This window comes from Mytilus galloprovincialis, chromosome 6 (genome assembly GCF_965363235.1).
Source record: "Mytilus galloprovincialis chromosome 6, xbMytGall1.hap1.1, whole genome shotgun sequence".
Classification (NCBI taxonomy): Eukaryota; Metazoa; Mollusca; class Bivalvia; order Mytilida; family Mytilidae; genus Mytilus; species Mytilus galloprovincialis.
In genome coordinates, this window is record NC_134843.1 from 32,413,445 (window position 1) to 32,637,345 (window position 223,901).

The following is a 223,901-nucleotide window of genomic DNA, read 5'->3' on the forward strand; positions in this document are numbered from 1 at the left end:
CTTTTAATAACAATCATACAACTATGCGTAGGAACTATTTTGTTTATAATGTGTGCTACTGTCTGGTATGTTCTTTCTGACAAGGTCCGAATAAGTGGTTCTACACCTACATTTGTATAGTCTTATTCCTTTATTATTGTTTTTACTTTCTGGTTTTAAAACGTCAGTTTAACACAGGAGGATGAGTGAAAGATACGCTGCAATAAGGTATTATTCTACCCTATTTTGCAATGAAATTGAACTTATAATTCAAAAATTACATTTATATTTTAGATGTATTTTAAAGACGAAGTAAAAGTAATAATCAAGCAAGTAAATATAACAAAATAAAAATACCATAATTTGATATGGAAACATTCCGCTCACCCACAGGCAGTTTCCTCTGAATTTTTATTTTACCTTATTTTATACTAAAATAAGTGTTATATCAAAATATACAATAGATAAGAACAATTTCGAGACAACAACATGTGTCCTCCCCACCCCTATCTCCTAAAAAAGAAGAAAACACAAAATAGGAGTTGCACAATGGAAATATACCATTTTGATAGAAATTCATGAAAATTTATATATTTAATGATGTTTCATTTGTAAAAATATATCCATTACCTATTTCCATTCTCAATTTTATTATCATGTATTTTGATTTCTTACTCAAAAAGGGAACCGCTAAAAAAAAGGTTAAAAAAAATAATTATCCAGTCTGAATGCAATAATTTATTTTTAAAAAACATGTTGAATCTTACAACGAATTTTAAAAATACAATCCAAAAAATTGTTATTTTATAATTTATTTATGCGATGCAAATTATTATTATTATTTTTTTTTTTTAAACAAAAGTAAAAACTTAAAATGATAGTATCTTTAATAAAAGTGTAAGTAAACTTTCAAAATAAAAAAAAAATTGTAAATATCTACTGTACCTTTTTATAAAATTTCATTATCTTACCTTAGTATATTTTTCAAAAAATTTGATTTGTTGGGAAGTTTTTATCTTTTATATCCTAGCTGATCTTTTTATCTTTGCAACAATCTACATTTTCTGTTTTCAGAAAATCATTCCTGCTCTTTAAACCCAAGATATAATGACATATGACAATCCACACACACTCTATACCCAGTGAATCATGAATGTTATCAATTTAAAAGACATGTTACGAAAAGGTATATTCTCGACGCTGAGGTTGACAAATTAGACTTTAAATTTGGGGACGGTGTCAAAACATTGATTATAGATTTAAATAGGTAAAATTTAAATTCTGTGCGTCTCGGTTAATTCAAATTACATTTATCTAGAACATCATTATGTATTTAACATCTTATACGACAATTGCTTTTGTGATATCATTGCTGGCTAAAACCTGGCATAAGACATAAAAGGTGTACGCGCGTAGGAGTGGGTGGTCTAGAAAAAGGGGGGCTGGGGGTTATACAAGTTCATTCAATTCTAGATTGATAATCATATATTATACATAGAAAGCAAGTTAAATTTTAGGATTTTTTTGGCCAAGTTACTCATTCTGCCTTTTTCAGCTCAAAACTCCCGTCCTGCCTTTTTCAAATTTAATCCTAGTCCCCCCTCTCCCAGAAAAAAAAACCCACCTGGTACCTCCGTAGGGAAGTAATAGGTACCCATCCAACAGATTTAATTTTTAAAAAAATATTTGTTTTAAAGAAAATCCTAGCAGGAAAGACCCATCGGTTATCTTATGAAACGGTTGGCGAATTTCCACAAATGTTTCAGGAATTTATGAAATACAAAATATCTACATAAGGTGGTTTTAAGATGTAAATGCAAACAACTTAATGGTTTAACACTAGTAATTTCGGGGCCCTTTATAGCTTGTTGTTCGGTGTGAGCCAAGGCTCCGTGTTGAAGGCCGTACACTGACCTATAATGGTTTACTTTTTTTAAATTGTTATTTGGGTGGAGTGTTGTCTCATTGGCACTCACACCACATCTTCCTATATATATTAAGTCATTATGCAATGCTTTTGAAACTCTGCAGGGTTGTTCAACCGATGAGTAGCGAGTCATATTTTACACAAACCTCTTCTCGTTCTGAACATACATGAAATATTTGCCACTGAACGTTAAGCAACCAACAATCAATCAATCACAAACTATTATACAGAAAATACAAAATGAGCTGTCACTTTTGAAATTGAGACAAAGTTGGAAGAAAATAAAGAAAGAAAATTCATGCCTTCGAAACTATATGACCGGGCGAAAATGTTCTAAAACTATATAGTGCAACATGCCTCAAGTTGAAATCGTGTTTTAGTTGTTTTAAAACAGACCCCGTAAGATAAAAATTTAGGTGGCAAACAACTGGATCAAAATACATACACTGTTTGTTTTTTTAAACTATATAAAAATGATCGTTACATATATATTCACGGGTATATATATATACAACAGATTATATTACTTAAGATTATTTGCAAGATATATTAAGGGCTCGCCAAAGAATTCACACACGTGTGTACCCCGTGTCTCCGTTGCCCCGCACTTCTACTGCATTAACATGAACGTCCCCCATTTTTTGCAGTATTATTATAGTTTCTTAAAACTATAATGGAAATTATTAATATCTATTGCTTATATTACTTATCGTATAAATGTTATTGAATATTCGTTCCATACGGAATTGCCTGCGAAAGGATCAATGCAGTTTAAAAAAAAAATCCAATGTATACACAGGTAATCTCTTTGGTGTTGTGACACAGTCCCCACATTTAAAGTGTAATTTGTCAACCTCAGCGTCGTGAATATACCTTTTCGTAACATGTCTAATGGTATGCAGAGTTCATATTTATTGAATATTGACATTTTAAACATGCTTTACTGGATATGGTATCACAGGCTTATAACACAATTTATCATATCAGGATTCACTTAGAACATGGTATATCTCCGATTTGTTTTCTCGGTCAATATAAACAGTTTCGAATAGTCGATTCTAACACTATCAATGTAAAATAATAAGCAAAATGTTCAAAAATGCTAGAAATAGTTGTCACTGGACATTACTGAAACAGCAATCAATCATATTATAAGAGACGATTTACTGCATGTCTTTTCAAAGATCTATGTATTCAATGATACATCAATGTCAAGAAATAGTTAACGTTTTAGTATGAGAGTACTGAGGAATAAAGGAGGTGCTAGGTTACCCGAGCCTGATACCAGTCGCATGCATAATACACACACAATGGTATTTAATTTCTAACCTTGATCTATATATTATTGTTTTATACTGCAGCTTAAAATAACTTAACGTGATAACTGTTATCACAAAATAAGTTGATATTGTACTTATTATCAATTTGTTACTATATTTTATCAATAAAGACAACAGGAAGTATTCTAGTTGCTGTATAAATATGCAATTTTTGTGCTTTCGATATTGTTTTTGCCCTGAGATTGACAGAGAGGCGGAACAATACAAAAGGGATATTCCCACTCAAAAGTCACTGACCAACTGACAGATACTAGAGGGACAGTCAAACTAATAGATCGAAAATAACTGACAACGCCATGGCTAAAAATGAAAAAAAGACAGACAGACATATAATAGTACATATGACACAACATAGATTGTGTGGATGAAGCATCACATTGTTGACTATTTACAATTGGTAATCTAATTTATATATATATACTTTATTTCTTAGTTACAAAGCAACGGGACTACTTCGATACTATCGATGCTATAGCAAGCGTACTATTCAAATGATCCAGATTCATTGAGAAAAAAAGAACGGTGGTGGATGAATTTGATAAATATTTAACCATAATGATTTATGAAACTTATCTGTTTGGAAACTATTATAAATTCCATCGTGACATTACAAAGAACGCATGACTAAACTAATCTAAAAAAAAGATTGAGAAAGTTCTTGGGTGTTTCTATAGTTAAGAAATGACGACATTGAATGGCGTACTGAGGATTGGTTGTCATTGAATCACTGTCAGCAATAACAATGGTCTTTCGCATGAGATTAATAAATTGTTGCCTCCAATGCAATGTTCCAAACTTTTTCGCGGTCATTGCTTTTCATTTGGACTATAGAATTTCAAAGAATACTTGGCTTTTATACGATACTTAAAACATAGAAATATTTAACATAAACTATTAAAAATTAATAAGAAATTTTTTTTCCCAAAAAGGTCAGAGGACGTTGACAAAAAATCTGCTGTTATCTTGCCCTATGATAATAGGAAACCTATATTTCTTTTGGACTGACTACTTCCAAGTCACAAACACCTTTAAGATAATCCGTATACATGGGGTTGAATATTTTTCGCTACCTTAAAATGAAGACAAGCAATTGTGGGTAAACCCTGTCCTTCATACAACTAGACTGCATATGAGGCATACATTCATAATTTGTCATAAAGTAAATGATAACCTATTTTTTTCCAGTAGGACATATTTTACAACTGACAGAGAGGAGGTTTAAACATTTAGAATTCTACTTGGTAGATCATGTATAAAGAAGTAAATACAGTATTTTTACACAAAAATGAAGGTCAATTTAGGGCTTAAAACTTCAGAATGTTTTTATCGACATAGATATACAAATGTATACATTGTAAATGAATACTTTATGAAATTTGTTTTTAATTTGTTGTCTCTCTGACACATACCGAATGCTTCTTAATATTTAAAAACTAACAGTCTACGGTAATTCTAATTTGCTTTTCTGATTTATTTTTTTTTACATACTTTTGGTACGATACAAATATCAAGATACATACTACTGTGGACCAACTATTGTGGATTGTTTTGAAAAATGAGAACCACGAATTTACATCTAGAAATTGACAATGAGGGTTCTAGGTTGACAACAAAGCTTTACATAAAAAGTGATGATTTTAGCTTCCGAGTTATGAGCTTCGAATTTCGACGTAGCAACATGTAAATTTTCTGTATCCCCTGTATATTGAGTATTATATATTAACTACTTGATAATATATTTCATATCTTACATTCCTATCATTCTTTCTTTGATTGAGCGTAGCTGTTTACAAGGAATGGTTCTAAATGGTGTAGTTGAGGTCCTCCTTCGACAATTTTAAAACTCCACTTCGAGATGGTTTGTCATTATGGAATATCTTTCAAATATTTCGACGAATATGCTCCAGTTGTCGTTACCATAATACCGTCCGTCCTATTTCACTCTGACAACATCAAATTAGACTGAGCTACAACTTTTAACTATGAGCAACACGACGGATGCTACATGTGGAGCAGGGTCTCTTCTTCCTTTCGGAGCTTCTGACTTCATCCTAGTTTCTTCGGGGTTCGTATGCTCAGTCTTTAGCTTTAGTTAATGTGTTATATAGACTGCCGTGTTCTTTGATCGTGTTTTCGTTTTTATATGCCCGTTTATGAGACGTTTAATGGTAAACCGTTATCCTCCCTTCCGTTTGTCTGCCTTAATCAACATGTCAGAAAACAACACATAAACAATATAATCCATTTGCATGAACCTTTGTTGTTGTGTTTTTTTATATGACATTGAAGAGTTATGAAACTTTATTCGTTGAAAAGAAGACGGTCGTATAATGTTCGCTTTATTTTGCTATGGCGTTGTCAGTGTCATTTTCGACTTATGAGTTTAAATATATATTCTTCGGGTTCCGTTAGCAGATAATTGAAAAAAAACTACCGTTCATTTAATACAAGAAGACATTCAGGAAATACGGCATGTTTATTGCAACATGTGCATTGCCTGCATCGCGGTCGTGGCGAAATCAGGTCGTAGTAGAAGCGTAGTTAGAGCGCACTAAGATCGTAGTAAGATCGCAAAGGTCGCTGTACCATCGTAGCGAGAGCGTTGCGAAAGCGTGCTTCTTTGCGGAGATGTTGTACTACGATCTCACAGCGACGTTATTACGACCTCACTACGACCATCACGTTCTCACCGCGACCAAACTACGCTTCCACTACGACTCTACCACGCTGTTCACGACCATATTACGATTCTAGCACGCCCTTGTCGTCCTCATCACGCTCTTCTTACGACCTGACTACGTTCATACTACGACCATTATTCTCATTGTCATTTTCACAAAAAAATAATTATATTAAATCTCTCTAGGTTTTGTTTGTCTGTATGTAATTAGGACTCCATTTTCTTTAATGGCTCAACTTTGCTTCTCGTTTTTATAAAGATTAAACCGTTGGTTTTCCAGTTTGAATGATTTTACACTAGTAAATTTTGGGGCCCTTATAGCTTGCTGTTCGATGTGAGCCAAGGCTCCGTGTTGAAGGCCGTACCTTGGCCTATAATGGGTTACTTTTATAAATTGTTATTTGGATGGAGAGTTTTTTCATTGGCACTCATACCACATCTTCCTATATCTATGTCTGTGTCATCTCTGCTATCGTTTACTAAAATATCGTCATTTGAGCTTTATGGACCTGCAATAGGTTGTAAATTCGGTTTGATTGGTCGGTCCGACATCTCTGCTTGATCAGGATTCATCACTATCAGAGCTCCCTCTGCCTCTACATCAATCCCTACCACCACGACTACGTGTTCTAGTAGATTTTGGTGGCATGACTGTATTGTTTCCGTGAAATCTACGCATTAATCAGAAATAGAAGCAATGGAACTGTATCATATGGAACACGATGTTGACGTTATTGCTGAGAACGTAGTAAGCTCGCGGTATGAACGTAGTATAATCGTGGTAAAACGTGCTATAATCCCAGTAGAAGCGTGGTACGATCGTGTTGCAATCGGATAACTCGTGGTATGGTAGTAGTGAGAAAGTGATGAGCGTAGACAGATCTTGATAAGCGTACTGAGGTCGCAGAATAAGCACGGTGAAACATGGTATAATCGTAGCGGGATCGTTGTTAAAGCGTAATGAGGACGTAGTAGCATCGTGAAAGCAACGAAAATTTACATTTTCATGCCGCTCATACCACGACCTCACCACGATCTGAATTTATTTTAGGTCGCAGTGAGCGTGGTGCGATCGTGGTCTAGTGGGACTGGGACTTAAGTTATTAGTGAAAAATATTACGTTGTGAATGATTTAATGTCATCACATGGTACCCTACGAATCAGTAAGGAGTCAGTAAATTTCATATGGGGTTTACACAAAAGTTGGCAGTCCCGATGGCAATAAATTCGACATAGGGTTTACTCCTGACCCCCTATGGATCCAATGGTGGTTGGTGAATCAAAAGAGGATTCGGCCTTCGTTCTACAACTTATGAGTTTCACCGTAGATAACCCTCTATAAAACCGGAGAGGGTCAATAGCAAACAATTAAATTTATAACTTATAGTTTACTACTTTAAAATAGTACCTGCAATGTGTTGTTTTAGTTTAAGTCATAATTGTTTATCTTTACGGATTGCTACCATGTGAAAATCGGAAGTATGGACATAAATAAACTGATGGATGATAGGACACGTCCATGATGATTTATGATAGAAAGACCATTTATATAAATTGTTGATCGTTTACTTCCTTTCGGAAATTTGACACTTCGTCATATTGCCTAACACTTTAAAAGCGGAAATATATACGCAATATATAAAACTAAAATGTCCCTTTTAGTCAGGGAAATACAAACACTTCAATTAATATATTTGTTATAATGTTAATATCATATTTGATGAGGAAAATATAAAACTATGCACTTCATCTAATGAGATTTAATGCTAATGATGATAATTGACATACTATGAAATGCCAGTGCAGACATTTTATCGAGAGAACTCATAACAGATAGCTATTTCATTGAATAAACTACAGAACTGGAGTTGATTGAAAAACTTGTTAAAGATCTTCAGCTTGTATAACAGTAAGTACATTACTTTGTAGTTTCTATTTGCATTTTATTCATTATAATTATAATAAAGTACAGTGCATATAATTTCTATATTGGTATCGCATAATTATAATTATACTTAAAATTACTGAGTAGAGTTATTCATGTAAAATACAGTATGAGATAAAAGGTTACTGAAAGTTTTTTGAATTGATCTTTTGTGTTTTGTCGCCGCTTTCACTACAGTAGTTATTTCGTGATTGTCAGTCTTATCGATGAAAAAATCTTGAATGCACCGAATTCGACAGGACCAAAAAAAAAAGAACTGACAAATCTCTAGAATTAGAGTTGGTTGCACTGGCCACTATTATGTTCGAACTTACAACCTCAATTTTGACAGCTTAGTATAAAGAAGTTGAACTACTGAGATCACTTGTTCATTACGTATGATGTATGTACACATATAAATATGATTAAGAAAAGAAGAGAAACCGATATCACGATGACAAAACCAGTATAAAACTGATGAAATACCAGTCTTTAAAACACTGCATAGACTTAGAAAGACTAACCCCGATGCCATTTTAAGTCTGTTTCGATAATGTCACAATCATAGAATGATTATGGTTTAAACTATAAGTTGTTTCTACGACAATATAATGGATATCTGTCAAAAACATATAATAACAACATTTCTCTCCAAACAACAACATCTATTTATTATAGGAGAGATCTGTTTGCGCTTAAAATGCGTCCTAATACGCCACAACTTTTTTTCCAATGCTACGTTTGCGCCACATGTTTTAAAATTACATGGTATCATTTGCGCCAAAAATAAAACATACGATTGCGCCAATTAGAAGAAAAATCTTTTTTTAATTCCCCTCCGTTTCTTGGGGCTTCTAATCCAGACACACCTATTCCTCGGAGTACAACACTATCTTACATAGTCTTTCAAGGAAAGTCAAAATTGTTTTTTTATATTGCGTTTTATATCGCTATTTCTACTTCGATTGTATTTGATTAAAAATGTAACCATTATGTTCCTCTGAGATTGAACTAATTGAAAAATTGACAGTAAAATCCTGAGTTACCAATTTAAAAATACATATGGGTTTTTTTCCCCTTTTTTCCCTTACAATTACAAATATTACAGTAATCAACGATAACAGTTAATCTGACAGTTTATCTGGCATGTTTCCCAATTTGCCTTTTTATTTAGATCCTTTAATGATAAACATAATCGAAATTAGTTGGTATCTAAATCAATTAAGAAAATAAAATGTTTTGAATTGAAAATTTATGACATCAAACTTTAACCCATCATGAATTTTTCACCTCAAAGAATAATAGACACATATAATGTATACAAAATGCAAGAATGGTTGAATTGAATAGATTTTCTCAAGAATTTAAGTATTCTGTTGAAACAAATACTTGCTGAAAAGAATAATCACTTATCATAGTAGAGGGTCTGGATGAGAGATCTCATTTTTTGTAAAAACAATTTAGCCGTATTTCTTTATACCACTTTTTGAAGTTTGTCCACTAATCTGCATTTTTTAATTATGTAATCGCCAATTATATTTGTAATCCTTATTTTTTGCCTTTTTTTCATCATTTCTTTATATTTTATGTCCTTTATTTTATTTTTTCCAAACATCTTTCTATCCTGCTAACTCAATTCGGTTAAAAGTAGTAAAATTTTACCGCATGTCTTTTTTTTTCTGTTGATGCTAAAAATGATTACATGTACAACTTACAGCAAAATACTGTAACATCCCTTTGACGTACTGTTCTTAATAAAAAAAAACGGATACTCGATTGCTATTAACTCTTTAAGAAGAATGTGTATGTTCCGGACCATATGAGTATTCGGACCATACACGTATGGTCATGACCATATGGGTATATACTCATATGGTCGGGGTAATTAACACTCTTTTACAGTTTACTTTTAATACTTCTCAACTCTTCAAATGGTATATGGCCGTTCATTAAAAAGACACTATCATATAGTTAATTTTATTATTATATTGTAATAAAAAGATTAGATAACTAAAAATTAGAAGTTTCACATAGTTAATTTTACAAAACAATAATAAACACATGTTATATACATCGTATTTCACCACAATAAGATACAATAGACAAAGAGAAGCGAAAGATATCAAAGAAAAATTTTTAATTTCAAATTTATTATTCGATAATAAACTGAAAACCGTTACGCAATTGCAAAACACATGAGCAGCACGAACCTCAACAGATCCCATGGTTTATTTCATATGCTCCGGAAAGGTATGTACATCCTCCTCCACATTAACCCGTCGTATTAGTTTTTCACGTAGATGCATATTTAATCTATAACTCTTCTCTAATAATTATGAACACCTATTCTAAAAATAATTTAAATCTTAGGTAACCTAACATATGAAACATATTATTTGACAATGATGAGAATCACAAGTCCTTCATGTCTTCTATGAACATATTACATTGAACATCAAATCGAAGGACGAAACGTATTTATATTGCTACCATAATTTTCACAAAATTCCTTGCAAAAAAGGTACATCTGCTTGTTCGACGAAAGAATTGTCCATTTGATTGAAAAAGATTCTGTCCGTAGTTAAAAGACGATCCTCATAAATACTGTGAAACTGTTGAACCCTCAAAGCTCTTCGACTAAGTACTTGTCTTGCTTTTTAATTCTTTGATCTGAGCGTTACTGATGGGTCTTATTTAGACGAAACGCGCGTCTGGCGTATCAAATTGTAAGTCTGGTACTATTTTGGTAGCTATAAATTTACTCGCGAAGTGGTATTAACCATAAAGTGGATTCTAATGGAGTCTAAATGACTTCTGGATAATTTTAAATCTCGATCTTTCTCTAAAACTAGTATAATTATCAAAAAACCCTGTATATTCATATAGATATCAGGATAAAATTATGTATTTGCGCCAGACTCGCATTTTGTATTCAAAAGACTCATCAATGACACTCGAATAAAAATGTTAAAACGGCCAAATAAAGTACGAAGTCGAAGAGCATTGAGGACCAAATTAAAGTTTCGTAAACAGTTTATATTCATGATCATGTCAATGATAATTGATGTCAACACAAAATTGCTGACGACTGGGCTGGTGATACCCTCGGGAAATAAAATCTTCACCAGAAGTGGCATCCTCCCAGTGGTTGTAAAATACTCATCATAGATATCAGCATTGATTTTTATTTATATGAACCAGACGCGCATTTTGTCTATGAAAATCTCATCAGTACTTCATTTCCAATGTGAAATGGAAAAATTCGCCTATAAGGATTTAGCCCACAATGCTTTTTATCATAAAAATGGTGGCCTTCGGCTGTTGTCTGCTCTATGGCCGGGTTGTTGTCGCTTTGACACATTCCCCATTTCCTTTCTCAATTGTATAGCATATACTTAAAATTTATTACTTTGGGAGACCTTACGGCATTTTTTTGTTATTAGTGAACCAAAAATTAAAACATGCTACACAGAGGAACAAGCGATCAGTAGGCTGGAGTTTCTTTCTATATTTTTATTATTGAATATAGAGGTTGACTTTTCCAAAATATTGTAACGAACTGTCTCCTTGCCGACCTAGTTTTAATTTTAATGAGTCGAATGTACTTTAGACATTTGTTAAAAACAAGAAGATCAAAGACGCCATACCATTTAATGTCACATTCTGTTATATTGATGATGTTCTTTCCATTAACATCCAACCTTTTCCGATTGGGTTCAAAATATATCCTGCAGAACTAAAAATCAAAGAAACAACAGACAAGGCTTTTTCTGCCTCATTTTGAGACTTATACCTCAGAATTGACATAAGTGGTCATTTCAGTACCAAAATCTATGACAAATGTGACGATTTTAATTCTGAAATTATCATTTTCGCCACCTTAATTTCAAAGTTCACATTAAAAGGGATGTACATTTCGCAATAATTCAGTAATCAAGAGCTTTGAAAACATCGAAACTGTCTGAGGAGAAAGTTGATGAACTAGGGGTATGTCAAAAAACGTCTCATCCTTTTTCTAAAAACGTTCATTGGAAGATACTAAGACCTTATTGAAAGATATTCAGTATCGACTTCACAAAATAATACACGATGGTCTTGATGTATAGATTTTGGGTATTGGCATTGTTTTTATCATAATAAAGTGTTAAAGTATTTTTTTATTTGTCTCTATAAATAATAACTTTTACTGTAAAATCTATTTTTGGTGATGTCCATTTGACGTGGTTTGGTACTTGTACATCCTGTGATTGTGTTGTTGTGCTGTGGTAAATTCCTGGTGTTCCTGGTCTTCGTTTTTGCTGATTTGCCGTGTCTATTATATGCCTTATTGCCTTGCATTCTTGACCAATTTGTTTGTATAGTGATTAAGATTATAACACAATGTTGACTGATGTACCCCTATTTTTGACATGTTTACCTGTTATGTCTGATTGTTTTGTTCACACATCGTTGTCAATATAATGGAATTTTATGCGACTGTCATACAGAGGTTTAGCTAGCTATAAAACCAGGTTTCATCCATCAATTTCTACATAAGAAAATGCCTGTACCAAGTCCGGAATATGACAGAGGGTATCATCAGCTCAGTAGTCAGTACTTCGGTACCGACATGACTTAATAAACTTTACTAAAATTGTCCGTTTATAAATTTTGAAATTATTAAGAAACTAAGGTTTCAACTCCTTCAGGCAAAGTTGGGTTTAGATGGATTTGGCTATATATTTTAGGTATTTTTGACATATAGCTCATCAACGGTTTCGGTACTTGTACAATGTACATCTTCGGGCTATAAATGTTTGGCTTTGGGCGTTCCTGATGACGATAAATCCAGAAAAGCGCTTCGGACGCAAGAAATTATTAAACGTGTTGTTTTCAATTTGTTAACAATTCGTTTAGTGTCTTTAAGCTCTTGATTATGTCATTTGATTTGGGACTTTTCGTTTTGAATTTTCCTTGTAGTCCGTTATTTTTGTTAATTTCTTTTAATGTAAAATTGAGCAGATGTTGTGCCAAAAATTTATAGTAAACCCTTTCAATTTTGAAATTTCATCCAAGTAGAGAAGGCATACTGGAAAAAAACAGTTGTCAAATTATAAAGTTCAATAAATTGCAATCTAAATGATTTATGTAATTTGATAATTGTCGGCTTTAAGCGCTAGTGACACATGTCACGTAAACATTTAATATCAAACTTGATCATAATATAAGATAAACACAGTAAACAGGCAACTAATAAGATAATTAAGTGTTATGGACTTATTGGCATTTAAAAAAGGATGAGACAAAAATGATGAGAAAACTGACTAAAAAACGTTGTTTTTTTTTAAGCAAATGTAAAAAAGAAAAGAAAAAAAAAACGGATTCAGAACGTTTCATCTTTGTTTTGCCTAATATGACTGATTAATTTTTATGTTTTATCAAACATTTAAATTATGTTTCATATTTATTACTTAAAAGCGTGCACACTCAAAATATATATTCAATCATGTTCTGAATGTTTGCTGTTCATAAAAAATAAAACGAAAATAACAAAATAAAACGAACTCCAAGCAAAATTCCAAACGGAAAGGATCTTACAAAACATCAAAAGTTTAACCCAAACACATCAAATGAAACAAAAACATTTCCGTCACTTTGTACCATCATCTCCAAGCGTTAAAAATAATTCTGCAAGCGATTCTCCCCACAAGTAAAGATCAAATCAGTCCTATATCGAACATCTTATTTTGATTATGAAATTGTGTAGTTTGTGTGGCCTATTACAGCGCCATTTTTAGCTTCATAATGTTGAAACGCGCCTGTGACGTGTCAATTTATAAGCCTGATAACTTTCATTTTTTCCCTCACTCTGATATTCACGTAATACAGATGAAACATAGTAATATTGCTTTTAATTAATTTAAAAATGTACAGTAAGTCATTTGATCAATTCATGGTTTGGGAAGAAACAAAAAACACTTTCATCGGGAAGATCACAACAGAAATTGTTTGTGGCTTAACATACAACTCAACTTTATCTGTCTTACACATTTTAAAAATATTTGAATGCACTAAATATTTTGTTGAAAAACTGAAATAGATAAATAATCTGAGGTCAAAATATCTCAATTTATATTATTTATAGGAAATGTTGAAATGCACTACCCGATATTTTGAATTTTAAAGAAAATCGTGTCCATCAATTTGGAGTTTATTATATAATCTTTAAGGCCTTTGTATTTTCACTCAGAGACTTAGTGAGTCTTTGATTGGAATACGAAAGATTTCTGACTTTTTTGTTTGTTAATGAACATTTTGATATAATAAAAAAAAATCTTGGGGGTCCCACACTTAAAGACATAATTTGACTATCCCTATAGTCAACCTTTTATTTAGAATGTTCAGTGCTGTTGACCTTTATGTAAAAGAGTAATTATGTTAGCTTATTAAATATCCACTCAAACATAATGTAGCTAATTATAAATATCTTAGTTATGACAGCATGATAATTATTTATAACTCATTTTAAAATTATACATACATTATTACTTATATGGCAAGTATGATAAGTATAAAAAAATATGTATTTTACACGATCTGTTTAACATTTGCAGAGAGTCAATTACATTCTTTTTATGTGAATGATACATACTTATGAATTCGTATACTGGACAGGATTTGGCTATTGTTATTGAAATAGCATACATTGTTACAGTCAGGATTCTACTTCGTCAAATTTATCTCCCCATTACGCCAGTTCATTTTTTCAATCGTAGAAATGGAAGCCGTTGACGCTCTGCCAATTTAGCTCTTGAAAACCGATAAATTTATCCACATAGCACCATTACGATCCTTATATGTCAGTTGTATTTTAAAAGACAAATATATCAGGCTACTAGCTAATGAGCATAAGTTAATGTTCTTTTCTGCATTTAGTCAACTTAAACGTTAACTATTGTCTGATCGGTTGTCAGGTGGAATTTTAGAAAATTCATAAACATTTAAAAAAATTCTAAATAAATATTTCGTGGAAGGGCAAACTAAAAATGTTTAGTGGTTGAAGACTTTAAAAACCCTATATATAAAAACAATAGAATCTGAAGCGAGATGATGTGTCAAATACTCTTGTTTTATACGTTTTCAAGACAAAATATTTGAGCTTTTGATTTTGTCATTTGATTAGGGACTTTTTGACTTTTCCTCGGCGTTCGGAATATTTGTGACTTAGCTTTTTGTGTGTTTGCTGTGTCAGTAAAACGATAATTAAATAAGATTACTGACAGCAAAAGTAACTAATTTTTCATTGGAATGGGTATTATTTAAGTTATAAAAGAGGTACTCCTGATCTTAAAACATGGCAAATATGCCCTCCTATCATAGTTTCATTATATATTTTGTTTTTAACTGAAAAGAAATCATACCACATCTTCTTTTTTATATCAGCAATTTGTCTAGCAAAGAAATACATACATCGCTTTGGTTGATCTATGTGTTTACATAAATGTATGTTTTCCCAAAAAAACCTTCCTTTTCCAACATGCAGGAAAAAGGGAAGGAAAAAAGTTGTCATTAATATTTTATATAACGACCACTAAATTTACGTCCAATGAACATATTTGTTTTAAATAAGACTTACAGGTAGGAACATAATTATTTAAGTAGACATTAGTAAACAAAAACAGGTAATAATTGAAAATTAAAAGTCTTATATTGGTCACTATTATTATCCATATGGTGCTTTCTTTGTATACATTACTACCAGACAAATTTGAGCTTGAATTCAGTAATATAGTGTTTCGACAAGCTTTATGTGTTGTTCTTTGCTATGAGTAGGTGAAAATGATGTAAAGAAAAAGTCAATATAAAGAGTTTGGAACTTAGAATGTTCTCGTTTTTTGAAAATTATCGACATGAGTGTTTAAAATGTTTACAATAAAAAATATACATGTTGTCTTGTGAACTTGAATTGAAGATGGCATTGCTTTTATTTTAGATTGCTGATCTCTAATAATGAAAAAGAAATCATCCTGGTTATGTTACCTGTTCTTAAGTGCCAGTTTTTATCAAATATATGCACTCAACGTTTCCAAAGTTCTAGATATGTATGTCTTGGCATGTGGAAAACAATTATGTGATCAAAGTAAAATAAGCCATGAATATCAACTTCTATATAATACTTCAGTTAATTTAGGAGTTTGTCCTCCATGTGAATGTGACTTAGACTGTGTAACAAGAGGCGACTGTTGTCCAGATTTATTTTTCTCTCTGCATCTGTCATGTACTGAGACAAAGCTCCTACAACAAAATTATCATGAACCAGATGCTCCATTATTTATTATGGTAGGAAAGTGCAATGGTAAGACGTCTTACAGGACAAGACAATGCGAGTCAACATTTTCACCTGGAGAACATTTGCAAAATGGACCTGTGACATCAAGGAAAACTGGATTGACATATAGAAATAAACATTGTTCTCAATGTTTTAATGAAAGCATTAAAGACTTAATTCCTTGGAGATTGGAAATAGACTGCTTGAAACTTACCGATTTCAACTTCGTTTCATCCTACTCAGAAATAATAAGTCTTGCAACAGAACAAAAGTGCAATATTTTCTATGCTGTCAGTGATTCCGTAAGACAACCACGAAATTGTTCTACTGTCAACGAAGCTCCGGGTTATGTGAACAAATGTAACATAACGGAAACATGGCAAAACTATGACTCAAGTATAGAATACGCTTGTCATCACTACGATAACCGATATAAATTTTTCAGGAATATATTTTGTTTTATGTGCAATCCACCAAAACCAACAACTTTGATATCTGAGTGTAATGATACAGGATACTGGGATAGGTATCGCGTTGATTTACTTGAGGCATGTCTTCGAACACCAAAGAGTAGTATAACAACACCATTCAAAAATTATTACTGTTACCTCTGCAACCGTAATAGTACCATTGAAAGTTCTAAATATTTGGATGCTAAGATGAACATAAGCCAGATGATGATCGCAATCAATGATGAACGATATTTCAAATTTGAGTTTCATATCGAGGCTCTTGATATTAGATTTATCAAAGACAAAATAATCAACGATATACATCTTCAAGATGAGTTTGAAAAGGAAAAGAGTAGGACATTTATAATGAATATCAAAACTCAAGAACAATCAGAAAAAATATTCAACACTCTAAATTTCACCAATGTACACAGAAAGTTTTATGCTATGATGGGAACTGGTTATTTATGTGACAAACAATCAACGCAAAAAAGTATGAATGCTTGTGATTGTGACGATAATTGCTATTTCAAATCAAAACCTTGTTGTATTGACAAAATGTTTGAACGGTCAACAGGATGTACTGATTTTAGGTTGTCTTCAACAGGAGACAGATTTCTTGTATATAACCAATGCAAAAACACTTCAAACATTGAAGTTAGCATATTATGTCAGAGCACTCTTGATAGAAGTTTATATTCTAGTTTGCCGATAGAAATAAGCGTGGTTAATTTTTCAGTGCATTACAAGAACGTTTTCTGTATGCTATGCAATGAAGATATTTTGCCTTATGAAAATCAGAAATCAATTATGTATTGGAGTATTGCAGTATTTTGCGATGAATTTATTTCTCCGACCTACCATGTGTCATTTCAAGACTACATAACTTATGCTATTAACAGAAAATGTAGCTACAGCATGAAACCACAAAAACAGGGAACAAAATGTTCAACACTTTCAATTTATGACAAATGTAATATTACAGGCACTTGGATAAATAATGATCCAGACATCAAAACTGCGTGCGCTAATTTAAATTTGCCTCATATATGGTTCAATGGTGAAAATCCGTTCTGCAGAATGTGTAATCCTTCAAATCGAAACAAAGTGCTACATACAACATGTAACGAAACAAAGTCAAAATCAAATATCATAAAAAATTGTCATGAACTACCATCAATACAGGCTCTTGCCCCATATAAAAATTATTTTTGCCATGTATGTATCACCGGAACTGGCCCAGTATTTGAATGGCTACACCATACGCAAATTGAACCAAGCACAGGTGCTAGAGGCACAGGAGGGACACATGGACCGACATCATTTCGGGAAATATTCGCTCTTGGGTTATTTGATGACTTACAAGACAACAAAATGGATAAAGAATGTAACAAAACACAGATATTTGACGAACTTAAGGTAAATTATATAACCAATTTCCTCAAAATCATCTCACTTGTTTAGATTTGTAAATAAATGCAATGAACCAAAGTCCGTTTTAAGAAAATATCTGCATGTAAAAAAATAAGATCATAAAATAGATCTAATAAGAGGTTTAAGTATGATAGACAAAACCAGTGCCTTTTTTTCCTTTTCCGAATGGCAAGTAAATATTCGGTTTTGTTTTATTCGATTATTTTTCAAACATTATTACACAGTGACATATGTATTAATCAACTTATCTGAGGTCATCTCAACGCGAATTTTCTGGTTGTCAATTTAAGATAATGACCATGATGAAAACCACAATGTATGTCAATTAAACAAAACAGTTCTACAATACGACAGATAAAACACACACACAAAAAACCAAATTCAAAACATTCTGAGTTCTCATTAAAACATAATAACGGTACACAAAATGTTCATAATAATATTGTAATGTTTACTCCCTATGATGATTAAACTCTTTTTCAGAATGAGTGCCGCGATATTCATTGCTACCCTGGCAGAATCCTGACGAGCAATGGCTGTGTTCCTTTACTACCGTTTACAAGTAATCTTGGATATATATTGTCACTAAAATTGAGAGGTAAAGCTACGAGTACGATTAATAAAACAACACAGTTTTTAGATACGGTCGAGAATTCGTTTTTAACTTTTTTGCAAACATATTTAAACGTAAAAGGTTTGCTTCTTGATTTATCTGCTTTGCATGTAAATCTCAGCTGTTCAACAACCCTGATAGAAGGAACGAGCATTGATATAATATTAGATCAAAATATATTTGTTGACGAGACTGTTGAAAGATCTTATATCGAAAAGAAATTAATAAATCTAACTCACAACACGTTTTCTATACTTTACCGTAATGTACCATTTAAATTCAATATAAAAAGGGAAGGGAAATTATATAATTTTCCAGGAGTAATATACAGAATGGGATCCGCCGAAACGTGTCGTTACTCAAACGTTCGTACTAATGCGAGTGCACATTTGTACAAATATTCTGAGGTCAGTGAACTATTAGTTTGTGAACAAGTAGAAATCGATGAGAGTGAATTCCAAATTGACAAAACTAATCAAAAATTGACACTTAATATCAGTGGATCGGTGACGCATTATGACAATGAATACATTTTGATGTCAGACAAAAAAGCTAGACTTTGTCTCAAGGATTTTAAAGACATTTTCCCAAGTCAACCAGATTTCGAAAGTCAAGCAATCACTCTTTTAGGTATACTCATGATGAGTTGTACATGTTTGTCCTTAATATGCCTATTTTTAACTTTTATTACCTATTGCTTATTTAGTACTCTAAGATCACTTCCAGGCAAAAATAACATGTGTTTAGTTTTTGCCATGTTTTTCGCTCACTTGTTGTTCCAGTTTGGGTTATACGCAACTCAGTCAAATTCGATATGCATATTGATTGGTATTTTTATGCATATATTTTGGTTAGCAGAATTCGGTTGCTTGAGTGTGTGCTCGTTCCATATGTTTCGTGTTTTTCGAAGTAAGATATTACTATATTCCTCCGGACAGTCGGGACAAAATAAAGTCTTAGTTTCGTATGTTTTATATTCCTATGGACTGCCAATTTTAATAGTGTCAACTAATATGATAACGACTTTTTTACATGATGACTCTATCGGATACGGGGGACACATGTGTTTTTTAAATCGACCAACAGCAATTATCGTTACATTTATAATACCAATAACGCTAGTATGTTTGACAAATATATATTTCTTTATTGTGACGTCAGTAAAAATAATCTCAACACCGAAAATTAAGAGAGAAGAACAGAGTTCAACGTTAAATCGTGTACATTTTTCTATTTACATAAAATTATTCACAATCACGGGCATAACATGGATTTTCCAAATAATCGATACCCTGTTTTCAGCGTCCGCTATCTCTTCCGTTGTCTCACTGCTTAACGCTCTGCAAGGAGTTTTTATTTTTGTTTCCTTCATGTGTAACAGAAGAGTCCTTCAGTTGTTCAGAAAAGCCAAACCATCACCGTCGTCGGCTTCGACAACTAACACGACAAGATGCAATAGAACCGACACAACGACAACATCGATGATTGACTCATCGAAAACTGAAGCTGATGTGCATGTGAACACTGAAGCTTTGATGTGTGCAAAATGAAAACAGACCATGGATAATGTAGAAGTTCATATATGAAGGGTTTTTTTCAAGGGAGAGATAGTGTAAGAATTGAAATTGCGTAAATCTGAATGTCAAACGACAAAATCAACTTAATCAAGTTATTAATTCAATTCTTATATGCATTGTCCTTTGAAAGACAACTAGTGTATGCATCTGACAATGACTCCTTAAACATTATGAAATTGCACACTATGAAAGAGTTCTCTTAAATATATATATATATATGTATTTGCCAATGTATTGAACCCAAATATGCAGCTATATCTATATATATATGTGTGTGTTTGGGTACTAATGAATACATTGCTTTAAATGTATATAAAATATTAAGGCAGAATGTCTGTTTAACCGACTAATTCTATTATTGTCCGGTTTTAATAAATGTGTGTTGCAATTAAGAATTTGAGGTCAATGTGCAGGTAAAAAACAATAAGATACAAGTATATACCATCTCTCGTTCTTACAACCAGTCTTTGTCGTCAAGAACGAAGATAATTCCTAAAGAAAAGAGTCTGTGACGAATTTTACGATAGTATCAAGTATTGAAGTGACACTATAATAAACTATTTACTTGCTTACTTACTTACTTACTTACTTACTTACTTACTTACTTACTTACTTACTTACTTACTTACTTACTTACTTACTTACTTACTTACTTACTAAACATGACGGGCTACTTATTAAAACGCTGTCAGAAAATGTGACAATATTTGCGGTTGTAATAATATCATTGTGCAAAGTATTGTTGTAGATTTCATTGCTAAATATAATAAAATATTTCTATGAAAACAACACAGAATAAACTCATCATAGATACCAGGAGTGAAATTGGATACGCCCTATGCGCGTGTAGTCTACAAACTTCAGCAGAGACGCTAAAATAATCAACAACAAAAAAAGGCCAAAGTTTAATAGCACTGCGGACTAAAACTAGTAAACAAGGTACAAGAATCATAAACGACTGTCCATTTTCCCAATTATTTTGTAGCCATTGTAGGGTTTTAAAAACACTTACCTCCAAGGATGAAAAATACAAACATACCAGAATGCTTGTGTGTATCGTCTTCATACAAATATGGTTCGGCAGATTCAGATAAATGTGCACATTGACTATGACGTGTTTTCCACCTGACACAGCCTCGAATATTGTTAAAACGCTTTTCTAAAGAACTGGGAATTTGCAGTAAAACTGGGAATTCTATTTATACCTTTACATCATTTACGCAATAAATATTTATAAATATCACAAATCTCCGAAATTCATACTGGACACTTAATAGAAATCTTTATACAAACAATGTAGATGATACTCTTAACATGATCCTAAATCATAACAACACTTTTACCTGCAGAAAAAGAAGGCCTGCAAAAAAAGTGTCGTAGATGATTTAACCAGTAAAGTCTTATAAGTTCTAAAGAATTACTCAAAATCCATCAACTATACCACAAAAAGACATCCTTAAAATTATGGACCTCATGAATAACAAAATATCTGTTGTATCTAGTTGATTTATGTTTCAGCAAACAGTCGTATTTGATTTGGTATTAATTGTGAACACTCACTGATAACTTATTTTATAGTTATGTCAAGCAAATTTCATAAAAATGTTCTAAAAGTCTAAACGAAAAAGAAAACCTCATGCAAAGTTCTTTTATTCCCCTTTTAGATATCTTGATGATGTAAATATAAAACGATACAGTAAGAGTAATAAAAAAAACATTATAGGTCAAAGTAAGGTGTTCAACACGGAACCTTGGTTCATATATAGAATCTATAGAAAAATTGAGAAACACGTATGATAACCACTGAACATCAGTCTTCTGACTTAGAACAGAGGCAAATAAATAATGCTGGTTTTAACGTTTTAATAGGTACCAACCTTCACCCTTATCTAAAACAATAGTGTAACATCACAACATAGAACGACACAATATATTAATATCAATCGAAATGGCTTAACTCAGTCAAAAGACATATCAACACAAACAAGTGAACAAACACTGAACAATTAAATTTGAAAAATGACAAATTGTAAATACAAAATCAATAAAATAACGGGTGAGATGTTGAACTATTCCAGAAAGACAACCACAATCTTGAACAAAATGCCACCACAAGTCAATGTACACAGGTAATGTACAAAGATAAATGTACTTTTATTGAATAGCAATCCTTTCATTGAAATTTTGCTGTTCACGTACTATTATCCAAATGGGATAAAGTATAATATTGATTCATTATCATGCGTTTGATTAAATTTTACGGGGATTCCGTAGGTATAGAATCTGAATGTTTAATAAATTAAAAGTTTTCTTTAGACTTGTGTGTGTGCACACTTTTACAAAACCACGATATCAAAAATCCACGATCAATCCAGGAAAAACAATTCACAGAACTGCATAAACAAGACGCTTTATATCTTAATGTTGTCCTTAAGGTCTCAATGAAGGGCGACTTCAGACTAGAACTAATGACATAGGTGACGATTTCAATTCTCAACATCCTATTTCAGAAACATACCCTTTGACCCAAAAAATGACGTTCACATTATACGACATTTATTAACGAGGTGAACTCCATTCACAAAAAAACATGGCGCAATTGATTAATTAGGGAAATTGACTGAAATCGTCACTTCATTAGTTTTTCAACCAATATCTTGAATTGGAAGGTCGATACGATATGTCAATGTTTATTATTATTAAAAGCATTATGTTTCGTAGTTTGGATCTATACTAAAGTTTTCAACTGTAGCTTGAACTTTTGATTGTTACATTTTGACTAAGTGTACATTCGAATGGATAGTGATTCATGTATAGCTGGGTACGCTTATCGTGTCCTTGCACTGTGCCCGGTTTCGATTCCTTTGAAGTTCATGTGATATCTACAGTTTCTGTTTGGTACCTTGGTTTGCATCTTTCTTATTGTTGAACGAAAAATAAATAGCGATGAATAACTGTCGCCAGACATATGCACCACAAAAGCGTCACAACAGGTTTACTAAAAAGCTAAATCACTAAAAGTGATATAAAAAGTCAAAAAACAAACTTACAATTCCACTTGTGATTAAACATTCATGTGAGAACCAGCAGTAAATTTTGAACTGGTCGTCAAGATATTTTTTTTTAATTTTTTTTTTATTTGGACTACTCACTAGAGCATTTCTGCATAGTGACACAACGACCAAGACTGGAAAGTGTCCATATCGAATCGTTGGATTAAAATGAACAGTATTTTTGGTCAAAATTATTGGGGACCTTAGATGACTCTTATCGCACTCCTCCTTTACTAATTTGAATATTACAAAATTACATTATGTTTGATCTTGATGACAAATGATTGGAAACATTTGCAGTCTCGTTCCTGGTTATCTATAAAACGCATACTTCTGTAGAAACTTTGAGACTTTACATCTTTATACGTTGTTATCCATATTTGTATCTATCTGGTCGTTTTGATCGTAGTTTGAACCATGGATGTCTCTCTTATTCTACTTTACTACCGGGTTATTGAATTATTGACGTATACAGCCACAACACTTCCATTATAAATTGCTAAAAAACAGAATATTTTCAACTATTAAAAAAATTGATTCAAAAGCTTATTGTACAAATCAGCTCTGTATAAAAGATAGTTATACATTTTATACAAATCACTAATACATCAAGAATTTAACGTATATGAATGATGTCAAAAATATTATAATCATCAGGAAAATACTTTTATTTTACCTTTCCGACGTAAGCTTAGTACATATGTACTTTTCTATGTGACAAATTCTAACAGTTCTAAAAGGAGTCTGAACATTTACCTTTCCAATCAATGACGGAAATGAAATCAACTTTAATAAATGTTTTTGTCAAATTGTTCAAAAGCATAGGTGTTGAGGGGACTTATTTTAAAAACAATTGTACGATACCATCGAGATCAAAAGCATTATTTTTGTAACAAAAAAGTTGATAAATAACGATAGAGCAGTTCACAGCTGATAGTTGTTGTATCGAATAATGTCATGTACGACGTATGTGTATTGTGAATCATTTAAAACATTGGCGGCAGTATCATCAAGTAAGTACATAATCGAGTAGATTTTAATCCATGTAATGTTTATTTACCCCGATTCTTTGGTTAGGTTTGTGTTTCGAAGTTTATTTGTACCCGTAGAAATTTATTTTAAACGGGATAGCATATAATTTTTACGGAGATGTTGTTTACCGAGCTCGTCAATTTAGAAATGACCCGGGTAAACTAATCGATCCTTAGAATAAACGTATTTCAAAAGGTTATCAGTTTAACATTGCTGTTAGATCCTTGAATGTTTATTTGATTTGTATAATATTGATTTGTATTTCAGTTAATTAAAATCGATCTAAATATAATTTTGATATCCGTAAACATATCAAAATCATGAATCTACAATTTTTCGATATCTGTATCATGGCATTGCACAATGTCATGCTTTTCTTTTACTGCTAATGACGTCTTAAAACAAAACCCATCTAATATTGGATGTGTTTTAATTGATATTTTAGTCTTAGATGCATGATTTTTTAATAGTTGTTAATAGATTGGAACTAGCTGTCAATAACTGCGACAAATCACAGATAACTACTTAGTACCTTCTGTAGTGGGAATGTATGAGTACAATGCCAAGTTCACTAGATTGTTTAGATGTATTCATATTTGTATTCATTTGTTAAAATAAATAGTATAATCATCGGAACAATCCTTCTATGTTACCTATCCGACGTAATCTTGGTTCAATTTTACTTTCCTTTGTGACAATTCCTTACAGTTCTACAAGGAAGTCTGTACAATAAACTTTCCAATCATAGACGGAAATGAAATCGCCTTTAATAATGCGTTTGTTGAATTGTTAAAAGCATTTGTGGTGAGGGGACTTATTGTAAAAACTACACGATACTAAACGAGATTAAAAGCATTATTTTTGTAACAAAAAAATTGATAAATAACGACAGAGCAGTTCACAGCTGATAGTTGTTGTATCGAATAATGTCATGTACGACGTATGTGTATTGTGAATCATTTAAAACATTGGCGGCAGTATCTTCACGTAAGTACATAATCGAGTATATTTTGAATCCATGTAATGTTTATTTACCCCGATTATTTGGTTAGGTTTGTGTTTCAAAGTTTATTTGTACCCGTAGAAATTTATTTCAAACGGGATAGCATATAATTTTTACGGAGATGTTGTTTACCGAGCTCGTCAATTTTGAAACGACCCGGGTAAACTAATCGATCCTTAAGATAAACGTATATTAAAAGATTACCAATTCAACATTGTAATTAGATCCTTGAATCTTTATTTGATTGGCGTAATATTGATTTGTTTATCAGTTAATCAAAATCGATCTTAATATATCTTTTTTATCCGTAAACATATCAAAATCATGGATGTACAATTTTTCTATACCCGTATCATGGCATTGCACAAGGTCATGATTTTCTTTGACTGCTAATGACGCCTTAAAACAAAATCCATCTAATGTTGGATGTGTTTTAATTGATATTTTAGTCTTAGAGGCATGATTTTTTTTAATAGTTGTTATAAGATTTGAACTAGCTGTCAATAACTGCGACCGATCACAGATCAATACTTAGTACATTCTGTTGTGGGAATGTAAAAGTACAATGTCAAGTCCACTAGATTGTTTAGATGTTTTCCTATTTTTATCCATATGATGAGTTTGAACTGATTTTTAATGTTTGTTCTTATGTTGTACTGTTACACCATTGTCACATGTTAGGGGAAGGTTCGCGCTAAATATTAACTTGTTTAACCCTGCTGCATTCTATATATTTCTGTCCCAAGTCAGTAGTCTGTAATTCAGTGATTGTCGTTTGTTGCTGTGTAACACATTTATATTTAAATTTGTTTATTATTTTGTAAATAAATTAGGAAGGTTGTTTTCTCTTTCGAATTGACTCACAATTGTGCAATCGGAACATTTTATAGCTGACTATGCGGTATGAGCTTTGTTCATTGTTTAAGCCCGTATGGTGAACTATAGCTGTTTATTTCTGTGTCATTTTTTCTCCTTTTAGTTTTGTCTCATAAGCAATCAGACCACATCTTCTTGTATTTACATAAAATAACAATAAGTATAAGGATGTCCTCTTTAGAACTAGCATCTCGTTTTTTAACTGTAGATCACCTGTTTCAGTTCTGAACTAAGATTTTGCTAAAAAAAAGTAATACGTTGTTAAAAAGGATATTGTTTGAATATTTATTGTAACATGTATATGAAATATCCTATTTAACAATATTTAGGTTTTCATATTCAAAAAAATCAAATAAAAAATTTTAAAAGTCGATATAATCTAGCACAGTGACGTAAAATTTAACAATACTTTTTCTCTATTCCCCATAAAATGTATTACTGGTAAAACTATTGCGATCACGAATAAAAATAAACATTTTATATTCTGAGAGCTTTTAAGAATTTACAATATATTGAGTCATTAACCTTATATAAAAGTATCAATCGCTGTTTAATATCAAAGACTTAGTATATAATCTAGCCCAGTGATGTCAACTTTAATTTTACTTTGTTTTCATATTTTTCCCTATTTTCCATATTAATGTATTATGGATTACGATCTTGAATGAAAATAAACATTTAATATTCTAAGAGCCTTCAGAATTTTTCAAAGTAAAGACAAGATCAGATATGTTTTATTTCCAATAAAGGGTCCATAAGGATCATATAGAGAATATAAGTATAAGGAAAAAGATTGATTATCATATATACATAGAATATATATATACTTAATTACGATACAATTAGACTGTAAATTATAAAACCCTTGGTTTATAATATATAATATATTTATATGAGAGATTAATACATCTAACTCATATTGATATGAATAAATTTTCCAACAGCATTAAGAACCTGGTTGTCTTCACAGCTTAATAAATAAATAAAATTTTGCTGATTGTTTAGTAAAGTAAAGTTATGTATTTTATGGCAAACAAAGTCAAAGAGATCATCTTTATCAGACTTAAAATTTTCACATGAAGTTAGAAATTAGATTTCACCATTAACACAGTCAGAGGAGCATTTTTTGCAAATTCTTTCATTTTGTGGTATATAGTTAGAAAAACGACCAAATTCGATTGCAGCTTATTAGCAGATATACGTAATTTACAAATAGCTCCTCTAAAATCAAAAATCTTAACCAAAGACAGATAATCCGCACAGCCAAAACTTTGTTTAACTTTTAGATAATTGAGCAATTTTCCATCAGAAGCATTTGTTTTGCTAACATACTAATAGTCAATATATTTAGTGTGAATTAATTTATTAGATATATTAAAAAATTTATATTTTAAATTCTGTTTAACATGTTTAATATCAAAATGTTCTAACAATTTCTTAACAAATGGGCACCAAGAAATTATGTTAGATGTGTGAAGCTTTTGAATGCATATATAAGAATCTTTCAGCAGACTGAATTCAGACTGAAGATTTTCAAATCTATACCAGTATTTAACAATTGCCTTTACAATATCATAATGTATCCATTGGGAAACGCCCCGGTTCTGATAATACAGCAAAATTTACACTTCTTTTGTGTAAACCCAGTATAAATTTTGAGGACGTAAGATTTTTATAAATATTTTCAAGATTAAATAAGGAGGATTGTAATTTATTACATGAACAATTATAGCCTCCCCATACCTCTGAATTATATAACAGAATTGGTTTAGGGGTATGATGAAAAATATGTAGAGAGGATTTTATTCCCGGAGACAAATTTATAAAATCCTTTCTTGGTTTATGATAGACCTTAAGAGCCTTATTATGTAGTTCAGTTTTAGTTAGATAAAAACTTCCGAATGCAGTAAAGTGAACACCTAAGTATTTGTAATGTGACACACAATTTATCAAGTTATTCTGAAGCAGGAACCAGTCAACACAATATTTGTCTAGCTGATTTAGTCTTCTTTGGAGCACAGTGGTGGATGTTGACATTATTATAATATCATCTGCATACATCAGTTAAATTTCTCTGAGTGAAGTGAAACTGCATCCAGACAAGAGTCAAGATAAGATGGCAAGTCATTTATAAGATTTTGAATAAAGAAGGACCCAGGTTATCCCATTACCTTACACCTAATTTAATGCTAAATTGGTCAGTGATAGAAGCTGAAACTGTTACACATGCTTTACTATTTTTATAAATATCTGATATAATATTATAGAACAATGTAACAAATTTCATATTGATAAGCTTCAGTTTTAGACCTATATGAATTACACTGTCGAATGCTTTATGAAAGTCTACAAAACAAGTATATAATGTACCCTCTGTACTGAAGCAGTATTTGCTATCAGTGTTTTCAGTATTAATATATAATCTAAAGTTCTGGCATTTTTTGTAAAACCAATCTAAGAATTATAAATTAAATTATTTTGGTCAAAATTTGTCAAGTCTTGAATTTAAAATATTGTTAAAAGTTTACCAATGGTATACCTCTATAGTTAGATGGACCAGGATCATCAGATGTAAAAATTGGTGAAATATAACCATTAGCCCAAAGCATTGGATACACACTGTTCTTAAACACTGTATACACTGCATAAATTAAACATTGTATATAAGAAATTTATCAGATATGACTGACTTTGTTTACACATTTAATTTGATATCAAATCAGGTCCACAGGCCTTGGCTTATTTTAAGCTTGAAATAGCATCAGAGATTTATTAAATACTAATTTGATTACCTCAATCATCACAGATTGAAAACTTTTCTTTGTCACACAGTATGGTTTCTAACTGTTTAAGTCGGGAATAGAATGTATTATCAAGTGCAGAGTGAACATTACGAAAATGATTGGATCATGTAACCGAGTCAATTTGTGCGGAACAGTTTTCTTTTTGACAGTCTTGAATGCCATTTATTAATTTCCAATACTGCTTATGATTATCAACTCTAAGAGTATCAAGTTTTTGTAGCATGGATATGATAAATTGCTTATATTTAACTTTTCCATATTTATTATAGATTTTATAGTATTTATAATATCTGCCTTTAATAACAGGATCCTTATGATTTCTTGAACAAATTTTACCTAAAGATATAACACTTTTACGCATTATAAAAAGATCTCTATCAAACCATTTTTGGCGGATCTGGCACCCTTCTTATTCTTTTTTTGGGGATTACCAGGGGAAACTTTGGCCGCAGACAGAAAAATATCACATAAATCTTGTGCCTTTTTGTTAATGTATTTTGAACAACAATCGCTATCATTAATAAGATGATTGGTAGCTGGTGAAAAAAGTGCTTGCTGAAATTTAAGTGGAGAATCATCAGTTCATTTGAAATTCACGGGGGCAGCATGACGATTATTCGACCTAGATTCTGTAAATTAATACTTAGCCAAAATTTGCCATGATATTTTACAGTGACAGTCTGAAAATGTTGAAAAAAACTCTAAAACTCTAAAAAAGCGTATCTGATTAAAAAGTGTTTCATTTATAATAAGGTAACCAGCAGTGCTTTGGCCATGAGTATTAAAACAAGTGAACTGACCAAGTAAATCACCTATACATCTACCGTTTACAACTCGCATTTGATTTCTTATTCATAAATCAATAATCTCTTTCCCTCTACTATCAAGTGTCTCATCACAATTTTTTCTATCTCTAATATGTTTATCTGGTTTGTATGATTCAAACAATGGAAGATATCTAGAGCTATGTTGTGCTATGTAATCATCTTCAGTGGATGTGGTAACGTTTAAATCACCACAAAACATGATATCTCCCTTATTTGTGTAGGAAACTATGTCCTATTCAATTTGATCAATTATATCAATATCTAACTTCTCGGTATAAGATAAATTGGTTGGGGGGGACATTTGCCGCACATAGATATATATCATTTTGAAGCCAGAAAAACTGCTTTTCAGATTGTATCCACTAAAAATCCTTGGACAACACATGTAATATTTTAATATCATCTTTTAAAGACGTCCTACGAAAAATGCGTAACCCACCATAGTATCGTCCATTGGTTAAAATATTTCTACAAATAGGAAAAAAATAAAACCTTCAACATGTAAATTTACATTATATCAAATATGTGTTTCTGCTACAATATCTACATCATACTCTTGTATTTCTTGTATAAAAGTGGATCTTTACATTATGTGCATTATTACCAACAATGTTCCAGTAATATACTTTTAAATTGTTCTTTACAATAGAATGGCCATGTAATCCATGTCCAAAACATCTGAAACACTGAAATTACTTGTAATATACAATGTTTATTTATTATAATTGGAAATAAAATATTCTACTAATAATGTATGATAATAATGAGAAAAACAATAACAAAACAAAACAAATAACAATGAATTAGTCTCTTAGACAAATTGGCTATTTACCAACCAAAAAAAGTAACCACTCGTTACTAGGACTATTTATCAACCTTTTTTTTTAAAAAGATACACATATTACTTGATTTAATTAGGATTAATATACCTTGCTGATTTTATGTACTAAGGAAAAACAAAAGAAAAGAGTGTACAACATATTATCCTGGTTTGTCCCTTCTGTTGTAGTGTACCTTATTTTGCTCATTATTATCATGGTAATTGTTAAATGATTGTCGATATTGTGGACGAGCGCGACCAGTGGATATGGGATATCTGTTGTTCCTTTGTTGTACCTTAATACCTTAAACAGCATGTAACGCATTTTTAATGTTAGAGGCCAACATTGATGTTCCCCTATCTAAGAAGTGAAATGTATCTTCGTTCAAGAGTTGTTGTAACAAATATTGGAATTGTTAGAGACGTATACGTCTTTCATTGTCCAGATATCTTCTTTTCACTAGCACATATATAATTTCTGAGTTGAGACGATGTAACCGATTATCTAGGCGGAGAGTAGTTAGCAATACAAAAGTTTTAGTTTCTTTCTATTTACTAGAAATCGATTTTATTACCATTAGTAGCTTCTCTTAGCATTCATTTGGGTTATTGTTTTTCACGTCGTAAGTAAGTGAATGAATAATTACCACATCAGGGTTACATTCTAAAGTTGAGATTACTTCGTAAGCAGCATCTAATGTATATGCTGTAACTTTCGTTATATTTTCTGCCGTGGAGAGTTTGTTTTCATCGATCCTATCAGTGCTTGTTGTCCCAATTAGTAGGGTTGTATGTTTGTTTTCATCTATCCCATCAGTGCTTGTTGTCCCAATTAGTAGGGTTGTATGTTTGTTTTCATCTATCTTATCAGTGCTTGTTGTCCCAATTAGTAGGGTTGAATGTTTGTTTGATTTGCCTTCATTGTTGAAAGACTTTTTAGTAAAACGCTGGTCATTTTGTTCCTGTGAAGGTAGATACGTGCTTTATAGTTATCAAAGGTATCAGGATAATAATTTAGTACACCAGACGCGCCTCTCGTCTACATAAGACTCATCAGTGACGCTCATATCAAAATATTAATAAATCTAAACAAGTACAAAGTTGAAGAGAATTGAGTATCTAAAATTCCAAAAAGTATAGCTGAGATTTTAAAGATAATACTCCCTTAAATTGTGAGTCAATTTTTTTTAAATGTTTGTTGTCTTCACTTTGTTTAGATACTTTGACACTACATTTTATATTCAGTTCCTCATGGAGTTCATTGTTGATACGATTAATTTCCTCAATTTTGTGATCCATTCTTGATTTGGTAATTTCACTTTTTTTTTCGATGCGTAGTTGGGTATCAAGTTTAGCATATTCTGTAGCAGCTTTGTGTTTATCCGTAGAGAGGTTATGGACTTGGTTCTCAAGTTCTAAAATGCGATGTGAAAATTTATTGAATTGCTTTACCATCTGGTTGATTTCCTTTATATTACAAGCTGAGGGATTACCGTATTGTCAGTTATTTTCACGGGGTGTAAATTTCGCTTATTTTCGCGAAAACAAAAAATCGCCAAAATAAATTCCGCTAATTTAAGAGCATGATATCTGCCACTGGATATTAAACAACCAACAATCAATAATTCATTGTTGTATGATGTCAAACCTCATAAGGTAGCATGGAAACTGACTAAAACAAATATGATTGTTAATGAAATATGGATTTTATACTATTATACTAGCAAACAACCTTATGTCATTACTATATCATATAGTCCTTAACATACATGAAATATTTGCCACTGGATGTTAAGCAATTAACAATTAATAAATCATCGCTGTATCATGTCAAACAATAGAAGGTAGCATGGAAATTATGATTGTCAATGAACGATTATACTATATTATACTACTAGCAAACAACTTTTCTTATTCAGTACTAACTGTCCTTTCCTGGATTTAGATATTTCGGTTTTAAACGGGAAACTCCACACTAAAATTTACGACAAGAGAGACTATTTTTCGTTCCCTTTTGTTAATTTTCCATTTTTAGATAGTGATGTTCCTTTGGCATCATCTTACGGTGTTTATATTTCACAGCTCGATCGCTATGCCCGTGACTGTTGTGACGTTTTTGATTTTAACGAACGCAATCTATGTACTACTAGCAAAGTATTAAACCAGGGATATCGTTACCACAAATTACTTAAAACCTTTACTAAATTTTTCCATAGATATAAAGATTTGGTTTTGAAGTTTGGTTGTACCTGTAGAAAACTTATTTTAAACGGTATAGCACATCCTCATTTTTACGGAAATGTTGTTAACCGGAAATTTAGAAATGATCCATGTAAACTTGTCGCTCCTTTGAATAAACTTATTCTAAAAGGTTACCTATTCAACACTGTAATAAGATCATTGAATATTGTTTTTATTGGTATTAATATTGATTTTGTTATCAGTAAATTAAAAGCTAACTAAATATTACTAGTATGTTATATACATATACATATTCATGGATCTACAATCTGTCGAAACCTGTAACTTGGCATTACACATGGTCATGTTTTTCTCTGGCTGTTTATGACGTCTTAAAACTAAATCCATTGGATGTTGGGTGTATACGGCTTGATAGTTTAGTCTTAGATGCATGATTTTTATTAGTCGTTAGTGGCTTTGAACTAGCTGTCAGATAACTGCGAGTAGTCTCAGATCTGTACCTAGTGTCTTTTTGTGTCGGGATGTATAAGAACTCTGCCACGTCCATTTGTATTTTTGTCTATCTGATGAGTTAAGCCTTTTCAACTAGATTTTACAGTTCGTGTTGTACTGTTATACCAATGTCCCAGGTTAGGGGGAGGATTGGGATACCGCTAACATGTTTAATCCCGCCACATTATTTAAGTATGTGCCTGTCCCAAGTCAGGAGCCTGTAATTCAGTGGATGTCGTTTGTTTATGTGTTACTTAGTATTTGTTTTTCGTTCATTTGTTTATATAAATAAGGCCATTAGTTTTCTCGTTTAAATTGTTTTACATCTTATCGGGCCTTTTATAGCTGACTATGCGGTATGGGCTTTGCTCAGTGTTGAAGGCCATACGGTGACCTATAGTTGTTAATGTCTGTGTCATATTGGTCTCTTGTGAACAGTTGTCTCATTGGCAGTCATACCACATCTTCTTTTTTTATATATTATGTCATTACTATATCCTATAGTCCTAAACATACATGAAATATCTGCCACTGGATGTTAAGCAACCAACAATTAATAATTCATCGCTGAATCATGTCAAACCATAGAATGTAGCATGGAAACTGATTAAACCAAATAAAATTGTCAATGAACTATGGAATTAGTTATCAAAGGTACCAAGATTATAATTTAGTACGCCAGACGAGCGTTTCGTCTACATAAGACTCATCATTGACGATCATAACAAAATATTTATAACGCCAAACAAGTGCAAAGTTGAAGAGCATTGAGGATCCAAAATTGCCAAAAGTTGTGCCAAATACGGCTAAGGTAATCTATGCCTGGGATAAGAAAATCCTTAGTTTTTCGAAAAATTCAAAGTTTTGTAAACAAGACATTTATAAAAATGACCACATTATTGATATTCATGTCAACACCGAAGTGTTGACTACTGACCTGGTGATACCCTCGGGGACGAAACGTCAACCAGCTGTGGGATCGACCCAGTGCTGTAAATAATTATCAAAGGTATCAGGATTATAATTTAGTACGCCAGACGCGCGTTTCGTCTACATAAGACTCATCAGTGACGCTCATATTTAAATATTTATAACGCAAAACAAGTACAAAGTTGAAGAGCATTGAGGATCTAAAATTCCCAAAAGTTGTGCCAAATACGGCTAAGTTATACTATTATTATGCTAGCAAAAAACCTTATGTCATTACTATATATATATATCATAGTCTTAAACATACATGAATTATTTGCCACTGGATGTTAAGCAGCTAACAATTAATAAGTCATCCCTGTATCATGTCAAACCATAGAAGTTAGCATGGGAACTGACTTAAACAAATATGATTGTCAATGAACTATGGAAGTTAAACTGTTATACTAGCAAACAACCTTATATTATTACTAAATCATAGTATTAAACATACATGAAATATTGGCAACAGGACGATAAGCATCTAATATCGATAACAATTAGTATGTCAAGCCGTTGAAGGTTACATGGAAACTTATAACAAATAAATATGATTGTCAATGAACAACGAAAGTTAAACTATTATACTAGCAACAGATCGTTGGCGTTTCAATGGGCAGAGTTGGTTCCCTGGAAATATCTTATATTGCTATATTTGACAATAATTATAGACATAAAACAGAGAAATATTCTACAAAAATAATATTAAATTCCACTTAAGAATGAGAATTGATGGATTTAATAAATTTAATGAAGAAGGTGAACAAAGTGAACAACTATTTGAAATAAATGTAACATTGTTTTCATTCCTTCTGAAGGTACGAGAATTCTTAGAAACAATAGCAACTTGTACTAATAAGAATTGTTCAAATACGGTCTCTAGTATACATGTCCTGCACATTTCACCCTAACGAAACAGATAGGCTAAATAAGCATTGATGCATATACATTGTAGCATATAGAAAACAAATGACAGAAATTTTTGAATATCTTAAGACAGAAATTTTTGAATATCTTAAGACAGAAATTTTTGAATATCTTAACACGGTATTAACAAAATATATATTGGTAAAAAATTCGGAAAGATCCGAGTGCCAAAGAAAATAAATATAAAAAAAAAACAAAAAAAAAACTATCTAAATCCAAACCAGATAGTGGTTTAAAAAACAATAAGAATATTGGCAACATTAAGCCGAAGACATTGATTCACAATACCCCACCACGGGAGGCTTTAGTATACAACTATTATACTGTGAAACAGATGTAAAAAGACGTGATGCCGTTTTATTTCTTCAAGAGATCACGTACAAGGGAAAACCGAATGGTTCCTGTTATATTCATGCATAGACCCGACATGGTATCTATAGTACACAAACCTCTTCAATTGTAAAACATGGAGACATTTGCATATTATCAAATAGGTGTTAAAACTACTGTTGAATTCCACAGTATACCACTGATAACTACTATGATCTCTATTAGATCTCGTGTAGATTTATGATAGATTAGATTACGAGAATAAAGACAATCAGTCTTTTCATTATATATATATATATATATATATATATATATATATATATATATGAATAATTAACCAAAGGTGCTGATCTACTTGGTCAGTTTCTTTAGTCTGTAAAAAGACTAGCTACAACGCAGACCTATATGCACGTGTATTAAATTTGCAAAAAAACTCTTATGAAACAGACTCCCATCTATCTATGATACTAGATACGAAATAAATATATAGACTCTGATGAGGGTTTACTTGGGATTATTTCCGAAAGAACCTGTAACATTGCATATTAAATTCTAAAGAATTAATTATTCAATACAAAGTACGTAGTGTCAGGTCAGAAATATTGATACCATACCATGAATAAGTGGGTTTATGGTCTTTTTGTATACAAAAAAAAAACCTAAAAAAAAAGTATAAGGCAACTCTAAATTAAATACTTTTTATTTGAACTTTTTAACTTTTATTGTATGGGGCGAGCGAGTGAATTTTTTCTTTTTTTTTTTTCAAAATGGATATTTTAGCAAGTGATACATGAAATTTGTTTAACGGAAGGCGTCTTTTGGATATAATTCTACAAAACATTTGTTTTCATGAACGAGAAAAATTCTTATGAACAAATAAGTAATTTTCGAAATATGAAGGGCGATCGATAATAATTATATATAATTATATTTTAATATCGTTGAAATCATAAACAAAATCATCAGATTATCAATATGACCGTGAGACAGCAGGAAGTATATATCTTGTATTGTTTGTTGTGACACTAGATTTATGGGGAGCTTGGGGGATATCCTATAGACTTGGACATAAAAACTAGATTGATTTCATTTTGGGGGAAATTAAACTCTGGTAAAGAGACAAAACTATCATATATTTTATATAAATTGTGTTATCACATGTCTAATTATGACAATGTGAATTATTCATGATTAAACAGAATAAAGACTATTCTGAACGAATGTGGTATTCCAAATGTATGGGAAACGCAATCTTTTATAAATTGTAAGTGGTTAGTTTCATTTATCAAATTTAGACTTAAAGATCAGTATGTAAAAGCCTGGCATTCTTTACTTAAAAACTCGCCAAAAGCACTAAATTACACACTTTTTAAAGATTTTTTTGGAAAAGAAGGTTATTTTGAAATTCTTGGGAACACACTATCTATTGATTTGTGTAGATTTCGGACCACATATCACAAGCTCCCTTTTGAACAGGGTAGATGGAACAATATAGTTCGAAACAGTAGAATTTGTCTTCTATGTAATAAAAATGATATTGGCGATGAATTGCATTATATATTAGAATGTAAACACTTTGAAGAAAACAGGAAACATTGTCTGTCACATTATTATTTAAAAAATGCAAATATTGTCAAATACAATCAGATTATGTCTTCAAAAAACAAATCAGAATTGATTAAACTATGTAAATTCATATAGATTATTAACACAGGTGTATGTGCTCCTTGCTAAAATGGACTTCATATATTGTCTTAGTAACTATTTTGTTTGTTCTGTCTTGTTGTAAATATTGTACATAATTGTCTTCTCTTCTCTATACCTATGTATATGGTTTATTGAGAATAAAGATATATAAGATTCAAATATGCTTAATTGGCATGCAATGCGTTGTTTGGTATGCTTTTATTTACGTTTTCACTTAAAAAATCAGGTTGGAGTACTGTGTTATACTGGTCTGATGTGATCAATTATAAATTCGCATTGAAGACTTACATAATCAGAGAGTTTGTTTTATTATAAATCGATCTAAAAAGAGTGCGTGAGGATTCAATTTGTTACATATGTGTCTCCATTAATTTATCATGACACTGGCAGAAATTAAAATCAAATCATACTTTTTAAATCTATCACATCGTCTGCGCTTGCGCGTACGTTTTATACAGAATTGATGCCATGAAAAGTAGTGAAGTTATCCGATCAAAACTGACGCTACACACGAAACAAAAATGCTAATACAAATCCTGCTATCTGCTGCATTCGTTTAATTTCTAACAATGAGATAAATTAATGACGTCACTATTTGAATGAAAACTATTTAACCTTTGAAATGCGTAAGCATCCGTTTACATTACAAATCATTATTAAAGTTGGCACAAAAGACATGAAATATAAATCAAGATTGTTTATATAATTAAATAAATTTAAATTATATAATCATATCTTTAGTAATTACAGTGTTATTAAATGTCTTATCGACACGTGCCACACTCTATTGATTGTCATCTGTGTTTAATCGATTGAAATATATGTTCATTCAACCATAACCTGTTAATAACGCACATGTATGCAGATTGTACGTATGTATATATTATTTCAGCATCGTATAGTGTTTTTTGTTTTATGGGTCTTGTATTTTGAAAAAACAAAATCTAAATTTGAGGTATTTATCCGCACCGAAAAAGTTGATTTAAACATTTTAAAATTATTTTCCAAATAAATAATAGCAAATAGAATATTTTGTTATCACAACACACACACAAAACTTAATTTAAATACTTACTTGTCATTGCTTCATATTTTACTGGATAATCAGAGTTTGAAGAAAGTTGCATGTTGAGCGCAACTTTAGTTACGAAACCATATTGACATTTCGTAGAAAACCTTCATACTGAAATAATTTAACATAAATCCTGCAGTTTAAACAAATATTTCTTGGAGAAAATTAATCAAAAGGAAAACATATTCCATACATAAAATATCTGTGCAAATGGGAAGAAAACTGTTCCCACAGACAGAAAAAGAAATCCCGTCGGAAAAATAAATGTTCACATTGGAGGATAAACTATTTTCATCGGAAAATTTTTAATTCCATTGTGAACTTTTTGTATTCTTCTTTTCCCATGGGAACTGTAAAGTTCCGATTGGAACTCTAAAATCCCCTTGGGGAAAGTATGTTTCCGATGGGAACTTTACATTTGCACATGAAAACTTTAAGTTTCCTATTGTAATTGTACTTTTCGTCAGCTGGGGTGACAACAGTGACATGTTGGGACATTATTCATATGGGGAATTTTTTTTTTTTTTTGAATATACATCACTTGTCCAAAATATTTTTGATATCTTGTAGAACAACAAAGTTAGATTAAGGGTAATAGTAAGGTCTAAATTGTCGGTACATTATAATTAAGGAATCAATATCACAATATTTTACTGGTCAGCCAAACGTATAATATAATGAAAATAAAAGAATTTGACCTTCATTCTCCACAGTGAACCTTAAATCCTTGAACTTATGATATATTAACTCAGATATAAGAGGTTATCGTATTTTCAGATTTCATAAGTATTTTTTATTTCCATAGGCTTTGAAATCGTATAATATAAAGATAAAATATGATATGTCATTAAGAGAAATATTGTGATTGTTTCATTAAAATAAATAATCTTTAAAATATATTAGTATTAGATTTGTAATACGGTACTATGTGGCTCATCTTACCCGTAACCTGCCTTTGGATATTTTTTTCAAAACTTTGTCAAAGAATAATAATTTCAATAAGTAAACAATTATAGTTATTTGATGATTTAGTCTTATTTAAATATAATCATTTCCCAATTACAGTAATAAACAAAATGATATCAAATGAATATATGGAATCATACGTATACGTACAGCCATCAATATAGGTATAAATACAATATAAGCTACGCAGTTAGGTTCATATTTGAAAAGGTAAGAGATGTAAAAAGGTAAGTGAAATAATCATATTTGCAAGTCCTATGTATTCTTTTTTTTTTATATAATTGAATGATTTTTTTAAATTGGTTTAAAACTTCATTCGTCAGTTTTTATAAATATATATTTAAATATACTGTTTAGTAACAATGTACGAAGTAATGTAAATGTAGACTTCTCATCTTATATTTAATGCATTTCCCTCAGTTTTAGTTTGTTACCCGAATTATGTTTTTTGTCCATAGATTTACGAGTTTTGAACAGCGGTATACTACCGTTGCCTTTGTTTAAGGTAAATTTGATGAATAAATGTAATGAAAAGACAGCGTTAATTTGTAAGATCCTCCTTATTTGTAGTTCAACAATTTTAGTATATTTTTCAATAATTACTAATAATTATAAAAACAAATAATTCATCACTTTTGAAAGAAAAGAAAAAATATGCAGTCCTCCGTATTTCATTGGCCATTATCACTTGTATTCTTGTTTAACTATAATGTGTTCGATTATCTTTGTTTCATTGTTAGTTATAAAAGGCATTACGTAATCTGTTGCCTCTCTTTTATCAGTAAGGAATAATTATGCATATAACTATTCTACGATCATAAAAAATTTACTTGACCTAGTCGCTTTGTAATTTAAGAACATCAACATAGCAGTGTTATTTTGATATGCAGGCTAATGGTTGTTGTCTGTTATAATTGTTTTTGTGTTAATGTTATCATGTGAAATCAGGTCGTTGATTTAATCCTTGCAATTATTTCAAGTTTATTAGCTTCCAATTCCGATGCCTTTTATATGTTACTTTACGCTCATTTGCTTATTGTTGAACATCATAACGGTATAGGTATAAAAAAAAGAAGATGCGGTATGATTGCCAATGGGACAACTCTCCACAAGAGACCAAAATGACACAGAAATTAATAATTATAGGTCACCGTACGGCCTTCAACAATGAGCAAAGCCTAACTGCATAGTCAGATATAAAAGGTCCCGAAATGACAATGTAAAACAATTTAAACGAGAAAACTAACGGCCTTATTTATGTACAAAAAAAGAACGAAAAACAAATAGGTAACACATAAACATACGACAACCATTGAATTCCAGGCTCCTGACTTGGGACAGGCACGTACATACATACATAATGTGGCGGGGTTTAACATGTTAGCGGGATCCCAACCCTCCACCTAACCTGGGACAGTGGTATAACAGTACAACTTCAGAACGAACTATGAAAATCAGATGAAAAAGACTTTACTCATCAAATTGACAAAAATACAAGTGGACGTTACCGGGTACTTGTTCATCCCTACAACAAAAAGGCACTAGGTACAGATCTGAGAGTATTCGCAGTTAACTGACAGATAGTTCAATGCCACGAACAACTTATGAAAAAAAAATCATGCATCTAAGACTAAATTATCAATCTGTACACACCCAACGTCCAATTGATTTAGTGTAAAAACGTCATAAACAGTCAGAGAAAAACATGACCCTGTGCAATACCAAGATACAGGTATCGACAGATTGTAGATCCATGAATGTGTATATGTATATAACATACTAGTAATATTTAATTTGCTTTTAATTTACTGATAACAAAATCAATATTTATACCAATAAAACAATATTCAATGATCTTGCTACAGTGTTGTAATGGTAACCTTTTAGAATAAGTTTATTTAAAGGAGAGATAAGTTTACCAGGATCATTTCTAAATTTCCAGCCACGGTTAACAACATTTCCGAAAAAATGAGTTTGATATTTCCTTAGTTTTTGTTTGAACCAGTGATTTCATACAAGGCACAGATTCAGCTAGTTAAACAAACAGGTTCAATCCACCATTTTCTACATAAAAAAAATAATTATACAAAGTTAGGAGTATGACAGCTTTTATCCATTCGTAAGATGAATTTGAGCTTTTGATTTTTGTCATTTGAATTAGGGACTTTGAATTGTTCTCGGAGTTCAGTATTTTTGTCATTTTACTTTTTGAATCTTTTCAATCATGGAATCATGAAAATTAAACAATTGTTTTCTTAATTTACATCCTTGTAGATTGAGCTTTGATAGAAAGTTGGTTCATAAGCAATCATATATGTATAATTGATTTCATAATGTCTCGGTTAATAATATGTTTATCTCAATCTGTCCTTTCTTTTTATCTCTGTCCTTTCTTTTCATCTCTGTCCTTTCTATTCATCTCTGTCCTTTGTTTTCACCCTTGCTCTTTCTTTTTATCTCTGTCTTTCGTTTTATCTCTGTCCTTTCTTTTTATCTCTGTCCTTTCTTTTTATCTCTGTCCTTTGTTTTTCTCTTTGTCCTTTGTTTTTTTCTCTGTCCTTTGTTTTTATCTCTGTCCTTTGTTTTTATCTCAATCTGTCCTTTCTTTTCATCTCTGTCCTTTCTTTTTATCTCTGTCCTTTGTTTTTATCTCTGTCATTTCTTTTCATCTTTGTTCTTTCTTTTTATCTCTGTCCTTTGTTTTCATCTCTGTCCTTTCTTTTTATCATATATGTTTAATTGATTTCATAATGTCTCGGTTAATAATATGTTTATCTCAATCTGTCCTTTCTTTTTATCTCTGTCCTTTCTTTTCATCTCTGTCCTTTCTATTCATCTCTGTCCTTTGTTTTCACCCTTGCTCTTTCTTTTTATCTCTGTCTTTCGTTTTATCTCTGTCCTTTGTTTTTATCTTTGTCCTTTGTTTTTTTCTCTGTCCTTTGTTTTTATCTCTGTTCTTTGTTTTTATCTCAATCTGTCCTTTCTTTTCATCTCTGTCCTTTCTTTTTATCTCTGTCCTTTGTTTTTATCTCTGTCATTTCTTTTCATCTTTGTTCTTTCTTTTTATCTCTGTCCTTTGTTTTCATCTCTGTCCTTTCTTTTTATCTCTGTCCTTTTTTTTATCTCTGTCATTTCTTTTCATCTTTGTTGTTTCTTTTTATCTCTGTCCTTTGTTTTCATCTCTGTCCTTTCTTTTTATCTATGTCCTTTGTTGTCATCTCTGTCCTTTCTTTTAATCTCTGTCCTTTCTTAAAAAAATGAATACATAAGATCAAGGCAATAAAGCAAAACAAATAAATTTATGTTAATGATATTGTTAATGATAAATAATCAAGAAGTCTCTAAATATTTAGCCGAAACTTACTTATAAGTAATAGTAAAAGTTCAATGATAAGTTAATATTGATTTTAAAAGACCTCCGAACAAAAAGGGGTGTTCAGAGCCCCGAGTCCGAACCGGAACAGGTTATTTTTTCCACAAAATACCGCCTGATTATTGATCGGGGATATTTAAGCAACCAAAATCACTTTGAATCAAACAAATTCTTAAATTGTAAATTAAAGTATTTTGCTGGGTGTTTTTTCCCGATCCTATTTCGGACCTCCTGGTATAAAGAGGGCGTATCTAATAAGTCATGCCCGATTAACTTTAAGTAAATTGAACCGAAACTTAAAGACCTACATCGGGTAAATAAGTTTGAGGTCGAAGTAGACAATAGAAATCCTTTGAGAAATAAGATCGTCCCAGGTTTCTTAGATAATTATTTTGCGTTGAATAACAATGAAAAATGCACGAGCAGGTTTGTAAAACATATTAAAGGAGCACTAGCTGTCAAATTCATGGTCATCGATTTGACTCAAATTCTAGTATTTGATTAATAATAATGTAAAACCTTTATCCAAATCATAAATGGTATAAAATAAACAATTTACATGACATAGTGTCGAGAATATGTAGCTTCATTTCGTGTGTTTTTTTTAGTGCTGACGCCATGTAATTAATTATCGAGTTGGCCTCCGAATACTTCTGATGACCATACAAGTGATATAAACATAAATAAAGATATAAATAGAAAAGCAGACTCGTTTAATTGCATTTTTCTATGTCTGTTTAATTTCATATTATAGATTAAACATATATGTTAATTATTGTTTTTTAATGTAAAAGAAAGAGTTTTTGTGGATCGAATAAGTCAGTTAAATAATGTACCTTTGTTTCACTTTCAATGTTAAAATTATTTTCCTTTAAACAATTATACACACACAACTCACGTCTTGTTCATCACTGGCTAAGGGGTTAATTTGAAGTTCACATGAAATCGGATTTCATGAGGTCGAATTATTCACTTGCACGTAAATAATACATTATCAATGTTTCTTATCTTATTTTGACAAAAGTATTTCACTTTCATTAATGATTGAACAAAAAATATTATATTTTTGATTTTTTATATATTTCGTAGCTAGTGCCTCTTTAACAACAATAACGATCCTTTTCCAGATTTAGATATTTCAGTGTTACACAAGAAACTCTACCAAAAGTTTACGAATAAAGGTACAAGTCGTCTCTCAGTATTGGTACTGTTCCTTTTTTTGACGATAATGTTTCTTTGTCACCGTCTTACTGTGTTTATGTATCCAAACTCGTTCGCTATGTCCGTGATTTGAGTGACGTATCAACTTTAATGAGAGTATTTTATGTACTACTGATAAATTACTAAGTCGGGGATTACTTAAAACGTTACTAAATTCTTCCATAATAACAAATATCTGTTTGTAAATTTGACTGTTCCTGTAGAAATCTTATTTCAAACGTAAAATCAAATTTTGATTTTTATGGTGACTTTGTTTACCGAAAAAAGTAAAATCACAAAAATACTGAACTCCAAGGAAAATTTAAAAAGGAAAGTCCACAATCAAATGGCAAAATCAAAAGTTCAAACACATCAAACGAATGGATAACAACTGTCATATTCCTGACTTGGTACAGGCATTTTCTTATGTAGAAAATGGTGGATTGAACCGAGCCCAACTTTGTTATCAATAAATTAAAATCATACGAAATAAAATTTTATACACGTATGCACCTTCACAATATTGCAATATGTCGATACATATAATTTTGCCACGTTTATGTTTTTCTCTGACGGTAAATGACGTCTTTACATTAAATCCATGGTATGCTGGGTTAGCACTGATTGGTATTTTAGTCTTAGATACACTATTTTGTTAAATAGCTGTTATTGGCTTGAAATATAGTTATCAAAGGTACCAGGATTATAATTAAATACACCAGACGCGCGTTTCGTCTACCAAAGACTCATCAGTGACGTTCATATCAAAACAGTTGAAAAGCCAAACAAGTACAAAGTTTGAACTAGCTGTCAGTAACACCGAGTACTTTCAAAATTCTACTTTTTTTTTATTTTGTTGTTAGGGAAGTATAAATACCCTTTTACGTCCAATATGTTGTTTTTTTTTTGTTAGATGCTTTATCAGCTTTGTAAAACAAAAGGGAGAAGATGTGGTTTCAAATGTGACAACTTTTAGCATGAGACCAAATAACACAGTTAATAACTTCAGGTCATCGTACGGTAAACTTTTGTAAATACATGTATAATATTTGTCTCATTGGGAATCGAATCATTACATATCTCTTTTTTAGATTAGTTTCTTGAACTCATCATCACTTCGTCTATAAAGAAAAAGCAACGTCATATACTTTATTAGCTAACGCTATAGATTAAAAACTTTAAAAATTATATAAAGCTATTTAAATTAGCATTGTATATTCATAAAAAACGATAAAACGATACCAATGAGGATTATTGTCTCTCAATAATGATGACTTTAGTATGTACACTAAAGAGATTTGTTCTGTTAAACTGACTTTTAACAAAACTATTGATACTAACAATAAGCCTTGCCATTTCCTGGTTTCTGCTATCTTTGTATATAACAGTGTAAATGATTTTAACGAATAAAATCTCAGTTGTAATGAAAAAATATTGCACCAGGGTTTCACAAAATAAATTTATCATCAATTGAAAGACATCATTCGTATATATACAAATGAAATAATGAATCAACGTGCAGACATCTTATACGTTCAGGTATTGCACATCCAATCTTTTATGTAAATAATACAAAGCACCTCAAAAGCTAGTCAAACCTTTAAATATACTTATTCACCGGTATATAGGTACGATACTGTTGACAAGTCATTTTTGGTGATTAATATAAATTCACTCTTAGGACGTTTGAGTTGGAAATATACACACCCATTCGAAAAGCTGTTACTGTCTTGATACAAGCTGGGTTCTTCTCGTATTTTTTATGATGGTATGATACTTTACTCCTTTGCCGAAGTGATTGTGCTTGATTTTCATATGATGAAGGAGTCATCTTTGAATCCTTTTAATTTTGGTCAGGAGCTGGCATGACAGTAACTTCTAGTAATTATTTGTAGACTTATGTTCATCGTTTGTAACTTGCTAAGTTTTTTCTGATACATTATCTAGCATTGGACTCCGACTTTTTTTGCTGTGCGTATTGTTATGAGTTTTTTTTAATTAAAAGAGGTATAAAGTAGGGTTGAGATCTCAAAAACTTTGTTTAGCTCCGCCTTAATTTTTGGCCTGTAGTGAGTTAGTAACCTTTGGCCTTTGTAAGTCTTGTATGGGTGTTTTTTTAATTCTGGTTTATTTATATATTTTGGAGTTGAGTGTATCGTCCATTTTTAAAGGGCTAGTTGAATCCCTTTATCTGGTGCTTGATATCTCATCATGAATTGAAAAGGTAATAATAGTTGTTATTTGTGGTTTTACGACGTTTCGTCCCCGAGGGTATCACCAGCCCAGTAATCAGCACTTCGGTGTTGACATGAATATCAATTATGTGGTCATTTTTATAAATTTCCTGTTTACAAAACTTTGAATTAATTGAAAAACTAAGGATTTTCTTATCCAAGGAATCGATTACGTTAGCCGTATGTGGCACAACTTTTTGGAATTTTAGACCCTCAATGCTCTTCAACTTCTTACTTATTTGGCTTTATAAATATTTTGATATGAGCGTCACTGATGAGTCTTATGTAGACGAAACGCGCGTCTGGCGTACTAAATTACAATCCTGGTACCTTTAATAACTAATTACGAGTCTCACGGTAAAATGTATGTGCTCGAAATTTAAACATAATGAAGTAAAAATATAATATAGATATATAGATGTTCTGGGAACACCTTAAGCAAATTTCATTGAAGTGACTAATTTGCAAGAAAATTTTAACATTAGATTGGAATTTGTGTTACGTCATCGCTCTTATTACCTATGATCTTTTTTACATACGTTTTGAACAATAAAATTTAAATTTCCACCAGCAAAGTTGAAATCTTTTTCAAAGAAAAATAGTTTTAATTATTAAACATAAACGAGACAATTAAATTTTGCATAACTATTTTCTTTTTTAATTGAAGTAATAAAAAACTTAATATTGAAAAAACAATCACCATTACATCGACAACGCGTCTATTTAAAGATAACATACAGAATAAATCATCAGATTGAAAGGGTTAGATATTATACAAATATAGCCTTTGTATGAGGTTGATACAAGGATATATTGACCTGAAAGAAGTATATTGACTGAGGACGAAGTCCGAGGTCGATATACTTCTTTGGGTCGATATATCCTGTATTGACCTCATACAAAGGCTATATTTGTTATATTATTAATTTCAGACCATTATGTATATTTGTATCAAAATCGTCATTTGATTTTGTTTGAATTTTATACATCATATTGTCTCCTTGACAATAACAACATATTAGTTGTTATTTAATTATTTTGTTTGTTTGTTTGACATCTTAGGTATTTGAAGACTTTTTTTCGTCAAATAATCGATCACAGATATCATTTGTTTCAAAACGTTTAACGATATCATGAAATTCATTACATGACGTCACAAAGTAAACCGGTTTTTAGATATTCTAAAAATAACCGTGCAATATGCCCTGTGCAATATGCTTTTTGCTATCCGCCGTTTTCTCTCTACCTTCGAAAATATAGTTTAACATGTGACTATCCCTAAACGAATCAAATTTGTTAAAATATACGAATTAATAATATACAAATAGGTAAGCTATGTTTTCCTTCTAAGGTACTATTCAAAAATATCTAAAATGTAAGTTTTACTATATCGTAACAAATTATGTTCATATGACGTAGTATACTGTTCAATATAAATGCGAAAGTAAGTTAGATGAAAAAATACATTAAATAGAAAAAAAATTTTAAAAAAATAAAAAAACGATAAAAGAAGTACCAGCATGTTTGTTAATGAGATCACGAAAGTAAAATGCAACACGTGGAGCAGAATTTTTTATCCCTCCAAAGCACATGAGTTTGATATTGATTTGCTTAAATTGTGCAGATTCTGGTTTCTGTAAAGTTTTTTAGTTTGTTGGTTTTCTTATCTTCGTTTTTTGTTTGGGTTTTATTGCCATGATTATCTCACTTTTTCTTGGATCGTGATTTTTTTCTCCTTTTTGTATATATAAATAAACTCATCATAGATACCAGGATATATATTTTGTCTATCTCTCATTCATAACTGCTGTTATTTAATCTTTCCATCATAACGATCTTTTAATCATTCATGCAAAGTCTCCTACAAATGTTTTGTTATCCATTCGTGTGGTGTGTTTGAACTTTTGATTTTGCCATTTGATTAGGAACTTTTCGTTTTGAATTTTCCTCGGAGTTCAGTATTTTTGTGATTTAAATTTTTATACTATGCAATATTGTCTTATTTTGAACTGTTACACCACTTTCCCAGATAAGGGGAGGGTTGGGATCCCTCTAACATGTTTAACCCCACCACCTATTGTATGCATGTATTGGGCCGATAGATTTTCTCGTTTGAATAGTTTTTTAATCTGGGGCCTTTTGTAGCTAACTACGCGGTATGAGCTTTGCTCATTGTTAAAGGCTGTACGGTAACCTATAGGTGTTAATTTCTGTGTCAAATGGTCACTTGTGTAGAGTAGTCTCATTGGCAATCATACCACATCTTCTTTTTCTTTTTTTAATGAATGCGTCACTCTGAGAAGTATTCATGCAGTAAACAGATTTAAGAGAAATAACTTCTGTTGTTTTGTCTATGTTTTGTGTGTCTACTTGTATTTTCTTGGAGGAGTTGCTCATTGGTGTAATTTTTTGATAGTCAACAAATAATAAAAACTTTTACGACTCCCACATTATGCAGTTACTGCTTTCTCCGTAATTGTCCTTTCACGAATAACGTGTATGTCTACGTTAAACACAGTCTCCTTCTTGATTTGCTGTTAAACTTAAGGGTACAAATGCTGTGCACGGTATTGGTACTAGTAGAGGTTTCCCGATTTGCTACTGTATCAACCGTAGTACGAACTGGTAGCCGGCATTGAACTTTTTAAAATCATTTATTTATGATTTGAGTATCAACGTATGTTTCATGAAACATTACCAAAAGAATTGGAGAACTCTTAGCTACAACTTGGTGTACATTTTATGTGGATATGTTTCCTATTCATGACAATTGGTATTATATGTACTCGGTTATGCCTACGACCAACCGCTGCAAGTAACCGTTGACTTAACGGTGTATAAATTAGATTTTATTCCCCTGAAATTGCACAGGCAAGAGAGAAGCTAAAATATAAAGCATATTCATACTTGATCTCTGAATTGCTTTTCGGGGGATTTCTGCGTATGCACATAGAAGATCCACAAGAATTTGCACGTACCACAATCGACTGCATTGTGAAAATGTGTCTATATATTAAACGTTAACAAATATGTTGAAGCTCAAATCAATAGTTTTAAGTAAAAACACATACATAAGATGCATAAAATCCTAAAATAATACGCATTCATTTAACTTTTAAAGCCCAGAGTCACAGATGTAAAGAATTCAAATTTTATAATAATGATAATAAAAATGATAATAATAATAATAATAATGATAATAATAATAATAATAATGATAATGAAAATTTATAAAGCGCCCTATATTAAAAATTAAAATTATTCTAAGGCGCTGTACATTAACATAGTAATTAAAACAAATGTACTTAATAACTTCGCTTTATCAGCTTTTCTTCCAAAGAGTTCCGTTTCTTTTGTTTAATTTCAAATTGGTTTCCGACTGTGAATATTTATGTTATGTTCAAAGACAAACAGACTTCCGTTTCATTTGTTTAATTTCAAATTGGTTTCCGACTGTGAATATTTATGTTATATTCAAAGACAAACAGTCATAGTTTTCTATGTGTTCTATAAAAGAGATGTATTTATTACTTACCAGTAAACCATGTCAGCATCCGAATTGCTACAACAAGTCGAATGACATTTTTAAGATTGAAGCGAATGGCCTCTGTTAAGTGTGGAAAAATGTTAAATTTTACTGGAAACCTTATATATATAATTGGATATAGATTTCAAAGTAGCACATCATTGGTTTTGCACTAATTCTAATCTTTTGACTTATTAATAACAATGTGTAGAATGTATGGGAAACGGAAGTAGAAAATACCACTTATTTATTTTCATTACGTTCTGAACTTAAAGACTTTCTTAAGGTTTTGCAAAAATAGTTGTCAGTTTTATTTGTTAATGTCGTTTCTTACAAAATTTGGAATGTAGTGTATGACGAGGTATTCATTTTTGGTTGAATTGGATCTTTCAAAGGTGTAAATGTAGGTTTTATCAATTTCATGTTATCTATAGCTATTTAGCGAGGCTCAATATCTTTAAAAAAGGAATTTACTTTTAAATTTTAAGAGACTGAAGATGACATTGCAATTTATTTTTGATAATTGTGTTGATGATATATGCATGTTTTGTGATATTTTTTTGTGTTATATGTATTATATCTATTGTATATAAATGTTGAATAATTGAATAAAGATGTTTTGATATTTTAAATCATCATAATTATGAAAGCAAAATATATTCATCATTGAGTAAGACATAACAAATCTCCATTCATGATCAGTAGTGAAGGTTTATAGTAGACCCGAAAAAACAGGATGTAATGTAATATCTCATCGGTGGTCAGTCAATAAACTTTTTTTTTATATACAGAATAAATTCTTTGCATTGCCTTTTTTGGAATTTAAAATATGTGTCAGTTGTTTTGATGCGTAGTTCAAATTCTGTACCTATACAATTCTTAATTTCTGTATTTTCGCATAAATTGTCATACATACGTACGAGAAGGTTACCAAATTTAAAAGTACGAAGAAAGGGTAAAAAAGAAACGATAATAAAAATTCTAAAGAACACAAGTGTCAGTAACATTTATGACAATCATTCTAGTAATTTGAATACATGAATCAACCCTTTGGTGTTTTTAGTCATACGCAACAGAAAAGTGAGTACTTAATTTTCAAACGTTTTTTTTTTTTTTTTTCATTTTTTAGAATGCATTTTTTTTAAATGTAAAATCCTAAATTGTTGGGGAAAAAGTTGAGTAAAGTGTGCTTTTCTTACTTATTCTCAGGAACAATCTTCTGCTGTTAAGATCGAAACTACAAAGAGGAAATAACAAATTTCAAATTATGTTAGAAACCATTACAATATGAAATCAACAAAATTTAAACACATTTACAAAAATAAACAACACCATCATATTAAGTGTTCTTGAAGCGTTACGTCTTTATAATAAAAAAAATGTTGAACTAGTATTTGGTACTTTTTTTAAGTTATCATGATGATAGAAATAATCTCATGAATTAAATTATACCTCCTAAACAGTACTAAAAGAGGGTCGTAAGATACCAGAGGAACAGTCAAACTCATAAATCGAAAATAAACTGACAACGCCATTGCTAAATATGAAAAGGACAAACAGCCAAACAATAGTACACATGACACAACATAGAAAACTAAAGAATAAGCAAAATGAACCCCACCAAAAAATAGGGCTGATCTCAGGTGCTCCGGGTAGGTAAGCAGATCCTGCTCCACATGTGGTACCAATCGTGTTGCTCATGTTATTACAAACCCGGTATATAGTCTAATTCGGTAGGTTACATTCATGAACGGGAGGGGATTGTAGTTACGACGTAAGGAATATATCCGATATCATCTGTGAAAGGTGGGTCCATAACGGTCAACCAACTCGTGATGGCGTCCGTAAAATTAACGAAGGGATGATTTCAACTTCACCATTTGGAATTCATGATTTAATAGCTTCCCTGTGAGCAGCCACTGTTAAGTTACGTAACAACCATACATAACACGTAGCAAATCAAGAAACATCTAACTGGGAGATCATTTGCATTATTCACGTATCTGTATACGTCCACGAATTGACGTATACGTCACAGAGAAACGAACTATAAGATAGCAACTGTCAATTTCCTGACTTGGTACAGTATACGTCAAGGTCAGTTTTGTATAAAATAATGATTTACCTCCAATCTAAATGAAAATAAATTAAAATCAAATGCATTAAAAAAATCTAAAGCTAGACCAACCTGACGTCAAGGTCAGTTTTGTATAAAATAATGATTTACCCCCAATCTAAATGAAAATAAATTAAAATCAAATGCATTAAAAAAATCTAAAGCTAGACCAACCTGACTCAATTCATACTTTGCTCATATACTTGTTATACGATACGTCGATACGGATACGCCAGGAGATACGTGAATATGTTATTCACGTATCTGGATACATGCACGCATCGATGTATACATATCAGACAGATTTGTATAAAATAATGATTTAGCCCCGATCGCAATTTAATAAAGACAACAGTATTAAACCGCTGTTCGACAGTCATTAATCGATTGAGAGAAAACAAATCCGGGTTACAAATTAAAACCAAGGAAAACACCTCAACTATAAGAGGAAAACAACGAAATATCAGAAAAACTGAATTGCAACAAAAAACAAACGATAATGCAACATACACAGAAAAACAGAGAAACGAACTATAAAATAGCAACTGTCATTTTCCTGACTTGGTACAGTACAAAACCTAATTAAAATTAAGTGCATTATAAAATATCTTCGATTGAAAGAAAACAAATCCGGGTTCCAAATTAAAACCAAGGAAAACACCTCAACTATAAGAGGAAAACAACGAAATATCAAAAATACTGAATTGCAACAAAAAAAAACGATAATGCAACATACACAGAAACACACAGAAACGAACTATAAGATAGCAACTGTCATTTTCCTGACTTGGTACAGTACAAAACCTAATCAAAATTAAGTGCATTATAAAATATTAATTAAACTAAGTTTGTTCTTTCATTATATACGTGGTATACGATACGTCGATAAATATACGCCAGCAAATACGTTAATAATGCAAATGCTCTAATTAGCGTAACACGACGTTCACAATAAAGCAAGAATGTTTCAAAGAACAAGCTTATTACTTATGTGATAATGCGACTTAAATTTGTCGTAGAATTTTTATTTTTCCTAAAAGTATAAATTATGCAGAGATTTTCGTCGTTTCTGATTTATTTTTCAATGCCTGGGTTGGCGCAAATAAGTTCAAACATTTGATATCCAAATGTCCATAGAATGAAAAAATATTAAAAAAACTCATTATTTATATATTACATGGTGTCTTCAATTATCAAAATCTTAACTTTAATTATAATTTCTACACAATGAGGGAAACAGAAAAACTGACACTTCCTTTTTTGCTTGCATTATATAATGTACATTTATATAAACTATCACTTTCTTCTTTTTCTGAAATTTAGTCTTTTTTTGTGCCGCAAATAATGTTTGCAAAGTAAAATTGCTTATAAATCCGGAATTGTTGTCTCTCAATCGATGTATGACTTTCGAACAGCGGTATACTACTGTTGCCTTTATTTATACATTTTGTTTCTGTCTCTTTTTTCCTATTGCATGTTAGATTTTTTATCACGTTAATGGTGTTGGTAATTTCTCGCAACACTTCATTTATAAAAGGTCTGTTGTATTAATATTTTCCTAAAATAAAGTAGCTTAAACAAGTGTTATCATTTATCTTTTATAATTATATTATCGGTTTAACCCAAAGAATATCATCATATGAAACTAGCTACAATTACGTTTTTGTAGAAGTTATTTAAATAAAATATGCATTACATGTGAAATAGAAATACATAATCTTGTGCTGCCATTGTCGATTTTAAAACAATGGTGACTAATTTAATAAATTCGTAAATATATATGGATCATAGTTGCCCGACAGGAATTACTATAAACCAGGAGTGCATTTCGTGAACGTTTGTGTAAACTATATATTTTTCTTTTAGTGTTTCATGTTTCAAAATATACTAGTCTCCTAAGCTCAACGCTTTTGACAATATTAGTTCACTCACAGTTAAAAACCCTTTATGACGTATATTTTTATCATTGGTATACAATACTGTTCATCAGTTATATACCAAACTATTGGACGCTACTTTTCATCAATTGTATACCAATTGAATACAGGTGTGAAACTGTATATGATATAACCGTCTAACTAGTTCTCATTGCGATTTTAAAGACACACATTCAAAACAAAATTGAAACAGCGGGACACCCTTAAAGCTACGTTATAGCCATTGAAATGAGCGTAGTTTTTCTTAAAATAATAAAAAGCAGAGATTCATCTATTTTATACATTTATGTTGTTTATTTCCTTTCAAAAGATAGGTGATCATGGATATGTATTATGTAGGGAAAGAGCGTGATTGAAATTAACACGCTATATATCTGGTGCATGTTTTCCTAAAAGACAGCAATACTGTTATAGCTCAAAATTGATTTTAACTATTTTTGGAGTATCATTGATATAACTGTCATATATCAGTTGTCGTCTGTTTTCTATGGCATGACTGAATTCCTTTTATTTTTGGGCTGTGAACTTGAAATTAAGGATACTTCTGATACTAGAAGGACTGTTTCATACCTTGATCTTTTCCTCAATAAAGACGCAGATGGATGACTTCACACGAAAATGTATGATAAACGGGACGATTTCAACTTCCCAATTATCAATTTCCCATTTCTCAGCAGTAACATACTCTCTGCTCCTTCTTATGGTGTTTTCAAATCACAATTGATACGTTATTCTCGTGCTTGTTCACACTATACGGACTTCAAGAGTGTGCTCCCTACGCAGAAGTTACTCCAACAAAGTTATGAGGAGGACAGATTAAAATTGACACTCTGTAAATTGTATGGACACCATCACGAATTGGTGGATCCATACGATATGTCTTTGACCAAACTAGCTAGGGACATTTTTACCACATGGTAGATTGTGGTTTGTCATTACGTCGTCTAATCTTTTATTTACCAAACGTGACTTATTCCCGATTCATTTGATTGTGACTATTTTGCTGAGTGTGAATTCGCATTACTATAAGACGTGTTACGGTACTTATCTATCCCAAATTCATGTATTTAGTTTAAATGTTTAATGTTATATTTGTAATTCTCATCGGATTTTGTCAAATGTGTTGACGTCTTTTCTATTGTATTCATGTGTTATGGTAAAAAAAAAATAATCACCGCCTTCATTTATAAGATTTGATTTTGTTCAATGTAATCTGTACGATGTTTTACATTTGAAGTTAGATTCAAAACAAAACGGACATAACGGCTATATAATATAGTTAATTGCTACCTTAGTTTGCTATTAATAAGTATTGAAATATGCATTGTTATTAAATGTAATATCAGTATTTAATTCAAATATAATCTTAAATCAATCCTAATTCTATCTTATCCATTCAAATGTCACGTCATTTTTTTGTCATTTTTTACAATTTCAAATATGACCTCACTTGGTGTTGAGGTTTTGACATATTCGGATGTTTCTATTTTTTGTGTTGCATTTTGTCGGGTTATGTAATATATTTCGGTTGTTTCCTGTAATTAGTTAATACTTCAGTTTTATCATGTATATATTTTGTATAGTCATTTTATAAAATTAACTGTTTGCAAAAGTATCAATTATTCTAAATCATAGGGATGTTCTGGTACCCAACAGAAAACCCTGGCCGTTTTTGGCACAACCTTTTTTGAACTTTTGGTCCTCGATGCTGTTCAACTTTGTACTTGTTTCGGCTTTCAAACTAGAAAGATTAGAATTTTAAACTTGTTGCCTTTTGTTAGCTATTATTCTTGTGTTTCTTTGTCAATTGTGTTCTCCTATTTATTTATATTGTAGTCCTGTAATGTTGTGTTGTCATTTTAATGTTATATTTCAATGGCCATAAAAGAGGGAGGTTTGGCTTGCCACAAAACCAGGTTCAACCCACCATTTTTTCCTTTAAAAATGTTCTGCACCAAGTAAGGAATATGGCCATTGTTATATTATAGTTCGTTTCTGTGTGTGTTACATTTTAACGTTGTGTTTCCGTTGTGTCGTTTTTTTTTCTCTTATTTTTAAGTGTTAAATTACATAACGATTAGACGTGTCACGGTACTTATCTATCCCAAATTCATGTATTTGGTTTTGATGTTATTTGTTATTCTCATAGGATTTTGTCTGATGCTGGTCCGTTTCTGTGTGTGTTACATTTTAATGTTGTGTCGTTGTTCTCCTCAAATATTTAACGCGTTTCCCTCAGTTTTAGTTTGTTACCCCGATTTTGTTTTTTGTCCATGGATTTATGATTTTTTAACAGCGGTATACTACTGTTGCCTTTATTTATAACCCTATGAAGTTAGCAACAGAAGCATTCAATACTTATAATTACATTTGTTTAGCTCGGATCATGAAAACACGATTTTTATTAAGATTTTTATTCAATTTATCTGTCCATTTTATTGTAGGACCTCGTGTCATCTTGAATGATATAGTGTATTGTGTTAATGAAGTGAATGAAGGAATAACGCGATATTGAAGTGTAGCCAATCAGAATTACGTATTATAATGAAACATACACCTAATGTAATTATTATAAAAATAAATATAAATCAATTTATAAGTTGATAGACTGATTTTGATGATTTCTTTCTTTTTTACACATTACAGTAACAGCTGTTTTTTTATTCAAGAAATAAGACTAGTTCAATAAGCTTGTGCTTTGAAGTAATATATCAAAATAGTTTCATTTCTGATACAACAGTCTTTTGATTGGCTGACAGTGTTGCGGTTATCAGCACATAGAAAGAATTTTGTCATGTGACCGTTACATCATCCGTGAGCAGGTATATTTATGTAATGTCTGAGCTTGAATGTTATATAAATAGTTTTTAGTTGTTAAAGAAGCTCAACTCAACTATATACTTCACAACCATAATCACTTTTTCATCCAATCAAACATTTGAACAAAATCTAAGTTTACGGATGCTTACACCCAATCTTATTCCTGTAAGTAATTTCATACAATTAATAGCATTCATGCACTTTTTTTAAAATTTAGAATATGCTTATGCAAATTTCATTTCTTGGCAAAGATGTATCCAAACAGGTTTTAAGTGGGACATGTCAAAAATCAACTAGCAATATAATTATGTAGCTCAATAAGGGGCCATTATAAATTCATACTTTTGATTTCTTGTTTCGTTGACGTCACTGTTTTGTAAATAGGTGTTCTCTAATAAATAAAAAAAAAACTCCATTTTCTGTTTTTAACACTCTAATTGATTCTTTATTGCACATGTTGCTGTTTAACAATAACACTTAAAACATCACAGTAAAGAAAACAACAGTAGAGAATGAATATTCGAACCTTATGTCGTAATATAAGTGTAGGGTTTTCCGTGTATATATGAAATACCACAAAAAGGAGAGGATAGTTATTACTTTTTAAATTTGATATATTGAATGAATTGTGGCAGTATATTCAGATAATTAAAACATACAAGAAACATTATCACCAAGATTAAGTTAATTGTTGTTGAATTTTTCAATTAAATGGAATTTAGACGGGTCTTTTACTGAGTTTGGCTATACCAGGGGATTTATAACAGGACAGAAAAAAAACTTCTCAAAGAGAGATGCAACAGGTACCCACAATAATACCTACTCGATAGAATGTATTGCCGAAACGGTTTAAATGTTGATAAAGATAAAATGTACAGCTTCAATCATTTCATCGCATCTCCAGTAAGTATATTTACATTTCTCATTAGAGAAAAGGCTTTAATTGGTTATCAAAGGTATCAGGATAATAAATCAGTACGCCAGACGCCCGTTTCGTCTACATAAGACTCATCAGTGAAGATCATATCAAAATGGTTCTAAAGCCGAACAAGTAATTCGCAGCAAATACATCTACAATCAATTTTTTCAAAAAACAGTCCTTTTTTATAGGAAAAATGTTGTTTGGTTGTGATGATTTTTGATTTTTTTTTATGGTTTTACGCAACTTTTTAGTACCGCATTTAGGCTATTATGTGGCGGTCAGTTTTTATTGGTTGAGGAAGACAGAGTGCCCGGAGAAAACCACCGACCCTCGATAGGAAAGCTGACAATCCTAGTCAATGTAGATTGGAGTCAAGTGCACCCTCTCGAGCAGGGTTCGAACACACAACCTCAGTGTTGACTGGCTAGTGATCGCAGTAGTAACTACTTAAACCACTCGACCAACGAGGCCCGTGTTGGTGAGGAAGTGAAGTTTAAAGATTGAACCTGTTAAAATGTTTTAATTGGACTAAATCATTTACTACTTTAAAAACAAAAAAAAATATTATACGATTTTGAGTAAAGACGAATATCTGTCGATTTCTAAAACAAACCAAACAAATGTAACAAACCTGTGCAAATGCGTTTGACTGTCCCTCTGGTATCTTTTGCCCCTCTTTTAGAACGTTCCTAACATTCAATGAACCAATGAGTTGATACGAAAGGGAATATTAATCTCCTGATCTCACACTCGGCAAAGTATGTCTAATCACATGAAAAAATTCCGGCGTATAAAAAATATTAGAATGTTTACAATGCAAAATTATTTATATTTTCAGGATCGAAATATTCATCAATATGAAAAGTATATCATGCAGAGTTTGTTTCTTGTTAGTATTTGCAGAAGCATTACACGCATTTTCACACGAAACTGGAAACTTCAATGTCACATTTATCTCAGAATTGTATTCATCTGTTTGCGGAAGGAATCAATGTGATGAAATAACAGCAAATAACGAAAGTACCAAACAATTGTTCAATAATAGTATTTGCGAGGCTTGTTCATGTAACTCAACATGTTTCGTTTCAGGAAATTGTTGCCCTAATTTATTTTACAAATATAAACCAAAGTGCATAGAAACAAAATTCATGTCTCTTAATTCTAAACTCCAATATAGAGGAGAAGTACTGATGGTTAGTCAATGTCCAACTGAATCCGATAGTGAAGTGCGTGATAAATGTGAAAAATCATATGATTTGGTAACACTATTACAGAAGACACCAATAACATTGCCGGATGAAGGACTTACATTCAGAAATGTTCATTGCCTAGAATGTTTTAACAAAACTTTGGAGAGTTCTCATTATTGGACTGTTAAGCTTGAATGCGAAGAAAAGGCGGATTTCAATTATTTGTCGTCATACTCTTCTTACATTGCACTTGCTAAACAGAAGAAATGCAATCTTTTGTATTCCACCAACACCATTGACCTTACGACTGGATCGTGCCCATTTCAAGAAATATCGACAGATGGCGTCATTAGCAGTTGTAACATTTCAGGAACATGGGCGACATATAATTCTGATATTAATTACGCTTGCCAAACATATGACAACCGTTTCCACTTCTTTAAAAATATATATTGCTATATCTGTAATCCACCTTTACAAAATGAAAATATAATTTCAGAGTGTAATATTACTGGTAATTGGGATCCACTTGATGTTGACTTAAAACACGATTGTCTACAAACAAGTCGAACACCAGTCACTGTACCTTACAGCAATATACATTGCTACTATTGTAATAGAAATAATACACAAACCAACATATCAAAGATATTTGGGGCTACATTAAACAACAGTACATATATCAACGGAAGTTTTATGTCACAGTTTAACCAAATTGAGCTTAACTATGAAAGTGTCAAAAAGATTGGTATATATTTGTTTTCAAGTAAGAATAACGACTCTGGAACAGCACAAGATCTTATTAAGCGAGGAGTGAATGATACGCACAACTTGAACACCACTGTGCTATTTTCGTACAATTTAGCCTTGACAGGCCGCTCACAATTATGCAGTAATTCATTTGAACAACAATGTCCATGTGACTGTAGTGAACACTGTCATTTCAACAAAGAAGACTGTTGTTTTGAAAGATTCCTGGAAAAGTCACTGTACTGTACACACAAGAGAAATTCTATAGACGCTGTCCAGTATCTTGTTTATAACGAATGTTCTTATGAAGAGAACGCATGGATAACGGCACTCTGTAAAAGTGATAATGAAAATCATTTATATTCTGTGTTACCAGTTGAATACAGCTACCAAAATTACACCGTCCAATATAAGAATATATACTGTTATCTTTGCAATAAAAATACAAGTACTGAAGTAATGCATATTGAAAACGAAAACGTAAATACCTGGGATTTACTTATCAGATGTCAAGTCTATTTACCTATATTTTTTCACGATAACATTGATGATTACCTTACTTTTGCGATACAAAATTCGTGTGATATGTTTTACGAACCATTTTCCTTTGATGTTTCAGCGTGTTCAAAACCAACCACATGCAATACCTCAGGTATATCGAAATATACTCATCCAGATATTACATTTGTATGTGAGTCTGTTAACTTGCAGTTTCTGGAAACACCATTTTGTTCAATGTGTAACCCATCTTCTACAACAGAACCGGTATATACAAGATGCAATGTAACAGGACAATGGGAAGAATACGATAAAGAAATTGAAAACAACTGTCTGAATTTACCGGAAATAGAATACCATTTGCCGTTCAAGAATTATTTCTGTAAACAATGTAATGGAAACGTTATGGATAAATGTTCATTATCAGTATATGATACTACCACAACAGAATTAACCACAGTTTCTACCAGAAGGCCACCGATCCTAAACAAATATACGTTTCGAACTATTTTTGATTTTTATAATTATAATGACCAACATATTCAAACAACAGTTATTAAAAGATGCAACGTCACACAAATTGAAGATCCAACCAAGGTAAAGTTGTCATGTAACGTTTAAGGGGATTCCTGGGTATAAATCAACTTTTTTTTTCTAATACAGGATTTCGCTATATTTTTTTATAAATGAACTTTATCATATACTTAAAAGAAAAATGAAATAAAAAAATTAGGTCATCGTTCATTTAAGCTCATAATCTGCCTCCGGAAGAAGCATACATGTTTGTTAATGTTGTTGAACTAATAGGAGAAATAGAGGTAATATCGAAATAAAAAAATAACCTAATTACAGAAATCGCTTAAATTTTACAATTATTTAGTTTATGTACAGCTTATATGAAAACAATAATAAAAAAGATGGGTCACCGATGAGTTAAAAAAGATATTTCAAATTTAATGCCAAAAATGGCATTTTTGCACCAAAGGAGCTTTTTCAATGATATAAACATTTTAAAAGTCATCTGGGGCCAAACCGAATCGATTTTTGGGGTTGATTATTTACCATATCATAAAGTAATAAATAATAGTGTAATAAATAAAATTTGTAATGAAAAAATAAAGGTTCAATTTTTTGCTGAAATTTTTGTACCCATGAGCCACCTTAAAAACAGGTCAAACCTCTCTCTCTCTCTCTCTCTCTCTCTCTCTCTCTCTCTCTCTCTCTCTCTCTCTCTCTCTCTCTCTCTGTCTGTCTCTCTCACTCGCTCTCTCTCTCTCTCTCTCTCTCTCTCTCTCTCTCTCTCTCTCTCTCTCTCTCTCTCTCTCTCTCAGATTATAGGAAAATGATTCAGTAGTTTACCAACAGAAATATTCCGGTTATCCTTTATTTTTATAACATATGTTTAACTGAAACTTGTTTACATTTGTTTGACCTTAATAGTGAGATTCATTCAAAATATTGTATGTCTTATATCATTATCGTTTCTTTTTACAGAATAGATGTATTGATCTGATGTGTTATCCCGGACGAATTCTGACAACTGATGGGTGTAAACCATTACTAAAGACAACTAGCAACATAGGTTATATTTTATCTCTTGGAATGAAAACAGAATTAGGTAGCAATATCAATGAAACACGGTATTTTTTGGAAGAAGTAGAATTTACCTTAAAACTTTTTCTTTCAAAAGAATTACAACTTCAAAGATTAAATTTCTTTTCTTCGATTTTGCTCCCACGTGCTAAATGTGAAGATGACTTTATATGGGAAAATGGCACCGAAATAAAAATATCTATTTACCAAGATGTATATATCCTACAGGAAATAGATAGAGCACGCCTTGAAGAAAAACTTCTTTCTATACAGAACAATAACTTAACTGTTTTGTATGACTCAAGAACTCACAATTTCAATTTTTTTAGTGACCCAGAAGCAGTACATATTCAAAGTTATATTTCTCAAAACAGAATTTCTGATCACTGCTATTTACAGGTCATGAGAACGGCGGCTACTTCATTTTCTCATACGTATGTTAATCAGTTGTTGGTTTGTGAACAAATAGAATTGGAGACAACAGAATTTAACATACATGCTTTCAAACTAGTTTTCTTGGGGATTGAATTAGATTCTGATGAATATACTATACTGACTTCAGGAAAAGCTAGGATATGTGCCGATACTTTTAGAAAAATTTTAGCAAACGACAAAACACCAAAGAAAAATATTTGGGACATTATTCATGTATCATGTACCTGTTTATCTCTTGTGAGTCTAGCAGCTACTTTCATGACCTACCTTATTTTTCCAACCCTGCAAACACTTCCAGGAAAAAATAATGTGTGCTTAGTATTTTCAATGTTTTGGAGTCATGTTTTGTTTCAGATTGTTTTATTTGAATCAATATCAGATATAATATGTACGATACTTGGAATGTTGACACATTATTTTTGGTTGGTGACTTTCGCATGTTTGAATGTTTGTTCTTTTCATATGTATAGGGTCTTTATGAGCAAAACTGCAATTATATTTTCAGAATACAAAACAATTTTGATGTACATTCTGTATTCATACGGATCACCTACGTTAGTTGTGAGTTTAAATAGTGTACTTACATTTTTCATTTCGGAACATGCATCTATCGGGTATGGAGGAGCTATTTGTTTTTTGACTCATCGTACGTCCTTCATTGCTTTTTTTATTGTCCCTATTACTTTTGTTTGTTTTACAAACGTAGGTTTCTTCATTGCAACGGCAATTAAAATTATCAATAGACCAAAGATAGAAAATGAAACAACTAAAGACCTCAACAGAATTAATTTTTTGGTTTATTTGAAATTATTTTCTGTGACAGGAATATCTTGGTTGTTTCAGATAATTGATACATTTCTTCCATTGTCTGCCTTCTCGACATTCATTTCAATCTTAAATGGTGTGCAGGGCATTTTTATCTTTTGGTCATTCATTTGTAACAAACGAGTCCTTGATTTGTACATGAGGGCTTGTAGGCCAAGTCTTGGTAAATCTGCCCACTACGGAATTGTAAGATCGAGTGCTAGCACAATAAGCACAGAACTTCAAACAATGTCAAAACGAGGACAAACCTAATGAAATTGTCAGATTATTTTGCATGATACAAAGTCGTATTTTTTCTGACTTTTAATAGTTATCAAAGGTACCAGGCTTATAATTAAATACGCAAGACTCGCGGTTCGTCTACATAATACTCATCCGTGACGCTCAGATCATATAACGTCTTTACATTTAATGCATGTATGTACGATGTGTTCGGATTGATATTTTAGTTTTAGATGCATTCTTCTTTTTTGATCTATTTTTATTGGCTCTGAACTAGCTGTTAGTAACTGCGGGCTTTCTCAAATATGTAATTTGTGAATTATGGTGAATAAATTCCCCTCCAAGTCCTGTTTTTTGTGTGTGTTTCTGCTTTTTATAGATCTTATGAGTTAAGCACTTTTTCATTATTTTTTTATATAATTTATTCTTATGTTCTACTGTTAGACAACTCCATAGGTTAAGAGGGATTTGCCGCCAATAAACATTTTTAAGTCTGTCTCTGAAATTACTGTAAACAAGTGGTTGTCGTTTATTGTTGTTTCTCGTTATTTTTTGTAAATGGTTTTGCATACAGTTTGTTCTTATAATGTGCCGTTACACCACTGTCCCATGTAAATAAACCCATCATAAGTACCAGGATTGAAATTCTATATTTGCACTAGACGTGCGTTTAGTCTACACAAGACTCATCAGTGAGTCTGGAATCAAGCAATGTTGAAAAGACCAAATAAGGTACGAAGTTGAAGAGTATTGTGGACAAACAATCCATAAAGATTTTGCCAAATACAGTAAAGGTAAACTTTCCTGCGGCGAATGAGTGGGTCGGTGCATTATTTTTTAATAACATGTTTATCGACGCCAAATTATGAATGTGTCTGTAATTCAGAGGTTGTCTCTTGTTGCTGTTTGTCATATATGTTTATCCTTTATTGTTCTGTACATAAATCAGGCCTTTACTTTTTCAGATTTGAAATGTTTAATTTTTGCTATGTCGGGTGTTTTTATAGCTGACCATGCGTTATGTGTTTTGCTCATTGATGAAGGCTGTTTGTTAACTTTAGTTTGTTTATTTCCATGTAGTTGGTCTCTGATGGGGCGTTGTCACATCGGTTATCATTCCACATATTCTTTTTTTTTGTATATAATATAAATATATATGTGTATTTGTTGTTGTAACTATAATGTTATTAAATGAGTTTTTGAATAAAACAAAAACCTCACTTTAATGTGTTCTTTTATACTCTACTTTTAAAGACATATTTTATATCTGCCATCAAATCAGTATGCTTATCTTGTTGATACTCCATTTGAAAAAGTAATCAAAACGATACAGTAGAAATTGATTTAAAGTAACTGACATATCATTCCGTCTCCTATAAGTCTCATTGAACTATTTCCACCTCAACTAGATTGATTTTCTCGCTTGAGCCGGTACGGCGAAAGCGCAAAAATCAATCGAGTTGAGATGACCAATGACAATCTGTTTATCGCTATTTTGCATATGACGACGTTGTCAATTTCATGTCAATTTCATTAGTAACGTCACGTGTCTCCTTAGTTTCTAGCGATAATTTTCCATATCATATGATATGAAAAATTATCAAAATAAAAGATCAAAGAAAAAATGCACAAAATAGTGATAATAAGGTTTATTACCAAACATTTAATACTAGTTTTACTCTGTTTTGAGTTTGAGCTAAAATAAAATTAAATAATGTATGCGTAATTCTAGAAAATAACTTACCCCTTAATCGTTATTATGATTTAAAATGCTGTGCATGTCTTTTGAGACAAATATTGTTTAAATGTAGAATAACAACACCTTCTTAAAACAATACAAATCGAAATTTTAATGCTTAGTAAGTGCTGCAGTAGTCATTTCAGGGCAATATCTTCAAAAAGAAGTCGTCTGTCAGTTTTGTTGTCAATTGACATTAGGTAGTTATTATTATTCATATTCTTGTTGATAAATATTCTGTATCAACTTCACAAATAATACATGATGGTCTTGAAATATGATCGAAAGGTACCAGAGGGATATTCAAACTCACAAATCTAAAATAAACTGACAACGCTATGGGTAAAAACGAAAAAAACAACAATTGTAGACAAAACACAAAATAGAAATCTAGTGGGTATGCAACACGAACCCCACAAAAACTGATTGTGATCATAGATGCTCCGGAAGGGTAAACAGATACTGCTCCACATGTGACATCCTTTGTGTTGGTCATATTAGTAAAACCCGGTGACAAGTCTAAATGAATATTCCATAAATGTTAACTAACTCGTGATGGCGTCCGTAAAGTTTACGAAGGAATAATTTCAACCCCACCATTTGGAACTCTTGTATTAAAAAGCCTCTTTGTGAGCAGCAACCCTTTATCAAAGAAATAATGATAGGAAATACAAGCACGGGAATGTATCAGTTAGGATATATTGTGTGCAGACGCTGTCACATATAAATCATCTCGTTTGTAGTAAAGTTCTGTTTTCAACAGACCCTCATTTTCAATTTGTAGACGAATTCAAGATATCTTGCAGACTTAACTGTATTTGTTGTATCCTTGATGTAAAGTTCGATGGGATGGATGCGTTCAACATAGTCACCAAGGAAAGACTCTAGGTACTGACGTCATTTATCATTGTAATTTTGAATGTTAAAATGGTCTTTTTATTTGTCTTTGTTTATGTTCTTGCCTTTACTGTTTAGTTCATTTTCGGTAATATCCTTTTAAAGTGGCTCGTTATTTATACATACCGCTATTTTGTTATTGCGCGATGGTTATTATGTGGGTGTTTTTGTCTTTCATGTGTGTTTATGTGCTCTGTCTATGGATGAAGGCAACAATTTTACAATTAGAAAAATGCATACCTTATGGTCGGCTGTAAAAGACCCCAATATGAAAAATACAAAACAAATTTAATTGAATAAACAAACGGCCTTATTTATGAAAAAAAAAACAATTTACAAAAGAGTATATGACAGACATGAACCAACATTGATCACTGAACTACAAGCTCCTGACTTAGAATAGGAACATAAAGAATATGGCGGCGTTAAACATGTTTGTGAGCGTCCAACCATACACCGAATATACTATGCCTATTGCTGATAGAATCTGAGATATGGACTTGACCATCAAAACCTAACCTTGTTTACTGTACCAAAAATTAAGGTCGAAGTCAACTGAAAACTGTCTGACGGGCATAAGGACCTTGCAAGGTACGCACATACCAAATATAGTTATCATCTTACTCATAAAAAGAGAGAAATTAACATTACAAAAAATCTTTAACTTTTTTTCAAGTAGTCACTGAACCATGAAAATGAGGTCACAGACAATTGACATATGACAGACGGATACTTCGTAACACGAGGCATCTATATACAAAGTCTGAAACATCTATATCTTCCACCTTCTAAAATAGATCTATAAAGCTTTTAAGAATTTAGCTAACGCCGCCGCCGTCGCCAGATCACTATCCCTAAGTCGATCTTTCTGCGACAAAAGTCGCAGGCTCGACAAAAATCAGTTGAAAAAGCCTGAACTCATCACATGGATACAAATAGATATACATCTAACAAAAACACAGAGTGGACGTGGCCGGACAATTATCAGTTTTATATTAATGAATTGAAACGCATGACAAAAAACTTTACAGGTTAGTTAAAGCCGATTTCCTTTAAAAAGAACAGATTTCCAATGTCCCCCGCGTTGCACTTATTTAATATTTCAAAGTGGCATAACTCGTTTTAAAAAAGTCGATCGTCCACCATTATAAAACTTATCCGAGATGTTACAGGTATTAACTTATATCATAAGCTTTATAAAAATCTGGCTAAATTGTATCCGTGGAAGCGCTAACGAGGGCATTTTCCATAAATTTAATTTTTCGAATCTCTTTTAAAAAAGATTTTTTGTCCACCATTTAAGAACATGTCCGAAATATTTCCGATAGGGGCCTGTTTATCGAAGCTCTCTTAGGATTAGGACGTGTCCTAAGACCAACTTAGGACATATCTTACTCCTAAATGGGTTTATCAAACATGTCGCAACTAAGGAAAATCCTAGGAATTGTCCTAACTTTAGGATACCAATTTAGGTGTCTTAAGATGGTCTTAGGATGGTCCTAACTTTAGGATATATTTAGGATGGTTATCTTATAAACAAATATGGCCTGTATTGGTTTCATTTCATTCTCATGGCGGGGGAAAACGGGGGGGATCAAAAATATGGCAAAAATATATATGACTTTTGTTGTAATCTCTGTCCTTCCTTTTAGTTTTTCAACCTTTTCATCCTGTTTTTTTATATATAAGTTTATTATGACATTTTTTTTAACATAAATTGACATCCCCCTTTTTTTGCAAAGTTGCTCATCCTGTTTTTTGTATTCCAAATTTCTGTCCTGCTTTTTTCAAATAACATCCTAGCACCACCTCCCCCTCCTAAAAAATCAAATGGTATCTCCTTACATGATTCTGATGCATATTAGATCCAAATTCCCCTTTTCAGCACCATTGGTTGCAACATTTGACAAGTTACCAAAAAAGCTTAGTTTTACTCTATTTCCACGTCGACAAGGAGAGTCTGTTGTTTTGCATCGGTAAAATTCGAATTTCGTCTCTTGCTCATATACACACGTAATAATCAGTATTTATAAGAAAAATGCACGAGATTTGCCTTTGGAATTTTAAGTATGAAACCGTGACACTTCGAATTCAGCTCACTCAATGCATATTATATATAATAGTGATTTTACCAATTACATATTTCATTTTAACTTTTGACAATTAGTTTGTTTAAAACTTATATAAAACGTAATTATATTATTTGTCTTATGTTTTGTTTCATAAAGTTTAAATGTACATTTATAATATACAAATTATTTAAAACTTTAATTTTAAACTAATGATTATTTTATATATTAATCTTTCAATAATAGTAATTGGTTAAATTTGATACAATATTTTCATTTTTCATTTTTAATTTGCTATTTATTTTACGCCAATACTTAGGACAGCGGATAGGACGTCCTAGCTAAGATAATCCTAAGATAGCTTCGATGTGCATGCTGACACGTGTCGTAAGTCGGTCCTATCTTTATTCTAACTTCTGTCCTAAGAAATTCTTAGGACCGATCCTAGGACAGTTTCGATAAACAGGCCCTGTACTATAAGTTTTATAAAAAATCTGGCAAGAATTGTAACCGTGAAAAGCTAATTATAAAGAGGCCATTTTCCATAAATTTAATATTTTCAAGGGACATTACTCTTTTGAAAAAAGTCGATCGGACACCATTTACGGAATTGTTCGAGAAATTGCTGATATTCACCTGAACTGTAAGTTTTATAAAACTTTGGCAAGAATTGTACACGTGAGAGCCATTATAAGGCCATTTTCCATAAATTTTATATTTCTAAAAGACATAACTCTTTTCAAAAAAAAGTCGGTCGTTCACAATTTTATAACTTGTCTGGGATATTGCTGATATTAACCTATAGTTTTAGCTATGCAAGAAGCTGGCAATTATTGTACATGTGAAAGCCCTCAAAAGACAGGACGGACGGACTTATGCCCGAAACTAAAATTAATAAAAATCATACAAAACTAACAAAGGCCAGAGGCTCTGACTTGAGTCAGGCGCAAAAATGCGGCGTAGGTTAAACATTTAAACATATTTTGTGAGACCACAACGCGAAGATCTGATCTGTTGTTGTCATGGTCAACTCGTTTTACAATTACTGTATGTTTATTTACCTTGTTAAGCAATTTGTAACTTAAAGCCAAACAGGCGATTTAAGCAAACATTCTGTAATTTATGTCAAAGATCGTATACAACAAAGATGAATCCACATTCCAAAAAAAGCAATGTAATTACAAAATCCGATATTTGATAATCAATTTAAGAAGATTAATAGAATTCAAATTGACTGTTACGAAATTTTGAAACTTCGCTTTCATCGTGAAACATCACAATGAGATACAACTTTGAAACTACTAGATTCGAGTGACACGTTTTATATTTACAGAACTTCAATCCATTGTGTAGATACATGAACACTATTTATATATATATAAAATTGCTATGAGAGTTGTTGCAGAACTAACGTATCGAGCACGTATCAGTATATGACAGAAAGTGTATATAAAGTATTTGGGAAAGGCTAAAATGAGTATTACATGTATTCGTAGTATACATGTACTCGAACGTATCGTTCTCTTGTATCTACAGTTATGAAACCAACGAGTTAACCATGACAACAGCAGATCAGATCTCCTATTTGTCCCCTGCGTTACGCGTTGAAGGGCACATTAAAAAAAAAAACGGGCATCCATCCGTCTTTCCTGTCTTGTTAGCACTATCACGGGTACAATTCATGCCAGGTTTTTATAAAACTTATACAATAGGTTAATATCAGTTACATCTCGGACAAGTTTGAAATGGAGAACTATCGACTTTTTAAAAGAGTTACGCCCCTTGGAAATATTACATCTATGGCATACGGCCTCTTTCTTGCTCTCAATTCTTACTAGATTTTTATAAACTTGTACTATAGGTTAATATCAGCAATATCAAGGACAAGAGTTATAATGGTGGGCGATCTACTATTTTAAAAAGGTTATGCCTCTTAGAAAAATAAATATTCCGAAAAGAAAAGTTGTACCAAATAAAGCTTAGGCCTGGGGTTTGAAATGCCTATCAAGTGTTCGACTAATTCAACATTTAATAATCTATACAGTAAATTTAAAGAAAAAAAGTACCATTTCAATGATACTTCATGTCAACCCAAATATGCTGGAAATAACTTTGAAGACAAAACGCCATCTAGCAAAACGTCACCTAGAAGAGGCATTGGTCCAGTGGTGGTAATTACTCATTAAGATACTAGTCTTATGATAGTGCTGCACATTCTCATTTAAATACGACTGTTGCCTTTATTTGTTTCTCACAATGAACAACACACTGCTCTCGGAATGTTTTTATGAAAATATTTTGATTTATACTTTTTACTGCAAAAACAAGTGTCCGATTTTTACCTCGCCCAAATATGTCATTTTTACAACTAATGTTGCTTTTGTGATATCAATTAAGTCTTCGAAAATCATTAAAAAAAAGTCTGGACAGCTGGAGTCGAAGACCAAACAAAACCGGTCCCCAATTGCAATTTTAAATAATCGGTATTACGACTTCCTTTCTATATTATGATATATATATCATTTATGTTTGAAGCCCTTGATGATATATCTGTCAGGTTTTGGAAAATTACGAATGATTAAAGATATTCTGAGCTTATTTACTACAACTTAATAGCTCTTCATCTTTTATATAAGCTTTGGATTTCAAATATTTTTGCCACGAGCATCACTGAAGAGACATGTATTGTCGAAATGCGCATCTGGTTACTTAGCACATTGGTTACCACAGCAACCGATGACCGGTTTTACCTCTGGATATCTATGAGATTAAGCGCAAAAAAGCTATTTTCAACATAATTTTTCGTAATAAATGATTAAGAGAAAGAATATCTTTTTATGATTTTATTAAATATATGCATTTTATTAATTTAATTTTATGACTGATATTTTCATATTCATTTTTAATCATAATCACATACACCCCCCCCCCCCCTTTTTTTTATGTGGTGTGCATTAGGTAAAAAAATACCCTTTTAAGGTCATTTTTGAATGCTCACAAAATTTTGTGCGGAAACCTGAGTTAAAGTCGATCATGAATTTATAAATACCATGATGATAGTCTTATCTTATCATTGATGTGAAAAAGTCATGGAGAAGTATCATTTTTTTTTGTTACAATGGATACAAAATGCCTAGTTTTCATTTTTTTAGAAAAAAAAATTTGAAAAATTTTGAAATAAAATGTTTTAAAACCTTATTCTGCAGTCAGAAAAAATAAATAAATATAAAATTTGTAGAAATTATTGTAATCATCAAAATTTTAAAGACATATTAATATATAATGGTATTATAGTTTTCATTGTGTTGCTATGGAAACAATTTTATAATGATACACAAGTTTAATACAATTTTGAAAAAGTTTCAGTTAGTTTCTTAAAGTTGCACAAAAGAAGGAAAACTTAAACACTTATCAAGTTTCACTGTATACACACATGTGTATATGAATAATTTGGCTAGTATATAGCATATCGATAATGGTGTTACCACTTGAAGAGACGAGTACAATTTCTTTTAATCTGGATAAAAGTGCTGATTATGAAGAAATTTCAGTCTCTTTTCATGATCATGAAAAATATACAAGAAAAATTAGAAAGAAGAGATAAAATCATTTAAAAATTACATATTCAATTGTGCAATATTTGACATTGAATGTAGTGCCATGGAAACAAGACAAGCTGTCCATTTGCAAAAATACTGATAAGGGCTAATTTTTACAAATTCGTTTAATGAACTTCGATACATATAAGAATGAATGTATACACTTTTGCTTATATTATACAGGTATTTAGGAAATATTGAAAATATTCTAGGTATTATTAGTGATAGTGTTGTCACAGAAACAACAAATTATATGCACAAACTTAAAAAAATGCTTTAGAATAGACTAAATCTTCATAAATAAACCCTCTTCTGTAAGTTTTCAATTTAATGCAGTGGCAAATAATGATGGTTTTTACAAGTCATTCCATCAACTGTTATTCAAATGATGTAGTGAAGATTAAAGATCAAAGTGCAACTTGGTGTTGACAGTTTGAAATTATAGCTACTAGCTCCTATCTTTTTATACATAATATTAAGAAGACATAATTAGAAATTGATAGTTCAAGAAAGGCCAAGCTTTAAACTGTTTGTGTGAGGCATAGAAATAATTATCACAAAAAATGAATAATCAATATCGTAGGAGGGGGGATGAGGGGGGTTAGGGGTAGGGGGCTAAGATTTTGTAAAAAAGAAATGATCGATTAGTTGTGGTTTACTTTATGTCCGATCGATTAGTTGTGGTTTACTTTATGTCCGATCGATTAGATGTGGTTTGCTTTATGTCCGATCGATTAGTTGTGGTTTACTTTATGTCCGATCGATTAGTTGTGGTTTACTTTATGTCCGATCGATTAGATGTGGTTTACCTTATGTCCAGTGTCAAACATACGTACGGTGACCTATAGTTGTTAATGTCTGTGTCATTTTGGTCTTTTGTGGATAGTTGTCTCATTGGCAATCATACCACATCTTCTTTTTTATATAGTCTGCTAACCAAAAATTATTTAAAGTCAATAATTTGATACAATTCAACACAATATGAAATAGAACCACAAGAGTCAGAAATTTAAATAGGTCAACTAGGGAGCCCCTATAAGAATTAACACAAGGGTTCTTTAGCAAACAAAAGGTGTAACAAGCAAGGGAGGGTACGATCAACCGTTGACCCGATTGTCCCTGCTATCCATCCGACACATTTCTTCTTTGACATTCTGTCTGGAGAAAAATTTTCGAGATTTTCCAAAAAGTTCCGTTTTCCAAAGAGGACCCACGGAAAATCTGTCAGCGGGTGACTGCGGGTCTTACAACGAGCAACATGGGGAAAATATACCATTTAGACAATTTTCATAAAATGAGTCCCACTGACTGCCTTAATAGATAGCCTGCTACATTCATGCTTTAGTGATTCCATATGTAATCAACCAAATGTTTCCAATGAAAGAAGGGAGCGGGCCCTAAGGGCTACCTGGATCCGCCTATGGTAGCACTATAAAAACATTAGAAATAGGCATTGGATTATTGAAATTTGAGAAAATAACAATTATCTTAATGGATTTTGAACAGAAAATTAAAAAAAAAACAATATGATAACTCTTTACACAGGGTAACTTATAAAGAATTATATATGTGTATATATACTTTGATTTTCACTGAAAGCCAGTATTACAGACAGATGTTTCTCAAAATATGTATATTGTCTTTCTTTTAACCAAAACAATTTCAGATTTTACTTTGAAACAGGTGTTAATGTTTATGACATAATAATTATTTACATGTGACTTTTTGAACGCGACTTGTTGTCTGTGACTTTTTGTCTGTGACTTTCTGTCCTACATTCTGACCAGGGGAAATGACTTTATACCTATTTATATGTTTTAGGCTTTGCATCAAATTTATCGAAACACTTAGATTGAACCATCAATTTTATAAAATAAAAAAATATGAAATGCTTTACTAACATATTTGCAAACAAAACATGTACATATATTGACTTTCGGGAACATTTAAAACTTAGACAAGTTTCTGGCAACCCTCAAGTTAAGTCCTCGAATATGTTTACTCAATTAGTCCGCAAAATGTTTATTTGTTTTTTATGAAAATATTTGAAACTACCAAGATATTTTGCACAGGGCTCGGGCATGCCTTAAATAGTACGCGGAAATAATTATTTACTGTATGTATGGCCTACTTCAATCACACCTTTTGTGTGTTACTTTATATTTGTGGTGAAACGTGTCAAATTATAACCGTTATTATACAACATAATTTACAACACAGTTAAAACAATATACTACTCAATACCATAAAAAGTTTTAATAATCCGGTGCTTGTAAAAGTACCCTAAACTGTTTGAAAATGTAATGTTATTATAAATTTTAAGCAAATCCTATCAGATATCAAAAAAGTATTAGGTAGTACCAGAAGTTCATTACTAGTAATGGAGTACAAAGACCAGGACACAGTCAATGTTGGTCAGGTCAAGTTTTAACCCCAAAACATATATATTTTACTGGTGTTTTTTAATAATATAAAATAACTCGGACTTTTCATCGGTCAGGTCATTGCTGTTGTTGTTCAGGTCATTGTCAACATAAGAAAGGTCACGTTTTCTGAATTTTTTAATATTTTTTGCTCTTTTTTATCATATATATATATTTAATGATTATTAAATTATATTTAAATTTAACAAAAATCCATTAATAAATAAAAAAAAGTTATTAGCATTTTCATTTGGTCCTGTCATTGTCAGCCTTGGTCAGGTCACATTTAATGAAGGTTTAAAAAAGTTTTCTATACTTTTTCTTATATTTATGTTTTGAATCTGGGACTATTATACTAAGTTAGTATTATAGTTCCAGATTGAATGGAATAAATTTATAACAATTCGAATTTAACATAAATCCATTGAGAAATAAAAAAAGTTATTAGCGTTTTCGTTTTGGTCCAGTCATTAGTGTCACCCACCAAAGGGAGATAATTCGTTTTGTGAGGAATATTGCACAATGATCATTTTTTAGAAATTAATTTCGCATGTTTCTAGGTAGATTACACATAACTTTTTTTGACTTTTGCGTAAAACAAGACTGAAATTAATTGCTTTTGTGTTTCTTTTTAATACATGTAGCTGCATGATTTCACAACACTACACCAAATATTGTATTTTTCTCAAAATCCCAACTTTCTCTGCTGTAACTATGGTAACCAACCAATATATATATATCGGTTAGCATTATTTTTCTGAATAGTCTAATAGGATCTACATATCAGCCAATTTGCAGAAAGATCGGTGACTGTGTGCCGGAAAAGTTTAAGTGGTTACAGAGAATGAGTATTAACAATCGACTAGTTTTGAATAATCAGAGTCAATTAAGCGGCCTGATGACTTTTTTGAAAAATCGCATTAAATGTTTATTAATCTAAAACAATTGGTAGGCGAAAATAATCTGGACTATGTTCGTTGTTGTTCTGCATTTTGCATGATGTGTCGACTATTACATTATTACATGTTGTTTGTGCGTTTCTCTCTGATGAATGTTCTTTCGAGTGTTTGTACAGTATTTTGTCACGTAATAGTGTCATTTCAGCGATATTTTTTAACATTGTCATAAGGAGGAAGGTTTGGTTTGCCCTTAAACCGGTTTCAACCAACCATTTTTCTTTAGATGTCCTGTACCAAGTCAGAAATATGACAGTTATTATCAAATAGTTCGTTTCTATGTATGTTGGCGTTTCTTTTTATTGTACTTCAGTGTTCTAGTTGTTCCTTTGTTTTCCTCTTATAGTGGATGAATTTCTCTCGGTCATAGTTATTTAATAACCCGGATTTGTTTTCTCTTAATCGTTTTATGACGTTTAGAACACCGGTATACTACTGTTGCCTTTATTTAGTGTTAACACTTGTGTTTTTTATTTGTTTAACTTTATTTGTGAAGGGTATATCAATAATAATAAAATGGATCATGTCTGTCAACTTGAATCTGTATTTTGCCTGCATAAAGCCATTAATGTTTGAATTGCGTATTGTTGATTGGCATAAGGAAATAGTATGCCTTATGTTAGAATGTAGATTGAATAGCGCTAAATAAAAATGTCGAAAAGATAAATCTGTAGCTTTCACAGTTGACAATATTTATGTTGTTACTCCAATTCAAAATCGACCATCAATAAGAAAGGTTTTTAAAACAAATGAGTTGTGCCTTCGATTATATGAAAAACGATATGTTTACATGATATATAGACATACATTTTCTATCGGCTGATATTGAACTCTATGGCATTATTATGACATTTCCTCGAATTATTCAGTTTCACAGGAATCTGATACTTTTCGCTGTACATAACAAAGGAATTGTCAGATATATAGAATACTCAAAAGAAGAGATAACCTGAAGATGATGATCTTCTATATACAATAGTAGACCCAATAGACGTGTTTCCATAGTTTGACGTTTATGAGATAAATTGTAAGGAAATAAGTCGTTTATCTTATAATAAAAAAAATGAAACTTTTAGAACTACTTGTCAGTACTAATACAACAGTTTTCACAAACATTGCGCATGTGTAGAGATTCAGGAAAGAAAACATTATAAAACGTCATTTCAACAATGATGTATCGAATCAAATGGTTCTAATGTAGGGTTATGTCGATGCTTATATTGCATCAGGTACATATATTTCCTTAGAGTTTTTACGATTTTCAGAAACCACTAAAATGATAGGCGTTCTTCGAATTCAATTTTTTGTACTGTTCTGTACTGGAACATATAAAGAGTTTGTGCATGGTAAGGATGTAAATGTAACTTACATTACCGATGTATACTCTGAATTTTGTGGAAAAAGTAAATGTAACAACAAAAGAGAAGAAAAATCAAACGTACAAAGTGTATCTATCAACGATAGCTTTTGTCCTGACTGTTCGTGTAATGTTTCTTGTTTTATAAAAGGAAACTGTTGTCCTGATGTTTTCTTTGACTATGAACCAACATGCACAATAACAAACATTCTATCTTGGAATCGTCAAACAAAATCTTCAAAAGCAATACAAATGATAGCCAAATGTCCAACCGATTCAGATGAAGAAATTAGTAAACTTTGTAACATCTCGAGTGATTTGGAAACACAACTTCAAAATATACCCGTGACCTCAAGACAAAGCGGTCTTACATTCAGAAATATCTACTGCCTTATGTGTTTTAATGAAAGTCTGGAATATGCAATACCCTGGAGTCTAGAAATAGATTGTGAGGAGGAAGGCAACCTTAATTTTATAACAAACTATTCTCAAATCATAAAACATGCAAAGAGTAACAAATGTGACATATTCTATTACACTTCTCCCCTACAAAACTACACCAGATCATGTAAACTGAATAAGAACATCATAAGTACGTGTAATGTGTCTGGAACCTGGAAAAATTATGACTTTAATATTGAATATGCTTGCCAGACATACGACAACAACTTTTGTATGTTCAAAAATATATATTGCTATATGTGTAACCCTTCGGAGAAATCAGATGTAATTACAGGGAGCAATATAACAGCATGCTCAAGTTCAATTAGACATTTAAGCGACAGCCCTGAACAATTTTATAGTAAAATTTCACTGCGGAATCTACATGTATATACTTTTTACAAAGATAGTTCCTATAAAACAAAAGTTTTCGACCCGAACAAGGTAAGATATGTTTAGTCATAGGAATAAGTAAACTAATAAAAAAAACGATCCCCGAATAATACTCAAAACGGACAGTCCCTTAACACATGGCAAAATCAAAAGCTAAAACTAATCAAACGAATGAATGAATAACAACTGTCATATTCCTAGCTTGTACAGTAATTTTTCTATTTAAAAAACTGTGGATTGAAAGTGGTTTTATTGCTAGCTAAATCTCTCACTTGTATGACAATTGTAAAAGCAATGAGGTCCTTTTTTTGGCCAAAATCAAATTGCAAATATTTCTGAAATGTGTCAAGACTAATGTTCGAGGTATTCAGAAAATTAAATCAATTTCACATTTAAGAGATAGAATGGGATAACCAAGACGAAATTGATATTTTTTTTTTTTATATTTTAGATTTACATAAGTATGTGAACACTCAGGAAACAACATCAATTTTGTGCGATAATGTCAATAGTTCTAGTAAAGCTTCTCTTTAACTATGATGTTGTTTCTTGGCTTCACATAATATTTCCGCAAGGGAAATAAGTATTTAAAACTGCATAAATTTAGGGATATCCTGTTTTCATCGTATGCCTTTTTATGCTTCTTTTTTACATTTATTTGTTTTTGTAGTGATTAAGATTATAACACAGTGTTTACAGATGAACCCCTATTTTTGAGATTTGTTCCTACTGTATTGTTATCGTATTGGTGTCCTTATAATGCAATTTGATGCGACAGTCATACAAGTGAGAGGCTTATCTAGCTATAACTAGTTATCAAAGGTACCAGGATTACAATTTCATACGCCAGACGCGCGTTTCGTCTACATGAGACTCATCAGTGACGCTCAGATCAAAATAGTGATAAAGCCACAGATGTTCAAAGTCGAAGAGCATTGAGGACCCAAAATTCCCCAAAAAAAGTGCCAAATACGGCTTAAAAGCAAGGTTCAATCCATCATTTTCTACATACGAAAATGCATGTACCAAATCAGGAATATAACAGATGTTATCCATTCGTTTGATGTGTTTAAGCTTTTGAAGTTGCCATTTGATTAGAAACTTTCCCTTTTGAATTTCCCTCGGACTTTTGTATTTTTGTGACTTGACTTTTATTACTGTTGCCTTTATTAACCTTTAAAACAAAGTAAGAGAAAATGCATAGGTTCAATAAGATTTTATTTTCTAGTGTTGGGTTAATAATGTAACTAAACCAAAAATATCTTATAGATATAGGAAGATGTGGTGTAAGTGCCAATGAGACAACTCTCCATACAAATAACAATATCATACCTGTATCATTTTAATTTTCAACTATGTGGTTATCGGAAAATCCGGCAAATCCGTTCCTTTATATATGTAGACATTGCTGCAATACAAATGTTGAAAATGCTAAATATAAATGACTTATCAATTTTCAGAATAAATATCGGAATATCATGTGCTACCCAGGAAGAGTTTTGACGAGTGATGGGTGTGTGCCATTATTGCAAACGACACGAAACCTGGGCTATATTGTTTCTCTTGGATTGACATCAGAATTAGCGAGCGACATTATTGGAACTGTGCCGTTTTTGAAATCAGTCAAAACAGCTTTTAGAAAATACTTGAAGAGTCTATTAGATATCAGAAAGGTTAATTTTACGTCATCCATCTATTGGGCAAATCCAAACTGTGCAGAAAATATTATATGGCAAAGTGATACTAAATTGAATATAAGTGTGTATCAAAAGATTTTGATCTTAGACTATATTGATAGATTTAAAGTTGAACAAAAACTCATATCAATTTTCAACAGTAATTTTGTGGTTGCTCATGACCTTAAAAACTTTACATTCAAGGTATTTAAGAATGTCGAAGCGCTAAGTATCGAGAGCTATAGTTCAACAATGGGATTTGTAAAATCCTGTTTTCTAAGAGCGGTAAAAGAAGATTCGTTTTTGTATTCAAATGTGAACAGTCTCCTGACATGTCCACAAATAGAACTAGAAATGACTGAATTTAGAATAAATTCTCTTAAGTTAACTATTCTGGCAAAATCAATTCAGCTAGAGTATGATGAATTTATTATAATGTCATCTGGAAAAGCCAGAATATGCCTTGAAACATTTAGATATACATTTATCGTCACTCAAAAAACAACGTCTGATCATGATGTAAAGGAGATTATTCAAGTCATTTTCACTTGTACATCTCTTGTGTGTTTAGTTGTAACTTTTATAACTTATTGTATATTCCCTTCCTTAAGAACCCTGTCTGGTAAAAACAATATGTGCTTAGTATTTGTAATATTCCAATGCCATCTTTTCTTTCAATTCACATCAGTTGGGGCTAAAACACAAACAGTATGTATGATTATTGGAGCCTTATTACACTACTTTTGGCTAGCGATTTTCAGTTGCTTGAATGTCTGTTCCTTTCATATGTACAGAGTCTTTACTAGCAAAACAGTGTTATCTACATCAGAAAACAAACGATTAATAACATACATCGTGTATTCTTATGGAATACCTTTGGTTATTGTGTTATCAAACATCGTATTTACATATATTTTCTCTGAACAAATATCTATTGGATATGGGGATGAACTGTGCTTCTTGAATCATGATGTATCATTCATTTATACTTTAGTGGTTCCTATAAGTATTGTTTGTTGTACAAACTTATTTTTCTTTACAGTATCAGCCTTTCATATCAAAAGACTAACAATAGATGAAGGACAAAATGAATATAACAGAATGCATACAATAATTTATGTAAAATTATTTTCTGTCACGTGCATTATCTTGATCTATCAAATTATCAATACCTTTCTACCAATGTCTGAGTTCTCAACAGTTATGACAGTATTGAATGATCTGCATGGCATATTTATTTTTTGGTCCTTTATTTGTAACAGACGAATTCTCGATTTGTTAGTGAAGAGAAGGTTTAGATTTAGGATGCATGTAACTTTGACAGACAGTCGGAATCAACCAAAATTAAGCTCAACAAGTATTGAGCTAAATGTAATCTCACTACAGAGAAGAAATCAATAAGCTTTAAATTCATGTTGTAAGCATTCTGTTTTTGTCACCGAAAATATCTTCAATTAAAGTCGCCTTTGTAAAACAGTATTTCATTAGTAAATTTGGATACCATGATTTCATATAGATATACTAGTAATGTTTTTACTACATACAATAGTTGAAACATTCTTAACATGGTTAAGACCCGAAATAATTATCTTCATTTTAGGATATATATTTGTATGATTGTTATTAATGATTAAAAACTTGTCCAAAGTTTCAATTTTACTTATGTCAAAACTTTTAAAAGTGTTTAAAAATAAGTATCATATTCCAAAAATTTGGAATTTTCCGGAATTATCAATGCATGTATTACAAGTATACTTGCAAAGCAATGTAAATTATTGAACATACTTAGGCGTTTGTCCTTTTTGACTGAAGACACCAATGTAAAATATGATTATTCGAGCGTGACGGCTATACATAATTCGAAAATATTCTGATAAGTATCAAAAGTAAATATCACAAATATTATGTTTACACTTCCAGAGCATCCGGAATCACACAAGTTTTTGGTGTGTTTGTGTTACTATGTTGTTTTTGTGATCTTTAAAAAATTTGGTTGTTTGTTTGTCTTTTTCTTTTTTTAGCCATGCAGTTTTAATTTTTTTTATACGTATGAGGTTGAATGTCCCTTTGATATAGTTCGTCTCTCTTTTAAATGCAGCAGACAAATTATATCAGTCAAAATAATAATAAACAAATACCATAATTTCTTTATCGCGGGAAAAGGGAAACATAATACACATTTAAAATGAGATTTAAATGATAACTACTGGGGTTTTTTTCGTGATGATTTTTTATTATTTTCTAATTTTATACAAAGATTTAAGATGATCCTTGGATCCTCAAATTACGGATTATTCTTTTGAGGTAAAGTTACACCACTATCCAAGGTTTCGTAAGGATTAATCGATCACACACGTGACTAATAGAGGCAATATAAGTATACCACTGTTCAAAAGTCATACATGTCATAACTCGATTGAGAGAAAACAAGTCCTGGTTACACACTAAAAATCATGGGAACATACATTAACTATAAGAGAAAAAACGAAACAACAGACACACTAAAGTACAACAAAAAAACAAACTTCAACGAACACACACAGAAACGAACTACAAGAAAACAACTGCCATTTTTTTGACATGTTACAGGACATTTTAAGCAAAAATGGTGGGTTCAACCTGGTTTTGTGGCAATGTTACATATACCACTAAAAAGACAACATTACAGGACAGGAATACAGTACAAATAAATGCAAGATAATTCAGGACAGAGAAAAACACAAATAAACATTTCGACATGCTAACCACAGAATAACAACCAACACGAAAAACAACCTAGGACAGCATACAAACACAGCACAACAGAACCACGAACTGTCCGTCATACGACTACAAAATGTAACACTTCATTCATTATGTGTCCTCCCTAAGTCAGGAATATGTAATCAAGTGGTTGGAGTTGATTGCTCTCCGTCGTATTAGGTTGTAATATAAATCATCCGCTGGTTTATTCTTATTTTTTTCAATGTTTCATCTTTTGTCATACCAAGTCCTTTTATAATAACTTTTTTCCATGATCCGTATGGATATTTGTTTCTTCGATAATGTTTTTTTTCTACTTTTTTTATGTCCAGTGGCAATTATTTCATGAGTATTTTGGACATACATGTGTGTGCAACATATCTTAAGTGTTGATACGCCTCTTTCTCTAAGGGGTTGATGTTATGAACTCAAATTGTGTATCTATATTTTGAACCTAGAAACCTGATGTTGGTCATGGTCATATTTTTTTTTAAATAATAGTTGTAAGATAATTGTTTCACATTCTCACTCATACGGGACCTTTATTGTTTACTATACATTATTGGTTTTGATCACTTATATTGTTATTTGTTCGCATCTTTGTCTTAATAATATTTAACAATTTTCTTTAAATCTGTTTCAATACCCATAATTAATTAATATTACATATCGATAGATGTATATCCAAAGTACCCACAAATAAACTGAACACGTTTTAACCTGCTGCATTTGATTGCACCTGTCTTATATCAGAAACCTGATGTTCAGTGGTTGACATTTGTTGATGCGTTTCATAAGTGTTTCTTTTTGTTCAGATTTTACCGTTGAATTTCCTGTTTAAATGATTTACACTAGTCATTTTGATATTTGTTGTGAACTAAGGCTCCTTTTGTAGCACTTTGACCTATAATGGCTTAGTTTATGAATTGACTTGGATGGAGAGTTGTCTCATTGGCACTCATACCACATCTTCTTATGTATATTTAGTAGTCGGTTGATATATTTCTTTCTGTAGGGTAATTGTTATAATTTATCACAACACTTCAACTATAGTTACTTAGAATGAAATTCATAACAGTGTAGCTATGGCCATTCATTGACTGGGGAAAATTAGGTGAACGTTCGTCTGTAATGCCCACTGCTCACGACGTACTTATCATAGAAATTTAAACTGTGAGGTCACCAAAGGTTCTAAACGCCTAAATAAAATAATTAAAAATACTAATCAGGAATAACCTTTGTAATTTGAAAATAAATAAAAATGGCCTTCAACACGGAGTCTTGGCTCACACCGAACAGCAAGCTATAAAGGTTGAATACTTAAAATTCTTTACTTGATTTTTTGTTATGGTTTGACCATCAATTTTCCTAATATGATATCGCACGTTCTTTCAGATTATTTTTTTTACTTAATTGGCTTTAAAAGTTACAATGCATGATGTCGTCTGTTTATGTAGTTCATATGTGTTTTTCGTTTCTCGTTGGTTTTCCCGTTTGAATGGTTTTATACTAGTAGTTTTGGGGCCCTCTATAACTTGCTGTTCGGTGTGAGCCAAGGCTCCGTGTTGCAGGTCGTACCTTGACCTATAATGGTTTACTTTTATGAATTATTACTTGGGAGAAGAGTTGTCTCATTGGCACTCATACCACATCTTCCTATATCTATCTATATCTATACATTTTTTTTTCAACAAAAGAATACATCACAAGAATATAAGTTTTGTAAGAAACGTGAGAAATTGTGTTGGACTTGAAGATAAGGCAAAGTGACAAATATCTGAAAGAATGAATCGTTTTATGGTATTAAACAAAGAAATCAAATGATCTTTTAATTATCCAGAACTCTTCACAAACAAAACCCACATGTATACGCATTGAATAAATAGTAGGCCATTCTTAAATGATCACACTGTAGTTGTGCTCTTAATCAATGAGATATTTTGTGAATTAACCCCATCAACTTAATAGTTTTTTTTACAATGGATAAACCTATTTTTTTATTATTATTAAATAATATCATCTCTGAACATTATTATTCTTATAAATGACACGATTGTATGTGATGATTATAATAAATATTTAAAACAAAGTCCTTTCAAGCTTTGTAAAAAGAAAGTTTCATTTTATGTATCGGAATGTGTAACAAGTGAATATTTCAATCCCCACTGGAAGGCCTCTGACAGACTGGGTGAGCATAAAATCATAGCCGTTGACAAACAAGTTACAACCTACAAACGTTTTACTGTCGACCACACTGTTATGCAATTAGTTCTAAACCCATTTATTTTTTTTCCAAAGTGACTGCTTCGGAAAAGTAAATCGTTTTGTTTTATCCGTTTTCACATCATTAGGGAAACTGAAAAAAAAACTTCAGTAAGAAAAGCAATAATTTGTATAACATGTGTCATCGTTCCATAATAACTTATATGTAAACACTATCGATTGTATGGTTATAAATTACACGAACATGCAATGGAATTGTGTGACTACATGGATATTTTGTATGCAGTAATGATTACATAGTATAGAAGTTTTCTACGATTTCTTTATTTGATTTTTTTTTTTCTTTTTTGATTGGCCACTGCATTTCAAAAGTTATAGTTTTTAACGTATAAAATGCAACAAATATACATGTCTGTGTGTGCTATCCTTTACAATTTTTTAAAAAATGTTTTGAAAAACAAAAAAAGGCTTAATTTATTCCACGTACTTTCATGATTGTACCATATGACTGTTGTTATAATAGTTGAATCTTTCTATTTTTCAATTTTATTTGATTTTGTGTTAAAGCTTTAAAAGGGCTCTTTTTTAGTTTGAAGCGTGCTGAAATGTGCTTTCAAACAATGCTTTACGCAATAAAATAAAAATCAATTCTTAAATGTTATAAACGTTTTATGTGTTTACTGTATTAATTAAAGGCAACAGTAATATATCGCTGTTCAAAATTTGTAAATCGATAGAGATTAAACAAATCCGGGTTACAAACTAAAACTGAGGGAAACGTGAACTATGACACAATAGAGACACAACACCGAAACGTAACACACACAGAAACGAACTAAAATGTAACAATGGCCATTTTCCTGACTTAGTACAGAGCATTTTATGAAAAAGGTCTTGTTGTCTAATTTCTCACCATCTTCTATAAGTAGTGAAAATATGATGTGTTTTATTAACCAAACGTACCCAGTAGAACGTTTTAGCTGAGTCTGCAAGCAAACATGTTTGTGATAATTTCACATCGTTTAAGTACATAAATAAACAAATAGATAAATAGACAATTACAATTATTGTAATGGAATAAATTTTACAAATTTGTAATAAAGTAAACGATTTTATTCCCAGCTTTAATTATAGATTCTTTCTTATTTCTCGAAGGGATGTAAATTTAGGATGTGTATTTGTTTAATCTTCTGTGAACTTTCAATGTATATCTCTCTCTGTATGGTATTACTGACAAAAGTCGACAATATCTAGTCCACAGAGAAGAAGAAGCATATCATTATGGTGGCGACATTATTACAATATGAATAAATATACAAATTTTAAATGCTATAACGACATTTCATCATATTAATATCTTTAATAGGAATACAGTAGAATAGTGGTAAACGAATTGAAATAGCAATTCCAACAATACAAATACATGTTAAGTAGATTTACATGCAAATCTCAATGATACTGTTTTGAATTTCGTTTTTCGAAGAATCTGGTTTTCTATTTCACTTAGGTTGATACTGGATGCGGTTGTGTTTCAGCTGGTCTGGTATGAAGAAAATTAAGAAGTTAAGCTTTTTAAAACATAGGTAGTAACAGTGATATAGCTCTTATTCTAGAAACCACTTGTCCTTTAATTATAACACACACTTCATGCACCCTAGCATAAGTCAGGTTTTCTATAAAGATAAACTCATCATAGATACCAGGATTGAAATTTTATTTACGCCAGACGCGCGTTTCGTCTACAAAATACTCACCAGTGACGCTCGAACAAAACATTGTTGAAAAAGCCAAATAAAGTACAAAGTTGAAGAGTATTGAGGACCAAAAATTCCTAAAAATTTTGCCAAATACAGCTAAGGTAATATATTCCTGAGGTAGAAAGGCCTTAGTATTTCAAAGATTCAAAGTTTTGTTAACATTGAATTTATAATTATAAACATATCAATGATAACTCAAGTCAATTAGACCGTTGTTTTTCCTGTTTTGATAGTTTTACACTAGTCATGTTGTGGCCCTTTATAGTTATTCGGTATGAGCCAAGGCTCCGTGTGGAACGCCAAGTGTTTACATATAATGGTTTACTTTTACAGTTGGACTTGGATGGGGAGTTGTCTCATTTGCACTCGTTCCAAATCTTTTTATATCTACTGAACTAGTTAGGACATTTTTTGTTGTGAAGAAAATATAACTGTAACACAGCTGTTATCAATTCGTTTGCTGTGTTTGAGCTTTTGATTTGCCATTTTCATAGGAACTTTCCGTATAGAATTTCCTCGGAGTTCGGTTTTGTTTTTATTTTACTTTTACTAAGATTTGGTAAATGCGAAGAGTTGGATATTGCACAGTGTTCATTATCTTTTCTGATGTGAATACTAAAAAGCAATATTTCAATGTTATAAAAGTTTCCATTTTCGTAGCATATTCCGTGCATGATGTAGCAGAATATACAGCGTTTAAATATTTTCTGTGCTTTACCTCTTAACAAGAGAAAATATTAACTATGATAATAATAATAATAATAATAATAATAATAATAATAATAATAATAATAATAATAATAATATCTTTATTTACAGAGAGTAACTTATTAAGATTAAACCAATTTTCAATAAGGCTCAGTACATACAATATTAACAATATGAATAAAACATAATTAATCTACTATAATTACACACATGTAAACAATAGACGTGTATCAAGTTATATAACGTTACAACAACAACAAAAACACCTATGGTATACATTGTGGCTTAACTTATAAATTGAACACTTTTAAAAATAAAATGACTTGTAAGAGTTTTTGAGTGCAGATATACTTTTTTATTTTTTTATTTCACTGGACAGTGAATTCCACACTTTTGGACCACTAAAAAAAACTTGATTTGTATAATTCTGTATTTGATTAAGGGACAATAAAGTTTCCTTTACCATCATTCCATGGTAAAAGAGAGACAAAATATACCAAAAGAGTCATTAAACTCACAAGTCAAAAAACAAATTGACAATGCCATGACAAAAAATTAAAATTTAGTATCATGATGGCAATGCTATTGACATAGTAGATGAATTCTGTTACCTTGGTGTACTGTTAAATTTTAACGGTTTGTTTGCTAAAGCTCAAAAACATTTAGCTGAGGAAAGTAGAAAAGCTGTATTTGGTTAAAAGTCGAAGATTTCGTCATTGTATTTGAATATTTTTACATATTTAAATTTTTTTGATACTTATCTGAGTAGTATTTTATGTTATGGTTGTGTAATATGGGGCTTCCATAAAGCTCCAAATATAGCAGAAAAAAAACTGATTTTTGCAAAATTTTATTGTCAAACAGTGTACAACAAATGTTATGTTCTTTTTTTTAATTTAGTTGATATAGTTTAGAATGTACAAAATAGTGAAGTACTGGTTTAAATTATTATCCACAAACAACTGTATTCTTAAACACTGCTACAGGGAACAACTGTATAATTTCAGTAGTATTAGAAGCCGTTTGAGTTATCAACTACAACAATTATTATTTAACATAGGTTTAAATGAGATCTGGTAAAACCAGGACAATTTGATTTTTAATACAAATTTATTATTATTTGTAAAAACAAGGATATTTGATCAAGCAAAACAGCCTCTGATGATCAAATTAAAATTTCTTCTAAGTGTTATTTATATAAATATATTGTCAATAATGTCTGTTTACAGAATTAGCTAACTAAACATATGAATTTAAGATTGTGTTTAACTCGGCATAATTTGTTTATAGAAGTAGGCCTTTATCATGGATTACATAGGTTAGATAGAAAGTGTACTTTATGTACTTTGAAAACCACTGAAGATGAATTCCATTTCGTTTTACAATGTGATTGCTATAGAGGCTTAAGCAGACAGTTTATTAAATCTTATTATCATAGACGTTCAAATTAGTGCAATTTCTCAGTACTGAAAATGTAAAAGATTTGCATAATTTGTGTAAACTCTTGTTAATTGCATTTAATCATAGGACCGTACTGTTAGTGCTATTTACTTGATATTCATTTGCTTCACTAGTGTATTATGTCATGTTGTTTTATAAATAAAAATGTATTTGTATGTATTGCACTGACAAGCATGATAGGATTAAAGTTAAAAAGAATTGTAATTGACAATAGTTTTTTTTTTCAAAAGAAAGATAATCAAAAAATCAAAAATACAGCCCTGGATTTTCAAATAATTCCAATAATCATGAAATATTACGTATGTTAATCAAGTAATCACTGTATAAACAACCAAGTAATCACATAATCAAATATCAAATGAGCAGGCTCAACCATGCAACGCAATTATTGATTCATTTATGCATTCAATGTTTGCTCGAGGAAATTGGTTTAGTTTAGTTTTTTGTTGTTGTTGCATGTAGTGATGGTTTTTTTATATGTTTATGATGGTTCAATATCAATTTTATCGGAAGTATTGTGTCGGCCTTCACACAGACACACGAACAATGAAAAAATGAACGAAAAACAAATATGTTACACAGCAACAACAAAAACCCACTGAATTTCAGTCTTCTAACTTGGGACATGTCATCATTTATCATAGTTTTTGACATTATAATGCATTTTCTTTGTAATTTTTTAATGCCATATTACTAAAAGTAAACGTTTTCAGGACAATAGTGATTGAAAAATGTGTAACCGAAATGTGGTATTGTAATGTTTATATATAACTATTGCAATATGTAGGTTTTTTTTATCAGGACTGTCCTTCGGATTGTTCAAAAAGCAAACCAAATAGCCGTTTCAGAATCTAATGCATCCTGGGTAATATTTTCAAAAGTGTACACCAAAACGTCGTGATTGGTTAAAAATGTCATAAACAATGGAAATTCAACCAATGACGTGGCGTTATTTTCTTTTTGGGGTACGAAAAATGAAATTACCCATGATTCCTTAGATTCTGAAAAGGCGAATTGTTTACCGTTTAAAAGAGTAAACGTTATGTTTATTATAGGGATGGCAACGAGTACCCGAGTACTTGGATACTCGATCGAAAGGCCGAGTACTCGAGTACAGTTTTAGTACTCGGATACTCGTTTGCTTGTTACACATCTTCAGATACATGTTGTTCTCTTCAAATTTCCACTCACTTAAGTTCTGTTGAAATATCCCCTTCGTAATACTAAATAAGATCTATTAACAACAAACATATGTTTAACTTTATCATGAGATGACTAGTAGTACCAGCAACGTCCTTTCCTTACGAGGGGATGTTTTCATGTGCACAACTTGTAACAAAAAATTGAAAGGCAAACGCAGTCGTTCGTCTGAAATTTTTGACCAGATCATATTTCTTAACAAAAACAAAGTGACTTCCGTAAACCCTACTCAACTGATTAAAGACATTTCTAACGGTGTTTGTACACGGATTAGCACTTTCTGTCCGGGATTAATAATTAACTTACATTGTATCGCAAGTCGTAAAAACTTACCTTTGTTTGTTAATCAAGACTTTTATGTCATCGTAATTAGTATAATACATTTAAATTAATTTAATTACTCTGTATTTGAAACTCAACTATAATTGTTTAATTTACAATTTAAATATCGGCGAAAGTACGAGAGTGACATTCAAACCCAAAAGTTGAAAATAACTGACAACGTCATGGTTAAAAAAAACGAAAATCGGACAACGATAGTGCAAAAAAAAAACACAGAAAAAGTACAGGTACAGGTAATTTGAAGTCCAATATTGTTGTCCAATATTATTGTTTATGGACAAGTCGTATTATAACAAAATGTTTACCAACTCCTCAGGAACAGATGATACATAAATTGTCGGACTTTTCATGCAAATATTCTTGATTTAATTGGAATTTTGTTCTTGAACACATACACAAACAAAAATTGCTATTATGATAGGTTACAGTTAAAACGGCGGTCGTTAATTCATTGTTTAGTTGACACAACAAAAACCAGAGGAGCAAGCTATGCTTGTAATACGTTTGTCTTTCGTTAACATGTTTAAGAAAGGTTATAACAAAAACCCACCTAAAAATCTAAACTTTTCAATTGACGTTTAAGATTCATCCGAGTACTCGCGAGTACTCGAGTATCATGACCGAGTATCCGAGTATTAAATTTCAGATCTTTTGACATCCCTAGTTTATTATGCTTAAAGACTGTTTTCAAAAGTTGAGTATGTCCCTATACATGGGGATTTTTGTGTTTAATAGGTTATCAAAGGTACCAGGATTATAGTTTAATACGCCGGACGCACGTTTTGTCTACATAAGACTCATCAGTGACGCTCAGATAAAAAAAAGAGTTGCAAAGTCAAACGAGTACAAAGTAACAATATTAACATATTTTCTATACCATATTGTACCTAAACTTAGATATGGAAGAACAAGACCAAAGTTACTTAAATAAATTGAAATACTTCACAAAAATTGGTCTAAGAATGTAAATCAAATGCTACAATACTTGGTTATATAGCCAGAAGTATAAACAAGAAGAAGATGTTTACTCATCAGTAAGTCAAGATCAGAACTGCCTGACATCATAACCAAAATGCATAACGTTTGAAGTAAACAGGACAAACTATGCATCTGGTCGTTATAAGCTATTGCCCTTATATAGGGGAGTTTGATAAATGAGCAGGCTCACTCACGGTCCCTTCATTAAGACAGCAACCTAGTTACACAAGTTCTAAAACTACGTATAAGATATGAGTGCACATACTTTAAAAATGGCAAACAGTAATTTCTTATAAATAACTACATGTATGATACAATAATATCGGTATATCTAAAGAATAATAAACGTACATAAAATGTAAAAAGATATTTTACATCAACAACAGTATAAATAAATAGATCCAGTATGTATGACTGCCATTAAAACCATTATCCAGCAGAGACAAAGGAACGATTGATTGATTAACTGTTAATTAACGTCAGTGGCAAATATTTCGTGCATGTTCAGGAAGAGCAAAGGAATGATGATGTTAAAACAACCATATTGGACTGTAGTATTTCTTCAAAAAAATAACAACATTCTGCTACGTTGAACTTATGTTAATAGCAACCGCCGTTCAAAGATCGTTTCCGTTCGGGAAATAATTTCCTTTTCTCCACCAATTAGTGAAGAGTAGTCTGTTGATTGAAGCTGGTACTGCTATCAAGTTTGTGGTTATAGTGCACTGCCACTTAGTCCGGTTGATGTTGTATGTCTATTCGTTCGTGTACTGTTGTATCCACTAAAAGACATCCTAGTTTTATTATACAGACTTAACACGCGTTTGTTACAGACATACGAGATAAATATGAACACACCTTGTAACGCGTTCAAAATGGAAATAATCGTCGAAAAGGCTGAAACTGGTATGAAGGAATCAATAATTTGAAAAATCCAAGTAATTCCAGTTATAGAAAATAATTTGACATACACCGTAAAATGAATTTGATTAAGATTCATCTGAGAATCGTTTTTTAATTTTGGTCTTTTTGCTATCTTGTAAGTTGTCGCAATGAAGAAAAAAATATTAGTACAACAAACGAGACTTATGGGAACTGCAAATGTAACAACGTATGCGATTGGTTGGTTCAGAAAACATATTCGACCTCCGTATCCAATTGACGTCACGCTTGATAAACTTCTTGTTATAATCATATTCAATGATACAATTACAGCCGGGGTACCATACGAATATATAATGTAAATAACCAGTCTAGATGTTTCGGATATACGGATACCAGTTCTGCTTGTAAACACACGATACATATGGAAAGAACACACACTGAGACAACCGAAAGTAACCAACCAAAAGTAATGTATCAAAACACCGATCACTTTACATCCAATGTCGGACGTTGTACCAAATTCTACAAACTGAAATAATAATTGCGCACTAAAAATTGAAAACACTAAACACATATTGTTTTTTCCTGGAAGTGTTCTCAAACTTGGAAAAATGCAGTAAGTTAAAAAAGTTAAAAATAAACATAGAAGCGATATACAAGTGAAAACCATTGATACTATATTCCATACATCACCAGAATTTGATGTATTCCTACTCGCATTTAAAGTCTGCAGACGATCTATGCATATTCTGGCTTGTCTATGTGATATCAGAATGTACTCGTCTGGTTCGATTACAGCTTTACTTGCAAGTACAGTCAATTGTAGGTTTTTCAAGTTGATTTTGAATTCTGTAAAGTTTAACTCGATTTGTTCACAAATCAAAAGTTGAGTCACGTGTGAATGAACGTATAAACGTCCTCGTAATGACTCAGATGTTTCTTTCGTAAAGCATTTGTCAGTAAATTGAAATCTTGAAACAAGAGTCGGTAAATTGAAAGCGTTTTCATCACGATGAATTAAAAATGGCTGCTGGAATTCATCGTATGTAACATTAAAGGTTGATCCTAGCAACGAAAGAAGTGTTTCCTCCGTCATTGAACGGTTGACAGAATCACGAATAAAAAACTTGTGATAGGTTGAGATCAAAACCTCAATTCCTTTGTCTAATTTGTTAGGTTTACTATCTGGACAGTATAGGTTGGAATATAGGATGGAAGTTTCAAAGTCAATAAACCACAGCGACAAGCGAGTCGTTAAAAAATCCTTGAAAGATTGACCGACTGATTCTATGAATGGCTTCGTATCGTTAACATCCGAAACTAAACTAGTTTTTAATCCTGCATATAAGATGTATCCAAGGTCTGCTGTTACTTGGAATAGAGGGGTACATCCTGTGTCCACATGCATTCTACCAGGATAACAACGTATATCACGACACTCATTCTGAAATGATCAAGGTATGGTTAAGGTACAAACATTTTATATTATATTATTTTCACCATTTTCAAATGAATATTCTGAGATGAAAATAAAACACCCCTGTTAAAAATAGAATAAAAATGAATAAATTGCCCAATAAAATGCAGAACATAAAGGTGAATAAAGGTGAAAAATAAGCGAGACTCGCAAAAGCTGAAAATGATATATGATCCATCAGTAAAATTGCCCTATCCCCCTTCGCTCCCTCCTCCGCCCTATCAAATACTCACCCCTTTGTGTATACAGTGATATAAACTAGTGGGCCTGTACCAAGTTTTACTAGTATCTCTGTAGTTTTCAGGAATTCGGTGTAGATTACTGACCTTTTGATAGTCACTATTGAATTTGTTATCAACTTCTTAGACTAGTATTCTAACCTTCCGTGTAGTTGCAGTATTTATATTTAAAAGTTGCAAATATGGCAGTGTGCTTCCCACTGAATGAGATATCGTCTTTTATAATTAGAACATGCAAGTTAAGTCATGTTACATGAGGATAAAACGTTACTTACAAGAAATAAAATCTGACTTGCATTACAGCTGGGTGTCTGTCTTTTATGTTTTGATGAATGCTTGAAGTTCGAAAATTCAAATATAACTCTAAATGTCGGTGGCGGCTTAAAATCTTTTATGTAGACAATACTATCAAATTCATTGTTCTGTGATCGAGTTTCATATATTCGTTCTTTATTACATATTTCGCAAAACTTGTTTTTGTATGGTGCAAGGTATTCAATGCTTGGCATACTCAAACAATTATCCTCTGTATCTTTGTCATACTTTCCCCAAAGGCCTGTCGTGTTACATTCAGAATATTCTACTTTATGACTTTGTTCCGGGTTACACATTGCGCAAAAGACATTTTTAGATTTGTACAAATTTCTAGGCATATTTACATTCTCACAAGCAAACTTAATATCCTGGTCGCCATGCACCCAGTTCCCGGAAACATTGCAGTATTTGTCTTCTCGGTCTTCGCAGATAACATATTCGGATGGGTTGTACTTTACTGAACACCCGTTTTCTTGTAAAAACCGGAAATAGTCTTCGAACGACAAAAAGAAAAGTGGCAGCACATATACATTACAACGAATACTTAGGTCCCACATGGACATAGATTTTGTAATAAGTAAATCAGAGTGATTAAATCCGTCACTACCCAAAGCACAGTATATGTTTTTAAAATGTGTATAACTTTTATCAATTTGAATTTCTACTGGTAGAAAAGTAAAGAATTTTGTAATATCACTCATATTACACAAAGTTTCAAATTGCATGCTCGTGGATTTAGTACATGTATCAAAAACTAAATATCTGTTTTTCTGATCAGAATACTGTGGATCAGTACATGTAGTCGAGTTTTGAAAGTACTTGTCTATACAACATCCAGATTGAAAGAAGCAACTATCGTTGCAATTGCAATCGGACAATCTCGATGAAAATGAATAATTGTGACAAAACACAGGAGAGCCAGAAAATGCAAAATATTGTAGCAATATACTTGTTTTGTTCAAATTGAAGAAGTCTTTCTCTTGAATTCTGTTGGGGTTTTTCGTTGCTAAAGTTTCAGGGTTGGTATCTTTTAAGTACTTCGTTCCACTCTCGATAATCGATGCAAGGTTTAATTCCAAACTTTTCAACTTAAGCACGAATTCAGTTTGATTTTTCATTTCTTCTTCAATAGTGTATACTAGTTCCTTAAAATGCATGTTGGTTGTTTTATTTCTATCATTTGAATTGCATAAATAGCAGTAAATATTTTTGAACGGTGCTGTTAAAGGACTGTATATATTATTTAAGCATGCCTTTTCTAAATCAGTATTGGAATCTTCCCATAATCCTGTGGCATTACATTTCGAGATGACGTCATCTGTAGCTAAATCATTGGGTGGATTACACAGTTGGCAAAATACATTTTTGAAAAAATTAAATCTATTTTCATAAATTTGACATGCATAGTCTAGATCAGCATCATATTTTTTCCATGTTCCTGAAACATTACATTTACTTATAATACCATCAGAATTATCTGCGCATGTGTTAATATGCAGTCCATAAATATCTTCGCTTGAATAGAATATGTCACATTTCTTCTCTTCGGCATAGTCGAATACTTCCGAATAAGAAGACAGAAAATTAAAATCTGCAAACTCTGCACACTCAATTTCTATTTTCCAATGACGAATATCGCCGGTTGACTCATTGTGGCACACTGAACAATGAATATTTCTATAAGTTAGTCCGCTTGTTCGTGAATAAACGGGAATGTTCTGAAATTTTTGAAGAAGGCTAGTTGACATTTCGCATTTTGTTTTTGTGATATTGTCCGAGGAAACAGGACAATGACTAATCATTGCTATTGACTTTTCATTAGAATCAGGGTTAAAGTCCAAGAGGCTTGTTTCTATACACGATAGAGGAAAACGAAAGTAGTGATCTGGGCAACAATTCTTATAAAGTATGCAATTATCGTCACAGATGCATTCTGGGCAATATTCTCGAACCTTTTCGTTAGTGGAATCATACTTTTGTGGTCCACAAACTGTATTCCCACATCTTGCTCTATATGCATCCATAATATGTGACAGTTCCAAGCAATATACAGAGACGAATGCATATGTTGATATCAATTGTAACTTAGTGGCTTGATGAAAGCTTTTCATTTTCAATCTGAAAAAAATGGGAACAATATAGTTTAACATATCAAAAAATTTACGTCCAATCTATATGGTACCACAAAAAAAGGTTGAGGGGATACAAATCTTATCCCCGATATCCTTCTTATCTGGAATGTAATAAACAAAAATATACAATTACACTACGTACAAATGAAAATAAGCGTCTCTATATACTCTCAGAAATCTGAGGGGTAGAGTGGCAAAGAACTTTGTGAATAGACAATTTAGATGTAATTCATGGCTTTGTGTTGATGTGGTTTTTTTTTATTTAGATTTCATCGAATATTGGACAGTTTTAATGGCATAATCTTGTCATGTAATACCAGATACTTCACAGGGCGCAGCTTTATATGACCGCAGAGGTTGAACCCTGAACGGTTGGGGCAAGTATGGACACAACATTCAAGCTGGATTCAGCTCTAAATTTGGATTGTTATTAAATAGTTGACACAGCATAGGTTTCTGACACAGAATGAATGTGGTCTAATGAATTTAAAATATTTTTTTTGCCTTTGAGCAATTCACTATGCTGTTGAATATTAATCCTCTCAAAAAAATGTTTGAAGAAATTTTCTTTTTATCTATGAAATCTGAAATGAGAAAAATTTAACCCTCCCCCCCCCCCCATTTTTTTTTTTCACATCCCCCTTTCCCTTTTTCCAAAACTGATCTTAATTCAAATTTCTAATGGAGTTTGCAACAATAACTACTCATTTAAATACATCATAAAATATTAAAATGTAAAATAAAGTGCTTGTTATCACTGAATGGTAAAGATTGTTTAAATTTATCAGTTGGTAGTAAAAGTGAATATACATTGTATATTGTATAAAACAATGATTTAAGTTGATTCAACTAATATTCTGGACAAAGAAAGATAACTCCAATTGAACATTTCTTGCTATTGCACAATATTGTGCAATTAGATATTTCTTGCTATTGCGCAATACTGTGCAATTGAAAATATTTGCTATTGCACACTACTGTGCAATTGAAGATTTCTTGCTATTGCGCAATACTGTGCAATTGAAAATTTCTTGCTATTGCACAATACTGTGCAATTGAAGATTTCTTGCTATTGCTGAATACTGTGCAATTGAAAATTTCTTGCTATTGCACAATACTTAATATAATAATTTTGGATCCTGATTTGAACCAACTTGAAAACTGGGCCCATAATCAAAAATCTAAGAACATGTTTAGATTCAGCATATCAAAAAAGCCCAATAATTCATTTTTTGTTAAAATCAAACTTAGTTTAATTTTGGACCCTTTGAACTTTAATGTAGACTAATTTGAAAACGGGACCAAAAATTAAGAATCTACATACACAGTTAGATTTGGCATATCAAAGAACCCCAATTATTCAATTTTTGATGAAATCAAACAAAGATTAATCTTGAACCCCAATTTGGACAAACTTGAAAACTGGACCAATAATAAAAATCTAAGTACATTTTTAGATTCATCATATCAAAGAACCCCAAGGATTCAATTTTTGTTAAAATCAAACTAAGTTTCATTTTGGACCCTTTGGACCTTAATGTAGACCAATTTGAAAACGGGACCAAAAATGAAGAATCTACATACACAGTTAGATTCGGCATATCAAAGAACCCCAATTATTCAATTTTTTATGAAATCAAACAAAGTTAAATTTTGGACCCTTTGGGCCCCTTATTCCTAAACTGTTATGACAAAAACTCCCAAAATCAAACCCAACCTTCCTTTTATGGTCATAAACCTTGTGTTTAAATTTCATAGATTTCTATTTACTTATACTAAAGTTATGGTGCAAAAACCAAGATTAATGCTTATTTGGGCCCCTTTTTGGCCCCTAATTCCTAAACTGTTTGAACCTCAACTCTCAAAATCAATCCCAACCTTCTTTTTGTAGTCATAAACCTTGTGTTTAAATTTCATTGATTTCTATTTACTTATACTAAAGTTATTGTGCGAAAACCAAGAATAATGCTTATTTGGGTCCTTTTTTGGCCCCTAATTCCTAAACTGTTGGAACCAAAACTCCCAAAATCAATCCAAACCTTCCTTTTGTGGTCATATACCTTGTGTAAAAATTTCATAAATTTCTATTGACTTAAACTTAAGTTATAGTGCGAAAACCAAGAAAATGCTTATTTGGGCCCTTTTTCGCCCCTAATTCCTAAAATGTTGGGACCAAAACTTCCAAAATCAATCCCAACCTTCCTTTTGTGATCATAGACCTTGTGTTAAAATTTCATAGATTTCTATTTACTTTTACTAAAGTTAGAGTGCGAAAACTAAAAGTATTCGGACGACGACGACGACGACGACGACGACGACGACGACGCCAACGTGATACCAATATACGACCAAAAAAATTTCAATTTTTGCGGTCGTATAAAAATCTATTCATCAAAATATCACCGGAAGAAAGATACGCTCTTCCGGTTTAAGTTCGAAATAATTGCTTACATGAATTAATCAAAACTACTGTCGGAAAAAAAAACAAAATGCTCCTGTAATGGTATACTATCTGTAAATGACACTACAATGTGATGGTGGGACATTCTAACGTTTTCATGGACCATGAAGATATTAGTAACGAAATTTCAGACCTTCTAATAATCTGAAACATAGTATTTTATTATCGAAATTTAATAAAACGAAGTTAATGCTTGGAATCAGATGTTGATACAGGTTGTGTTTTTTCTCGGATGGTTTACAATGACATGATACTAACCCCCTAACGACTGGGATTTTGGTAAATTTTCATATAATGAAGATTCAACATGTCGATCAGTTTAGTTGAGATCTGGGCTGCCATGGCTTATCATTAACAGTTAATCTTTGGGAATTTATTAAAGTGATCATTGTGATTTAGCTTAGTTTCAGAAATCTTCTGTTACCTGTTCTAAAATTGAAATCGGACTTCTTTTGAACTGAGCTAAACTGTGCATTTGCTATGTGTTTGTGTTATTCCACATTGACTAGAAGTATTAGGGTGAGGGTTGAGATTTCAATAAACACGTTTAGCACTGCAGCATTTTTGTGATCATCCCAAGTAAGAAACCTCTAACCTTTTTAAGTCATGTTTTTTTTATTTTGGTTCATGTGCACGTTTCGGAGTTTATAGTGTGGCTCCCAGTCGGCTGAATTATAGTATACACTATTATTTTTTCTATTATTATTTAGAAGCCAGTTGAAGCCCGCTTCCTGTTGTGGAATTTCTCGTTGCGTTGAAGACCTATTGGTGGCTGTTATATGAACTTTGGTATGACTGTCGTCTCTTTCAAACATTCCCCGTATCAAATTTCTACAATATTGGAAGAACTGTCATATATTGGAAAACGCATCGTTTTGTTTCATTAGTAAATTTCTTATCAACTCAGGGGTTCACTGGGTATAGAAATATGGCCATCTGGAAGTCTCCTGTTAAGTTGTCTCCCCTTTCTCTCTTAACCGTTAATTATTAGTTCTATGTATCTTCTATTGCATTTAAATGGGGGTCAGACATGTTTTGCTTGTAGACTTCTGATATATTCGTGCATTTTGGTGACTCTGTCTTTTTCCATATGTAAAGGAAATTCTAGCTCACTCATGTCTGAGTGTTTCCATCTGTAAATGTACTCATCGTTCACGGACATTTGTTCCTTTTGTTGGTTGGTGAATAAGATATCTATCATAAATATTAATGATTAATTTTTATTTTTATTTTTTTCTTAAAAAGTATTATATGTTTGGAGATATTTCACGATGAAGATGAGCATCTGGAGAGAAATACATGAAATGCATTAGAAAGTCCATGTACAGAGAGAGAAGAAAACTTATTGCTTTGCTGAATATTTAATACAAGATATGCCAAAAGAGAAGAAAATAGAAGCTTTTGCTGATTAGGTATTAGCCACATAATATGTTAATGACACAGTGCTTTGTTCCCACCATCCGTATGGACTAAAACTCTATCTACCGCAAGACGCACCAGTAATGGAGCAGATTTATTATGAACTGTTTTTATGCATTTCATCCTTCAATGTTTGTCTTTTTTTTTTTTCAATGTTTAAAGTACCGCACCCGGAGGAGTCCTTTAGCTGGCCACATAACAAATATGTTACTAGTTCAGTGATAAAGTATGTTTCAGAAAAGGAAACATTTGCCGAATAAATTAAGGAAGGGGGAAGTCATTTTTCTTCTATAATTGGCGCAATCGTATGTTTTATTTTTGGCGCAAATGATATCATGTTATTTTAAAACAGGTGGCGCAAACGTAGCATTGGAGAAAAAAGTTGTGGCGCAAACGGATCTCTCCCAAAGCAATGAGCATTTAGGTGGGATGTGCGATCTTTTTTTATTTAATAGAAAACTTTATTTTTAATACATTCATAATAATATAAAATCTCTATTCTAAAAATACGTAAAAGTTTTAAATATCTTACTTTATTTATTAAATCAGATGATAAATTCATATTTAATTAAATTAAAAATAGTTTAAACTAAAACAAAATTACAAACCTAATGAATAAAATACAATGATGTTTCAATTATTTATCCCAAACAGCAATCTCAAGACTTGGGGCGGTCTTTCTGTATTCTGCACCTACGTAATTCCAGAGTCAATTTTGAACTTAAATTACGTTCACTTTTTTGTGTTACAAAAATGTATATATTAATATGGTTGACATATATGGTATTGAGTTATGTAAAAGCATTTAACGGATTATCAAAATTTCACTTAATTTACACAATTAGTATTTTTTCACCTTTTTTACCTGGAATTCACAGCTAACAGGGGCGGATCCAGCCATTTTAAAAAGGGGGTTCCTAACCCAGGACAAAGGGGGTTCCAATTACATGTCCCCATTCAAATGCATTGATCGTCCAAAAAAAAAGGGGGGGTTCCAACCTCCGGAACCCCCCCCCCCCCCACCCCACCCTCTGGATCCGCGCCTGGCTAAGGCGAAATGGGAACACACCGATTATTTTACAGAACAAAGAAGCACTTACATTTGTAGTAATACTATCCTTTTGCTACGACAAATTACATACATTTTTATTCTTTTAGAAGATGACGTTTGATTTCTTAACGTCGTCACTTTGACAGCCAAAAGGCAATATAGCTCCTGATTTCCTTTTTAAAATATGTTTAGCTGTATCATTATCATATGACGAATTTACTCTTTCTCGAAACGTAAACAATGAAATAAGTTTTAAATGTAATATTTCAAATTGTTTCTCTTCATTAATTTTTAGTTGATTTGAATTGTAATTACTCTCATGTAAGTTGCAACATACAATTTCCCTTCATTATACAAACAATAAGTGCGTGCCATCTTTTAAAATTTGCTAAGTTACCTCACGGGATTCATTTCAATTCAATAAACAGATCAATTGAAAGTTATTCATTCATTTTTGTAGAAGATGAACATTTGTGACCTATTAAAATATATATTTCTACCCATTGTTATAAAGCTCCTCGACAATGCACCCTATTGACAATAATACAAAAAACAATACCAGCTGCATTATTATTATTATATTGATGGTTTGGAAGGCGACTTTCCTGATATGGAACTTGCGCCCAGCTGCATGTCTGTACATATATACCTTAATATAGGAACAACCCTATCCCAATATTCCTTTTGCACAATCATAGAATCACACCTGTATGAATCATTGTTGAAGTTCTGACGTGATGCTTTCGAATTTCAGAAATGTTATCATGTATCAACACAGGAATGCTTTAAAATCATGGTTAAAACCCGTTATGTTGGTAAATTACCTATTTTTTTTATATTCGTTAAAAATGAATATTTCAGACGCGTATAAGCGCTACACAAACTTTTTATTTCAGTTTTGCGTAAAGACAAAACCATGTGATATTTAAAAAAAAGAAAAAAAAACACAATTTGATTGGCACTTGACGCTTCAGTAAAATAATAAGGTTATAATATATTGTGTCTGTGTTTAAACTTTACTTTACAACTCGCGCATTTCAGAGTGTATATAGCATACTGTTAAATACATAATGGTCCGAGACCACAATTGTCGTCCCTTGAGTCCCTAGTGTTGACAGTTGGTTACTTGCCATTAATTTTTATACCCCTTCCAAATTTATTTCTCCATGTTTAATGCCTCAAATTACAAATAGGGGGGTGAAATTACACTGTAAAAAAATTTGGGTCCAGAATTTTAAAAGAAAGTAGTGATTTGGTCCAGCTGAAAAAGGTTAAAAAAAATAGCACTTCGGAAGCTGTCAAAAGATTTCAAGATGCCCTAAACATAAAATTGTCCATATTTTGAGTTAGAGCCGATGTAGTTTTCCATAATTTTGATATAATTTGTCCCAAAAGTAGTGCAATACACTGTAAAAGTTTCTTTGAGAAAGCGCACTCCCAGGTGGGATTTTTTTTTTTATTTTCATTTATGTTCTAAAAGAAATGCACTACGAAATAATTGTGGTCTCGGACCTAAGAATGTACTTTCCCGTTGTTAAGGCCGTAATTGAAGTCTTGGTGACTTCTGATTTTTCGTCATTGTGGGTTGCTGTCTCATTGAGGCGTTAATGCCTCATGTATACTTTTATTCATAAAAAAAAAATTTCACAGCTACAACAATTTTGGTCATACATCACTTAAAATACCGTAACATTTGACAGATAATCCTTTGTTAATAACATCTACTTTTTTAATTTTTTTTTTTTGGTTACAACTGAATAAGTTACTATATATATATGTAGTATAATTGTGTAAAAATGCTATATTTAATCACTGGTAACAGTGTTATTGGTTTCGTAATTTTCAACAACAAAGGTTATAACAAAGTGGCTTTAATAACATCTAATTATTTTTAACTGAATCAAAGTATTGTGTTAAAATGTTATATTTAATGACAGTGTAATAATTGTCGTTATTTTCTAAAACAAAATATAAAAAAGATATGACATAGTGACTTGATTGATGTTTGTAACCTTACGGGAAGTCGATATCGTCACAGATTACATTGTCATTTATGGTGGTTCTAGGACAATTACATGTATGATGTTGGAAATAACACTAATTGAAACATATGTTGTTTTGCTAGTTTCCATGAAAAATGAGACTCAAAAGTAGATACTTTTATACATTTGCTGATAATTTCTGAAATCTATACTATTAAACGAGAAGACCTCATTTTTGGTGTCGCTTCTCCTTTCACAATAAATCAATCATCATGCCTCTGTGTCCTACATGTATAGTCGCATTTGTCATCCATTCTTATGATCATTAAGTTTGGGTTATTTTGGGATAAAAGACGAAAAAGAATGCGTCCGGATATTTTCCCGTCATTGGACAAAACTTTAAGTCAGATTAGACTTCCGGTTTGTGTTTTTCTGTACTTCGAACATACAAAGACTATGAAATAAAATATATGAATTTGCTTTCTGCTATCATTTTGAGTTCTAGCATGTATCATCCTTGCTTAACGTGTTTCAGTTTGGGTTATTTTGGGAGGAAAACGAAAATGAATAATTTTTTATATTTACTATCAATTAGTTTACAGTGGCGGGTCCAGAACTTTTCATAAGGGAGAGGGGCGTTGACTGACCTAAAGGGGGGGCGTTACTCTCATGCTTCCCCATATAATCAACAATTTTTTTTTCAACAAAATGGGGGGCAGGTCGCCCCCCCCCCCCCCCCCCGCAGCCCCGCCTGGGATCCGCCTATGGTTTACTATTAACGGCGGTCACTGCGGATATATTTCTATATACTTACATACATTTACTATGAATTACTGTATTTGTTATAATTTACTATAAATTCCAATGGTTATCTTGGGGGGGGGGGGGGACTCTTTACTATTCATGGTGTTCACTGATGTATATATATATTGACTTTTGATACCTCTCCTGAAATTCTCTGTATTGAGTAATTAAAGTATATATATATATGCATGTTCATATAGTACAGAAAAACAGAAGGTTTAAAAATCTGTATTTGGAAAATAGGAGGAGGGCAAAAAAATGTTCCCAGTCCCTAAGTACCTTTGAATTTTGATACCTCTCCTGAAATTCTCCAGTCAGTATATTTTTTTTACAGTTTACATACGCTCTATTTCCCCGCGATTTCGCGGGTGTGTTCTAGTATATTCTAAAAACTGGTATTTTGCATAAGGACAGCCAACTCGGTTTCATATTTGAACGCAGAAAGTACGGATTTTAGGGGCAAATACAATTACATATTACATTTCAGTAACTTTGTGTCATTTCAGAAAGTACTTTAAATTAGATTTCGTATTACAGAGTAAAAACACGGCAAATTTGTAGACCTCTGTTAAGATGGTTCGATTTACAGATATCTTTATACAGTTATTTTTCACATACTAGTAATTGGCATTTAAAGTTTTGAATTTTTTTTAATACTCAAATCTTAATTTGACGATAGGAAACAATAAAATTTGTTGCTTATTTATTCTAAATTACATGATTTCTACAATCAGATTCGGTAACTTACACAGGCGGCATTACCAACACGTTTACCAACTATGTTCTTATTAAAACATTAAAAAGAACTTCAGCTCCCTCTCTGACTATATCAACTCCCCACAAGTTATTTTTTGATTATTAACTTTCATTTGATTACTTTCATTTTTACAACATCATTTATTTTGTATTAATTTTTATAAACAGCATAAAGTGGCTACACAGTTCTACTCATTATTAGAACAAATTTTTCACACTGCAAAAATGTCTGCGCAATGATTTAAATAATACATTTGAAAAATGCATTCTATACACAAATCACACAATTAACCTTCCATACTTTTTCACACACCTATGATGCAACATTTTGTATGTACACATAAAAATGAGACAGTTTTCTACTTCTCTAAATGTTATTACAGCGATTACATTGATTCCTTATAGACTTTTTAAAAAAATCATGCATTAATAATATAAGAAATATTTTATCGATATTTTTTGAAAATAAATTCACTGTTATAAAAATTTAAAGAAAGCTTACCTACTCTTCGACTGCTGTTGAGGATTGTATTAACAGATGTGTAACATCTCAATTAAATACAATCAAATGAAAATGTCACTAAGGTCCGTGTAGAATTGTTGCCAATGATATGATTACAAATGCAAAGTTATTATATTATCAAATGATTTTGTTTTCAAAGTCTTCATGGAATAACATATGGATAACTCATCAATTTCAATCGATATGTATGAGCGTTATTCCTGTGTAGATTCGGCAAAGAACATATTTGTTATTATTGTATGTGTGCTGTCTGCATATCACACGTAATTGAACGAGATCAGCTGGTACATGTACATGTACATCATGGCTACAATGAAATGTCTCTTAATAGACAAAAACATTCAGACCGTCTGAAGAAGTTATTCCAGGCAAGACAATCTAATTCGCAGAATTTAAAGTACTATGGGCAATTTTATTGTCCGTGTCCCAAAATTAAAGCAACGTCACGTCATTATTAAGCAGTCACAACGTTTTGGTATACTTTTTTTTCATTTCACCCAGAATGTAGATTTTGTATATTTTGCATTGAATAGAGTACGTTTCAATTTAATTTCATAGTTTTTTTTAACGCAAAATGTAAAATAATTCACATTTATATGATATTTAATACCTTTATTAATCAATAATATCAAATTAATTTATATCAGAACCATTATTTCAGCAATTTAAGCCAGATATAAGTTTTAACGCTCATACGACGGAGCTAGTCGAAAATCATATACAGCCTATTATAAATACATACAAGCAAAGGGAATGTGCTGTATCAACTACATTCAAATACTAGGATGTGTTCCTTGAAGCAGTGGACAGTAGCTGTCAAATGTTAGAGTAGAACGAGAGAGAAATTTGTAACTTCCTTGAGATTGTCTTCTCAAATGTATACTCATGTTTTTGTAACCAACCGTACCAATTACTGAAGGTGTATGCAAGTTTACATACTCGATATGCTTCAACTTTCTGAGAATTTAATAGATGGCTACTTTGCTTTCAAACAGACTCCTGGACATTTCAACGGTTCATGGAAAGACATGGCAACAGAAAGACCGTTCTAGAAGCCTCAAGGGGATCAGGTGGCACTGTAGGCATAACAAATCAAAAGTCTGCGCTTGTTAGATGGACCCTTTCTAGACATTTCTTAGAATTTCTTAGTCGTGTAACGCTGAAAAGGGCTGGAATTGCTGCAAATAATGCATTATCACAAGGGGAAATAAATCTAAAAGCAATGAAAAGAGATGAACATGTTATTGCCATTGTGGATCATCTGAATGATCCATGACTGATCCCTTTGATGTGGAATCCCATCCTCCGTGTCTTATTAACATCTCTTCTAGAATGCATGCTACACGAGATATTCGAAATTCTTTGCTCACAGCTGAATAGGAAGGCTTGAAAATGTCTAAAAATTTTATCACTATTGCTCTTTCTTTAGATCCAGGCAAGGAGTCTTTATAGTCCTATATCAAATTCAAAACTAAAAACGTTTTACAACATGACCACAAAAACAAACATTAGATATAAATCGGAGGAAATACTTTTAGCTCAAATAAATCCATAACTTGTATTTAGACGTGCACTGATTTTGGCAAAAAGTAGAGATGATGCATGTTACCATAGAACATGTGCTGTAGCACCCTGTAGGTCCCATTCCAAATTCCTTTTTTCAAGATGACGTCACCATCAGAAAATCATGCAAGTCTGATTTGGCGAAGCAATTAGAATCTGAGTCTCTTGTGCACTTTCCATACCCTTCTTTGTACCATCACTTTCAACTTGCATCAGAGATGGTATGGCATTGGTTCAATGTATTGATATTAAGAAAGGTAAATTATTCGGTGACCTTGCAGCTGACTTAAAACATATGTTCTGATGAATTTCTATAGCTCACACAGTAGCAGCTGTTTTTGACCGCTACGAAATGAACAACTCTATAACGTCTGCCGAAAGGGAACGCTGCACATAGACTACAGCTTCCACCAAAGTGTATAAGATTATTAAGTGGAGAAGTATTCCTAACCGCAAAACTTTGACAAATCCCTTATGATTCCACCTGATGTGAGCTTTACATAGGCAGAACGTTTGTAAATTCCGAAATTGTCAAAGTTATTTATACCAACACTGTTAATGGCTTTAGTAACTTGCTTAGCACTCAAGAGGAATCCAAGGCTGATACTGAATTCCTTAAACTTTGACACGAAGTTTAGAGAAATGGGAAAGAGCGGAAGAACAAGCATACAGACCTTTAATACAAATGTGTTTGTTCTGTGTGTTCGTGTTCACTACTATAAATGTATGACACATTCAAGCGAGTTGTGGGTGCAGATGGGGAGAATTAGCAGTGCAAAGGATGGACGGAGATTTTCACCCATTCACTAACTATGTGTCTGTTTTCCCCAACAATTTGTAAACTACTAACTGCTGTACATTACCGACCGGATGCGACACAACTTTGTCTCTGTTTGGAGTAGGTACACAAACTACATGTATCTACCAGACTTTGAAGGACACGCACGACTATTTCATAGGTTTTTGGAGTTTCGATAATATTACCAAAGATAAAGCCCTTGCTTGTACATGAAAGTTAATTTCAAAGCTCTATGATCAGAAAAATCTCTTTAAAACCATTCAATTATAATTATTATCTAATGCGCGTCAAGCTTGTCGCTAGTAAAGATGTAAGTTTAGTCAGATTACCTCTCTGTGAGGCGGCACTGAAACAGCATGTTTTACGTAATTCGTTTCAAACTAAAAATTTGGACCGCATTACGCATTGCTAAACCCCCTATTACGTCAATTTTACAATACGACTGGCGATAGTTAAATGATTCATTACACCCCGTGTATTGTAAAGGGCATATGTCAGCAGAATTCTTACAGGATCTTGTGTTTTCATTGAAAGGAAAATCTCCATGCAAAATAGTCATGTGTTTGTTCACAACAACACCTTACATGTCCGAAGCTTGCTCCTGGAAAGTTCAGAATTATGTAGACATTTCAAATCATGTTCCTTGATAGATGAACCAAAACATACTTCTGGCATAATTCTGTTGTGTGGATCTCTTTGATTGGATATTTGATTGCAACTGTTTTCGAGGTATTGAGTGCTTTTTAGTTTTAATGAATTACATGAATGAGCTTAGGCAAAATACGCCTTCATGATAGTAGGCTTCAGTTAAAAATAATAATAGTTATCCTTTATTGCTGACGTTGAATGTCAACCAGCAAATGAATATAACTTCTGTAACTTTAACAGAATATGTGTATCATAGATCAAGTGTTTGAAAAACGCCAATTTACAGAATAAATCGATTTCCTAATTCTTTTTGTTTTACATTTTCGAGGTAATTCATTGTTAATAGATTTGTAAAAAATGTCTGTATCTGAAATTTAAACTTAATTGATGTATATATCTTCAAATTTTAAAAGTATGGAAGAAGAAAAAAGAAAAACAGAATTTGATCTTTGACCTTATTTTATGCAAAACTGTCACAACATTTCTTTTTGACGACATCGATATTTCACAAGTACTCATTTTTCCGAATCCAATGATATATAATATAGCCATATAGTATGTTTGACGATTAAATCTAAAAAATATTGGGTCTGGTCACCGTACTATAAACAATGAATATATTATTATATAAAATCAACTATTCTTTAATCACAGCCCTTACCGTTTTGCCGAAATTTTAAAACCTTTAGTTTTACTACACTTTTCACCACTTTTTTCTCCAAATTCCTTGCTTTAGGTTTTTCGTCGACAGGCCGTACATGGACCTATAATGATTTACTTTTATAAATTGTTATTTGGATGGAGAGTTGTCTCATTGGAACTCACACCATATCTTCCTATATCTATTGTTACTTCGTTTTTGCTTCTTTGCCGAAGATCGCTACATTTAAAAATATGACTGCTCGAAAGAGTGTGAGAATAGTGTGTTCAAATAGTCTTATTGTAACAAAATTAAAATAAATAAAAACGTGTATCAGAAAAAATACAATTTCACAGTTAAAACAAACCTGTTTGGCAAACTGTCACAATATTTTCCGTAGCTCCACGGAATAGATTAACTTTTTTAAGTATCAATGTTTTCTCTTCTCTCTAAGCATTCGTAGATCTTGCCAAATACAGAGACATGTAAGTGACCAAATTCTAAACTGTTGACATGGATTTACTGAAGTGCAACGCGTAACTAGAATTGTAACAAAAGTGATGCCGGTAGTGACCAAACTAAACTAAACTCATGCTACTCATATATTGTGTCACCAAATCGCCTGCACTGTATCTGATGCCATAGACCCCTTGACCACCTAGACTTCACAATAATAACGCTTTTGGTGGCCGGCTGTTACCTTTCCTCGTCAGTTTTGCTATAGCGTCGTAGTACAGTACATGATATATAAGGTATGAAAAAATATATATACATATAAGTACATGTACGTCTGAACCAGTGACATTTTAATTTCCATTGTTTATAAGTAATTGAATGTACTATATATATATAAGAATTTTAAAAGAACATGATTTACTAGGAAAATTAGTGACATAGATTACTAACATCCGACTAAATATACTAGTAAATTCTGCAACCATGGACTTTTTCTGGATTCGAACTCATGCTGCTGAGATATCTTGGCACCAAATCGCCTTGCACTGTGCTCGACTCGCTAGATCACACTATATTTATCTGATAGATCTGATTTATTTTTCAGAAAATTTGGTCAAACACAAATAACAATTGAGCACAGAACACAGAACATCGCAAACTTTAAAAACATATAACTTTTTCTCTGTCGCTAACAATCTACCCTTTCTAATAATGTCAATCACATACAGATAGAAGAGTTATATATATAATAGTTGTTTGTTCCGTGTTGAAGGCCTCACTGTTAATTTGAGATGGAGAACACCAATGCAAGCGCTGTTCCTTTGCTTTGTGTGTGTGTGTGTTTTTTTTGTGCATGACCTGATTTTGTGTCATGGTTTTATTCTCTATTTACTTTGTTTTTCTTTTATAATCTATTAGTTTTAAACAGAAATATAACAGTCGTAATCATTTGAAGATAAATTAAAAGTGTTACTGTTCATAACTACAAGAGTTGTTCTTCTTTGTACAATTTTTTAAAACAATACAAAAATTAGATTAGACTTTAGTCATTGTTGGAGCCCTTTATAGTTTGCTGTTTGATGAACGCCAAGTTCCCGTGTTGAAGGTCGTACTTTGACCTACAGTGGTTGAAAAGAATCGTACATAATTTTAAGCTGTAACGATAAGAAGAGTATAAAAACATGATATAAATATGTTAACAGTTTCATTATAGGAATTGCACAAAGTCATTGTTATTACCGGGCTGTTAATGTCGTCTTTACACTATTAAGCCATTGGTGTTGGATGTGTACTGATTGGTATTTCAGTCTTAGATACCAGATTGATTTAATTATTTGCTATTCGCCGTTTCAGATTCTAATGCATTCTGGGTAATATTTTTAAAAGCGTTCACCAAAATGTTGTGATTGGTTTAGAATGTGCTAAACAATGGAAATATATCCAATGTCGTAACGCTATTTTCATTTTGGTGTACGAACAATGAGATTACCCATAGTCCTTTAAATTCTGAAAAGGCGAATTAGGTTTAAAATGTCTCTCAATAACTGCGATTACTCCTTCTTATTTGCTAAAGTGATTTTAGTGCGGTGACTGAAGGCAGAATTTTTTGAATTTAATCTCCCCACCGAACACACACCTATATAATATATCATTGGAAAGAGGAAATCGTGTACTATAATAATATGCCTGTCGTCAAGACTTGATATGGTCACATTTTTTTAAAATTGAGGTCAAAGGTCATATGTAAAAATCTGTGAAAATTTGAGAGGGTTTCAATTTTGACATTTTTGTATATTTCTAAACTCTACCTAAATACAAATGATACTGTTTTTGCTTTAGTAATGTTTGTTATTATACATAAACCTTAATCATTGAGATTTTTTTATCACAAAAATTCATAAAACGACGTTTTATAAACAAAACTTCAAAAATCAAGTTTTCAACCTATAAATTGTTTAGAGCACCTTAACCTTCTGACAAATTTCAATTTCAGGTAAACATCAAGTGTCATGCAGGACAATACTTTAACATTATTTTTCAAACTATCAAATTGGGTGAGGTATCAAACCAAAGCAATAGAACACTACAGTCAAATATGACCTAAAATTGAATTTGCGGATACTTCAGGTTTTTTTTATAGACTACTCGTTGCTTTTGTGTTTTTCACAATTATTATTGCTTCCATAGTATTATTTGTTGTTGTGTATTTTACTCTGGTTAAAATCTATTACATTATAGGGTTTGTACCTGTATCCCCCCTTTTTTCCCTTGCAACGTACCACAAACTTCAAAAGTATTCCATATAAAAAAAGAAGATGTGATATGATTGCAAATGAGACATACATTAACTTACAATTATAGGTCCCGTACGGGCTTCAACAATGAGTAAAAACTCATACTGCATAGTCTTCAATTCCCGAAATAAATAATGTAAAACAAACGAAATATCTAACGGCCCGATTAATGTACAAAATAAATAAGAAACAAACAAATATAGTATATAGAAACAAACGACAAACACTGCATTACTGTCTCGTGACTTGAAACTGACACATACAGAATGTGGCGGGGTTTAACTTTTCTAAGGGTGCGCCAACACTCCCCTAACCTGGGTGTACCAGTGCAACAAGCTTTATACCAAATCAACCATTATCTTCATCATCTTCATTTTCATCAACCGTCACAAGACATGACAAGACACATGAAAGGTTCTGCTCAAAGCAAACACGTTATTTTGAGGTTTTTTTACAAGTATAGACAAGGTATTGTCCGAAGACATTTGTTCCTAAAAAAAAATACCAGCTTCAAACCATCCCTATCAATTCATCCAAGATTTAACAGAAATCTAAAAGGGGTTTAGGAAGGTGTGATGACATCCATATGCGTGTCTGCAAAGATGCTGAGGAAACAAATATACGAGATATACACACTATCTTGAATACGCTCATTTTCATTGTTGGCAACACATTAGATAGTATCGCACTTTACCTAAAGAAGCATAAAATCCATTGGCATTCAATGTTTCAACAAGGTGTTTTGAACCAAACTCATGGTACATTTGTAAAACAAATCCTAAATGAAAAAGAGTAAAACAAAATTGGCCACACAAACGATTGACTTAACAATTGCTTAGCATTTACGCAATTTCTCTGGTGCCACTTCCTTAGAATAGTCTTGGCTGTATGCAGTTTCATCAAGTAACTATGAAATGAATTGTAATAAATACGAAGGCATTGACTGAATTGAAGAAGGAAGAGACAATTCATCCGAAGTTGGGTATTCTTCTTTAGAGTTTCGATGTGTTTTCTAAGTATACTTGCAGCGGAATGAAATATCTGTCCGTTTTTTGTGTACATTGAGATTTTGAGGTCAGTTTTCAATTGCCTAGCAGCTGATATGGCATCTCAAATAGTTATTTTGCTACTATATATTATGTTATATTTGCCTTGAAGTTGTTGAAGTTGTTTGACAACTGAATTTCTATAGAAATCAATAAGTTTAGACCGCATGTTACAAGAAGAATATTTTAAATTAGAGTCAGTCGGAAGAAAAGATCTATATTTATCAAAGAACGGTGTCAATAGCCAACATAAAATTAGTAAAAGCAGTATCGTGATCTGAGATATCTGCTTCCACGGGTTTGGATTTTTTTGGTCTTTTTTCGTTTTTAGCAAATGATTTGTAATGCAACCAAAATGACAGAGTGCTTGAAGTTTAAAAGATGGACGGAAAACCTATTTCAATTTTAACTTTATCTGACACGGATAAAACATTCTTCATACGCTCATGTGATTAAAACTTTAGTAGTTTTTGATATTTATAAAATGTTTTGTTGCAACAAAATATACAAGCGCTCCAGTTGAACGACTGCATTCTAGAACGCATACAAATACTCGAAACTGAGGGACAACAGTCCGATAATTGTATGTCGTCATTAAATATCAGATAAGAAGCTTCTTCGCTCTAAAAGGGGGCACAAATATGTTAACTTGTGTAACTTTTGTAGCATGAACGATGATAAACTGCCTGCACGGAGTTCTTCGAATTAACAGCTATCGCATGAAATCACAGGCACTTGTTTCTGTCAATATGGGGTTTACTATCCATACCTGTACGGAAAATCACAAGGGTGATTTTTCGTACGGGTATGGATAGTAAACCCATATTGTCAGAAATAAGTGCCTGTGCATGAAACATCTTGATGTTCACCTCATCCAATTTTTTATTCGATGCAGATACAAAAATCGACTTCGCTGTATGGCTAAATTGACTCAAAATTTCAGTCGAGTTTGCTTTTTTTGCATATTAAGCACTGCATAAAATTGAACGACTTTTGTCTTTTATTTGGAATTATTGGAGCAAGTTGCAACGGACTTGACATGTCACGGAATATTTACTGAAACTATCCGTCAATTATTTTGATTTTACAATAAGACTTATTTGATGTTTTATAACAAAAAAACATAGAATATAAACATATACAAACAAAGTATGTGGCATATACGTGCACTTTCATTGAAAATATGTGTATATAATAGCGAAAAAGCTAGTAATTTCATATATCAGTTGAGAGCAAATTATTGACTAATACACAAAATGTGACGGAAGGCAAGTGATTGAGTTCAGTGTTGAAATTGAAGTTTTTAGTCCATTCTTTTTCCATTGATTTCTTATGTTTTTTTTCATATTTTAGTTCCGAAATTTTTATCACTTATTAGTTTTATGAAATACTATATGCTTAAAATATCATGGGATAATTTGTATTACTAATATGAAGAAGAAACTAAAGTTTGTGTCTGAATTTGCAATTAAATTACCTCAATTTTAAATAGTCCAAACTTCGCAAATTTTATAGATTAGAAGAAAATAAAATACTAAATAGAATATTTTGACATATAAAAATGGCTTCAGGAAAAACTATTTCAATTAAATGTAAGCAAACGTACACAATTTTTCATTTTGAAAAAGGGGGGTTGAAACTCTCCAATATACTACTAGTCATTAAAACGACTTTTTAGAAAAATGTGACCGTACGAAGTTCTGACGACAGGGCAAAAACTAAAGAAGAAATATTTGTCTTTAAGTTAAGAACATTTTCAGCCGTGTGTTATTTGGGGAGATTAAACTCGCGATCTAGACGACTTTTTACACTTCTGTCACCGCACTATTTGTATCTATCTCTGATGAGCTTTGCAACTTAATTGTATAATTCGTTCTTATGATGTGATGTTACAATACTGTATCAGGAAAGAGGAGGGTTGGGTGCCTGCAAACATGTTTAACCCTGCCACATTCTGTATGTGCCTGAGTGTTTAAAATCAAGATCATGTATCTAAGGGATTGCCTTGTGGAGAGTTGTCTCATTGTCATCATACCACACTTTCTTATTTTTATATCATCACGCATGCAATAAATATATTCAGTTCAGAAAACAAAAACCAGTTAAACTGCACGGGAAAACGGACGAGTAAAAATGCACTGTCAATAATAGTCATTAAAAACTATCATCGATAAACCAAAACAACTTTGTACACTTATTGGACATGTAATTAAAAGCTTTCCAAAAACTCGACCATGCCGGATAAAGGTTAAATGATAGAAAACACGTGTATAGGTCACTGAAAACAGATTTCCTTATATCACACAATTAATGTTACATATATATATATTATATATGAATGACGTCAATGAACAATGTTGGCTTTGTGGTAATTTGTTAAATTATTTGTATGCACGAGTTTACGTACGAATGTAAATTATAGGACTTGATTCTGAAAAAAATGCCCTCTTTTGTCTGAGATGAAGCTTTCAGTTTTATATCTTTCTGTCTTAAAAAATATTTGATTAATTGTATCAAACTTTACACCGTTATGCCCTAAAATAAACTCCCTTTTATAGATAAAAGTGAGAATGGAAGATGGGAATATGCCAAAGAGACAATAACCCGACCAAAGAGCAGAAAACATCCGATGGTCAACATTATGGGTCTTCAACATGAGATGTTAACAGTTTGAATACTATTTCTTTTCTTTGATATACTTATTATAAAATGAAAACCTCATTGTTTCAATATATATCTAAACAATGGCATGTCATTGTCTGTAGATGAACTTATGAAAGAGTTAAAGTACATCATGCATATAAAATAAAGCTTGAAATATAAGTACATCTGCAGAAACAGTACATCAGTTGAAAACTTGTTTTTATATATATTTTGTGTTTTAACGCCAATTTTTAGCACCGATTTTGGGCTATTTCGTGGCGGCCAGTTTTTAATTGGTGGAGGAAGCCGAATTGCCAAGACAAAACCAACGACTTTCGATAGGAAAACTGACAATCCTTGTCAATAAGGATTGGAGTCGAGTGCATCCGCATAAGAGGAGTCCGAACTCACAAACTCAGTGATTACAATAGTAACAATTTAGACCACTCGGCCCCCTGAAAAAATATATTACTATAATAAGAAATGTGTAATTATTACAAATAAATATAGGAATATGTGGTTTGAGTGTCAATGAGACGACTCTCCATCCAATTAACAATTTATAAAAAAAAAAAGAATTACTTAGTATTCAAATGTTTTTTTATATAATTATCTACAAGAACTTCATTTCCTATACCTCGATTTTCACATTTTTCCTACTATGTCTGTTTGTTTTGTTCAAACATGGCTGTCAATATGATGGAATTGTATGCGACTGTCATACAGGTTAGAGGTTTAGCTAGCTGTTAAACCAGGCTTATTCCACCATTTTATACATAACAAATTTCTATACAAATTCAGGAATATGTCAGTTGATATCCTTTGATGTGTTTGAGCTTTTGATTTTACAATTTGATTAAAGCCTTTGCGTTTTGAATTTTCCTCGGATTTCTTTTTTTTTTTTGTAAATTTACTTTTTTGTGATAGATATTCACTTGACATTCAATTTTCATTTTCACATATTGTTATCAAATAGTTCGTTCCTGTGTGTGTTGCATTGTCGTTTGTTTTTTGTTGCTCTTCGGTGTTTCTGTTGTTTCGTTGTTTTCCTCTTATAGTTGATGTGTTTCCCTCGGTTTTAGTTTGTAATCCGGATTTGTTTTCTCTCAATCGATTTCTAACTTTCGAACATCGGTATACTTCTGTTGCCTTTATTCTTTGATTATTATTTTTTGTTGTTTTCAAACCCCATAAGCTACTGGGATATATAGTTGAGATCACTGGTATAATCTCTATAATTTAGTTAAGAGGAGGGGCAAAAGATACCAAAGGGATAGTCAAACTCATAGATCGAAAATAAATGACAACGCTATGGCTAAAAAAGAAAAAGACAAGCAGACAAATAATAGTACACAAGAACACAACATGGAAAGCTAATGACTAAGCAACACGAATCCCACCAAAAACTTGGGGTGATCACAGGTGCTCTGGAAGGGTAAGGTTAAGAGGGATGTCAAATTTATTGTGTGGGATGTATAAAATACACAACTTTACGGCAAGCGTCAATTGATGAGATATTCCAGAGCTTGCATTTCCTATTTCAATTTTCGTGTTAGAGTTTTCAAGGAAGCTATTAAACCAAGAGTTACAAGTTGTAAAGCTGAAATCATCCGTTCAAAACTTTAAAAGGACGCCATCACGAATTGGGTGAACAGCATTGAATATATGTTTCAAGGACGACGACGGATATGTTCATTTTGTCGTAGCATCAATCCTGTCATCTTCTCTTCCAATGTGGCCTACCGAATAAACTTATCATAAGATTTGTATTTGCATTAGCATTAGCAACACGATGGGTGCTACGTGTTTAGCATGATCTGCTTACTCTTTCAGAGCACCTTTGATAACCCCAGCTTTCTTTTGTGGGAATAGTGTTGCTTGGTCTTTAGTTGTTTTTTTTTTTGTTGTCTTGTTATTCTGTTTCTTGTCATTTCGCCGTTTTTCATGAATTTGTTTTGCCATGACATTGTCAGTTTGTTTCTTATTTAGAATGAAATTCAAAACAGTGTGACTGTGGCCATTGATTGACACATTAAATTCATCCATTGACTGGGACAATTTAGTGAACGTTTGTATGTAACAACTACTGCTCACTATGTACTTTTTAAAGACGCCTAAACTATGGGGTCACCAAAGGTTCTCAACACCTTAATAAAGTAATTCGAAAAACTAATCAGAAAAACACGATGTTTTGATTTATATCAATTATGTAAATCAAAACATAAAGGTTATTCCTGATTAATTTTTTGAATTATTTTATAATTAAAGGCGTTAAGAAACCTTTGGTGACCCCACAGTTTAATAGTCTTTCGTAGGTACGTCGTGAACAGTGGTCGTTACAGACAAACGTTCACGTAAATTGTCCCAGTCAATGGATTAATTTAATGTGTCAATCAATGGCCACAGCCACACTGTTTTGAATTTCATTCTATGAGTTTGAATATCTCTTAAGGTGGTACCCAACACTTTAACTAAAATTAATTTGGCTCGTTTAATTTCCTTAAAATTTTGTCAAAGTATTTACTTTGATCCTTTTACAAAAATATAAAAATTTCAAAAAATTTGAACCAACCATTTTATCAGAAAAATTACACTGGTTATATAGCAGTTTGACAATAAAATTGAGAATGGAAATGGGGAATGTGTCAAAGAGACAACAACCCGACCAAATAAAAAACAACAGCAGAGGGTCACCAACAGGTCTTCAATGTAGCGAGAAATTCCCGCACCCGGAGGCGTCCTTCAGCTGGCCCCTAAACAAATATATACTAGTCCAGTGATAATGAACGCCATACTAATTTCCAAATTGTACACAAGAAACTAAAATTAAAATAATACAAGACTAACAAAGGCCAGAGGCTCCTGACTTGGGACAGGCGCAAAAATGCGGCGGGGTTAAACATGTTTGTGAGATCTCAACCCTCCCCCTATACCTCTAACCAATGTAGTAAAGTAAACGCATAACAATACGCACATTAAAATTCAGTTCAAGAGAAATCCGAGTCTGATGTCAGAAGATGTAACCAAAGAAAATAAACAAAATGACAATAATACATAAATAACAACAGACTACTAGCAGTTAACTGACATGCCAGCTCCAGACTTCAATTAAACTGACTGAAAGATTATGATTTCATCATATGAACATCAGGCACAATCCTTCCCGTTAGGGGTTTAGTATCATACCATCATAACATATATGAGAAGAACATAACCCGTGTCATGCCAACAACTGTTTTTAGAATAAATGTGTTTAGTTCCGATGCAAAGACCTTATCAGTGACTCAATATTAACGCCAAAATATGCAATCTTTAATGACTTGACAACAGTATCGTAATTATATCCCTTCTTAATAAGTCTATTCAAAGGTTTTGTAAGTTTCTGAGGTGAATACTGACACCTTTGTGCTTTATAAAAAATATTACCATAAAAAATTGGATGTGAAATACCTGAACGTATTAGAAGTCTGCATGTTGAGCTATATTTACGAATGCTGTCTTTATACCGATGATAAAATTTAGTGAATGTTTTGACTAGTTTGTGATATCGAAAACCCTGGTGTAATAATTTTTCAGTAATACATAAATTTCTCTCGTTAAAATCTAAAACATTGTTACATACACGAGCGAATCGTACAAGTTGAGATATATAAACACCGTAAGATGGTGACAAGGGAACGTCACCATCTAAAAACGGATAATTAACGATAGGAAATGAAAAATCATCCCTTTTATCATAAATATTAGTATTCAGCTTTCCATTAGTGATATAGATATCAAGATCGAGAAAAGGGCAGTGGTCATTGTTAGTATTAGCTTTATTTAAAGTAAGTTCAACAGGATAAATTTCATTAATATACATACTGAAGTCGTCATTATTGAGAGCCAAAATATCATCCAAATATCTAAAAGTATTATTAAATTTGTTTATCAGATGTTGTTTCGATGGGTCTATGCTTATTTTTGTCATAAATTGTAACTCATAACAATACAAAAATAGGTCCGCAATAAGTGGTGCACAGTTAGTCCCCATTGGAATTCCGATAATCTGACGATATACGGAATCCCCAAAGCGAACAAAAATGTTATCTAGTAAAAATTCAAGGGCATATATAGTATCAAAGCATGTCCAATTAACATAGTTTTTTTGTTTATTGCTACTAAAAAATGACCTAAAAGAGTTTGAACATATATATTCACATTCTGATTTTTTGAATGCCCATTTAATTAGGTGTGTGAATTTTTTCTTAATGAGAATGTGAGGCAATGTGGTATACAGGGTAGAAAAATCAAAACTTTGAACAGATTCAAAATCACCAATATAAGCATGCAATTTATCAAGTACTTCCAACGAGTTCTTGACACTCCAAAAGTAATTTATTCCACTATTTTCGAAGGCCTTATTTGAACAATTTATTATCAGGTTTTTAATTGTTCCAAGTGTGCTGGTAAGAAGAATAGACAATTTAGTAGTTGAACAATGGCTTGAAGACGAAATAAATCTATATTTGTAAGGGGTTTTGTGTAGCTTCGGAAGCCAATACATAGTTGGGACTTGCATTGTATTTGGCTCTGCTTGTAAAGCGGTGGCTACAAGTTTATGTTTGTTACAGATTTCGTTTTCTGAAAATGGAGTCAGTTGGAATGTTGGTGAATTGGTGATTTCCTTTTTCAGAACCTCAATGTAAAATTTACGTCAAACAATAATAATATTATTAGCAGCTTTATCTGCCGGGACAAAAACAAATTCCTTGGCTAGTTCTTTTAGTTTATGTTTGATACGAGAAATAGGTTTATTGTGGTTATTGTTTATAGTAAAATGTTCTTTAAAATGTTGAATACGTATATCAACTATCTTCATTACTGAATTAAAAAAAGAGTCCAAAGATTTTTTGTCAGCTTTTTCCCGTTTTATCCATTTCATACAGTAAGTATAAAACATTTATTTTGATCATTGAAAAGCTTAATATTCCCTTAAAGATGTACACCTCTGAGGAGCCAAAAATTTCTAGAATTAAACTTTTTTCTTAACCTGATTTTTGGGTTTATAAGACTGTAACAAAATAATTGGTGAAGAAAAAATCATATGGTGGTGTACTTCCTTTTTTGCTACGGCCCTTTGAAAATGCCCAATTTTGATGATTTTTCCATTTTTCATCGATTTTTACTTATTTTTGGGCTATTATCATAAAAAAAATCACAGTTCCACAATTAAACTTTTTCTCATACTTTCTATAAAGATGAAGTGGACCAATCTGAATAAATTTTACTTAAAAAAACTATAGGTAGGTGTTAATATAAGAAAGTTTTATCATATTTTGACGCTTTTTTGTGTAAAATTTACCATGCTGTCAATTTTGTATTTTTGTGATTTTTCTCAGTTTTAAGAACAAAATGCATATTATTTCAACTTTTTTGTTATAAATGAATGAAAAAAGACATATCTAAGAAATTTGAAAAGACCAAAATGATATGGGATGTACATGTACATGATTTTTGTAAAATAATTTTTTGTATCCCTCACCCATTTTCTCAAAATTTTGGCTAAAAATACTAACTTGATTGGTCGTAAAATTTGAAAACTGGATTACGCAAAAACTATTTATTGTAAGTACACAATTTTTTCACAGATTTATGTTTGCTGATATTTTTTTTTTTAAATTCATTGATATTTTCTACTTCTATCATATGTTTTGGAAATAATTCAAGAACGAGATTTCAACGAGACTGAACGAGACTGAAAAGTCAGAAGAATACATCCTTAACAAAATGTGCCTGTATACCATTGTAATTGCAAAGGTTTGACAGAATAAAGATATATAACAACACAACGTAATTAAACGTTTAGCTGATTTTACAGAGTTGTCTCCCTCTAGTGTTAGGTACCACCTTAAATATCTTTCGTTCCTTGCTTAAAGTCGGGTTCGACGACTTACAAAAAAGAGCGACGATTTACAGAAAAGAACCGAAAAGGACCAAAAAGGACCAAAAAGAACCGAAAAGGACCGAAAAGAACCGAAAAGGAGATCAACGTTTTTTGTAATCGAAGAAAATTAGCAAATTGCAAATTATTTAAGTCTATTAAAAATGAAAGGATATTTTTGACAAAAGTTTATCATTAGGTTTTTAAACCTTATACTGCGACAGGACTACATATAATAACTTACTGTACATGTGAAAAATTATAGGTAGGGTCGGATGACTAACTTATGGAATAGAAAACATAGAACAGAAAAGAACATATAAGATATTTATTCATTACTGTCAAACAATCGTTCTACGTTAATTGTATTTATAAGCTAAGTGTCATTATTTTGTCCAATCTCGGTCGCTAATTCATTTCGAACATTACAACAGTTCCTTGTATATATTTTTTTGGAATGTGTATATATATTCCATTCATCAGTGAAAATATAATAACACGGACATTCGTACAATCGGACAAAAAACAAGTCATATGAAACCTTAAATTAAAAAAATAAATTATGCATATGTTTTTTTTTATAACAAAATGGATAGTTGTCATTATTAAACTTATGTACATACACTTTTTTCTAAAGAAAATTCTTACATTTGTCCTCATTTAGAAGAAGTTTACTTTTTTTTTAATTGCTTGCTTCCAGGAAGCCATTCGCCGACATATTTTCCGTATTCAAAGTAACCTTAGCATGACCCTTCTCGTAAAAATCCGGTGATCGCAATACGCATGTATCTGTCATTTGAATAAACTATTATCTGGTTTTACATGTTATACACGTGCTCAATATCTATGCTTCTGTGTTGATTGTTTATTATGAGGTGACAATCGGTAAGCTATGGCTTCAAAACATGACAATTAATGAGCGGCCATATTTTCAATTCATAACAGACAGAGAGAAAAAAATGACGATTATACGATATTTTTGCGTAAAAAATGATAAAATTGTGCACATAACACTAAGTTTATGATATATACATGCATTGGTTCAAGAATTGGATAAACCTTATTTTTCACCAATCACTCGTTTCATATGACTTAATGAAAGTTCCACACACTCTTCACGTTAAAATTTCATTGTATTTATGTGATGAGTAGTTAGCCTGATGCAGACTCAATGCATGTTTGTCCCTCCTTTTTCAAATTACAATCTGAATTCCCTTCCCTCATTCCATTTGATCCACTGAGCTGATCTCACATATTAGGCATATCGATTTATTCGACGACTAGGTTGTTAATATTCCCACTTTTTATTGCATCATTTCTATTGTTAACTGAGATTTATTTCAAGTTTTATGCAAGTATTATGACGGGAAAGACACCTGGAATTAGAATTACTCACAATGTCCGAAAACACCAGTTTTAGGTATTATATTGTTTTATTCTAGTACATTATGTCCGACGCCATATTTTTATATAAAACTAAAGAGATGTTGTACGTTTGCCAATAACACAACTAAGAAAGAAAGAAAAAGATGAGAACAATTACAGGTCAGTGTAAGGTCCTCATTGATGAACAATGACCTAGTATACAGTATAGTAGATAAACTCATCATGAGGGGATTCACGTTTTATTCGTATAAAAAAGACTCATCAGGGACGCTAAAATAAATCAAGGCAAACTGTTACACTACCATTTCAGGTTAGAGTGAAGGTTGATGCCTATTGAAACGTTTAAACGCTGCATTTGTTTGTGCTGTCCTTTATCAGGAACACGTGATGTTCAGTGGTTGTAGTTTGTTGATGTGGGTCATAAGTGTTTCTTGTTTCTTTTATATAGTATATACCATTTGTTTTCCTATTTAAATAGTTATAAACTAGTAAATTTCGGGAAACTTTATAGCTAGCTTGTCGGTGTGCCAAGGCTCCATGTTGAAAGCCGTACTTTGACTTATTATGGTTAAATTTTTTTACAAGTTGTGAGTTTGAGTTGTCTCATTGGAAATGTACCACATCTTATATCAAAATAAAGTACGAAGTTGAAGAGCATTGAGAACCAAATTACCGAAAGTTTTTACAAATTACAGCTAGTAATATTTTCCTGCAAAATCAATAATATTAGGCCCAAAAATGATTAAATGTGAATAAAACTAAGAAGAGATAACATACGGCCTGGTTTAGAATACGTACAGTAGTGAACGAAACCCAGTTATGGCAGATGGCTATAAACGACAACCAATGAATCACGGATACCTTATTTGGGTCAGCACCTATATTTGTGAGTACTAGTATATGAAATAATGATTAAACAGAAATTGACAATCTGTCTGCTATAAATTGTTTGTTTGAACTTTTTTCCTTTTAAAAAGAACAATTGCAAATGTAAACAAGTCATTGTCTAGATTTTTTCCACATTATTTATTAAATTACAACATGAAACATTCAATCATTATAGCACCTCGTGCATTTATCTTGTTAGTTTTAATATCTAATACATAGTCTAGATTAGGCCTTACAAACTAGATGTGTCAAAGCGACACGAATGGCCCCGTCCCAAAAAGTTGAAAAATCTGCAATTTCAATAACATATGTGGACACAAACATGATGGTAGTCTCACATTGATATGTTCATAATTATAAATTAACTGTTAACAAAACTCAGCTCAAATTGTAGAGGCCTATAGAAAAAAAGTCTGTATAACTCTTAACAAAATTCAGCTCAAAATGTGTAGAGGCCAGTAGAAAAAAAGTCTGTATAACTGTGATTTTCAAAAATTTCAAACTTGTAAACTCTCTATTTTGGCAAAAATTAATGGAGAGGAACAAAACTTAAAACTTGATCTGTAACTTATCATGAGTAACTCACATACTAAAAATCAGCCCAATATCTGAAAGCGTTTAGAAAAAAAGTCTGTATAACTGTTATTTTCAACAATTTATCAAAGTCCAAAGCCCGTAATTTCAGCAAAAATTAGCGGAGCGGAACAGAACTTAAACTTGATCTGTAACTCATCATGGTTTCCTCACAAACCAAAAATCAGCCCAATATCTGAAAGCGGTTAGAAAAAAAAAGTTTGTATAAACTGTTATTTTCAACAATTTATCAAAGTCTAAAGCCCGTAATTTCGGCAAAAAATTAGCGAAGCGGATCAAAACTTAAACTTGACCTGTATCTCATCATGGTTACCTCATATACCAAAAATCAGCCCAATATCTGATGGCGTTTAGAAAAAAAGTCCGTTTAACTGTGATTTTCAACAATTTTCCAAGTTGTAAACCCTTAATTTTGGCAAAAGTTAATGGAGAGGAACAAAACTTAAACTTGATCTATAACTCATCATGGTTAACTCACAAACCAAAAATCAGCCCAATATCTTAAGGCGTTTAGAAAAAAACTCCGTATAACTGTAATTTTCAACAATTTATCAACGTCCAAAGTCCGTAATTTCAGCAAATATTAGTGGAATGGCACGAAACTTAAACTTGATCTGTAACTCATCATGGTTAACTCACAAACCAAAAATCAGCCCAATATCTGAAGGCGTTTAAAACAAAACTCTGTATAATGGTTTGTTGAGGAATGACGGAATGACGGAATTTCGGGCTGACGGAATTTCGGAATGACGGAATTTCGGAATTTTGGACAAGGTAAAACTATATGGCATCGACAACTTTGTTGCGGGGCCATAAAAAGTATGTGTGTTTACTGTAACCCTACCAACCCTACTTTTTATCCCCTACCCTCAAGTTTTTTACCATTTTTTTTATTAAGCACTGTTCAAGTCAGAATATTAATCACATGTAAAAGAAATATTAAAAAATCCCTATCCTACTTTTTTCAGCATGTGACGGTAAACACACAAACAATTTTACTTGGCCTTACCTTATACATTTATAATGAGTCAAATAAAATGCCCGTTCATTAATAGTGATCAACTAGGAAATGATCAAATCTTTACAAAATTAAGTAACACATAAAATGTGTTCAATCCCCAATTGTACTCTTAATACTGAAATAACAACATCAAGTTACAATAATCTAATATGTTTACAAAATATCTCTCTCTCTCTCTCTCTCTCTCTCTCTCTCTCAACATACACACACACAAACATTCATGTTTCACAAAAACAAGCATCGTTGCAGGTATAAATAACATAACACATACACTCAAACAAATAAATGCACAAACATTCACAATAACCAACATACTAACACACACATATACACAACTTTATAGAACGAATGTTACAAATGTATTTTTTCAATTTTTATTAATATAACAAAATGTAAAAAAATAAAACAAGAACATTGTAAAACATTTAAAAATATACAATTATATAAGAATACATTTCTTTTATGTTAACAAGTACATGTAAATAAATATAGTGTCGCCTGCGACTTCTATAAAAGTTTTTAATGTTCAATTAACTATAGAAATGACTTCTTAAATTACTTAAATTATAAATAAATATGTGTCAGTTTTGCGAGTAAATACATTTAAGATATAACTTTTCCTTCGTGAACTGTTTTTGTTTTAGCCCTGACTTTTGAGTATTAGTCAAACTTGCTTTCAATATCACCTTTATCTAAACATGTCCGCCATTTCATCTAAATCACCGCACCAACAAACGTTATTGTAGAGATAAGTGAACACAACAGGAATCCAGTTTAACATTTATCAAGGTTAACCTTGTCCTATCAGGTCACCTTCTTCTTTTTTCCGCTGCAGTATTATGCCTTTTAATCTAAATTTAAAAGTCATTATAATCTGGTCCCAGTTATGACCTTCACATATAGGATGAATTGTACGTGTAAAAAGTTCAATTTCCTCATTCAGCTGATCGAAAATATACGTTTAGAAAAAATGTTCGAAAAGAGTTAAGCGTATGCTCTATTTTCTACTCTAGAGGATGTTTGATAATAAATGTCCTGGTAAAAATTCATGAACTTTTTTCAGGCATGCCTTTGTGTAATAGGGCACATAAATCTTCATTCATAAATTGCTTTCTACTCAATGCTAGATATTCCAAAAGTACAAATAATGTAAAACGACTCATAGAATATTCTAGGTTACTCTCAGATACTTCTATTTAATAATTATTTTCAAACAACAGGCTCTGGTCTTTCCTTCAAGAATAATTTGATTTCAGCATCTGGTGTTATAAATGTTCGTTTAACAGTTGGTATATCAGTTACATTCGCTGGCAGTAATACCTCAAAATTTTGGATGAGCTGAAAATTAAGAAAAAAATTATTTATTTGACATCAAACATGTATGATATTAAACATAGATTGTTTTCTTTTTGTAATTATAAAAAATTATCCAGCTTGTAAAATTGTAATCCCAGTACGAAACCAAATAACTCATATAAGTATTAAACCTTTAACATAAAAAGAAATAAAGAAATCTTGACTTTATCTTTACTTCTGTTATTCACATCTTTATATTTACAATTGAAAATCATTCTGCATTATGTTTAAGGTGGCACGGTAGTATTTGCATTCCAGAATTTAGGTTGCTCTTTTGTGTACCCTACTTAGGTTAATGTATCTAAACAGTGTGATTGGACAAAAAATACAGTATCAACTGAACATACTTTCCCAAACTGAGGGATGAATCAGGTGTAGAAAAATATGAAATAATTTTACATACAGATGAAAATGAATTTTTGAGAATTTTTTCTAATTTTGTATTCACTGCACCATAAAAGACCTAAAAACACTAGTGGCCTTAGGTATTTAAATATAGCAAAAAAAGTAAACGGTCATGATACATATTCAAATTCATTTCTAAATAGTAAAATGAAAGTACTTCAGTTAACTGTGAATGTAGAATTTTTTGCAGTGTTAGAAAGTGGTGAAAATTCTAAAAAGGCTATCATTATCCCTATGGGCCAGGAAATATTACCGTGCCACCTTAACCATGGATGTATTATATTGAATTATAATACTTCCAGGGTTTAACACTTGACCATAAGATAAGAGGTTCTAATATAAAGTTCACTCAAACAATGCCCACGTCTTTCTGTCAAATCAATATATTCTGACCATGTGATTGTTTAATGTTAATGGGCGATATCTTTATTTGTGGTTTTCTATATTCGATTTGAAAAAAGGATTGTGTCAAATACGCGTAAAATAGGAGTAAAATTTGTAAAACGGTTGTTCTCTGATTCATTTATATCTATTAATTGGATCAGCAGTGAAGGTAATACACGACTCAAAACACATATAATTTTCTTTATTATATAAATGTTTTCTATTTTTCATTTCATAGGGTTCTTTTACTATACTTTTTAGTTTAGCTTAAGTAGATTAATGATAGCAGTCTTGAAATGAAGCTTTAAAACAACTGAAATATACTGGCTTATTAAGATAATTTATCTACTAAAAGAAATTATTCATTATTTTTAATTGCTTGATGGTGGAAAGTTGATATTTATGGATACTTAAGTTATACCTTGAGTATACAGATGTATATTTCATTTTCAGCAAATCTTTGTCCTAGACAACTACGCTGACCGAAACCGAACGGCTTCATTCCGAATGGATGATTTCGTCCCATAGTAACATCCTCGTCTGAACTTCTTAACCACCTCTCAGGAATAAATTCTTTAGGTCTTGGATAAAATCGTTCATCTACTGACATGGCGTCGTTATTTATAGCAACAGCCGTCTGGAAATTAAATTATTACAATACAAACTAAAGCAATTCTAAAAAGAAGATGTTGTGTTTCGTGTGTTTCGATATCTCTCCTTTGTTCGTTTCTCTTTGTCTTTTTTTTTTGGCTTTCTAATATTTTAAAGAGATCGTGATTCGACAAGTCGTCTAAGAGTACTTTATGATATATATTTCTTTGTTCTTTTTTATTTTAGAAAATAACAAGATAAAAAGCTAAACTTATTTATTAACAGGGATGCTAATTCCTTTCAATGGAATAAAAGAAACAAAACATTCTCAACACCAACAGTCTGCTATAAGTTTGATTTACGAGTTTTTATTCACGTAGGAAGATAAGGCAGATGCGAGATATACTTAAAGGACATTCAAACCCATTACTAGAGAAAAACTCACAATACCATGGCAAAAAACGAATAAAAATCATTAGACATATAACAGTGTATAGAACAGAACTTAGAAATCCAAGGACAGAGCACCACAAACGTCACAAAACAAAACCACTGTAGATATCTACAAGTGTTGAACTTCAAAACGTGTACCATCACACTATTTTCTATATATCTAAGTTGAAACGAAAGGTTTAATTCTGTCTAACACGAAACCAATGAAATTCTATTTCCTAAAAGAGGATCAGATCCGATCAGCTGACAAGGGCAGGCGATATAATTTATATATGTGTACAAAAATGTCCCACTTATAAGAAATTAAATTAAGTACCTGTTTTGGAATTCGATATCCACCTAATACGAGATCATGTTCTAATATTCTCTGAGCTCCAATGAAAACTGGAAACCTTTTTCTGCAAACAAGACAGTTAAACAAATATTACTCATTAATTCTATTTAAAACAATATTTAAAATAAGTCATTATTTCTATATGAAACTTGCTAAATTTAAGAAAATTTGATGAAATGTACACACATAGTGACAGCATATTTAACTTATATTTGTGATATTTCCCCAAAAATTAAAAAAAATCAAGAAATACGATATGTATCACATGACGATATTTATGATAAACGCGTATCAATATCATTCGACAATCTTTGGTAAAATCAGCTACTCTATCCGTTAGATGAGGGTACGGAATCGGCCGAGTTTAGACGGATGGTATCAATATTGAAAACTTAGGAAATATTTTTTTTTCTTTCCCGAAATGGAGAAATGTTGCTCATCTTCAATCCCTAAACCAGCTGATTTATTATTATCTTACTTATATTTACCTTTGAGTTTCTTTAACACACGCTTTTAGGTAACTAAGGTTGGCAAGATGGCTCTTTTTGACCTTTTTACTCTTTCCAAGGACATTTTTAATTTCTTCATATAGTTTCTTTTGTTTATCTGGATTCTGCGCTAAATCACACAATAAAAAGGCAATGGTGTTTGCAGTCTGTAAAAAGAGAAACAATGAATTAAAATAAAGCCCTTTTAAAAAGTAAAATCACAAACATACTGAACTCCGAGGAAAATTCAATCGGAAAGTCCCTAATCACATGGCAAAATCAAATGACAAAACACATCAAACGAATGGACAACAACTGTCATATTCTTGATTGGTACAGGCATTTTCAAATGTAGAAAATGGTGGCTTGAACCTGGATTTATAACGTTAAACATCTCACTTTTACAATAGTCTCATCAAATTCTAATATAACTAAGCAGGCATTTTTAAGTTTATTAAAAGCGATACCGAACTTGGTAATTTAATATTGAGATTCCGTTGTCAACATGAAACACAGGATTAAACGTCCCTATCAACAAACTATAAAAAGCATGAAGCTATTGAAATAGTTAAAAGAAACACTGATTTGTCTTTCGTTTACCATAACTACTTATAACTTCTGTCACGTTTGGTAAGTACCGAGTAAAAAGCAGTTATATATTTTTGCATTGGTCAATATGCGTTTGCATGGATCTTCGAAAAGCTAACATATTGAGCCCTGCTAATAAAATCTTAAATTATCCTTTTCACAAAACGACTTATCCGTTCTTAAATTTCACAGAAGTGATAATTGTTTTGCTCTGTGTCCACACTGTGACTTTGAAATGAAAAACAGCAATAAAAGCGCGGTTCCTTTGCTGCTTGTGGTTATTTTTTATGCATGTTCTGTTTTTTATTATCATTATCTTCATCAGTACACATATAATTCGTACTGGCGGTCATCAATATAATTAAATGTTAATTCAAAACATTTATGTCACAAACTGCATTTTAACTAGTACTATTATATTATATATTAAAAAAGAGGTGAGAATGATATTGCCAATGAGACAACTGTCAGCAATTATAGACCAAATGGCACAGAAATTAACAACTATAATAGGTCATCGTACGGCCTTCAACTATGAACAAAATCTATATAACATAGTCAGCTATAAAAGATACATTTGTATAACTTAAAGTTTCTATGCATATTGACTGTTTTTAAATTGGAAATAAAAGGATAAGGTTAAAAAATAAGTTAGAAACCAGTTGGGAACCAAATAACAGTTTTTCCTATTCTTATTAATCATAAAAATATTGACATTTTAGATGCCATCGTCGTTATACCCGAAATTATTACTTTATTGAAACAAATACAATTGCAATCGGTAATTCTTGACCTTTGACACTTACCGAATCAATTCCTGCTCCTATCAAGTCTAATATTATCACGCTGACTTGTTCATCGGTAACTCTATGATCAGACAAGAGAGAATGAAGAAAATTTGGTTCTTTCTCCAGATATTCTTCTAATTTTCCTTCCCGTTCTAGTTTCATCAGCTTTTGTTTCTGTGACTTTATTTCTCGCTCTGCTAATCTGTTAACAAATTTCTAAGAACTATTAAGGTGGTTCATAACACTAGAGGGAGATAACTTTGTAAAAATCAGTTGAACGTTTTCATCACGTTCTATTGTTAAGGAAATATTAAACTTATCAATGTTCAAAATAAATCCTTGTCAAACTACTATATAACCAATATTTTTTTTCCATAGACTATGTAGTTCAAATGTAATTTGTCAAAGGGTCAAAGTAAATATTTTGTCAAAATTTTATGAAAACTTATCAAGCCAAATAAATTTAAGGTGGTACCTAACACTACAGGGAGATAACTCTGTAAAATCAGCTAAACGTTTTAATTTAAATAGATGAATAAACTAAAACATTCACATTTAAATTATATTTTCCCCAGAATTTTGAAAAACATTAACCCATCTTTTAACATTCTATAAATCATGAAAGTTTCAGTGAATGTTGTATCGACGTTTTGTTGAGCACGCATCGAGACAAAATATATCAAATTCAGCCATTTAGTTATATTATTCACTTATTATCCGTTTTTTTCTCTACTTCTGTTGCCTTATATCGAATATAGTCTTTAAATCAACAAGCTATTGTCCGTGTTCTTAGATAAGAGCACATTGTCGGTCACGTGTTAGAAGCAGAAGACACGTGCGGACGATAAGCGTAAATCAATGCGTGATTACAATAATACTAATGATTTCTAATGGATCTGTTTTTTTTTACTTTATATAACATGTAATTAGTAACCATAAAAATAAATGCTACTATGTATTTAGATAGATGTAGGAAGATGTGGTGTGAGTGCCAATATTAATGAGACAACTCTCCATCCAAATAACAATTTAAAAAAAGTAAACCATTATATTAAGTCAATGTACGGTCTCAACACGGAGCCTTGGCTCACATCGAACAACAAGCTATAAAGGTCCCCAAAATTACTAGTGTAAATCCATTCAAACGGGAAAACCAACGGTTTAATCTATTATATAAAATAAAAAAAACGAGAAACGAGAAACACGTATTAATCATTAGTAAATATTATACATGTTAGTGATAAATGTATCGGACACGATTTATTTTGTTCGCAATTATTTGCAATTGCTTTTATTCTGTGGGAAATTCTTTGCTAACATAGACGAGGCATCCCGTGGACTTTTTTTAATATTACGCAAGTCAGAAATATCACAAATTTAGAGACATAAATTATGTAATGTTTCTCCAAAAAGTCCCTCAAAATAAAAACTAGAATAATAGTAAACATACAAAGAATAGATCAAAACGATCAAAAAGTTAAAAAAAAAAATAGAGAAAAATGTTTTAAAAGTTTAAAAAAGGGGAAAATGATCAAAACATTACAGAAAAGAAAAAAAATGGTAAAAAAAGAGAGAGAGATAAAGAATGCAAAAAACACGGTCAAGAAAGTTAAAGAATAGCAAAATGGTAAAAAAAGTAATAAAATAGAGAAAAATTGTCAACTACGTGAAGAATAAATAGAGAAAAACGGTAAAAAAAGGAAAGTAAAAAATAGAGAAAAATTGGCAATAAAGTAAAAGCAGAGAAAACTGATCAAAACAGAGGGGGGAACCGATGAAAATGAAAGAAATAGAGAAAAACGGTAAAAAAAAAGTTATAGATTAGAGAACAATGGTAAAAACATTTACAGAAAATAGAAAATGGGTAAAAAAAAGTTATAGAAGAGAAAGAAATGGTCAAAAAAGATAAACAATAGAGAAAAATGGCAAAAAAGGTTAAAATATCCAAAACAGACCATCATAGCGCATGTGCAGGTATAAATCTTACCTGTAAATCTTAAGAGTAGACGACTCAAAACGTTTGTAGATTCCTGTGTTGAAGTACTTATATGACTTTATAGGCAGGAAAAAAGCTTGATGGAAACTAGTAAGCATTTCCTGAAGATTTGTGTAGAAATCGAAGTCACTTGTACCATCGAGGTAGCCAAGGCGTTTGTTGAAACACAACATACCAATACCTAATAATGTATTAAAGCAACATTTTACACTCAATGTTTTAAATGCATGATGAAACTGGAGTTTATAGATAAAGAATAGAACATGTCAGGTTGCTACGTATCACACTGAAACGCTGCATGTTGCCCCATACAAATGTGTATTTGAAAACATCTTTAACGAGTATTCCCGGATTAGGCGTTGTTATTTCCACTGCTTTTTCCGTATTTTTTAGTAAAATGCTTTTATATTATTCCTAATTTGCTTTTGTTTTATTATTTGAATAAAAGGCAATATATTTTTAGATAACTTATAGTTTGAGTCCCATTTTGATTATTGTTAAAAACCGCCGGTGAATAACATTAATTTGATCTCTCGGTCCTTTCCAGGTTAATAGAATTCTCTGCAGGAGGCAGCTTGATACGACCGCAGAGGTCGAACCATGCACAGTTGGAGCAGGTATAGACACTTCGTTCAAGCTTATAACAGCTCTTAATTTGAAATTTGGTTTAAAATTTGTCATAGCATATGTTTCTGACACAGAATGAATGTGGTCAAAGAACTGGAAAATTTGAAATTAGACGATTACCTTTTATGGTCCAATATAGTGCAAAAAATTGCGATTGCACAAAAATAAAAAGATATGGTGTTGTTGTCAATAAGCCAACTCTGCACCAAAGATCCAAATAACTATCCAACTAACGTTAGCAACTACAGACGTCTTTTTCTTTCATTTTTCGTTTGCATTTCAATTTTTCGTTATAAAGCAAAACTGAACTTATATTCATATCTAAACTTACTTTCACTTGTGTAGTTTGTAAGTTCTTTATGGAGATCATTAATCATTTGTGTTTTACGTAGCTGATCTACAAAATCGTCTGCCACAGTTTCTATTAAAGGGACATAATTCGCCACAATTGCCGGCCGTAAAATCTTTTCTTGCGTCGAACGGCGCATCTTCATCCACTCTTCTCCCTGCCTAACAAAAAAGTACGTTACATTTAAAATTTAACTGCAAATGTAAATATTTTTCTATTACCAATAAACATATTGTTTTATAGAATTTTAGAACAAAAATTCAAACAACATAACAAACATATGGTCTTCAACAAATGGGGTACAAGTGATCTTACACCGTGATAAGCTAGCTACATAACCCCAATCTAAAAGCGTTGTGAACTAAAGATTTGCCGCTAGCATGGAACTATAATATAAATGGTAAAAACACAAGATATTTCCTTGTTCCGTGTTGGTGTGAATGTATAGTATTTGGTCTTATTGAACTTCGAATATGATTGACCAGGAGATATCAAATCTTATTCTTTAATATCCATTTTTGCTCTACAATCTTCAGATGAATTTCACACATCTTTTTCTTCTCCAAACATTTTGCCTACAGTCGTTTCTAATTAAAGAAATGCACCTATGTGCTTTGTAAAGCTTTGCATAAAAAGTATATTACAAATAACAAATATTGTTGATTACAATCTCTATGTATTTTTTTTTTTCTAAAATATTCTGAATGACAGAGTGAAGCGACTCACCAATATATTGCCGTCGCAATCTTCTCGCCTTTTACTCTTCTCCCAACAATTATACACCTGAGGGAGTCGATCGAATCAGAGACTTCAATCTCCATTCAAATGACTCATTTTTTTTTAAATTTCGTCACAACAGATATTTGTGGAACATATCACTTAACAATAAGGCCAATGTGTGTATGTTAGTGGAACGTAAGACTGCCAAGCAATGTCGAAACAAGTCCGATAAATAACGAAAATTAACACTTACAGTAGAACTACTCCTTTTGGGATGTTGTTTCTTTTGAAAAATGTTTCTGGTAATTTCATCTGTGTTTTAGCATGTTCTTTATATTGAGCTTGGAAAACAGTTTTAGCGTAATCTGGATGGAACACATAAACCATGGACGACGTTCCGGTTTTCAGTTTGACGATATCCCCATATTTGTCTCGTAAATTACACAAAAGCTCTGGCATGTCACTTGGAGTGTAATTGGCTAAAAATATATGTAAAAATATTGATAATGGGAACTTAAACAGAAAGAACATAATTAGGAAACTAAGATTAATAAATGCATTGTGAGTGTCACGTTTTTTGCGCGGGAATAAATTCATGCATAACATGTATATTTCTAATAAGAATATTGTTTTGTTAAACATTACTTATTTTTGTTCCAAATGTGTTTTATGGATATGCGTCGTTGTTTTGTTATTTTTGCTTTCAGATAGTCGGATTCAAGTAAACAATATGGCTGCCCCAAGCTGCATGTGCACAGTTATCTCCGAATATATGAAACAGAAACCACCCCGTAGCTAGCATGAATATTCTTTTAAGTGAAGTATGTATGGAAGATTATTGTTTTAGATTTTGTATGTTAAAAATATATTTAATTTCATGTTTAGCGGCACTAGGAGACACATTTCGCAATCTAACCAACTTCTGTTTCCCTTGCCAGTATCAAATTATTATCTCCATAACCAACCTAATTGGACTATTATTTATATTGTTGTCGCTCTAAATATGCATGACAAATTGACCTGTATGTTATGAAAACATCGCTAATTCAAAATCAATCATGTATTGTTTCCGATAAAGAATCTCTTCAAGGACGATAAAAAGGGTAAAAATCATTTAAAACATACATGCAAATTTAAAAAAAAAAAACAAACTACATATTCTTATTAAAGGTAAGTGTTACATGAATATGTATATCTTAAATGTTCTCGTTCTGAATATGCATTTTAATTTGCCATTTGGATCAACATTGTCTTTTTATTGAAAACCTGCTGCGAGCGCTTAAAACCAAAATAACATAATGCTCTTCTTATGATTCGCCGTTGACGCCCTCTTTTGGGGAGATTGCATAATAACAGAGACAATGCATTATATGTTTCGATATACATGTAATGATTATATCTTTCAACTTAACAGTATCAAATAACCAACAGACTGAATGAAAAATTATACGTGATGCAATTTATCCGTGGGAAAAAATACAGGGCCAAAGTATGTTCTATATCTTTATATTACTATTACCATCATATCTTTTTTTAAATATTTGTATCGCGTGATGTTCATATGTTACTTAAACACCCAAAATACTCACTAAAAGGTTTAAATTGTAAGGCGATTCCTAGAAATGGTATATTGTATATTCCTTTTGGACCAGGGATATCGCTGAAAGGTTTAATGTCGTCTGTTGCGGGAATTGTCTCGCAGTGGTGTTCATTCATCATGGCGGCTGCCGCATGCTCACATATACATCTCTTTACTAGAACCCTGTAGTTATTGCACTGTAGTAAATCTCTTGTAATTCTCTTTGATAAAGCCATTGCTGAAAATAAAAAAAAAGTATATATTATAGGTAACTATCGCTTTCTCCGCTAATAAAGGATGGCCGATTTTATATAGCTTAGTGTACTAAATATGGCGTTAGACACCAACACACCATCAATCAACTAATCAATATATTATCGGTATTCTAAATTTTAAGTGGAAAACAAAACCCAAGACGTAGGATTTGACTAAAAGTGTGTGTGGGAGAAATGAAAGTTTAAAGCTTTTTTGTTCTCTTCAATAGATGTTTTTTTTTTCTAAGAACTGAAGGACAACATAGTTCAGCGCGCGCAGACATCCCTTTTCCGTCCCAACTTTTAAAATGCCATTCACTCCTACGTCAGTAAATACCAATGATAATAGTAGTAGACTTGAAAGTTCATTCATGAAATTAAATGCATACCATGATGTTTCAGCCTCAATAACCTGAATAATGGTTGTGGAACACTTCCAGCGACTATCTCTCAGATTATTGACTACAGAATTCATTGAAAATCTCCATTCCATAAAGAATGTTGTATTTTTGTTTTTGGCAATTTTATTTTATTAAGAAGGGTCGCATGCCTTGTTTGGAATACTAAAAAGAGTATTGACAAAAGTGCCGAGTTCAACGATCAACAAAAAGGGGAGGTCAACACAACATAACAAAATAAAACGCTCGATTATATCAACATACGAAACAAAGGATTACAACTTACTCAGCGTGTGACTTTCTGGTCCAACTTTTTTTCGATGTTAATTATTATTTATAAAAATATGAATTAAATTATATTAAAAACCTGCTGACATAACATTTTTAACTCCTACAACCTATAAAAACTAGACGATTTCAACAATCCATAGTACTTACCGTGATACTATGGCGTGCATTGATATTTAAAATTGAAATCTGTCGAGTCAGCATTTTGAAAATAATTAAAAACCAATTCTTCAGAGAACAATTGAAGGTCTTTCCACCTCGATAATAAGAATGAAATTTAAAAAACGATGTTAGAAAATGACACTCCGTGTTGATGTTATGTGGTAAATCAAACTGATATAAAAAAAAAATAAGATTGATAGGTTTATAATAGTATATAATTGTTTTATAATGAACCAGAAATATATTTTTTAGCAAAGGTCAAAATCTAGAACGTCAAATTGACCTTTGACCTTGACCTCAATTTTGAGGTCATAGGTCAGTGATCTCAAATCAAAAGACCCCAGGTCAATCACTTGTATGTTTGTGGAGAAATACTGATTTAAAATACAAAAGGGGAGAAAACTCCTATAAGGGTTAACCAAAATTCTTCAACTTAAATAGGTTGAAGTTGCGCCTTTTTGTAAACAGTTATTTGGCAAACACATCATATCATTTACTGTCCCAGTTTCTTTGGAATAACGATAACAAGCAAAATTCAAAATTTATAACATGACCTTGGCCTTTGACCTTGACCTCAATTTCCTTCAAATGGACCAAGGACTTCATATCAAAAGACTGTAGGCCTCTACGACTTATAACGTATGAATTTATCCAACAAATCGCCAATCTTAAATTTTCAAAGGGAAATAACTCCCATAAGATGTCTTCCGATCACTCAAGTCAAAATTAACCAAATCATTCTTAAGAGTAGACAAAAAATTTGGTGAAAATAGTTTGCAAAAAACTTTTACGGTTTTAGAGATATAGCGATAACAAGAAAAAGGGGACGCGGGGAGATAACTACTATAAGAAGAAGTGTTCGGTCACACAGCGTGAGTTTTGAAACCCCCATTACTGTACAACATCATTGGCCAAAAATCCATTCGAAAGACCTAATTACATTTACGTACATACATGTATGTTCAACATAGGACGTCAACGATTACAATACGGAAGTGAATAAGCACAAAAACAAAATAAATCAATATTTAACTATATGTATAAAAAGCGTACACTTTAAAAGACCGTGTTTAACAAAACATTTTTCATGGTCACAAATTATATCGTTTAAATTACACATAAGTCTGATATGTTTGAATTTGAACTATATTATAATTAAGGACATATACCGTATGAATTAAGTTTAAACGTCTCCTTACAAAATATGATATTTTTTTTAATATAAAACCATCAAACGGACGTAAAACAGAGAAACACATAACTTAGTAATTTTTGGGATTATAAAAGAATTGCATAAAGCATGATAACTTGCCTTATTTTATAATATACGAAATCCCTATGCATAAAAATATCCATTAATAAAACATTTATTCCATTTATTTTTTTCTATTTGTTCTAAATCAGCGTTTCCCCATACAAGATGCACATATATATGTGATAAACTAAACTTCAATAATCTATGACAATTTTCTTTGAAAATTTTTTTTTTTATTTAGAAAAATAAGAATATATCAAACTAAAATTTCAAATTCTAAATTGAATGATATCTTTTCACTGTAGTCATCATCGTACACATGACTAGAAAAAACTGGTCTAGAAAATCCGGTCACGAAAGAATGAAGGAAGAGCATGATGGCAGATGCGGATCAAGTTTTTTTTATAAAAAGGGGCCTCAAAATCGGCAGGGTTAGAATCTGAAATTGTTTGAAGTCGAAGCATTAACCATTAATATAACTCCAATAAGTTCCAGGCCACCCCTACCCCCTTATCCCCTCCCCCCCCCCCCCCCCGGTCGACCATAAATCCACCTCTGGGTTGTTATTTGTTATTTAGATAGTACAAAACACTGATGTATATATTCATTGATTTTGTTCTGGAAAAAAAGTTTGTGCGGTTAATATAAAATATTCCGACCTTAAGACTTCAAAAATGAATCTTACACATAAATATTATAGATGATAATAATAATAATAATAATAATAATAATAATAATAATAATAATAATAATAATAATAATAATAATAATAATAATAATAATAATAATAAAAAAATAGAAAAGAAATAAAGGTTTTTTCTTTAAACATAATAGATTTCCTTTAAAACATAGTGACACAAGTAAAATATTTTGCTGTTTCAGCACTTTTCTTTATAACTCTCAACCATACGCTAAAAAAAAATATCTAGCATACTGACCTGAGATAAATCGTATATCCCTATTTTATCAGTCTCTGGATTAATATGTTGGATAGATATGTCACACATGTATTTATAATCCAAATCGTTGATCCATTTAAACGTGACCAATTTAGAAACGTGTTAAATATATGAATATTTATAATGTAACGTCATTACCGGGTAATCCAAATAACAAGTGCACTTGCTAAATTCAAAGGCTTTTCAACGTATTGTGAAATAAAGAAAAAAATCGAAAAAAAATATTAAACAAATGTATAATTAACGATGCTGAAATAGTTGGAGGAAATGCCCAATTAAATACACTTCCTCTGAGGATTAACCGTGTAATTTTTACCGTCCCACTTTTTGACCTTTTCTTTATTATACAAAAAAATTGAAATCGATAAGTATAGATATTATCGTGTTTCTTACTTATATGAAAAGCTTATAAACGTTAAAGATCTCTCATATGGTTGTATGATGCTTTATTCTTAATTGTTGAACGGAACAAAATATATTTCACTTTATTTTTTAAGTTAATTTAAAACTATTCACAAACACGATGCATTTCAGTATTGAAATATTTAAATGACTTATTTATCCTGACATATAAACTTTTATGTATAAGGTAAAGAATTTAAAATTCCTATACGATACGTAATGATAATGATAATATGCAATACATAAAAAAAGTTCTATTTAGTAGTCATTTTCAAATTCTGGATACATATTTTGAATATATATTTTGAAGTTAAGTTGTGTTTCTTTATTAGCCTACATCGGTTTTTATTTAAAAGATCTCACTCGAAGTGATCGAGTCAATGAAAAACAAAATTGGGTATCATCATAACTTTATTTTGAGTTTTAAGAATCAATTTGATAGCGCAAACAACCGACTTATATAGTGGTCTTTATATTAGAGCCATCAAATACGTATGTTTCTTTTTTTCTTATAGGTATTGCGAGATAGTCCCTTCAAACATTGGACAATTTTTTTTAAACCTATACGAATATTGTTATATTATAAATGAGAGGTAGAAAACCTAATGGATATTTAAAATTATAAGTCGAAAAACCATGACAAACCATGACAAAACCATGACAAAAACGAAGATCAATGAAGAGACAACCAACACAAAGAAAAACTAAAAACCGCGCAACAAGAACCCCACCAAAGTTAATAAATTGGAAACCAGGTTGCTCATTATTTTCTTTTCATTTATCAAAAAGAGGATTTTTCATTTAAGGATGTACTTAGGTGAGGTTTTGGAATTTGTGTCAAATGTTCGGACTCCTTGGTGTTTCTCCATACAATACAATGTAAAATATTTTGCCCCATAACACTTATTTATTTTTTCATATAAGACTTAATAGCTCATGAAAGGTCATTTACCAAAATTTTAGAAGATTCTTAATTTTCTTTCTTTTGTTTTGAGACCTAATAATGCCAATGCAAATATAAGGTAAAAATCCGAGTCAGCCTTTTCCCGCCATATTCTAAATCTCAAATATCTCGAAAAGGAAGTCCATGACCTATCAATATTTTTAGCTTATTTTTATCCTTAATCTCTACCAGCTTATAGTATCAATTTCAACTTCTTAATTCATTAATTTTCACCTAACCTCACCTAAGTACATCTTCAGACCGGGTTATGTAGTTTTCTGTCGAGGACTATATATGACATTTTAAAATAACTCTTTTTTTCTGCATTTTCCGAACATTTTCAATGTTTATAAATGTTATTGCTTCACCTAGGATCAACTGCCGTTGCTTATTCCTGTAAAGGAACCTCAAATTCAACGTTTTATGTTTGTTTTACCAACCTCTCCTCTGATAGATTATGATGAAAATACATGACGAGGAAATCATGTGCAGACGACTTGTGTTGGACTTAACTACATAAATCATAACCATAAGGAGTCATTTAGTTTTAATTTAATTGAATTGATTGTCTGTAATACTGTATTTTTTAATAATACGGAAATTGAACATTTCCTTTTAAAATTGAATGAAAGTTTGATGGGTTGAAGTACATCTGTATACGCGACAAAAAAGTTAAAGACCACTTCTATTTAAGTTTAATAATGTTGTTATGTTTTCATCAAGGGTGCCTGGAAAAACTAGGAAGCCTAGAAACATCGTGTATGGTCAATGTCATGCTAACATTTTCCAATCATTATCTCATTTTTTGAATAATGCGGAACTTGCTACTTCCTTTTTTTTTAAATGAATGAAAGTTAAATGGTCTGAAGTATACTCGACAAAAAAGTTAAGGACCATTTCCATTTGAAATAATGCTGCTATTATTTTTATCAAGGATTACGGGAAAATACCACAGAGCCTTGAACCACGATACCTTGAATTGCAATTTGTCAAAGGAACACCAACAGTTTCCTAACATTGTTTCGTTTGTAATTTTTTCAGTTTTCAAGTGTTTTAAAAACCACCTTTTAGCCTAAATATATTAGTCCTGTCAATTTCAATGAACCAGTCCTGTTAAGTTGACCAATCAAATCACATGTTTAGCCAGGCTATTTAACTACGTATAACTTATAGTAAAATATACCGGAAACTAAATGCAAAAACAATATCGCATAAACATATCGTTTTCAGTGATATATATGTTAGTGCACTTTACAATAAATTACATTAAGAGATGTAAAGTTCTTTTATATAAAACTATGCACTCAATCATATGTCAAAACGTAAACCTCAAAGCACAGAAACTTAATTAATTCGGTCGACATCTCGGAAACCATTTTACTTGTGCTTTGTTTATATAGGATAGAAACGTTTTTGTTCGGTTTTTCAGTGCTGTTTTTTAATGATTTCAGTTTTTTTTATTTTTCATTTTTCTAAATATTATATATGATTCAAAATATCCGATGAATTTTGGGGTAAGGGGTATAAGCATCTTTACAGCTTGTGCACGTGAAGTGCTACTAGATGTCGTAGAATAGTTTCCAAAATTCGTTGCGTATGTACAAAGCATTGTTTTACTATATGGGATAATTCTGTTTTGATATTTTTTTGAGAAAATTCGAAAATTGACAATATAAAAAATGAAATATGGTATGTTTTGCCAATGAGACAAATCTTCTAAAGAGACAAAATGACACAGAATTTAACAACTATAGGTCATCGTAGGGCCTTTAACAATGAGCATTAACCATACCGCATAGTCAGTTATAAAAGGCCCCGAAATGACAAATGTAAAACAATTCAAACGAGAATCACCATAACTATCTGAGATATTACAGATACTCAAAGATGACCGCGAAGTCGCGGAACTATCAGGCAGATGTTGAAACAAAGATTTTTTTTCGCGGGAAGTACGTTGACAGACTGAGTATGCGGTAAAGCGTTTTTAAGATTCGGATCGAAAATGGTCACCGTTTTGATATTTCTAAAAAAAAAAACATGGCGTTTTCTGTGGAAAAAAAGGACAGATTTAGGAAGTACAAAACACTACGTTTATACGTCATATCACAAATATTTCCGACTTTGTATGGTTTCAAAGGAGTTGCGGCTCCATAAAATCGGTCTCTTCCTTTAGTAATATAAATAAGGGTATTTGAAATATTTACCACTGACTCGGGATATATCAAATTTTTATCATATTGTTAAGGCTGCGCATTTCACAATAGTCATTATTTATTTTTTGTAATTAATCTGTTTTGCAAAAAATGGAATGAAAATTTATATATTTTACGTGACATAGGTTGCGTTCCGACATTAGTAATTTAAAGGATTGTATATTGCACCACATATTGTTTCTTCCTATTCCAGCATATATCATCGTAACACTTGTGTATATCAATCGTTCCTATTCTTGACTATACACCCAAGGCTTCCTTGTACTAAAATGTACGCAAACGGAAATATACCATTTTTTAAAAATGCTTTAGTTTTGATATCAGTTTCATGCAAGTGTTAATAAGTTTTTTAAAACTATTGTTTAACAACAAAAAAACACATCGCACGTTTAAAAGAAATGTACTTATCGATCATTTGGCCTTGGAGCGTTAACCTTGGATCTGCAATGGTATATATCGTTCAGTGTGTCAATGGGCAAAATATTTTAATTTTTAAAAAATCCTTTGAAATATATATTTATACAAATATTAACTTATGGATATTCTTTCTAACCAATTGTTGTATTATCTGTTGTAAAAATATGTTCAGCTCAATTTGTAAATAAAGCCATTAAAACCCTATAATTAGTACTTGCCTTAAATTCAAGAGACAAACAAACTGGAATATATTATTTTAAGGTATGAAGAATATTAGACTGATATTTATTTTTCTATGAAGGTAAAGGACAGCCACGTGTTTGTAACATAAAAGTACCTTCACAATATGAGGTTATTGTACCTATCTTGGCGAATGCTATCTGAGAATCAAATCATGATGACGTAGTTCACTCTCGAACTTTGTATCTGAAACATTAAAGGGTATATACTTATACTATCTTATTTATAGTAATAATTTTATGAAAAGATTTGTGAGGCCTTATATTTAATAATGAATACAATTGAGAATGGGAAAAAGGAATGTGTTAAAGAGACAGCAACACGACCAAAGAGCATAAAATAGTACAAGACCACAAATGGATCTTCAACACAGCGAGAAAATCCCTCTTCCATAGGCGGGCTTTAGTAGGCCATAGAAACAATTGTGCACTAGTTCAGTATATTTCTGTTGTGAGTATGTGCTAATTTGCATCTGAAAAAAGGGGTTTAGGCGAAAGTTAAAATCCAAATACAAGTAGTAACTTCTACCGTATGGTATAAATAAATGATTAAAGATTTTCACAATTATTATGCATGCCTATTTTTTGTTCTTTCTTATGCGTTGTTGTTTTGTCTTGCGATTTGATGTTAGCCTTCATTGGAACGTTCTGAACCAGTTAAAAAAAAGTGTAATGTGTATAGATCCAGGAAATAGTTATAAACATATTGCTAGATATGTATTTGTCTGATAAAAAAAATAGCCGGATAAAGCCAACAACATCGGATTAAAAACGTCATTCCGACTGTTAAAAAGACAAAACACCTTCGCTCATTGTATAGCTTAATTGGACATAAATATTAATAATATTCCGGTTTTGCCATTTCTTTTTCTGAGAATACCGGAGTTCTTCATTGCATCCACGTATTGATTCAGTCATTTGTAATTTGTCAACTTGAAAATACACACAAAGTCAACGCTCTCAAATGACTGATAATATTTTTAATGAATACTCTGTATCTAAAATGTTTTCTCTTATACGTACTTTCGAGATTCTAAAATGAATACACATTTTATAAATGAATATAACCCAACAACAATACCATTCAACAAACAAATTGTAAAACATCTACTAAAATATGTTTTTTCATAATGAACACTCATTCTTAACATACGCAATAGCTGTGCCACAGAGATTATAAAAACCAAACCCAATCACATTTAGCCTATAATGAAAAATACGCTACAATAAGTTAAAGAACTCACAGTTTATTTGGTACAGTACGTGGACATTTTTTATGAAGAACAATTAGATGCTATTATGCAAGAAAACACATTAGGTTAACGAGGCAAGTCACTTAGAATTGAAAAGGGGTTTCATTCAAGATTGTACAGCATAACTATAAAAATGCTCATAAAAAATTTCCGTGACGCTTTAGACTAGACAAGTCACCAATACGGGGGTATACAGCAACATTCTGACGTAGTGCACTTTAAAAGATTAAAGTTTCTTCTTAATTTTTTTGATAGATACTGTCGAGCAAAGGATTAGGATAACAAAGTGCAATACTGTAAATAATGAACTCGTTGTATGTTTGTTTTACCCTATAGTAGGATTATTTCTATTGTTAATATCAAATATTATATTTGTAAAGTCTATTCATCTTTATATTTATTATCATACGTGACGCATTGAACTCAGTTTGTTCTCCAAATGTACTTTTCTTGAATAAACAAACAACAATTTGAAGACTTAAATGTAAACGTCCGAGCATGTACTTTTAAAAGCGTGTATTCTGTTCTTTATCGTAAAGTTGTCAAATAAGAACGCTTAATTTGAAACTTGTTATCTATGATGATTTTATTTGAGCCTTAGACAGTAGTTGAATAGTACAATATGAGAACGCACAAAACAACAGACAAAAAAAAACAATAGACACAAATCACTGATATAAGAGAAATTGCAATTACTTAAAGCTATGACAAAGCCATATACAACTAACAAATAAACCATGTTCTCCCAGACTTGTGATAGTTCAGTTTTGTAAAACAATAGACTGGTTGATAGATTACAATCAAATGCGTATCTACGTTGCGTATATATATTCATATAGTATTAAATTTCCCGGTTGATATTGAATAAAGATTAGTTCCCTCTCCCCCCCCCCCCCCAAAAAAAAATCCTTGTTTATATTAGTCCGTAATAACCGTGCTTGTATTTTTTTGTGTGTAATTATTCATCATAACAATGTAGTTTCATCGATATATCCTAATAGTCTATTAATGAAGTTAAATATGGAACAAACTGTACCCCTTTGCATGCCAACATGTTCCTTTTTTGGTATGAGACATCCCAAGTAAAACAAAGTAAGGCGGAAGACACTAACAACTGACAATGACGTGGACAAAAACGAAAAAACGACCAACAAACAAATAGTAGACTAGTATACAAAACACAACATGAAAAACTACAGACCGAACAATACAAATACCGCAAAAAGCTTCCACATTTTTTTCAATACCAATGTTTCTGCGCATTAGAAATAATAGCTTTTTATTTTTTGTTTATTTTCGGGAAATATGGGAAATTTTCATATTTTTTTTATGATATCCTCCAAGAAAAGTAGTAAATTTTGCACTTCGAATTTTGTTTTAAATTTTTTTGCTTTTTTGAAATTTTGCTAAAATTGTTATCCCCGTGTGAACTATAGCTAGGATGGGGTGTTATTTACACCCGGGTATTAGAGGTTTCCCGATTTACTACGTATCAGGTACGGTTGGTACGTAACACAACCGTTGTTGCTGTTTTGGAGGTATCATTTAATGCATGAAATAACTTTCTTCATCATGATAGAATTAAAAGATTTGAAATGTGTATTACCCAAAAACTGGTTTAACGATTTATTTGATAACGATCTCTACGTTTCTTTAACACATTGTTTAGGATTTTTCATGCGATAACTTAGTTATGAACAAATGTATGAATCAAACAGACCTTAAACGAACTCAGTTGACACGGCCTTCATATTCTAAATATAGATTTGCATTTCTGTTTGTTAACGATATTGTTTTTGTTTCGTGTATTTATAGAAAAAAAGATTGTTTTCTTACAGACTTTGGAATAATTAAAATAATAACTATGAACTACTTTCTAAAACACAAGATAATGGTATTGGTTATATTTGTTAACGTGTCAAAATCGCGTAATTTTCGTATTATATTTAGTTGGACTCATGCATAATTTTGAAAGTAGTTTTATCATTCAAGAAATCTACTTCAATCATTGCAGTAGAAGATTTTTTTCTGAGAGGATGAGGGAGCTGAGATTTTAATTTGAGTGAGAAAAGGGAATTTTTCTATATTTTTTTTTATAGAAATGGTTTCTAGAAAGTAGATTAAAAAATATTGAAAAATCTCTATTCACTTTTTTCCTGATTTTAATTGACTAGAATAATTGTCATACAATTATATTAAATAGAATTGTACTGACATTTGTGTTTATTGAATATTTTATAAGTGTATCTTTTATTTTATCCGTTATTCGTAAAATTGCCAAAATGCAGAAAAATATAAGAACGTTGTAATAGATAATGAATTTGAAGAACTAAAATAACCTATAATATGAAATTCCTACAGAATGCAAAGAATTCCTTTTACTAATTATTTTAACAGAAGTAAGTAGATTACTGATATTATTTCGTATTGTTTTTTAAAATCATATGAACCCTCAAATTAAAAAAAAAAATGATGCATATGTTTTTTATAACTAAACGGATAGTTGTCATTATAAAACTTAAGTACATATACTTTTTTGTGTAGAAAATTCTTCAATTTGTCCACATTGAAAAGAAGTTAACTTTGTTTTAATTGTTTAACAACGGCAAATAAGTAGTTGCCATATTTTCACATCAAAACAGACAGAGAGGAGAAAATGACGATTATACGATATGTTTGTGTAAAATATGATAAAATCGTGCACACAAGACTAAGTTTTTGATATAAACATGCACTGCTCTTGAACTGAACTTTATTTTTCTACATTGGCTAGAGGTATAGGAGGCGGGTTGAGATCTCAATAAACATGTTTAACCCCGCCGCATTTTTTCGCCTGTCCCAAGTCAGGAGCCTCTATCCTTTGTTAGTTTAGTATGAGTTTTAATTTTAGTTTCTTGTATATAATTTGGAGTTTAGTATGACGTCCATTATCACTGAACTAGTATATTTGTTTAGGGGCCAGCTGAATGACGCTTCCGGATAGGGGAGTTTCTCGCGGCATTGAAGACCTATTGGTGACCTTCTGTTTTTGTCTGTTCTATGGTCGGGTTGTTGTCTATTTAACACATTCCCCATTTTATTGATTCAAGAATTAGGAAAACATTATTTTTCAACAGTCGCTCGTTTCATGTGACCTTAATTACATTAACTTATTCTTTTGTATTTTATTTTTCTGTTTCCCACATACTGATGTTGGTGGGTGATAAGGTGTAACAGTTTTTTTTTATTTAACTTAAACATTATACCTTTTCAATGAGGTCAATTTTATATGTTAAAATAGTTCTAATTCTACTATGTTTTCTAAAAGCCTACCCTTAAGAAATGCCAACTTATCTATGCTTTACGTATATCAAAATACATCAGGCCAACATTAGATAAACTATGAATGTGCTTTTGTTCAGGATTTTTTTGCCAGTGCAATTTCAGTTGAAATAAATCTTAATTACTAACCGTTCGTTGTAACAGTTGCTTGCAACGGTTTGTTGAAGGTAGACTCGAGTACACACAATATCGTTGGTTAAAAATATGTACTACAACATATCTACATGAAAGTTATACCAAGTTGTAGATAAAAATCATATAAATAATGTATATAAAGATTCATTAAACATACATTGACATTAATGGTATAAATGAATTAATTTCAAAAATTCAATGACGGCTCCCAGTTCGTACTACGGTTGGCACGGTAGCAAATCGGGAAACCTCTAATATTTAACCAATCAGACTGCACGATTCTTGCTTCTTACTTCATAAGAAATAAGAATTTTAATCGCGAAAGTGTCCCCTGAATTATTCGTACAAAAAAGTATATTCAAATGATATTTTTTAAAGTTTAAATTAACCGATATCTTAATGATCTAGTTATTGGACACTTATTAATTCAAGTGTAGTTTGTATATACTAGTCAGTAGGTTAAGTCCTTGACTTCTTCAGTTCAATAGTTAATAGTATGTACATTTTAGCACGTATGCCATTTTTGACGGAAGAATTTTAGATCATATCACCAACTTTTCGTAGTTGATTAAACTTGACCGGGATTTACAAAAAAATATGACATTCACCCTTTCCCCGGTCAATTTTCTAATTCGAACACATATATGATAATTTACTCGATCTATATAAAATATAAGAAGATGTCGTGTGACTTCCAATCAGACAACCAGGGGTGGTGTTCTCGAAAGTATCCTAAGATTCGTCCTAAGTCATAGATAAGACCAATTTTAGGATGGACTTAGGATCAATTTAGGACACTCTTAAGTTGTGTCTCGAAGCTATCTCGGACGTATCTTATGTTAGGACGTCATAAACATATCCTAAGTCGAAATTTTAAATCGTCAAATTTATTTTTTGATAAAACATTTAATAATGACTAAACCAATTAATAAAATTGTTTAGGAATTTTATAATTACAATTAAAGAATTAAATCCATGATTTTAAATGTAATACTAAAATTGTAATTTAAACTGGAAAACAACTTGTTTTGACATGAGAATTGAATTGGTAGTGTAATCGTAAAAACGAAGTTCAAAGTTTAAAATCATGCATTATTTCTTTATATACGAGTCAAAACCGATGGTGTGTTTCATTTCATGTTAATCTTCAGGTAAAAAAGTGAACAAAAAGCGAAATCCAAACTTTATTATGTTAGGATGAAGATAGGATGGTCCTAAGACACCTAATTAGGTGTCCTAAAGTTAGGACGAAAACTGAGATATATTGTAAATTAAGAGAGCTTCGAGAACACGACTTAGGATAAATACCTGTCATAAGATGGACTTAGGACACGTCCTAGTCCTAAGATAGCTTCGAGAACACCACTGTCAACTATCCACCATAGACCATATGTCGTAGATTCAAACAATTATAGGTCAACGTAAGGCCTTCTTGAATAAGCAACAACCTTACTGTTTGGCAAATTACACGTATAAAACCTGGACATAACAAAATGATAAACAAATGAAAATAATAAATATGTACCATACAATAATCGAAAAAAAAATATGACAGACGGCAAACAACACCAACCACAGAATTAAAAGATAATTGACGTAGGACAGACATATACACCATGTGACAGGGTTAACATGTTTGCGGTTAATTATAAAAAAGATGTGGTATGATCGCCAATGAGACAACTATTCACAAGAGAGACTATATGAGACAAAAATTAAAAAATATAGGTCACCGTACGGCCTTCAACAGTGAGAAAAGTCAGCTATAAAAGGCCCCGAAATTACAAATGTAATGTTTGCGGCTGGACGTTGTGCAAAATGTATATTTCTTTAAACATCAAACTTCAACATTCAAATGCGCAAACGATTAGTTTGAAAGCATGTAGTTAAAACATATTAACATACTTCTAAGAAATAAATTTGTCTACTTCCAAAAAATATACCTGTCACGTTCAAGGAATATACATGTAAATAGATCTGTCACAGATTTATAAAGGTCTGCAATATGTTAAGTCTATAAAGATGTTGTAATTTGGAACAATTTCTTACGCACTTGTAATGTGTAATAATATTACTAGTATTAATATTAAACAGAAAAAAGTTTGAAAAGGAAACGAAAATAAGGTTATTGTGTGTTTTACTTTCTAATTTTTCATAGCGACACACAAAGTCATCTGTACTACTTATAATCATGTAAATGTAGAATGACATACCAAATGAAGTCGTAGTTTTAATACGTTATAGCTATAAAATATGTTATTTCGACCTAATTTTCTGGTGTTTTCTTAGTTTGTCTTTATACAAATTCCACTCGTATTTCCGACATACATGTATCATGTCGTTATTTCGACATATCATGTTATTTAGACATAACATGTCTTTTTTTCGTCTTATCATAAATATAAGTTATAATTTGTAAAAGAAAAACCTTTATAGGCCAAAGTACGGTCTTCAACACCGATCCTTGGCTCACACCGAACAGCTAGCTATAAATGTTGTATACAACATGTCATCATCTTGACGTATTTTGTCTTTGAATCAATATTATGTATCATTGCAATGACATGAAGAATTGTTATTTGACATATCATGTCGTTATTTTGACGTATCATGTCGTCATTTCAACATATTCCGTCTTTGATTCAACATGATGTAGCATTGAAACGACTTTCATAATTGTTATTTTGACAAAGTACATTATGTTGTCAAATAAACATATGTCGTAATAATGATATTGTATGTTGCAAATGCGAAATTATGACATATTATGTCAGCATGAAATTCTTATCATTCAGAAGCCCTTCCATCTCGATGTTATAGTAAGCTACGTGGTTCTTTATTGTCAATTCTAGTTTTCTGTGAACAGTGTGTGTCGTCTCTTTCCTGAAGACGGGGTTATGTGTGCTCGCCGTTGATTTGTGAGATTTATTCACCGCCATATGGGTTCTCAAATAATTTTATGTTTTTTTTTGTAATATATAGCCTTCCGGCGAGGATCGATTTTGGAAAAAGTATCTATGACGACTGATGTTTTTCAGATACTAGGTGGCAGAACCAGGGGCGTAGAAACTATCCCCCTTGTTTGTTTTTCTATTTTATTTTTGCGATTTAAATGATTTAAGGATGTACTTAGGTGAGGTTTTGGAATTTGTGTCAAATGTTCGGACTCCTTGGTGTTTTTCCATACAATACAATGTAAAATATTTTGCCCCATAACACCCATTTATTTTTTCATATAAGACTTAATAGCTCATGAAAGGTCATTTACCAAAACTTTAGAAGATTCTTAATTTTCTTTCTTTTGTTTTGAGAACTAATAATACCAATGCAAATATCAGGTAAAAGTCCGAGTCAGCCTTTTCCCGCCATATTTTAAATCTCAAATATCTCAAAAAGGAGGTCCATGACCTGTCAATATTTTTAGCTTATTTTTATCCTCAATTGGTGCTCTACCAGTTTATAGTATTAATTTTAACTTCTTAATTTATTAATTTTCACCTAACCTCACCTAAGTACATCCTTAAGCATAAAAACGTCAAAAATAATTTGCGGCGGTAATTTATCCGGGTTTCTTTTTTAAGAATTACGCCCCTTATAACATCCTTGATCCGTACCTGATGCAAATTGCAAAAATTCCCCACTGTGAAGGTATTTTAGAATTAGAAAATGTGATCAGAAAGATAGAATTATACTTCTTTCTGGCATTTGTTAAAAATATTAAAATTTCTGTAACAATAAAAAAGTTTTTACAATAAACGTAATTCTAACCTTATTCTGAATGAATTTGGAGTAAATCCGCCAGTGTAATTCATAGAAGATCACAATGCTTGAACGATCATTTCATTAACTTAACATAAAGCGGTCAGAGTAGCTTATATAGTCCGCGGGGGACATAGTTATCGTTCTTTGACATTCGTTCCCTAGTGTTTACAAATTGCAACTATTATTCATACAACTTCCATATTTATTTCTTTAAACTAGTATTGTATGCATATAAAAGTGTTTAGGGGGTCAAATTACATGATAAAAAGTTGGTTCATGATTTTTATGTAAAGTAGTGATTTGATACATACAGCAGAAGAAGAAAAACAAAAAAACAAAAAACTAGTACGTCAAATTATAGAACCCCTTAATCTAAAACTGTTTTATGTCATTTTTTAACCTCTCCTGTTTTGAATTTACATTTAGCTTGGAGTTCAGTATTTCTGTTACATTCTATTTTCATTGCTTTTGCTTGACAATATAAATCGTAAAATCGGTGAACATGAATTTTACTCCGTAATCTTAAATATATACACCAGGCTTCTTAAAATCACCGATCAATACACTACATTTATTTATTATACTGATAATATAAATATCTATTTTATACGTTCTTATTTTGACGTCATTATTAATATTAGGTCTGAGACCACAATTAATGCGTAGTGCAGTTCTTTTAGAACATAAATGAAAATTAAAAATATCCCACCTGCGCTTTCTCGATGAAATTTTTACAGTGTGTTGTACTACTTTTGGGACAAATTATATCAAAATTATAGAAAACTTCATCGGCTCTAACTCAAAATATGGACAATTTTATGTTTAAGGCGTCTTGAAATCTTTTGACAGCTTCCGAAGTGCTAATTTTTAACTTTTTTCAGTTTAACCAAATCACTACTTTCATTTAAAATTCTGGACCCAAATTTTTTTACAGTGTAATTTCACCCCCTCCCCCCCCCCCCCCCACCCCCTTACTTGCCATTTGAGGCATAAAACATGGAGAAATAAATTTGGAAGGGGTATAAAAAATATTTGCAAGTAACCCACTGTCAACACTAGGGACGAAAATCAAGGGACGACAATTGTGGTCTCGGACCATTATAAAGAAAGGAAAATTTGAGTATTCGTCAACAGAATAGAAAAATAACCTACATAATTTCCCCTTTTACTTATTTTAACTCAATCTTGTACCTGCATATATTTTTTTTTTAATTTTATATTTAAAATCTTTACAAAGTTTATAAAATTGCTTTTTTCCCCCCATTTTCCATAAATAACAAACGAGACATGTTGACGTTTAAAGATGTTTAATCTATTTTAAGACCTTGACATACTTTTGAATAAGGAATATTTTAACAATATTGTAAAAGAAACATTTTCATTCATCTGAGAAATTGTTGAAACGTCAGAAATTAGTTTTTTGGAAGACGTCATAACCTCTTTCCGTAGGAGGCTTAGTACAAACTTATTTAAAAAACGGAAATAACATGTTACAATTTAAAGATGACGGAAGTTTAAGCACTCATTTACTCTCACCCAAATGACTACTTCAAGGTTTTATAAAATAGGACACCCTACTCGTAAAAATTCAGTTCAATCTACATAGTTACTTGGTATATTTCAACATTTCAAGTAGTAGTTAGCATAGATATTCATTAATGTCACTGAAAGTTCATTTTTCGATTTGTTGTGTGGGTTAGGGTTTTTCGTTGCATTCTTTTTAAAATTTGTATTCAGTCCCAATGTAAGATCAGATCAATGTCTCAATTCTAAATTTGGGTTAACGTGAATGGCGGTTTTTTTTTGTGTGTTTGAAGTAGTTAAATATTACACAAAACTTAATAATCTGATGTAAAGCTATTATACCAATTGTAGAGTATCTCTTTCGTTAAAAGAAGATATATCACGAGTCTTCTTTTGAAAAAAAAGTATCAGAATATTTGAATATTGTCTTACTGTATCATATATACATTGGCTAGAGGTATAGGGGGAGGGTTGAGATCTAACAAACATGTTTAACCCCGCCGCATTTTTGCGCCTGTCCTAAGTCAGGAGCCTCTGGCCTTTGTTAGTCTTGTATTATTTTAATTTTAGTTTCTTGTGTACAATTTGGAAATTAGTATGGCGTTCATTATCACTGAACTAGTATATATTTGTTTAGGGGCCAACTGAAGGACGCCTCCGGGTGCGGAAATTTCTCGATACATTGAAGACCTGTTGGTGACCTTCTGCTGTTGTTTTTTTCAATGGTCGGGTTGTTGTCTCTTTGGCACATTCCCCATTTCCATTCTCAATTTTATCCTCGATATTAGGAGGAATGATACACTAGAAGACTGGAAGGAAATTTGGTAAGAACAAAAGAACAAAACTAAGAACACAGATGCAAGACGAAAACATGCTAAAAAGACTATGCGGTATGGGTATTTCTCCTAGTTGAAGGCCATACGGTTGTCTATAATTACTTAGATTAACTTCATTTGAACTTTGGTGGATATTTGTCTTTGGTGGATAATTGAATTGTCACTGATATGGTTATATTTATAAATTAGGCAGCAACCATTTGATTTTCGGGGGGGGGGGGGGGGGGGGGGGCTATGGTTTTTTTTTGGAAAAAAAAGATTGTTTCCAGTTTTTGGAGAACAAAATAATTTGTTTTTGATTCTGAGAAAAAAAAATGGTTGCTGCCTTAACTGTTTACAAAATTTTAAATTTTTGAAATACTATGGCTTTTCTACCTCAGGCATCGATAACCTTAGCTGGATTTGGCAAAACTTTTAGGAATTTTGGTCCTCAATGCTCTTCAACTTCGTACTTTATTTGGCCTTTTTAACTTTTTTGGATTCGAGCGTCACTGATGAGTCTTTTGTAGACGAAAACGCGCGTCTGGCGTATATAAAAAAGTAGTCCTGGTATCTATGATGAATTTATTTACAACCACTGGGTCGATGCCACTGCTGGTGGAGATTTATTTCCCTGAGGGTATCACCAGCCCAGTAGTCAGCACTTTTTGTGCTGACATGAGTTATCATTGATATGGTTATATTTATAAGGGACGACATCAAAAGTTCAATGTAGGATAAAAAACTTAATTCACATAGTTTTTTCACTGACCCCACACCCCCCTCTTAACTTAATTTGGGAAAAATTGATTGACCAATAGGGATATATGTAAAATCGATTTTGGATTAACAAAACTTGCAGCAATGTTGATCCCCCCCCCCCCCAAACCCCCAAACTATTTAAATTTAAGTTTTTTTTATCCTACATCGATCTTTTGATGTCGTCCCTAAATTAACTGTTAACAAAATTTGGAATTTTTGAAATACTTAGGCTTTTCTACCTCAGGCATAGATGACCTTAGCTGGATTTGGCAAAACTTTTAGGAATTTTGGTCCTCAATGCTCTTTAACTTCGTACTTTATTTGGCCTTTTTAACTTTTTTGGATTCGAGCGTCACTGATGAGTCTTTTGTAGACGAAACGCGCGTCTGGCGTATATAAAAAAATTGTCCTGGTATCTATGATGAGTTTATTCTGACTGATAATCTTACCATATCTCGGTATCGTTATATCAAAAGTAAAGCCACGTTTTACTCATTATAAAAAAATGAGATTTGGTATGATTGTCAATAAGAAAACTCTTCACCAGGGACTAAATTGCATCGTAGTTAGCTTATTCAGGTCATTGTACAGTCTCAACAATGAACAAAACTAACTCCACACAGCCAGCTATTAAAGGCCCCGAAATTACAGAAGTAACTTAACATGTATGACATGGATATTATTAGATTGATAGAAAGACGTACGCCACCGACAGTCTGTATTCTTTGGAGCCAAAAGCCTGACATGAGTTATTGTTTTTAAAGATAGCGTGCATGTATATATGTGTACATGTATATCTGTATCACATTTTTATCAGTTCATTCAAAGTCAGACACGTGTTTGTTCCAATTTAAATAATCAGTTTTACTAGTAAAAATAATATGTATTAGTGTAACCCTTTAAATATTTGTTCAACCTTGTATCAGGATTAAATTAAACTAAGTGGTCAATGGTTGATTATATTTATAAACATTGATAACCTTGACCTTACTTCAATCTAAATATATGAATGAAAACTTCGTTTCAGCAACAAATAGATTAAACAATTAACCATAATGTTATCATTTTTGGGGTAGATTCACACACGTTTGTGCTAATATATATATATAGAGCTCAAAATCGCAATGAGATGTCAATGGCGGATCCAGGGGTGGTTAAGGGGGGGGGGGGGGTGGACCGAGTGGTTGGAACCCCCTTTTTTGGGGGCTGATCAATGCATTTGAATGGGGACATATAGTTGGAACCCCACCTTTGTCCTGGGTTGGGAACACCCCCTCTTTTTTAAATGGCTGGATCCGCCCCTGCATGTTGAAAAAACTCATAAATAACCAGATCTAATAATACACGTTTTGCAAATATAGGAAAACCTCAACAATTGCAACAATCTGATTAAATAAAACAATTCCTATGTCAGGTTGATCTTTTGATTTAATTAATTTTTTTTTCTGGGGGGAGAGGGGAGGTCCTGTTGTTTTTTTTCCCCTGTAATTAACACCCGGTACAAGCTGTTTGAATGAATTTGAAATTGAGGGCATATATTGCCTGTTTCTCAGATATAAAACCTGGTTTGGTGTATCCATGAAACGTTCTGGTAACCAGTTCGATCGTATGTGTTACTAACGGTATAATGATCGCGCTCAAAAAAAATATTTGAAAGTGAACATTTAACGTAGATAGGAACGGAAGTCAATAATAAGTAGTGTGCGTCTCATTAAAATTTTAGAACAAAAACTGGCCTAAAACTGAGAGAATGATGTGGCACATATATAAGTTCGTTTTATAAATAAACCACAAAAATAATATGTCAGTGCTGTTTCAAAGTCATAAGATCGTTCTTGAATCTCATTCTGTATGGTTTACATGTCACATTGATATTAACCCTTTTCTTATTCTCGTTTCCCTGTTTCAAACATAAAATGTAATGCTGTTACTTTCAAAATAAAATTTAAAATTTCTATTTGTAAAATCAGTTTTTCACAAAATCGTTGAACTAATATTAACCAAGAGCTTTATAACTTTTAAAAATTAACTATGCAAAGCAAACAAATTTTATCATAATATAGAAACAAAAACACTTTACCTCCAAATACGTTCCGACCGTGGATGAAATACAACAGCAAAATCGGTATTTATATAAAATTCACTGAACTTCATATATGGAGGTCCGAGATATGAGTGAAAATGATGTGACGATATTCATACGTATTAATATTTGAAAGAATGTAGCAAAATCTAAAATTCAATGAAATTAAATTTTGAATTTAAAATTAGCTTTTAATCTGTTTGGTTTTATTATTTTAAGGCTGATAATCATATTGGTCTAATTGTTCAAATTGACGTCAGATACACAAAAATCATTGGTTAACCTGTGAGACTTTGTCAATTATTCCAGACTGCTGATTGTGACCGCATGATACAAAAAAAGATTACAATTATGAATGAAATATGTTAAAAGACTTTAATTATGAATAAAGAATGCAACAGGACTTTAACATATGAATAACTAGGTTAAAATGATGTAAGTTTATCATACCATTAATTTATATCCAATCATATAGTAGTATTAGGTTTTTTTTTTGTAATTAAAAAAATATATAATTATGTTTGGTTTAAATCTTTTTATATTAGCAACGCGTCGGTAAGTACAGAAGAGGGAGAAAATATCAGTCAAAGCCGTACATTTGTCATTGATTCCGTTCCGGAACTATTTTCCTCTTACTTCTAGGTATACAGTAGTATATGGATCGGAGCTGGAATACATCGGAGTTCGAATATCAGAGCTATGAAAACAGTCGATAAAAAAAAATAGACTATGCAAAGGTCATAAAGAAAACCCATTCAAATTACAACCATCAAATCACGACACAGAAAACTAACGATAAAGCCCCCGGAACATCACACAGAACGGATGGTAAATTTAGGTTTTCTGACCTGCGTTTTTACAAAATAATCTACGACTAAAATTAACCGTAAGCATATTGAATTGTTCATGAATTTTGATCAATTAATGTCGTAGGCGTTTTTGTGAAATGTAGGCCATGCTTGATTTGGAAGAGTAAGTAAGTCTATGGTATAACTCATGTTGTGTTCTATGTAATGGAACAAATAGAAATATAAATAACTTATTGGTATGGCACTAGCTAGGTTGATTAATGACATAATTTGTTATAAAGCTATTAAGTTCAAGAGTTCAAGCTGTGTTAATTTGGTGTCACGTTCAACAGTCTATAAAGTTATCAATATCTGAAATTATTCGACTGATGACTGGTTTACAAAATCCACAGGCCTTGACAATTCCTCTTTCAGAACATCTTGACATATTTCATTGGTCCTGCTGCATTAATTTTATTACTTTCCAACTTTTAGGATAGAAAAATTGTATCAGAGTATCTTGAAGTTTGGCAAAAAAATATTGAAAGACCTACCAATTTCGATTTCAAGACCTCCACTTGCGGGGTTCGAACACACAACCTCAGTGTCAGGCTACTGATAGAATAGATAAACTATTTGAACCTCTCTTCCAACGAGGCCCCCTTTATTTGAGATTTACAATGTGTCATACAAAAGAAACATCAAATTTAACGGCATTTTTTCTCGACTACAAATAAAAACAAAAGACAAATTACATTACTATAAATGTATCTTCGTATTTATAATTTTCAAAACTAAAGAAAATATTCACTTTTCCTCATATTTTTTCTGACCATGTTTGTAAAACTAACAGCAAAATAGATTTTTATATGAAATACATGTATCGAGGAATTAATACACGAGTGCAATGTACAGCTAATGTCCTAATGTTTGTAGAGTAAGACTTTAGATGGATTGCTATGTGTGTATAATCGTTTGCTCAAGCTTTTACAGTTATTAAGGTTGACATCTTCAAACAAAAAAGAAGGCATAGTTAAACTTATTTATGTATATGTAAATCATAATAATTAAATCTGATTGGACGTCATCTCAAATGCAATTGTACAATATATACAAACAAAGCAAGCAAGCTAACCAAAGTCGTACTCTACATGCAGTAGGAAATTAGCTGTAAACCAATACGATTTTCGATACATCATATCGAGAATCTCAAAGTCATCTTCAACTATTCACATAACCACACACACAAAGTATGACCTTTGAAATTTTGTACCATTCATAACTATTTTTCACTCAACCACAAACATTTTTATGATGGATGCATAAAGTTTAGTATGTCAAAGTTAACGTATTAAAGTACAGGACTTCCTGGAATATTTATTGAAATCCGTATTTTAATTTACATAACTCCAAAATTTATTATCAATATCAGATAATCTCATTGGATAGACATTTGGATACCCTTAATTATTTAATCCCATAAAAATCTGGATGACTTTGGTATCTTTAAGCTATCCTTAATGTTAAATTTTATTACAATCCTTAAAATAATTATAAAGGACACGATTTAGCAATTTGATAATAGAATAAGGAAGTCACACTTTGTCCTTCTTAAAAACATTAATCGTCATCTATGTAATATGGTGTTGCTATCTGGTTTAAGGATATGACCACAGTCTTGATTATGGGTTTATATTCTTTATTTATGGCATTTTGTGCGGTGGGAGCGACATTTGTTAGTGGTTTCGTAATATGCATATGTTTTTGTGTCTTGGAACTTTGGTGTTAGTATCAGAATCTTTGAATTATTCGTTTAATTTATCACCGACTTGACATGGAGATATAAAGAAACTTTCCTATGGTTTGGGTGCCTGGTTATCGTCACGTATCGTTATTAATTAATCTGTTTGGTTTTTCTTTCAATAAGGTGCATACTTTTCCTACTTATCCAAACGTCAGAAACAAAAGGTTTTGGTTACCCTGAATGACCTGTTTAAACATTTGCTATATCATTCAAAAATGTTTGAGGATATCCGATTATGACCATAGAATTAGCCACAACAATTTACAACAATTTACAAATATAGTTTGTCTAAATGCATATGAAGATTAACCTACATCAGAAACGCTCTTATTTAAGATTTGAAATCCAAGATTGTATAAATACTTGACCCCCCAAATCCACCAAAGACCACCTTTGCCCAACCAATTAGTTGAAACAATGAGTTGGGTCTTTTAGATGTTTTTGTGAATTACAGAGATACTATAAAGTTTCTTTGTAATTGCTAAATTTATTATTTAAGAAAATGCATGATAAAAACAATGTCAATAACAAAACACTGCCTAACCAATGACAGTTGTTATTCATTCCTTTGATGTGTTTGAGCTATTGATTTTGCAATTTTATTATGTACTTTCAGTTTGAATTTTCCTCGGAATTCAGCATTTTTGTGATTTTACGTTTTACCTAGCTGATGATACCATTGGGGCAACAGTCTAACAACAGTGGTATAAATGCTTAAAATAATTATAAAGGACACGATTTAGCAATTTGATAATAGAATAAAGAAGACGCACTTTGTCCTTCTTAAAAACATTAATCGTCATCTATGTAATATAGTGTTGCTGTCTGGTTTAAGGATATGACCACAGTCTTGATTATTTGGATCCTCAATGCTCTTCAACTTTGTACTTGTTTGGCTTTATAATATTTTGATATGAGCGTCACTGATAAGTCTTATGTAGACGAAACGCGCGTCTGGCGTACTAAATTATAATCCTGATACCTTTGATAACTATTTAAAACACCACTGGGTCGATGCCACTGCTGGTGGACGTTTCGTCCCCGAGGGTATCACCAGCCTAGTACTCAACTTCGGTGTTGACATGAATATCAATAATGTGGTCATTTTTATAAATTTCCTGTTTACAAAAACTTTAAATTTTTCGAAAAACTAAGGATTTCCTTATCCCAGGCATAGATAACCTTAGACGTATTTTGCACAACTTTTTGGAATTTTGGATCCTCAATGCTCTTCAACTTTGTACTTGTTTGGCTTTATAATATTTTGATATGAGCGTCACTGATGAGTCTTATGTAGACGAAACGCACGTCTGGCGTACTAAATTATAATCCTCGTACCTTTGATAACTAAGTATAAGTGATAGAAAATGAAAACAACACTTTTATTCTGGGTTACATTGACCTTCACCTCTCAATACGTGTGAAACCCCGAAGATTTCTTCGAACAGTAAAGCAACAGTAGTATTCCGCTGTACAAAAGTCATAAATCGATTGAGAGAAAACAGTTCCGGGTTACAAACTAAACCCAGGGAACCCAACAACTATAAGAGGAAAACAACGAAACAACAAAAACACTGAAGTGCAACAACAAATAAACAACAATGCAACATACATAGAAACTAATTTTTAGATAACAACTACATTATTTCTGACTTAATATAGGAAATTTTAAGAAAAAAATGTGGGTTGAACCTGGTTTTGTGGCTAACAAAACCTCCCGCTTTACATCAATGTTAGATATACTGCTAAAATGACAACATTACATGACAGGGATATAGTACAAATAAATGCAATAACACTTATAGATATGATAAAAAATGCTTTTTCAAATGAAAAAGAGATCTTATTTGAACTGTTTCCTGCTTTTTAATCGGGTTGTTATCTCTTTGACACATTCCCCATTTCCTTTCTCAATCTTATTATTTGTTACAATATCTGTAATTGATAGAGAATAAAATTACACTATTTTTAGAAATATTTCCATATTGCATAAGTTTACAATAGTCCTGACTATAGTTTCTCCTCGAATATAGTGTTCTTGAAAAAGAGTAAAATTTCTATATCTAAGCTTCATCTGATCATAGATATAATAACCTATTTAGCTATGATCTAATCTTCTTACTACTCTGCCCTATTTTTTCATAGATGTATTTGATTTATCATTAACTGGGTTGCAGAATGGGGTTTCCATTATATATATATAAAAAGGCAAAATCTACAGAAAAAGTAAAAGAATAGAGATAAAAGAGCAAAAAAAGAAGGAAATTATATTGGGGTGCTAAAATGTAAAAAATAGAGAACAACGAAAAACAATATAAGGACGATAAAAATGACTTAAACAAATTCAGAATATAATAATGAATGAACTCATCTAGATCCGTTATCATTAGTGTAAGTGCAAAATAAAGTCGAGCACTTGTTCTCCGTCGCAGATTTGTTTCACTGTCAATCATACACATCCTATATTTAAATAGAGTAATCTGGGTCTAAATTACGTTTTGTTACAGTATTAGCGAGATCTTTTAACGAATACTAAACACTTAATGATATAACACACACGATGTAATCTTATTTCATATCAAATTGTTGACAGGCAAATGTTCGGAATACGATTTTATTAAGTATGGAAAGGTTATAAATACTTGGAAGCTAGTTCTTGATAAACTCGAATATTCACAAAATGTATAGCAGGCATTTTAAGATACATTACAATCTTTATATTTAGATTTCAGTACCTACTTTATTTTTTTTTTTTTTTTTTTTTTTTTTTGATAATGATCATGTTAAAATTCATTCCTCTCTTGAATAAAAAGACCATGATGATTAGGTTAAAGAAATAAAATCTGGTGATCTTTATGGAGTGTAACATAATATACATCTTGAATTCTAATTTGTGTTTGAAATGTTTATTAAACTTCAGAAATTATCATAACTATTATGTTCTTCATATTTTTTTTTTTCATTTTTATTCAGTTTGCATGCGGATTACCCACAAATTGGAATGATAATATTTTGATTGAAACATGAAAAATACGTCAAATAACATCAGTCTGATTTGATTGATAAACATTTTGGGAGGGTATATTTTCTTTTAAAATAAAGTATCTTTTTGTTGGCGTCTTTGTCAGATTTATAAGTATACTTTATAATATTTTTATGTTAGTTGTGTTGAAAAAAGAGGGGCTAAAGATACCAGAGGGTCAAGTCAAACTCATAGATCGATAATAAACTGATTACACCATGGATTTATGTGATCTATATTCACACAATTTTGGCTGGTGAAGGACAATTATTGTCACACTAATCAATTTTATCTGTTTGTGTTACGTATCCAATTATATTATCATAAAAGAACTAATGTCATACCATCGGGAGGTTTGGATAGTTTAAAACAGGTTTAACCAACTGCCGGTCCAAGTAAGAAATATGACAGTTGTTTTCCATTCGTTCACTTAGTTAATAAAGTCTAATGTGTGTTTTTCTAGTTTTGTTGACTTCCCTCTTTTTGCCTTGGAATTCGGTATTATTTTTAATGTATTTTTTTGCTTTAACCTTTTTAAAGCAGTTAAAATACAATCAAGACCATCACGGCTGTCAACCTAAGAATTCACACACCATTCACATATGCAGCAAAGTAACACTATAAAATAAGGCGTTAAAACTGTTATCCTAATGCTAGCAAGCTAAAGGTTGGGTTGGCTATCTGTTTATATATGCATATTTGTTTGCTCAATCATTATGATTAAGATCGACATCTTCAATCACTGGATGGGCGGGGGTTCAAATTGTAAACGTTGCTAAGCTTCCCATACAATGTATAAGAAGTTGATGTGTTGTCTTTGGTTTTAATTTGTAACCCTAATTTGTTTTCTCTCAATCGATTTATGACTTTTGAACAGCGGTTTACTACTGATGCCTTTATTTATAACGTATACAATAAACTCATCATAGATACCAGGACTTAATTTAGTATATACGCCAGACGCGCGTTTCGTCTACAAAAGACTCATCAGTGACGCTCGAATCCAAAAAATTTAAAAAGGCCAAATAAAGTACGAAGTTGAAGAGCATTGAGAACCAAAATTCCTAAAAGTTTTGCCAAATACAGCTAAGGTGATCTATGCCTGAGGTAGAAAAGCCTTAGTATTTAAAAAAATTCAAAAATTTGTAAACAGTAAATTTATAAATATTACCATATCAATGACAATTCATGTCAGCGCAAAAAGTGCTGACTACTGGGCTTGTGATACACTCGGGGAAATAAATCTCCACCACAAGATGAAGCTCCGGCTATCTATTGATAGCAGATATCAATTTAAATTACAATGCTTGCGCAAACATTTATACAAACAAAACACCTTTAACTTGCTAGCATTAGGATAACAGCTTTAATCAATTTGGTTTTTGGACATACCATAATAATATCGAAGAAATATAAACTCGTGTTATAAATAGAATTATTTTTTTTTTACATTTTTATTGTAATTATAATCATTTATTCTATAAGTATATCTTGTACTTTTCGAGGTGTTAAATATGAATCACACCAAATAACGCGTGGCATAATATTTTCATTTGCCACAGAGTTTTCTTCTTTTAGACAGACTCGATATCACGATATTCAGGATTTAATTGCATTTATGAGTATTAGTATATCTTATTGGATGTACTCTATAAAGTCACCCCTGGAAGCATGATTATAAAGGACATTTATTAACAAAAAATATCTATTTATAAGTATTACGACATCATCACGAGTATTGTGACATAATGGTAGGTTATTGAAGAAAAATAAAACGCAAACATTGTTTTTTTTTAATGTTTCAATTACGATGAATTAAGTAAATTTATATCATGATTTAAACGACCATCATTCGTGTTAATAAAAGACATTTGATAGATTATATCTTAGAGATATCCTGGTCATAAAGAGTTATGGGTTTAAGATCAAATTTTATTATGATGTGTCTTTTTACATGTTTTTGAATATTTCCTTATTGCATTTGGTTTACAATACTATTGCGTATAGTCTCTCCCTGGGTCAAACTTCTGAATTCGGATTTTGACACCTTTTCTTTCTTATAAATAGGAGTGTATACTTTTGAAATCCAGAATAGTCATTGTGGTTGTCATTTGAACGTTAACCACTTAAAAATGATGGCTAACTTTAATCCTTACTTCTTTTATTACTTTAAAGATGAATTTGTGTCATAATGACGATTTTCAAAATCATCTTTTTAAAATGTTTTTGATAAAAAAAAATCCTCTTATAAATTTGTAGAGAGAAATTGTATCCCATATTTTCTATACATGAAACCCCAAAACATAATTTTGAAATCGTCATAATCTGAGAGGCTTTGCACCATGAAGATAGATAATTTATTAAATTTGTTTTTTCTTTAAAAAAAAAGACTCTCTACTGTCTATTTTCATTTGGTTATTGAGCTCCGAATATTTCTAAGTATTTACACAGTTCGTTCAATAATAAATAAACTCATCATAGATTCCAGGACTAAATTTTGTATATACGCCAGACTCGCGTTTCGTCTACAAAAGACTGATCACTGGCGCTCGAATCCAAAAAAGTTAAAAAGATCAAATTACGTTCGAAGTTGAAGAGCATTAAGGACCAAAATTCCTAAAGGTTTTTGCCAAAAACAGCTAAGGTAATCTATGCCTGAGGTAGAAAAGCCTTAGTTTTTTAAAAATTCTAAATTTTGTAAACAGTTAATTTATAAATATAACCATATCAATGACAATCCATGTCTGACTACTGGGCTGGTGATATAACTACAGTGTGCATTGTACTTTAGGATATGATCTGGAAGATGGACAAGGGACACACAAAAAATAAGTCTCCTCATTTTGTATTATAGATACTTGTTATGAAGTATTTGTTCATAATCTATCCACACCTAATTAAGCATAAATTTAAAGATCCAGTAAAGCATCAATGTATATCGATATAGCTTTCTTCAAATTCGATCGTAATTTAAGAGTGTCTTTATTATTTGCAGAGATGAATGCATAAGTTATTTTATACAACCATGGAAGTAATATAGTCAAAATAATACTTCAATGATATGATCAAGGAGGTTGTATTTCATATAACCTCATTGAGATAACATATTGATAAAGGTGCAACATTTTTACTGAGTCAGACTTTTTAGTTTTTCGACACTATCAATCAAATTGAGTTTTTTCAAAATTTAACATAATTTTTTTTTTTGTCATCTGCTGGACTACAATAATTTTCGTTCTCATCAAATTGGCGATCATAATATTTTTTGGGAATAAACCATAACCCGCTCCTCTTTCCTTTGAGTTAAATGGTCGTTCCCGAAGTCCTACATGTTTTTTTAAATAATGTAGAGTATTGATGGCTATCAAAAGCAATGATTAATTTGTCGTCGTTTTTACACCTGACACACGATGTTTAAACCACAGCTTGTTGTAAAGGTCTTATCATCAACTGTTAAGATTAAGTATCAGCAATAAAGGCTTTTTCATTTAACATATTGAATTTTTTTCATCATATCTATGTTACACATATACTTTTTCAGTCACAGATGATGTTGATTCGTAAAATATATATAATTATTAGTTTATATCATTGATAATTGTAAAATGATGCAAATACTAAATCGAATACACTAATGAATTGAAAAAAAATTTTATAAAAGAGGGGCAAAAGATACCAGAGGGACAGTCAATCTCATAGATTGAAGATAAACTGACAATACCATGGCTAAAAAAAAACCAGACAAACAGACAAATAATAGTACACAAGACACAACCTAGAAAACTATTGACTAAGCAACACGACCCCCACCAAAAACTGGGGTGATCACAGGTACTCCGAAAAGGTAAGCAGATCTTGCTCCATATCTGGCACCCGTCGTGTAAAAAATAGACATTGGTTGTTTAAACTTTAGGTAATGATATGCGATATGGAAAATAAGCGACGAGGCTTACTGATTTCGAATAATTTTTTTTTCTATAAATAGGTGTTTTCGATTTAATATTCATATTTTTTTTTATAATCATCAACAATATAAATTAACAGATATTTTTATTTTACGAATTTACATTATCTGTGACTGAAAAGGTAAATAAGAAGGAAAAAATATTAAATTTACTCTTTATATACTTTGTTGAAATGTTTTAATGACTTTAAGCTATCTTTTTTTTATCTATCAATCATCATTATTTTTATAAAATAATTGCAGCAACTTACCTTTTATTTTGTTTGATGTTACAAATAGTTTATATTGAAACGCTTTCCCCGAGTATTTGAATTTTTGAAAAGTTACCGCACGTTTTATGCTAAAAATGTTGCCGAGTTACATTATTATGTTTTCGCATGGGGTAATATGTACTCCTACGTCGTTTATATATTACCATTATTGAATGCACAATATAACATCGATTATTTAACTCCCACACGGGGCGAGTGCATACAATATAATTGATATGAATATATATTGCTTATGTGTTATACGCATTTTGTTTTGACGATTAACTCAACATAGGTTTATATAGCTATAGAAAACTTAATGCAAGAAATTTAAAATATCAGAGTGTGAATTTAAATCTTCAATTTTTATACAATAATTCTTTCAAATTCGCTGACAATACATGTTGAAAGCTTGAATGAAACACGATTATATTGTATTTTATATATCTGATAATTATTCTGTTTTATATTATTGGTGTAAAGTCGTCTCCTTCTTTACTTTTTAAATTGAAAGAAATCCCAACGAACTATAAAAATGATAATTTTAAGTTATATATATTATTTTTTGGCGTGTTTTTCATTCTAATTTATATATTTAGATTTGAAAACAATAATGTAAAAAAATAATTTATATTATTTGAAAAAAGAGCTTCAAAACCCTCAGTTTTAGTATCAGTTTTCAGATAAATTTGATTGATTTACATGTACAAGTAGTATGATTCAACAATGAAATTACATTTCCATAAATGTAAACTCTGAAATATAATAAAAGGCATATACTAGTAACTTAAGAAGCAATGACTTTAGCAGACAAATGTTATCGTCAGAAGACCAACTTTCTCTTAAATTATGAATCCATAGACAGCACTGTTCTTTTACACTTTATCAAACCCATGCTATTGATATTTGATAAGATAATACTAAAACAATGGAAAATAAGAAATAGGATTACTTAAATAATTGATTCCAAAACTTATATTTGATTTTTTTTACATAAAATAGAATATGTAAGAATGGGACTTTTGCTTGAAAATTAAAGATGGCATGATTTTCAATATTTTGGATCATTCAAAACAGTTTTAGCAATCATTTATAGTTGAAATTTAAACTTCATATTGTGTGGTTATTATTTCGCCTTTCAAAATTGTGTATACAGTTTTATTATGATTTCAATTCAAATCCTTGGGCAATTTGTTGTTTCAGTTTGAAAACCGAACATTTTCAGGAATATTGACCCGATATATCACATTATGGAAGGGGAATTGTGAAAAATACCAGTCAAGGGACTGTGGAATTTCCCAAGCCGATAGGCGAGGGAAATATGGTCCAAAGACTGATTATTTAATATATCTGTTTAATTACACCGAATAGATATTGATTGCAACTGTATTTTCAGGTGAAGGGAAATCGTAGAACCACGGGAATAATTGGAATAACTTAATTTAATTATATTTTTTTTTGCATGCAATACTAAATCTTACAAATTAATAATGTTTATATTTTGTTATATTGTTTTCTAAAGCCTCGGTCACACCTTACCGGATAGCTCGAACGGACGCCTAACGGATAACTTTTTTTCAATCCGTTCATGTCCGTTAGACGTCCGTTCTTATCCGTTAGACGTCCGTCCATATCCGTTGCATGTCCGTTAAGCGTACGTTTTATCCGTCGACGTCCGTTCTGTCCGGTGGAAAATTTTGAGCATGTTCAAAACTTTGAACGGACGTCCAACGGATAAAATGTCCGTTGAACGTCCGTTAGTCGTCCGTTTTGTACGGTACTCGTCCGTTTTGTACGGTACTCGTCCGTTTCGTTTCCGTTTTGTAGCCGTTACGTGTCCGTTATACATCCGTTGGAGGTCTGGAAGATAAATTCGCCAACGGACGTTTAACGGATAAAACGGATGTTGAACGGACGAGAAACGGACTTCTACCGGACGTATAACGGATAAAACAGATGATAAACGGATCTGAAACGGATAAATGCCAATTGAAAATTTCGTGTCAGAAATGCCAATTATTGGTATGTCAGATTTCTTAAGGTTCATGAATTCTTATTATTCATAATCGATCTTAGAGTATAGGCACGTCAACACAATCAAGCAGTTCTTATTCAGGTCAGACACTGCTCTTTGGCGGAATTTTGAAGAACAAACCAAAACCAGTTACACAGAATCATTTTGAATATTTATGCAATTTACATGTATTATTATTGTCGCCTTTGATTTTTCCGTATATCTTGTTCATCTGTTTTATCCGGTACGCTTCCGTTATGTGTCCGTTTTATGCGGTACTCGTCCGTTGGATGTACGTTCGACATCCGTTTTGTCCGGTACGTGTCCGTTTCTCGTACGTTACATATCCGGTGTGTGTCCGTTATGCATCCGTTACACGTCCGTTTTATTCGGTCAGTACATCAACGGACTCCCAACGGATAACAATTTTGTCAACGGACAACTTTTATTTTCATCCGTTAGGCGCCCGTTCGTGCTATCCGGTAAGGTGTGACCGAGGCTTAAGTTAACAAAGTAATAACAAATGAATTTAATTTTGATTATTTTTTTTTTACTCCACGTCTTGTCAATTTAGTTCATACATATTTTCTTCGGAAAATGCTTGTGCTAAGTCAGGAATATATTATAGCAGTTGTTTTTCACTTGTTCCGTTAATTGATAGCCATTGATTTTGGTCAATTTTTACGGAATTTCCCTTATTGAATTTGTATTGGAGTTCGGTATTTCCATTATACTGTATTGCTCCATACAGAACGCAAATAGATAAATCGAAAATCATATATCAGAAAATGTTATCAATTTTATACACGAGACTCTATTGATTGAACTCAGCTTGATTTTAAATTTGACACAGTCAGTAAAATAATATACCGTTATAAAAACCCAGCACATCTTTTAATCTTAAGTTAAATGTTAGTTGTTTTCGTTAGGTGTGTTTGAGCTTTTAATTTTGCCATTTGATCAGGAACTTTCTGATTTGAATTTTCCTTGGAGTTCGATATGCTTGTCATTTTACCTTTTGCCATACTGACTTGAAAATTGACTATAAATGTATAATTTGTTTAAAATATTTATATATATTTTGAATAGAAATATGAATTCTACAAGGACAATACGCCACCTTTAATTGCAAAGTCTTCAATTTTTACAATAATATGTAAACTGTATATTTTATAAATTAACTAGATGATATTATCTTGTCACTTTAATTCAGAACAGCCACATGCGATGACATGATGACGTATTACAACATACAACAAAATGATATAGTTTACCAATTATTTATATATTCCAAAACGATTCACCGAGTTTAGAAAGTAGGTAAACTTACGTTGCCTCAAATATCTTTATTGAAAAAATATCGAACACCAATATACATTCAAAAAGCGGACGCCAATAAAAAAATATGTTGAAACAATAATTTCTTTACATAGTTTCGTTAAATTGACAGAATTGGATGAGCTACCAAAGCCATAAATTGTGAAAATGATAGTATTTTCTGACATAGCAGTCAAAACAGAAATATTACACCACAGACAGACAAATGACTTAAGTCACACAGATATATAGGACACAGGTTATTCAATCAGTTCTTTGAATAATGTATCTTGTATCACAATTTCATTTGGTAAAGCTTTTGTCCATATCTAATTATTGCAATCAACAATAATTCGAAAATAGAATACATATATGATATTACTATCTTTTATACTAAATCATGCAGCCCAGTAGTCAGTAATATGTCACTGAAATTTAATAACATATCTTTTTTCAAATTTTTCGTTTATGAATTTAAAAGCTATTGAAGATAAAAGAAATTGCTAAAAGATATGGCAACCAATATGAGCTGAATATTTGATTGACTATTTGTTGATTGATTTTGTTTGTTCATTTTCATCATAACAAATGTTGATGTCTACCAAAAAAAACCAATTCAAATCGGATAATAAAAAAACTAAACAAACAGACATTAATGTAGATCATTTTCCTTGTTAATTTTTATTCTAAGAAAGGCTTGTCTCTGTTGATATTTATTTATTTGTTCTATTTGAGTTTAACTTTTATCCGGGATAAGTTAGTGCAAACATATGTACAAATTTCATAAATTTTCCTTTTAAATATACAAATCAAGATTTTTAAAACTCGAAACCCGAAAAAATCCAAACTGAGGGAAAAGAATGCGTCAGCAAGATCAAAACTCATCTAAGATATCTAAGATATCCGTTTTGTCGGTATACATGCTTTACCCACCAGCCGAAACCACACTCAGTCAAAAAAAGTAGCAATAGTGTAAAGACCGAAATCAGTGAATTAACAGTTCAAACAACCATATTACATGTGTATTATCTGAAGATCAAAGAACTAACGTTATGACACCCTCAATACACTGGAGAAATATGTATAAAAAATTTTTTTAAATAGCCGGAAGTAAATAAAGCTTTCTTTGCTAGACGAATTTGCAGCGCTAGTTTTGAAAATTAAAAAAAAATCATTAGACATAATAAATAAAATCCAAATTCTAATTTAAATTCTCTCACAATATAAATATAAAATAATGTTATCACTTACCAATAAAGAGTATGCAGTGTTAAAAATATTATAGTGTCTTCTGTAACATACAAATATATCAAGCTCCGTGATAGTAATAAAATACTTATAATGATTCCAATATCTATTTATCATCAGATATATTTAAGATATAATATATCACGATGTTTCTCATCATATGATAGGTGTGCACGTCACTTAATTGTACTAGCCAGTCAGCTGATTCAGGTTTGTAATCAAAACTCTAAATTTGGAAAAAATGACATTTTAAACAAACAAAATTAAAATGTTGCATAATGATTTACAAAAAAGAATATGTCTAAAAGATTGATTAATTAGATAAATTCCTTTTAGGTATTATACAGTAGTCTTGATTTATATCGTGTGGTGCATTACTGCTAAAGATTAAAAAAAGTTCAACAAATAACGGCTAATCAGTGGGACTAAAGATTCATTTTTACATCAAACAAGATATACATGATAAAAGTGGGTCAACCATGTTCGCCTCAAAAACACACTAATTCTACTTCGTACAACTTTCATTCAAAATTGACAACTCTGAAAAAAATAGTGTTTTAACTTTCGGGAGTCAAAATAGCTTTTATGTTTCAGATATTTTAAAAAATACACGTCTGACGAAGGTGATCTTGATGACTCCGGATGTTACACAAGGAACAATACCTTATGTAAATCAATTAATTTCGTTCCTTGTTTTGTTTTGTTTTTGTTTTTTTGTCTCAAGAACGCACGTTTGATTATCGGTAAAGAGTTCCGCAAACCATGGTGAAAGTTATCGGCGAGTTTGGCCACGCTACTTATTATCAACATCAGAAGTATGGTATTTGCTGTGGTTAAAGGAGTTTATATACTTTATTTATCTATAATGTAAGAAAAAATGAAACATAGATACCAGGATAAAAATTGTGTACAACAGGCGCGCGTTTCGTCTACAAAAGACTAATGAGTGACGCTCGGATTAAAAAAAATAAAAAGCCACATAAAGTACGAGGCGGAATTTTAAAAAAACGCGAACATGTGAAAATTTAGGAGAAGTAAACAATATCCATTTATTTACGAAAGCATCTGCTGAGAATTATTCAAGTATACGCAACAATTCATTATTATACCTACAGGTTAGCCATAATAAATTCATTACTATTGTTATCAAGTAACAGTCTGTTGGTGGGATAATTTAATTTTTTACTTATGTAACCTTACTAGTCAGAAAAGATCTTACGAATTAGTTTGAACTTGTAAGGTTTGCAAAAGACTTGGTCACGTATTTCTACAACTACATACATTGTACTTCTGCCTACACTATCTTATGTTTATCTAAACATGTGTTATCTAAAACTTATGCATTCTGTAAAAGCATTCACACTACTGTTTTGTATGCCCCATTTATGGGCATTATGTGTTCTGGTCAGTGCGTCCGTTAGTCTGTTCGTCAATTCGTCCGTCCGTCTGTCCCGCTTAAGGTTTACGTTTTTGGTCAAGGTAGTTTTTGATGAAGTTGAAGTCCAATCAACTTGAAACTTAGTGATATGATCTTTCTAATTTTAACGCCAAATTGCAAGTTATGTTTCATTCCCCATACTGATTTGCATTTTGTGGCTTTTAATAAAAATGTCTATGTTATGTTGACATTATGATAGACTGTCAGATAACAAAAACAAAATTAATTTATAAAATAAGCAGTATTTTTCTTCAAAATGCTTTTTTCTTGTGTCGTAGTACACTTGCAAATGATTCATTTTTATCAGTCGAACCCTTTGCACTTATCATAAACCGTTTCAAAAAAGCGACTGCTAAATTATGTTATTGTAACAAAGGCATGAGTCATTTGGTTTTGGTAAATAGTTGTTTCATTGTTAATAGTACCTAATCTAAAAACAAAATAGACAGTAAATTTAAGTTTAATAAGTCAATGATGTAAAAGAACCGAAACAGTGGAAGAGCTATCTGACCAAAGAGGACCTAAAATTGCAATATACGCCTAAGGTCAATATAGTTATCAAAGGTACCAGGACTATAATTTAGTACGCCAGACGCGCGTTTCGTCTACATAAGACTCACCAGTGACGCTCATATCAAAATATTTATAAAGCCAAACAAGTACAAAGTTGAAGAGCATTGAGGATCCAAAATTCCAAAAAGTTGTGCCAAATACGGCTAAGGTAATCTATGCCTCGGTTAAGAAAATCCTTAGTTTTTTGAAAAATTCAAATTTTTGTAAACAGGAAATTTATAAAAATGACCACATTATTGATATTTTTAACTTTTTTGCATTAAATCATCTGCTTATCAATATATCTATTGCGAAGTCGGCGTTGGCTTTGGTGGCTTTGGTGGCTTTTGTTGATCCGTTTGATGATACAGCCAAATGAAATTAGATTTCAATGATTTACATTTCACAATCACATATTATAAGGATTCCAGGAGAACAACTCGAATGCTGCTAATCCAAATCTTCATTCATCATTTTAATAGTAAAAGTTATTCTGGTGAAACCACTCTGAATCGGAAAACTATGAAACTACCAACGGAATTTCCAGTTCACTTGCAGTGGCATTCACATATCAACAGAAATGCAAAATACTCGCATAATTCATCAGTTGTCTATTTCTTATCCATTGTTAACCTCTCGTGTAACTAACTAGATTCATGCAATAGAATTATACCTTACCCTATACGAATTCGTAATGTTTACATATCGTCAGTGATACTGGAAAGGTCATTAGGAAATTAAATAGTGTATATTTTTAAACAAATAATAAGGTCAGTTAACTTCAATAGCATGTACTTAGATGACACAAATACCGAACTCCTATGTAGTTTCAAAAAGGGGAAAATAAAGTGTATCTTTCATTAGAAATACTCTAGTTTATTAAAGTAAGTACATTGTCGAAGATTTCCAAAAAAGATATGTCAAGTTTATCAAGCACTTTAAAAAAATATCGATACCGATTTCAAGACTTTTTATTCAAAAGGGAAAGTATGAATCCCTGTAAAAAAAATGACACGTACCGTTTTTGTTATGGTGTAAGAATATAAGAACGGTTTGACTTTATTTTACCTTTTCTTTCACTATGCACTTGATAAAGGCTATTTTTATTATTTGTTTTCAAACTTCTGTAGATAGTTGTTTATTCCTTTTTACACATATTTATTAGATATTTTTATTACAGCTGTTACAGTCATGAGACATGCATTTTTATTATTGAGCTTTTTGTAATTTTGTTATTTTATGGGTTTTTTAACAGTTATTTCCGTAATGTTTTTTGTTTCTTTTGTAATTTTTTTATTATACTTTTGTTTGATTTTTAACATTACTATTTTAACTTTGGTTTCTATATTTCCATAGGTAATGATTAAAAATAAAAATATTTTATACACGGACGGTTTTAATCAAAGTCTTCTGTTGAGAGGACATTTTAGGGTCCAAAGTTAACTTTGGATAAAGGACGTTTTATGACTGATTATATAATTTAACAACTAAATTATTTAAAATCGTGGCAAAACAAAAGAACAAACTACCAACCAGAGTTGCTAGTTCACTTGCAGTGGCATTCAGAATTGCAAAATACTATTATCATTTATCAGTTTTCTTTTTTTATCCATATTTGTATCTGTATTGTCAATTGAAAACATCTTATGCAACTATCCACACTCATTAAGTCAAATAAATTACTCCTTTACCAATTCTTATGCGTACCTATCGTCAGTGATGCTCAAAACGTCATTAGGGAAAATAAATGATACATTAATAAGGACGGAAACCCCCATTGTAAGCGCCGGTGTTACTTAGAATGTAACAAATTTTCAATCTTTTTCTCAACTAACAGTATTAAAAATAATATCATGCTTGAATAAAAACACTCATTTCAGGACCAACGATCCCTTATGGTTGGAATAGACCTAGATTTAGTATATCGAAAAATGTATACATAAACGTTTTGAAAATTTGAGTATTTAATCCAAAATAACACTAAAAGGGAAAAGAACAAAATCAGATAAGAACACCTTCGCATCAACATGACAGCATTTAAGAAAGTGTGTCATGCGTATATTATGATAAATAAACTAACCCGATTATATCAATAGTAAAAATAGTTTTTTTATCGATTTTAACACGACACGTGTGTTATATTTATGATTGGTTGTTAAATTTGATATTTATCTTTATACTATATTAACCGATAAGTTTATGAATGAAATATAAATGTCATCGGCACGCATGGTGATTTTAAATTACAAAAGGTCACTGATCGTAATTGAGACGTTCTACTTAATGTCATTGCAATGAATAATTCGAATTGCAACCTCGTTAGCCTCGAAATATGTCTTATAATTAGATCACTTTTCTATTGAAAAGTCGCTTTTTGGTAGCCTTTTACACTGAAGGGTTGAATATTATATTGGTTATTTTTACAGTAAAGCTTAAATAATGGTATTGAAAACATAACATAGCTTTCAAATATAATGTGGATTTTCAATGTTTATGTTCCTGTTCAAAGTATTTAATTCAGTTTGACGTTGGGTTGCTGTCTGACTTCTTTTTTTAATTTAACATTCATAAGGCTGTATGTTTTTGACTGGCAGGTGTTTTTAAAGCTTACTGTACGGTATAGGTTTTGCTAATTATCATGGTTAGCATCGTCGTCGTTACGACTCTGATGGATAGTTGTTTAACTCAGCAACTTGAATAGGACGAAACAATAAAGAAAGGTGAATTGTCAATATTGTTACCTATTGATGGAGTACCCTATTTGGATATAAATAAACATTATACAAGTGGTTGAAATAAAAAGAAAACAGCAGGAAGACTTTCGATTTTAAGACAATTAGTCAAAATTCAAATTTATTGTTGCTACGTACTGTGTTATTTGTTTTTATAGGTTCTAGATGAAATCTTTTGAAAATTTTGACTTGGAATATGATGCAAGATGAAAATTAGATAAGCCTCTCTAGAGTTGGACTTAAAGATCAGCGAAAACTTCAAAAAAATTTAAGGTGGTGAACATCTTTTCTACTTTGAATTTAGATCTGACATGAGAGCAATGATCAGTGAAACCCCTGCCCACTTTTTTATTGTATGCCCCAAACATATTTTTATGTAAATATTGGAAAGAATTTGAAAAAGATATAGATGCAGCATATAGGATTTGCTTTTCGGGTATGTTGACTAGGGTATCCCCGTTATTATATATAACACATTTAAACAGGTGAATAACTATCAGAAATTGGATGTCATACTTGTTCTTCCAATCATACTTGTATCTTTTAAAAATCCGGAAATTAAGCGTTTGCTCTGCGGTTAAATGCAGTTTAGTGAGTCCAATTTTTTACTTGTTTTTATATGTGGAGGATTTCATATTGTTGTCAACCTTAAGCAACTCGCACATCGCAATAAAAACCTTAAATGGTCCTAAGAAATATTTACGTTGAAAACATACCCGCAAGCACTGTAAATCAATTTACTTTATATTACATACATCGACAATATAATAAAAGATCTGATCATCACTAAATTATATTTATTAATTAAAAGGACATATCATGAAGAGAGCATTTTAACCGAGAAAGAAGATAACAAGATGACAATAACATCATCAGTCTTAGTATAACAAATTACAACATGATCAAAAGGAAAACAAATTCAAAAATCAAAAGTGGAACTAGTGTGATTAAATAATCTATCTCAAAGAAATATAAGAAAATACAGATACTTTTATATTCGATTAGTAAGTCCTTTGGGTGCCTATTTGGTGGTGGTGGGGGGGGGGGGGGGTATCGAAGTTTATTTACGTCATTTTGAAATACTTCATATTTCTGATTGCATGTTCATTCTGGTGACCTAGTTATATTTATTTTAAAACAGTTCATATTTATATTATCCATATCTATATTACATTCACTGATATGATACATATTTGAGTTGACTTAAAACTCATTTATGATTTGATATAGAAGTATTTTTCAATTACGTCATAACATATGCAGTTTTAAAATCTGTATCATTGCAATTTGATATACAGATTACTAGTATGCTTTAGAATTATATTTCACCCTACAAATTATCAATCATTATTTGTCGTTTTCAATTACAAGACTTTTCGAATAAAAACAAGCCTGTTCTGAATAAAGTAAAGCACGAAAACGCTAATGAAATATTAAGCGGAAGTGGAAAGAAATTCATTTTCCGGTCTGCTTCTGTCCGTTCGGTCTGCATCATTTTATTCTTAAAACGTCCTGTATAAAGCCAGGAATGTGTAGTTGTTATCAAAAAGTCCGTGTTTATGTATGTTGACGCTTGTGTTTTGTTGCGGTTCAGTGATTCTGTTGGTCCTTTGTTTTCCTTTTACATTTTGGTGTGCGACCTGAAATTGTTTACGCCTAACCGATTTATGTCTATTAAATAATGATGCCTAACTGTTGCTTTATAAACATAATGTTTGGTTTAAGATAGTTTAAAGTAGTTTACACTAAAATTGTAGTAACGCCAATTTAAAATGTATAGACATAAATGTGTTTTTTAATATATTCCAAATACGTTTTTCGCTTAGAATTCACGATCCACTGAACATGGTGTTCAATCTTTAAATAAAGTCATTGTTAAGTTGTCGGTTCTGAAATGTAATCTATATGCAGATTTGATTTTTAACTATGCCTTTCCAATAAGCTATCAATGATTAGTCGGAGAAGACTTGAGACTAAAATGGCAAAAAAAATGACAAGTTAAAGTCCTAAACATACTACAGAGAAAACTTTATACTATACGATAAAATTGAGAATGGAAATGGAGAATATTTCAAAGAGACAACAACCCCGACCAAAGAGAAGGCCACCAATGGGTCTTCAACGCAGCGAGGGTATCCCGCACCCGGAGTTGGTCTTCAGCTGGCCCCTAAATAAAATTATGTACTATTTCAGTGAAATGGAAGTCACACTAAACTCCAAAACATATAAATGAACAAAAATTAAAAAAACGTACAAGACTGATTCAGACCAGAGGCTCCTAACTTGAGACAAGCGCAAAAATGCGGCGGGGTTAAACATGTTTTGTGAAATCTCAACCCTTCCCTATACTTCTAACCAATGTAGAATTAAGAAACACAAAGCAATTGCACAGTAAAACTCAGATTTAAAGAAATCTGCGTCCGATGGTAGAATATGTAACAAAAGAAACTAAGCAAAATGACAATGATCCATACATTAACAAAGGACTACAAGCAGGCTCCAGACCTCAATTAAACTGATTAAATGATTATGTCTTCATCAGATGAAAATCAAGTACAATCCCTTCCGTAAGGAATTTAGTATCATACCATCATAAATTATACAAGAAGAACATAACCCATATCATGCTAACAATTGGTTTAAGAATAAAACTGTTTATTTCTGATGGAAAGAACCTTTGAGTGAATCAATATTAATATTAATATATGCAATCCTTAATGTCCTGACAACAGTATCGTAACTATGTCCCTTCCGAAAAAGTATGTTTAAAGGTTTGGTTAGTTTTTGAGGTGTTTGCCGTTTTTTTTAGCTTTGTAAATAATATTACCATAACATATACGATGTGAAATACCTAAACGTATAATATGTCTGCTTGTTGATTTATATTTGTAAATGATGCAAATGATGTTAAGATTTAGTAAATATTTTGACTAGTTTGTGATATTGAGAACCCTGGTGTAATGATTTTTCAGTAATACAGAGATTTCTATCGTTGAAATCAAATACGTTGTTACAAACACGAGCGAATCAAACAAGTTGAGATATACAAACACTATAGTGCATAAAAAAATGGATAATTAGCCATAGGAAACCAAACTTCATCTCTTTTATCATAAATTTTGGTATAAACCTTCCCGTTGAAGATATTGGTATCAAGATCTAGGAAAGGGCAGTGTTCATTGTTAGTATTAGCTTTATTTAAAGTCAGTTCGGCAGGATAAATCTCTGAAGTGTACATACTGAAGTCACCATTATTGAGAGCCAATATATCATCTAAATATCTAAAAGAATTATTAAATTTTTGAATCAGATGTTGTTTTGATTGGTCTTTGCTGATTTTAGTCATTAATTGTAACTCATAAATAAACAGAAACAGGTCCGCAATAAGCGGTGCACAATTAGTCCCCATAGGAATTCCGATAACCTAGTGATATCGGAATCTCCATAGCGAACAAAACTGTTATCTAGTAAAAATTCAAGGGCAGTTATAGTATCAAATCAGGTCCAATTGACATACATGTAATTCTTTTGTTTGTTGTTACAAAAAAATGACCTGAAAGAGTTCGAATATATATTCGCATTCAGACTTTTTAAATGCTCATTTAATCAGGTGTGTGAATTGTTTCTTTTAGGATTATGAGGCAAAGTGATTATATAGGGTAGAAAACATATATTCACCAATATTAACTCAAATTATGTGGAAAGTAAAACAATGTTCCTATTGGAGTTTTGACTTCCACAAATCTAGCACATCTTTCGTCATGTAACAACCTTTGTTATATCATTTACTCATTGCAAAGCTGCTATCAATTATATATATGGTTATATGAAAATACTACAAAACTAAATATCATGTAATAATTGGGAGATATTAACCCTTGTTCTTTTACTTGGCATGTTAAAAAAACACCGACGAATACTACTATGTACTTTTATAATTTAATACTAGTAACTAGTTCTTACACGTGTCGTTCTATATGAACCCAGAATCATACGTTAGTCACGTTTGTTTGTATACTATTATCTGAAAATTATGTTATCACCATACAACAATTTTCATTGATCTAAATATTCAGGTGTTATATATGTCGTAATAGCTTTGTTGACCAATACCAAATACAGTTTTATGGCATGTTAATTTCGGAAGAAAATTATCGACCTAGAAAAAAATTTACATAAATGTTATCAATAAATACGTGCGATAGATAATGCACATGTTTATATCTATATTTTCAAGGGTTGTAATCAGCTGTGAAATATTTCTAATCAATGAGATGATGCAAATACAATGTCAATATTTATTTTCTTGTCTGGGTCCATTCTCCGATCATAAAAGTGCAAAAAATGCCAGTTGTTTAGAATATATAGATAAATATGACCAAAAGTCAATTTCCACCTTTCAAAACCTAAGTCATATAAGTACTCACAAGTAAAAATTAGAATAATAACAATGCCAAGCTCCGAGGACAATTTTAAATGGAAAGTCCCTTAAACTTGCCTCGTTTTCATCATACGTTTAGAACATGTAAGATGTAACCTTGATTGGTTCTTGTTTCATCTGGTTCATACTGAATTAATCTAGTCTTGTTTCTTTTTTTTTTCTTCGTTTTTTCCAACTTCAGATACTTTATTTCACTAATAGTTGTTAACAAAGCCCCTTAATGTTACAACAATGGCACTAAGGTTCTTCCCTGTATTGTTAATTACCCATAAAACCAGAGGATTTCATTGGCAAACTTTTTATAAATCTACATTGTATTACGTGTTAGTTACAATTTAGAGAGTAATAGCTGTCTACTAGCATGTATACATTAATTTACTTTACAATAATTTCATTAGATATGTTTCAATATAATACGTTATTCTTATTGGCTAACTGCACATCTCGCGTTATTCCGTAATCAACCTCATTACACAATGAAATTTGTTATTCACGATGACACGAGGTCCAACAATAAAGTGCACATGTAAATTTAAAAAAAAAACTTGATGAAAATCCTGTTTGCATGATCGTAGTAAAAAAAATGTAATTATAAGTATTGAATGCTACTTTTTGTAACTTCACATGGTTGTAAAAGCTGCTGAAACATCAACCCACCAAACTGAACAAATATGTTGTCCATATAAGTCTCAAAGATATCATCCTAAGTGTATTTTATGGGGGACTTATGAACGTTTATTGAACGTGGTGAATAATAGTTTTTCTGTAGAAAAATTAAAGACTTTGCAATTATTGCAAACATTGTACGGTAATACGGATAGCAAGGATTTCGGGGTAGATACAATATGCATGTGTCTCAACTGAATTGCAGTCTAAGATCTTAAGATGCCAGGAAAATCGTCTTTTTTGGAACTTTCCAATTATGTTATATTCACAATTGTAATTTTGGGTCCCCTATGCCTTTCAACTTTTTTGAATTTCTGTTTTATCTTTTCTGTTTCGAGCGCTACTTGTAAGTCTTTTGAAGACAAAACGCGCGTCTGTAGTACAAATCTTTATAATGACTTTATTGGTAAATTCTGAGTGTCTAGAGCACACAAAATCTCCATCATTTGTAAAAAGAATTAAGCAGAAATTAAAATAAATATGGCATACACAGCAGGTTTTAAAATATTACAATTATTATAACCTACTAGGATTTCTTGGCTTTTAACATCTGGCGGAGGATCTTGTAACCCTTCTGGAGGACCTGGAATTTCCCATGTTATTGCTGAGGTTAGTTTTGCTCAGTCTTTAGTTGTGTTTTGTATGGTTTTGTTTTTCTTTTTATCGTTTCGGGTTTTTTTTTTTACTATGGCGTTGTCAGTATGTTTTCGACTTAAGAGTTAGAATGTCAATTTGATTGGGTATTTTGCCTCTTTTTTTGCATAGACAAATGCACAGGTTTCGCGGTAAATCAAAATTGTAGATCGCAAATTTATAAGTTTGCTCCTGTTACTTATAAAGCATAGCATGGTGAAACTTATCTGCTTTGTGAATTTCTTTTCTTATGCTCTCATTATCCTTTAAGTACTTGGCAATCAGTTTATTTTATCTCTTCTAATCAATTGTCGTGTTCAAAAATTGAATTACCCTTGTGAGATTCGTAAACAGAACGTTTAAAAGGAAAAAACAGCGGATTACATCATTCTTAATTTTCTATAGAATGGAAAAGAATATTTTTCAGACAGTAGATCATCATGTATTCATGTATGAAACATTATCCTACATACTAGTCTATATCATGGCCTTTATCTTATGTTTTTATATAGGTTATTCCTTTATGAAGGAGTTCGGAAAAGTCAGCGTCACATGTTTTGATAATTATGAATGGAATTAAACTTAGGAGTGGCAGATAATTAATTTTGAATTTTTATGAATATTTTATTCAAGTGTGAAATGAAAGATATATAGTTGTGCACTGGAGTAATTCGAATTATTTTATCTTTTTAATTTCTTTTTGGAACTTAAGTTGAAATGTATACTGCTTCTGTCATTCATTATTCATAGGTCATGACATTTATTTCATAACTGAGTTTAGCTCTGACAGCGGTCTGTAAATTTGCAGATAGACAAAAAAACCTGTATTTAAGGTGGTACCTAACACTACAGGGAGATAACTCTGTAAAATTTAATATAAAACGAGTTCAACCTATTACATATAAAGTAACAACCGGCGTGTCAATTCTAAAAAAAATAGTAGTACAGGCAACAGTTAAGCGCTCAGTGTTAAATATACATAATTCTATAACATTTATGATTCTGACACATTCTTTAAATAGCCTTTCAACATTCATATACTTCAAAATGGTTTTAAAAACGTTAAAAATACGAAAATAAAGTCCCAACTCTTATTACAAAAATATACGTTTTATATTTATTTTGCAGAACAAAATTTTATAACCGATTTCTGTTTCCATACATTCACCTCCATTTCACCTCTTGCAAGGTCACATTCTTCCTTGATCCTTATTCAAATACACCATATTTTATCCAGTACAAGTTTCGAAATATTATCTGTTCATCATTATTTCAACATAGCATGGTAAATAACTGTAACAGAAGTCCATCAGTTTTATGTTTCTATACCAAATTATATGTCATGTACCACCCACATCTCAATCATGAGATACATAGTTACATGTCATGTACCAACCACATCTCAATCATAAGATACATAGTTACACGTCATGTACAACCCACATCTCAATCATGAGATACATAGTTACATGTCATGTACCAAAATAGCGAGAACAAAAATATCTAGATCAAATATTGCAATGCTTTATATAGAAACTAATCATTTTAATCGAAATGTATACCTGCATTTTTTACCCTTCCGGAGCACCTGAGATCACCCCTAGATTTTTGGTGGGGTTCGTGTTGTTTATTCTTTAGTTTTCTATGTTGTGTCGTGTGTGCTGTCGTTTGTTTGTCTTTTTCATTATTAGCCATGGCGTTGTCAGTTTGTTTTGGATTTATGAGTTTGACTGTCCCTTTGGTATCTTTCGTCCCTCTTTGATGAGTAGTGATGATAAGCAATAATTTGAGTATTTCGATTTCCATATTTTACCAACAATTTGAAATTGAAATTATCAATCTCTGAATAGCGCGTGCTGTTTCACAAAAAAATAAAAGATGATTGAATACTCGTAAATGGTTGTCGTTGTTTCTCATTCCTTGCTGCAAAAGATGGGCGAAAGATACCAGAGGGACAGTCAAACTCATAAATCGAAAAAAACTGACAACGACCTGGCCACAAAAATAAAAAAGACAAACAAACAAATAATAGTATTATCATGACACAACATAGAAAACAAAAGACTCAACAACACGAACCACACCAAAATCTCAGGTGCACAGGAAGGGTACGCAGATCCTGCTCCACATGTGGCATCTGTCGTGTTGCTCATGTTAATACCATCCTAGTAAATAGTCTAATTCGGTAAGTCACAGTCATTACAAGGGAAGGGGGTTGTTGTTACGACGTAAGGAACATATCCAATATCATCTGTGAAACGACTATTCCATAATGGTCAACCAAATCGTGATTGTATCCGTAAAATTTACGAAGGGATGATTTCAACTTCTCCATTCAGAACTTTTGGTCTAATAGCTTACTTGTGAGCAGCAACCCTCTATCAAGTAATCATGATAGGAAATACAAGCACGGGAATATCGTATTAATTGGGAGATATATACTCCGTATGCAGGCGCTGCTGGAATGTTGCTACTTAGAAATGAAAAAAATCACAATTGGGAAGCTGAAATCAACTCTTTTGTCGTAGAGGCTTGTTTTCAACCGACCCTCATTGTTAATTTTTAGATGTAAGTCAAGATATGAGGCCGGCTAAACTGTTGTATCCTTTATCTCAGTTGGATGGGATAGATGCTTTCAACATAGTCACCAAATTCTGAATTATTAAGTGAGAGAACATCATCTTTATAGCGAAAAGTAAATTAAAGGATATTGCTAACTTCTTATCTTTCTTCCTTAGAAGTTTCTGTAAAATGTCAGCCTCATAATAATGAAGGGCCGCAAAGAAGAGGGACATAATTTGTAACTTTTTCTCAAATTCGTTATTACAGATATCTTTTTAAATCTTTTAGAACTTGAAAATAAGTATGAAAAATGGCTGTCAGGCAGATCATATGCTGACCTCTTTTTCATTTTGGTTAAGTGTTTGTTGTTTAGTTACTGTCTTCTTTATCTATAACCCATACTTCAATTAATGCATACGTTATTTGAATTAATGGGATTTTGCGCGCTATCAAAAGGAACGATTACATCAGAATTATTTTTTAATTGTACTAAAGTACACTCTTTTATGCATTGTTGTCATTGAAAAGAAGTTTTTATACACGTGGCTCTTACTGGTTTGATCTAACAGCGAGTGGCTATATTAACTGTATATAAACGTACAACAGAAATATAAATTTTGCAAAAATATTGAAATGTAGCATTGAAAGCTTGAAATTTAAGTAAAAAAAGTAATTGTAACCCGTTTGACCGCCTATCACAATCCAATTGATTACATGTGAGTTAGCAGTGATGTGAAAATTACGACGGTCGGTTGTTGTCTCTTTTGCTCATTTCCATTCTCGGTTGTATACGTCATGTATATTCTTCGACGAAGGGACATATTATGTTTAATTTGTGTTGTTATACGGGCTAAAACTTTTCTCTTTCTTTTGACAATGTCTAATTTTAGCTACGATTCATGTTAATATCACTCCTTTCAATTTTACCAGGATATTTGAAATGCAAGCATTCATGGTAGTGTTGCATAGAAAATCTGCATAATATATAAAGGAAATCATAGAATGTGTAAACATTTTGGTAATTTTTCAGCCGGTTTTGAATGAAATTTATCTAAAACAAAAACAAGTAGAGGTGCACATTTAGAATTACAAAACAACTGATAGTTGAACTATCAATCCCCTAAACGAAAAGAATATGTTGTTGATAATAAAGTCTAACTTTTAATTATGCCATTTTTGGTGTATCAGATTTTGAATCCCTGTGGTTCTTTTTAGGACTTAGATTTTTTTCATTTTTTGCTTAATGTCACTACAATGAAACGATGTATACCTTTATATATAAAAGATCGCGAAATGACGACATCTTAGGAAGGTAAAACTTAACACGGGTTACTGATGAATTTGATAGATGCCCTCATCATATACAATTTCTGTCATTTTAAATCAAATAGGTTTCTGGACAAGTATGGTTGAACAAATACACATCATTTATTTTGTAACTGGAATATTTGAATTTACATCATGAAATTATTATGTAGTATGAAAATGGATATGATCTTTAGAATGTACATACACCACGCTTTATTCTTTGTGCTCTCAAAGGAAAGATTCAGGAATAAAATGAAGATATTAAGATACTGAAAATAGAATTTTAATTGGATTTCAATCGTTACCCTCAAAAACAATATCTATAGAAAATGATAAGTGTTCAAAATATAAAAAAAAGAGGTTGTCAATTAAACATAAATATTGAGTTAACTATTAAACAAATGTTCAATCATGGAAGTATTATATTGACAGGAACTACCACGATTAATTAGCATTTATTTATAACCCGGGTAGCCCTGTAGAAAAGATATGGAAACTGTCTAATTAGTACGCTGTCGTTAATTTCTTTTGTGACTATCTGCGATGCCGCGGTCATAAATTGACCAGAGATACTTCTTATCAATCACGTGGTTTTAATCGAGACAGCTTAACAATATTACCTGTCGGAAAACACCTTTACTTATTTCAATCGCGTCGGTAGACCTTTATTCGTGAACAACTTATTTAAACAAGTCGACTGATGCATAAGAAATGACAATCGGCCCCGAATTAATTATTCTACAACGATTTGAAATAGTAAGTGACATTATTTTATTAGTTTGTGAGTGAAGTTTAAATCGCGATTAAGGTGTGTTCCGGTTACCGCCGGTTAGCATTAAATATATTTGATAAATATTAAAACTGTGAAGTTTAGAGTTATATATATGGTTAATTTACTGGATAATCCTGGAAAGTAAAAATTTCCAGTTTACAATACGAAAATTAATCGAGCAAGTACCAATCAACAAAATACAGCAGAAGAAAACAGAGATCTAACTACCGATTATATAGATATTTATATAATACATTTCTGTCCCCTAAAATATGTTATCACTATCCGACCAAATGAAACCGTTCAAATGATACTGGTAAATATTATTGAACAGTCGCACAAGTATTTGTATAATGTCACTATACAAATCCTTGAGTCGCAGTACTAAAAAAATATTTCAACACATCGGGGTTCAACTGAACATTCGTATATACCAACCAATGATCTTACCCTGGATTTAGAGCGAAGCCTAATAATTCCTACATTTATTAAAAATCTCTTTGGTCTTTTGATTTTATCAGAATGATCATTTACAATCGTCTTAAATATGCAGGAAATGTGTGCCACTCAATGGAGTAAACAGTAGTTATTATATAATCACAACTTGCGATATGTATTACATATAGTGCAATTTCTACCGAAAAATAAATCAATAAAAATGGGGCATTTATTCAATAAATTTGGTACAAATTTCCATCGTTAATGTGTTTTTCTATAGAATTAATGATGACTCTCATTAATCCTTCAATCACTCAATCGGCACAGTTAGGTAACGGAATCTGCCGAGGTTTGCCGATTGCTGTTTCCTGAGAATTTATCACAACTTTCGATTTCTTCGTTTATTACCGTAATCCCGAAAGCAACCGAGAATGACAATATTGTGGGGCACAACACGCTGGTATGTAAATAACGTGCCATGTTTCAAGCTAATTAACATATCATTAAATTTGGCGCGGCATCGCAGATGAAACGTTTGAAGTCGGGTCGTAGTAGTTCCTGTCAATATAATACTTCCATGGTTCAATGAATCCCTTTATATGTATTAATGTGAAGATTGCTTGTACCTCATTTCGACTTCCCCCAAATCTTTTTAGAATATACCTTATGTACGTATACACAGCAACGATTGACAAATAATACTAACGGTACAAGTTCTGTTCAGGAAAATAGTACAAATGCTATAAATGACATACAAAAAAAAAAAACAGAATTTGAAACCCTGCAATCATTAATCTATGATTTCAATTTGTGAGTATTATTTGTATTGTTTGTACAGCACTTCATTGAGAATGTTCTTTGTTTCTGATACTTGAAGCTAAGGAATATGAAATTAGAATCGGACAATTATATTCTTTTTTCTTCGTACGTACCAATTTGTCATTGGGATAGGTCAGCCTTACCGATTTGAGACAGGTACATGTATACAGAATATGCCGTGTTAAACATGTAACCGAGTTCCCCAAAGACACACACACACACAACCTAGGATAGTAGTGTTACAGCAAAACATAAGAACGAACAATCAAAATCAGTTGAACAGGTTTAACTCGTCAAAAAGTAAAATCAGAAAAATACTAAACTCCGAGGAAACTTCCAAAAAGGAAAGTCCCTAATCAAATACATTGTTTTAAGCTAGCTAAACCTCTCACTTGTATGACAGTCACACAAAATTCCATTATAATGACAACGATGTGTGAACAAAACAAACAGACATAATAGGTACAAAAGTCAATAAAAGGCTAGGGGTACAGCAGTCAACAATGTGTTATTATCTTAATTACTCTAATAGAAATATCTCTAGCAAACACATTCAGTAGACGGGTACTTTTACATCGCAACAACAAAGAGACACTAATTACAGAATACTCGTAGTTTACTGACAGATGGTTCAAAGCCACAACTCATTAAAAAATCATGCATCTAAGAATAAATGTCTTGTTTTACAACCCAAATTTTTCAATTGATTTTTTTAATAAACTTTGGATAATTATCACCCTGACACTTTAACCCATCTACAGCTAGAAAAACACTGTGATTTTCCTTTTTCTACTGCAAAAAGCTCATAATTTTACTTATTATCAAACATACCAGGCTTATAAGTTAGTACGCGTTTCGGTAACAGAAAACCATCAATGGTGCTCTGGTTTAGTTTAAACATATTTATTTATGGGTTGGGAAACAAGTTTGCAACTTATATTAATCCCTTTCCACTTTGCGGGTGCGAGTGCTGCCTTGTAGCGGAATTAGCCTGCTTTTTTTCTTTCTATGCGACGTATACATTTTCTGACGTCAGACACGCGAAGCAATGCTTGTGTTTTTAATTTGATAGATGCTTGTGTGCTTATTTTGTAAAATTGTTTGTTTTGAGATTGTGACATGCTGATGACTGCTGTACCCATATTTTGACTATTTTATTTATTTTGTCTTTATTGTTCACGCATCGTTGTAAATATAACGAAATGTGATGAGACTGTTGTAAAAGTGAGAGGTGTAGCGCTATAAAACCAGGTTCAAGCTACCATTTTCTACATTTGAAAATGCCTGTACCAAGTCAGGAATATAACAGTTGTTGTCCGTTCGTTTGATGTGTTTTGTCATTTGATTTTGTCATGTGATTAGGGACTTTCCGATTGAATTTTCCTCGGAGTTCAGTATTTTTGTGATTTTCCTTTTATAAACAGTGAATTCGACAAACAAATGTTTCATATCCAATGATATATACACTGCTGACTATTTGTGTCTGATACCCATGGGTTAAAATGGTTTTCTTCTTTTTTAAATATTAATACATTAATTTTGGTTTCATGGAAGACACATATTTCAATCATTATAATCCTCTCTTATGCTCAAAAGAAATTCACACAATAATTTTAAGAAATGACATGGGAACTTTTAAATCTACCTAAATACCGTTACTGATAAATGTGATAAAATAAAACCTTAAAACATAGTTACTTACAATTATATTTCAATATGTTCATATTTCCTTAGCATGAACTCTTGGCTAGAATTTGCTTTATTATCAGAGATTATCACCTAATTGAACAAATCATATTTACTTGTATACGTATTATGTTAATATGTTTACGTAATATAAGTGTGATCCATTACAACGTTTGAAACAAAATCCCCTTTCAATTTCCCTGTTCAATTTTTGTTTTTCTTGAAATGTCTTTTGCCATGATTTAGGTTAACCTTTATTTCATAGGTGTGACAACTCAGTAAACTTTTTTAACATTCTAATATTTGATTGAAACCCATATAGATAGATTAAAGTCTGCCCAGATTCATTAAACGGGTCTAATCCACTTAGTTTATCAAGTCGTCAAGGTCCAATTTGTATGGTCAACATAAATATGTTTATCAACGAATATCAATTTAGTTAAGGGTTTTGGGGAAACATAATTAAATGTGGTTCTAACATTTGATTTGTTACAATAATGTAACATATAAAATACATTTATTTTTATTTTTTGCCTTTAAGGAATCTGAATGACAAATTATTTTTTTCTTTTTTCCTTGGTCAGATGTTAATTGTAGACCCATTTTTGTATAATGATAAAACATGTTATAATCCTTTTTTAAAATTATCTTCGTCATAGTAAATCTCAGTTAATTTGGAACAGAATGGTTTATCCTAATGGCTTGAATATGCCCTAGAAATAAAACTTTGTAAAACCATATATAAAAATCTATTTATACGATCTTTTATATGCAGAAATAAATAATCTAGACATTGTTTGTTTTTCTTGGTAACAATATTCACAGCTTCAAAAGTATACTTTACAAAGTTTAAGCCAAATAGACATTGATCTCACCCTTTCAAACAAAAAGGAATGGTTTTACAAAGATGAATGAAGGTCAGATACACATCCGAACAAAATATTATGGTAGTCATTGCTAGTAGTCGATGATGATTGAGAAAAATATTGGTTTAAATTATGGTTTGTTTTCTTCAAATAAACTCATCATAGATACCAGGATTAAAAGTTTATAAAGTGCACAATAATTGCCATAATGTGTTTGTTGATTTTGCATTTGTCGTAAATTTTCGCATATTTTGTCACCAAATTTCAATTTATTATAACTGTTGTTAAATTTCAAGGAATATTCGTGAACCTTTGTCACTCAACTGACCATCTTAAATGAAATAAGCATCGAATGCAAAACCTTGAAAGAAAATCAATATAATAATAGCTATAGCTAGAAAATAATAGTTTTAATCATCTATTGAAGATATAGAAAAGAAGATTTGCTATGATTGCCAATGAGGCAACTGTCCACAAGAGACCAAAAGGACACAGACATTAACAATTATAGGTCACCGTACGGCCTCCAACAATGAGGAAAGCCTATGTCGCATAGTCAGCTATAAAAGGCCCCGATATGACAGTGTAAAACAATTCAAACGAGAAAACTAACGGCCTTATTTGTATAAAAAATAATGAACGAAAAACGAATATGTAACACGTAAACAAACGACAACCACTGAATTTCAGGAAAGCTTTTCTGTTCATCTTTTCTTTTATCATCTGTTATTACCATGGCACACATTTTGAAAACATCAGTTAAGAGTGAAAACCAAAACTTCAAATCACATGAATTAAATAGGATACTCGTTACAAATTTATAAGTAAATGATTAAAATTCACGTGAAGTACATTTTAACTTGAAAATTTTCTGCAATAATTTTCACCAAAAGTGTTTTTTTTTTTTTTTTTCCATATACGCGTCACAACACCTTTATCCGTTCGTCCGACATAAAATGTCTGGCGACTACCCAAATACACTATCACGACTTCTTACTAATGTTGGTCCAAATACAAGCAAACTATATTCCTTTCATTTTTCATGATTTTAACAGCCTTAGCTCTACAGTTAATCGATTTGAATTGTTCACACAATACGCATTCGTTGCGATTACTCCAGTATTTATTCACGGCTCATTTGGAAATCCCTACTGAATACTTAGTTTTTTTCAGATCAGTCCTGATAGTGTTATTGGAGTTAAACCGTTAAAAATTTAGTAACTTTCATACGTCTGAGTTTTATCTGCTTTCATCGAACGATATAATCCTGTGGATTCATTATTATTCGTTGGATAACTATTTTCATGGATTTCGTGGGTACAGATGCACCAAAATTTTATATGTTCAACAAATTTTCTATATCTTTGTATACAGACTTTGACAAAACAACGAAATAAAATGGCCACGAAAATACAGGCAATCGTCAAACCATGAAAATTGGTACACACGAAAATAAATGAACCCACTGTATATATTTTTCGTATTGTCACCGAGGAAAAAATAATCTCGTTTTCGATTATAAGGATTTTCAGAGAAGCTTACACAGAGTTTTATTATAACAAAAATAAGAAATTGAATTATTTGTTATATTCTCGTGATATCTTAAGTAAGGTTTCAGTAATCCGTAAGTTTGAACTATAAATAAATCGATATGTCAGATCAGATATTAAAAATGCAAACAAAATATCCAATAAAACAATAAATTTCTTAACGGTAAACGTCCGTTTTCAATAAAAGACAAGAATCTATACATTATGATAAGGTTTAAAGTAACTAAGTAAACCAATTAGCAAAAGTTTGAAAATATCATACAAGACAATGTCTACGTCGCAGAGTCCCTGTGCCGTGTCGGTAGTGTGATAGTTGGTGTTCGTTCGTTTGATGTGTTTTGGCTTTTGCCATTTCTTTAGGAACTTTCCGTTTTAAATTTTCCTCGGAGTTCATTTTTTTGTTGTTTTACCTTTTTCATATGAACAGGAATATATGATTGTTTACACAAAAATATTTAGGTCTCTTCAACTTCGTACTTTATTTGTTTTTTTGTTGTTTTAATTTGAGCATCACTGATGAATCTTAGGTATCTATGATGCGTTTACTTGCAACCACTGGGTCGGTGACAGTGAGGAAATTAACTCCCCAGTAGTCAGCACTAGTGAGCTGATATGTAATATGTCTCATTAAAGTTGCCATAATAATAGATTATCTGTTAACAAAACTTTGACTTTTTCGAACTGTTCAGTATTTTCTTCCACTGGAATATATCATCGTACTGCATTCGGCAACACCGTTTGCGATTGTTGGTCCTTAATGCTCGTACGATTCCGTAACTTTTTTAATTCAGTCGGCACCAATGAAACGTCGTATGTTGTACATCAATTATAATATTGGTATTTTTGATAGGTTTATTAACAACAACTATAGATCGGTGTACAAATACATAAGTCGAAAATAAACAGATAACGCCTTAGATAAACCCCAAAAGACAAACAACTGTATACAAAACAGTTGTACTGTTATACCACTGTCCCAGGTTAAGGAGAGGGTTAGGATCCCGCTAACATGTTTAACCCCGCAACATTATTTATGTATGTGCCTGTCCCAAGTCAGGAGCCTGTAATTTAGTGGTTATCGTTTGTTTATGTGTTACATATTTGTTTTTCGTTCATTTTTTGTATTTTAATAAGGCTGTTAGTTTTCTCGTTTGAATTATTTTACATTGTCATATGGAGGCCTTTTATAGCTGACTATGCGGTATTGGCTTTGCTCATTGTTAAAGGCCGTATGGTGACCTATAGTTATTAATGTCTGTGTCATTTTGGTCTCTTGTGGACAGTTGTCTCATTGGCAATCATACCGCATCTTCTTTTTTATACAACATAAAAAAACTCAAGTTTGAGCAACACAAAAGTACTAAAAATCGGGTATGATTTAACCACGCGTGCCTGGCGTATTAAATTATTATCCTGGTACCTTTGATAACTATTTACACCTATGGATCGATGCCCCTGCTGGTAGACGTTTCGTCCCCGAGGGTATCACCAGCCCAGTAGTCAGCACTTCGGTGTTGACATGAATATCAATTGTATGGTCATTTTTTTTAATTAATTTTCTGTTTACAAAACTTTGAATTTTTCGAAAAACTAAGGATTTTCTCATCTCAGGAATAGATTACCTTTGCCGTATTTTGGACAATTTTTTTTTTAATGTTGGGTCCTCAACGCTCTTCAACTTTGTACTTATTTGGCTTTAAAACTATTTTAATCTGAGTGTCACTGATGAGTCTTATGTAGACGAAACTTGCGTCTGGTGTATTAAATTAAAATCCTGGTACCTTTGATAACTATTTTCCCGCTGTATGAAATCAAATATAACCAAAAGAAGCTTATCAAAGATACAAGACTTATAATTTGATATACCAGATGATCAAAGCTGCAAGTCTGAATAAAACTCATCAGTATAACGCATATCATACTAGTAAACTAGCAATGATAACCACATTCAAAGAAAACCAAAGTGGAGTGAGAAAGAGAGGAAAACAAACAGACCGACAGACATATAGTCTTTTTATTTTTCATTTTGTGTTATATCAAATCTAAATCCTAGTGTTATAAAGTCATATCTTATTCTGTCTCCTCTTATATATGCACTAAAATGCATCAGATCCGGGTATTATAAGTTTTATGTCAATCATATTTCCCCTTGAACAGTTTTCCTCACACTATGATGTTCTTTTCTTTAGTAACAATTATGCAATTGTTTTATTTTCATTGGTAACGATCTTTAAAATTAACATCTATATACATCCCACTCACGTTTAGAATCAGTCTTTTTACTGTTTAAATTAATTATTTAATTTTATCTAATACTACTTTTATCATTATTTTAAAGCTAATTATACAAGTATGATTTATTATCACAATTAGTTGTTTAATGTTTTCATCTTGTTTGGTAGTCCTCATTAATTGTTTAGGAGTTTTGTGATCTATAATTGTATGCATAACGTATGAAAGAACTCCGACGGTAGACAACCTTTGTTCATTTCTTTTTTTTTTTCCATTGAACTGTTGTCGTGCACTTCTATGTAATTATGTAATTGATATACAGTGAAACCTGGCTAAACCGAATCCTGCATAAACCGAAAACCTGTATAAGCCAAACATTTGCTTAAGCACCGTCATATCAAATTGTATTCGTTATGAACATGATAAAATCAAACATCGACCAAAACCGAACAAAATCTTAAGTCCTGAAGAGGTTCGGTTTAAACAGGTTTCATAGTATTAAATAAGTAGTTCCCAAACATGACACCATTTATAATTAAAATATCAATAGACTAACTTCATTCTATCAATTTCATGCTATTCACGCACGGATAGGGAATTGGAAGTGTGAATACTTTCAATGTTCATTAAAAAAAAATGCAGTTTAGAAATTTCTTCAAATAATTTTTATTAGAACACACCCGCGAAATCTCGGGAATTTAGAGCGTGGTTGAAATAATGTAAACTGTTGAAGGATGAATTTTTGTAAAAGATTTTATGACTGAAGAATTTCAGGGAAGGAATCAAAAGAAATATGGTTCATTTATGACTGGACAAATTTTTTTTTTTTAGCCCTCTCTCTTTTTTCCAAAGTCCGTTATTTTTTATTTTTTTATTTTTTTTTCAGTTTTTCTGAAATATATGAACATGCATACATGTACTATAAAACAGTGTAGCTGTTATTTGCTATCAATTCCAATTTTACTTTCCAATGCGATAAAGTCATTATAGAGACTATCTATATAATATATAAGAAACACTCGCGGATAGTAAACTTGGAATTGATAGTAAATAGCTAATACACTGACTTATAGTAAATGTATGATCATAGTATACAGAAAAACGTGAAAATAATTATCCTGTCCCCTCGTACTTTAATATGATACCTCTTTATTTTCATATAGTTTTCTGTGTATTGTTCTGTAGCCATATGAGCGTTTCTGATAAAGATAAATCTAGAAAAGCGATTTGGACGCATGGATCGTTTTCGTTTTTTACAGCACTTGGTCGGTACCTCTGCTGGTGGACTATCAGTCCGAAAGGCTGTCATCAACTTAGTAGTCATTACTTAGGTACTGACAAGATAAATGACAAATCTTTCTAAAAACTATATTTTTTTGATTTCATAAATAAACTCTCAGATATAAAGGATAACAGAAAACTCACTATTTATAAACCTTTTAAAAATAGATAATACAGAAGAAAACGATTTAACTTGCTCAAAACTTGAATACAGAAAACTGATAACAAAATTTAGATTAAGTGACTATAATTTATTAATAGAAAGGGGAAGATACCTTAAAAAGATTATGCAAAAACTGTAAACAAATTGAAGATGAAATTCATTTCTTTTTATATTGTAAAAGAAACCATAACAATAGAAAAGTTTATTTTGATTTTTTGATAAATGAGAATATCCACTTTATAAATTTAAATGACATAGATAAAATAACATATATTCTCAACCCAATTTCACACATTCAGGTAAATAAACTAGGATCCTTTTTAAAACAGTCTATTGAACTGAGGACAGGGGACTCTTAAAAATTTACTTTTATTGTTTATATTAATGATCTTGTTGTTATTTTTATTTTCATTTTGTTATGTTGTGTCACATACTATAAATATGTAGTTTTATGGCAATAAAGATTTGAATTGAATTGAATTGAATTGAACATAAAGAAAAAAGTTTCCAATACCTCAGGCAAAATTGACCTTACATGGGTTGGCTAGGTTTTGTGTACATTTTTGGTGTTATAGCTCTTCAGTTGTTTTGGTTCTGATACATCATCGGTTTTAAAATAATTAGCCTTGAGCGTTCCTGGTTAAGGTTCTAAACCAGAAAAGTATAAACGCATGAACAACAGTACGCATAATGGAGGCGTCTATAGGTTATTGATCTTTAATCTTTATGGATTGATTAGGAAGAGACACACCAAGGTAATAAACAACGCCTACGGAATAGCTTGGAATGTGATTCGATTGTCATACAAGTGAGAGCTATAAAACCAGGAGCAATCCACCATGTTTTACATTTGAAAATGCCTGTACAAAGTCAGGAATATGACAGTTTTTGTCCATTCATTTCATGTGTTTTGTCATTTGAGTTTGCCATTTTGATTAGGGACTTTCCGCTTTGAATTTTCCTCGGAGTTCAGTATTTTTTTTTTATTTTACTTTTTTTTTTTATTAAAAGGAGCGAAATCGTGTGCTTCGACAAGGATAGCTTCCCCATCACCCATCATATGAATTCGCACTCATTAAAAATGTCACAATAAGATTTAGGACACAATTAATAAAATTACAAATCATACGATTAAACTGGTATCTATTTAACTGGGACCCCGAAAGCATTTCGAAAATAAGTTGAGAAATCTACACATCATATAGGGCAACATATTCCTGAAGTGTACCGTAGCACTATCAAGTTGAGAAGTTCTTTCTTAAACTCTGTTTTGATGTGACTCTATACTTATGCATCCTGCCAATGTGTTGTTTTGCTGTGGATATTATTTGTATGATTGTCCTTAATTTATGCTTACGTGCTTTGTGTATATGACATTTTTTTTTTGTTCATTGGCATATTTATTTGATTTTATAGTGAATAAGATTATAACACAATGTCGACTGCTGTACCCCTATTTTGACATTTTTGCCTATTATGTCGGTTTGTTTTGTAAACACATCGTTGTCAAAATAATGGAATTGTGTGTGCCTATCATACAAGTGAGAGGTTTACCAAGCTATTAAACCAGGGTTATAATGCTGTTTTCCATTCGTTTGATGTGCTTTTAAGCTTTTCTATTTGCCATTTGAATACGGACTTTTCGATTTAAGTTTCCATTGAAATTCGGATTTTTTTTATATTTTTTTTATCATATGTCATCTTGTCATTTTCTTTTTGGACATTGTTTGTCCGTTTTCTCCGATTTCTAGATATGTATAATGCCTCTTATATCAGCATCCAAGATTTTAAATGGTTTATAGCTAGTGTATTTGTCTTATAGAATTTTGATAGCGATAAATAATGGAGCTTTATTTCAACTGTTTAACTTCACTATCCATTTTAAAAGTCGATGTGAATAAAAAAAATAATAAAAGGATGAACAGATGGGGTATTTTTTTTACATAAACAGTCTTGAGAAGAAATCTTTGTCTTACAATTATCTTTCCCAAGTACCGCTGTCTGTCTAATATCATTGCATACATTCTCAACCAATACCGGTTCAGCTTTGTCGAATATTAAATATTTAACCATCAATGTGTTCGAATACATTGATATACATCAGAAAACGTTAGCTCGATGTGGCATATCCTATATTTAAACATTGAAGGTATTAAATATAATTGTGTATTAAGAGTATATCCGACTGTGTCCCTAAATCAGGTCAAGTTTCTTAAAGACAACGCTTCAAAGTTTTGAAATTTACCGTTTCTTTTAACTGTAATATCATGATGTAAAAGAGGGACGAAAGATACCAGAGGGACAGTCAAACGACAATAAACTGGCAACGCCATGGCTGAAAATGAAAAGGACAAACAGACAAACAATAGTACACGTAACACAACATAGAAAACTAAAGATGTAAGTAAGAAATGTGTGAACATAAAACTATTCCTCTGAGTATTTAGAAGACTATTATTTATCTTTCAAAGTATACTACATAGAGAAAAAAACATACACATATATAAAGTTTCACTGACAAAAAAAATGTATATCGAACTTAGGCTAATGTTACCAACTAGATAATGGACAAGTGTTTTAAGTGGAAGGTCAAAATATTTGTGTATGCCCAAGCCCTGTTTTATTTAAACAGTTTAAAGAAGAAATTAAAACACTTTGTTGGCCTCTTTTATGTTTTAATGTTGGTTTTTCCAACAAAGGTTTGAAAGAAAATAGGGTAAGCATCAATGTGACATTCATCCGAAATAATGAAAAGATTCACAAAATTTGTTAATTTGTTTTTGATCATTCACTAGCATACATCATTATTTGATGACGATATATTTTTACATCACTTTTGATATATACTCAACATAATTCGAAAACGTCATAGTTATATTTATATGTATATTTTTATATAAAATCTCTCAAGATAATCTTGTAATTGATTATTAAATTGTTGTTAGTATACTTTTTACTTTAACATTTTATCAATTCTTAAATAGTTTTCTGTGTACCGCTTTTTTGCCCGTTGTGAAGAAAAAAAACAACAATCTAGAAACATTGTACACATGTATTAAGGTGACAGCAGTTTAAAAAATGGGCGAAAGATGCCGAGGGACATTCAAACTCATAAATTGAAAATAACCTGAAAACGGCATAGCTAAAAAACGAAAAGGACAAACAATAGTACCAAAAACACACACAACATAAAACAACTAAAGACTAAGCAACATAAAACCTACATAATGCAGGGTTCACACTTTGTCGATTATTGCTCCAGTTTGAGAGCAGACAGCGAAACGACTCGAAAAGTTAAAAAGTCGGATTAATATCCTCAATTATCTGGAATGTCCTATTATTGTCTGAACGCAGTCGTTTTTGTTCGTAACAGATTCCTCCTGGTAGGGAAAGGTCCGAATAGTTCGGCAAAGCACCCCGACTAGACCCTGACGTTGGTATCATTGACGAATTTAGAATTAATAACGGGACTGTTTCGGAACGGTTTCGGCAAAAACGGTTCGCAATCGACAAGATCTATATGCAATCTGGACTCAATCGGCAGAAAAACAGCAATCAAAAATTTCTCCAGAACAATGTTAGGAATTCGATCCGATACTGCAGAATCTGTCACGACAAAGGCACGATTGTAATCCGACTAGACAAAATCGGCTGAGTTTCCCCGAATGTTACGGGACGCACCTAATACAGGGTTCCCTTATTGCCGATTATTGCTTCCGTTTGAGATCAGCAATACGAATTGTCTGAACGCTGTCGTTTCAGTTCGTAACAGATTCCTACGGTCGGGAAGGGTCCGAATAGTTTGGCAAAGCATCTCGACAGTTAGGTGCGTTCCGTAACATTCTGGGCAACTCAGCCGATTTTGTCTAGTCGGATTACAATCGTGGCTATGTCGTGACAGATTCTGCTGTATCGGATCCAATTCCAAACAATGTTTTGTGTATTCTGGACGGTGTCCTGTGGAACGGGAATGATCAGGAGTAATTTTTTATAGCTGTTTTTCTGCCGATTGAGTCCAGATTGCATCCAGATCTTGTCGATTGCGAACAGTTTTTTTCCGAAACCGTTCCGTTATTAATACGAAATTCGTCAATGATACCCACGTCAGAGTCCCGACAATTACAGAATACAATACGACTGAGACCAGACAAAGCCGTTTGCAATGCAATAGAGCAGACCGTGATAGGATTACGTTCCGACAGTACCTGATCATCCCAAGTTTGCCGACCGTTTTCGAACGGATAACTTCCGTCAGCGCCGGTTTACTGTTTGATCTCTGTCGGATTACATCTGGTAGAGTCGGGGCGCAGTAATGACAGACTCGGTCGGATTTTACCTGGCGAATAATACGAATAGGATTAGAAGCGGATTCAGAACGGGATTATCGGGACATATTCGCTTGGAAACGGTTGAATATCGACGCTTCCTGGACACTATCTGATTGTTGTTGTGATCAAATTATTTTTTTGGCAAATTTTAATTAAAGTTTAAATTTCCATCGACGATTCACAGGATCTTGATCAGACTTTTAAAAATTTTTAGTCGGGAATGGTCCTGTCAAGGACGGTAGTAAAAATCGTGAATGTGTGACCCCAGTTTTAAGTTTGAATTTCCATCCACTATTCATAGGATCTTGATCAGACTTTTAATAATTTTTAATCGGGAATGGTCCTGTTAAGGACGGCAGTAAAAATCGTAAATGTGTGACACCAGCTTAAAGCTGGGGGTTATCTCGGGTGCTCTGGAATGGTGTTTCTCATATCCTTCTATGTGTGGCGCCCGTAGTGTTGTTAATGTAAGTACAAACCCGGTTATAGGTCTTATTCGGGTGATCCCATAGAGGAACTAACTGGCAACATGCTTTCGCAGTATGTCTTCTTTTTTTCATTTCTTTTAATCGTATAGGTCAATACATTCCTGGTCGTAGCACTGTTAATTTAAGTAGTTTTTTCTAATAACTCTGTTGGAACAGTCTTATGTCTTTTGCTAGACTGTTTGCAATAAGTATAATTATTTGGAATTTTGTATCATCCAGTCCTCTTTATTTGTGGACATTGTTTGTCTACGACTTATTTAGGGACGACATCAAAAGTTCAATGTAGGATAAAAAACTTAATTCACATAGTATTTTGGCTGACCCCCCTACCCCACTTCTTAACTTAATTTGGGAAAAATTGATTTACCTATATGGATATATGTAAAATCGATTTTAGATTAACAAAACTTGCAGCAATGTTGACCCCCTACCCCTAAACTATTCGATTTAAGTTTTTTATCCTACATCGATCTTTTGATGTCGTCCCTTATATGTGTATAGTACAAATGGTATCTTCCCCCTTTTTATTATATAAGTATGCAGGAATTGGATTGGTTGGCAGTAAGTTTATTTTTTATAAATTCTTCTTTCATAAATTTTTATATCGAGAAATTGTGGGTCTTAATTTTAAATGTATAACTTAATACAAAACTTCTGTACTCAATGAAAAACGGAAAGTCTCTTAACAATTAGCTTAGTCCAAAGCTCAAACACATCAAACGATTGGAAGACAACTGTCAAATTTTTGACTTGGCAAAGGCATTTCCACATGTATAAATTGGTAAAGTATTACACATGAAAAAACGATAAGTATTTATAGTATCAAGGAATTAGTATTTCAAATGTAAGCAATGTATAGACCTAGATAATGGACACGTGTTTTAAGTGGAAGGTCAAAAGATATATGTTCGGTCAAACCATTACATACTAAGTTTGAAGAAATCAAAGCACATTGTTAGAATCCTTTATGTAAGGTTTTCTGACAAAGGTTTGAAAATAGGCAATCATCAAGATGACATTCATCCCAAATAAACGGATTCACCATATTTGTATAGTTGGTTTATAGATATTAGAAAAAAACGAATATTTATGAGAAATAAACGCATTATAGACATTTCATGACTATCAAGTTTTATTTTACTTTTGACAAGCTTAGTACATTGATTATATATTGTCGTCACATTCATACAATAAAAAAGTCATTTACTTTGTGAAAATGTACAATTTATACTAATTTTCTTTTCATAATCTTCACAGGGGGTATAAGATATACATACACATGTTTAGTACAATTAACTTTGTCTACTTAGTTCAATGTCAAAGGATTATTTATGTTATTAAAATCAATGTAAATAAACGTTATAGACGTTTGAGATAAAAATTATTTCTCTTGAAATCATCGACAAAATGAGTGCAATTAACATACAAAAAGATATTAAAATGTTGACGTATATTGAACAATGCAATATAAAAGTGGATTTCGCAGGATTTCCATCTTTCCTAAAAATAAGTTTAAAGACGTAATTTAAAAGTATAATTCTACTTTTTTTTCATTTTAATTACCTTATTTAAACGTCTTTTTAAATTACAAAAAGCAGTGAATTCGAAATTGTTGATTCGAAAAGTCTTTATGGTCCTTTGTGTATAATGATAAAAGTCTAGTTATCTCAATTAAATTGCTACATATTTTTCATGTGTGGTTCTATTATAGCCAACCATACGATATGGGTTTTTTTTCTCATTTCTCAAGGCTGTTCAATTACCTATAGTTGTTTAAATCTAGTTCATTTGAACTTTAAGTGATAGTTGTCTCATTGGCAATCCTACCACATCTGCTTTATTTTTTATACTTTTATCATATTTCAAAATTTCAGAACAATATTACCAACAGTTATCAAAACTAGAAAAAAAATATAAGATCTTGAGTTTGAAAAAAAATCTCCCAATGGTCGTTGACACTGATAAATACATGATGTCATGAATAAGATTAAAGTCACTTTAGACAAAAACTAGTATCGTCTGGAATATTTCAATAAACTGTCCCACTAGTTTCGTTGGTAAATAACTTTTGATTTTTTTTTTTTTTTTAATAGTTTAACTAATACTTATAATGTTTATTGGTTGAAGTTTTGCTGTCTTTAGATTCTCGATGCTCAAGTGAATCTTTAAATCTGAAAATGATTAGGAAAATAAATTAAATAGTTTTCGAATGTTTTGTATGAACTGATATTCAGAAATTTTAAGTTATGAAAAGTCTACTTTTAAGATAAGTATTCAATGCACATAAAATGTTTGCACCTTCGAATTTGATAAATCTTGACACATAATTTCTATCTGTTACACAGTGTCATAATTTATTTTTCGAAAGATTCTACCCCAGGAATAGATAACGTTATCTGTATCAACCCCTTAAGAATTTTTGGTCCTCAATGCTTTTCGATTTCGTGCTTTATTTGACCTTTTAACTTTTTTCTATTTTAGTCTAACTGATGATTCTATTGTAGATAAAAAAAAACCTACGTCTGGCATACAAAAGCCTGGTTTTTATTCACATGGAATGACTAACTTAAATCAACCAGTAGCTATCATGAGTATATTTTGGATTTATTTGAATTCGTGGGTACCAATTTTCGTGGATATGTTACTTCGTGGTTTTGCCAAAGTTTGCATATTGCCTGATAGAAAATTTTTACCTCATTGAACATTTAAATTCGTGGTTCACCTGTACCTACGAAAACCACGAAAATTGGTATCTAACGAATAATAATAAATCTACAGTATATGTGAAAATGTGACCAACTTAATCAGAATATATCATTTCCCAGGCTTTTGTTTTGTAAAACGGATAACAACAGGAAACATAAGACAAAAGATGAAACTTATAGATATATATAGACGAAGATGGGAAATAGAAAAGAAATTATTAACACTAAATCACAAAACATATGTGCAGCTTCAAACCGCAGAGTAAAGATAGGCTAAACTTACAGAATGTTCGTTATCTAGGTAGAAATTGTTTGGCTTGATTAATATTTTGATATGAGCGTCACTGATGAGTCTTATGTAGACGAAACGCGCGTCTGGCGTACTAAATTATAATCCTGGTATCTTTGATAACTATCTAGAAGACACTACCAAGGAAGCAGATATTGTTGATGGTATGTAATGGTCTCGGTATATAATTTTGTTTTCAATCATAACTAGATCTTAGGCGTAAGCATTTCCCGTACACGTCAAGATACAATTAAGAATCTTAGATCTCATAAAATATATGTCCTGAAACAATTTCAGTGCCTGAACATTTGCCGAACTAAGACCTTGATTGTCATATAGAAATGTATTGTTATAATCTGAGTACTAGGTCCTTCTGCGCTGTCATGAAAATACTAGAATTATTTTTATACTGTGATAAATCGTAGAATATTCACTCCATTCGAAAATATGAAGATGGGGTATCATAGCTAGTAAGACAACTATCAACTAGCATTCAAATGTACACTTATGGTTCCTTGTGCGAATCTTGTTTTTCTTTTTTTGGAGAAATCGTCTATTTAATATTGGTGTATGATTTTTAATTTAAAAATATTTTGAAAATTAAAAAATACTGTCATTAAAGATGGCATATTTTGGTATTAATATTGATTCACTCATAGGGTCTAAGCATCGGAAATAAACATGTTTTCTAAAACCAGTTGTTGGCATGATACTGGCTATGATCTTCTTCTATACTTTATAATGGTGTAACACTAAACCCCAAACGAGAGGGACTGTGATTGATTTGCATGTGAAGAAAACCTCATTGTCAATCAGTCTAATTGAGGTCTGGAGTTGGCATGTCAGTAACTACTAGCTAGTAATCCTTTGTCAATTTATGTATCATTGTCATGTTGCTTAGCTTCTTATGTTACATATTCTGACATCAGACTTGGACTTCTTTAAAACTTAGTTTTACTGTACGTATTGCTGTGTGTTTCTTCATTCCACATCGAGGTATAGGGAATGGTTAAGATCTTACAAATCATTGTGGATATACTTGTTTCGTTTTTGGTTTTAATTTTAGTTCATTTGCTTGTTTGGGGTTTAATATAAGGTCCATTTTCACTGAATAGTATTCATGTTTATTCAAAGCATGTGTTCGTAATCAAACGGTGAAATCAAGAAGTTCAAACAAATCAAACGAATAGATAACAACTGTCACACTCCTGACTTGGAACAAGCATTTTCTTATATAGTAAATGATGGATTAATTATAAAAAAGGAAGATGTGGTATGGTTGCCGATGAGACAACTCTCCACAAGAGACCTAATGACACAGAAATTAACTATAGGTCCTCGAGGTCAAAATGGGATACAGCAGGCAACACTACGTTACATTTATAGTAACTAGGTCACATGATAAACCAGACACCAGCGGAGGTATTTGGTTACAGATGATATCATGAAGAAACGATACACCATTTTAATAGAGTCTGGTTATATATTAGGGTCGGGTCACGTCTAAAATAGGTTAAATCAATTTGAAAATATTATTTCACTTCGAGGTATTAGCAAAGATGTTGGTTTCATTGTTATAGACCATTGCATTAAAATCTTACTTATTCTTTGTGTATTAAAAAAAACTCAAAGTTTATTCATTGCATTCATAATAACCCAGACACATTACCTTTTTTTTCATTCCAGTATGAATTGTGTTGCTCTTCAACTTCGTACTTTATTTGGCCTTTTTAACATTTGTTTATTCGAGCGTCACTAGTGAGTCTTTTGAAGACGAAACGCGCGTCTGGCGCAAAAATAAAAGTTCAATCCTTGTAACTATGATGGATTTATTTTTGTATATTCCATGAATTAACAATAAGAGAAAAACTTCATACTTATATTTAGTCGTTCTCCGTCTTAATGTGCCTTTCACGTTGCATAGTGAATGAAAAACCCTTACATTTTCTAGGAATATCTTGTTAAGTCTACAAAATGGCTTTAACTTTTTTCAACTCTAATTTCTTGAAACATTACATACAACTAGAACACACCCGTGATATTGCGGGTCCGTGACTGAATTAAAGTATATAACTATGCGCAAGCCTCATTTTAGTATTATTTTTTATCTGATAAATTCATGCCGATTATAAGATACACAGTTTTCTCTGCTTTCAAATCTTTCTGTTTGAACCCGTCGAACAGGAACTTATCAATTATTGGTAATATTAATTATTTGGATAACAAAAGGTCCTGGAATGGAGTATTTTTTAATCAACAGCATTATCCTATGTTAGTTATAAATAAAGTTGAATTCTTTGATTCACTGTTTTATGTCAGTCATGCCCGCTAACAAATTGAAAACGGTTCCTATATACACCTTATTTTTAGTCCAGATTTTTAGTATTCGTATTGTTATCTTAGAAAGTCTTACTGATTAAAACAATTTGACAATGATTGAATTTAGTAGTGTCAACCCTGTGATTATGATCCGTGTATATAGCATAATCCTAAATACACCGTTTGGTGGTGCACCTGCTAGGTGCCGAACGTACAGATAAGGTAATAGGTAACAGGTGAATATAATATTGATATCGGTATCGGACCTGACCCGGAACTTCTTAATTATTGGCAATATTAATTACGTGGAAAACAAAAGGGCCTGGAGTGGTGTAATTTTTAATCTACACCTTTGTACTATATTAGTTATATATAAAGCTGAATTCTTTGATTCTTCGTTTTTACGTGATGACGGCTGATAAATTGGACCTCGTAATTTTAGTATTATAGATATTAAAGAGAATCGTTTGTAATTTTTTTAATTGTGGCAAATAAAGCTATACTTGTATGCTTCAAAATAAATGTTAATTAAAAATTGAAAATTATGGTACATTATTAAGTAGATACGTTTAACTTTTCTGATTTTCATTTTTAAATAACACCTGATTTTTGTTGCATTAACAAATTGATTGGAACTTTATCCCACATTGTACTTATATGATCCTATCTTAAAAAAATTATAAAAATTGATACAAATTAGTTTTACATTTGACTGCATCATAAGTATGGGACTTATCTATAAATCTTAAATACCCTATATATTATACGCTAATCAAATTATTTAAAAGATTTGCATGTACGTGAGCACGTTAGTATCTTACCTATATTATAAGTATAAGTGCTTTACTTTATCGAAATAGAATGTATTGTTTCAGGTTTGATTAACCGCAAAACATGAACGTAAATGAAAGCTTCTTTACAGCTCATAAAACCGTATCATTAGTTACGCAAAATATCTGTAACTCCGAGGAAACTTCTCCACTACCATGATGAACTTTCAAGAATCGACATAACCGGTATTTATTTGATGCTTTTCAAATAAATTTGGATTTTTTAATTTTTGATTCTATTGTTACTGATGAGTCTTGTCGTTACAAACGATAAATTACAAATCTTAAATATCCTATACTTTATACACTGAACAAATTATAAAAAAAGATATACATGTCCGTAAGCAATTTGGTATTTTAATATTATTGTTAATGAGATGTGCTTAACATTATCGAAGTAGGATGATCGTTTATTAGTTTTAATGAAAGCGTGTATAAATAAAAACGCTGTAATGACTTCTCAAACTGCGTCATTATTTACGTTAATTTCAGTGACTCAAGGGATAGATTTCCCATACCTATCAAATCCTCGTTTTCAGTAGCTGACAAAATTGCTGGCTTTTATGTCGGACGATGCACTTTACAGAACCGATAAACTTGGTATTGTTTAGATGTTCTGCAATGTAATTTGCCCCCTAGCTTGACACTTTAAACTTTTTTTATTCAAGTGTCACTGATGAGTGTGTTGAAGACGAACAGAATTGGATTAAAATTATTTTTAATCAATTATGCGTTTCATATGACTTTAAACACTGAGCAAATTTAAAAAAAAAACAGATTAAGATGTACGTAAGCAATTTGGCATCTAAACTGTATTATTAATTAGACGCTCCTAACTTAATCGCAGTAGGATATTCGTTTATTGGTTTTAATAAAGGCGAAGTGTGTATGAATGAAAGCCTCTAAATTAAAACGGCTCCTTAGTTACCATTCATTGGCTGCTTTGTGTACTATTAATTGTTTGTTTGTCTTTTTCTTATTAAAGCATTGCGATATCAGTTTGTTTTTCGATCTATGAGTTTGACTCCTAATACTAGTGAGCAAAACTTCGTTTTCGGTAGCAGTTAAATTTTTCCGGATTTTGGGACGATCGGTATACTTCATAGAACCAACAAACTTAGTATTGGTGAGTTGCTTTTCGACTTAATTTTACCGTTATAAATTGTTTGATTCGTGCATCACTAGTGAGTATTTTGTAGACGAAACGCATGTCTGTCGTACAAAGTTATAATCCCGGTATTAATGATATATCTATTGATTCTTGTCCTTGATATAAATCACGTAATTGCTACTGGACGTTAAAAAAATAAAATTTTATTTTGAAGACACCGAAATACATGCACATATATATACATTATATTGGTATTGTAGATATCCCACAAAGAAGTTAACCTTCTTCCTCTTAACCTTGGATATAATTCCTGATCATGATAACAATATATGTGATAATAAAATAAACTAGAACAATCTGGCTTAGAATAAGTGTAGAATTCATGTATTTCTATGTTGTTCATGCGCTGTTTAATTCCAAATAAGAAAAAAAAACTATATTAAGTTAAGAACGTGCATTTAGCCTTCTATTAACGTGTGTGAGAGGTCATATATCAAAGTGGATTCGTCACTGGAAAGCATGTTATCATTCTCATGACTTTCTTTTCAATTTCTGAAATTAGTTCAAACATAACTTTTGATTTTTTAACCCTGTATTCCACCATTCCCCATGTGAAATTATAATGTTTAAGAAATAATACTTTGAACGACAAAATTATTTTATATTTCTTCTTATGTGACGTTTCTATTTTCTGACGTCGTACACGCGAAACAATGAAGATGCTTTTTGTGTTTTTGTTAAATATTTGTTTGTTTTAGATTTTGACACAATGATGACAACTTAACTCATATTGTGATTATTTTACCTATTATGTCTGTTTGTTCACACATCGTTGTAAATATAATGGCATTTGATGCGACTGTCATTCAAGTGAGACGTTTAGCGCTATAAAACCAGGTTCAATCAACCATTTTCTACATTTGTAAATGCCTGTACCATGTCAGAAACATGACAGTTGTTGTCCATTCGTTTGATGTGTTTTATCATTTGATTTTGCCATTTGATTAGGGACTTTCCGTTTTGAATTTTCCTCGGAGCTCAGTTTTTTTGTTCCGACCGTGCAAGGGCTGTTTAGACGGTCAAGGTCGTTAAAAACTTCCATTTGTCAGTATTTTTGTGATTTATTTTTGTCACATTGATATGGCGTTTTCAGGTTGCACGGGGATAGTAATAGTGTATCACAGCTACATTGCAATTACTAGCTTTAGACTTTTGTGACAAACCAGCATCGTAGATCAACATCAGTATCGTGAACTTTATTGCTTTGACTTTTAGCCATAGATGAATAACAGGTTTCCATTGACTGTTGTGGATACCAAATTAACTTAAGTGTCATAACAGTCGGCTAACTTCTTCACGAAACCTTTTTCAAAACAACAGAGCCATGTTTTCTGTTCATCTTTCTACCTAAAATCTGATTCTATTTCATGTTGTAAAAGTGAAAAAAGAAATATAATATACCTCAGGCATAGATTACCTTAGCTGTATTTGGCAAAACTTTTAGGAATGTTGGTCCTCAATGCTCTTCAACTTCGTACTTTATTTGGCCTTTTTAACTTTTTTGGATTCGAGCGTCACTGATGAGTCTTTTGTAGACGAAACTTGCGTCTGCCGTATATATATAATTTAGTCCTGGTATCTATGATGAGTTTATCACTCTTGTATTACTGATTCTAAAGTCAAAGATAGATAGAAGTAATAAATCAAATTATGTTCCATTTAATTATCAGTTCTGTTTTTGGAGTCATTAAATACTTTATTTGATAATATGAATATGAAAGTTGAAGGAGAAACAATTTTCAGATTCAAATTTAGTTCTGACTGTATCCATTAGATTATCTTTCATATTGTGAATTGTTTTTTAAGCAGAGGTCTTAAAACGTTAAGAGAATAAACAGTTGCACTTCAAATTCGTTATATTTTGATTACGATTTATTTTTTCTTATGTTACCGCTATTGTTAAAAGTCATGGAAAAGCTATATTAAATTAAACTTATATCGTGAAAAGATTTATAAAAAAATAAGTGTCTTTATTAGATTATCTGATTCCCAGACTATTCTTTAGTTAAAAGGATAATAACAGTAAACGTAAGATAATATATCAAAATTTGAAATGTAGATAGATGATGACAGGTTACAAAACAGAACATGATTAACACGTAAGAACAAAATATTTAGCTCCTTATAACAGCAGTAAACAAAAATACCAAACCTAAAAATGATAGGTAATATAGCAAACTCCGAAACAGTGATGAAGTTGTTTCGCTCAACCTTATTTTACGGGAAATGTAACGTAGCAAGTAGAATGTTTTGATCTGAGCGTCACTTGTGAGTCTTATGTAGACGAAACGCGCGTCTGGCGTATTAATTATAATCCTGGTACCTTTGATAATTATTTACCACTGTTTCGGAGTTTGGTTGTATTGAACACATCTCAAAGGAAGCAGAGATAGTGTTGGAATATACAGTATACAAACATTTCATGTATGATTGTACCTTTTTGTAGTTTTTTTTCGCATTTCCTTTAAAACATGTAAAGATGAGATAAAATGAAGAATCTTTGATTTATCAAAATACATGTACTTAAAAAATGTCGTGAACTTGTATTGCTTTGACTTTAAGCCAAAGATGAATATCAGGTCTTCCATTGACTGTTCTGGCTACCAAATTAACCTAAGTGTCATAAAGGTCGGCTAAGTTCTCTACGAAACCTCTTTCAATATAATTAAATCAAAGTCATGGTTACTGTTAATCTAACTACATATTTGGATGGCAGTGTGAATCAAATTTTAATCTAATTATCTTTTAACCGAGGGGCGAAAGATACCAGGAGGACAGTCAAACTCATAAAAGTACATAAAATCTGAGTCTGTTTCATGTTGCTAAAGTGAAAAAAGAAATATAATCACTCTTGTGTTACTGATTCTAAATTCATTTAAAAGAGTTTAATGACTATACAAATATATACAAATATAAAAATTCTAAGATACAGTCAAATCAAAGATGCTCTAGTTTTTAGATTTACACATGTTTGATAATTTTGGAGTTAAGCGGTTTCTTATACAGACAATCTGCGTTGCAGATGTTTTAGATTTTAGTTTTGAATGTCTTTTTGTTTAGTAAACTGTTGTTTGTTTCACGTCATTTCTATTTTTCTGCCATTGTATAATTGGGTTCCCTTCGACTTATGATTGTCCCTTTAAGTATCTTCTGTCTTCTTGTTTTTTTTTTCAATTATGCAACTGTTTATAATTTTGTTTAAATGTCGTTCGTTTAGTGTGTGGTTGTTCGAAGAATTGAAAAGAATGTGAAATGCAGATGTAAAAGTTAAAAATATTATCAGTTCTGGTTTTGGTGCCATTAAATGCTTTTTTTGATGATATGAATATGAAAGTTGAAAGGAGAATAAATTCTATGATTCTAATTTAGTCATGACCGTATCATTAGATTATCTTTTAAATTAATATTGTGAATTATTTTCTTAGAGGATTCAAACTTTAAGAGAATAAAAAGTTGGTCCTCAGGGCTCTTCAACTTCGTACTTTTTTGGCATTTTTAACATTTTTTTATGTGAGCGTCACTGATGAGTTTTTTGTATACGAAACGCGCGTCTGGCGTAAATATAAAAGTTCAATCCTGGTATATATAATGAGTTTTTTTGCACCTCAAATTCGTTATATTTTGAATACGCATTTCTTTTTGTTATGGTAACGTAATTGTTAAAAGTCATAGAAAAACAATATTAAATCAAACTTATATCGTAAAAAGATTTATAAAAACATGACTATCTTTATTAGATTATCTGATTTCCCAGACTATTCTTTAGTTAAAAGGATAATAGCAGGAAACGAAAAATAATATATACGATGACAGTATGTAGAAAAAAGCAGTAAACAAAATTATTTAACCCAAAAATGGTATCTTTTATAGAGCATCTCAAAAGTAGCAGAGATAGTGTTGGAATATAATAATCCAATCATACAAAAAAAATCATTTATTACTCTTTTTTTTGTTTTGTAGTTTTTTGCATTTCCTGTTAAAGACAAGATAAAATGAAGAATCTTTGATGTTTCAAAATACAAGTATAGATAAATGTTCAGTGCCTAATGAAACCGCCAAACTAGATTCTAGACAGTCATTTATAAATTTCGTGTAAGTGGACATTGTTTTTAGGAAATTTAAAATAATCTAAACTTACGAAATATCTTTAAATAAAAGAATGAATTTCCATCACGCATAGTTCTAATTTTCCTTGTCTTTGCTTTATCGTTTGGTGCTCTCTGGCCTTTGAATTAGATTGTGAATTTTCAAATATGTTGCCCTTGGTCATCACTGAAAAGAAATTATTTACCGAAATGTACATTTGGTGCAAGAAATCAATAACATTGATTTTACTTTTCTACATTGGCTAGAGGTATAGGGGGAGGGTTGAGATCTCACAAACATGTTTAACCCCGCCGCATTTTTGCGCCTGTCCCAAGTCAGGAGCCTCTGGCCTTTGTTAGTCTTCTATTATTTTAATTTTAGTTTCTTGTGTATAATTTGGAAATTAGTATGGCGTTCATTATCACTGAACTAGTATATATTTGTTTAGGGGCCAGTTGAAGGACGCCTCCGGGTGCGGGAATTTCTCGCTACATTGAAGACCTGTTGGTGACCTTCTGCTGTTGTTTTTTCTATGGTCGGGTTGTTGTCTCTTTGGCACATTCCCCATTTCCATTCTCAATTTTAATATTGTTGAATATGATCTTGGTCTATAAAAGAGAGGCGAAGGATATCAAAGAGTAGCTCAATCTCACTGTTCATAAATGATTTGACAACGCAAAGGCTAGAATAAGAAAGTGACCAACAGAAAAACAATAGTACACCAAACAACATAGAAAACCAACTCCTGCGCAACACGAAAACTGGGGTTGATCTCAGGGTACAGTACGACAAGTGTAAAATCGTTTACAGATGTTTATAGTTGAAACACCAATGGAACTATTATTCATAAAACTTATCAACATAATTAAGAACCTATGAAGAAAATGCGCGAAAGAACTTACATGAGTTCGTGAATATGTCAATGAAAACAGGTGCACTTGGTCCAATTAATTTTATGGAAAATAATTAAAATGCAGCGTTCGTTTAAACATTGTGACAAAAATGTACATAGTTTTACAATTTGTAAAAATGTAGAGAAAAATTTCATAGCAACTCTTTGTAACTGTTTCCCGTCTGCCGCTGATCTCCTACAAAATATCTGTCATGCTATTAGATGGCTGTAATTGCTGAGGTACTTAAAGATTTACAAATTATTGAATACGTATTGAAAAATAATGAAAATCCTAGCATGATCATCATCGTTTTACTTTTTGTATTCGTGACATTTTAATTTCCTAATTTGACCTAACAATCCTTTAAAAGCCCTGAATATGAACTGGTTTACATGCTGACATTGACATAGTAAAACTTAATGTAGTGAGACTGTCTTACTTAAAAATGAAACTTAGTAATAATTTTAGATATCATAAATATGATTTATCTCTTTTTTATATTTTTAAAAGCTTTTGGTTATATTTAGCACAAGGTCTCATTTATAACTTTAAGAATAGAATGAAATTATTCATAAATTAGAAAGTGGGTCTCCTATTTACCAAGCGTGCATTATGTGTCAGATCTGACTCATCATCTTACCATTGGTTCTTAACTTCCATTATTATATCAGATTTCATTTGATCATAATAGTTTAATTTTATTTAGATCAAAGCCCTCTAATAGCCCTGCAAAATTATGAATGAATTTGATATAAAGAATGACGAAAAACATGTGTAATATAACTATTGCAACTTGAAAGTGACAAAAAGATGTTATGAACGTTTTGCCCTACATGCAAACACTTATATAGATTGTAATACTATATGTATTATTTTCTTAGATTGATTAAACGAACGGTGCTTTTTATTTTGTTGTTATTCTATTAAAATAGTTGGACAAAAAAGACAAGTTTGAATAAACTTATTCATAAAGTTATTATAAGTTCTGTTATACATTTCGGTGTCTGTTCTAAAATTAATTTTAACATTGATAAAATTAACGGTACCAATTTTCTTGCACCAGATGCGCATTTCGACAATACATGTCTCTTCAGTGATGGTCGTGGCCAAAATATTTGAAATCCAAAGCTTATATAAAAGATGAAGAGCTATAATTCAAAAGGTCCAAAATATATAGCCAAATCCGTGAAAGGAATCAGAGCTTTACATGAGGGAGATACATTCCTTAATTTATAATAATTTCTATCATTTTGTAACAGCAAATTTTAATGACACAAACAATCCGTATTTTCATGCCAGTACCGAAGTACTGGCTACTGGGCTGATGATACCCTCGGGGACTAATAGTCCACCAGCAGGGGCATCGACCCAGTGAAACGTTTTATTGATGACCAAAATATAGTAATGCTTAAATTCTAATTCGTAAACTCAAACGAACATAACATATTTATCAAATAACCACAAACTCTTACATGGGAGACGCCACTTGCAGAGACAAGCACACATTTTATTATAAATATGAGTACATGTATAATATTGTGGAAAGTTCTTCATATAAATACACAGGTATTAAGCAGCTTGTACATGTACTGGTTTCCCCATACTAGTGGTCTACAAATCTGAAAATAGATAATACAATTAATAATATTATTTATTTGGTAAAATGCTACTGTACACTTTGACTGCAATGGCTCGAGTGACTTTAAACCACCTGAGTTCACTTGTGCATAAACTCAATAACCCAATCGAACCGACCTTACTATAATTAACCAAACACCAGTCAACTATAAACAAACAACATTTTTATATGTTCGACTTTTGTACAACTTTGATAAATACATAAACACGTTAATACATATATGGTACAACATCCTAGTGTCCCTTAATTTTGAAAAAAACAGAAAATACTGACATGATTTATAACAAACCTTTTTAAATTGTTCGTTTTTTAAAGTATAAAGAAAATAAGGTTTTAATTCCTTTAGCACTCAATTGACTTTAGACGGATTTGGCGACCTGTCCTTTTTTCGTATAGCTTTTTGGTTCTTTTCATCCTTGGCATTCAGGTATTAGCTGTTAAGCTTTACTGATGCAGATAAAACCAGAAAAGAGCTTAGGACACGCATGCATATTGTTGGTTGTCTGTTGGTCATAGATGCTAAGAATACGTTCAGTAGACGATTCTTTAGCATTGTTCAGGTATAATAAGGTATTTACAAAAATGTTTTACTAAACTTAAGGATGCAATTTAAACACTTACGGCGTTGTATCTACTATTTTGACAAAGCCTATAGATTTTTTTTATGCTGTCACTGTCAAATTAGAGGCAACAGTAAATAAACTCATCATAGATACCAGGATTGAAATTTTATATTAACGCCAAACACGCGTTTCGTCAAAAAAAAGACTCATCAGTGACGCTCGAATCAAAAAATGTTTAAAAAAGGCCAGATAAAGTACGAAGTTGAAGAGCATTGAGGACCAAAATATTCATAAAAGTTTTGCCAAATACACCTAAGGTTCACTATTCTTGATGTATAACAGCCTTAGTATTTTCAAAATTCAAAATTTTGTGAACAGTAGATTACCGCTGGTAAAATGTGTTATACTTTATGAATATACATGTAATTCAATAGGAATACAAAAACTGAGGTAATATTATGAACTAAAATCGGGACAAGACATGCTATGTATGCATTTCATGCATTGCTACACTCAGTAAACAGATCACAATAAGAAATATAACACAATGGGTAATTTATTACTAGATCAGACGATTATTCTGAGTTATTAAGGTATATGACTGCAACAACACACCGCCACTGAATTGAAACATATGTTGTTTGCGGGATTAGACACCGGCATAGTGTATAGGCAAACCAATTCATGATATTGAGCAAAAATAAATGTAGTATCAATTACAGTGAGTCTTCCTCCTAACCATATTTAAGTATTTTTCGTGGCAAAAGCTTATCTATGTTTTTGAGTCGATTGTGAACTTGCAGCCACGATGTTACATGTCAAGTAAGATATGAAAACGTCATTCTATGAGTCAAATGGCATGTCATTGTTGAGAAGCGGGATGCTGTCATTAGAAAAGCGTCAATGATATGTGTCATTCGTCTGTATGTTTCAATATCCAGAAAATATTGATATAGAAAAGACCTTATATAGTTTCGGTAGTATCTTTAATTTCAAGTTCACTTGGGTGCTTGAAAAGCTAAGCACTCAATGCAATATTGATCATTAAGTGACAGGACATCACCAATATAACCGAAAAAGTGATTAAAGAACTCTCGAGGTGATAGTTTCTGCTAAATGCTGAAGGCCTCACTGTCAATTTGAGATTAAACAGCACTGTAGTTTTTTGTTGGGTACTAATACGCTTAATAATTTTGATTTTGTTTTCATTTTCGTTGACCATTATTCAATAAACCCAATACCGTATCACTTTTCCACATCTCAGGGAGTACCCTTTCTGGCAGGTTACACAGGCTAACAGAAACTTAGTGAATGTGATACTAACGTACGGCGTTGAATTAGGTTCCCGGTGGACATGTTTATAAGATAGCCTTTGTCTGGTATGCTCTGTTTCTACGCCAACAAGCCCTACAGCTACTGAAACTTTAAGATAGTGTAAGATAATTTTATAAGCAAACTTTTCGTAGTAAACTTACCTAGTTTGTGAACAGAAAATTACATATGAGAATGTATCATTTCAATTATGTCAGAACCGAAACGATGCTACTTCCCCTGAAAACCATCACCAACAGTTTTAAAGCAGTGAAGATACGCGTTCTGCAATATTTGTACATACCTTCGCACATTATATATTGTTAGTTGATAGTATCCTCTTTCTTTGTCAATCTTAGTCAAAGGTAGTATGTTAATGATTCAAATTCTACCAGACAGCATTGTCTACTAGTATGTCTATGTCTTTTAAATATTGTTTTATATACATTTCAGTATAATCCTATGTTTTATTTGTAATTTTACTTTTTGGAGTTTTATCTTTGATATCTAGTTATTTTGCATTTGACTTTTTCTAGTTTATTTCATATTTTTTCTTGTTACCATTTCAAAACATTATTTTGATTTTAAACATACTTTTTTTAAACTTGCTATTCTCGTATATCATACAAATATAGAAATATAACTTAACATTATTTAGAGTATCTTTGATTTGAAAGATTTTTCATCAAATGTCATAAAATTATTACTTATTCGTGTACAACTGTGCAACAGGGACGAAAGATACCAAATGGACATTTAAATCCACGAGTTGAAAATAAACTGACAACGTCGTGGCTAAAAAGAGAGAGAAAAACAACAGTACAGAAAACACGAAGAATGAACAGGCGAACCCAACAAAAAACTGGGCTTATGTCAGGTGCTCTGGAAGGGGTAAGCATATTCTGCACCATATTTTGCACCCTTCGTGTTTTTCATCTTATTATAAACTAGTTATACGTCTAATTTTCTAAGTCACATTTATGGGAAAGGGACGGTATTGTAGTAAAAACAGTTGAAGGTATCCGTTGTCATCTGTGAAACAAATATTCCCTTTCTGTTAACTGGCAGTTATTAAAATATCAAAATTAAATCTTTCTCAAATTAAAACATCATTTCGTGTTTCAAACTATATTTAAATTGCAAAACATTTTAAGTCATAACTAATTATTGCATTCTAAGGGAGGTAACTCAAATTTCTTATTATGTATTGAAATGTGACATATTTTACTCGGTTGGCTAGTAAAATATTGAACTTGTATTTCACATCAAGTGTTCTGTGATTTTATTATGTTTTCTGAAATGTTGATATCTTTCGCTTCAAACATGTTTTTCCAAAAGGTTGTAAGTCACGATCATATTTTTAAACATCAGTATGAAGATTTGTAGATAAAATAAATTTAATTTACCTTCAAAATTTCTCGTTTCAATTTTGAATAAAGGCAACAGTAGTACATCGCAGTTCAAAAGTCATAAAAAGATTGAGAAAAAAACAATTTCAGGTTACAAACTCAAACCGAGGGAAACATATCAACTATAAGAGGAATACAACGAGACAACAGAAACACTGAAGTGCAACAAAAACAAACGCCAATGCAACATACATTAGATAGAACTATTTGATAACAACTATGATATTCCTTACTTGGAACAGGGCGTTTAAAGAAAAATGCTGGGTCAAACCTGTTTTCATAGCTAGGCAAGCATACCGTTTATATGGCAATGTTGTTTTTTTGTCTAAAATGGCATCACTACGTGACAGAAATACATCACAAACAAACGCAAGATCAATCAGCACAGAGAAACGTACAAATAAAATATCGATTGACTAAAACGGATCTTAGGTCATGAAAAATTCAGTATACTAACGATCGATTTTAGTCTTTAGAGTTTTGAAACGCAGGCCAGCATAGAGTTTCAAACCGGATTAAATTGATAGAATTGTTTTGTTTTGTTTATACATCCATTCATCTAAACCAAGGAAAATATTTTATCATTATAATAGGATATGTAATTTTTTTCTACTGTATTGCTGATTCGTACATCTCTTTTAAAACACAATAAGTTATCAAAACATTATAGCCGTTTTACAATTTTTCAGATAAAAAGAAAAAATGAACTAAAACAAAGTATACGTCGAATGATGGTTATTGAACGGAAAGCCAGACCTTTCGTTTATGTTCCGACTCCTTCCTATAAAATTTACGCTTGATGAATTTGGCCATGCTTAGGTCCGTGTTGGTCGTTTATCATGTTTATCTCCTGACGATTCTCACATATTAATACATCCCCGGCTATTAAATGTGTGAGTTTAAGCGTTCCTGGTGAAAGCTTATCCATGAAGCACTTCGGACGCACGAATTAATTGATTGTTATTTCCATTTTTAAGCACTGTCACTGATGAACTATTAGCCCCCAATCGTTTTATCAGCAAAGTAATCTGTGGTCCGTTGAGAACATAAGTAAGTATTAGGAACATTGGGTTCCAACTCTCTAGTCAATGTTGACCGTAGATAGATTTGTCTTTTGTTTTAGATCCCTAAGGTGTAGTGATATAGCTCCTCACCTTTCAACGTATCTTTACATAAATCAACTTGTTGGGGGTTTGAGGGTTCCTGGTGATGATCAATCAATAAAAGCTCTTTGGATTCCGAAAATTAATAAAGCTTTATTAGCATTTACTAGCACTGGGTCGATACCACTGTTAGTGAACCACTTTACTACTGGTTGTCTTTTTGTGTACTCTTGTTGTTTGTTGGTCGTTTTTTTCTTTCTTTTTTTTTAACCATGGCGTGGTTAGTTTATATTCTACATATGTTATTCCAAAATTTCTATTATGTCATAAATCTTTAACCGTTTTTATGTACTTAAAGCGATACTTTCAAATGTTTGGGTTTGGATAATCCTGGTGAAGATAAGAAAACATTTCATATTTACAAAATTTATAAAGTTCAACATTCATTGTGTATCCTTTTCATACAGGTCATTACGTTTTATCACTGTGACTCTTGAAATAATATCGACTTCGGATTGCGTCCTTTGTGAATATGTTTCATTTGATTGATTAAAACACATGTAGACCTCATCAAAAGGCCATGATTGTAATGTTATGTGGTATGCTAATTTCTAGTAACAATCTTTTGATTTGAGCGTCACTGATGAGTCTAATGTAGACGAAACGCGCGTCTGGCGTACTAAATTATAATCCTGGTACCTTTGATAACTATTTACACCACTGGGTCGATGCCACTGCTGGTGGACGTTTCGTCCCCGAGGGTATCACCAGCCCAGTAGTCACCACTTCGGTGTTGACATGAATATCAATAATGTGGTCATTTTTATAAATTTCCTGTATACAAAACATTGAACTTTTTGAAAAACTAAGGATTTTCTTATCCCAGGCATAGATTACCTTAGCCGTATTTGGCACAACTCTTTGGAATTTTGGATCCTCAATGCTCTTCAACTTTGTACTTGTTTGGGTTTATAAATATTTTTGATTTGAGCGTCACTAATGAGTCTAATGTAGACGAAACGCGCGTCTGGCGTACTAAATTATAATCCTAGTACCTTTGATAACTATTTATGCTTGGTCATCCTCTGATATTGTAGATGTATAATGGTTCATTTTCTCTTTATGTTTTCTTACACATAACTTGTAGTATGGCTATTTTCTATTTCCGGTGACCCATAGTTCGATCGGCAATATAACGTCTTATCTGACATATTTTAAGCATGATGCATTTGTATCTTAAAAAATACATTAGTTCCATTTTCCGTATATATACAACTTGCCAGACAACAAAAGGATTTAGTCAGTTGATTTATTTCTGTAAATCAATGAGAAAACAGAAAGATGCATTGCACAAAAAGAACGTTAAACTGTTTTTCACACTTGTGGTAAGGACCGGTGGCTATATGGCTGAAGGTTCCGGGTTTGATTCTGACTCGGGGAGCTGGAAATATCGGTACTTTAGTATGGTGACTTTCACACTTCCATACATATCTCTGGTACAAAGACCGGAGTTTAAACAAGAATGGATACTTTGGTTAAACTGGCCTCCGGTTTTGACCAGGAGAAGAATATTTAGTCATCTATTTGGTTTGTCTGTTCCCTCCGAGTTGCCCGAGCTTCATTTCGGCTCCTTCCGCCATAATAACAGACTTCCCAGTGTCCTAAACTCTTAAAGTGTTGGATTCGGGTTGTCCTTGGTGTTGTGTTGTACGTTAGTTGGTAACACGTCTATATTGATTCAAATATGGAGTGTAATAAGATACCACTGTACCCTCGCAGCTATCGATAGGAAAAGAGTATCTACAAGATCATACATCCCAAATGTACTAATACTTTGATAAGATAATAGCACTCATTCTGTGCTGTTCATTGTACACTCTTTTCTGGACATATGTGCACTCGTACTGTATTGCGCATTGTATTGAGTTCTCTATGTCTCTTGCATGTAAGTAAACCAGAAAACAACACATCTTTCCAAGCAACTAGGGTCTGCGTTATCACCTGTCAACTGTCTTATATACCAAAAACCAGACAATGTCTAAGTGCTAAATGATAGACATACTGTCTGATTACAAGCAAAAGTTTTGAATGTAATCAAGATAATTATATAATTATTTCGTTGTCATTCACATAACCATAAAACCACCTATCTTCACTTATTCTTACAACATTTGTATAAACTTCAAGATTATAAAAAAACCGGTTTTTTTCTAAAGTGAACATTGATTGGTTAAATATTTCTCAGTCATGTCCTGTTTTTGAATTTGTTTGTTAGCTTTTTGGTCATGAATGTTTGTCTCTAATATTTAATTAACTGTGCATTTGTATTCAGATATCGCAGATCAAATTTATTCGTTCATTGTTTAATCATACGTTTTTTGATTGAGTTAAGTCTGCCAATTGATATTTTATCGTATGTTTTTCTTTGTTGTGATGTTATGCTATTGTTTTAGAAAAAGGGAGAAGGTTTGGATCCATTAAAACGTTTAATCCCGCTGCAAATGTTTGCACCTGTCCTAAGTCAGGAATCTGATGTACAGTAGTTGGCGTTTGTTTATGTAATATATACGTGTTTCTCGTTTCTCGTTTTGTTAATATAGATTAGACCGTTGGTTTTCCCGTTTGAATGGTTTTACACTAGTAATTTTGGGGCCCTTTATAGCTTGTTGTTCGGTGTGAGCTAAGGCTCCGTGTTGAAGGCCGTACTTTAACCTATAATGGTTTACTTTTTAAATTGTTACTTGTATGGAGAGTTGTCTCATTGGCACTCACACCACATCTTCCTATATCTATTAATTCCAACATGTTTTTCAGAGATATTAATCTAACTGGACTTCTTAAATTCATAATTAATGTTACTAAATCATTGAAATCCCCATACCAAACAAATGCTTTAAAAGTATTTTTCTCAATCCTCTAATAAGGTTCATGATACTGTACTAATTCAAAACGTGATATCTATTGAAAAAGGGTATTGCAGACTATGGATAATGGTATGGATTTAGAGTTGCCTATAATTTCCAAAATCTACTACATTTGAACTCTGGTAGATTTGTGTCTCATTGGCAATAATACCACATCTTATTTTCATAACATCACAATAATAACATATACACAAAGTAAAAAGTTAAGCACCCCCTGATATATTACATTATATTTTGTTTACCGAAATGTAAATTGGAATATCAATATAGAATTTAACAAGACCAATGTTCCTTAAAAAAGATGTGACCATACAGTTTTGACCGGTTATTAAGATATGGACGTATCATGCACGTGAACCATGCCTCCTATGCGTATCAAAAATGCAGTTTCCCCCTGCTTCAAATTTCAGTATTCAAGCCTGGCGATTTGAAAATTTTATTCACACTCTGTGAACATGTTACGAAGACGAATATCGGAGGCTCAAAGATGGCAGATTATCGGCATGTGGTCATCAGGGTTATCTTATAAAGCTATTGGACGTCAGATGGGCTACCATTATACTGTAGTCGGCAGGCTTGTGCAGAAACACGTCCAAACCAATAAAGTAAAAGACTGGCCAAGATCCGGTAGACCATTGGTAACATCATAGCATGAAGACAGGGCACTGCAACGCCTGGTTAGACGAATGCCATTCGCAACAAAAGAGAATTTAACAGCTCTTACCCAGAACCTTAAGGAACCGGTTGAAATCAGCAAAACTGAAGTCAAGAAGAGTAATAAGACGTCCCTGTTAACTGATCGACATCAACAACTGCGTTTGGCATGGTGCGTAGATCGCCGTGGTTGGATCCATTGGTAAGACAAGAGCCGGTTTCTTTTGCATGTAACATATGGAAGACTGAGAGCTTGGAGACATACAAATACAGCGTATACCCCAAGGAACTTCAAAGCAACTGTCCCTTACGCTTGAGGCTCTGTGATGGTATGGGGAAGCATCTCTCCTGACTGCAAATTGGACCTGGTGACTATACGAGAAAACCTTAATGGTGATCAATATATCAGAGAAGTTCTTCGGTCAGTAGTTGTACCTCATTTTGATAACGACCCATTAGCTGTAAGACCTGTGTTTATGGATGACAACGCTAGGCCGCATCGTTCAAGGGCGGTTACCACATTTCTTCAAGGCGAATCAGTAAATGCTCTTCAATGGCCTGTCATGAGCCCGGACTTAATCCGAAAGAGCATACTAGTATTTGAGACACGTAAGGCCGTCAGGTACAGCAACCGAACCACCTGTACAAAATTTACGTCAGTTGGAAGCAGCGTTGCACCGGGAATGGCGGAAAATACCACAACAGGAAATCTGACGACTTACTGGAGGGATGAGAAGCAGGGTTGAGGCCTGCATCCAATCACGTGGTGGTTTCACACGATATTGAATACTGAACTATGGATAACGTTAACAGACTTACAATGGACGTTTTCTAAATGAAATGACATTAGTATCATGCATAACGAACTCAGAAGGTCCATACTTAAAATGAACACGTTTTAGTGTATAAACGGGACTTGTGGTTTTGTGACAATCTTATCATTTTTGTTGCAATTTGTTGTGTATTTCTTAGAGCTTATGTTATGTCCTTAGAGTCTGCATTACTAAATATGGCACCAATTGTCCCAGGATCCCATGTCCATAATCGTAATATTTGTCAATTCGAAAACATGTGGGGTGCTTAACATTTTTCTTTTTGTATATTAACTTTATACATCACATAACCAGACAGTTAATGTCCTGCACCATTGAAACCATAAATAAATTTCAAGATGAAGCACAGTAGTAAAAAGATTTTTCATTGCTATATAGTCATCTCTCAGTATAACTATTTTTTCCGATTTTTTTCCCCAAGCTGTGACCATAAGAATCCACCTTGAAGTTTTGTTCCAATCAAGCAATGGCAACTTAAGCTACCATCAGGACCCATTTTTTTCTGTTTAAAGTCAAAAGTAAAACAACAAAAATACTGAACTCAGAGGAAAATTCAAAACAGAAAGTCCCATATCAAAAGCTAAAACACACCAAACAAATGGATAACAACTGTCACATTTGTGTCTTGGTATGGGCATTTTCTTATGTAGAAAATGTGGGATTAAACCTGGTTTTATAGTAACATTGACCTTTACCTAACCATCTGGCACTAAAATAAAAAGGATTCATCCCTTTTCATTATATTTTCCATCTGTATCTTTTTCCTTTCAATAAAGTAAGAAATACATAAGTCATCATTTGAGACAGAAAGACTGATGGAAGAAGTGATTCTTCAATGCTCCTGAAATTTTTGTGTAGGATAAACAGAAATATAAGACAAATTAGTTTATTTGCGATGTTTATTACAACATCATTAGACAGAACAAAATACTGGTAAATGAAAGAACACACAAACATTTAAAAAACAAAAATCTACAACTAATAAAAACAAGAGAATGTTTCCATAAAGGAATGTCATCAGGTCTATATATAGAATTGTAAGTTCACTTTTGATAAGCACTTGAAAACTGAGACTTCTGTTTATGATCATGTAAATTCAAAATGTATGTATACATATTAAGATAATTGCTGAAAGCTTTTTCATAACAACATGTAAATGAAAAAGAGAAGTTACTGTTGAATAGCTTCTAGTGTAGTTGTATCAACCATCAGAATTTTATTACAGACTAAAATCTTACAGCCGAGACAAAATATCCTACAAAATATTAGTAACTACATTTTTTTTTTACTATTTAATTATTGAAGCTAATTTTTTTTCAACTTTTTTGCTGTAGCAAGCCATTCTTATTTTCTCTAAATTGCATCAATTGGTTGTTCACAAAACTGATTAGCCCTTTCCCTTGGTTCAAGTTGAACCAATGAAATAATAGCCTCAGGTAACAATAATTTTCTAAACAGTAGAATGAAATTCAAAAGTAGTTCCAATTTTAACATAAATTACAAAGTGAATACTGATATTGACAAAACATTTTAATGTGTTAACTTGTTTTTTTCTTGATGTAATTTTCAAAAATTCTTCAAACAACATTTAAATTAATGGGCCATCCCCCTATCAAAAAGTGCAGTCAAAACACATATGTGTGAAAATTTTCCATAGCCAATATCCACAAACCCCTAAAAAAATCTGACCATTTATTTTCTTTTCTTTCAATTAAACCTCAATTTTCCAAGTTAAAACTTACAAAAAATGATAATTTTAATTAAACTGAAATAATGGAATGTATAAAATACATTATCAGATAATATGTCTATCTAGGAATGACTTAGTTTTCAATACAGCATCAAAAATTCTAAATGTAAATTCAATCAAAAATCTAAACCGATCTAAACTAAATTTTAAGTTGGAAGCCAGCCATTCATTTAAAACTCAATAAATGTATACAATATAAAAACAAATATAATATTTCACAAATTTTTTTCTTTTTTCTCCAAAAAGAGGAAAAAGAAAATTGATAGTATATACAAATTAATAGGTAAAAATAAATAAATTAGTAATACAACAATAACTGATATTTTACAATTAAAATATTCAAGCCTTTAAAAATA

General features: G+C 31.7%; 5 protein-coding genes across 7 annotated transcripts; 3 read left to right on the plus strand and 2 right to left on the minus strand.

Moving 5' to 3' along the window:
• Positions 1-8,912: 8,912 nt before the first annotated feature.
• LOC143078570 (uncharacterized) lies at positions 8,913-20,806 on the plus strand. The gene is made up of 3 exons (XM_076253428.1): positions 8,913-8,973; positions 15,829-18,029; positions 18,528-20,806. Exons 1-3 carry the CDS (start codon positions 8,913-8,915, stop codon positions 20,205-20,207), a joined length of 3,942 nt encoding a protein of 1,313 aa, XP_076109543.1. The 3' UTR covers positions 20,208-20,806.
• A 40,948-nt stretch (positions 20,807-61,754) lies between these two features.
• On the plus strand, positions 61,755-63,926 carry LOC143078571 (putative G-protein coupled receptor Mth-like 12). The gene is given in 3 exon segments (XM_076253429.1): positions 61,755-62,397; positions 63,630-63,749; positions 63,921-63,926. Coding segments are annotated over 3 exon segments (648 nt in total). The 5' UTR covers positions 61,755-61,875.
• Positions 63,927-78,939: 15,013 nt separating this feature from the next.
• On the plus strand, positions 78,940-82,312 carry LOC143078572 (uncharacterized). Its single transcript, XM_076253430.1, has 3 exons — positions 78,940-79,139; positions 79,299-79,545; positions 82,262-82,312. Exons 1-3 carry the CDS (start codon positions 78,940-78,942, stop codon positions 82,310-82,312), a joined length of 498 nt encoding a protein of 165 aa, XP_076109545.1.
• A 7,568-nt stretch (positions 82,313-89,880) lies between these two features.
• On the minus strand, positions 89,881-94,945 carry LOC143079384 (uncharacterized). Its single transcript, XM_076254673.1, has 2 exons — positions 92,792-94,945; positions 89,881-92,244 (listed from the first exon to the last, which is right to left on the minus strand). Exons 1-2 carry the CDS (start codon positions 94,940-94,942, stop codon positions 90,631-90,633), a joined length of 3,765 nt encoding a protein of 1,254 aa, XP_076110788.1. The 5' UTR covers positions 94,943-94,945; the 3' UTR covers positions 89,881-90,630.
• Positions 94,946-122,359: 27,414 nt separating this feature from the next.
• Positions 122,360-170,244, minus strand: LOC143079385 (putative cytochrome P450 CYP44). 3 transcript variants are annotated; one of them, XM_076254674.1, is made up of 10 exons: positions 170,115-170,244; positions 134,529-134,756; positions 133,193-133,418; positions 132,202-132,380; positions 131,235-131,424; positions 129,266-129,449; positions 127,872-128,038; positions 127,366-127,447; positions 126,427-126,642; positions 122,360-125,198 (listed from the first exon to the last, which is right to left on the minus strand). In XM_076254674.1, exons 2-10 carry the CDS (start codon positions 134,752-134,754, stop codon positions 125,070-125,072), a joined length of 1,599 nt encoding a protein of 532 aa, XP_076110789.1. In that variant the 5' UTR covers positions 134,755-134,756; positions 170,115-170,244; the 3' UTR covers positions 122,360-125,069. The 3 variants fall into 3 exon arrangements, with proteins under 3 accessions (XP_076110789.1, XP_076110791.1, XP_076110790.1); XM_076254676.1 differs by lacking the exon at positions 170,115-170,244 and adding an exon at positions 142,147-142,169; XM_076254675.1 differs by lacking the exon at positions 170,115-170,244 and adding an exon at positions 137,814-138,013.
• Positions 170,245-223,901: the final 53,657 nt, after the last annotated feature.

Bases quoted from the DNA above. Each gene is read 5' to 3' on its own strand.
- LOC143078570 (XM_076253428.1), top strand. From the start codon at position 8,913: ATGGGTTTTTTTCCCCTTTTTTCCCTTACAATTACAAATATTACAGTA. The intron at 8,974-15,828 runs GTTAATCTGACA...TTTTAGATTGCT, and splicing joins TACAGTAATCAACGATAACA to GATCTCTAATAATGAAAAAG. The intron at 18,030-18,527 runs GTAAATTATATA...ACTCTTTTTCAG, and splicing joins AGATATTTGACGAACTTAAG to AATGAGTGCCGCGATATTCA.
- LOC143078572 (XM_076253430.1), top strand. From the start codon at position 78,940: ATGTCATCTGGAAAAGCCAGAATATGCCTTGAAACATTTAGATATACA. The intron at 79,140-79,298 runs GTGCTTAGTATT...TCATATGTACAG, and splicing joins CTGTCTGGTAAAAACAATAT to AGTCTTTACTAGCAAAACAG. The intron at 79,546-82,261 runs GTATCAGCCTTT...TTCTTTCTGTAG, and splicing joins CAAACTTATTTTTCTTTACA to GGTAATTGTTATAATTTATC.
- LOC143079384 (XM_076254673.1), bottom strand. From the start codon at position 94,942: ATGAAAAGCTTTCATCAAGCCACTAAGTTACAATTGATATCAACATAT. The intron at 92,245-92,791 runs GTAAGTAACGTT...TGATCATTTCAG, and splicing joins CAAGTCAGATTTTATTTCTT to AATGAGTGTCGTGATATACG.
- LOC143079385 (XM_076254674.1), bottom strand. From the start codon at position 134,754: ATGGCTTTATCAAAGAGAATTACAAGAGATTTACTACAGTGCAATAAC. The intron at 127,448-127,871 runs GTAAATATAAGT...TCTTGTTTGCAG, and splicing joins TGTGTTAAAGAAACTCAAAG to AAAAAGGTTTCCAGTTTTCA. The intron at 126,643-127,365 runs GTACTTAATTTA...TTTAATTTCCAG, and splicing joins GATATCGAATTCCAAAACAG to ACGGCTGTTGCTATAAATAA.